The 219,248-nt window shown below is 47.7% G+C and overlaps 7 protein-coding genes, 1 long non-coding RNA gene and 1 pseudogene across 14 annotated transcripts; 4 read left to right on the plus strand and 5 right to left on the minus strand.

The window, feature by feature from the left end:
- Window positions 1–8,177: 8,177 nt before the first annotated feature.
- On the minus strand, window positions 8,178–32,117 carry POFUT1 (protein O-fucosyltransferase 1). Of its 2 annotated transcripts, none has more exons than XM_081149909.1 (7): window positions 31,871–32,117; window positions 30,180–30,301; window positions 26,406–26,588; window positions 25,136–25,248; window positions 15,850–16,042; window positions 14,147–14,389; window positions 8,178–11,533 (listed from the first exon to the last, which is right to left on the minus strand). In XM_081149909.1, the coding sequence occupies exons 1-7, from the start codon at window positions 32,001–32,003 to the stop codon at window positions 11,345–11,347; spliced, it is 1,176 nt and encodes a 391-aa protein (XP_081006035.1). In that variant the 5' UTR covers window positions 32,004–32,117; the 3' UTR covers window positions 8,178–11,344. The 2 variants fall into 2 exon arrangements, with proteins under 2 accessions (XP_081006035.1, XP_081006036.1); XM_081149910.1 differs by lacking the exon at window positions 8,178–11,533 and adding an exon at window positions 12,973–13,055.
- A 30-nt stretch (window positions 32,118–32,147) lies between these two features.
- On the plus strand, window positions 32,148–48,490 carry PLAGL2 (PLAG1 like zinc finger 2). 3 transcript variants are annotated; one of them, XM_081149900.1, is made up of 3 exons: window positions 32,148–32,304; window positions 37,668–38,039; window positions 41,259–48,490. In XM_081149900.1, the coding sequence occupies exons 2-3, from the start codon at window positions 37,780–37,782 to the stop codon at window positions 42,487–42,489; spliced, it is 1,491 nt and encodes a 496-aa protein (XP_081006026.1). In that variant the 5' UTR covers window positions 32,148–32,304; window positions 37,668–37,779; the 3' UTR covers window positions 42,490–48,490. The 3 variants fall into 3 exon arrangements, with proteins under 3 accessions (XP_081006026.1, XP_081006027.1, XP_081006028.1); XM_081149901.1 differs by lacking the exon at window positions 37,668–38,039; XM_081149902.1 differs by lacking the exons at window positions 32,148–32,304; window positions 37,668–38,039 and adding an exon at window positions 38,048–38,128.
- LOC308562334 (putative testis-specific Y-encoded-like protein 3) lies at window positions 46,571–49,588 on the plus strand (the record flags this gene model as incomplete). The annotated part of the gene is given in 8 exon segments (XM_081148326.1): window positions 46,571–46,581; window positions 46,809–46,922; window positions 48,038–48,131; window positions 48,435–48,783; window positions 48,786–48,809; window positions 48,812–49,037; window positions 49,039–49,123; window positions 49,127–49,588. Coding segments are annotated over 8 exon segments (1,365 nt in total).
- Window positions 49,589–59,651: 10,063 nt separating this feature from the next.
- On the minus strand, window positions 59,652–106,321 carry TM9SF4 (transmembrane 9 superfamily member 4). The gene is made up of 19 exons (XM_081149885.1): window positions 106,170–106,321; window positions 104,734–104,917; window positions 86,254–86,367; window positions 83,680–83,779; window positions 81,255–81,423; window positions 81,024–81,153; window positions 79,800–79,923; window positions 78,430–78,548; window positions 78,216–78,327; window positions 76,913–76,983; window positions 74,965–75,097; window positions 73,716–73,797; window positions 73,546–73,621; window positions 70,304–70,387; window positions 68,000–68,175; window positions 67,445–67,508; window positions 66,115–66,234; window positions 65,460–65,549; window positions 59,652–61,569 (listed from the first exon to the last, which is right to left on the minus strand). The coding sequence occupies exons 2-19, from the start codon at window positions 104,746–104,748 to the stop codon at window positions 61,420–61,422; spliced, it is 1,929 nt and encodes a 642-aa protein (XP_081006011.1). The 5' UTR covers window positions 104,749–104,917; window positions 106,170–106,321; the 3' UTR covers window positions 59,652–61,419.
- Window positions 87,472–94,171, plus strand: LOC308563147 (E3 ubiquitin-protein ligase FANCL pseudogene; annotated as a pseudogene). Its single transcript has one exon. The product of its transcript is annotated as an E3 ubiquitin-protein ligase FANCL pseudogene (transcript).
- Window positions 105,105–111,240, plus strand: LOC308563157. Its single transcript, XR_013999748.1, has 3 exons — window positions 105,105–105,231; window positions 110,563–110,924; window positions 111,213–111,240. It is a non-coding gene; the product is annotated as an uncharacterized lncRNA (long non-coding RNA).
- On the minus strand, window positions 110,927–146,893 carry HCK (HCK proto-oncogene, Src family tyrosine kinase). 3 transcript variants are annotated; one of them, XM_081149888.1, is made up of 13 exons: window positions 146,568–146,893; window positions 132,286–132,403; window positions 129,250–129,292; window positions 128,571–128,670; window positions 127,711–127,809; window positions 126,231–126,334; window positions 125,542–125,691; window positions 125,063–125,215; window positions 123,183–123,362; window positions 122,341–122,417; window positions 117,182–117,335; window positions 115,180–115,311; window positions 110,927–112,584 (listed from the first exon to the last, which is right to left on the minus strand). In XM_081149888.1, exons 2-13 carry the CDS (start codon window positions 132,400–132,402, stop codon window positions 112,382–112,384), a joined length of 1,512 nt encoding a protein of 503 aa, XP_081006014.1. In that variant the 5' UTR covers window position 132,403; window positions 146,568–146,893; the 3' UTR covers window positions 110,927–112,381. The 3 variants fall into 3 exon arrangements, with proteins under 3 accessions (XP_081006014.1, XP_081006015.1, XP_081006013.1); XM_081149889.1 differs by having other exon boundaries at window positions 125,063–125,212; window positions 128,571–128,673; window positions 146,568–146,645; XM_081149887.1 differs by having other exon boundaries at window positions 128,571–128,673; window positions 146,568–146,645.
- Window positions 146,894–159,522: 12,629 nt separating this feature from the next.
- Window positions 159,523–174,074, minus strand: CCM2L (CCM2 like scaffold protein). The gene is made up of 10 exons (XM_081149886.1): window positions 174,013–174,074; window positions 173,371–173,529; window positions 170,834–170,917; window positions 170,555–170,738; window positions 169,493–169,947; window positions 166,225–166,360; window positions 164,692–164,755; window positions 162,035–162,164; window positions 161,591–161,729; window positions 159,523–160,465 (listed from the first exon to the last, which is right to left on the minus strand). The coding sequence occupies exons 1-10, from the start codon at window positions 174,040–174,042 to the stop codon at window positions 160,155–160,157; spliced, it is 1,692 nt and encodes a 563-aa protein (XP_081006012.1). The 5' UTR covers window positions 174,043–174,074; the 3' UTR covers window positions 159,523–160,154.
- Window positions 174,075–184,037: 9,963 nt separating this feature from the next.
- On the minus strand, window positions 184,038–207,044 carry XKR7 (XK related 7; the record flags this gene model as incomplete). The annotated part of the gene is made up of 3 exons (XM_081148327.1): window positions 184,038–184,993; window positions 186,267–186,469; window positions 206,458–207,044. 3 exons carry the CDS (start codon window positions 207,042–207,044, stop codon window positions 184,038–184,040), a joined length of 1,746 nt encoding a protein of 581 aa, XP_081004453.1.
- Between the last annotated feature and the right edge of the window lie 12,204 nt (window positions 207,045–219,248).

Here is a 219,248-nt window from a genome sequence, read left to right on the forward strand (position 1 = left end):
CGTGATGAAGTAAGGTCCCAAACAAAGGAGCTTCTGTCCTCGTGGAGCTTGGGGCCCTGGCAAGGTGGCTCATGAAACCATTCTGGTTCCCCAAACTGGAAGGGCTCTGAACCCCTTCCTTTTGGGTTTTTGTGCAGACTTCATTACACAGGCATGATTAATTAACTCATTGGCCGTTGGTGATTGATTCAACATCTAGCCCTCTCTCCCCTCCCTGGAACCAGAGGGTGGGACCAAAAGTTCCAAACCTCTATTGACAGCTGGTTCCCCTGGCAACCAAATATTGTATCAAAAGATGCTCCCATTGCTTTTATCCCTCAGGAAATGTCAAGGATTTTGGTAGTTTTGAGCCAGGAACTGTGAATGAAGACCAAATATACCTGAGAAATATATTTTGGTCATCTGAATGAACAAATTTACGTATTTTTGTAAATCACAATGTCTCAGGGACCAATAGAATACGGCAGAAATGTTGGCATGCCACTCCTGAGATTAGGTTATAAAAGGCACTGCAGCTTCCATCTCGGTCTCTTGCTCTCTAGGATCCCTTGTTAAGGGGAAAACAGCTGCCACATCAAGAGCGGCCCTGTGGAGATGCCCACATGAGGAATAACTGACGCCTCCTGCCAACGGCCATATAAATGGGCCATCTTGAAAGCAGGCCCTCCAGCCCAGTCAAGCCTTTGGATGACTGTGGCGCTGGCCAACATCTTAACTGTAACCTCACGAAAGACCCTGAGCCTGAACCACCCAGTTAAGCTGATTCCAGATTCATGACTCTCAGAAACTGCATGAGATAATAAATGTTTGTTGTTTTCAGCTTCTGAGTTTTGGGGTCATTTATTCAAATACACATGGCTTGAAATTTTTAAAAAATAGTATAGCAAACGCCCCGCCTGGTGCAGCTCAGTGGTTAGAGCATCGGCTCCACACTGAAGGGTAGCAGGTTTGATACCCGATCAAGGGCATGTACCTGGGTGGAGGGTTCAGTCCCCGTGCCCCGTTGGGCAAGTGGGAGAGGCAACCAGTTGATGTGTCTCTCTCCCATCAATGTTTCTCTCTCTCTCTCTCTCTGTCTTTCTCTCTCCCCACCCCCTCTCCTTCCTTCCCTTTCACTTCCTCTGAAAAGCAATAGAAAAAATGTCCTCAGGTGAGGATTAACAAACAAACAAAAAGCTCAAAAAACAAAATAAAAGGATATAGCAAAAGCAAAAGCTCTTTGTCACTCCTACCTCTAAACACATGGTCCCCCGCCTCTCCCACCTCCCCACCTGATTTACCGAAAGCCCTTGGCCCGCTTCTAGACCATCGGGCCCAAGAAAGGCTGCAGCAGGATGGCATTCCCTGTCAGCAGCTACAAAACTGCCCTTCTTCTCAGGAACTGGGCCACTGGCCTTTTTTAACCTAGATGCCGTCTTCCCCTGCCAAAGCCTCAGACACCCACGAGCATCCCCACATCCTGTCACAGGCCTGGGGGTGGGGGCTTTCCCTACTCACACACTAGTGGAAAACATTACCTGGCCTTTGTCTTTGACCCAGAAAAAGCAGAAATCAACTACTCACCTCTTAACATGTAGTCCCAGCCTAGCCCTGGCCTTCCCTCCCATAGTATTCACCTTCCATCCTGCCCCAGCTCTGTACCCATCACCTCAGACTCCCCAACTGCTTTCATACCCCTCCAAGGCATCGCTCATGCTGACCTCTCTGCCCTGAATGCTCTGTGCCTTTAGAAAACCCACCCTTTAGAAAACAATCTCTATCTTTTTTTAAAATATATTTTTATTGATTTCAGAGAGGAAGGGAGAGGGAGAGAGAGAGAAACGTCAATGATCGGCTGCCTCCTGCACACCCCCGACTGGGGATCGAGCAACCCGGGCATGTGCCCTGACCGGGAATCGAACCTCAGTCTCCTGGATCCTAGGTGGATGCTCAACCGCTGAGCCACGCCAGCCGGGGGCAATCACCTGTCTTTCAGACTCAACCCAGGGGTCACCTCTGTGAAGCTTCCCCAAACATCCTCCTTGCTTCCAACCTGGCCCCAGTCAGTCCCGGTTCCTTCCAGGGTTCAGAGGGATTGGTGGGAAACTGAGGGAGTGCTTCCCGTTTTCCTAAGATGGAGTAAGCAGTCTCCGCCCCACCTCTGCTGCTGAGTGCAGCTGGGGAAGACCAGTAACTGAGGTACCACCAACTGGCAGTGAGTTTCCACTTCTTTTATTCCTCTGATGGTCCCTGGGCTGGTCTCAAGGCAGCCCTAAACCTAGAAGTGGGGCCAGCATGAACAGAGGAGTGTCAGGAGAAACCCTCTGATTTGGTTCTGGAAACAAGAAAGGGGTCTCCTAACACTCAGAGAGACTGGGGAGATCCCTATTTCCTTTCTTTTGTCCATTCTCTTGTGTCCTGGCCCCCAGGCTATCCCATGGTGGCAGAGGTGACGGCAAGTGCCTACAGGAGCCTGAAATTATGAGGAAAGGAAAGCTTCCTCTTTAACTGGAGGGGCTGTGGGATGAATCCCTGTTTTGGCCCAGATGTGGTTGCAGTTGTGGGAAATGCACATCAGAGTCAGGTAAATAAAGCTGCAGGGAACGGGAAAGCCCCAGGGAAATCTCAGTGAGGGGGGTTTTGGGAAAGCGACCCCACAGAGTTGTTTATGGACTCCTGGGCTCACACCCGAGTGGTACATGAGTAGGTCTACCCTAAGCAGCTTACCAGTCTTGGAGAAATGAATGAGGAGCTGGGCCACTGTGAGAGCTCTGGGCTGACCCATGAGTGACAGGCACATGGGGCAGACACACATGGCATCGCAGAGGATTTATAAACAGGATTGACGCTGGAACCACGGCCACAGAAGGCAGGTGGAGTTTGCAACCTGACCCTGCTTTGCCAATGGTCTGCTAAGAGAAAAATATCAGTATTTCTCCATGGATTTAAATGAGACCCAGAGCTCATACCGTAATCTTAAAAAATGTCCAGGACAAATTACACTACAAAAAGGCAGGAAATTCTCAGCTCGCATGGGAAAAGACAATGAAAAGACGCCAGCAACAAGATGTTGGAATGATCCGTAAAAGACCTTTAAGTAGCTGTTATAAAAATACTGCAGGGAGAGAATGGGCGTCAGTGTTTACTGGATACAGAGTTTCAGTTTGGGGAGAACACGTTCTGGAGATGGATGTGGTGATGGTTGCACAACAATGTGAATGCATTTAGTGCCACGGAACTGCACACTTAAAATCGATTTATTTTTTAAATATGTCTTTATTGATTTCAGAGAGAGGAAGGGAGAGGGGGAGAGAGAGAGAAACATCAATGATGAGAGTCACTGACCGGCTGCCTCCTGCCCGCCCCCTGCTGGGGATCGAGCCCACAGCCCGGGCATGTGCCCTGACCGGGAATCGAACTGCGATCTCCTGGATCCTAGGTCGACGTTCAACCACTGAACCATGCCAGCTGGATTTAACATTGATTTAAATGGTAGATTTTATGTTATTATGTTTTACCAAAATGTAAAAAAATACTCCAAGGATGAAGACTCTGAGCTTTCTTCAGCTTTTTCATAAACAGAAGATCTACATATACCAAATGGAAATTTTAGAACTGAAAAATACAATAACTGAAATTTTAAAAAACTGAGTGGTTGGGCTAAACAGAAAGAATCCGTGAACTTAAAGAGAGATCAATAGAAATTACCCAATCTGAACAGAGGAAAAGATTGAAAAAAAATAACCAGGGTATAAGGGACCTGTGGCACAACAGCAAAAGATCTGACATGTATCATCGGAGCAGCAGAAATTACATGAGGAAGATTAGTGCACGGACATTTATAGCAGCTCTATTCATAATTCCCCCAAATAGCAAATAACCGCTTCAAGGGGTAAACCCATAAACAAACGATGGTGTATCTGCACAGGGTATAAAAAGGAATGGACTAGCCCTGGCCTGTCTGGCTCAGTGGTTAAAGTGTCAGCCCAAGGACTGAAGGGTCCCACGTTCGATTCCAGCCAAGGGCAGTACCATGGTTGCAGGCTCGATCCCTGGCCCTGGGTGGGGCCCGTGCGTGAGGCAATCAATCGATGTGTCTCTCTCATGTCGATGTTTCTCTCTCCCCCACCCCTGACTCTCTCTGAAAGCAATGGAAAAAATATCCTCAGGTAAGGATTAAAATTAATTAATGAATGAATAAAAGGATTAAAAAAAAAAAAAGAATGGGCTATTGATACCTGCAACCACCTAGAAGAGTCTCAGTGATATTATTCTGAGTGAAAGAAGCCCATTTCAAAAAGTGACATACTGTATGATTCCATTGATATGACATTCTCAAAAAGACAAAACTATAGTGATAGATTGGTGGTTACCACAGGTTAAGGGTGGGAAGAGTATGTCACTACAGAGGGAAACACAAGGGTTTTTTGAGGGTTGATGAAACTGTTCTGTATCCTGTTTGTGGTAGTGGTTACGCAAATCTACACGTGTTAAAATTCATACAAGAATACAACAAAAAAATTTACTAGATGTTAATTAAAACAACCAAACAGCCTTTTCCCCACCTCCTCTCCCTCCGCCCAGGCCCGTTACCTTTACTCTTCTCTCCCCTAAGCTCCAAGGGCCCTCCTTTAGCCTCTGTAACTTGTCTCCTGAGCCCATTTTTATTGCTCAGTTCTTCTATCTCTGTGACTTTCTAAATAAAATTTATTAAAAAAAACCAAAACACTGAAAAAAACACACACCAAAAAAACAGGCAAACAAAAATCTTGTTTTTTTAAGTTCACACTCACTCACCTCCTGCAGGTCTCTGCTCAAACGTCACCTGGACACAGGGGCCTTCCCTGACCACCCAGTCACTCTCTTTCATAGTCTTTTTGTTTGAGGATGTGTTTTATTGATCTTAGAGAGAGAGGAAAGGAGAGGGAGAGAGATATACATCGATCGGTTGCCTCCCACATGCTACCCGATCAGGGCCGGGGATCAAATCCACAACCTAGGGATGTACCCCGAATGGGAATTGAACCTGTGGCCTTTCAGTGTATGGGATGACATTCCTACCAACCAAACCACCCGGCCAGGGCCAGTGGGCATTTTCATAAGCCAAGCAATGGGTTAGGTGCTGGAAGAAGGAGCTATATCAGACATGGTTTTCATTCCTGAGAAGCTCTGATCTAGCTGGGGAAACCAAGAAGCAAATGTCCTCAGATAAGTGACATGAGAGACAGCACAGCACTGGGGTTAAGGGAACTGACACTGGTCCCAGACTTTCAGGGTTCGAGCCACTCACAAGCTGTATGACCTTGAGCTAGTTGCTTCACCTCTCTGTGCCCCAGAGCCCTTATCTATAACATGGAGTTGATAAGGCGGCCAACCTCATAGGGTTATCCTGTGACTTTGATGAGTGGGCTTATGTAAAGTGCTTAGAACACAGCCGAGGCACAAGGGAAACAATACATGTTGGCCATCGTTACAACGTCAAGGTGCTGCAGGAGCTCAGAAGGCGAAAATTTCTAGAGTAGGATCTTGAAACATTAATGAATCTGACATAAGCAGATGGAAAGGCTTGACAGCAGCATGCAGAGGTGAAGAGTGAGCAGAATACAAATGGGTAACAGTTTCTCTTTTACAGTAATTTCAGTACTTGGCCCTCCCCCTTGATAGCCCCATGGGTCTTGTTCTGAGGGTCTTCAGGGCCTGGCATAAAAATAAGGCTGAGTGGGGTCTCCCAAACTTAATCTTCATAATTCACACGTCATCATTTACTTGTTATTTTTCTCTAAATCAACTCACTTTTTGTAACCTAAATAAATTTCTTAAAAGGAAACTCTAAATCACATATGTAAATGGAAATGTGCAAATGCAAAGTATCCAAAAATAAATATAATGAAAGCAAAACAGTGTTACTAAATTCTAGTTAGCTAATGTCTGACTCTGAGGTCCGCTCTCCTGAATGACATGCTGGCACAGAACTGAGACTTTCTCTTTGGAATTGTGAGTAGGGCTGAGAAGATGCTGAAAAGCTCATTCTTTTCTCCTAGTGCCCTGGACCTCTTGGACGCTGTTAAGAGAGGGAAAATAGCTCCCATACTGAAGAGAATGAATGCATGTCACCATTTTTAAATTTTTTTTTTAGGGAAGGATTTTCAGACAGGGCTGGGGTCTCCTCCCAGGCTCCCCCTTTGCCCCCCAAAGTAGGCATCATTCCCCACTTCCACTGAGTCACTGAAAGTGGGGAAAGAGGTGGTTTCAGGAAAATGCCTTTGGTTCCTTCCCTTCCCACTGTTTACCTGGTTGGGCTTGGCATCCTGAGCTGATGATCAATAAAGGATTAGATGTAAAAACAAACAAAACCTGCTTGCCCTTAAACAATGCTATTTCAAGTGAAAGGTCCCAACCCTGAAATAAACCAGGTTTCAAATAAAAATCTGAATTAATTCTGACAACATAATCCAAAGCACAGGATTTGCCTTCAGGCTAGGGTTTTTTCCTGTTAGCTCCACTAAGGATAGAGAGAAAATGGAGAATAGAAAGGGACCTTTATTTCTGGGCCTTGGAATGCTTATTATTATTATTGTTATTATATTGTTATTATCACTAAACTTTTTTAAAGCGAACAGAACATGGAAATAAGATCTCAACTCTTTCTTTCTCCCTCTATCCTGTCCTTCCTTCTTTCCTCCCTTCCTCTCCACCCCTTCCATATTTTTGGAGGATCTATGATGTATCAGGACAGTGTTTCCCAGCTTTGGTTCCTGTGAACACCAGCTACTCTATTTCTGCTTAATCCACAACCCATCTCTATTGGAAGTTACATAATTTAAAAAAAATGTAATTCCCATTGTTTTGCTTATAAAAATGTGGACCCATCCCTAAAACAGTAAAATCAATTAAGTCAGGGGTTTGACTATCTTGTAGATAAAATAAATCACAATGCACAATAAGATAAATCAATGTTATAACACGAACTAAGCACTACTGGGCAGCTCCTAAAGCTACCCTGTTGACCACATGTGGTGTAAAGCGTAGAGGTCTGCCAGGGAAGGGCCAACACAGCAGGCCCTCCATCGGTACTTGTAGTAAACCGTATATACCACATAGTCTTCTGACCCATGTTGCGCAAACTTTAGCTCCTGGAGAGCTTAAGATTTCCAGAGCTTCTGATTCAGCAAGTCTGGGGGAGTGGGGCAGCTGGGAGTCTGCATTTCTTTCTTTCTTTTTTTATAGATCCTATTATACATTTATTTTTCATAAAAGACAAATTAGGATCAGAAAGTCTGAGTAACTTGACAACGCAGAGTTATTGAAAGGTGACCACAGGAATTTGAATCTAGACCCTTATGAATTTGAAATCCAGTATGTTAACCTCTTAAGAACATCTAGTCGTATTTTCACCATGGCAAAGCACCACTTATATGGGAATTTGGTCTTGGGAGTCTGCATTTCTAACAAGCTATCCTGGTGATGTTGATGCTGTTGGTTCGAGCACAACTGAAGTAGGTCTCGGGCCACTGGGCATCAAAATCATTTGCAGGTGCTTCTTAAGTTGCAGATTCCAGAGCACAACCCACCAGACATTCTGATTGTTCAGGTCTGGGTGGGTGCCCAGAAAGTGCCTTATTAACCGGAGTTCCAAGGAACCTCTGGAGACTACCTTTGAGAAACATTGCCAGGACCACTATTAGCACCTGGAACTCAGAGGTAAGGTGAGAGGTGAGTGACCTGCCTCAAGGTCACTCTGCAAGTCAGGGATGACTCCTTCTCCCTGTTGCTTGGGTCTTAAGCCTCAGTGCATTCTGAACTTCCCTTTCCCTTCTACCCTGCATTCAGTGTGTCAGGGAACCCTGCTGGCTCTTCCTTCAAAACAAAGATTTTTTAAAAATCTGGACTTGGGGCCAAGACTGTAAATGAAATGACTGTAAAATGTTTAGAATTGTTGCAACTGGGAGTTCATTTTATCACTTATGATTTATATTTGACTTTTTCCATAATGAAAGTCTTTATATTTAAGTCTATGAACTAACAAAACCACTATGGGAATTTATCTTAATGAATATTTTACATATAGAAAAATCTTACCAAAGAGAAAAAAGGAAAAACCTTACAAATAAAAATATTTTTCAAATAATAGTGAAAAATTAAGAGCATACTAAGTTCTCATAATAGGACAAGAATAAACTATGGGACACCCCTCAATGGAATTTTATATCATTAAAAACATTTATTCACGTGATGTACCAACATGGAAAAGATACTATCAAGTGAAAGACAGGACATTAAACTGTATATACTACATGATTTAAAAAACAATGCAATACTTACATCTTTTTTAAAAATTGAAATTTAAAAATAATTTTATATATCCAAAATTGGACCACTCCCCGCCCTTCAATGCAGTGACTTTTGCCTGACCCATCGACTGTCTTCCTCTCCTGCATTCTTGCCACAGCCGTGCAATGGTCTCCCTGCTCCCACCTTTCCTCCCTCCCACCTCTTCTCCACATGACAGCCAGAGAGGTCTTTCCAAAATGTAAATCAGACCATGACCCTCCTCTGCTCAGACCCTACAAAAGCTTTCCCTATCTCTCCAAATAAAAGCCAAGTCTCACCTTACCACTGCCCTCCGGGCTGTAGGACGAGTGAACTTGCCCGCTGTGATCTACAGCTCTGTTCCGTGCCACTGAGGCCACATAGGCCTTCTGCTGTTCTTCACTCACTCACTCACTCACTCACTCACTCACTCCAGCTTTGGAGCTTTTGCACTTGCTGTTTCTTGTTTTCTGCTGGGAATGTACTACCTCCAGATATCGGAGTGAGTGCCCCTCCCTCAAGAGGCCTTACCTGAAACAGCACTGCTCCCCCCTTCACCCCTCATGCTCTTTATTTTCCTTTACAGCACTTAATGCCTATGATACACTTCTTTATTGTCTTCTGCTTACTAGAATGCAAATTCCTTGAAAACAAAGACTTTATGCCTGATTCACTGTTGAGTCCCTAGTACCTAGCACAGAGCCAAGCACATAGTAGCTAATCAATAAATACCTGTCACTAAAAGGACGTTGAATAGCCACCAAGAGAACTATAAGCTTCCTGTGACTTTCTGTTTCTCAGGTGATCTCCCCTCCCTGAAACCCCCTGGCAGGGGCCAACCCACAGCAGGAGCCCAATGGGAGTGAAGTGCATCCTGTGAGCTGGGGGCAGCAGAGCACGGTGGCTACTAGTGCTGGAGGTGGAATCCTGGCTTGCTGTCACCCACTGTGCGGCCTTGGGAAAATTATGAGAATTTTCTAAGTATTAGTTTCTCCTTATGCAGAAAGAGGGTGATGACAGTTCCTACTTCCTGGGGCTGGGGTGGGGACTAAATCGGAGACGGCCCATAAATCACTTAACCAGCACAGTGCCTGGCACAGGGTAGGTGTGCACAAGAGGCAGTCAAATTAATCAACAGCCACAGATGTGCCTTTGTCTCTTTCCAGTTTACAATGTGCTCTTGAACAAGCTTTATCTGATTCGAGCCCTTCAATAACCCAGTCGGTTTATCACCCTTTATAGGTGAGAAAGCTGGGTCAAAGAGGAATAAAGTGCTCGCCTACAGAACACACAACCGACTACAACTCTGGTGCCCTCTCCCCCAGGTACACAAGCTATTATTACAGCTGATGCTAATCAACATGATTTGAATGGCCCTTCAGAGCCCAGACTAAGGCATGTGCCTAGTGTGAGGCTCTAATAGGCAAATTAATCCAGCAACTGAAATCAGCCAGTGAGCTATGCCGCCCCAACCAGCCGAGTACACACACGGGCTCCGTGTTTCTGAATAAGGCTGGTGAACAAGCCTGAATAGATAAACTGTCTCTCAGAATCCACCTAGGATGTAAAACATTTCACTGTTTTCCCAAGAGAGAAAATACAAAAGCCCTTTCTGTACAGTCTCTCCTCCTTAGAGTTGGGCAGCAGCTCTAATCAATAAATGTCACCTCTGGTGTTTGACACCCTTGTTGCCCAGCAACCTGACCAGTCTGACCTGACAAAAAAAAAAGTATCCCTTCCAAAGGTTACCTGAGAAAGAAGCCCCTCACTGAAGCTCTGGGCCTGGCTCTCATGAAAGTCTCTTCCACCTTCCTGGGATCGAAGACCAAGAGAAGTCACAGGATGGTGAGAGATCTTCAGGTATTAGACTTGAATTTTAGAACCACAAGGCCAAAAAATCAGACTCTCAGGAGTCATGGATTATTACAACCACAGCATCTGAGAGACAAAGAAACAACTGTAACACTTTAAGCCTCATGGGGTCAGAGATGACATTGGATAGGAAGGGGCAAAAGTTGCTTCCAAACTGGGACTCCAATGACTCCTGGGTTTGGGGCATCTCCTGTCTGGTCAGAGGCTTAGCAAACACTCCCTTGTGAGAATGTGGTCTGAGGGCTCCAGCTGCAGGAGAAAGGCTGGAGGACAGGCCTTGGATACCAACTTAACAGCAAAATTCTACAACCAGGCCCCTGAGGCAAGAGATCAGAAGAGGAGATGGCAGCCTTCAGAAGGATCCCAGCAGGCCAGTAAGCCTGGTGATGTGCTATAAGACTCTGATGGTGCCAGGTTTGTGGCAGGCCACCAACTACCAAGAGACTCTAATTGAGATGAAGGCCATGACGGCCTGGCAGGATGGCATGTACTCCTTGCAGTGACTGTGCTGTGGAGCTCTGTATGGTACCATGACCGAGAACTTCTATTTGCATAGTATTTACAATGGAAGACAGTATTCATGCCCCAAACCCTGGAAAGGGGCGAAGAAGTAGGGTCGACAGTGGCTCTGGCCAGGCAGTGGGTATGAGTCTGAGGGCCACTCTGGGGGTCATATGGAAAAGTGGTGAATACCTCCACCCCATCCCTGGCCTCACCTACATTCAGTTAAGGTCACTTTAGGTACCTACATTAATGAACTTCACTGATTTTTTTTAAATGAGGGAGAGTCCTAGGGTCATGATCTTGTATCAAAACTATAAAAATCTCTCTCTCTCCATAGATATATATAAAATTTCTCCAAAGAGAGTTCAGCATCCCAGGCTGCTCAGAGCAGGGCAGATCAAAAGACAGTGGTTGGACTGCTTTGATGGTATGAGAAACTCCCAAAAGAAAGAGCCAGAGGCACATGAGCAGGGGAGATAGTATGGTTCCCAGGAGCTTGGAAGTCCTGTGCCCTGGGAAATGGACCGTCTTCCTCCTCCAGGAAGTCCCTGGTACTTTTCTCTGTCCTTGGCAGCTGAAAAGAGAAGCCTGATCCTTTGGGGATCAATCCTGGGAGCAGCTCTGGCTGCCAGGCCCGGCTGGAGGGGCCAGCTGGGCTGGTGATGTGCTCAAGCCAGGGTCAGAACTCATCCCGTAGCTGTGGGGGCCTGTCCATGCCAAAGAAAGAGGACGGCCTCCCCTGGAGGTCTCGTTCCCGTTTCACGAATGCGGTGAAGGAGGAGACACAGTTGCCAATAAAGTGGTCGGCTTGGCCAAGGATGTACAGGTCGATCTGGGCCACCTCAGGCTTCAGGCTCACCACCTTCACCTGCAGGAAGAAGGTGCAGGGCATTTCAGTCAGGATGCAGGCCAAGGTGGCCAGCTCAGCCAAGGCCTGTGGCCATTTCCCAGTTTTCTTTCCCTGTGATGAAGTTACAGACACAAAAGGAGGTGCAGAGAGGATTAAGAGGTAGGGTTGGCACTGAGAGAAGTGTGCGGGGGGGCCAAAGCCACTGCCTTGGCACCCCCGCACATGGAACACCAGCCCCAGTGCTCCTTTCCCACTGCCAACCTCAGCTCCAAACACCCCACTCATTCACACTCACCTCTGCTTGCTAGTTTCCTCTGCCTGGAATATCTTTTCCCTACCCATTAAAATCCCCACCATACTCTCAAGTTTCGGCTCAAGTTCAACCTTTCTCATGAAGCCTTAGCCTGACAGGCTTGGCTTCCCCCACCAAACTGGGACCTGACTAAAGAGCGTTCCACCCATCCAGTTTTGCTGCCCAAGGCCTCCAAGCCTAAAGTCCTAACAATCTATTCCCCAAAGGTGAACCCTTCTCTTGACGGATTATCACTTCCTGGCCAGCCACCATCCTCTCTTACCTCTTCACTGGTCTCACTGCTTCTCCTCCTGACCTGTTCACCACAGAGCAGCCAGAGAAAACCTTTTTAGATACCTCTAACCCCTCTTCTCCACCCCAAACTGAACACTCTTAAACGGTGCCCTATTGCTCTTCAGATAAAGATGACAAATCTTGACTGTGGCCTATAAAGCCCTGCTCAGGCCACTCGTCCACCTCCTCTCATACCTCCTCCACTACACACCAGGCACCACCTTCCTCAGGACCTTTGCATGTGAGCTTCCCCCCACTTGGGGTGCTTCTCTTTGCCTGGTTAACTCCTACTTAACTTTCACTCTCAGCTCAAGTCTCACCTCCCTGGGGAAGTCGTCTCTGGCCCCCAGTCTAGGCCAGGGTTCGCTGTTCTACACTCTGATGGAACTATATTCCTTTACTTCGGAGCACATGGCTGTTTGTAGTTTTTACTCCTTAGTGATTCTCTGATTAATGTCAGTCTCCTGCACCTGATGGAGGCTGGGCCGTGTCAGTTTGCTTATCACCGCTGGCTGGGGCCTTCCTCAAGAAACATCTGTTGCCTGGGCAAGTGAATGAATGAGCCCCTCCACCCCTACCCGAGGGCACATATTATAGTAGTCTGCAAAGTTTCTTTTCTTGAGTCTAGACTGTGAGCTCTGGCGGGCAGCACCACCTATTTATCAGTGTCCCAGCGCAGCACTGGCCAGGCTTAACAGAGAAGCAAGACTTAGTTCAGGAGGAACGGGGCTCTGAGCCCGTGGAGAAGGAGGCGGCTGAGGAACAGGGAAGGGCAAGAACAATGGTGCAGAAACAGGAAATAGAAAACGGCAAAGACTCAGGGCGTAACAAGTACGTCAACTCTAAAAACTCACAAAAAACTCCCTGGGGCTCTCCACATGCTTCAACTTAATACTGAGGTGGCGGTGTGGGCAGAGCTGGGGCGGAAAGTGCTTTGCTGTCACACAGAGATTTCTGATGTAACAAAAATCATCATCTTGTTATTTGGATGGTAGCAAAGAAATAATATGAGTTTAATCATGGCCAAAAACCCCTGAACAATTCCACCCACACCCTGAAACTTACCAGCTCTGTGTCACACCCACTATAATAAGTTCTGCTACCTCTTGGGTAAATTCTATCCCTTCTTGGGACTGGTTTCCTCAGCGATAAAACGCAGGGGTTGGGTTAGAGGTGCTCCAAGGTCTCCTAGCTCTGAAATTCTTCTATAAAGTGGGTGGGTGGGGGACCAGAGTGCACTGACTCAGCACTTTTGTTACAAGCCTGTGTCTGGGATAAAAGAAAGGAGCCCCTCAATGTAAAGCTGAGGGCACTCACTGCCTTGTAAGGCCTGTACAAACATTTAGGACTTTCATTCATTCAACAGTCTTATTGAATGCTTACTGTTAATTCAGTCATTTTACTGATAAATGCTCTTCACGCATATGGTACCGAGAACATTCTACTGCTTACTCATATACTGAATACCTACTATTCATGGCTTCTTAAGCATTAATTAAACACAAAAGACCCTTCCCTTTATTCATCAACCACCAACTTCTACTAGCAATAACAGCTAACTTTACTGAGCACTAATTTCGTACCGGAGAGCTTTAATGTCTTTATATCTGATCTTCACAATCATCTTACGAGATAGGTACTACTCTCAGCCCTAGAGGAGGTCAAAGCACCTGGCTAGACACTGAGGGATAGGACAGTGAGTCAGTTTTGGATCCTGCCCTCAGGGAGCCACAATTCCTGGGAAAAAATAAGGCATGTTTCCACACTAGTCTAGAAAGTGTTTCAGAGAAGAATTGATAAAGTTCTGGGACAGCTCCCAGTCGGGACACATTAGCTGTAGGAGTGGAGGGAAAACTGGAGAGAATCTGTGGAGGTGTGCGAGCTGAGGTTTGAAAAAAGGGTAGGTATTGGAGGGGAACTGGAGGGCCAAGCAAAAGTCTTGTGGCAGGAGGACATGATGCATGTAGAGGGAGTGATGGGAACACCCTAGCACTTTCCCAGATTCCCTTCCTGCTGCAATCCCACAGGGCCCATGCATAGCATACCTTCCCTTTGAAGAGCTGCTGGATCTCGGGCACATAACTCTCAGAATCCGTGGCAATGTAGACAGACTGGGCGTTGAGAGCCGTCACCCAGAGCTCCACAGCCCGCTTGATTTCCTTCAGGTCTGGGAGGCACATAGTCATGGTGAGAGGGGCCGCCGTGCTGCGGCTGTAGCCCACACATTGCGGAGAGGCCATGAAATGGGAGCCTGCAGTCCCATCCTTCAGCATGGCACAGGCATTCTTCTACGGGGTGGGGGGACAGAGTTAAAGACAGCAACCAGCCTAGAACCCCAGAAGCCAGAGCCAGTAAGTAGAAAAAGGCAGGCTACATGGCAGGAGCTCAAACTACGTTTTTTTAAAAAGTATTGAGGGAAGAGGGAAATGCATCAAAGCAGTAAGAGTAGTTATTTCTGGGTAGGGGGATATTGGCTTTTTACAAAGTTGGTGGTGTTTTTGTACTGGTTTTACTGCATTATCTGGGACTTCCAGCAGAATTCTGAACCACGGTAGTGATAACGGGCAGCCTTATCTGATTTCTGACTTCAGTGGGAACTCTTCCGATAGCTCCCATGAAGTAGTGTTTGCTGTGGGTTTGAGAGAGATAGCTTTTATCAAGTTAAGGTGGGTCCCGTCCATTCCTGCTCGGTTAAGTTTTTCTAAAATCATAAAATGAGTGTTGACTTTTCTCAAATGCTTTCTTGGCCTCCATTGAGATGATTATATGATTTTTCTTCTTTGGGTGTTAATATAGTTATATAGTTAATATATAATTTCATTGCATTCCTGGGATAAATTTTACTTGTGTTGTATGTTCTTCAATATGGATTTTACTTGCTGATATCTTACTTAGGATCTGTGCGTCTATGTTTATAAGTGAGAATGGGCTATGTACTTTTCTGAGTTGACATTATCTGAGTTTGGTATTAGTGCTATGCTAGCTTTATAAAATATAGCATCTTATATCTTTTTATGTTCTAAGAAATACAGATGAGAACTATCTGTTCCTTGAAGGTTTGGCTAAAACCACTCATAACATATTCTGGGCCTGGCTTGTTTTCTTCAGGGAACGGGGCAGGAAGGGAGTCTAGTGCGTAAACATGTAATTATTTTCTCAGTTGACTCTGAATGAATTTTGATCCAATTTCTATATTTTTCAAGTCTTCAACAATGAGTATTTCTAACATATATACATAAATTTATCTTCTTACATAAATTAAGGAGACTGTCTATATCTGATGAGGCTTCTGCACATTTAAGCAGTCTCCAAATTTAGAGGATGACACCTTCATTTTTTGGGAGCCCCACCCAATCTCTAGAACTTGTTTTTTAACAAGGAGTCTATTGACTAAACACTGAGCTGGGACAGAGAACTCCTGGGCTGTGGGTCTGAGCTCTCTGGCTTGCTGCCTGACCCAGAGTCTAGCTTGATACCTCAGTTTATCCATCTGCAAAATGAGGATAAAAGTGGCAACTGTTAAAACAAGAGCTGGCAAGGAAGCACTCTGGAGCCACATGTCTGACGTGTCTATGGCGGGATCATGAGATACAGTGGGGACTTGCATGTGGGGACTCCATGGACTTGGCTGGGTGAGAACTCTCTGGCCTGGCTGGGACTTGGTGAGATGGGTTCAGTGTTCAACTCCCACAGGCATGGGCCCTGCTCAGGGACATGTCCAATCCAGCTGGAAGAAGGAGAAAGTTACCCAGTCGGAGCCAATGCGCAGGTGAACGCCGACGTAGGGCCGGGTGAGGTGGGTGCGGATATGGGCCTCTCCTGTCCTCACCATCTCATCTGACCATACCATGTACTTCTGCAGTGGCCTATGCTCCTCCAGGACGGGGAACTGGGCTGGGGCCCCTGGCAAGGCCAGCACTGGATGTTCCTCTGGAGAAAATCTAGACATAAGAAGAAACAAGAGGAAGCCAGATAGAGAATGCACAGAGAGGCTGGCTACCACCCCCAGGGGAAAAAGGATGGCGTTGCACCATGTCCTAGAGACTGTGGAGGGGCCCCTGTAACATGCAAGAAGCCTGAGAGGTTGTGAAACCCCAAAGGGCTGATAAGAAACCGCAGCAGCGGCAACAGGCACAAAATGCAATACCGTCCCGCCGCCTGGAATTTACAACCTTCTTTGCTTGTTTAACAATTAAAAATTTCCAGGACAGCATTCCAACCTTTTGTATACCACGCTGGCTCCCAATCTGTGGTTGGTAATTCACTCCAGGGTGTGGTGTCTGGACAGAGCCTTGCCCTTTTACCCACATGGCGGGGTTGGGACGTTCAACTGCTTCCAGAGGGCAACGGACAGGCCACACTCACGGGGAATGTGTACACTGGATAAGCTCATTCCCTCAACACTTCACACATATTTACTGATTGCCTACTATGTGCTGGAGCCCAGAGGAGAACCGGACAAGCATGGTCCTTGTCCTCATGGAAAGCATCAGAGTTCTACAGGTGCCCACCATCACATCTCCCTCAAAGGCTGCTCTCCCCCTTGTATGCTATGTACCTTGTAATTATTTCACCTTGTCTTTCCTGGACTCACGCTTCTAAAGGCAATGCCTCCATGTGTTCAGAACAATGTCTGGAACACATGAGAGCTCAGTAGAGAGTTGCTGACTGAATGCATAAGGAGCAAACCTGTGTTCCCTCTTGAGCTATCCCAGCAACATGAAACACCATGCTGTCCCATAAACTTCCAAATGCCAGATCTCTGCAGGCTTCTTCCCCCTACCTGTGATGCCTTCCTTTGCCAGCCCAAATCCTGTTCTTAAAATTATGAATTAGGTATAGCACTCTGGAAAATGGTTAGACATGCAGCTACCATACGACCCAGAAAAGAAAACCTATGCTCACACGTGAACAACCAGATGAATGTTCATAGCAGCTTTATTTATAAAAGCCAGAAACTGGAAACAACTCAGATATCGTTCAGCAAGGGAATGCTTAAACACACTGGTGCATACAACCAATGGAATACGATAGCAATAAAAAAGAACAAACTACTGATTCAGATAACAACTTGGATGAATCTCAAGGGAATTATGCTGAGTAAAAACGCCAATCCCAGCCCTGGCTGGTGTGGCTTGGTGGTTAGAGTGTTGGCCTGCACACTGAAGGGTCACAGATTTGAATCCTGGTCAAGGGCAGGTACCTTTGTTGTGGGTTCACTCCCCGTCCCCGGTCAGGGCGAGTTTGGGAGGCAACCAGTCAATGTGTCTCTCTTACAGATTTCTCTCTCTCTCTGCCCACTCTCCCTTCGACTCTCCCTGAAAAAAAAACAATGGAAAAAATATCCTCATGTGAGGATTAACAACAACAAAAAAGCCAATCCCAAAAGACTGCATATTGTATGACTCCATTTATATAACATTTTTGAAATGACAAAATGGAGAAGAGAACAGAAATAAAAACCAGATTAGTGGTTGCCAGGGGCTAGGGTGTGTGTGTTTGTGTGTGTTTAGGGAGGTACGTATTGTTATAAACTGGCCACACAATGATCTTATAATGCTAGAACTGTTTGATATCTTGATTGTGGTGGTAGATACGTGAACCTACACACATGGAAAAATTGAATAGAGCTAAATACACACACACACACACACACACGAGTACAAGTAAAACTGGGGAAATCTGAATAAAATGGGTGGATTATATCAATGTCAACATCCTGGTTGTAATACTGTACTATAGTTCTGCAAACTGTTACCATTGGAGGAAACTGGGCAAAGGGTATATGGGATCCCTCTATGTTGTTTCTTATAACTATATATGAATCTACAATTACCTCAATGAAAATTTCAGTTAAAAATTATAAAATATTTTTAAAAATACAGGAAAATACAAAAAAATAACCCAAATTAGCAGATATCAATACTTTGTTTCATATTAAAAATATACATACAGGGGAGAAAAAGGGACATCTGTAATATTTTAAACAAAAATAAAATGAAAAATGAATTTAAAAAAATATATACATACACTTAAATAAAAGCTCTATTTTATCATCTCTTACCCTTCTTACTCTTCCCAAAGGATACTGTGGTTTTATGCATGATTACACTTTTCCTATTGATATAAAAAGGTATTATATTGTATGCTTTTTACACAGTATAATGATAAAAGTATGGCTGTCGAGCCTGATGGCCTTGTTCTAGAATGCTGACCATGCCACTTATTAACTTGGGTAGGTGACTTAACCATTCTATGCCTCAGTTTCCTCATCTGTATAACAGAGCTGATAATAGTGCCTACCTCACAGGGCTGTTGAGAAGATTAAATGGATTAACACAAGCAAAGCATTTAGAACAATGCTTGGTACATAGAAAGCTCCAAGAAAATTCTATCATCATCATTACCACCAGATTGCAGGTAACCTATTTCAACTTTTTCAAACTTCAACTTTATGTTTTAGAGATTTGGCCATATTGATCATGTGAATCATGTGATGCTGGTTGCGCCTCTTGAAGTTTCCTATTTTGCAGGAATAAACCACGATGTACCCAACTAGTCCCCTCCTGCTGGACAGTGAGGTTGCTCCAATCTGTCACTCATACGACAGTGCTACAATGAACACGCCACTTTCTTCACACCCAACCTGAACACTTCGCTCCACAAACACCTTCCAAACTTCCAAGACCTCCAAGACTTTTCACCACTCCTAAGCTCCAGCTCCTCAGGAGGGATCCCTGTTCTGTCTTCTCCTTTGCTGCCTTCTGCACACTGATTTGCTCAACAGTTTTACCTGCTCTACTGTCAGCCCACGAAGGTAGGGCCCCAGCAGTCTTACTCACCATGATTCCCATACACCTGGTCCAGGGCTGGTGCCGAGAAAGTAACACACAAGTGTTCATCTGCAGCCTGGCTCTACAGAACGCTCATCTTGTCAGACAAGTGTTGAATAGCTCATGTAATTTATTAGGCATATCACTTTCACACCACTATAAAGTAAAAAAATCCTAAGTAACTGGGGACCATACATACATGTGAATCCTTTATTAAGCCTTATTATGTGACAATGTTCCAATTGCTTTGTGTGTATTAACTCATTTGATTCTCATAAGAGCCCTGTGAGGTAAGTAGTATTGTTATTCTTATTTTACAGATGAGGAAATTGAGGCACAGAAAGGTTAACTAACATGCCCATGGTCACACAGCTGGAATAGGTGGAGCTGGAATTTAAATTCAGGCAGTCTGCTCCGGAACCTATATATATATGTATATATGTATATATGTATATATGTATGTATATATTTTAAATATATCTTTATTGATTTCAGAGAGAGAGAGGGAGAGAGAGATAGAAACATCAATGATGAGGGAGTCATTGATCGGCTGCCTAGCCCGCAACCTGGGCATGTGCCCTGACCGGGAATCGAACCCCGATCGCCTGGATCCTAGGTCGACACTCAACTGCTGAGCCACGCCCGGCCAGGCCAGAATCTATATTCTTAACTACTACAACTCACTGCCATCTCTCCCACCCAGTCAACAAGTACCTCAAAAGCTAAGTCTGTGGCATATTCTTTTCATTCCCAGCCCCTAGCACAGGCCTCAATATACAGTAGGTACAATAAATATTTTTAGAATGAATTAATGAAAGAGGATTCAGGCATCTCACCAGAAATACCAGATCAAGTTGTCAGGGGTTAGGGGAAGAAGTAATAACTGAGCACCTACTCTAGCGAGGCCCTCAGCTAAGCTCCTTTCAGTTGCCACCTCAAAGGATTTCAAAAGAAAAGCAAGAGTTTGCGATCCCCCAGAGGGCTGGAACATTAGGATAAAATCAGGATCTACACCCTCCCTGCCCTCTTAGAAAGACCCTGCTGCTGACCCTTGAATTCCAGATTTGAAATGTCCATCCCCTCAACAGCTCCCACCTGTTCCAGTGGGACATCACCTCTGACCTGACAAGCAGCAAGAGGCAAGAATGATGTGCTCATTTGCTCCCAGTGAGGGAGGAGTATTATTTGGAAAGAAAGCTTGACCAGCTCCATCTACCTCGACTGTTCACCCTAGGTCAGGCCCTTGGCGTGGTCACCCTAGGTCAGGCCTTTAGTGTGGTCACTAAAGGAGGTCCGCTTGCTGCTGGGTGCAGTGAACCTCCGGGGTTCTTCACCACCACGCCTGCTCTACTGAGATCCTCAACAAGCTGGGGTCTCTCTATGCACAGCATCCACGCAAGTGTGTGTACACCAGTGGATGTTCACCATACTGAGTGCAGAGGATGCAGGAAAATGAACAAGGCAGAGCCTTGCTCTCATTGTCCCTGCTATGAAGAACAATCTCTTCTTCCAGCCATTCGAATGGCTGGCTCTTATTTTTTAGGTCTCGGCCCTGCCAATTACACATCACCTGCTCATGTTCTCTCAGGGAGGCTGCGGCCAGGGAGGATGATAAGCTACGTGCTCAAATGCCTGTTATCTTCATGCCACAAGAATGATCCAGCATGATGGAACATAGTCTTCCAACAACAGCAAACGTGAAAAATGTCTGTGGAATTAAATCTCCACCCGGATATTCACAGAACCTGAACCAGCAGAGCTGGGAGGATCCTCAGAAACCACTTAGTGGGGAAGAAATACCTCTTACCCTCTTCTCCCAGAACTCCACTTTCAGCTGGACACACGGCAGCCCAAAATAAAAACATTTGTCAGTACTTCCTGTAGCTAGGTATGGCCATGTGCCTAAGTACTGGCCAATGAGTTATAAGCAAGCTGTAAGGAAGGCTACTTAAGAAGGTGAAGATGTGCCCTTCTTCTGTTCCTTTTGTCCTTCCAGCTAACTGGGGCAAGGATGTGATGGCTGAAGCTTTGTCAGTCATCTTAGCCCAAGGGTGACACTAAGGATAAAAGCCAGTAGTGGGACAGCTGGGCAGAAGGAGGGCAGCCTGATTTCTGATGACACAATGGAGCTACCATCCAGCCAGGGCTGCATACCTCAGTACTTTTTTTTTTTTAATGTTTCTATTGATTTTACAGAGAGAAAGGGAAAGGGAGAGAAAAATTGATGAGCAGCCCCCACTGGGGACTGAGCCCACAACGCCGACAGGAAAATGAACTGGCGACCTCTCGATGCATGGGAAGACACCCAACCGAGCCACTCCAGCCAGGGAGTTCCACCTTTTGTCTCTTGGAATACTCGCTCCTTGGATGCACCCTCTCAGAACCTGGCTGCCATGCTGTCAAAGTCCAAGCCACATGGAGAGGTCAAGTGTAAACAAGCCAGCTGACTGCCCCAGCTGAGCTCCCAGACGACAACCACGACAGCCCTCTTGGACATGCAGCCCAGTGGAGTTTTCAGATGATGCTAGCTCCAACCGATAGCTGACTGCAGCCACATGAGCCCAACTAACCCAAGCGTCCATCAATAGATGAATGAACAAAATGTGGTCTACACATATAATGGACTACTGTTCAGTTTCAAAAGGACTAAAATTCTGACATATGCTACAACATGGATGAACTCTGAAAACATGCTAACTGAAATAAGCCAGACATAAAAGGATAAATATTATATTCCACTTACATGAGATATCCAGAATAGGCAAATTCATAGAGACAGAAAACTAGAATAGAGGCTACCAGGGGCTGGGGGAAAATGGTGAGTTATCGTTTAATGGGTTCAGAGTTTTTTACAATGAAAAAGTTCTGGAGGGGATAGTGGTGATTGTTGTACAGCACTTTGAATATACTTAATGCCACTGAATTGTACACTTAAAAGTTTTTAATAAATAAATAAATGCATACATTCCATTGGCATATATGCATACCAGTACAATTCTTTGAAATCTCATGTTTTTATATGTTTGGAACTGATCTTGCCAGTAATATTTACTATCCTGGTAAATATTGATATTAATTACTCCTCAGAAAAGATAATTAAATACTTGATGACAAACTATATATAATAATTTAAGCTTAGTATGTGTAGGTGCATATATGTGTATAAAACTGTTTGGAGGGTGGAAGTATATACATCAAAATGCTGGTAGTGTTTTCTGGAGGGGTAGTGGGATTATGAGTAAATTTCATTTTCTTCTTTATTAAAAAACAAAAACAAAATCCACCACCAAGTCTGTGATGGGCATTCTAAAGGGTATTCATTCCAAGAAATTAGATGTTTAATATGCATTGAAACTCTGTGCAGTTGGGATTCCATAAAGAAAATGGAAAAATAAAAAACAAAAGAACTGCCTGGCCAAGCCTAGTCAACCCACAGAACTCTGAGAAGTAATAAACTGTTGTTGAGCCCTGAGTTTTGGAGTTTATTATGCAGCAACAGATAACAGGGACATCCTACCATTTTCCTCCTCACGCGCTCCACACCAGCCACACTGGCCTTCTTCCTGCCCCTTGACCACACCAAGCTTGCTCCTGCCTCAGAGCCTCTGCTGTCCCTGTCCCTACCATAAAGAACTACCCTTTCCATTCATCTCTCTGCATGGCTGGCTCCTGATCCTTCAGATTTGTTATAGATTAAATGATTGCGTCCTCCCTTGAATTCCTACATTGATGTCCCAGTCTCCAGTGTGTTAATATTAGAAGGTGGGGCCTTTGGGAGGTGGTTATGTTTAGATGAGGTCATGAGGGTGGAGTCCTCATGATGGGATCTGTGCCCTTATAAGAGTCAGAGAGCTTGCTCTCTCTCCAACATGTTTGGATACAGCAAGTAGGCAGCGCCTATAAACCAAGAAGTCCTCACCAACCCAACCATGCTGGCACCCTGATCTCAGACCTACCAGCCTCCACAACTGTGAGAAATAAACGTCTGTTGTTTAAGCTCCCCAGTTTGTAGTATTTTGTTAGAGCAGCCTGAGCTGACGAAGACAAGGTCTCAGCCCTGCCAGCCACACATCACCTGTTTGTGTCCTTCATAGGACCATGTCTTTTGATCTTATGTAAAACAATCTTATGTGAAAGTATTCACTGCCTCCCCCCATTAGACTCACCTCCATCAGGGCAAGGGCCTTAACTGCCTTATTCTTGCCCATATGCCCAGTATCCATACCAGTGCTTGACAGTCAGGAGGTGCTTCTTAAATATATGTGGGAGGAAGGCATAAAGGAAGGCGGCTGCCCAGGTGGCGTTATCTCTCAAATTGCCTCCAAGGAACTCATCTTCCCTATTAGTCTTCTTTGCCTAAAAATTTGGTTGTAAGGCAAAAGCTTCCTAAGCCCTCACGCAATTCCTACAACCCAGTGAACTTCAATAAGACTATGGGGCAATAAAAAGATGTTTCAGCAACATTCCACGACTGATGCATCCATGCAGCACTGTCCCTTCTTTTCCAACCAGGATTGTGTGCTTTTTCTGGTTTTCTGGAATTTGCTTTTGGAGCTGCTTTTAGAGCTGGTATCATTTTTTCTTTTTTCCTAGCGTTTTGTGACATGGGGTAAATCTCTATACATTCAGAGCAGGTCTGCCTTTTGATAATAGCTCCAATCATTCAGAGCTGAATGGGGAGAAACAAGTAGGTGATTAGATGGGACTGCCCTATCTGGGATCAACAATGAAGGGGATTAGAATGTGCCATGACTGAGTAGCTCATGAACTAGCTCAGAAGGCAAGCCCCACATAGAAATTGGCAGCTGTTAAATGCACAGCTGTTTTCTTAAGTATGGGGGTGCTCTGTAGTCAGGCTGCCTGGGTTCAAATCCCAGGCTGCCACTTCAGGCTGTATGATCTCGGGCAAGTGACTTCACTCCTCTCTTCTTCAATTTCCTTACCTGTAAAGCACACATGACAATAACACCTTTCCCAAGAGACTTATGAAAGGATTAAATGAGTTTTTACCTTAGAAGACTTAAAACAGTGTCTGGTATATAGGAGGCACTAAATAAATATTAGTTTTTATTATCTATTAAAAACTTACATACAGACCCCAGCTGTCCACTCAATAGCTGTGTTACCTTGGGCAAGTTATTTAACCTCTGTGAGCTCAATTTTCTCACCTGTCAAATGGAAATTGACGATAATACCCACTTCGTAAAATTTCCCAAAGGCTTAAATAAAAGCTTGTGAATAATAATTGTAATAATAGCACCGGTTGGCCCCTACAATGTGCCATGCACTTTATACACTAGAAGGCAGATACCATTGTGCTCCTTTTATTAAACCAAGGAGGAAACTCAGGCCAGACAGCTAGAGTGGTTTGCTCAGGGTCACCTGAGAAAGAGGCAGGGCTGGGCAGGAGATCCAGGCCTGTTTTATTCTGAGCCTGTGCTTGTTTCTCTACATCAGTCTACCCAAGCCCACTAAATGCCAAGGCTGTGACCAGGCATAAACTCGTAAGTTTCTTATAGCTCCTCACCCAAGTCTGACTTCTCAGCCCATGCTCTTTCTTGCCACACTATAGCATCAAGGGCAAGTACACTATGTCAGTTATCATCATTACAACAAGACAGTAGCTAGCTGAAAGCTGAGGCTCGGTCTTCCTCCTTTTTATATGTCACCTTTGGCCTTTAAGTACTATGTCTCATCCATGACAGACGCTCTATAAATACTTTACAGCCTGTGCCTATGCCCTGCTAACCTATTTTTTTAAATAGGGCCTACTGGAGCACAACTAATAAAGCACATCCAATTATTATCAGGATGACATCATTTCTCAGTCTGCACCTAAAGTTGTTCTCTAGAAGCTGCTTCCAATTTTCACTTTGTTAAGAGGAAGGTAACAGGGGAGTGATTCTCACGCCTAGAGGAGGAAATCGAGACTCATGTGACTGCACAACACTCTTTTTATGACATTCTTTATCGGCTGATAAACTCTTGCTCAACTTCGTGGCAGGTCAACGTCCCACTGTGTCTAGGCATTGAGATGGGAACAGATCACACAGGATCCCAAGTTCAGCAGACAGAACAGCTGCACCTTTGCTCTCATATATCAGGGTGTGGTAGAAGGGGAGAGGGCCAGGAAGGTGCTGAATGCCCATGGGCCCCATACCCCTTCCCAAGCGCAGCAATGCTGCTCCCTCCTCCAAGTACCTCTGGATCCACTGGTCTTTGTAGGAGGCGCTGAAGGAAATGCCTGCAAAAAGCTCCGATTTGTTGAAACTCACATGAAACTGATCCCAAAATGGGCCAAAGGGGTTTCCTTCCTGCAGAAAGAGAGTGTTTGATCAAAAGCTTACTGAGGGGGAAGGAAAGCCCACTGGGGATGGGGCCAAGGAGCTGTGGGTGGGGAAACTCTGGGTGATTTGACTCAAGCTGAAACATCCTCATAGGACGGACAGTAGGAATGTCACTTTGTAATTCTCCATCTGGGGCCTGAGGAGGGAAGTTCTACCTTCAGTCTGGTTTCTAGCAGGAGACGTTCACCAGTGTCTGAAGGAGTCTTTCCTGTTCACATGCCACATCCCGCTGACCCTGTAGCACTGACGTGGGTCTCGGGAGGAGGTGGACTGTGGATATGGGACAATGAATTAGAGCTTCAAGAGATTTTCAAGACCAGCTAATCTAATGCTGCTACTGTACTTTCAATATGGAAACTAGGGTCTAGACAGGGTAAGACACTTGCCCAAGCTCATACAGCAAATGAGAGCAGTGTTAGGACTATAAGCCATCTCCTTTCTCACATTTCACGGTTCCTCCAACCACCCTCCCCAGACTTTAGCTTAGGCACTGAAAGACATATTGAGGATTGTCTTATTCCCAAAGTGCCAGGAATCTACAAGTTTAAAAATTCATACTGATAAAATATAATAGCTTCTCATTAACCTGCTGAAGGCAGGAAAGTATACAAGTTAGGAGAGTAGACAATGGGGTCAAATTATCTAGGGTTGAATCATGGCTCTACTTGTTTGCTATGTGACCTTGGGGAAAATACTGAATCTCTGTAACACTCAGTGTCCTCTTCATAAAATGGGGACGTTAACAGTATTTTCCTCATGGAGTAGTTTGAAGATTAAGTGGGTTAATATGTGTAAAGCTCTTAGCATGGTAAGGCATGTAGTAAGTGCTACGTGAGCTTTAGTTGTTTCTGATGTGGCAACTTACAGTTCACATGACACTTTATGAGTGAGACTGAGCAAGGGCTGTCATCTTTGTTTTGTATGTAGAAATAAAGGCTCAGAGGAAGCAAAGTCCTCTGCCCAAAGTGACACCACCAACACATGCCAGAAATGAGACTTAAATCTCTACCTTTCTATTTTACGCCCTTCTGGTGCCTTTCCCAACATAGAGCCGTCATGCAGTGTCTCATGGGCCAAGAGAACGTGGATCAGGCAGAAAGGGCCCCCAGATCTACAGGACCCACCTTCATCGGGCATGTCTTCTTATCAGGGCTTCTCTGGGCCGCCACTTCAAAGCAGTATGCCACCCTCTTTTTAGGGGGCCAATGGGTGGGTGCCAGCTTCTCCATGAAGTCCTCCAGGCTGATGACCCGATGGTAGGCCTGGAGAGGCTCCAGCTTAAAGTACTTCTGGTAGGATACATGGATCTATAGGAAAAGGGGGAAAAGGAAAGGCAGGGGTTTCTCCTCAGTATTCTAGTAGCTGGTTTACAGATATTTATTAAAGCCAAACACTCTAAAACCAAGACAGCTCAGACTACATGCCAATGAAAAACTTTTGGCAAAAGACAACAAATTAGGACAGAGACAGACTGGGACAAGATATCTGTAAAGTAAAGAACAAAGAGTAATTTCCCTTAGGTTACAAAATGCCTACTGATCTATAAGAAAAAAGAGAAATGATGCAACAGAAAATATGGGCAAAGGATAGAAGTGAACAACTCACAGCAAAGAAAACCCAAAGAGCCAATAAATACACTCAAAAGATGGGCAACTTCACTAGTAATTAGGAAAAAGCAAATTACACTTATAAGGCATTACTTCTCACCCATAAGACTAGCAAAAAATGTAAAACCTTAACTCTAATTGTTGAAAGAGATGTGAGGAAAGGGGCATTTTTGCACTTGGCTGGAGTAGAAGTGTACATTTTGGAACAACCACTTTGCAATATAATCTTGCAGCATCTAATAGAGTTTAAAATGCTCCTTCCACCACCTCCAGGCATTTGCCCAAGGGAAGTTCTTGCACTTTGCACCAGGAGATAGGTACAAGGACTCTCAAATACAGGAAAGAACTTGGAAGAAGTCACACCAAAGACACTAAATCCCTGACAGTGGTTGCCTCGGGGGTAGAGGGAGGGATCAGGATTAGCCTCAGGAGCCAGGAGAGATTTTATCCTTTAACAGCTTTATCTGTAGCAAAGATGAGAAACTGTTAATGATTATCACTTCTAGTGTTGGGTACACAGATGGTGATTATATTAATCTGTTTTTTTCTAGATTAAAAATAATTTCTTAGAATGCTAGGGAATAAAACTTAGACTTTATCCTACAGGTCAGGGTTCCCAAGTATGCTCCACTAGTTCAGGTGGGTAAAGGGTTCTGCAATAAAAAGACTCCAGAGTTAAAAAGGCCTGTGAAGTACTGTGTTAAGCTGGTTTCTATACTACAGGAATTCTCAGGGCCTTTAATATGCCAATTTTGGGGAGATGGGAAATTGATAATATAATTTCCCAAAGTGATTTAAACACTGTACACTTCTTGTATGAGTCACTGGAGTCCCAAAGAACGGATTTTGGGAACCTTAACTATTAAGCAACAAGGTCTTGCTGGAGGATTATAAGCAGAAAAAAATATGGGATTTGCCTTTTTGAAGGATCACTCTGGTGGGAGAGGACAGAACGTATTGATGGTAAGATTAGAGGGGGGAGTTAGGAGGCTACTACAGTGGTCCTTTTATTTGTTCAAGTATTCATTCTTGAGCATCACTCACAAGTCCAAGTGGAGAGGCATGGAAATGCTAGAAGATGTAAAAGAAGGAGAGGGCAAAGGGAGGGATTCAGGATGACTTGTAGATTCCTGCTGTGGTATCCAGGTGAATGAAGGTGACATGCACTAAGGCTGGGAATATAGGAGGTGACACAGGTTTAAGGGGAAAGATGCCAAGTGCTGGCTTTGAGAATTTGAGATAGCTATGGAATATCCAAGTAGACTCAAAGGCCTAGGAGTTAGAAACAGAGGCCTATGGTCAGAGGAGAGTCTGGGCCACAGATAAACTTGGGAGATACGTGGATAATCATGAAAGCGACAAGAGTCAACAGAAATTTATAGCAAATAATAGTAATAATGGCAACTAATATTTATTGAGTGCTGACTTAGCACAGGGTGCTGTACTCATCACATTTCATGGACTTGCCCATCTGATTTTAAGAGGAGGAATACAACCGTCTCCAGTTTACTTATGAAGAAGCCCAGGAGATGGAATCTGGACAACTCATCTGAGGTCACACAGTTAATAAGCAAACAGAAAAAGAAGAAACACCGACATTTAAACAGTGGGTAGAGACAGAGCAGCCCCCAATATACTGCTAAAAGGAAAATGCTGAGAGGTCAGGATTGAAGCAGGAATAGGCTGTATCTTGGAAGCCAGGGGAGCAGGGGAGTTCAGGAAGGAGAGAGGCTCACGAGGCCAGGTGCCACCACAAGTTCAGTTGAGATAAAGACTGAGAAATGACTCCTGGATTTGGCAATTCTGAGATCCCTAGTGACCTCTGTGAGAACAGTCCCAGTAGGGAAGGGGAGCCTAACTGGGGCAGGGTAAGTAACCTGTAGAAAGCAAGAAGTGAAGACTCCAAAAGACCTGGCTGAGAAGGCAAGGTGAGAAACAGCAAGCCAAGGGGGATGAACGGGCAATGTTTAAATTATAACATGAGTGCAAAAAAAATCAGAACATCAATGACTCCTGGTTACTGAGGACTTCTTGTGTCCTAAGCACTTTATATTGATGAGCTCAGCTGATTGTAAGAGAGAGACATACAATGTTCAAGGCATGCCACAATCCCTAACTCATGGTGGGAGGCAGAAATCATTATTACCAGCCTATTTTATTTTATTTTATTTTTTAAAAAATATATCTTTATTGATTTCAGAGAGAGGAAAGGAGAGGGGGAGAGAGAGACAGAAACATCAATGATGAGAGAGTCATTGATCGGCTGCCTCCTGCAGGCCCCCAATGGGGATGGAGCCCGCAACCCGGGCATGTGCCCTGACCAGGAATCAAACCCTGATCGCCTGGATCATAGGTCGATGCTCAACTGCTGAGCCACGCCTGGCCGGGCTACCAGCCTATTTTAAAGATGAGGAAACCAAGACACAAAGAGATCAAGTACCTTGCCCAGTCTACACAGCTAGTAAGTGGCCACACCAGGCTATGATCTCAGGTACTCTGGCTATTACCTCTGTTAAAAATCTCTAAATACAGACATGCAAGGGGAAAAAATAAATCCTATGCAAAGAAAAGACTATAGAAATTATATACAATGTTTTGTACTAACTAAGTATAATTTTTAAAAAGTTTGTTGAAAACTTGTAAAGTCAATTCATTAAATATTAATTTAGTTACTACTGCCAGGTCTTTGGGGATACAGTGTAAACAAAGACAGACACAGGACCAGTGGAAGACACAAAGAATAAGCAAGGAATTAGAGGATGCTGAGCATCACTACGCCCAGGGAGCCCCCTGATGGGGTGAGAGGTGGTGTTGGAGTCTGGGTTTGTGGCCTTGGACACATTATTTAACTAACCAGTGCTTCAGTTTATCTTTCAAAACTGATAATAGCATCCATCATCTTTGACCAATGGGAATGCACAAAGAGTGGGATCAACCAGGGCTGGAAATGAATGGGGCTTTAGGTTCAGGTCACAGGCTCTAGTCAAAATGCATGAGAACTCCAGCTCTACTATTCATTAACTGTCACCTCAGGCAAATTACCTAATCTCTCTAAATCAGTTTCCTCATAGATAAGTGATGGAGAAAAGAGCTAATCTTCATGCAGTGCTCAGAACAGTACCTGGCAGACAGCAGATGCAGGATAAATATTAGTTCTTTTATTCCAGGGGAGACAGTTCTGGGTGGGGGTAGGGCAAACACAGAGGAGTGGGAGGTAAAGCCCAGGGAACTTGGGGATGAACAGAATTGGGAAAGGGTGGACAAGGGCCAAAGTCAGCAGGAGGTACTCACATTGGTAAAGGGAGGCTTGTGATGTTGGTACTCAATCCAAGGGGGTACAGCCAAGGTGCGGTTCAATAGCTTTGCAAATGCCAGGGAGCCCAAGAAGTGATCAGCCTGGTTCCCGAAGCGCCCTGGATGGTATATTGTGAGAGATGAGGCCTGAGGCATCAAGGACATGGAGAATGCAGGGCTCATAAGGGATGTAGAGCCAGGGTTGGGGAAGGTCAGAGGAGCTGGTAGTGTGGGATCAAATCTAGATGCCTAATAGTCAAGGCCCTTCAGGCCCTGTCCCTTCTGCCTCAGCCATTCCAAGTTCCCTTCTGTTTTCCAAACATGCTCTATACTTCTACTCTATACATCCTCAACCCCACGCCTTTGTTCTTTTGCTGTTCCCTCCAGGAGTGCCTTTCCACCTCTTTCTTTACTCACCTGTGCAAGAAGAGGCAACTCCAATGCTTCATTCACTGCAACCCTTTCACCTACCTGCTGCCATTACTCAGCCCCCCTCCTCTGCTTCCCATCTTGGATTTGAGTTACTGATTCTTCACTTATCCTAGAAGGCCCTTTCCCACTTCCTGGCTTTTGTACTGGCTGTTTCCTCGGCCTGTGAATACCTCAGGGAAAGGACCCTGATTCTTGTTATCCCTAGCATGGCATCCATTCATCCATCCCACAAATATTACTGAGAGGCCACAATGTGCCAGGCTCTCCGCTAGGTCCTGGAATACAGGAGTGAGCAAGAAGGACAAGGTCTGTGCCCTTAAGGTACTCTCAGTCCCAGGTAGGGAGACATTAAACATGTAAATAAGTATATAGTGACAAATTTTTACAATTTCAAAAAGCAAAGGAAAAAAATTGGTGATGGAGAATAATGAGGAGATTATTTTGGTTGAGGTCAGTGAAGTCTTTTCTGGTGACATTTAAACTATGACCTGAGGATTGGAAGGAGTTGGTTTGGTAGAAGTAAAGAGGAGTGTGTTTCAGGCAGAGGGAACAGCACAGGCTGCAAGACCTGAGTATGTGTAAGGAACAAAAAGGGGACAAGTGTGCAGCTGGAGGATCTGGGAAAGGAAAAGGGTGTGATGAAGATGGGCAGAGGTCCAAATCATCATGTTTAGGGGTCTGGAAGATTTTAAGAAGGCATGACTTTCACAGTGATGGTCCACCGCCCCATTTAAATTGCACCCCTCAGCCGGCCATTAGATTCTCCCTTACCTTTCTCTATGTTATTTTCCCTAAGTAATATGTAATTACTTACTTTTTTAATGTTTATCTTTTATTGACTGCCTTCCCCAACTAAAATGGTAGCTCTGCAAGGCCATGGTGTTTTCTGTCTTATCACTGCAGTATCCCTACAGAAGCGCACAGGGCTGGGCACAGAATAAGCGCTCTGTAAATATCTGTCGAATGAATGAAACCAGAATCCACGTTGGGTCAGTGGCATCAAGTCCTGCCCCACTAACTCCATTTACTGGATTACGGGCTAGCTTAGACATGCGCAAGGCATGTAACCTCTCCCGGCCTGTTTTCTCATCTGCTGCCAAATGGAAGGTTGGACACAGAGGCCCCTCAGTGCGCACAATGGGGTTCTCTCCTGGACCTGTCAAGGAGTCTGGAAGCTTCAGAGGAGTGGCTTAGGGAAGTGGCTTCGCCTCTGGCCTCAGTTTCCTCATTTGAGCAGAGGGCTCGGGAGGCCTTACCCATGCATGGGCAGTAGAGCAGGTAACCGGCCGGATCCCAGGAGCCCGCGGGCAGCCCCGGGAGCGGCAGAAGCAGCAGCAGGAGAGATACACGCAGCGGCAAGAGCGGCCATGCCCACGCGGCGGCGCCCATGTCGGCTTCGGAGCCCTTGCGCGCCGCGGCGCGGAGACAGAGAGGGAAGGAAGGGCGTGAGCATCCGCCCCGCTCCCGGCGGTCCCCGCGCGCCGCCCGCGCACCGCCCCGGCCGCTCTAGCAGGCTGGCGGGCGGGACCATAGAGATCCCGCGGCACCGCCCCCTCCACGGCCCGAGCGCCCGCTCGCGCGGCTCCCACAATGCACCGTACAATGGCCCGACCGCCGCCACTACCGGGGCCTGAGCGGGCCTGGCGGAGCCCGAGCGCGGCCCGGCCCGCAGTGCGGGGCCCCGAGCGCGGTGAGTGCCGGCGAGGGCCCCGGGGTACGGCGGGGAGCGGGGCGGGGGGCCGTCTCGCAGCGCCCGCGCGCCCGGCACCCGGAGCGGCGGCGCCCCTCTTCTTGGGCCCCTCAGCGCGGTCGTCCACACCCCCGACCAGGGCCTCCTGTGCGTCATCCCGGGCCCAGACAGGCCCCAGGGTGACGAAAACTCTCCCCGGACCCCATACCTGGGTCTGGGGGACGCGAAGAAACCCCACTGGGCTTCCTCCCTTCCGAGACTTGGAGGCGCAGCTCGAAGGTCCACTACCGCCTATCCCCAGGGTCCCTGGAGACCCAGATAAGCTGCACCTGCTCGCTCCCCTCGGACACGCCTACCCAGACCCACAGAACCCCCTTCCCTGGTCTAAATAGTCCTTTCTTTACCCTCTGTTTCATTTTCCAGAACCTCACAACCCCTTTTGAGGCTTCTCTCAAATACTTGGTTTAGAGAGCCCAGATAAGACCTACCTAAAGTTTCCTCCTCAGTGGCCACACTCCCTAACCTTAGGTATCTTCCACCCGGATACCCATTTCCAGACTCTTGAAATTCGAGGAATTCACTTGTGACTATCTGGAACCTTCCAGTCCTTATAATTCCCCAGTATCTTTTTTGGGGGTCCCTTAGAGATCCAGTTAACTTGCTCATGATTCCTTGCCAAACTTGCCCTTTATTCCCATCCCTGAATTTGTTCCTTCCCAGGCAGGCAGCTGTCCACTCCCATCTCTCCTGGGCCCAAGGGTATGTAACTTTCCCCATCACACAGTGGGGTGGTCAGGAAGCTGCTGGAGGAGCCAGGCTGTTCCCTGCAAATCCAGACCCACACTGTGGCCCCAGCTTGGTGGGGGAAAGGGACCTATAAGGTGGAAGATATGGGGACAACTGGTGTGGGGGAGTTGCTGGTGTTTCACCTGCCAGTGTAGCTTGTCTTCTGGCTTGTGTGTTTTTCCGTCTGTCAGTTTAGGACTGTGATAGAGGCTGGCCTTGGGTTTCTAACTGCCCCCCCCCCCCCAGGAAAGGCCACCAGATTGGGGTGGGGGTGGGTATCTGATCAGGTTTTCTCCTCATGAAAATGGGGCTGTAGTGAGTTACAGCCCTTTTCTCAAGGCCTCAGGAGCAGGTGGGAGGCTGCGGGAATGAGAGTAAGTTGTAAATCAAAGGGACTCCAGAGAGGGCCCATCTAAACTGACAGAACTAGCAGCCCGAGAGTAGATCCAACCCCTGTTAATCCAGTTTGATATCTCTTGGAATGATGCAAGTCACTGAGCCTCCCCAGCCTCTCTGTAATTTAATTCTCCCACCACTCGAGTGTGCGTTTGAGAGTGGGTGAGGGGGGCAGCTATTCTCAGTCTCCACTTCCCACTGTTTTCCAGCCAGTCAGTGTGTCTTTTAGATTTGTTTCTGCTAACCAGGTCAGGACCTGTTTTGTGTGTGTGTGTGTTTTCTTTAAATCTATTTATAATTTCTCAGTGCTATTTTGGGTTCTGCTTAAGGGAAGATTCTATCCACCCCAAGGAACGGGTTCCAGGGTGTGTTTCCTCCTCGGCAGGTGTTGAATTGAGATCTTCAGATCCCCAAGTAGCTCTTAGGCGGGAGGGATAAAAGCTATTTTAGGGTAGTCACTGAAGTGGAGCTGTTAATCCTCTGTGGGTCTCTCTAGTTAAGAACACTTAGAGATTAACCCTTTCCTTGCTGCAGGAGGGCTATTTCTCAACAGTTTTTTGAGGGTTGGGAGAATTCAAGTGTGGCAGCAGAAGGTGGGAACATGCAACTCAATACAAAGGCAAAGGTAATAGCTGCCTTTTGTTGGGTGCTTACAGCAAGCCAAACCCTATGCTGAGCTCTTTGCATACCTGACTAACATAATCCTTACAACAAGCCTGTGAGGTAAGTATTTTTAGCTTTACAGATGAGGAAACAGGCTAATAATGGAGAAAGAACACAGTTTCTGTAGAGATGATGTAACATCATAAAAACTAGTTTCACCAGAAGGCAGCAGGCATCATGGCTCACAACTGAGGACAGACAGACTAGGGAGCGATTTGTCTCCTTTCAGCTTCCAAAGAGGGCCAAACTCTTCCAAAGAGTTTTTGGCAAGCATTTGTATTTGTGGTACAGTCTCAATAATAAAAGAGATGCCTAAAGTGAGAGAACTCTGGCCCAGCATATGGTGCTGTAGGAAGGTAAAGTAAAGAGGGACTGGTTAGAAGGGATGTCTGAGGGTTAATTGTGAGGGGAAAAGGGGAAGGTTGCATTCTGGGGAGATGTTGGGAAGGGAAGGAAGCTGAGGTCTGAAAAGTAACATTAAAGGGGAGGGGAAAAAAGAAGTACTACTCAGGCCATGTAGAAAAGAGGCAGACACAAATTGGATGTCATAGATGACACTACATGTATTCACACATTTAATATGTCAGATGCTTTCAAGAGTATTATTTCCCTTAATCCTCCATGAGAATATTATAGTTAAGGACAGTAAATCTCTACTTTTTATTTTATTTTTGTAACCATTTATTTCAGCCAGACTGAGGACATTGTCGGGAAGCAAAATCTCAAATGCTTCCAATAAATCTCTGTCTTAGAAATTGAGGAAACTGAGGTTCAGAGAAACAAAATCACCTGTTCATAGTTTCACAGCCAGTAAGTGGCAACTCTTTTGATAGCAAGTCCAAGGTTCTTTCCACCCTACCTCCCTCTTCAGATCAGGCGCCAGAAGGAATCTTAGGATGAAAATATACTGAGTTATAACAGTAACTGGGAGGGATTGATTGTGTTTGTTTTATGGGAACAGGTTCTGTCAGCTTCTCTGTAGTCAAGGTTAGCATGTGAGACCAGAAGAGCAGCTTTGAAAGAGAAGCAGAATTCTTTGACAGTTTTGCTGAGGAAGAAGTCTGAAGGAATAGGCCTGATGATGTGAGAAAAACCCAGGAATCTTTCTGGATGAGAGGAATTTGCAGACAAAGGACAGAGGGAAAGAGACTAGATTCCCAAAAGGGTTCCTAAGGTAACACGAGCAGCTTTGGTTATCCAGCAGCCTCCCAGTGACTATAGGTAAAGACTCCACTGTGCCTTTTTAAAAGCGTAGGGGGAATAGGATCAGGGTGTTGGCTGTTTTCTTTTTAAAGCCATAGCCCCATTAAATGCAGATCAAGGCAAGCACATGGCTGCTGCCTTCCTCCTTTGGTTCTGAGTACAACCTCCTGAGCTCTGAGCCACCACCAACCTGTTTCCTAGAAGCCCATTACTCACTCTTTCAGTAGCAGCATACTAAACTGCTGTGTCTTGTTTGTGCTTGTTCAGGAGAACAGATGAGGTGGACGTGTGGGAGGTGGGGGATGTACTGTTCTCTTTCTGAGTTTGTGTGGAATTTCCAGGGCCAGGCTCCCTTCTCACATCAGCCAGAGTGATGCAGCTTGCTTCCCTCTGGCTGCCATTCCCAACTTTCCAGAGGCTGAGGTGCATGATTTTAGATATCAAAAGGGAATAAAATTTGACTTTGAAGGTAGGGGAAATCCCCTCCAAACTAGACATTCAAACTCATGCACCAGTTCCAAGGTGCATAGTAATCACTGGTATTATAAACAGGTAATTCTACCCTTGTGAAGAAGGAGGATACTTAAACAATGAAAGCCAGACGTCAGAGGGCTTTGAGGTTTATAGTGAAGCAGGTAAATATGCCTAGACTCGAAGGCTCAAGTGGGACTAGTTTTTAGTGCTACCTACGCCTCACCAGCACATGACTCATGCAAAATGCAGCCACCTTTGTGCAGATCTTTCTAGGCAAATCTCCACTCGTGATGGGGAAATGTTTATCATATTACATTGTGATGTTTCTTCAACAAGTGGAATGGTTCCTGAACAGGTCATAGCTCATGTTAAAGATGAGCAAAGCTCTGTAGGGCACGAACCCGCTGATCCCATCATCTTGTTCAAGGCCAGTCTATTGGATGAATGGTCACTGTAAGCAGCAGGTGCTAATGAGCTGAGCAAGCATTCTGTGGCTCACAGCTAGGTTGTATGGTTGGAGACCTCTCCAGATTCTCATGGACAATCTCGATACCCTCCTTGCTCCCTTCATGTAAAAAAGTTTCATGACCATATTTTGGCATGACTTCTTCAAACGAAATCCCTGTTGTAGCAAGTTGCATTGCAGTTGGTAATCTCTGATGAGCCTGTGAATGTGAATGTAGGTCTGTTTTCCCCCCTTTTGAGAGTCAGTTTGGTAACTCCTATCCTTTTCTTAGGAGTTGATGTCAGGAAAGAAGTAGTGTCACCTTGCTCCAGCCTCCCCGCTACCCACTTCCTGCCCCTTCTACTCAACAAAAGAAAGGATCAGACTTGAAGATAATGGCTCCACACTTTGGAAGTGCTGTAAACCCAGTTTAAACAGAACTTCCTGAGCATAAGTTAAGCCTATGAGAATCAACTTATATTCAACAACTAGTTTACTCATCTAAAAGAAAGTTGAGGGTGCTTTTCAAATGCTAGGTGTATGTAGATGAAAGAGATATGATCTGAGCTCTTAAAGAATCAGAGTTTAGTGGAGACTAAGTTTTAATGCAAGTCTGTTGTTACCTGCTCGTAATGGATAAATACATGTGTACTGTGAGGGTCTGGAGGAGGGGTCACTCAGCAGCTTGGGGTATTGGACAGACTTGGCTAAAGAAGCATGGTCTGGCCTCGAGACAAAAAGACTCAGAGAGGTGGTGGAGAGCAGGATGGGACCAGTACTGGTTTAGGGGAAATGCTGAGTGTGCTGTTGCCGCCTCAGATAGAACCTCTTGATGTTGATGTGCTGCTAAGAAACACATCTGGCACAGAGGCTGACTTTTCAGGGTGTAAATTTCCTAAATAAAGGCTTTTCCTTTTTTCTCCTCTGTTGCCTTTTGGGCATTTTATTACTCCTTAGCACCTCTATGAGGAGGAGGATTGTGGAGGAAAGTAGTGGGTGAAGGGAAGTTAGGGTAAAGAGGAGGTGGAGATACTGATATTTCTAAGTTTAGTGGAAAGGATGAAAAAGAGAAATTAGAAGAGAAAGTTTGGAGTTTAGAGCTTTTCCCCCCTCAGATTATCTTGTTTCCAATAGTGTAGGTGGTACTAGTAATAATAGTTACCACTAAGCATTTATTAGGTGCCCAGCCTTCTGCTGAATGTTGTATATTCATTATCTCATTTAATCCTCAGGACATTCTTATGATTTAGGAGATTATTAAGATTATTTTGTAAATGAGGAAACAGTTCAGGGAAGTAATTGGAAGGTCTGGGATTGGAACAGGGCTCTGTTTGCCTCCAGAGCCTATATTTTCATGGTATGGGGCTCGCTAACACCAGGTGTTCTGATATTTCAGGTGAAGAGATTGTTTTCTGAAGGCTGCGTTGGAGGCTGTGACAGAGCAGAGCCCGTGTGGAGCCGATGGGAAGGCTTTCTGAGTAACATGGCCCTTCGCCATTAGCCTTGCCATGACCACATTTTTCACCAGCGTCCCCCCCTGGATTCAAGATGCAAAGCAGGAGGAGGAAGTGGGCTGGAAACTAGTTCCCAGGCCTCGGGGCCGAGAGGCGGAGAGTCAAGTGAAGTGCCAATGTGAAATCTCGGGGACACCCTTCTCAAATGGGGAGAAGCTGAGGCCTCACAGCCTCCCCCATCCAGAGCAGAGACCATATAGCTGCCCTCAGCTGCACTGTGGCAAGGCTTTTGCCTCCAAGTATAAGCTGTATAGGTAGGTGACACTCCCATGCCTCTTCCTGTCTTGAGGTTCCCAAAGGACAAAGCCAGAGAGATTCCACTGAGTGTGGCAGAAGAATAGAGGTTAGTTTGTCCCATAAGTGTGCCCTGAGTGTCAACCATTTGGAGTCACTCACTAAAAAATAATGGTGGTGGGGTTTTTTGTTGTTGGTTTTTTAAAATATGTTTTTATTGATTTCAGAGAGAGGAAGGGAGAGGGAGATAGAAACATCAATGATGAGAGAAAGTCATTGATTGGCTGCCTCCTACACGCCCCCTACTGGGGATCGAGCCCAAAACCTGGGCATATACCCTGACCAGGAATTAAACTATGACCTTCTGGTTCATGGGTAGATGTTCAACCACTGAGCCACGCTGGCTGGACATGGTGGTGTTTTTTATTCAAACACGAATATAATGGATACAGTATCATACAGCCATGAACAAACTAGATTGAATATTTTTTTCTGTACTATTTTCCCCACTCCTGTAAGGTAATGGAGAAAGTCTTGGTCAAAAATTAGGAATCCATCTTAGAACTTTAGAAGGAAAAGGAGACAGTGTGGTCTCATCTATAAATTTTAAAGTGGAGGCTCAGAGTGGGGAAGTGAGTTAGCCAGGTCACGTAGCTTTTTAGGTATTACAGTGCCTCTTATACTGGCCTGTCACTCAGATGATTACTTCCGTATCTGTAGAGTCCCTGGTGTCCTCTGGGTCAGTGGCTTTCCTGAAACTTGCAAGCCAAGAACCCTTGCTGAAGTGAAATTGAATGTGAACACCCTGGTACAAAGCAGAGCAGCTTTGAACGGAGAGCCAGCTTCTTATTTTAAGCAGTTTTATTTTATCTGCCTTTTCTACTAGAGGAGGAGCATGAGCATTCCCTGTACAAGTGAGAGACTGTCTGATAAAAATAGTCTTCTATCCATCTGTCAAACTGATTTATTAAACTCCTGCTACATACCAGGCGCAGATAGGTGCCCTCCTTGAGTGCTGGCCCTCCTTGAGTTTATTGTCTTAATAGTGTAACAGACAACAAACAAGTAAATATATGAACAAGATGACCACAGAAAGCCTCAGTTCCTTCTCTGGAAAACAGTTGATAGGAAGGAACTAAAATAGGTAACAGAGTAGTATGTGACCAGAATTGCCCTCGTGACAGTTCTGTGGTCCTCAAGAATGCTTTGATTCTGTGTGCTCCTGTGTCTTAGGTGGACTGCAGTTGGGGCTGTCCTCTTAGACCATCTTTGGGGGTTTTTTTTGAGAATTTTTTGTGTTTGAGTCCAGCTGATAGTAATGCTGGGGAGCATGTTCTCAGATGCTCCCGTTAGACCATGTTAGTGACAGTTTAGGTGACAATGGGAGGGTGTAAGAAGGGTCCTAGTCCAGGAGGCAGGAGCCCTGACTCTACCCATAATCATTGTGGGATCTTAGGTGAGTTACTGAACCTCTCTGAGCTTCAGTTTCTTCAACTGCAAAATGAAGGAAGTAGACTGTGGATCACTCAGCACTTCCTCCTCATATATTGTCATGTCAGTTATGTCATAGGAGGTCAATAATAACTGTCATAGGCATGAGCGTGAGAGTAGCATGAGAGTAAGGGGGATGTTTGATGCTCTTCAGGTAGAAAGCATCACTGGGTGCTATACAAGAGACAGTGGTGGCATACCTAAGTGAACCCTATTCTCAAGAAGTTCTGTGCCTAAATTTAGCCTCTGCCACTTACTGTCTGGTGGGTGGGACTGCTCTATGCTTCAGCCTCTTATGGAGAACAAGGTAATGACTCAACTCACACAGGGTCTGGCAAATGGTGGGTCCTCAAAGTCTTGCTGAGTTGATTCTGAATGTATTGTGGAGCTCTGGGTTGTAATTCCTAGACTCTGAGGTGCTTTCCAGCCAGATGGGAGCAGGTAAATCAAGGAACACTGAGGTGCCATACTGTGAAAACATTTTTTAAATGTTGCTGGTTTACATGGCAAACAATTTAAATGGTACGAATGGGCATGCAGTGAAAAATGAATTGTCTTCACACTTGAAGTCACTATTTTCCTCCCCAGAGGCACCCGGGGAGGTGGGAGGAGGGTCAGTTTCTTTATGTGTCCTTGCTGAGACATTCAAACATGTATTCCCTTTTTATTTGCACAAGGGATTATATTATATACATTATATTGAACTTCCTTTTTTGACTCAGCCCCAGATCAGGAAGTTTAGACATATTTCATTTTCCCTTTATTGTGTCACTTAAAATTTTTTAAATTTAATTTCTTAAAAAGAAAATATATTCACATAATTCAAAAGGTACTATAAGGTACAATGAAAATTCTCCATCACACCCATAAGCTGCATATTTCTTCTCCCCAAAGGCAACCAAAGTTGTCAGTTTCTTTTATATCTTTCCAGAAATATTTTAAGTATATGCAAGCATACTTATATATATTTCCCTCCCTTTATATGCATAGTGCCAGTCTATATGCACTCTTCTGTCTCATTGCTTTTTTCCCCACTTACTGCATTTTAGGAGCTTGTTCCCTGTGGGTACTTAGAAAGCTGCCTTATTTTTATTTTTTTATACTTATTTATTTTTAATATGTCTTTATTGATTTCAGAGAGAGGGAGGGAGAGGGAGAGAGAGAAACATCACTGATGAGAGAAAATCATTGATTGGTTGCCTCCTGCATGCCCCCTCCTGGAGATCGAGCCCGCAACCCGGGCATATGCCTGGACCGGGAATCAAACCACGATCTCCTGGATCATAGGTCGATGCTCAACCACTTAGCTATGCCGGCTGGGCGACAGCTGCCTTATTTTTAAAAGTTGAGTCATTTTATGAATTTATCATAATTTATTTAACCAGTTCCCTATTGATGAACATTTAGATTATTCCTGATGTTTTGCTACTATACACAGTGCTGCAAAGAAAACAGTACATACAGGATGGAGCAGAAGTAGGTTTATAGTGTAAGTACGTGGAACAGTTTATTCTTGTATTATTAATTATTGCATTATTTTCCATATGGATAACTGTAAACCTACTTTTGTCCCACCCTGTATATGGTTCTGCAGGTAGGCAAGGATATCTAGAATATAGTTGGCATTCCAGCCATTCCATTGTATGGCCCTACCATAATTTTTCTATCTAGTTCCCTGATGATGGGCACCTCAGTTGTCTGGCTAGCCCTTGTGATCTCATCTTTGTCCTCCTCCATCCCTACCCCAGGCACATGGCCACCCACTCAGCCCAAAAACCACACCAGTGCATGTACTGTGATAAGATGTTTCACCGCAAGGACCATCTTCGGAACCACCTGCAGACCCATGACCCCAACAAAGAGGCTCTCCACTGTTCCGAGTGTGGTAAGAATTATAATACGAAGCTGGGCTACCGGCGCCATCTGGCCATGCATGCCGCTAGCAGCGGTGACCTCAGCTGTAAGGTGTGCCTGCAGGCCTTTGAGAGTACCCAGGCCCTGCTAGAGCACCTGAAGGCCCACTCACGCCGGGTAGCAGGGGGTGCCAAGGAGAAGAAGCACCCCTGTGACCACTGTGACCGGCGGTTCTATACTCGTAAGGATGTGCGGCGGCACCTGGTGGTGCACACAGGCCGGAAAGACTTCCTGTGCCAGTACTGTGCCCAGCGGTTTGGCCGCAAGGACCACCTGACACGGCATGTCAAGAAGAGCCACTCGCAGGAGTTGCTCAAGATTAAGACAGAGCCAGTGGACATGTTAGGCCTACTCAGCTGCAGCTCCACAGTCAGTGTGAAGGAAGAGCTGAGCCCTGTGCTGTGCATGGCCTCTCGGGACATGATGGGGGCCAAGGCCTTCCCTAGTATGTTACCCATGGGCATGTATGGCGCCCACATCCCTACCATGCCCAGTGCGGGCATGCCACACTCCCTGGTGCACAACACGCTGCCCATGGGTATGAGCTACCCTCTGGAATCCTCGCCTATCTCTTCTCCAGCTCAGCTTCCTCCAAAATACCAGCTTGGATCTACCTCATACTTGCCCGACAAATTGCCCAAAGTGGAGGTGGATAGTTTTCTGGCGGAGCTTCCTGGAAGCCTGTCTCTCTCATCCGCTGAACCCCAGCCCGCCTCACCTCAGCCGGCGGCAGCTGCGGCCCTCCTAGATGAAGCACTGCTCACCAAGAGCCCCGCCAACCTCTCTGAGGCCCTCTGCGCTGCTAATGTGGACTTCTCCCACTTACTGGGCTTTCTTCCACTCAATCTGCCCTCGTGTAACCCGCCTGGGGCCACAGGAGGCCTAGTCATGGGCTATTCCCAGGCTGAGGCACAACCCCTGCTCACCACATTGCAAGCTCAGCCTCAAGATTCCCCGGGAGCTGGGGGACCTCTGAACTTTGGGCCTCTGCACTCCTTGCCTCCTGTCTTCACCTCTGGCCTGAGCACCACCACCCTGCCTCGTTTCCACCAGGCATTCCAGTAGCCCCCAAGGAGGCCCTCAGCTCAGTCTTGGATTCTGTCAGAGCGCTTCAGTACCCATCCCATCTGCATCCCCTATAAAGGCAGCTGAGCTTTCAGAGCTGGATTCAAACAGAAAAAAAATCCAGTATCTGTATGGAGCACTTGGTTTGGGGGCTCAGGCTCCAGGATCAGTTCTAGGAAGAGCCTTGAGCCCCAACCCCATGAAAAGATCGCATACTATAGGACTTCAGGTATTTTTATTTTTATTTTTTTGATCTGAATCGGGAGCCACACTTAGTCCTCTCTTTCTCCAAAATGTCAGAACCTCCTTCTCTTTGGAGAAGGGGGAGACCTGTTGGAGACACAGAGGGTTTCACTTTGGATGACCTCGAGAAAAATAGCCGAAGAAGCCCGCCTTCTGGTCCCATCCTGCAGACCCCACAGCAGTTGGTCAGGCCCTGATGCATAGGGTCACTTGGCTCTATCACCTGCTTCCAACCAACAGGCAGGAGAGAGGGCCTCTATTCCTCACTACCCCCATCCCTCCTGTACCAGCACCTCCATTTTCAGTCAGTGTTGTCCAGCAACGGTACTGTTTACATAATCGCTTCAGACACACCATTTCACCTCCCTTGCCGAGCTGTTAGCCTTAGAATGATTGCAGTGAACATTGTTTACACACCGTGAATTCATTCCCACCAGTCCATTCCAGTTGGCACCAGCTGGAACCTTTCGGTACCTGGTGTTAACCGGAGCCCTGTTTACAAGGCGGAGTCGGGTCTCGCTGACTTCTCTTCACTTGAGGTCATATTTTTCCCCTGTGGGGAAATAAACTGACTTTGGACTGCTTCATTCTCGCCATTTTCCATCACTGTGTCTGTTCCTGCCTTCCTCAGCAGTGTCTGCAGGAGACAGGCAAGAAGATTGGAGCAGTTTTCTCACAGGTCTGCAGTTCTGTTTTTCTCCAAGTATACATCATGACCCCCCTCATTCCCCTTTTGAACTGGGGAGGGGAAGAAATGAAAGGCATACCCACTTCCATCACCTCCCCATTCCCTATACCCCACACTGAACATCATGAGCTTTTATCATGAGTCTTAGAAGGAGGGGCTTGGGTTCTAGGCTGGTGTGAATTGCAAAGGAGAGGATGTGAACTCCTCAGTTGTCTCTCTCCTACCTGTCTCTTTTCCAGGAAGTTGTGGAATTGTAGCAAGAAGAGTTTTCAGAAAGTTGGGACTGGGCAGGTAGTTGAGTCCTAATCTATGGGTGCATCATTGCCTCCCACACCAAACTTTTCTTAATGACAGTGTCACTCTTCTCTCTTCCACTTTGCAGTTTCCTTGGACTCAGGGCCACTGTACATAGGCTTTTCTGCTTTCCATCAAAGAACTTCCACCTTCCTCTTGTGGCCCCCCTCAGTTTTGCCCCCAGTACTCAGCAAGGTTACGTGCAACAAATGATTAGTTCTGACTTGTGGGGCTCTGCCACGGACAGCACAGCCCTTGCCCAGTTGAACCCCATCCCTGCTTCATCTCAGTTCTGCATGGGCACTCTTCCCACTCATGGAAGGGAGGTAGCTCAGGGACCACCAGTGTGGGACCCTCTTGAGATACCTCCACTCTGATTCAGAAACACACTTCTACCTCTTTACTGTTAACTCCTCAGATGCAGCCAGCAGTTTCTGGGCACTTCTCACGGCGGGTGCCTCATGCTGGCTCCTCCACTAGGGTTTCAGGACAGACTACCAAGGAACTGCCTCAGCCTCCTCTCAATCCTCTTCCTCCTCCCCTTTGGTCAGAAACTGAGCAGGTCCAAGACCCAGGCTTCTGTACTTCAGCCCAGGCCAGTACTCTTTGTTTGAGGTGAAAGCCTTAAAATGTAGCTCCCTTGCCCTTGATTGGAAGCAATGTGGAGCAAATAAGCATGTTTTGATTTAGGCACGGTAGCTGGGGATACTTTTAAAAAATAAAACCAGATATAAAAATGTCTGGCAAGGTTAGAATCAGACTAGATGATTTGCTTCTAAAAATTAGTTTCAGTGAGTCCCAGGGACTGATTAAGGTTTATTTTTAAAAGCGTCCACCTTGGTACGCAGCCACCTCCTGCATGCTGTGCATGTTATTGGGACTCGTATTACAGGAAATGGTTATGTGAGGATCCAAGCAGGACTCAGTGCTGCCATTCTCCTTGTCTCTGGTCTTCATCACTAGACCCAGCAACCCTTCACCCTCTCCCCACCCTCCCCGGCACCCTTTGTTTACAGAGGCAAATGGGTCTCTGGCCACAGAATATAGTCTCAGGTTGTTAGAGGAGACCCCTCCTTTCTGCCTGCTTTTTCCAGTCTTCTTCCTTGAATCCTCCCCCATTAGTGATGCTGGGAAACTCATAGGACAGGCAAAGCAACTATTTAAAACCTTGTAATTTGAGCCTTGCCCCTTTTCCCCTCTCCTTTTCCTTCCATCCTGCTCCCTTCCGTCTTCCTTCAGTGCCCTCACCACCCATAAGGAATTTCCCTGTCACTGTGAACTTTGCAGGTGCAGAGGAACATCTGCCTTTACCTTTTTTTTTTTTTTTTTTTTGCCATAACCACCCAGCTGTTTCTTAAACCTCACTTTCCATAATTAAAAAAAAAGAAGAAAAAAAAAGCCTTATTGGCCTGCTTGTTCAAAAGATAAGAATAGCTTTATCCTACACTCGTACCAAACCCACGTCAGTACCCTTACTAAGGCCATGAAAGCCTGAGGGCCATCTACCCAGGACAGGAACCATGGCATGTGGCAGAGACCAAACAGGGACCAGGAAAAGGGTAATGTCCCCTTTCCCCACCATCTCTAACTTCTGTCAGTGATGAGCTGCCCTGAATGGGGGCAGCACCTCCTGCCCTGCACAGTAGCTGGTCACCATTGAGTGTAGTCCTGGGGGCCAGAGGATGACATGCCCAGCTCTGTGAGCACAAAGGATCTGTGCACATCTTAAAGAGGTGAGAGCTAGGGAATGGAGCACCAATGAGTTTTTCCCCCTAGCCTTTTACAAATGGCATATTGTTAATGGAAATCCGGGACGCAGGTGTGATTACTTTTTTGCTCATAGATATTGTCCTAAGTTGAAATTCTCCCACTACCCTAACTTTCCCCTAGTAGCCCTTTAAATCCCCCCTTCCTTCTTTTTGGTAGTTTTTTTCCCACCCCTTTCTCCACCTTCCCTCTTATCTAGGAGCTGTTTGTAAGCACGATTTTTTTTTTTAACAGTTTATATTGTACAGGATCAATATTTTGCTTTTAACAAGGATATTTATGTAATAAACTTTGCCTTAGGCAGGTGTTGGCCAGAAAAATCCAGGTTCCTCTGGGACCCAACCCTGGCCTCTCCTGGAGCTCTGAACCTGCTGTGGAAGGAATTGGCTGTGACCTTCACCACTGGAGAGTGGAGTCTGTGGCTAGGGAAAAGGGTGTTCTGGTTCTGACAGGAGAAGGATTCACCATGATAACCTAGTGCCTCTGTGAAGGGGTTTGGAAGAAATATTCCAGTCTGATTTCTTCGGATGTAAGCTGATTTTCTTAGCTGATTCTCCCCATATGCACATCTCCACCTCTGAATATTTGGCACTAGAACTGCCACACCACTTCTCCTCATACACCTCCCTCCCTCCCAGTGGTCAAGGCTTTGGAGCCACTCTTTCGTAACGCCAGATTATTTAAAGAGAAAAATACAAGACAAAAACCTTCTAGCACTTTGTAAACACAGTGAATAACCTCTTGGAGTATTTTTGGCTTTATATAAAACAAGGTTTTTAATTGTAAAATATAAGTGCCATTAGAAAATGCACAGGGCATATCTTTGTTAAAGTAGATTTTTCAATGTTTTACAGAATTACATTTTCAAAAAAAAAGTTTTTATAATGAAGTTGTTTATTAAAAACTTCTGAATGATGTGTTTGGAAGTTGTGAACCTATATGATTGGGAAAGGGTTGGAGAGAGCCTGGGGAAGAACTGGAGCCTCCAAACGTCTTTAGCATCCAAGATGATGAGTGTAGGACAGACAGTAACAACCTACACATTAGCACCTAGAAACTTTGCGCTTTGAAAGAAAAGATCTTAATAGGATGCCTTTGAGGTAAGTGGCATCATACTATCACTTAATCTTGGATGCGAGGTCAGAAAAATCAAATTGACTCAATGAAATTTCATGTAACTGAAAATGCCAGATACAGATTAGTCTTTAGGTTAGAACTGATCCAGCAATTCAAATGGTTGGTCTGAGCATTCTGATTTCTCTTTGGCCTATCTTGTGCAGTTGTGACTTCATCCTCAGGGCCTAAAGTGACCTGTTCCTTTGTGTAGGAGTTGGAATGCTGCTATGATTCCAGACCTGTCATTCCCACACAGTGCTGACCAGGAGGAGAAAGGGAACCTTTACAGGCTCTCAGGAGAGGAGTATTATTCACAGAAGCCCCAGTAAGCATCTTCTGTCTCATTGGCCTTGTTGGGGTTCTGTGCCATCCCCAGACCAGTCACTATAAGCCAGTGATGACAAGACTGAGACTGGAAAATTGGTTTCTCAAAGGAAATTTGGGGTACTGTTAGAAAGAGGAATGGATACTGGTTGTCCACGGTGCACATCTGGTAAGTGACAGAGCTAGGACCTGACCTTGTCCACACTTGTGCCTATCCGTTAGGTTCAGAAAAACTGTTGAGAAGCTGACATGGTTTGGCCAGATTCTAATAAAGGTAGTTACCACTATCCTGGGCCCCATCCCTTGTGCAAAGATCCATCCAGGGCTCAGACTGAGTTTTTTTTCTGTGGTCTGGAGCCAGTGTCCAATAGCCAAGTAGTACAACTCTGGAATCCAGCTCAGGAGTCCATGGGGTATTAACAAGTGTTAATGTGTGTAACAGGTGTTTTGTGTAAAAAAAGGCAGTGGGCTGCCCCTTCATCTCTTTGGCCTTCCATTTACTTGACAAATGTTCACTGTCCACCTCAATGAGTCAGATCTATGGCTAGGGCCCCAAGGAAATCCACCTTGTCCTCTAGGGGGTTTGTGACCTAGGATGGGTCTGGGGGCTCAGACTCTTATCCATTGGGCCAGGGGAGGCTTTAGGGTTTCTGGAGGAGGTGGCAAGAACTTCCAGGCAGAATAGGGACATAAGTTTCTAAGCCAAGACCACAGGAGCACAGATGCATTTGTAGGATCAGGGCTGCAGGGGGTGGTCCATCCAATCTCTTACCTATCCAAGCACGAACAGACCCTGCACTTCAGACTCAGTTCACATTTGTGAAATGCCTGGTACAGAGCCAAGGGGTACCCTATGAGCCTAGGACAAAGTGTCTACCTTTCAGCCTACTAGCCCACAAGGACTCAACTGGTGTGGGGGAAGCCAAGCAGGTGCCCACTTGCTCTCCGGTTGAGACCTCCCCTTGTCCCAGATCCTTTTACTCTGACCTTGCTTCTCACACATATTTTGAGCACCTCCGTGTGCTCGTCAATTACCGTCAACGGCGGCTCCCAGTTTTGAGTCTGGTTGCAAGGGATACCTCTTGGGCCCCTGCATATGCCTGAGTAATTTAGCAGTGCGAAGCTGCAGGTGTCCTACAGCTGCCCCCAAACTGCAGACGACTGGGGGCACCGGAAGACTCCCACCTGCCCGTCGCAGGTGCAGGGAACGGTAATCGCCTAGCGTGGTAGCTGTGATGGAAGGTTCTGTCTGTGGCCGGGGGTTGGGCTTGATCCCCGGTGCCTGCTCCGACCTGCTCCTTGCTAGGTACACGCCCGCCCTTCACCGCCAGGGCCCTACTAATCTGGGGCCAGTTCTGGCTGGCACCCATAGTTGCATCCCCACCAGGAAGCTCCCGGCTCCTCCGCCAGGCCTCGGGGCGCCAGGCCCCCTGGCGACCCTAGCGAATCACATCCGGAATGAGGGGGCGCGGGGGGCGGAGCGCGCCACGGAGGAGGAGAACCCACCTCCCAGCCTCGGGCGGGCGGTGAGGCTGCCAGCCGCCAGCCGCCAGCCTCCCTTCTCGCGGAACCCGCTGTGCTGCCCGCGCGCCCCGAGCCCCTGCCGGCCAGAGGCTTCCGCAGGTGCTGGAGGATAACGGTGCGGGCGTCCTGGAAACCCCGCGCGCGCTGGAGGGAGTCTCGCGCCCTGGCAGCTTGCGCCCAAGAAACCCGGGAACGCGGGCACCCAGACCCCGCAGCCGGCCCCGGGACCTCCACGCCAGTCCCTGGACGCCGAGGAGCGGCCTCCGCAGCTACTGATCGTAGCCCGGAAAACGGCCTCGTGGGGGGCGAGGCCCCAGAAACCTGTGGTGCAGAGGGGTGGGGGCTCGGGCTGGTGCCGGCGGGAAGGCGAGGAAGTGATGATCGAGGAGGGCGCGACCTTCTTGGAGGAGGCAGATTGGAAGGTGCAAAACCAGCAGGTGGGCGAGGAGATGGAGGTGGCAGAGAACCTGGTCGGGGAGGAGAAGCTGGAGGTGAGAGTGGCGGCGCAGGAAGGACCGGGGCGCGTAAACCTTGATGGCCCAATTGTGGACTCACTGGAGGCCATCCAATGGGAGCTGGAGGCGGTGAGTGCCAGGCCGGCTGGAGCGCAGGTGTGGGCGCATGCACAGGTTGCACCTAGCCCTTTGGAGCTTCCTCTTCCAGAATATTCCTGGTTTCTGAGTCACCCCCTTCCTGAACCATCCGCAGCTGTCAGCCATGGTCAGCCCCAGAGATGAAGACATGCTCTGCTACCTGATGAACTTGGAGGTGAGGGAGCTCAGGCATGCCAGGACAGGCTGCAAGTTCGAGTTCCGCTTTTGGAGCAACCCCTACTTCCAGAACAAGGTGATCATGAAAGAGTATGAATGCAGATCCTCAGGCCGGGTGGTGTCAATCGCAACTCGCATCCGATGGCACCGGGGCCAGGATCCCCCTGCTCTGGTGCACAGGAACCAGGAGACTGTTGGGAGCTTCTTCAGTTGGTTCTCTCAGCACAGCCTCCCGGAGACTGACTGTGTTGCCCAGATTATTAAAGAGGACCTGTGGCCCAACCCCCTGCAATACTACTTGCTGGGGGATAGGCCCCACAGAGCCAGGCGAGGCCTAGCAAGATGGCCCACAGAGCCCCCTCCTAGGCCCTAGGGGTTCCAGCCTGGCTAAGTCCTGCCCTACCTACATATGATTTCCTTCTGCCTCATATGGGCCTCTGCTTAGGCCAGCAATGGCACTCTGCCATCTGCTTTCTCCTCCATGCACTCTGGCCTCTCTGGACATTCAGTGGATATAGCTCCAAGATTCTGGCTTCATGGCCAAGCTCTTTTGTTTCCATGTGGCCTCCATGCATCACGGAACTCACATGCCACAGTGTCTATCCAAAGCATCCAGTGCCGTAGATGTGTACTGCCATCATCTTCATGATGTATCTTTGATCATGGCCTTCTCACCCATTTCTGAGATGGGCACCCGCAAGTCATCGCTAGGAGGACCAGTGCCTCTTCAAGGTCACAGCATGCTGGGCTTCGTATTTAGGCTGGCCCTGCACATTGGTTGTGGCAAGCTGAGTCTTATCACCTACAATGAAGTGGGCGCATTGTGCTGGCTGGCAACCAGACTTGGACATTCTAGGGCCTCAGAGCTTCAGTATCACAGGCTGGGCTACCCTAGACTGCTGGACTGTTAAGCATCTGGCAGAATGGGCACACAGACAGCAGACAGTTTGTTGGGCATGGGTGAGGTCAAGGACATGAAGCAGTGGGCAACACATTCTTTGTGATCACACTGCTCTTACCCATGTTGTTCCTATCTCGCAGCTTGCTATCTGTGAAGGTCTGTGCTGAACCTTATCAATGTCTGGCCATCACCCTTCTCGTGAGTTCTGCCCAGGTTGCCACCAACCTTTTTGCCTGCTCCCAGGTCTATAAGGACCTCAAGAACTGCCTGTGGACCCAAGTGGGCCACCTGCAAATGCACAAGAGACCCCCCCAAGTCCCCAGAACTCTGCTATGGTGGCATATCTGGGCATGCTCAAGGCAGGGGCAAGGACTGGCTCTCTTCCAGAAGCCTACCTTCTTGAGCCCCAGTCACTGGACTCCCACAGAATCCAGCTCCCCCTGCCTCTACCTGTTTTTAGGCTGCCAGGTTGGGGGTGCTGGGGAAGAGGTATTTCTGGTCATGGGGTCTATACCTGCCAAGAGCTCACATCCTTTTATTTAAAGTGACAGCTCAGAAACAAAATAAGGAACTGAAGCAGCAAGGCTTTTTATAAACAGCTGAGGAGACAGGCTGTCTTGTTTAATTTGCCTCTTCGTCTCCAGAGAGGGAGGGTTGGCTCATAGCTGCTGGTGCTTTGTCCCCACTGCTCCCATGCCCTTCCCTCTTCAGCAAGGTCTAGAATCTTCAAAGGGGAACAGTACAGGGCTGCTGAACAGGGACCAGGAGGTCTGGGCTCCCAGGGGTAGGGATAGTTCATTGTTTTGTTTATGCTGTGTTCTTTTAGACTAACTTTAGCCCAACTCTTTCTTCCACCAGGTTCAATCCCCCTCATGGGATCCTGTAGGTACAAGAGCTTAGGTACTCCCCCCTACCCCACCCCAAGTTCCCCTTCCCAGGCTTTCGTGTTTCCATCTTATTTGGGGGATGACAATAACCAGTCCCCTTCCCATAGAAGGTCATGTCTTCTGCTCCCCAGGACTTGGGGAGGCCTTGACACAAAATAATGGGGGGGGGGTGCTCTCAGTAGGGGAGTGCAACAAGCCAAAGCCATCTGGGAAGGCAGGGATACCTGAGAACCTGTGGAGTGGAAGGCAGAGAGTCCCCTGACTATCATTTTTGATTCACCAATATGTTTTTAAAATTGCAATTATTAACGGAACACTGCAACTTTAAACGTTCTCTCGGTCCAGGTAAAAACCTTGTGTTTGTAGAAAGTTAATGCTATATGTTTTTCATTTCACTGCTTTTAAGAAAGACCTGATGCATCCCCTTCATTTCCACCCACTGGGGAAATTGAATTGTCGAGGCCTGCTTGTTGCTTTTAGTTGAGAACACTTACAAGAATCATTGTAATTTTTTGATGCCATTTGGGAACTTACATGGCTATTCATGATTGTTATCAAATTGCTGTGGCCTGTTAACATAACCCTGTACTTAGAAGTAGTTTGTATATGGTGGTTTTGTAGGACTTCAGAATGGAAATTGTTACCATGATCTGTGAGGATAACCTCCAAAAAGAAGTCTGTAACTCTGATGGTTTTGATGATTCTGTGTCCCAGTGGCCATGTTGTAACTGACATCACTGTAACTGATATCTCTGCTTCTAAACAAATATTCATGAGGTGGCTTTGTCCAGTCAGAACTCAAGGCACTTTCGCCTTCTATATGCATGATGAAAAATAAAAATCTTCTGGTCTGGGGGAAAAATAACTCAGATCATGTTATTGCCCCATCCAAAACCCGCAATTGGCAGGAAAAAAAAAAAATCCTAATTCCTTTTTGTGGCTGACGAAGCCCAGCCTTTCTGGTCCCTGCCGACATCTCCCATCAATTGCCTCTCACTCTCCCAACACTCACTTTTCTGCTCCTTAAATATACTAAGCATGTTCCAACCTCAGGGTTTTTGCACTTGCTTTTCTTTTCTTTCTGCAGATGTTCCCATTTCTGGCTCCCTCAGTTCTTTCAGGCCTCAAACACTTCTTCAGAGGCATTACCTGCCCAGGCTGTCGGAAGCCATCCTCTACCTCTTCTCAGCTCCTCCCCTTCCCTATCCGTCTGCTGCAGCTAAAAAATTACTGTGCGAGCGAGTGACTTCAGATGTGTCAGAGTATTGTGCTGGGCTCTAACAACATGGTTCCTACCCAAGCATTTCAGTTGGGCAGAGAAAAGTGGGGGCAATGAAGGGTGGCATTTTTAAAAATTTTATTGATTGTAGAACATGAATGAGAGAGAAACATTGATCGGCTGCCTCCTGCATGCCCCACACTGGGGATTTAGCCTGCAACCTGGGCATGTGCCCTGACCAGGAATCAAACTGGGTTCCTCTTGATTCACGGGTCAGTGCTCAATCACTGAGCCACACCAGCTCGGAAAGGGTGACCTTATAATTTGTCATCTATCTGGAACACATCTGGGAGTGAAAGGGACACTACTAATAATTACACTGGGACAAGAAGCCTAACTGGCATATAATGGTCACTCCAAAGGGACAGAACCCAACTAAGTCCAGCTTGGCATACAGATCATCCCAACTGTGTGTGATGTGTGGTTAGAGGGTAGAGACTTCTTGGAAGTTGGATGCTAAAGCTGGGCTTTGAAGAATGGGCAGTTTAGAAAGGGACTGGAGAAAGGAATTCCTGACAAGAGTAAACAGCATGACCAAAGGCACTGAGATAGAAAAATGCATGATGAGTTGAGGGCACAGCAGGTGCCCTGGGTGTGGCTGTTTGGGAGAGGCAAGTCTGGATAGTAGGTGAAGGCCATTTTCTGGAAATAGAAACTGAAGAAAAAACTCAGGTATTATGTCCTGGATGGTGGGGAGGCTCAAATGCAGTTCAGAGGTGGGAACGCTCACAGGGCAGCTGGAGGCAAGAGGAGATACTAGCTCTGCAGGATCTTCAGTTTGAATCTTACCCATCTTCCAGGAAGCCCTCCATGATTGCCCTAGCCCACAACAATCTCTGCCACCTTCCAAGCACAGCCTAGAACCTGAATTTGGGACACCAGTACCTGTGTGTACCCTCTGGGTTTCTCTTGTGCCAAATGTCTGTCCTTGATGATCCCAGGGGAATCAGGGTGAGCCTCAAAGCATCCTGGTGATCCTGGAAGCTGGTGCCCAACGTGGTTTCCCTGCCCCATACTTACCTAGTAGTTAGCAGGTGCTTTTAGCCAAGATGGAATTACAGGGATTGTATTTATCCTTCCACCTGAAGCAACCAGAAAAAAAAAAAGACCAAATACATGAAACTGGTTTTCAAGGCTCTGGATATTGACCAATAAAGGACAGTGATCCAAGACAGACAGAAAACAAGGTGAGCCCTATGATTGCCCTAGCTTACTGCCCTGAAAGAGTTTTCAGGCTGCAACTTAAGGAGGGGCGACTGAAGTGGAGCCCCGTGCACTGAGTTGAGATAGTGCTGAGAGTCTGGGTATCATGGGGCACTGAGAATGCTTAGAAAGGTCTTGCCTCAGTAGTGGCCAATAATTAGCCCTGGAATGAGCACAGCTCTGTAATTGCCTAAAAAAATCTTATGAGCAAGGCTCAAAAAGATTAAGCTGATTCCAGTAACTTAACCGTCCCAGAACAAAGCTCAAGGGGATTTACAGGATTAAAAAAACATTCAGCACCTAACCAGGTAAAACTCACAACGTCTGGCATCCAATCTAAGACTGTCAGGCCTATAAAGTCACAAGCAACATAATCCACAATGAGGAAAATAAGCAATAAAAACCAACCCACAACTGAAACTGAGGTTAAAATGAGCAGATAAAAACATTACAAGTTATAATTGCATTCCACATCTTAAAAAAGTTTAGCCTCACATATATGGTCAAATGATTTTTGACAAAGGTGCCAAAACCATTCAATGGGGAAAGAACAATCTTTTCAACAAATCGTGCTGGGAAAACTGGATTTCTACACAGAAAAGAATAAAGTCGGACCCTTACCTTATACCACATACAAAAATTAACTCAAATAGATGAAAGACTTAAATGTAATACCTAAAACTATACAATTCTTAGAAGATAACTGGGGAAAAGCTTCATGACATTGGCTTGGTAATGATTTATCAGATATGACACCAAAGCACAGACAACAAAAGAAACAGAAATGGGCTTCATCAAAATTACATCGAAGGGCCCGGCCGGGCGGGGCTCAGCGGTTGAGCGTTGGCCTAGGATCCAGGCGATCGGGGTTTAATTCGAGGTCAGGGCACATGCCCGGGTTGTGGGCTCGATCAATGACTCTCTCATCATTGATGTTTCTCTCTCTCTCTCTCCCTCTTCCTTCCTCTCTCTGAAATCAATAAAGATATATTTTAAAAAAAAATTTACATCAAAGGACACTATCAACAGAATGAGCAGACAACCCACAGAATGGGATATGATAATTTGCAAATCATGTATCTGATAAAGGATTAATATTCAGGATATAAAAAGAACTACTACAGTTCAGTAACAAAAAACAAACAACTCAATTTAAAAATGGGCAAAGGGCCTGGCCAGCGTGGCTCAGCGGTCGAGCTTCAACCTATGATCCAGGAGATCTCAGTTTAATTCCCAGTCAGGGCGCATGCCCGGGGTTGCAGGCTCGATCCCCAGTAAGGGGCATGCAGGAGGCAACAGCCAATCAATGACTCTCTCATCATTGGTGTTTCTCTCTTTCTCCCTCTCCCTTCCTCTCTCTGAAATCAATATATATATATATTTTTAAAAAGGCAAAGGAATTGAATAGACATTACTCCAAAGAAGATATACAAATGGCCAATAAGCATTTGAAAAGGTGCTCAGCATCACTAATCACTAATGCAAATCAAAAACACAAGATACCACTTTACATTTCAATAGGATGGTGTAATAAAAAACAGAAAACAAGTATTGTCAAGGATGTAGAGAAATTGGAACTTTTATGCATTGCTGGTGGGAATGTAAAATAGTATAGCCACTCTATAAAACAATATGGTGGTTCCTCAAAAAAATTAAACATAGAATTACCACAGGATCCCGCAATTTTACCCAAAATAACTGAAAACAGAGACTTGAACAGGTATTTGTACACCAATGTTCACAGCCGCATTATCCACAATAGCCAAAAGGTAAAAACAACCCAATGTCCACTGGTGGATGACAAGATAAACAAAATGTGGTATTATACATACAATGGAATATTAAGCCTTAAAAAGGAGTAAAAATTCTGATACACGTTACAATGTGGATAAACCTCGAACACATGCTAACTAAAATAAGACACAAAAGGACAAATATTGTGTGATTCCAGTAGAGTAGTCAAATTCATAGAGACAGAAAGAATAGTGGCTGCCAGAAGCTGGGGGGAGAAGAGGAGTTATATTAATGGGTACAGAGTTTCAATCTGGGATGATGATAAGTTCTGGAGATGGCTAGTTGTGATGGGTGCACAACACTGTGAATGTACTGAATGCCATTAAATTGTATATTTTAAAATGGTTAAAATGGTAAATTTTATGTTATGCATATTTTATTCAATAAAAAGTTAAGTAGAGATGGGGAAGATATAAAAAAAGACCTAGAGGGATGGAGGAGGGCGGGTGGGTGGAGGGGGAGAGATCAACCAAAGAATTTATATGCAGATATGCACAAGCCAAGGACAGGGACAATGGGAAGAGGGGGACTTGGGAGTGGGGTGGGACAGGGTGGAACGAGTCACTGGGGAGAAAAAGAAACATCTGTAATATTTTAAACAAAAATTAACTAACTAACTAACTAACTAACTAACTATATAAATAAAATTCCTAAATCATGCCCTGGCTGGTTTGGCTCAGTGGTAAGAGCATCGGCCCACAGATCAAAGGGTCACCGGTTCGATTCTTGGTCAAGGGGCACATACTTTGGTTGCAGGTTCAATCCCCAGCCCCAGTCTGCGTGCGTACGGAAGCCAACCAATCAATGTGTTTCTCTCACGTCCATGTTTCTCTCTCTCTCCCCCTCTTCCCACCCTTCACTCTCTTTAATAATCAATGGAAAAAATATCCTTGGGTGAGGATTAAAAAAAAAAAGACTTAAATGAAATTTCTAGAGATGAAAAAGATAATGTCTGAGATGAAAATCACACTGGATGTGATTAATGGCAGAGTACATATGGCAGATTAGTGAATTTAAAGGCATAGCAATAGAAACTATTCAAAATGAAACGCAGAAAAGAGAATTTTTAAAAAGGAAAATGAAAAGAGCATCAATGGGTGGGACATCAGTGGTGGGACAACTTCAAGCAACATAACATATGAGTAATCAGAATGGCTTAAAGAAGGGAGAGAGATGGGGGAACAGAAAAAAAATTTGAATATATAATGGCCTAAAACTTTCCAAACTTACTAAAAACAATAAACACACAGTTCCAAGCAGCTCAATGTACTCTTAAGTACAAGAAATCTGAAGAAAACTATACCAAGGCATCCATAATCAATAGCTTAAAAACAGTGACATAACATCATTAAAGTACTATGAAAGAAAAAAACTTGTCAACCTAAAATTCTATACCCAGTAAAAATATCTTTCAATAACAAAGATAAATTTGAGATGTTTTAGGCATATAAAAACTGAAAGAATTCATCAGCAGCAGATCTTCACTACAAGAAATGTTAAAGGATGTCTTTCAGGCAGATGGAAAATGATACCAGATGAAAACTGGATTTACACAAAGGAATGAAGACCACTGGAAATTTTAACTACCTTGGTACATATGTAAGATTTTTTCCCTAGTATTTAAATGCTTTTAAGACAATTATTTAAATAAAATTAGCAAAAGTATATTGTGAGGTTTATAACATATGTAAAAGTAAAAAAGAATGACAACCATCCTATAAAGGCTGGGAAGGCAGACATGGAAGTATACTATTGTAAGTTTGTTGTTGTTTTTTAAATATGTCTTTATAGATTTCAGAGAGAGGAAGGGAGGGGGAGAGAGATGGAAGCATCAATGAGAGAGTCATTGATTGGCAGCCTCCTGCACGCTCCCCACTGGGGACCAGACCTGAAACCCAGGCATATGCCCTGACTGGGAATCGAACCATGATCTCCTAGATCATAGGTCGATGCTCAACTGCTGACTGAGCCACGCCAGCCAGGCTGTCAGCTTTTTATACTATATGTGAAATTGTATATCACTTAAAGGTAGACTGTAATAAGTTAAGGACATATATTATAAGGCCTAAAGTAATTACTAAAATATCAAAACAAAAAGTTATAGATAACCAAAAGAGATTAAAATGCAAAGTGTCCTTGATTTATCCAAAAGAAGGAAGAAAAAAAGAGGAAAAAGCAAACAGATAGGACAAATAAGGAACAAATGGCAAGATTATAGACTTAAACCTAGCCAAATCAATACTCCCATTAAATGTAAATGGTCTAAACACTCCAATTAAAAAGCAGAGATTGTGCCCTGGCTGATTTGGTTCAGTGGTTAGAGCATCAGCCCAAGGACTAAAGGGTCCTGGGTTCAATTCCGGCTAAGGGCACATGCCTCAGTTGCAGGTTCGATCTCGGCCCCAGTTAGGGCGTGTGTGGGAGGCAACCAATGGATGTCTCTCTCTCTTTCTCTTCCACTCTCTCGAAAAAGCAATGGAAAAAATATCCTCAGTTTGTAAGACTGGATACAAATCTATAAGAAACACACTTTAAATATAAAAATGTAAATAGGCTAAAAGTAAAAGGATGGAAAAATATATATTGTGCTAACATTGGTCAAAGGAAAGTGGGATTGACTATATTACTTAACATCAAAGTAGATATCAGAGCAAAGACTATTACCAGGGATAAATTGATCAAAAGGACAGTATGTACCTAACAGAGTCTCAAAATACATATAGTAAAAACAAAACTTCAAGGAGAAATATACAAATCTATAATTATATTCAAAGATTTCAATATCCCTCTTTTAATCAATATAACAAGCAGGCACAAAAATCAGAAGATATAATAGACTTGAACAACACTATCAACCAACTTTACCTGATTGATATTAATAGAACACTCCACCCCCAAACAGAATATTTGTTCATGTGTACACTAAACATTTACCAAGATAGATCATATTTTGGGCCATAAAACAAGCCTCAATAAATTCAAAAGGTTCAGGTAGTACAATGTCTCTGCCCACAATAGAATTATAATAACAGAAGGATCCCTGAAATAAATCCATCAATATTTGGAAACTAAGTAACACATGAATTAAAAAGAAAGCAGCCCTGCCGGCATGACTCAGTGGTTGAGCCTTGACCCATGAAACCAGGTCATGGTTTGATTCCTGGTCAGAGCATATGCCTAGGTATTGGGGGGACTGGTCCCCAGCAGGGGATGTGCAGGAGGCAGCCGATCAATGACTCTCTCATTATTGATGTTTCTTTCTCCCTCTCCCTTCCTCTCTCTGAAATAATTTAAAAAATATTTAAAAAATCATGTATTAGTATCTTGAACTAACAATGAAAAATATCAGAATTTGTGGTATGCTGCTAAAGCAGTACTTAGGAAGCAATTTATAGAATTGAGCATCTATATTTGAAAAAAAAAAAAAAGCCTCAAATAAATGGCCTCAGCTTCTACTTTAAGAAATTAGGACAAATTAACTGAGGCTTGGAGATGGAAGGGGGGGAGGTATAATAGGCAACCATTGTTTTTGTTGCTTTACATTCCTCACCTTGGGAAGTCATTCTTCCCTCAACCACTCCAAGTGATTCTGGTGAGGCTGAAATTCACAATAGCCAATGCCCTTGGGGTATGCAGCCCATAATACTCTGTTCCCCTTGGTTTAGTGAGTGGTCCAAGATGGCTAGCAGTAATCCAAGCTGGGCGCACCAGAGACCTTTCCTGGGACTTATTTATATTAAATACACTGAAGTAGGGAAGGGGATGTCTTTTTCTAGGCTTTCCAAACTGGCTAATATAAGCCTAGAGCAATCTGTGCCATGCCCTCCCTACCTTTCCCATAGGGAAGAAGACTCTTGACACTCGGACAGAATGGACCAGAGAGAAGCCGAGTGGAAAAAGGGAGAATCCAAAGGCCATCCTTTGAGGCCCTTGATCTATCCAGATCTGAAGCCAAACATTCCTTTCCTTGGTGACTTATGAGCCAATGAATTGCCCTTGGGGCTTAAGCCAATCTGACCTGTTCTACTGGTTGCAATCGAAGGAGTCTTACATGACAGAGAGGTGGAATTAGCAGTAAAATATTGGAGGTGAGAACTTAAAAGCAGGTCTCACTGCTACCAAAGCTCACAATTAAATACCATTTCCTTCTTGTGGGGATCAGAGGGGCAAATGCTTGTGATTCAGAATGGAGGGGCTGAGCAGGTGGGAGAGGCTATGGACTTGCACCAAGCAGGGAAACAATAGGGTCCCTAACCCTAGGATGCCTGACATGAGACTGAGCTTTGAGGAAAACACCATTCAGCTCAACCCATTTGGAGAAGTTGCCTCACCTCAGATCCCTAATCCTTATAAGAGATTCAAGACACACAACAACAGGACAATGGCATATTTATTTACAATTGGACCAAAAAAAGGCATACAGGCATTTTTTAATTAAAAAGAATGATGATGATGATTTAAAAAGTCAGGAAAATTGATGATGTTTAAATCCTTTATGAGGAGTCCGTTTCGCTATTCTCCCCAAAAAGAGAATCTCTTAGGGGAAAAATCCAAGATGTGAATGAACAAGACTCCATTACCATTCTCTACTGCTTGGGTTCCCTTTTCTCCAACCTGATTCTTGGTGGCTGCCACTTGGCACTGTGGAGTCACTGTGAGGCAAGGTTGAGAAGTTCACTGGTTTGATTGGTGGAGTTGGTAGGGGCCATTCGAAGAATCTGGGAGGGGAAAGGGGTAGAGTGTGTTCCTAGCTTAACCAGCATCCTGAGCTTTGTCTTGTGGTGGGAATGCCAAAGGGGCTGGAGCAAGGGTGACTGGCTGTTACTTAAATCCTAATCCCAGGGTGGGTTTGGTCTCTTGAAATTTAAGAGCCAGTGTGACATGCACAGAGTAGGCGGGGGCTTGGCCCCAAGAGTGCGTGTTGATAAAAGAGTGGGTGTTAGCTCCCTCTTTCTAACTTGGGGAAACTGGGCTCCTTGCCTATTCCTGGGAACTGAGGAAAAAATGACAGAACTTACCTTCCATCTCCCTTCTCACCAGCAGTTTTCTGGGCATCCCTCAAAGGAGTCAAGAACTCAGATGGGAGGGGGGTGGGCTTGGCTAAAAGAACTGTAAATGGGTGAGGAGGCTGGGGGATGTCAGGGAGGGAATGTCTCTCCCCAGCCACCTAAAGGAAGGGATCTGAGGTCTCCAAGCCTTGTTCTACCCAAAGTGGGGAAGGAGGGACCCTGCCACCAGCACACTTTGCAAAGAACAGCAACCCCCTGAAGGAGCTGGGGAGATATCCTGAAGGGTGAAGAACCTTTGCCCAGACACAGACATGTGGATACTTGGTTTGGCTCTGGAAATACCTGGCCCTGGATCCAGGGTTTCTTGGCACGAACACAGTTCACTGCAAGTCTCTTCTCTAGTCCAACAAACTCCCACTGCTCCCCAGTACTTCCAGGGATTTCCTTGTAGCAACCAAGACTGGACTTGCTCCTGGTAACAAGATGACCCAGAGGCCAGGGTGGAAGCCCTGCCTTGGGCAGCCCCAGAAGGAGGCTGGGGCAGCGAGAAGAGGGAGGGAAAGTGGCTGGTAGAGGCAGGTTGGCACTGAGGATGCATGTGTAGGCTAGAGCTGTGCTTGTCTCGGCATCAATGGTGAGGATGGGCGGTGAGAGGCTTGGAAACCTCACTGAAGTCCCAGAAGGCCCGGCTTTTCCTCTTCCAGTTAGTCGTGGGGTGGCCAACAGCCCTGAGGAACTGAGGTGGAGACAGTGACCAAAACCCAGTTCTCGGTGGAGTTATCCATGCTGGATCCATTGTTTAAAAAAACCCAAAACAACTAAGGTAAAAACCCCTAGCCAGAAATAAACCTGAACAGGTCATGGAGTTCCTGCTGAAGGAACTTTCTTAGCACTGAAGAAAAAACAACCCACAAAACCCTCACCCCCCACAGAATTGGAATAAGATGACGCAGAAAAACGCACGACTTATCTACAGGCTTCCCGCCCCCACGCAGCCCTGCGTCCAGGAACACCGTGCCAGGAGCTACATTCCAAACGAGCAGGAGCTATTTTATTTTGTGTGCCTCCAGTTCCCCAGCAGGGTGGCTTCCTGTCCGTGAATGGAGTGGGCCTGGCCGTGGTCCACCCCCATCAGTCTATCTTCACAGCAGCGTAGATCTTGCGGACAAACATGTAGGCTGCATAGAAGCCGATGGTGCCCGTGAGGAGCCAGAAGGACAGGACCATGAGGGCCGTGTAGCCAAAGTAGAGGAGAGAGGGAATGAACTCGACAATGTCCAGCTGGGGAACGAGCAGTGGAGAAAAGAGAGGGATAGATGCTTAATGCCAATCCGCCATGGTCAACTGTCCCCCCCCACTGATCTCATGACAAAGCCTGGCAGGAGAAGGGGCTTGCTCCAGGTGGGCAGATGGGTCCCACAGCCACGGTGAACGTTCTTCAGTACCAGGGCCCATGCATTGCCTTGGATTCTCACGACCACTATGGTAGGTTATTAGCCCATGTTACAGATGGGGCACGGAGGGGCTAAACAACGCCCACAGTTACACAGCTAGGAAGTAGAAAGAACTGGGATTTGAATCTGGGGGCTAGAGGGCTAGGAGTCAAAGGCCCAACTCCATCAACCCAGGCCATTTCTGGCTGGGGTAAGAATCTTCCCAGGGAAAGGCCTAAAAGCTCCCTGGAAGACAGATATGACCTCAGGGGCGAGAATGCAGTAGGTACAAACAACCAGAGCTGTGTTACTTTTTTACCCTCCACAGTCCCCAGAACAGTACAGTGACACTCCTGGATGGCTGGAACAGCAGACAGAGAATGGGGAGGAGAGAGGCGTTTAAGATTCCCAGCTTAGCCCGGCGGGGCGTGGCTCAGTGGTTGAGTGTCAACCTAGGATCCAGGCGATCGGGGTTCGATTCCCGGTCAGGGCACATGCCCTGGTTGCGGGCTTGATCAATGACTCATCATTGATGTTTCTATCTCTCTCTCTCCCTCTCCTTTCCTCTCTCTGAAATCAATAAAGAGATATTTAAAAAAAAAGAAAAAGATTCCCAGCTTAAGGACCAGAGAATCCTTGCCCAGCCTATAGTCTTCTCTTCCTCAGAACACTTCTGTTACTTTGGTAACATCTCACAGGGATTTTATCTTGGAGCATTTTGGACTCCTCTGTAGAGTTTAGAGGCCCGGGCAGGGAGGCCAAGGATCTGGGTTATGCTGGTGTGTGCTGGGCCAAGTGAGGCTAATCTGGAACCTTGGTATCAAGACTTGCCCGGCACATCAGGGCTGTGTGGGCCTGTTACAGGGCTCATGGGCAGACACATGGTCACAAAATGCCAGGAGCCCAGAAGAAAACAGGAAGGTTACTGTTTTGTTTTTGTTATTATTATTTTTTAATGTTTTTGATTTTTTTTATTAAGAGAAAGAGTAATGGAGAGGGAGGGAGGAAAGGGTGGAGAGGGGCAGGAAGGGAGGGAGGGAGGGGGGAGAGAGAGAGAGATTTATCAATGTCAGAAACATTAATCGGTTGCCTTCCGTATATGCCTCAATTGGGGATCAAATCCACAACCCAGGTATGTGCCCTGACCGGGAATAGAACCGGCAACCTTTTGGTGCACAGGACAACACTCAACTAACTGAGCCACTCTGGCAGGGCATAAGGTTACTGTTTTGACACCTCCCTGAGGTCAAACATTCTCAAACTGGAGGTGAAGGCCATGTTTTCAGGCTCACCCCCCCATCTCTCCTTTTATAAGCTTTCTTGTGGCTGGAGATAGGATAGGGTGATGGGAAGTAGGGGCAGGGGACGGGGCAGTGGTAAATCCAATGGTAAAACCAGGAAAGGGCCGAAGTAAAAAGGCAGTACTGGAAAGGCCCTTTGAATTTAGACAGGCCAAGGCGATCATTTTACAGACAAGGAAGGCTCTGGGGATGGAGGAGGAAGTTTTTAGAACAGAGAAAGAATGAGGCAGAAGGAGAAATGACAGGAGACTGGTGTGACTCCAGGGCGCTGGGTGGGAGGAAGCGGTAGTTATGATTTGTTTGCCCAACACTGTCTCCTGTCTTCCTCCTGCCAGTGTTTTGGAGTATCCACTCCCCACTTTGTGGTCCTATTGGGGCTGTCATTCCTAGTCTAAAACCTAAGCTAGTCAGCCAGAGTATGCCATCTTACTGAGGAACAGTGAGGGACGGCATGTAACTCAGGCCAATAATAGTCTTCCCTTAGGGATTGATAATGTGATGGTAGAAGACAGGTGTTCTTTTAGTGCTAGGGCTGCGAAGCTGAAAAAAGGAGACTCTAGGGCTGCCAGGGGCCAACTTTCTACCTTGTGGAAAGATACTACCAGCAGACTGAAGCCAAGAAAACACATGCAGATTTGAGGTGCGGACACAGAGCCCTGACACCATCTGAGATGCTGGATCTAACCATGCCAGAAGCTAGACCTCCAACTTCTTAAATTTTTCAGTTATTTCAGCCAATAGATTGTCTTTTTGCTTAAGCCAAATGGAACTGGGTTTTGGTCACTTTTTTTCCCCATTGCTTTTCAGAGAGTAGAAGGAGAGAGAGAGAGAGAGAAACACCGATGTGAGAGAGACACATCAACTGGTTGCCTCCTGACTGGGGATGGGGATTGAGCCTGCAACTGAGGTGCATGCCCTGGCTGAAATCAAAGCCGGGATCCTTCAGTCCACAGGCCGATGCTCTAGCCACTAAGCCAAACTGGCTAGGGCCATGTTTTACTCAAAACAATTCTGATTAATATGTGCTACAGAGGAGGGAAATTAGACTTGTTCTGGATGATTCCAGGAATTACACAGTTTGAAGACAGAAGTTACAGGGAGGCAGATTTCAGTGTCAATCAAGAAAGAACCTGATAATGACAGGAGCTGTTCAGAGAGAGAATGGGAGTGTTAGGAGGGAGTATCTTCTGTTGCTGGATTTGCTAGAGCAGGGATCAGCAAACTCTTTTCTAAAGGGCCGGATTATAAATAGTTTAGGTTTTATAGGCCACATGGCCTCTGTTGAACTACTCAACTCCACCATAGTGGTGTGAACGCAGCCATAGATGATACGTAAAAGAAGCATAACTGTGTTCCAATAAAACTTTTACGTAAATAGGCGCATGAGTTACAGCTTGGTGACCCCTGCGCTAGGTGATCACTTGTTGGGATCCTTGGGAAAGACTGGCACAGTCAGTACACTGGAAGCAGGGGTGGAGCACCACACTAAGTGATTCTTACAATCCTTTCCAACGTGACCTTTTCGGGGAAGGACATTCTAAGCTTCAACCAACTGACCCATGACCCTAGCTTGGGAATACATCCTGGTTGCAAGCAGAGGACTGCTTGCTTTTGGGTTTTGGAGACCCAAAGTACAGCTGGTGAGACCAAGTCTTCAGTGTTAGCCTTGGAGGTGAGGGATCCTCCAGGTTGCTCCAGACTCCTCTCGGGCCCATTTCCTTTGTGTAACACATGAATCTACCAAAACTGTTGTGGACTGTTTGTATTCTTATTCATGCCACTCTCTGGGGAAAACGAGCTCTGTGAATGTGCCTGAGTCAGGTGAGCCAGGCTCCCTTTCATTTGCTCACACTTCGCCTATGTGGCCCACATAGCACGGATGATCCGAGGTGCAGATAAAGCCCTGGTCACCCTGTCCTTATAATGAAGTACCAAACAGTACTTGAATGAAGAGGGAAAGGGAGCATCCAGAGACAGGACGCCTGAAGGCCTAAATTTGGGTGCTAAAGGCTATTTCACTATTTTCTGCTTTGATTTTTAATTCTTCTCATTTACCTTCTGTATTCTTTCGTGTTCTTTTTGCCCCCAGCTTCTTGAGGTGACTACTATATTATCAATGTCTTTCATTTCCTATTAAAAGCACTGCAAGGTAATATATTTCCTTTAAGTACCCCTTTGGCTGGCTGTCACAGGTTCTGCATGCAATATTCTCATGGTATATATTCTGAAGGCTTTTGTCTCCCAAACATACAGAACATAGATTCTCCCTTTCCTAAGAAGATGCATGTTCTAGAGCACAGACAGTTCTATACTGGCATTGGTCCCACTGTTGATAGGAAAGTAAGATTCAGACACTTAAGTTTTTCCCAGCACCCTCCTCTCCACCATCCTGCCCTAAAAGGGCTAACGGGCCTTGTTAACAAAATAAGGGTGGTACCTTGTTAACAAAATAAAAGATGGCATAGACCAGGACGTAGAATGCAGATCCTCCGGAGACGAGGAAATTCCTCCACCACCAGCGGTAATCCTGAGGAAGAAACAAGGGTCAGAACCTCTTCCCCAAGTTTCCCAGTTGCCAAGGAGCTAAAGACTCTGGGTAAGAACAGTGATATTTGGGGTGATGGGAATGTTTTATATCTTGACTCTAATGGTGGTTTTACAACTGTATGCATTTTCAAAAGACACATTAAAAAGTGTGAACTTTACTGTTTATAAAATACAGTTTAAAAAAATCAACAACAAAAGAATAGTAATAACAACTAGCATGTTGTGAGCAAAAGCTCCCCATGAGCCAGGTACCATTCTAAGTGCTGTATGTGAATGAGGCCAGTTTAATCACTGTAGCGGTGCTCTGAGTCAGGTCCTACTGCTATCCTTGTCACATGAGGAAAGCACAGAGAGGTTAAGCACCTGCCAACCAGAGCTACTAATGAAGGAGCCCGCTGAATAACTGGAGGCTCAGAGAGGAAGTGATGTACCTGCCCAAGACCTCATGGCCAGAAGGGGGAACATGGGAAACTCAAACAGCCTTACTGACCTGTTCAATGTTGGACCCAGGTCCCCCACCCCCACTCCTCACCCTATGCCCTTACCTCTGCACACAGCTGGAAGTATACCATGACGATGCTGATTTGTGAGCAGGACACCACCAGGATGATGAAGACGAGGAACAGGAAGCCAAAGAGGTAATAGAACTGATTCTCCCAGATTGCCTGTGGACACATCACAGCTGGCCTTTGGCTCGCCTGCCTCCCCCGGTGGCCGTTTCCCTAGCATACCCTGCCTGTTCTCAGGATACCAGCCCGAAGTCAGGGCGGGCAAACCACCTGTCACCAGGGCAGGAATGGAGACACCATCATGACACCACTGGGGCCTATGTGCCTGGCATGTGGCTCTGACTGGCCCTTCTCTCCAGAGCAGAGGGTGAGCCAGCTAGTCTTAGGGAGTGGCTGGGGCATGGCTGACCCTATGATGGGTGGGCCCTAGCCTGCACATGGCAGCTTGTAGAAAGTAATGAATCCCACCCTCATCAAAATTACATAGCAGCCACCACCACTCAGGAGCAGCTTACCACATGCCAGGCAAGCTACATGCTTCATGGACATCTCCACACGTGAGCCTCTGGCAGTGTGGACTTTTACAGCTGAAGTCAAGGCTCAGCGAGGCTGGTGACCGACCCAGGGTCACACAAAGAGAACTGAGGTGGCTTCCCTGTGAGGGCAGCCAACCCATCCTCTGACCCTTTTCCTAGGCAGGGCTGGGTGAGCAAGGGGATCTCAGCAGGGAGGGGCTGGCCCACTCTAGAGCAGCGAATGCTTTTCCAGCACTGACTTGGTGCAAGGCACCCTCTGTGCTGGGCACCGAGTAGGGGACACAGACTTCAATGGCTGTGAAGAGCACTACCGCCAACTTTCATCTTGGTATGCCCGGGACAGGAGCAATCGTCATCACAACCACAGCTACAATTTAACAAGCATTTCCTGAATGTCAAGCACTATGCCTTTTATAGACATTATCACATTCCAGCTTAAAATGACCCTGAAAATAGGCCTCATTCTCCCCTTTCCTGAGAGTTTTGAGTAACTTAGGTAAAGATGTGTAGAAACCCAGAAACCAAAGCAGACGCGACAATATTAAAAATAGTGGTGACTGACTGCAGTGTTACTGAAGCAGCTTCTTCTATTTACTGAGCCCTCCCACACCAGACCGGTACACATGCCCTATTGCATTTGACCTGGAAGTCTTCCAGAGCGGCATGACTGTTATCCCATGTCAGGGTGAAAAATGGGGGCTCGAACAGGTTAAATGGCCCATCTAAAATTTCATAGGCAGTAAGAGGCAGAGCACCTAAGGGGTAGGGACCAGGCTAGCAGGGTGAGGGCTGTGTGTGTGGAGGGGAGGGGAGCAGACAACACTACTCACACTGAAGATGAAGAAAAGCTCGATGAACATGGCGCCGAAGGGCAGGATCCCAGCCATGAGAATGCTGCAGCAGAACAGGAGGATTAGCACTGGGAGGAAACATGGCCTTTGGAAACCCCAGCTCCCTCCTGAGTCTGCCTGAGAAAGCTTACACAGTGTAGTGGTTCCAATTCTTTCGGCATGCTTTTGTACCATTATAGCCTCTTGAGAGATAAGCAGGGTGGGCATCACCTCTCCATTTTAGAGATGTGGAAACTGAGGTACAGAGAGGCGGGCTGACTTGCCTGAGGTCCAAGCAATGGTTTTAACCAGTGCCACTGCACCTTTCCACCCCTGCCATCCTGGTTTCCAGGTCAACACTAAATCTGGCTATAACTCAGTCCTCTGTCTTGGAGTGAAGCTAAGCTCTCATGAAGTCTACTAGAGCCAGCTGAGCTGCAGAACACCAGTCACAGCACCCTTGGAGGGAGGCACCTTCTCCCATGAACTCCTAAGGAGATGGCTCATGGCAGTGTTGACCTCACCCACTCCAGAAGGCCCCTGCGAGAGACTCACCCCACAAATCGGTTCATGTACCACCGCTGTTCGGGGATCTGCCGGGGAATCTGGTTGGTGCGCACAGGGTTGTCATATGGCTGCTTGCGGAAGCCGAAGTAGTAGCCCAGGTAGACGAGGGGCAGGGAGATTCCAAACCACATGCACAGCAGGGCCACCATGGTGGGGAAGGGCACCTGAGGGCACAACACCATGAGGCCCCATAAAGCCCTGATGCCCAGGCTGGGGACTGTGCAGGGGGAAGGAGACCTTTGGGCTCTCAGGAAGGGAGGGGTACAGCAGGGCCACAACGGCGGGGAAGGTCCTACAGACACACACCCACAGGACTCCTGGCCAGAACCTCCTGGAGCTGACCCCAGCCCTGGGGAAAAGTGGAGTGCACACGGTAGACCATTTGGGCTATGAAGATGGAATCACAGCATCCCAGAGCTTGTCATTCAGGAAGGAAGTGGGGAAAGAACAGGGAAGGAGGAAACTGAGAACACGGAACAGAGATGAAGAGGCCAAAATGAAGGGACATTATATGTTTGGTATGTTTAGTGAAGAAAAAAAAGAGTGTGTGTGGGGGAAGCTGCACAGTGTTCCCTATTTTGCTAAAATAAACCCCCTAACATACTACTGAGTGAAGCAGGTTATAAATATGTACATCTAGAACTCCACTTTAATAAAAACACCCAATGTTTACGGGTGTAAGCGCCTAGAAAGACCTGTGCCGGAGGGTTAACGGCACCTCCTCGGCCGGGACGCCTGCGGAGGGTTAAAACTGACTTTTCATCGTCTTCTTTACCCTCCTCTCTAAAGTGCTGCCTTTGTAAGAATCATGCAGCAAGAGCGCTGGCCGGTGCGGCCAGTAGGTTAGGCACTGTCCTGTGTGCTGAAAGGCTGCTGGCTCAATTCCCAGGCAGGGTACAGAGCTGGCTTCAGGCTTGACCCCAGTCGGGGGCGTGCAGGAGGCAGCCGATCCATGTTTCATTCTCACAGATGGTTCTCTCTCCCTCCCGGTTTCCTCTCTCTCTAAAAATCAATAAAAAATCTTTTTTAAAAATCCATTAAAAAGAGCCCAGCCAGGTGTGGCTCAGCGGTTGAGCAACAACCTAGGATCCAGGCGATCAGGGTTCGATTCCCGGTCAGGGCACATGCCCAAGCTGCGGGCTCGATCCCCAGTCGGGGGCGTGCAGGAGGCAGCCGATCAATGACTCTCTCATCACTGATGTTTCTCTCTCTCTCTCTCTCCCTTCTTCTCTCTGAAATCAATAAAGATATATATATTTTTTTAAATCCATTAAGAAGAAAAAAAAGAATCATGCAAAAAGAAAGAAATGAATTAATATCTGTCAAGTATTTAGGACTTATTCCAAAGTAAGCATCTTAAAAACATTTGCTATTATTTTATAATTTTTAAATTACATCATCCTGTTTCAAATAAATCTAAAAAAAGGGAAAAGACTGAAAAAACACACAGTAAAAATCTACATAGTATTTATCTCTTGGTGGTTGGATTATGGGTTACTTCTGACTTCTTTAACTTCTCTGTACTTTCCAAAATTTCTACAATGAGTGTCTGTAATGAGCAGCTGGTAATTGGGAGAAAAATGCTGAAAGAGAGAAGGAACACAGGTATAAAAAAGAGGAAGTGAGAGGAAGAGCACCACTGTTTTTCCTGGGCAGCTTCCTGGACTACTGGAAAGAACCCAGTTCTCCAGCAGCCTGGACGGAAGGCCTCACCCAAGGACTGTTAATGAGCAACTGCAGGTGGAGAAGAGGTGGCTCTACCTGCTGTGGCTGGGAGGGCAAATGCCTGCCTTACCTCTACCACAGCCCTGCTAATTGATCAAGACCCCATCTCCCAACCCTCAAATGAGTTCACAATCCTACTCAATAAGTCCTGGGCAGCTGCTAGCAACTGGTGCTGGCAGGATCCCCGTCTGAGGACAGGACAACCTGCAGAGGCTGGTGCTGAGGTGCAGGGAATCTTAGAGGAAAGCCTTGTTTTGGGATACTGACCTAATAAACTCACAGCAAGCAGCTTTCCTTGGGACAAAGGGAAATTCCCCAGTTGGCCCCTGTACTGTGGACACCTCCCTATAGAGAAGTGAGCTTTGACAGCTGTCTAAAAAAGCTCACAGGAAGGCCAGGGCCTAGGCAAAATCATGGGCAGGGCTGGGGAAACCCCAGCTGACCCTCAGACCCTAGAGCTGGAAACAGAACTGTGGAGACTCAGAAAAGGGAAGGGAACAGCAGGAAGTGACCTGGGGGAGTGGAGCTGAGCAGAGCCGGCCCTCCCTCGCTGGGGAGGGCACTTACCGCTCCTGACGAGTGCTTGCCCCAGATGAAGCAATTCAATACGAAGCAAATGCCGAAAACCACGCCCGGGTACAGTGTTGCTGTCTGGAAGCAAGGGGGCCAGGTTGGGGAGCTTCGTCTAGGGAGCTCCCACCTGTCCCAGTGGGCCCCCCGGACTAGAGGATCTCAACCCCTCCTTCTCTAGGACTCAGCTCAAGAATCATTCCCCCCAGAAAGCATTTTCTGATTCCCAGACAAGGCAGGACTCCTGTTCTCTATCCTCTGAGATCCCTGAACTGCCCCTTCCTTGCCCTCATTCCAGTTTGTAATTCTGTATTGTTGTTACCTAATCAGTGTCTGCCTATGCCATAGACGGGGGAGGGGTATGCCCTCCTCCTCCTGTTCACTGATGTAATCCTAGCACTTGGAACACAGCAGCTGCTCAATAAACATTTGTTGAATAAAGAATGAATTAATAAAAGTTTAATAAAATGTGTATGTCTGGGTCCCAATCCAAACTGCCTAGACTGGTGGTTAAGCTTTAATTGTCTTAGGGGTGGCAAGCGCTGGGCACTACATGCACCAAGTAACCTAATCCTCACTATGACCTAGATGGAAACTGAGGACAAGAGGACACTGAGGCACAGCAATGTTAAACATCCCCCCTCCACGAACTTCACACAGTCAGTTAAGGGTGGAACACAGATTCAAACCTAGGCAGTCCGACTCCAGAGCCCACGTTCCAGATGCCCTGTGGTGTAGTCTATTCAGTCACAATCTCTTGGGCTGGGACTCTGGCACAAAGAACCAAAGCCCCAGAACTACAGTCAAGCCTCTTGACTGTGGCTGCATAAGCATCTAGGAGGGTCATTGACCACAATGCCTGAGGCCCTCTGCAATCTGGCACTCAACCTCCACCGCCAGTGTCACCTTTGGCACATAGCCCACCAACCCAATCACTGCTACAGCATGTCCCTGTTCCTGGACCTTTATGTAGGCAGAGTTATAAACACCTCAGGGTCTCTGCCTCCTGAGTGCTAATGTACTAAGGGCCTTTCATGCTCAGTCTCTTTCCATCCACACAGTAACACCCACAGGCAGGTGCAACCATCTCCCATTAGAGATGCAAAAACCGAGGCTCAGAGGGCTGTTCAAGGTTACCAGCCAAGGAAAGAACAGAGCCAACACTGGGATCTAGGAGATTCCAGAACTTGAGCACTCCCTGATGGCCACTTCCATCCATTTGAAACTCTCAAGCCCAGCTCAAATGTCATTTCCTCCATTCCTATATGTTCCTGCTTTACTCTGTCATGAAGCAGGAAACTCCTCATCTGCCTTCCTGGCTGAAGTTTATGGACTGGACACTATGATAGATAGTAGGGGTAAAAACAGGAAAAAAGTCTCAGGTAGGAAGACAAATGCATAAAGGGGGAATAACATACATGTGCTACTTGTAGGAACAAGGCTCTGCCCAGGCTGCTCTGGGGGCAGGAAAGAGGACACAGAACGGGGCCGTGGTGTAGCTCCTAGAGGAGTGACACTGAGCAAATAAGAGTTAAAGGATAAGCCCTGGCTGGTGTGGCTCAGTTGGTTGGGCATCATCCCATGCACCAAAAGGTTGCTGTTTTGTGTCCAATAGGGGCACATGCCCAGGCTGTGGGCTTGATCCCCAGTAGGAGGAGTACAGAAGGCAGCCGACTGATGTTGGGCTCACATCAATATTTCTCTCTCCCTTCTGCTCTCTCTAAAAAAAATAAACTATTCTTTAAAAAAAAAAATTAAAGGATGAAGTGAGAGAGTGAGGGGGTGGCATGCCCAGGCAGAGGTGATGGCAGAGGCTGGCGGAAAGAAAAGCAATCACAAACCCGCACTGCTGTAGGCTGCAGTACACGCCCATCTGTGAAGGAGTAAGAGCACTTGTAAGGGAAGGGTCAGAAACTTGTGGGGAGATCAGGGAGGCCAAGGACAGTCAAGGGTTGAGGCAAGAGGCAAAGGTGACTAAACTTGAGCAAGAGTCCTGGAGATGGAGATGAGAGAAAATTCATGGACTGCTTGGCAGGAAAACCCTCACTTGATGTCTGAGGAGGTGGTGACCTGGGTGAATGGTGGTACCACCAGGTGCAAGGAGCAGGTTTGGGGGAGACTGGGTTTGGTATGGGATCCACTGAAGGAGATCCTGGAGGGTATCTGGGGGGAGACCACACCAGGGGAGGAAGGGAGGGGTTTTACACCTCTGTATATCACACAATGTGTCTTGAGAAAAACGCTTGATGTATCAAGAATTCTGGACCCCTTTTTGATCCTTCCAGAATAATCACCATCACAGCTCTTCTATAGTGAGGGTGTACTACATCCCAGGGGTGTGGCAGCTGGAGCTGAGACAGTCTGAGCTTCCCTCCCCCAGGCTTTCTGTGTGATTTCAGAATGCTGGGACTAAAGGCTTCTCTGAGTCTGACACCAGGGTCTTCCTGGTCCTCTAAAGGTGTCACTTGCTCTGGGAAAAGGGGCTAAGGGCTCCCTGGGAGGCAGAGTTGGCTCCCAGGCATCCTTCAATGTCTTTTTTTTTTTTTCAAATATGTCTTTATTGATTTCAGAGAGAAGAAGGGAGAGGGAGAGAGAGAAACATCAATGATTAAAGAGAGTCATTGACCCGCTGCCTCCTGCATGCTGGGGATTGAGTCTACAACCCGGGCGGGGAATGGAACCCTGATCTCATGGATCATGGCTCGATGCCAAAACTCTGAGCCATGTCTGCCAGGCGGCATCCTTCAATTTCTATGGCCTGGTGGAGGACAGAGAGGGCAGGAGCTCCTCTGCACCAAAGTCTGGAAAACAGGTTCAGGGTGACAAGGGGCCTGGCCTCTGCCCCTTTATGCCACTGGGCAGGGTGCACTACTCCAGCAGCCCTGATCAGTGTTTGACCTTACACCTTTACACTTAGGTTTGGTGCCTAAATTCAGTTATTCTGAATCCCCTATTCCTTCCCTTGCTTGAGACATCACACTAAGTAGACTAAAAATCACCTAAATTCAATCCCCTCATTTTATGGATGTGATGACTAAAGCTCTAGGAGGTCCCCCTGCGTCTACGGGTAAGAGCCCAGCATTTCTGACCCTCTAGATGTACTCTTCCTGCTCCATCATGCTGCTGCTCAGCCTCTGGCCCTAAAACTCTCCCAGGGCCTGCCTACGCTGCTCCAGAGGAGCCCAGAAAGAAACTTCTCAGTTCCCCACCAACACCAGGAGAAGGTTGAGGACACTTACACAGAAGGCTCCTTTCTTCCACCGATGGCCTTTTAGAGTGCGGTACAGACGGCCAGCAGAAAATCCACCGAACACCCTATGGGAAATGGTAGGGATCCACACCAAGGGACCTGTTAGCTGGACTGTAGCTGGTGTGTGCCAGCCCCTGGAGCCCGCTCAGACACACCTACCCCATGAACATGAAGAGGAAGCAGGCAGAGGTCATGAGAGCTCCCCGGCTGGAGGGCGACAGCATCCCAAGCATGGCCACAACTATGGAGGAAGTAGAGAGAAAGTCAGCGTGGCTGATTGCCAGGCCCTCACCCCCCATTCCTCATCCCAGGATGGCTGACAGGGCCTTGGGCAGATAGGGCGAGATAAGTATACTCCCTTCCTCTCTACAGGAGAAAACTAGGCCTTAGCTGGGATTCAGAGGGGTGCAGCAGCTGCTGGGCCTTGGCTGGCCACATACTAACTGCAGCTTCCAGCCCACAGGGCACTTGCAACCAACCAGGCATTGAGCTGAGAGTATTATGAATGCTAGCTCACTGAATCTGCCTTATCAACTTGGTGAGGTGGAGGTTAGTTTTCCCAATTTCTTAGATGGGGAAACTGAGGCTTACAGAAGTTAAGATCACAAAGTTTGTCCAAGGTCACAAAGCTTGGAGTTGAGATACAAATTTAGGCAGATTAGCTGCCAAGAGCTTAGAGCTTAAAAGTTCTCATCACAAGAAAAACTACAACTATGTGAGGTGATAGGTGTTAACTTATTGTGGTGAACATTTCATAATATATACATATGTCAAATCATTATGTTGTACACCTTAAACTAGTACAGTGTTATATGTCAATTAAAAGATGGATAGCCCTGGCCAGTGTGGCTCAGTTGGTTGGGTGTCATCCTGTGCACTGAAAGGTTGCTTGATCCCCAGTAGGGGATGTGCAGGAGGCAGCCGATCGATCTTTCACTCTCACATCAATGTTTCTGTTTCTCTCCCTCTCCCTAAAAGAAAAAAAAAAGATAAAATAGTAAAAAAAATTTTAGGCAGATTGACTTTAGAACTGTCTGTAACTACCATATATTAGTTTTTAGGGGGTTGTTTTTGAGAAAAAAGGATCTCATTCCAGCCCTCATTCTGGTGCTGACTTGGTAAATCACTTCATGCCTGACTGCAAAAGGAGGCCAACCTCACAGCACTGATGTGGGCTTCCCTGACAGAGTAGACATGGTGGGCTACCAACAGTGCTGGAAAGCTCTGAGGAAGATCAAATTACCAGGGTCTGGGGTTGAGAAGACCTAGCCTTTCTGCTGGGATGGATGGCTCCGTCTGGCCCAGAGATGCCTTCTCCTCCAGGAAGAAAAGCCTACCCTTCTCTCAGACTTAGGCCCATGCTGCTCTGGTGACAGCCTCCCACACCAGGCCCGCCAGGCCCACTCACAGATGACGATGAGGATCATACAGAAGAGCTGAATGCCTGAGCCCAGCAGGGAGCTGAGGATCATGGGGTACTGGGGTGGCCTGAAGACATCACCGTGTACCAACTTCCACCCAGACTCTTCCATGGTGTCCTCCTGCAGCAAAGGGCCAGAAAGTGAGGCTATGTCTTTGGCTCTAGCATAGGTAGCTCCTGTAGGGACCACCCCCGAGGACCCACTCTGACTAGGGCTAAGGAACCTTCAGGTGTCAATCAGCTCTGACACAGGAGTGAAAGTGACACAATATAGTGCTTCCCAGAGAACTGTCCCATGGGACAAGGAGGGCAAAAATATGAAGCTCACAGCTACAAAAAGGGAAAATCTCCTTCCCAAATTCCACAGACCAAATGCATAGAAAAATAATGTAAACATCAACATACAAAAATGTTAACTGTGATAGTTTTTGGGTAATAAGGTTTAGGAGCAATTTATTTTTTAATGATTATAAAAATAATATGTGCTCTTACTTGTACCATAAAAAAAGTAAAAAAATGTTGGTATATGGCATGATATTCAATGATCAAAAATAATAAATGTGTACTGTAGAAATTTTTTTTTAAATTTAGAAAAACTGAACAAAATATATAAAACTCATACTCATAGATTAAAACAACAAAACAAAAAGATACAGAAAATAAAATGATTTATATACTTAATGATACCATTGTTTTGATATATTTCCTTTAGTCCTTTATGTATGCACGTGTGTATATGTATATATAATTTATAAACAATGAAACTGGGATCATACTATATTTACTGTGTACTTGCTGTTTTCAGATGATGTTTGTGAACATTTCCTCATGCAAATAAATATTCTTTAGAAGTATTATTTTAATGTCTGTACACTTTTTCATTGTACAGCTAGACCATAACATAACCAACCCATCATTATGGAATGGTTGTCAATGTCTAGTTTATTTAAATTATAAAGCTGCAATAAATATTTCTAGACTAGGTTTTTGTATTTCTGACGCTTTCTTTAGGAAAATTCTAAAAGAATTACTTGGTCAAAACAAGTCAACTATTTTATAGCATGTACTATATTATATGTACTGCCAATTAATTACTTTTCAGAAAACTACCAATTTACACTTGCATGGGTGGCATAGAAAGGTGCTTATCTCACGCTAACCTTGCCAAAAATAAGTTCTATAAGGAAACAAAAATATGTGCTATTTTGAAGGTCTCAAACTATTTCTCATGATTGTTTGAATCTGTAATTTTGGAGGTTATCTCTGAGATGAAAGTAGTTACTAGCCAGGTACAGTTCCTTGTCTGTAAATTCTTTGTTCAATATCACATTAAAGATTTTTTTTTTAATCCTCAACTGAGGATATTTTTTCCATTGCTTTTCAGAGGGAGGGAGTAAGGGAGAGAGAGAGAGAGAAATGTTGATGTGAAAGAGACACAGCGATTGGCTGCCTCCTGCACATGTTCTGACCTGGGGCTGGGGATCGAGCCTGCAACAGAGGTACATGCCCTTGGCTGGAATCGAATCCAAGGCCCTTCAGTCTGAGGGCCAACGCTCTTAACCACTGAGCCAAACCGGCTAAGGCAAGATTTTAGATTTTTTAGAAAGAGATTTTATACCAATTCTTTTAACTGTATCATCTTTTTTCAGTTTTAAAATTTTTAATGTCAAATTCATGGGGGTTTTTTTCCTTTTTCTGTGATTTCTTTCATTGCTTTTATGCTTAGTAATTAGAAAACCTATCCCCATCATTTTGGGTCATTAAACATTTTTTCCTTTTCAATATTTTTAAGGTTTACTCTATAAGTGATTACACACACACACACACACACCCACACACACACACACCCCCCCCCCCGGTCTAGCAGACCTAGAGCCCTACTGCTAGACTGCTCTCCCTCTCCCAAGTCCATCCCTCCCTAGCCAAGACCTCGTACAATGTCATCCTCTTTGTTATAGTTGGCGATGTCCTTCCGGAGAGTCCGAATGATAATCATGCTCAGGATACCTGAAACAAAAAGGAGAGGAAGAGTCATCAGCATTGCCAACTAAGTGCTGCATGACCTCCTGGGGTTGGTGTTTCACTGAGGGATGATTGGCATGTGTGGCTTCCTTCACTGAGAACTGGTTTATGTGGTCACCTCAGGGGCTCTCCTGGGCATAGCTCCACCCCACCTACTTGGGAGGGGTGCACGGAGGGCCACCCCCTAGACAGAGGAAGGAAGGAGCTGCTGGGATGGATATGGGCAGCTACAGGACATTGCTTTTTATTCCAGGGAGAAAGGCACTTCAGGAGCCATGCCTGGTCCTACCAGCTTCTCCAGCCTCACCTCCTCCCAGGCTCCCCTCCTCTCACTCACCCCTGGTTCTTCCTGCTCTTATTATCACTTCATGGCTGCATTGCTCTCTCACCTCCATACCTTTATCCAGGCTGTCCTTTGCCCCGAATGCTCCACTCTGCCCTGACCGTCTCCTCCTCACACTAGTGTAGTGGTTAAGACAATGGGTTGTATGATCTTGAGCTAAGAAGTCACGGGACTTCAAGGATTGAGATGCTTGTAAAGCGCTTATTAGCACAGCAGTCAGGCCCTGGGTTAAATGTTTATGAAACAGTAGCTAGCATTATCTTTACTTCTCATATAATGCTGAAATGATTAGTTTCATTTCACCTCTGCCCACCACTCTGCCCCCTGCTTAGCTTACCACTCTCTTGCCATCAGGTTTCTCACAACTGCAGGGCAGTGACCCTTGCTGGACCAGTCTTTCCCTGGTTTTTCGAATGATGGCTCCTCATTCAAAGAGGTATTCTCTAGAACAGCCTTCACCTTTCCTCATAGCTGTGTATTTGATCATCTTTTTTATCTGCTTCATAGCACTGACCACTCCACTACTTCTTTGCTTTTTTGTCTCTCACGCCACCAGAATGCAGAGATGGGGTTGGGCTTGCTCACCACCATATCCCCAGCATGAGGGGCAGCACCTGCACAGAATGTGCAACAAAGTCTTGCAGACTGAATGTATGCATGAGATGTACGTCCCCCCCAGGAGCTCTCCAGAGTAGAGACCGAGTCTTGTGTCACCTCTGTGTACCTGATGCCTACCACAGAGTCCTGAGGCCTGTTTTTGATCCATGCTTGGCCCTGAGAACACCTCAGAAGTCCCTTGTAAGTGATGTGATGCCTCAGCCCCTTATCCCTCACCCCCTTGTCCTCTCCACCCTCCCACCTACAGATCTCTCACCTGACAGGAAGAAGACCACAACGACGGAGTTAATGATAGAAAACCAGTGGATCTGCACGTCACTCATGGTAAGGTAAGTGTCCCAGCGAGAGGCCCATTTGATGTCACTTTCCTGGCGGGGGGAGTAAGCACTTAAGAGTCAGGCCTCTGGCTAGACAACTCCTGCCCAGACCAGGACCCTCCTCCTCTGTTGTGGTCTTCAGCCCCTTCTCACCTCCCAGTGTACAGAGTAGGTGAAGTACAGCTGATTTTCCTTGGTGGGGTCAATTTCTTGGGGCAAGGAGTTGGCACCCTCAGGCAGGGTGCATGAATGCTTCTCATCTACTTTGAGGTCTGTGAAAGACAAGAGACTCAGTCTGTTCCTGTGGGGTCCATTGCTACTACCCAAGGGCTGTTCTGGGGGGTGCCTTCAGAAGCTGCCTGAAGGGATGGCATGCTGCTGGGACCCAGGGTCTAAGTGGAGGCTGAGAGAACAGCTCCCCAGAGTCCTGACCTTCTGCAGGGCCTTAGGGGCTACAGAGAGGTGTGTAAGCAGGGAGGGGTCTGAGTCCTCTTTTAATCAGTCAATCTTCCTTAGCTCAATTCCAACACTCATTTACTCATTCAATCAGTCTCATTCACATGCAAAACAACATGGACTCAGTCTATCATATGCTGACTCATTCACTTAGTCCCCAAAGTTCTGGTACTTTAGTGGTCCACTCACTTAGATGCCTCCTTCATTCATCCTGTTTTCTGTCCATTTATTCAACCAAAAAACATATCATAAGCACCTACTACATCCCAGGTTCTGTGCTGGAGACAAAACGATGAGAAAAGCAGACAGTCTCTAACCTCAAAGAGCCAATGAGGGACGGATGATGTCAAAATAATCTCATAATAAATGTCAAGCTGTGCTCATGACACTCAGAGGAGAGGCAGTATGGTGCTCTGGAAGTACAGGATGTTGTATACGAAACTTCTGTGTATGCTTTGTTTGAAAATTAGGTTTCACAGCTTAAAAAACAAAACAAACGAACAACTCCCCTCCCCTAAAACCCGCCACCACAGTGGACAAAAGGGCAGACCTCCTAAATGAAAGTGTGCCCTGACGGGTGAGGTGAGACTGGACCAGGTCTGCTGACTCTGGGCCAGTTTTAGTCTACACCACTCACTTACACAGAGGACGAGAAATTCAGAAACTGGTTGACCGATAGCTGTCTGCACACTGCCCCTCTTAGTTCAACCCAGGGGGAGCTGGCTGGTTCTTATGAGAGGCCCAGGCAAGTCCCAAGTTGCTGTCTGGTCTCAGCCAAGCCACCAACTTCTCAGAGCCTCTGGCTCCTCATCTATAATCACCAAATATATCTGGGGGTTGCCAGAGGTGGTGAAATGGTAAGGTGCCAGGCCAGGATACAACAGATGTCAGCTCTCCCCTTGTCCCTCACCTTCTCTAATGGAAATGAAGTGACCCTACCTTGGCTGGGTCCACATGCCACCCTGGGGCCTATCAGCCATTTCAGGAATCAAGTGTAAGAAAACCCAGGGTGTAGAAGTCCAGGCCCTCCACCAGCCCTGCCCCTCTGGTCACACCTCCCCACTCACCCTCCAGCCTGATGCTCTGGGGAATCACCTCGAAGCGGACGACACGGTACGTGTGCTCCTTGTCCTCTTCCAGGTCCTCTCGGTGGTAGTAAAGGATGAATGAGAGGTGATTGTGCAGGTAGATCTACAACAGACCAAAAGAGAAAACAAAATAAGTAGTAGCCAAGAAGTGACCAGAAAATCTCTCTGGGAGACCACTCCCTTTGTCCAACAGGCCAGCTGCCCAACTTTCCAAAAACACTGCTCTCACAACTCTCCTATGCTCAGAAACCCTTCAGGGCTCCCTACGGTTTACCAGTCAAAATTCCATCTCTAAGCCTGGCATTCAAGGCCTTCCAACATCTGATTGTCATCACCTTCTAAGACACATTAGTTCGCCTTGTCTCCTGAGCTCCTCCTTGACCCATGAACAGTCTCCACACTGCAGCTCTGTTCACATTTCCTCCAATTAGAACGCTGCCCCCGACTCCACTGAGCTCAAGCCTACCTGCTTTTTAAGGCCCACCTCCTCAGTGACAATCTGAACGCATATTTAGCTCCCTTTGAACTGCTTTGGCATTGACAGTCATGGCAGTGGCACATGGTCAGTGAAAGGTATGGAACTGAAGATTCAGGGTCTTACACTGTCAGTTCTCTTCCCATTTAAGATAGAAGCCCTTTGAGGACAGGGGCTGTACCTCAAAAGAAATGTTTTTGTCCTCAGAATTTTTTTTAGAGGGGTTTAATCTTATATATATGTAACCTGAGGGTGTGTTTTTCTTCTTATTTAATCCTCACCCAAGAATATTATTTTCATTGATTTTTAGAGTGGAAAGGTGGGGGGGGGGGGCAAGGAAGAGAGAGAAACATCGATGTGAGAGAGACACATTGATTGGTTGCCTTCCACACATCCCGATGGGACCAGGGGTTGAACCTGCAACCCAGGTACATGCCCTTGAGTAGGAATCAAACTTGTGACTCTTTGGTGTGCAGGCCCATGCTCTAACCACTGAGCCAAACCAGCTAGAGAGTATACAGAATCTGAAGTTTTTAGGGCCCTTCCACCTCCTGGGCAGCATCTGGGAGAGCCCTGCCCAAGAGCACCTGGAGGAAGCTGCCTCAGCCAGCCCCAACTTTCCTATTATAAGCCTAGAGCTAAATATTTCCCCCTCCTCTGTGGTCCCAAGTGCTTGTGACTTTGGGTTGTGGCTTCCCCAGCCCTTTGAGCACGCCAAGACACTCTACCTTGTTGACATCCACGAAGCCAAGCCGGTAGCCGTGTTCAAACTGCACGTCTTTTTCCTTCTTCTTGTCATCGCCCTCGCGGTTGGAGTAGAGCTCCAGCCGGGTGGCCACAGGCAGGTTGTCGGCAATGCTGGAAACCCAAGGCCCCGCTCAGTCCCTCTGAACCACCTCTCCCATCAGTGCCCTCCCCAATGTGAATTCAAGGCTGGCAGAGAGCAGAGGACGACTTACAGGTGGACGTAGTATTCCTCCGTGATCCGCTCTGCCACGAGCCGGCTCTCTTTCACGGACAGGATCAATGGTTTGTTGGACTCATTGCACAGAACCTCACACTTCTTTTCACTATTCATGAGAACCTGGAAAGGGGTGTTGACAATCCGGTCCCCTCTCAGCACCTCTCCTGTCGTAAGAGAGACAGATGGAGCTCAGAGCTTCAGCCCTGAGGCTGCTGAGGTCAGCAGAGCCAGGGAGATCCAGGGATGACTTGCAGCGCTGTCATCAGTTCTACAGCCTGGCACTCTATGCTCTACCTGACCTGTTCAGCTTGTCCCTCTGACTCCCGCCCATCGCCCTCTCCTCCCCCTTTGTACTCTAGCACCACCAGACTCTTCAGAGTTCATCAAACATGCCATTTCATTCCACGCCTCTGGGTCTCAGGTTATTTCCTTTGCCCTGGAGTGCCAATACCTGCCCAAGTTTCTGAGAAACTCCTCATACTTCCAGCTCAGCTTCTGTGTCACCCCTGGGAAGTCCTTCCTGATCTTTTCACTTTCTCCTCTGATTTCCCTCTGCACCAAGGTAGCATCACACAGTGGTGAGGAGAGAGGGCTGCCTGCTACTGAACGCAGGCTCTGCCACTTACTCTCTTGGCAGTCTTGGTAAGTCACTTAACTTCACTGGGCCTCAATTTCCTCATTTGTAAAATGAGGATATAAGCACCCACTTCACAGGGTTACAGTGAGAAATAAAGTACCAGTTACAGAGTAGGCAGGCAACAAATATTATTTTCATCATCAGCATCTCCTCTGTACCTTTTCTTATGTCAATGATGTGACTTAGCACAGTGTTGACATATTAAGTTTCTGTCTCCCCTGACTGAATCCTTAAAGGTAGACAGAGAGTGCTTCCTATTTACCTGTGTCTTCAGATCCTGATTCAGGCTGGGATAAAATCCAGTACCTGAGATTTTTAGCCAAAGAATCTTTTTACTTAATGAACTGGCACACCCCTTGCATGCCTGCCTCAGAGTAACCTGCTGCCAGATGTCATGCTGGCAGGCAACAAGCAGTTAGGGATTGCCAACTAAACTCAATGGTGCCTTTGTTCTGAGTCATTCTAACAATGCTACTGTGATGATGTGAAACTGGGGCAAGCCAAAGGAGACTGACCAAGCCAACTAACGCCTGCACACAGACTTGGTCTAACATTTGCCTACCAGTGTGGACCCATGTGACATGGCACTCTCTGCCTCGTCATTCATTCGCTCATTCATTCATTCCCAAACATGTACTGGGTTCTGGCTATGTCCTAGGCCCAAAAGATTTAATGCTGAACAGACATACACACAAAGCTTATGGTCTAATGGGAAGACAAACTTTGATTAAATATTTAGAATAAAGAGAATATATTGTACAACAAGAGGAACTTGCTCTAGACATGGGAGAATGGGTCTAGGAAAGTTTCTCTGAGGAAGTGATGCTTGAAATGAGCTATAAAGGAAGAGAGAAGCATTAACTAGGCAAACAGATGGGGAAGAATGTTCTAGACAGAAGGAACAGTATGTGCGAAGGCCCCTTGAGGGTGAGGGAAGCACGGTAAAATTGAGAGGCCTGTGTGGCTGTGATGCAGAGAGCAACTTGAGGTGAGCTGAAGAGATGGGCTGGAGCTGGATCTTAGGGGCTGTGGGCCACACTGGAAGTTTCAACTTTATCCAGAGGGCAACAAAAACCAATGAAAAGTTTCTAACAGGGGTAGCAGAAGACATTATCTGATTCTGTTACAGAAAGATCACTCTGGATGTTTGTGAAGAAAACAGCAGATACACAGGATGATAGTAGTCTGTTATATAAGTGAGCAACTGTGGTTGTGATGAGGGAGGAAACAAATATACAGATTTAGTACCTACTGAGGAGATGAAATCTAGGGGACCGGTCCTGACTGATACAAGAGATGAGTGAGGAGTGGTGCATATTAGAAAGACTGAGGTTTCTACAACCAGGTTCTAGGTGGGAAGACAGGAAGTATAGCAAAATTAGACTGAGGGCATTTTTTTCAGTTTGTCAAGTTTGACTTGATATATCTGGAATAAGGCTCAGAGGAGAGGTCAGCACTGATGGAAGCTGAGTTGTTGGTATGTAGATGGCAGGGCCACAAGCTGAGGAAGAACATACAGAGAGAGAGGAGCAGGGTTGCAGTCCAAGTAAGGTGGGTATCACTTCTTGATATTCAGAATTAAATTTAAACCAAGAAAGAGGACATAATGACTTCGAATGGCTCATCTGTATTCCTTTTAACTTTTTAAAGCTGGGAACAGGTAGCCAGCCAGGCTAAATGAGCAACAAGCTATGAATGTGGACCCTGTAAGAGATCTGGGAACCCAGAAAAGATCTGGGTTCCCACTGGGGCAGGTTGACAGCAGTGAAAGAAAAGAACTTACCCAGATTCTCTGCCTTGTAGGTTATTTGTAAGGGCCGGCAGAAGGGCAGTGAGTAGTACTCATAAGGTAGCTGGGTTCGAGAGCTGGTGAGCTTCACAGCCTAGTGGGAGGAGAAAGGCCATTATTCCTCAATCCACACTGTTTCAATAATCCTCCTGGTACCCGCACATCTTTGGCATACTCAGTAATATTATCTAAGAGGCAAACAAACTGCTGCAGATACAACTGTAGTATTCTATATACTCTACTGTTCACAATTCTGAATTATTTCAAATTTCATTAGATTTATTAGACTACCTAACAGACTTTGTTAAAAATCACAAACAAATTCAATATATACCAAAAGGCTTCAACATGCTGATATTCTTAGACCCTGTAATTTCACTTTTGGACATCTTTCCTAAGGGAATAACTCCAAATGAGGAAAAACCTTTAGGAACAAAGAGGTTCACTCCTTAATCATCACCATAGTCTCTTTGGCTTCTAGTTCCTTGAGCCCATCAAGTTGCTTGCAACTGATGCCCCAAATGAGCATGATGTGTAGCAATTTGAAATTAAGGGACAAACTAAGGGACATACATAAGAACATCATGTGGACAGCCCTTTGTAACTTTCTTGCCTTCTGCTTCTTCTGAACACTGTGATGCTCAAGACAGAATAAAAACTTTATTTTCACACAACCTCATTACTTTGCTTTTGCACACAGCAGTAAAGATGTGGCTCACATCAACATGGTAATGAAGCAAGAAATGTACATTTACTTTAGAAGCAGAATTTATTTTCACTTTATAAGTTCTGCTAGGTCTTTTTATAGGACCACTAAAAAAATCTGGCCCAGCCGGGTGTGGCTCAGCAGTTGAGCATTGACCTAGGATCCAGGAAATCGCGGTTCAATCCCCAGTCAGGGGCGTGCAAGAGGCAGCCAATCAATGACTCTCTCATCACTGATGTTTCTATCTCTCTCTCTCCCCTTTCTCTCTCTCACTCTCCCTTCCTCTCTCTGAAATCAATAAAGATACATTAAAAAAAAATCTGAAAGACTCCTCAAAAATTTCAACTACACATTATTTTTTCTATGGGGGACTGATGGAGGTGTGAGAATGCGAAGTATTCTATACTATAAACAATGCACAGAAAAAAAGAGTAAGAAAAACATACCAAAGTATTAAGAGTGTATATTTAGGTGATGGTAGAGGGGAGTCCCTTTAGGTGGGAGCCCTTGTACAAGGTTACACCCCTCCCTCCTCTGGTAGTAATTTATATCCAATGACTAGTCCATGGGGGATACAGAGAACTGGTCCTCTTGCCTCAATTTGGAATAACTTTGAGGGGCCAGCCATTCCAGTTCCAGAGCTTCCCACAGTCCTCAGTTGTACCATAGCTTAACGTCTCCCTCTGCCCAGCCCCACTTCCCTCACTCCTGCCAAGTGCTGACCCTGAGAGTCTCCCCAGTACATCTCCTGCACCAAATCTCTACCTTAGAGTTTGTTTCCTAGGAAACCAGATCCAAGAAGATCCACCACCAACCCCAAGCCCTGCTTGGGGCCCTGAGAATGCCATCAAGAGTCCACAGTTTTAGAGACATAATCAAGGTGTCATCCTGCCCACTGCCCCGGTCAACATTTTTAAAGTGATTCCCTTCCACTCTCCACCCCTGCCACAGTTAACTGAGCCACAGATGGGCATCCGGCCTGAAAAGGTAAGGTAGCTCAGTTGGAAAGCTTCTCTCTGAATTCTGATTTAGTGCAATGCTTCTCAAATCCTAATCATTCACATACCAACTTGCCTTATCAACTTACCATTTATTCTACTATTGCATCTGACTCATTTTTCAGTAAATACATTTAAGAAGCAAACATTGTATCAGTATTAAAAACAGAAAATCAACAATAGCCATGAAACCAGGAGTCGATGTACTAGCTATGTTTTCTAATATACGTTAAAAGGAAATAGTTATTAAAAGAAAATGTATTTGTCAACCACTTAAAATCATCTCATATTACCACCACTCAGGTATGCAGTACAGTTTGGAGATACTGAACTGAAGAATCCAGCTGGCGGCAGAAATTAAATTGAAAAAACAGAGGCCATAATAGGCTGTGTATGTATAGACGATATAAGTTATGCAGGGAAAGCTGGTAAGAGAGGCGATAGAGCAGATAAAAGAGGAAGGCAGAGATGTCATAGAGGAGGCAGGTTGAGAGAGACAGAAACACAGAAAAAAATGAAGATGAGTGAGAAAATATGTGAAAGTGACAGAGACACACAGAAATTAAGACAGAGCCAAAGTGAAGGGGGGGGTCACAGAGAGAGAACACACACACAGGGCAGAGATGCAGAGAGCGGGGTGGGGGGGAGAGAAAGGAAAGACGGAGTTCCTAGAACTGCGGGTTCCTGAAGGCACTCTACTTCCAGCCTGGGAAAGCAACAAGCGAACCCTCTTAACCCTTTTCCCACGCTTACTAGCACTGGTCTTTGTTCTCTGTAACCACAGGAGGGATAAGACCAGTTCATCATGGTCCTCCAGCCACACAGCCCAGCACAGAGGCTCCAACAGTCCAGGAACATACTTACCTTGATTTCTACAGGGTCATTCTGGTGGAAATTGATTGGCGCGACCCCAGGGACATAGAAGGCTCTTGTTCCGCACATGAGGGAGAGAAGCAGCAGGGACCACGGCAACCAATCCTGCTTGGAAAGAGAGAGGCCTGGGTTGGAATGAGGGAAAGAGGCGAACATCCCTCGAGGGCAGACTAAGTCATAGTTCGCTTATGTGTGCTTTAACTGACCCAGTCTTGTCCGTACTCTGGGAAGCCTGAGCCCTTCTAGATGCTGCCTCCTAAATGCCTCCAAGAATGCTACAAGGAACCAATTCTGGACTTCCAGAAATGAGCAATAAAATAAGTGAGGTAATAATTAACATGGAGCAAAAGGGAAGACTAATATAATACAGGAGCTACATTTCCTTACTTCTGGATCAATATTCTCTTTTAAAATATGTTTTTATTGATTTTAGAGAGGGAGGGAGGGAGGGGGGGAGAGAGAGAGAGAAACATCAATGTGAGAGAGAAACATCAATCGGCTGCCTCCTAGACACACCCTGACTGAAACCGAACTCGCAACCAAGGCACGTGCCCTGATTAGGAACTGAACTGGTGACCCTTCAGTGCACTGGACAATGCTCAACCAGCTGAGCCACACCGGCCAAGGCTGGACCAATGTTCTTTTAACCATTTCATATTGTGTCACTCTCCTGTAGAGCTAGAAGGTAATAGTCTTCCATTAATTCCCATTTCTCTATAGCAACAGGCTCACTTTGTCAGGAAGCTCCTCTGTTACCAATGTATTTTCCTATAAGCCTTCTTCAAAATTGTACTGATCTCGTCACCTCCCACTCTCCTCCTCACTCAGCTACACTGGCCTTCTGGCTCTTGACAGCAAGTCCTTCTCCACTCCTCAGGGCTATCACCTCTGCCAGAACGCCCTTCCCACAGATATCTGCATGGCTCATCTCATTCCTACTCCCAGTGCCTAGCACAAAGTAGGCACTCAGTAAGTAATCTGCATGCAGGGTAGTCACCTGGGAATCAAAGGCAAAAAAGACCAATTACTGGCCTGAAGAAATTCACCCCATCAAAGCATGGCTTTCCCTTCATTAATACTATTCTTCACCCCCTTAAGGAAGTGGAGCTTCCTGATTCTCTGCATGGTCTGAACGAGGAACTTTTGTCATCTATAATTGGATCACCAACTCAATCTTTTTTTTCTTTTTCTTTTCTTTTTCTTGCTATCTGTAACCAAATTTATCCCTGAAGCCCAGCAGAGGGGATCAGGGCCCATGAGTCACAGTGTTTCTATGGCAGCCTTCTGGGCGAGTACCTGCCATGGGTGGGGCAGGCACTGAATTTGACATGGCTGCAGGCCAACTCAATCTTGTTTCTGCATCTGCCTTCTCTCTCCACCCCCTTTACTGCAGCAGCATTTCAGACCTTCATTTCCTCCCACCTGGACACTGGCCACAACCTCCTGATCACCTTGCCTCAGCAGACCCTCCATCTTTCAAGTTACACTCTCCCCCCATACAAAGGTTATTCTTTCTGAAACAGGAATCAGAGTCACTCAGAGGACTTGACAAACACGTAGACCCATTTGCATTTTCCCAGGAGCACAATGGTAGAAAAAATGGCTTTAAAAATTTAAGGTTCTGAGCTCGGTACACTTTTTTATAGATACAAAGGTTGGTCAAAGTCTTAAAACAATATATTCACAGAATATTTCCTCCCTGATTTGTTGTGAACATTTGTAAGTATCTGCCAGCTAATGTTCATTATGAAATATGAAATAATAGTTTGACCCTAATAACAACAGTGAAAAATAGCTAAAAGAGCTGCATTGTATTTGGTAATTAGAAGGTCAGCAGAATTAGGGATGAGAGAAAAATTTTAAAGGAAATGACAAGAGTAGAAAGTAGAAAATTGCCTAATAGGGCAGGATTCTGTATAGAAAGATAGTACTCCCCACCCCTACCCGTCTTTATTCATTTATTTATTTTTAAATAAGTTTAAATTTACAGAAGAGTTGCAAAGATACTGAGAGTTCCCATATACTTTTCACCCAGTTTCTCTGATGTTAACATTTGACATAATCATGGGTGAATAGGCTTTTAAAAAATAACTAGTGCCCGGCCGGGCATGGCTCAGTGGTTGAGCATTGACCTAGGTCAACCTAGGATCCAGGCAATCAAGGTTCGATTCCCAGTCACGGCACATACCTGGGTTGCGGGCTAGGCAGCTGATCAATGACTCTCTCATCATTGATGTTTCTATCTCTCTCCCTCCTTCCCTCTCTCTGAAATCAATAAAGATATATTTTTAAAAAATAAATAAAAAATAACTAGCTTTGCCCAGCCGGGTGTAGCTCCATGGTTGAGCGTCGACCAAGGATCCAGGCGATTGGAGTTCAATTCCCAGTCAGGGCACATGCCCGGGTTGCAGGCTCCATCCTCAGCAGGGGGTGTGCAAGAGGCAGCCGATCAAAGACTCTCTTATCATTGATGTTTCCATCTCTCTCTCTCCCTCTCCTTTCCTCTCTCGGAAGTCAATAAAGATATCTTTTAAAAAGACAAAACAAAAACTAGCTCTAAAAAGTTTTGAAAAAGTAAAACATATACAATAAATAATTCAAACAGTACAAATGGGTATACCGTGAAAAAGAATCCTCCCCTTGTCTGGCCAGCATAGCTCAGTGGTTGAGCGCCGACCACTCAACCAGGAGGTCATAGTTCGACTCCTAGTCAGGGCACATACCGGGTTGCAAGCTTGATCCCCCATAGGGGGCGTGCAGGAGGCAGCCAATCAATGACTTTCTCTCATTATTCATTAATGTTTCTCTCTCTCCTTCTCCCTTCCTCTCTCTGAAATCAATTAAAAGAAAAAAAAGAAAAAAATCTTCCTCTCACTTCAGCTCAGAAATAAATAAAAAATAGAATTTTAAAAATAGAAAAAAAATAAACAGAACCAAGAGTTGTTTTTTTGAAAAGATAAACTCAACAAACACTAAGCAACACTAAGGAAAAAAAGAGAAGACTAAAATAAATAGCATCAGACATGAAACAAAAACATTACAATAGATGCCTTGGAAATAAGCAGGATCATAAGGAACTATAATGAATAATTAAATGTCAAGAATTGGATAACCTAGAAGAAATGGACAAATCCCTAGAAACACACACCTACCAGAGCTGAATCAAGAAGGAATAGAAATCCTAAACAGACCAATAAAAGATAAGGAGACTGAGGCAATGATCAAAAACCTCCCAACAAACAAAAGTCCAGGATGAGATGGCTTCACAGGTGCAGTCTACCAAACAAAGTATTAATACTGATCTTTAAACTCTTTCAAAAAATAGAATAGGGAACACTTCCAAACTCATTTTATGAGGCCAGCATCATCCTGATGACAAAACCAGACAAAGATACCACAAGAAAACAACAGGTCAATATCCTTAATTAATATCGACAGAAAAATCCTCAGTAAAAATACTAGCAAACCAAATTCAGCAGCATATTAAAAGGCTCATACACCAAGATCAAATGGGATTTATTCCTGGGATGTTGACAGGCAAGTCATCAATGTGAGCGATATACCACACTAAATGAGAAAAACCCCCAAATGGATCATTTCAATAGACACAGAAAAAGCATTTGACAAAGTTCAACATCCATTCATGATTAAAATTATCAACAAAATAGGTATAAAAAGAACTTATCTCAACATAATAGAGGCCATATATGAAAAGTACACAGTTAACATTTTTTCTTTTTTATTTATTTGTTGAATTCACTGGGGTGACATTGGTTAATAATATTATTATTTCTTGCTAATAAAAAATAAATGTGTTCTGAATTTCCCCTCCTAGGAAGCCAGGAACTTTTTTTTAATTTTACCTTATCTGATATGTGATTTGAAGCCAGGGCAGAGGATTACAATCTCCTGAGTTATCAAGCCAATTAAATCTAAGAAGTCACCCCAGTTCTACCTTCTGTTGAAACCAGAATCCTCCAATCTTAGCATACAGACACCACCCTTGGGAACTCAGGGGCTTCCCGAGAGTTCAGGTTGCAGAAGAATAGAAGCAAATCCTCAAAGATGTCAATACAACTTTTGTTATGAAGTCTTAAACGAATGGAGCAAGTATACACACAAAAAACAAAAACAAACAAAAGGACCCAACAATGAGGATAATGCTCACCCTGGTGGAAAACACCACTAAAAAGCAACAGGAAGCCACAGAGCACCTGCAAAGTCAGTACAAGGAACTGTGACAGACACTTTACAAACACTAATTTGTGCCATCCTCACAACTACAGCTACCTGGGAACTTTTGTCAACATTTCAGATGATTGCTAGTTAACTAGAGACCCAGAGATTAAATAACTTCCCCAAGGTTGGAATGTAGAGAAACATGTACGCTCTTTTTAGGCAGGTGAGTTGCATTAAAAGATGATGAGCATGCAATGATGACAATGATTACATCTGCAGCTAATATTTACTGAATGCTGACTATTTGCCTGGCACAGTTCTAGGTTCTTTTCATGCAATAACCCAATTAATTTCACAACAATCCTGTGAGGTTAGAGACTCATTATTCTCATTTCACAGGATCAGAAAACTGAGGTTCAGCCCGGCCGGGTGTGGCTCAGCGGTTGAGCGTCGACCTGGGATCCAGGTGATCAGGGTTTGATTCCCGGTCAGGGCACATGCCCAGTTGTGGGCTTGATCAATGACTCTCTCATCATTGATGTTTCTGTCTCTCTCTCTCCCTCTCCTTTCCTCTCTCTGAAATCAATAAAGATATATTTAAAAAGAAAAAAAGAAAAAAGAAAACTGAGGTTCAGAGAGGAGACGTAACACTGGCTGAGCCAGGACTTTAACCTAGGCAGTTTGATCCCAAAGTCCATGCTCTAATCAGTATAGAAATTAGCTGACTATTTACTGAGCACCCACCATGTATCAGGCATTGTACCAGCCTCACAGAATGCATGTCCACTAGGAGCTCTCAGCCAGTTGGGGGACAGACAGGTCATTGGCCAATCACAATACTAGGTTCCAGATGCTATGGAGGCTTAGGACAGCGTGTTGGGGAGTATACAGGCATAGCAACATACCCAGTCTTGATGGGGAGGGGTGCAGATCTAAGAACTCAAGTCTACTTGAAGGCCTAAGAGAAAGAAGAGGGAAGAAAAAAGTGTTCCAGAAAGAGCAACTAAAGCACAAAGGCCTAGGGGCAACCATAAGGAGTTTTAGCAGGTGAAGTGTAGGCTGGTGCTTCTCAAACTTTAATGTGCATATAGATCACCTAGAGACCTTATTAAAATGCAGATTTTGATTTAGCAGGTCTGGGGTGGGTCCTGAGATTCTGCATGTCCAGCAGACTCTCAGGTGATGATGACATTTCTAGTCCACAGACCATCCTTTGGATAGCAAGCCTGAATAAGTCTGTGTAGACAGGAGGCTGGAAAACAGGCGAGGGACACATCCCACATAAGCCACATTGAGGAGTCTGGGCTTTGTACTTAGTGCAGTGGGGAGATACTGAAGAACTTGAGGTAAGAAAGGGATAAATCAAATTTGCAGTTTTAAGGATGACTCTGGCTACTGCATGTATGTGTGCACGCACACATGTGTGTGTATCTGAGGGAGAGGGAGTGCATAGCACATTTCTGCCCCAAGACACAGTAATGTCATTCTAAATTTGACATCTAGTAAGTATAAATGAAAACACCCATAAATTTGGTCAGATGTGAAGAGAAGCAGCAGCCAGGTGGGGAAGCAGAATGGTAGGCAGTGGTTCTGAAATTTGAGCATCTAAGAAAACCACCATGAGTATTTATTAAAACAGATCCCTGGGTCCAACCCCCACAGTGTCTCCTTTAGTAAGTCTGGAATATGGCCCGAAAATCTGCATTTCTAGCTAGTTTCCAGGAGATACTAATACAACTGGTCTTGGGATTATACTTTGAGAACCACTGGTGCAGCAGAAAAAGCACAGGCTTCCACTAAATATTAAAAATACAGCATAGAGCTACCCAAACTGGTACTGGAGAAGATAGACAAGACTTAAATGTAAAAATTGAGCCCTAGCCAGTCTGGCTCAGTGGTTAGAGCATCGGCCTGTGGACTGAAGGGTCCCGGGTTGGATTCTGGCCAAGGGCATGTACTTTGTTGCAGGCTCGATCCCCGTCAGGGCACATGCGGGAGGCAACCAATTGATGTGTCTCTCTCATATCGATGTTTCTCTCTCTCCCCCTTCCAGTTTCTCTGAAAAGCAATGGAAAAAATATCTTCGGGTGAGGATTAAAAAAAAAATTGAAATAGTAGTAGTACTGGGAGAAAATATAGATATACTTACAAGCTCTCACAAACCACTGAAGGGCAAATAACCCAAAAGAATATAAATAGGCAGTTTTTAAAAAGTTCAAACGGGGACGGGCCCCTGAGGTTCCCGGACCGCGAGCCATGGAGGAGACGGAAACCGGCCTGTGGCACCAGTTCCCGTTGCTGTTGCCCCAGAACCGAACGAGAACCGTGTATGAAGGCTTCGTCACTGCTCAGGGAAGAGATTTCCATCTTAGAATATTGTTGCCCGAAGATTTGCAACTGAAGAATGCAAGACTACTATGTAGTTGGAAGCTGAGGACAATACTTAGTGGATACCATCAAATAATACAACAGAGAATGAAGCACTCTCCTGATCTAATGAGCTTTATGATGGAGTTGAAAAAGGTTTTGGAAGTTGCTTTAAAGAATAAAGAAGAGATACATGCACTACCTCCTCGTCCCCCATTCTACTCAAGCCTTATTGAAGAGATAGGAATTCTTGGTTGGGATAAACTTGTATATGCGGATTCTTGCTTCAGTACCATCAAGTTAAAAGCTGAAGATACTTCTGGTAGAGAGCATCTAATCACTCTCAAGTTGAAGGCAAAGTACCCTGCAGAATCACCAGATTGCTTTGTGGATTTTCCTGTTTCATTTTCTGTTTCCTGGATACCACAGAGCTCCATAATAAGCATTCATAGCCAGTTTTTGGCAGCATTGGAATCACTGAAGACATTCTGGGATGTTATGGATGAAATCAATGAGAAGACTTGGGTACTTGGGCCAGAAAAACCTACACGGAGTGCAACCACACGCAGAATTGCAGTAGGGAATAATGCTTCAGTACATGTGGAGGTGGACCCCAGGCACCCTACTATGCTTCCCGAGTGCTGCTTTCTTGGAGCTGACCATGTGGTGAAACCCCTGGGAATTAAGCTGAGCAGAAACATACATTTATGGGATCCAGAAAATACTCTATTACAGAATTTGAAAGATGTCTTAGAAATTGATTTTCCAGCTCATGCTATCCTGGAAAAATCTGGTTTTTCTATGGATTGTGGAATTTGTTATGCCTATCAACTTGATGGTGCCATTCCTGACCAAGTGTGTGATAATTCCCAGTGTGGACAGCCTTTCCATCAGAAATGCTTATATGAGTGGTTGAGAGGACTACAGACAAGTAGACAGAGTTTTAACATCTTATTTGGTGAATGTCCGTATTGTAGTAAGCCAATTACCTTGAAAATGTCTGGGAGGAAGCCCTGAAATAATGAAACGTTTCTGTGAAGAACTGGAACTTTAAAAACTATCAAAATGATTTTGCTATCTTCAAAGAAAATATAAAGCAAGCCCTACTAACGTCAAAAGACAAAGAATGGTGAAGCCATAATAATATACATCTGCCTTTGTCTCTTCACTAAGGGTAAACTGGGAAATTACAGGCCAAAATCCTGTAGAACTTTCTAAGTCTGTGACTTCCATACCAACTGAAGCAGTGCATGCGTACCACGATGGATGTCTTGACTTGTTGAATTTATCTGGATGGGGTTCATAAAATGAGTCTGGGAACTGCATAAAGCTGTCTTTTTGTGGAGAACTTTTTACTTCATTCAAAAATAAAAATAAAAAATAATAAAAAATAAAATATAAAATAAAAAAGTTCAAACGGTCAAGCACAAAAAAGAAGGGAGGTAAAACTATGATTAAAGGACTGCCAACACAAATTATTAATCAGAAAAAAAGTAAAATGCACAGCAGTGTATGTAGATCATAATCTTATTTGTCTAAATACTTTTTTATGTACCAAAGCCAGAAAAAGACATCACAAGAAAAGGAAACTACAAATGAATATTGTTCATGAACACAGAGTAAAAATCCTTAACGAAATATTAGCAAATCAAATCCAGCAACATATAAAAAGTGACCAAGTGAGGTTCATCCCAGGAATGCAAGGTTGGCTTAACCCACTAACGTAATGTACCATATAAACAGAACAAAAGGTCAAAACCACACAATTATCACAGCCAATGCAGAAAAAGCACACACTCATGATAAAGACTCTTAAAAAACTAGGAATAGAAACGAACTTCCTCAATCAGTAAAAGGGCAGCTATGAAAAACAGTCAACATCACACTTGATGGTGAAAGCCTGAATGCTTCCCCCTAAGATGAGGAACAAAGCAAGGGTGTCCACCCCTGCCACTTCTATTCAACACTGTTTATAGATGCAACTAATGTGCACTATGGCAAGTAATTAATTAAAGGCATCCAGATTAAAAAGAAGTGCTTTTATCTACAGATCACATATCTCATATTTAGAAAAGCCTAAGGAACCCACAAAACAACTACTAGAACTAATAAACAAGTTGAGCAAGGCCACAGAGTACAAGAGCAATACATAAAAATTAGTTGTATTTCTACATACTAACAACAAACAATATAAAAATTAAATTAAGAAAATAGTTCTATTTATAATAGTTTCAAAAAGAATAAAATATTTAGGAATAAAAATTTTAAAAGGACTTGTATACTGAAAATTACAAAACATTCCTAAGAGAAACGAAAGAAGATCTAAATTGGATATTCCATTTTCAAGGATTGGAAGAATCAGTATTGTTAGGATGGCAATTCTCCCCAAAGTGATCTACAGCTTCAATGTATCCCTATTAAAATAGAAATTGATAAGTTGACTCTAAAATTCCTATGTAAATTCAAAGGACCCAGAATACCCAAAACAACTTTAAAAAAGAACAAACTTGGAGGATTTATACTTCCCAATTTCTAAGCTTATTATAAAAGCTACAGTAATCAAGACAGTGTGGTAAGGATAACCATAAAAAGATCAAGAGAACAAAACTGAAAGTCCAGAAATAAATCTTTACATTTAAAGTAAACTGACTTTCAACAAAGTTGCCACGGCAATTCAAAAGGGAAAGGATAGTCTGTTCAACAAATGTTGTTTGACAACTGGTAGCCATATGCAAAAGGAACCTCATACCATACACAAAAATTAACTCAAAACAGATCATAGACCTATATGGAAAAGCTAAAACTATAAAATTTCTAAAAGAAAAGCTAGGAGAAAATCTTTGTGACCTTGGGTTAGGTAAAGATGTCTTAGATTCAACACCAAAAGCACAATCTACATTTTGAAAATTGATAAATTGGATTTCATCAAAATTTATAATTTTACACTTCAAAGGATATTAAGAAAATGAAAGGCTACAGATTAGAAGGAAAATCTTTGTAAATCATCTATCTGATAGGGGACTTGTATCCAGAATATATAAAAAAACCTCTTACAACTTAATAATAAGAAGACAAACAAACCAATTGTAAAATAGGCAAAAGATTCGTACAGACATTTCACCAAAGAAGATAGGAATGGCTAATAAGCACATAAGAAGATGTTCAGAATCATTTGTCATAAGGGAAATGCAAACCAAAACCACAATGAGGTATCACCACACACTCACTAGCATGGCTAACCTCAAAAACACAGACAATAACGAGTGTGGACAAAGATGTGGAGAAACCGAAACCCTCACATACTGGTGGGAAGGTAAATGGTACAGACACTTTGGAAAGTTTGGCAGTATCTTTAAAAAGTTAGACATAAACTTACCACACTATCCAGCATTCCAATCTTAGGCATTTACCCAGGAGAAAAGGAAATATATGCCCATACAAATACTTGTACATGGATGTTCCTAACAGCTTTGATCATAATAGTCCAAAATTGGAAACAATCTGAACACTCATCAATTGGTGAATAGCTAAACAAAATGTAGTGTAGTCACAGAATGGAATACTATTCAGCAATAAAAAGGAGTAAACACTACTAACTCATGTTACAACATGATGACCCTCAAAAACATCATGCTAAGTAAAATGAGATGTAAAAGTCTGTATGTTGTATGATTCCACTGATGTAAAATGTTTAGAAAAGGTAAATCTATAGAGACAGAAAGACGATCAGTGGTTGGCTGGTTGTGGGAGCAGGAATTGACTCCAATTGTCAATCCTTTGACTGTAAGGGAACTTGGGGGTGATGACAGGAATGTTCTAAAACTTTGTGTCATTGTGATGATGGTTGCACAAGTCTACACATTTACTAAAAATCATTGTACTGTACACTTAAAATGGGTAATTTTATGGTGTTAAATGATACCTTCATAAACCTGAAGGAAAAAAACAAAAAACAGCTAAGGGAGGTATAGATGAAATAAGTTTGGCAATATAACGGTAATTGTTGAAGGTGGGTGAGGTGGGGGTTCATTATGCTATTTCTTCTACTTTTGTGTATGTCAGAAAATTTTTATAGTAAGTTTTTTTAAACAAACATTTTTATATGCATAAAAATGTTCTGGAGAAATTTTTTTAAAGATTTTAAAAAATTGACTTTTAGAGAGAGAGAGGGAGAGGAACATCAATGTGAGAGCAATACATCGATGTGAGAGCCTCCTGCATACCCTCCCCACCTCCTGGCACTGGGGATAGAGCAGGCAACCCTTCAGTGCACAGGACATGGGCTGAAACCTAACCAACTGAGCCACACCAGCCAGAGCTAAAGAAATATTTTTTTAAAATTCAAAACTATTTATCTCTGATGAATGAATTGGGTGGGGATTGCCAAATCACTTTCTTTTCATTTACAGCTTTTTTTATACTAACTTTTTTCCATATACATGGATTACCCATATTCAAAATAAATACATTTACATTTTAAGAAGGTGAAGAAAATGGGTTGCTCCAAAAATCCTTGGGCAAACGCTCCTGAAGATACACAGAAAATGGGAATTATATGTAGAGGGGATTCTGCAACAATGCAGAGGGGATTCTGCAACCAGATGTGTGCGTAACCAGACCAAATCAGCAATTCTTAACCTTAGGTAGGGTACTGCAAATCCCTCTTGAGAATCTTATAAAACCCGCAGAGCCTGCTCCCAGGAAAAATGCTACAAAATGCAGAATCTGATGTACGATTCCAGGAGGATTGAGGAGTGAGAAGTTCACGGGCCCCTGGTAAGACCCTGTACTGGATACCATTTCAACTTTTTGTGATTCTTTACCTCTGTAGCCCTGACAGTCTGATAGATGATGTTTGACCCACAGCTCATTTCTATAAGGAAGTTAGAGAGTACCAAAGTACTTGCTTCTTTGGAAATTCCATTGCATTTTCCTTTAATTTTTAATTGATCGCCACAGGAACTCTCATGTGAGGTTCAGTCTGAAAAGTCAATTAAATATTTAGCAAACATCTTTTAGACGTTCAGAGCCCTGAAAGGAGTGGGAGTCCTAAGAGATGTGAACCAGCCCATTCATCGTTATTGCTTTACTTGGTTTCCAAGTCATGAGATGGCAAAGGTAGCATGTCAAGGAACAAGGTGATGGCAATCAAGAAGCCCTTTGTGCTGTAATCTAACACCCCACCACTGGCAAAGATATGGGTGACCTGAAAAGTTATAAAGCTCAAGAGACCCAAGAATCAAGGTTTTGCCTTCCGTATCTATTTCATTCTTGGGAGCCAGGCATGAAAAAAAATCCATCCCAAACAGCCCAGTGAAGGACTGCTAGGACTTAAGAATACCCCTCACTCCCCCAAATTTGCAGCACCCAGTATGAAAGGTGTGAACAATTTCTTCCAAGGAAAACAGGAAGTTTCCCCTGAGAACTGAAAATTATTTTACTCACATTTCTCTGTGGCCAGAAGTTGACTTTTTTTTCTGGAGCCCTCTCCCTTGCAGCCTCGTTTCCCATAAATCACCTAGAGATACAGTCTGGCCAATCTGAACAGCCTTTCTGGTTCCTATTCCATGCCTTTTCTGCTGCAAAAGCAGCACCTTCCTTAACAGTAAGCTAGATTCTTCCTCTTCTCAAAGAATACAGTCGCCATTTTAAGATCATTCAGTAAGTGCTCCCCAGATTAAGTGAAAAAACGCAAAGAAAAAGGCTTTGGGGCACAGTTTGCCAACAGTTAACTGAAATCAATTACCCAATCAGCTAAAGCTCCCTAAGAATTCAACCACACATGCAGGATGATTAATGTCGGCTAAAGAACACTTACCAAACAGCCCCATGGAGCTAAAAAAACCCCCACAAAACTCACAGAGCAAAACAAAACAAAAACAACAAAAACAAACAACCAAATCAGACTCAAATTAGCCACAGGAGACTGAAAATGTAGCCTTTATTTCAGAGCCCACAGACACTGAGTAGCTGTGAGCAGATACATAAAATAGACTCAAAACTGTTCATTGGGGGTAGGGAAAAACCCGCAGCAGGCTGTGGAACCCCAATGAAACAAATAACTACCCTCGCCTAGCAACAGACAACCAGACCTAAACCCTGAGGCCAGAAAATACAGAAATAAACCTTAAGAAATGCATTGACCTTCCCTCTCTGCCTTGAGTATTTATAAAAGAAACTCTCAGTCCAAGCAACAGACTTAAACGCTTCACCTCTGGAAGACTTCAAACCCTGAAGTGGAAACGTTACAGAGTCTCCTTGTGTTAGGCACTTTCATCTCATGTTCATTCAATCATTACAACAACCCTTCTGAGGAGAGGATTATCCTCATGTTAAAAATAAGGAAACTCCCTGGCCGGGTAGCTCAGCTGGTTAGAGGGTCATCCTAATACACCAAGGTTGTGGTTTCAAACTCCAGCCAGGGCACATACAATAATCAGCCAATGAATACATCAATAAGTGGAACAACAAATCGATGCTTCTCTTCCTCCCCACCCCTTTCCTCTCCCTAAAATCAATCAATAAATAAAAATTTAAAAGAATAAGGAAACCAATTCAATATGGGAAGATGAAAAAGTTCTGAAGCTGGATGGTGGTGATGGTTGTACAACAACTGAAGGTACTTAATGCCACTGAACTGTACACATAAAATAGTTAAAATGGTAAATTTTATGTGATGTGTATTTTACAATTAAAGAAAGGATTTTTTTAAAAAAGGTAACTGAGGTTTAAAGAAGCAGTTTGCCAAAAGTCATAAAATCAATCAGAGTGTCAAATTCTAGCCCAGGTCCTTAGACCAAGCCTTAGTCTCTTCTATAAAAAGGACTTTTGTAAAGATTAGATGAAATAATGAGTGGGCGTATGGTTAATCAACTGACATGTACTATGTGAGTAGAAAGTTTTCCTTTAATGTCGGGGAACATAGGGGATTACCATAAACTTTTAATAGCTTGTGAATCAGAATGTCAGAGTAGAAAAAACTTCATATAGAGATCATCTCACTTTGGGGTTGCAAATTCAACCACCTAGAGGGGTCATACAAGTGACCTAAATGGTGAAGCTGCTCCAGGAGTAAGACAAGAGGGAATTGAGAAAATGATAAACTGGGCCCCGCATAGGGAATGCTCCCGATGGGGACCTTTTGGCCCAGATTTTCAAGAGAAATGAAAACCTAGAATTATGAAATCTCCCAATCATTAAACATTGACAATTAACTTGAAAAATATTAAGTACTGTGCCAGCCTCCCCCACACCCCCAGTTAAGTCCATATGATGATGTGAAACAATTTATATAGTGTCTGACCTACTTCAAGTAGAAACCAAGGCCCAAAGATGTTAAGGGGACCCAGACTCCCTTCTAAACAGCTTTAAGAATTCAGTTTCAACTTGTGATTTGATTTTTTAATAAATTTATTTTTTAAAATTTAAGTATAATTGGCATATAATCATATATTGGTTATGTCAGTTTCAGGTGTACGATATAGTGGTTTGATGTTTTTATGCCTTACAATGTGATCACCCCATGAAGTCTAGTAACTACTAGTAGCATTTAGTATACCTTCTGAATACAAAACCTTGGGATTCCAAACCCTGGGAATCTGTCAGCTTAATACTCAGGCATAGGTGAGACATCATGGCAGGAAGGCAGAGAAGGAAGCAATGAAGAGGAATGAAACAGACTTGAGAAGTCCTGGGTGTCCCTAACCATGGCCCATTTGGGAAACACTAGTGTCAGCAAATGGTTCAGAGATCAAAGTAGGTTTGGGGGTGGTAGGTGGCTCCTATCATTGTCTGTGCCAGATGGCCCTACTCATCCCGGGTCCTTCCCACCTTCCTGCCAGTGCCAGAGATCAAAACTCAACCTCCTCCAGCATTCTGCGACCTGCATCTTTAATGCTGAGATCAAAGGGGAACTTTTATCCAAGCTGTAAAAGAGAAACCAAGAGGCAACTTAATGCTATCTCTGCTCCTCTGTACTTCCTGAGGGGATTAACGGCACTCCTTTAAAGGGATTCCTCAGGGAAACACATTTCAACCAAGGCCTAGTGTCTGCTCCTGCAGAGTATGTGTGAGTGGAGCGACTCAAGAGATCAGAGAGACAACACAACCAACAGACAAAAGCTTGGAAAGACCACAGAAACTATGATCAATGCGTGGGGAGGATCCACCTGATTTTACAGGTGTATTGGCAAAAGTTACCTTAAATGAAAGTATTTTAAACCACAATGCTTTCAACCTGGAATTTAGAAATCAGCAAGTCCAAACCTTAATTTCACAGGACATATGAGGAAACAAAACCAATAAAGTCAGTGATTTGACCCATTCCCATGTTGGATCACTGGCAGTGTTGGGACTAAGCATAGGCTGCTGACTCCTGCTCTAGTGCTCCTTTCTCAATGGGCTAATGCCCACTCCATGTGAAGCCCAGAGGAGACAGCAATTTCCCACACATGGGACTGGTGGCGGAGTCCAGGCCTCCTGCCTCCTGTTCTAGGACTCTACCATCCAGATTCCACCACTAAAAACAGTTCTTGTGCTTCTGACTGAGTTGGGGGGACTGGCTAGCACTGCCTCCATCTGCTCAAAGGAACTCTGAGGTCACTCAGTCCATTCCCCCACCTCTGGACTGCATCAAACCCAACTACCTCAAAACAGTGGGAATTGACTGAGCAATTCCACTCTTAGGTATAAACCCAAAAAAACTGAAAACACAAAAACTTGCACACTAATGTTCACAGCAATGTTATTCATAATAGCCAAAAAGTAGAATCAACCCTAAGACCCATCAACAGATAAAAGGATAAACAAAATGTGATTTATCCATACAAGGAAATATTATTTGGCCATAAAAAAGGAATGAAATACTAATAAAAGCTACAACGTTACCTTTGAAAACATTATGCTACGTTTAAAAAAAAGTCACATACTAAACACTGCATGTTGTGTGATTCTGTTTACATGGAATGTCCAGAATAGGCAAATCTATACCGGCAGAAAGTAAATTAGTGGTTGTGGGGAACAGGGCTGGGGAGGGTGGGAAGTGACTGCTAATGAGTTTTGTGGGGTGATGGAAATGTTCTAGAAGATAGTGGTGAAGGTTGCACAACTTTGTGAATACGCTAAAAACCACCAACTATACTTTAAAAGGACATGTTTTAGGGTACATGAATGATATCCAATAAAAAGGGAGAAAGGTGAAACACAAAATGGAATGAACAATGACACATGGAGAGAAATACAGGACTTTACCCTCCAAATGGGGGTTCTAGGCTCCTGAAATGCCTACAAATGTACTTGATGCACATTTCCCAAGTTCTCCATAATATTCCCAAAAGCATATTTCCTATGCCAGTTATTTCCATAAATGAGATATGCGCCTGCCTCTCACCTCAGACCTAGCGAGAGTAACTTGGTATCCTGTAACTTCAAAGTCATCTAAACCCAAGGCAGGAGGAAGGCAAGAAAACCAGAGAGAACTTCAGTTTATACCAACCATACTCCTATGGTGGGAGAGCTCTTGTCCTGCAGGTTCAAGAAACACCCACTGTGCTAACACAGACCTGGGAGGTGGCAGCCCAACCCTTGAGGAAGAACCATTCACTAAAAAAAGGGAGGAGAGGGGAAAGCCCATAAATATTACAACTTCAAACTTGCACCCACAACCCTAACTTTCAAAACAAAGGAACAAACCAAAAACCAGCCTGTTCCCACGGTCAGTGAATCTACTAGCTCAGTTCCTCTTTGGTTGTATGACTTGCCTCAGAAACCCATACACCTCAAAGCAGATCCACATGCTTACATCCCCAATGGTTGTGAAACAGCCTGTGTATAAGACGGTGTGGGGACTGTTCTGACTCCCGAGTAAGTGCTTGACACAGACCAAACTCAAGTCTATCTGTGACTCCACTCGGCCTAACATATATCCCCCCGTAACAAACCACACCTTTCCACTATTGCATCAAACATGAAGTTTCTTGTGTGCACCCTTTACACTGGCCTCTGTGGGTCACTGTGTGCATTACATCCTGTTTCTTGAAATCAGTTACTATATTCACAGCACTTACCACTACCTGACATTATCTTGGTTCATGTATTTGTTTACTTGTTCTCTCTCTCTTCAGACTGAAAAGCTTCGCAAGGGTGGACCTTGAACCTCCAATTCACAACTACATCCCTAGGCCTTGGCAAAAAGTAGGCACACAAATATCTGTTGATTATATAAACGTGTTCTGGAAATACGTATTGCTAACTTATCTCTTTAAAACTTCTGAACGGGGCAGGAATTTCCCACTGCAATTCTATAAATGACATTTTATTGAACTTTTTTCCTATGGCAAGAGAGGGCGGTGTGCCTTTTCCTGTTAAGTTCTTACACCATCCTTGTTCTGAATGTGGTCCAGAAAAAACTGGGTTTCAACATGCCACTTTTGGGATTTTCCCCATTCGTGATTCAGACCGAAGTCTGACAACACAGAAATCAGGCAAGGCTGTGAAATCTTTTACCTGACCTCTGAGGTTCTAAATAAGGAACCCCCTCATTAAACGAAAAGGATAAGTTAACAGTTGGTTAACAGAAGGAGGGAAACTCGTTATCAGCCAAAAACCTATCCTTGTTTGGAGAAAACCAACACCAAAGAATTAAACAAGTATTTTCCTTTGTTAAAGTGAAATGTCACTTCCTTTTCTCTGTGTCTTCCTTTGCACTCACTCCCAGGATAACATTATCAGCTAAGGAAGCAACATAAAGGAAGACCTAGAAAATCACTCTGGATTAAATGACTTCAATTTTGGTTCAGATCTCTTGACAAGCAGAGGGTGAGGTGAGCCTCTGGAAGAAAGGCCATTCCTTCAGAGATCTACTTCCAGGATTTTGTACAAGGAGCCAACAAGTGCTGACCCACTTTCCAGGCACACTGCACCCTTATCCACACACAGGCTTCATCCTAACGAGCTCCATCCCAATAACCTTCATCTCTAACCGCTGTGTGGCCCCTGCTGGGGCATGGAAAGGGGAGGCAGCTGGGCGGGGCTAGTATAGTGTTTTTTAAAACGTAGTACAGACCGCCTCCATCGTAATCACTGGAGTGCTTATAAAACTGCGGATTCCCGAGTATCACCTAACCCTAAGGAATTAAGAGTCTTTAGGAGTGGGGCTCAGAAAACTATTTTCAACATACCTCCCTCCCCCCAACCCCACCCAAGACTTAAGCACACTAAAGTTTGAGAACCAATGGGATAAAAGCTCTCCAGGAAAGGCAGAAAATTGACAGAAAGGAGACAGAAAAATAGTTAGGGAAGGGTCTGGGGGTGGAAGATGGGGCGGCGGGGTGGGGGTGGGTAAGGGCATGCTCCGGGGTAACCGTAGTCGACACACGCGCGCGGTGGGAGCAGGTAAGGGTAGAGTTGAGGACCGGGCTCTAGAAAGGATCTGAAACAAGGCTAAGCTTGGGAGGCTGGTCAGACGTGAGGTCGCTTCCGCCGACCCGTCAGGAGAGTGGGGAGGCGGAGAAAGCAAGATCTGGATGTGAGAGGGAGGAGCAAGGGCGGAAATAATGGGGGGGCTCTTCAGAGGGGTCAGGGTTGGGAAGTGAAAATTGGAAAATGGGGGTCACAGAAGGCGGAGACCAAAACAGGAATAGGAACCTGCGGAGGCGGTAGCCGAGACCTTTCCTCCGACCCAGGGCCTCCCCCAGGACCCCCAGGAGGCACTGGGTCAGAGGAAAACTCCAGGCCTTGACAAGCCTGAGTGCGGGGCCAAGGCCGCGGAAAGGAAACTTTGGGGGAGACAAGCCCAATCAGGGATGTCCTCAAGCCTGAACTAGGGGCTCCGGAGGTGGCTCGGGGCAGGCATGGGGTGCCGGAAGGTCCTGGGATCCCCGGGAGAACCCGGCTCCAGCTCCGGCTCCCGGAGTCTCCTTCACTCACCATCGCTGCCGCCATCTTGGGTCCACGTGTCGGCGTGATGACGTCAGCGGAAGTGGTGTTTCCCTGGTTACGGAGTTGAACTCCCGGAGGTGCTGCCGCGCTTCAGTCGCTCCTGTCTTTGCGGTCAGGACGGGCAAAGTAGACTTAGCTCCTGATCTGTAGCCCGGTCTGGGCGGTCAAGTCGCTGATCGGGGGAAGACAGAGAGGATGGTGTAACTATGAGAGCCATATTAGCTCCTGGCAGAGACAGCTACTCCCTTTTCCCCACTGCATTGTGGGTAATGAGGGATGTGCGTAAATGCGCTTGTTCTCTGGGCGCCATCTTTACTATTGGCCGGAAAACCGTTACCAGGGTTACCGGAGGCCTGGATTTAGGTGAATGGGGTGGGTACCACGGTTCCAATAGGAGCCAGACTCCGAGAATAATTTGTAATTATATATTTAATTACTTGCTTGACTATTATATATCCTCTTCAGTAGGCCGTAATACCTATTAAGGTAGGATCCTGTTTTTTTATTTAGCCTCGCTCTGCTTCATTTTCATCTGTAAAATGGGGAGGGGATTAATATAATACCTCCATCATAGTTTTATGATGGTCCAATGACATAATGTTGCACAGCTGTCGTGATAGGCCTGACGAATGCCCTTGTGCACATCCCTCCGGCGTGCGGTAGTCGCCCAGTCGGCGCGCTGTTTGTTAAGGGGGTGGCGGCGGAAGACGCCTCTGAACGGGAACTGCCCCGTGTGCTCCGCAGGCAAGTGTGCGGAACGGGGCCTGGCCGGAGCCGGCGCCCAGGGCCGCCGGGCGTGTGTGGGCGCCCGGCCACGCGGGCAGGGTTCCCGGGAGGAGTCCGGGGGTGTTTAGAGCACCTCGATGGACGCGGGGGGCAGTGAACCGGGAAGGGCCCGGGGGAGCGGCAGCCCGAGGGAGGCCAGGCGGGGAGGTGGGCCCAGGCCGGGCTGCTTGGGCTCCGCGGCAGTCAGAGAAAAGGGGCCTTGGGGGCAAGGCGGGGGTTAGCCGGGGAGGAGCTGCCCCTGCCCCTTGCCCCCTGGTTGCAAGTCTCCCGGGTCCCTTAGAGTGGAGGAGATGCGGGGGGGGGGGGGGGGCGCCCTTCACTTTGAGGGTTTTAAGGCTGGGAGTTTAGGAGAGTCTGACAGACTGTTCCTCAGGTTCAGGCTGATGTGCCAAAATGAGATTTATTCCCTTAATTTCATCTGTCCTTTTTTTTTTTTTTTTTTTTAATAATTTTTAATCCTCACTGGAAGGTGTTTTTTTCCACTGCTTTTTCAGAAAGAGTGGAAGAGGGAGAGAGAGAAACATGGTTGGTCGCCTCCCAAAGCCCCCAGCCTGGGCCGGGATGGAGCCTGCAGCCGAGGCACCTGCCCTTGGCCGGAATCGAACCCGGGACCTTTCAGTCAAGGTGCCGACACTCACCACTGAGCCAAAGCAGCCAGGGCCGCTCTTCCTTGGGCGTGGCTGGCAGGTGGCGCGCGGCCTCCCGCGGCCTCCCCGGCGGGCCCCGCGCTCGCTGCGGCCGGTGTCAGCCGGGCGGCTGCCGGCAGCCTGAGCAGCCGCTTCTCCCGTCTGGAGGCGGGTTTTGTTTCTCCTGCCTCTGAATCTGGCTGGTCACGTCACTTGCTTTGGCCCATAAACTGCGGTACAGATGACTGCCAGTTCTGTGTCTTAACCTTAAGAGGCTTGGCAGCTTCTGCTTCTTCCTTCTTGGGCCTAAAGAAGTCTGGTTACCCGGCTGGAGAGCCACAGGAAAGGGAGGCGGGCCAGCCAGCGCCTCGAGGCTTTCTAGAAACTCCAGCTGAGCGCTAGAATTGTGCATGAAGTCATCCTGGACATCCCAACCCCAGCTGAACTGCCGGCCGAAGGCAGCCACGTGCAACACCATGGGCAACAGAAAAACTGCCCAGCTGAGCCCAGTTGTTCTAGAGTTTGGAGTGGTTTCTCATGTAGCAATTTGATAATTGAAACACACTTCCATTAACTTGTGACCCACACAACTATCCTGAAGATTAGCTGAACAAATATTATTCGTAAGGGGGGAGAAAGCTTGAGAGACTAAGAGGATTTGCCTGGAGTCTCCTTACTAGTAAGTCATAGATTGCAAACTTGCAACCAGTTCTCCTGGAGCTTGAATCCTGGCTCTTTTCCACCATTTTTGGATGCCTGAAGAGGGATGACTGATAAGGGAAAAGGCTCCACAAATGGCATATTATTCCTCAATATTTCCATTTTCCCCCTCCTCGTGCTTTCTATTTTCCCCCAAGGGTTTTCACATCCCAATCTCTTTCGGTAACATATACCAGAATCCTGAAACTTGGTGGCCTGAGGTCACATCCCATCCCTACCTCTCACTATATCACATGGTAAGTTTCTTTTTTTCCTGAAAAAAACTTTTTTATTGTGGTAAAATATACATCATATAAAATTTACCATTTTGATCGTTTTTATTTTTATTTTTTTAATGTTTTTATTGATTTCAGAGAGGAAGAGAGAGGGAGAGAGAGAGGTAGAAACATCAATGACAAGAGAGTCGTCGTCGATCGGCTGCCTCCTGCACACCCCTGACTGGGGATGGAGCCCATAACCTGGGCATGTGCCCTGACCAGGAATCGAACTGCAATCTCCTGGATCCTAGGTCAATGCTCAACTGCTAAGCCACTCCCTCCTGGGCTCATTTTTATTTTTTAAAGATATTTTCAGAGAAATATACATGTTTTTTTAATTTTTTAAAAGTATGTTTTTATTGATTTCAGAGAGAGGAAGGGAGAGGGAGAGAGAGATAGAAACATCGATGAGAGAGAAACATCGATTGGCTGCCTCCTGCACTTGCCCTACTGGGGATCGTGCCTGCAACCGGGCCATGTGCCCTGACTAGGAATCGAACCAGTGACCTCCTGGTGCATGGGACAACACTCAACCAACTGGCCTAGGATGGGTAGCTCAGTTGGTTAGTGCATCATCCCTATATGCCAAGGTTGTGGGTTCAATCCCCAGTCAGGGCACATACAAGTATCAACCAGTGAATGCCTAAATAAGTGGAACAACAAATCTCTCTCTCTCCCTCCTTCCTCTCTCTCTAAAATCAATTGAAAAACCATTTTATATTGAAAACTTATCATTTCCTAATCCTTTTACTATATGTTACTATTATCTATGCTCTTGAGTTATTTGCATCTGTTTTATGTGTAACCCTGTTAAATGGTGTGTTACTGCATAGCCCTTCCCAGCTCTGTGGTCAGTGGTGTTGGGTTGGTAGCAGAGCCAACTTATGCATTAACACAGTAGACACAGTGCAGAAGGCCCACCATACTTTTAGGTGCCACAAAAATGTTCAAAAGAAATTAATTTTTTTAAATCAGAAGGGAAAAATGAACTTTTGGGTTGAAAATAATGTCTTCATATATAATATTAATATATTCATCTTGATATCAATGTAGTTGTCAACTATAATTTATACTTACTTTAATATATTTATAAATAGAACCTATATTTTTTGGAGGAAGGTTCCAACAAGGGCAAAAGTGCCAAAGGCCCATGAATATCATAATATAGTTCTTGAAATTGGCCATGGTGGGACTGTTTATAACAAAAGTCAGCAAATGCTACAAATCACGACTTGAATTACTGTTTCACTAGCAACATTTTTCTGTAAAGGGCTGCATAGTAAATATTTTAGGCTTTGAAGACCATGTGATTGGGTCACAACTACTCAGATCTGCCTTGTGGTACAAAAACCGCTACAGACACTAAATAATGGTGTGGCTGTGTCCCAATAAAATGTACTTTGCCAAGCCTAGGTCTAGACTTAAAGTGATGGAGCCAATGCTAATAATGCAGATGAAGCTTTAAGTGTGCTGTGTCTGTAGCTGTTACATTGTGATTAGCACAAAAATGTGACAGTATTGGAAACTCTTACCATATTCAGCAAAGAAGTTGCTCATATCATCACCTACCAATGAGTGAAGACACACATACTCCCTTATTCCATTTTCACCTTACTCATGAGTATAAATGAAACTGGCAACCGGCCTTCATGTTGGAACTACACCTGGAGATGGTATGTTGTCAAGCAACTTACCTCTGTGGGTGACTGAAGCTTAATCCTGTGGGGAAAGCCTGGGAAACTGCAAAACACACCCCTCACAGTTATCCCAACCAAGAGGCAAGAGAGCTGGGGTATTTATTTGAACACCAACTCCCAAAAGTCAGTAATTGAGCACTGGTCCCAGAGGGTGTTAATTCCTTAGCACTTTTGGCCTTCTTGGAACACTGGCAGCTGAAGTGTTTTTGTTTGTTTTTTGCAGTTTTAGAAAAAGAGCCCTCAGGCACAGTGATGCAGATAATGACAGCTAAAAGTCCTGGCCACTTTACGGAATACTGACCGTGCTTCCCACACCCTCTGAGGTATAAGTCTGGAGGACTGTCCTAGCTGTATGGTGGCTGTGCCATAGATCCAGGCTCCATCCAGCTTTGCCATCCCTAGAGTTAATTCATTTTCCTCAGATACAAGATGGCAGCTAGAGCTCCAGCCTTCACATGCACATTCTAGACAACATGATAGAAGAAGAGATGAAAAATAGGGGCAAAGAGTCTGCATCATTTGTCTTTTAAGAAAGGATCTTGGGAAGTGCTGTACCACACTTCCACTTACAACCCATTGATCAGAATGTAATCACAGGACCATACTTTGCTGCAACAGGGAATGGGAAATGTAGAGTTCATTCTGGGTAGTCACATGGCCCTGATAAAATTTCTGTTTCTCCAGGAGAAGGGGGAACATGGATGTGGGGACAACTAGTAGTTAATGCCAACCTTCAAAAGGGAAGAGATGCAAATAGGATGTAAATTGATAGAGTCTTATTTCAGATATACTGTGATGAGGACAGACAAAATTGAGGGCCCAGGTTGGGGAATAAGGAGGCAATTTTATTTCAAATTACAGGGGAACCTATACTTATACTCAAAGCCCAGCTAGAGGGTAGATTGAAGCAAGTCATTAGCATGGGGCATTGTGTCCATACCTTCCTTTGCCACCTTCCAGGGGAGGACTATATGGTTTTCCCATAGAATTGGTGGCACAGAATTTATCCCCATGTTTTGGTTTGTTTATTTACTAGACTTTATGTTTTAGAGCAGTTTTAGATTTACAGAAAAATGAGTTGAAAGTACAAAGCTCCCATATATCCCCTCATCCAGCCTCCAATTTCCCCTGTTATTAACATCTTGCCTTAATATGATATATATGTTACAACTAATGAGCCAATATTGATACATTATTATTAACCAAAGTCCAGAGTTTACATTAGTGTTCACTCTGTGCTGTACATTCTATAAGTTTTAACAGATATATAATGATATGTAACTACCATTAAGAGTATCATACAGAATAGTTTCACTGCCCTAAAAATCCCCTATGCTCTACCTACTCATCTCATCCTCCCTCCCCACTAGCCCCCTGGCAATTGCTGATTTTTAATGGTCTCTAAAGTTTTACCTTTTCCAGAATGTCATGTATTTTAATAAAGTCCAATTTGTCAATTTTTCTTGCATGGATCATGCTTTTGGTGTCCTATCCCCATGTTTTCACCTGTCTTTCCTGTGACCAGAGGGATAAATCAGAGTGTAGAGCAGTGTAAACTGATAGAGTGGGAGGGCATGCATGAGCTGACTCCTTGATTTTGTCCACATAGCAATAGGCTCCAACTCTTGAGAATATGTCTCAGTCAGCTATTTCTATAATAATGCTATGTAACAAAACAACCCTAAAACTTAAAGGCTTATAAGCATGTATTTCTCTCTCACATGTCCATAGGTCAGCTGGGTTTCACTCCATGCTGCAGGTTGGGTCCAGATCTGTGCCACATGTCATTCATCTTTCTTGGACCATGTTCTTTTCAGAGCAAAAGGCTGGAGGGCAAGCCAGACCCACAAGCACACTTTGAGCCTCTGCTTGCAACACACTTTCTAACATCCCATTGGCTAAAGCAAGTCTCATGGCCAAGCTCAACATCAGCGGGGTAGGGAAGTATACTCCTCCTATGGATTACTGAATGGCAATTCAATGTACCACAATCAGGAGTGCAGATCCTATCACAGAGCCCTGTGCTCTGCTTTCAGGCACCCAAAGACACATCCCAAACCAGAAAGCAGAGGAGAAATTGAATTACCAACTAGGTAAGTTGAAGCACTGATAGCTTTATTTTCCACTGCTCTTATATCCAGTTTCTAAGGTTAAGACTCTGTGCCACCCAGGGGTACAGAATCAGTTCAGTATGGGGTTCCATGGGACCCTCGTAGGTGCTATGATACAGATTCTTCAAGGAATGTAATAATATAGAAAGGTGTCATATGCTCCCTTCCCACTGTCACCTCTTCTCATCACTCCCTTTACAACAAAAGCTAGCTGCCAGGGACTTTCAGGGGTGACAACGTACCTCCTTGTCTTCTCTGCTTCCTTCCCAGGTCTCCCTCCCCTCCACTGAGAGCTTCCTCTCAGCAGCCACATCTCCAGACCCCAGGATTCTGGCAATGGTGGATACTTTCTTAACAACCACAGTGGCTGCTTGGCGATGGGCAACGCCCCCCGTGCTGGTGGAGATCCACCAGCTCATGTAGCAGTGTGGCTTGGCAGGAGGCTCAGGGTCCCAGAGCGTGAAAAATCATTCCTGTCATTCTGGCAGACCCAGCTCCTTGGAGACAGAGACCCATCCAGAGTCCCAGTGCCTGTGTGATAAGCAGAATAATGACCTCCCCCCAAACAAGGTCCATATCCTAATCCCCAGAACTTGTGAAGATGTTACCTTATTTGGCAAAAGGAACTTTACAGTGTGATAAGGATCTTGAAATGGAAGATTAGATTATTCAAGTGGGTCCAGTGTAATTATAGGGCCCCTTGTAAGTGAGAGAGGGAGGCAGGAGACTCAGAGTCAGAGGAGGAGCTATGATGACTGAAGCAGAGTTTGTAGTAGCGAGCGGAAAGGAACCATGTAGCAGCTGCTAGAAACTGGGAAAGGCAAGGAAATGGATTCTCCCCAAGTGCCTGCAAAAGGCACATAGCCTTGCCCCACCCATTTCAGACTTCTGATCTCTGGAACTGTTAAGATGATAAATTTGTGTTGTTTTAACCCACCAAGTTTGTGGTAATTTGTTACAGCAAGAGGAAACTAACAGAGCTAGCAACTATTTGGGGCTGTTTGAATATCGAACTCTACTTCTCTTTGCACTACTGGTTTTGGGGAGGGGCTTTCCCCATTTCTGACTTGTCCAGCAAAAAGACAGATATTCAAGAACTGGAGGAAAACCTGACCTGTCAGTAAAGCCTTTAGCATTTGCATCTTTTATTTAAATATTTCATTATTTTTAAATTTTCCTATTCAAACCACAGCTGTAACTGGAATCCAGATGTCCCAGGCAATAGAAATATCAACTTGGGGTCTCCTGAGAATGGCAGATTGTGGATTGCTAGAGTCAGAAAGAGGTTGTCCAGTCCAACCCACCCACTTGACAGATGAGGAACCATGGCTGGAACGAGGGTGGGTGTCTGGAAGTGGGAAAGGTGAGCGGGCATCTGGCAGATGGTGCTGGAGACACGTCACAGGCCTCAGCGCCTGGCCCTGCCTTTGTCCCACACATCATGGCTGCTGTTGGTACTGGCTCTCAGTGGCTGTGTAGAAGTCGTCCAGCACACTCTGGATATATTCAAAGGTGGGCCGCTCCTCAGGGCGGTTCTTCCAGCAGCGAGTCATGATGTTGTAGAGCTCCTCGGGACAGTGCTCTGGCCGGGGCATCCGATATCCGCGCTCCAGTGCCCGGATCACCTCAGGGTTTGACATCCCTGAGAAGGAGCCATGGAATTAAAAAGGGAGGGATTGGAGACGGGAATCCAGGGGTGGCAGACACAGTTGCCTCCCCCAACATCCATCACTCCCCACCTCCTGTGGGAACTGAGCCTCTCCAACTGTGAAATCCATAGACTCCCTTGAGCGAGGGCAGGGGCATTGGCACCCAGTTTTGGCCAATGGGAGCCAAGGGGGAGTCTCCAGGGAGACTTCCAGGAAAGATTTTCCCCCCTGATAAAAAGAGACTTTGGAAGACACACGCTTCCTTCTTCCTTTGGACACTCAGACAATGTGATCCTTGGAGCAGCAGCAACCATTTGACCATGTGAGGAAGACAATCAGACCAACTAACCCAGAGTCCTGAGAGCTGCTGAGCGGCTGAACTAACCAGACACCAATGCCACACTCATTATGGGGATGATAATTTCCTTACTGTTTCCACCACTCCTTAGTCTGTTATTTTGTTACTTGTAGCTTAATGCATCCTAATGGGTACAGGGTTTCATAACCCATTGCCTGGTTTTTCCTGGCATACCCTCAAGACAAAACAGGTGACGAGACTCGATGTCACCCTGTGTGAATAAGGCCATTTCCTTATTTAATTGAATTTGTTAGTTATCCGTAAGAACTGTTAACTGTCAGTGGTCCCTGATTTTATATTACCAGTCTTGAACTCCAAACTCATATATCCAAGTGCTTTCTTGAACACCTTTGCTTGGATGTCTACTGGTCGCCTCAGATTTAACGGGGCAAAGACAATTCTTGAATTTCTACCCACAGACCATTGCGCACCCAATTGCTCAGTTAAAACCAGGAGAATCAGCCATGATTCCTCCCTCTCCCTCCGCTCCCACATCAGCAAGTCTCCTCCTTTCTTCTTTTGAGACGTGGCATCAACCCATCAGCTGATACCTCCATTGCCATCACCAGCTCTGCCTATGCCCCTGCTACGGCTGCCACCATGTCCCCAGCCCCAAACCCCCTCTGCACTGAACCAAAGCATCACTTAAACATGGAAATGAGATGATGCCACCTCCCAGCCCCAAACCCTTCTCTGGCCTCCGCATACTTAGGCTAACACCCCCTCGCTGTGCACCACGACCGTGGGCCCTGCCGGCTCCGGCCTTGCCCGCCTCGTAGTCTACCCTCTGCTCTCACTCCTGGTCTCCAGCGGCCCGGCTTCTTGCTGCTCTTCGGGCATACCTCGGGCCCGTGAACTAGCTCAAATACAACCTGCTCTGACGGGAGCCCCGGGTCCCTCGCCCTCAAACGCCTCTGCTGCATCTTCTTCCCAGCAGTGATCTCCAGCGGGGAGTGTGTCTCCTTAGCGTGTGCTCCAGGCTAGACTGAGCTCCTTACATGCAGGCACCTGGTCTCTTACTGGATCCTTAGCGCCTAACGCATGGTAGGAACTTGATAAGTCCTGCTGAATGAACAGTGTCCATAGCTTTTGTTCCTAATCTTCACAACCACTCCTGCAAGGGAGATGGCATTACCTGTATTTTGTACAGGCGAAGATACTGGGGTAGAAGTGAAGTGAATTTCTCAAAGTGTAATAGTTGATGGGGACAGGATTCAAATTCAGGACAGTTTATAAAAAATCAGGGACTCTTCATATCTGCCTTGCCCCTCTTCCAAGGTTCTGGCTATAGATACCCACGGAGCCATCCCAACCAAAAAGGAACAGAGAACAACATTATTTACTGAGTCCTAGGCAATCTGTGTGTTGGGGCATCTTTGTATATCCACGTGTTCTACTCAGTGTAGGGTGCTGCCCACAGGCATGTGGACGAGTCATCCATTCCACAAAGAGCTACTAAGCACCCACTACGTGGCGAGCACAGAGCAGGCAGTGCAGATTCCCCGGTGAGGGACACAGACGATTCCTGGCCTCGGAGCTCAGAGTCCGATGGGGAAAATACTAAACAAATACATAGTTATCTATTGTGATGAACACCCTGAAGGAAACAGTGTAGGGCGTTCGGAACGAGAAGCATGCGGGACACGTGCGGTACTTGGGATGACCAGAGGGGGGACACAGCGCAAAGTGAAGCTGGAGAAGCAGGCAGGGTCTGGATGACGCAAGGCCTGCAGGCATAATTAGAAGGTTGGGATTTTCTCCTAATTGTGATGGGAGACCACGAAAAATTTGGGGGTGGAGAAGGGACAAGGCCTGAGTGACAATTTTAGAAAAATCTCTCTGGCTGCAAGTAGAGGGTGGCCTATAGGAGAGAGGGGAGAAAGCAGGGTGCCGGTTAGGTGGCCATGGCACCCTGGAGGGGAGAGGTGATGTTGGCCTGGGTGTGGGTGGAGGCTGTGGAGTTAGAAGGGGAAGACTTGGGGTGTGTTTTAGAATCAAATGCCAGAACCTGTGGCTGCTTGGGTGTGGTAAGGGGTGAGAGAAAAGAAAGGGTGGAGGAAGCCCCCAGACTTCAGGCTTAAGACACCCTGTGGATGGTGGTGCCTTTAACTGAGATGGGGCAGGCGGGGGGAGTCTGAGGGTGGGGTCAAGAACTCAGTCCGAGTGGACATTGACAAGAGAGCCAGGCCGGGCCCTGGAAGCAGCCCCAAGCTGATGCCCCCTACGGTACCTGGGTATGGGATCCGGCCGTAGGTGACGATCTCCATCAGCAGGATACCAAAGGACCAGACATCTGACTTGATGGTGAAGGAGCCAAAGTTGATGGCTTCAGGAGATGTCCACTTGATGGGGAACTTGGCCCCTGCGGAGTTGGAAAGAGCGGAGTCAGGGAGAGTCTGGAGAGGAGTCAAGGCTGGGGCTCTGCTGGGGTGAGGGAACAGGACTGCACAGCTGCCCACAGCTGCCCCCTGCAGACCTGCGATTTCCCTAAATCTGGCCTCTGGAAGCGAGGAACATCCATGCTGAGGACAGAGGGCTAAAGTGGGGCGGAGTGGGCAGGGGGCCCGGGGTGTGGCAGGGAGCGCACTCCCCAGGACCACCTTGTTAGTTCCGCTGTTACCCTGGTGACCTCTGACTCCTGAAGAGTGGAGTCCTAGAGGCCGCAGAATCCTCGGGGACAGCAGGACTTCAGGGGCCTTGAGTCCAGGTTCCCGCTAATGCCTCAGCGCCCTCGCCCCAGGCAATGGGAGAAGGGAGATTTGGCCTTGGCCTCTGAGGTTTCCACCAGTCGCTGGGTGTCTTCCTCTCCTTCTGCCTGGTCCGAAGTTTAGTTAACCTCTGGTTACTGATTCCTGCCTTAATCCACTGTGGCTGGGGAATGTGGTCTCTAAGGACTCGTGTCCTTTGAAGTTTGATGAGACCTGCTGTACAGCTAAGTACATGGTCAGGTTTTGAAAACTCTCTGTGCGGTTTTTTCCTCCCTTCCTGCTGTCCTTGAGATTGAGAGAATTTTCTGCTTATTGTCTCCTGGTTTAGAAAGTATACTTTCTACTCTTACTCTTTCAGTGGTTGCCCTCAGTTTAGATTTTTTTTTTATTGTGTCCTAACAAACATGAACTAAAGTGCACAAACCTCTCATATACAAGGTGAGGCATTGTTATTCCTGTATAGACCTTGTAATCACCACTCAGGTCAAGATGGGGAACACTTTCAGCCCCTCTGAGGCTCCCCCCCATCAGTCAGTACCACCCCCAGCCCAGGTAAGCACTATTCTGACCTCTATTGCCATAAATGAGTTTTGCCTTTAAAAGTTTTATTGAGATACATACACAGGTCATACAATTTACCCACTTAAAGTGTGCAATTCAATGGTTTTTCGTATGTTCACAAAGTTGTGAATTTTAGAATATTTTTATCACATCCCCCCAAAAAACCCCATAGCAGTCACTCCCCAGTTCTCTCCAACTCCCCCCCCCCCCCCCCCCCCGCAGTCCTAGGCAATCATTAATCTACTTTCTTTATAGACTTGTTTGTTCTGGACATTTTGTATAAATGGAATCACCTAACATGTGGCCTCTGTATCCGCCTTCTTTCACTAGCCTGCCGGGTTGGAAGTTTCCCCACATGCGGCATGCATGAGCGCCTCACCCCCTTATGAATGATATTCCATGGGATGGACAGGCCACGTTTTGTTTATCTGCTTATCAGTTGACAGGCCTTTGGTTTGCTTTGCTTTCTGGCTGTTACAAATAATGACTCTCTGAACTTCCATACACGAGTTTGCTTGTTTCTGAATTTTATATAAATGGAACCACCCAACATCTTTCTTTGGTCTGATTTCTTTCATTTTGATATGATTTCTTGAGAGTCAACCACTTTGTTGCATGCAATGTTGGTTTGTAATTTTTCATTGCCTCATATGTTATATTGTATGAATGTACCACAATTTACATATTCATTTTCCTATTTATGGGCATTCGGATTCCTCCCAGTTTTTGTCTGTTACACATAAAGTTGTTCTTACACTTAATTTCAACATGCACACACCTGACTCAATCTAAAATCAGAGTCCCTGGGTGACTCTGCAGGCCAGGACCCTATATCCAGAGGACTCTATCAACTAACAACACAGCTAATCCTGGGGCGGCCTTTGCATTTTACCCACTACTTCCACATGCTCAACGCTCAACACTCCCCCTCCCCACAAGGCAGGCCCCTCGGCAGGTGCCTACCTTCCCGGGCCGTGTACTCGTTGTCCTCGATAATCCTCGCCAGGCCGAAGTCGGCGATCTTGCACACCAGGGACGCGGAGACCAGGATGTTGGCGGCCCGGAGGTCTCGGTGAATGTAGTTCCTCTGCTCAATGAAGGCCATGCCTTCCGCAATCTCCACCCAAAACAGAGATACCCTCAGATCTGGCCCAGCCCAAGATGGGCCCCACCCAAAGGTAGAAGAGGAGCGTCTGAGTGTGAGAAACAGGACAATGTATGTGCCAGCTCCCCCTTTCTGTGGGAGAGTCCTACGCTCAGCTGGCATTTCTCTGTCTACCATCCAGGTTGGGAGGGTCCTCAGGGCCTGGGTCGGCGTGGGGCTTCCCTAGGGCTCCAAGGCTTCCAGAGGACACACTGAGGAAAAGGCAATGGCATTATCCCGCAGGCCCTATGTGTCCCCACACAGGGACAATAGGAAGAGCTTTCATCCCCACCCTCTTTTTGGGGACCACCTAGGCTCACATCACATTCTGATACCTTCTTTATCCCCAAACCTCAGTAGGAAAAATTCATTTATTCACAAATATCTACTGAGCGTCTTGTGGGTGCCAGATGTGTTACTTGAACAGGTGCAGAGGCAGGCAAAGCCCTTGCAGGTGGTAATAAGACCATAAAGAAAGGATAAAGAGGGGTAACAGGAGGGGAAATCCAAGGGCTTTTGGGGTTGAGCGGCCAGGGAAGGCTGCTTTGAGAAGGTGAAATTTATGCAAAGATCTTAGTGATGATAATAAGTGTGTCAAATAAGAATGTTCCTGGCAGAGAGACCATCGTGTGCAAAGGCCCGGAGGTAGGAATGAGCTTGGGTGTTTGTGGAACAGGTTGCTGAGCAGAAGTTGCCACCGGGATAGTGGGGAGAGTTGAGAGGAGAGTGGGCTGATCGTGAAGGACCTCGTGGGCTTGGAGAGGAGGTTGGACTGTATTCCGAGTACGATGTGAGGACAGCAGAAGGCTTCGAGCAGGAATGTGACACTGTCCGATGCATATTTTAATGTCATCCTGGCTGCCGCTTGAATAATAGACTGTGCTGAGAATTCTTACTCACAATGGGGCCCTGGACGCCTCTGATGGAAAGGGGGCGATTTTTCCTGAGGCATTTTTTACTTAGAAGAGTTTGTGCATTAACCCTTATAAAGAGGTTTATTATTAACCCTCAGATACCTAGCAAACGGTGCTTATGATTTACAAACTGGCCTTCAAGCTCCTTGAGGCAGGTGCTCTCACAATCTGTTTTACAGAGGAGGGACACTTTTTCCAGATCATACCACCAAGAAAATTCTGAATGTCAGACTCAAACCAGTCTGCGGGTGTTCAACCCCAGTGCACCCTGCTGCCTCTAATTACTGCTGAGTCCCAGTGCTCTGGAGGACTGCAGCTCCGTGAAATCGGTGAGATATTTGGAGGGTTAGAGGGCCCGGCCAAAGAGTCCAAACCAAGGCACAAGCCTGCTCAAGGTTGGAGGAAAAGAGGGTGGTGCACTTACAGGAGGTGGACAGGAGGGGGCACCCATGACTATTGAAACTGAGGTGTGAGGCTGCAGACTTCCCAGCAAAAACTTGAGACTTTTACATTTTGTTTGGGGTAGCCCGTCAGGGGTTGGGTAAGACAGGTCTTGGCCGGGGTGTGTGGGAAATGTATAAGGAGTCCTTAGAGGCACAGTTGGACAGTTGTTACCTTAATGGCAGACATTGTAACTTACTCATGTATTATAAGATGATATTTAACAAATAGTATTTACTCTCTGCTTTGGGGGAGGTACTATTGCTATCAGCCCTGTTTCACAGATGAGAAAGCTGAAGGCCAGAGACATAAGTAACTGGTCCAAGCGAGAACCAGGACAGGAACCCCAACAGCCGTGCTCGTGGTCCATGCACGTACCCATTACTCCACCTGAATTTTGGACCATCTATTTGGCACAGAGCAGGCATAATGCTGGTAGTTGCCATTTTTAGTACCCACTGGCCGACACTCACGTTGTTGATTTTCGCACGAGCTCAGTGGGGTAGGGGGACTAACCCCACGCAGAACAGAGGGGGCTAATGCCTAAGGGCCTCTGGAGTTGGACCAGCGCAGCTCGAGCCCCACAGCTCTGTGATCTCAACCAAGCTGCTCCAACCTCTTACGCTTCCTGTTCCTTCTCTGTAAAATGGGGACATTAGAAACTGCTCCTAAGGGGCTCTGTGAGGATTAATCCTGTAAGCCTACTTCGAGAACGAAGAATGATGTCTAACATGTAAGTATTCTCTTCAGTGGTGGCACTTAATGCGCCCTGTTGAGGAAAGTGGCTCTCAGAGAGGTTAAGCAACTTGCTCAAAGCTACACAGGCAGAGCTGGGATCAAAACCAAAAATCTGTGCAACTCCTAAGCCCAATACAGAGAGTTGCTTCTCAAGATTTTGTAAACTGAATGAATTAACTGGGCTCAGGGTTGGTCTAAGAATTGGAGGTTGATCAGGTGGTGAGATTTCATGACCACCAAATGGGCTGCCATGATGTCAGGCATGGGAACTTGGGTTTCTTCCAAGAGTATCAGGGAATCACGGAATCAGAGCTGGAAGGGCCTGTAGGAATATTCTAGCTCTTCAAACTGAATCCTACTGATACCTCAAGGCAGCCAGGGTTGGGGGTTGGGAGATGGGAAAAAAGAAAGGCGACCTATGAGGCCTCTCCTTTCAATCAGAGGGCCTCTGTTTTGACCTATTTTATAATATCAGCTACTGTATACAATTTCATTGACCAACAGAGTTGTGCCTAAAAAGAAAAAAGAAAAAAAAGCTTCTGAACTTGAAAAACACAGATGTGGTCCAATTCCCTCATTTGACAAATGGAGAGACTGAGACCCAGAGTGGATCCGAGGCCATCAGCCAGGTGGTAACAGGTCTGGGGTACCCAGCACTGTGCCAATCTGCCTCTAGGACTGGAGGTAAAGGCCAGGTTGGGTCCTTCTTGTCCCCGGGCCCATCTTGTTCCTTGGACTCCTGGATGCACAAGGACCTGGCACCTCTTTTTCTCTCTTGGTTTGTTTTCCCATCTATGAAATGAGGAGAGTGGCTCTTGCCCCAGTCAATGACTCTGCCCAGCAAGGTTTCTGCCAGCTTGACTGTTATAATTTAGCAACACACTAGACTATTGTTTCTCTAGGGCCCATTAAAGTCAAAATTCTAGGCCTTGATTTCCATATGTCTTTGGCATTCCAGGCTCTAAAATGCAAGACCTTTTTTTATACCTCTGATCTCCACCCTCCCACCCCCACCCCAGGATTTGCCTACTCAAATGGGCTCTACTTTAGGCATCTTCAGAAGGCCCAGCTCTAGGTGCTGGTGCAGGTCTCCCTTAATTCCCTCCAGGCTGCAAACCACAATCCCTTCATCTTTACCAGCCCCAGGCACCGGCTGACCAGGTGGTTCTTTCGTTTTTTCCCTTTGAGGTTTGGCACAGGCTCTTTCCTTTGTCTAGAACTCCCCTTCCTCTCATTTTCATCAGACTCACTCTACTCATTCTTAAGGGCTCAACCTATAGCCCACTTCTTCTGGGGAGTCTTCTTGGGTTGCTCCTGGACCAGGCTACATGCTCCAGCCATGTAATCCCATAGCACCCCTTTCCTACCTATTTTTCCACAAATAGGAGAGAAATAAAAAGCATTCAGAGTGAGGGTGAGAGGAGCCACAGAGAGGGAAAGGAAGATGAAAAAGAAAAGGGGGTTTTAAGAGGTGTTTCTGTGACTTGTGTACAATATTATTTTGCTGGATACTGCATTCTTTTGACACTGAGCCAGGCCTCTTGGGTCATAGCTCTTGAAGAGATTCAGTTATTTAATATCTATCTTCCCATCTGGACTGTTCACACTCTGTGAGGACAGCAATTCTTTCCATTTTGTTCACTGCCGTATCCCTCAAAATGAACACAGTAGCTTAGGGAAGCTACTTAACCCCACTGGGCCTCGGTTTCCTCATCTGTACTCATCTTCTCTATGCTCAAGTTTCTATTACGTAAACTGGGATGGCAATTACTATCCTGTGGCCAAACTGTTACATTGGTGACTCCCAATGGACCATGCCTCCTGGACTCAAGCCCATGGCCAGTCCCCTTCCACACTGGCTCTGGGCTGTACCCTGTGACATGCTTTAGCCAATGGGACATGAGCAAGCATGATGCAGGCAGAAGCTTCATCAACATTTGCACATTAGGGCTGGGCCCCTTCGTGTGCTCCCTCTTGGGACCTTGCCGCCAAGCCATAAACTCTGGCTGGACTACTAAGAGATGAGGTTCTACATGGAGAAAGACCCCAGAGGATGAGACACCATCGGGGGCCTTCTAGCCCTCGGCAAGCTGCCAGCAGAATGCAGCCGTGTGAGTGGCCTCAGTTTCAACATGTGGAACAGAAGCAGCACAGCCAACTCCAGTCAACCCACAGAACCACAAGAAATAACTAATTATTGTTTCAATCTCCTAAGCTTTGGAGTGGCTTGTTACATTAGAATAGATAACAGCCCTGGCCAGGGTGTCTCAGTTGGTTGAGCATCGTTTCTTGCACCGGAAGGTCACCAGTTTGATTCCCAGTCAGGGCACATGCCCAGCATGTGGGCTGGATGCCCGGTCAGGGGTTCGTGCAGGAGGCAGCCTATTGATATTTCTCTCTCACATCGATGTTTCTCTCTCCCTCTCCCTTCCTCTCTCTCTAAAATCAATGAAAACACATTTTTTAAAAAGACTAGATAACAAAATCCCACCCTAGACGGTTGATGTGAGGACTGAGTTAGTACATGTAAGTTACATTTTAAAACGGGTGGGAAAACTTGTTTCTGCCAAGGGCCATTTGGATATTTATAACATCATTCACAGGCCATACAAAATGATCAACTTAAAAATTAGCTATGAAAAAAGCTCCTAGATGTATTGAATTTCAAGTCCCGCCTGCAGTTGCCTTGGCAGGGCCAGACCGAATGATTTCGGCCCATGGGCCGGACATTCCCCACCCGTTTTAAAAGTATACTTTTATACAGAGTAAATGTTAGCCAGTATTGTTGCTGTTATTATAGCATGTGGTCAATAAACAGGTGCTGAATAAGTCACTGCATTCCTCCCCCCCCCCCCCCCCCCCCAGCTTCCCCATTAGCCTCTCACCTGCGCCGAGAAGTCAATGAGTTTGGGCAGTGGCTGCTTGCTGCCTTCGTCACTTTTCAGGAAGTCCAGCAGGCTTCCTGTGGAGGAGGGGGGCGACATTGACTGCTCTCACTATAGGGTAAAATTGCTCACAGTAATGGATTTCAGTAAAAATATTTATTTACCACTCCTAGTGTTTGAGAAGCATAATCGGAGTGTTTTCAAATGACTCTGTGATTGCTAGACTGGTTCTTTGAGAGCTTTCTGAGCCCAGATGACTTGGGCTATGGTGTTGAAGGCTGATATAACTGTGTATTTAGAAAATGAAAAAAGTTTTGAGATTTTAAGTCATACTAAATGAGGTTGGGTGAGATGTTTCTATTAATCAAAAATAGGGATTGAAAATGGCTGTGAAATGGTGGCCTAAAAGAGTCCCTGAGAAATTCTGGATCATGAATGGGCAGGGTGGGGACAGCCTGGAACGAATGCTTTGTCGAATCTCTTTTCCAGAGCAATGGTCCACGCAGGGAATGTGGCTGAGGGGGAGAGTTACCCCTGGACCTTAAGGCTCACAGTAAATCCATAAGCCTCTTTTCCCATCACACAACAGGGTTCTGCCCTACTCCCCTCTCCTGGTAGCTTTGTGTGCTCCCCTTCCCCTGGCATCTCCTTAAGGTGATTTCACCCCATGAACCAGGAGGGCTGGCAATTGCATATGAAGGTGCTCAATGGGTACTTGTGGGAAGAGCTCTTGGCCAGACTGGAGGCATCTCGAGGGCAAGAACCATGTCAGAGTCACCTCCTAGTCTTTGATTGACTTGTATGAGTGACAGCCCGCATCCCCAGCCCCCAGAGCACAGCACCTTTGGCCATGAACTCCGTGATGATGTAGATGGGCTCCTCTGTGACCACTGCGTGCAGCTTCACCAGCTTGTCATGCTGTAGAGTTTTCATCAGGTTGGCCTCTGCCAGGAAGGCCTCCACAGACATGCTACCCGGCTTCATCGTCTTCACGGCCACCTTGGTGTGCTTGTTGTAGGTGGCTGAGTGGGAGAGAAAGCAGGAAGGTGGTCGGAACCCACTGCTCTTTTCCCAGAGCCCAGGAAGGCTCAGCTGCAGACGTGCCTCCTCCATAAAGCCTTCCGTGCCCATCTCAGCCCTTAGAGAGGGATAGGCTTTGGCTCAGACAGATGTGGGTTGGAAAGCTGATTCGCCCCTTCCTAGCCGTGTGCCCTTGGGCAAGTCACTTAACCTCCCTCAACTGTGGTTTCCTCATCTGCAAAGTAGAACTGATAAGCACTGCCTTTGAAGGGCTGTTGTAGGGGTTAAAGAATAACCTCAAAACATCGCTCAGATTATGTAACTCACTCATACACACACCACCTTTTCTTAAAATGCTTGAATCTTAACTCTGCTCTCAAAATACATACCAGTCCCACGGGGGTCTGCAAGGCCCTGTGTGATCTGGCCTTGCCCCTCACCAGCTGCATCATCCACCAAACTCCCCCTTGACTTGTGTGCACCAGTCAGCCTGCATGTCACTCAGCCCCTCAAGCATCCCCCCCCAAGAACTTCACATATGTGTCCCTCACCCCACCCCTACATCTTGTCGATGATCTTATAAATCTCTTAACTGTTTTTGTGTTTCCATTTTTGCCTTGGCTGTCAGGAAGCTCTAATCCAAATTTGAGGTCTTCCTGTAGTAAGCATCTAAAGCCTCATATAATATATATATATATATATATATGTATGTATGTGTATATATATATATATGTATGTATGTATATATGTATATATATAAAATATATCTTTATTGATTTTAGAGAGAGGAAAGGAGAGGGAGAGAGAGAGATAGAAACATCAATGATGAGAGAGTCATTGATCAAGCCCGCAACCGGGCATGTGCCCTGACCGGGAATCAAACCCTGATCACCTGTATCCTAGGTCGATGCTCAACCACTGAGCTACGCCCGGCCGGGCATATAATATGTTTTTGTTTTCTAACTCATTACTCAGGTCTGTCTTGCCTTCTCAATACTTTCTCTGCCATATCCTCTTATTCAGTGCCTGGATTATAGCAGCCTCTCAATAAATGTAGCTGAAATAGGTGAATTTTAAACTTTTTTCCTGACTAAATTGTTTGCAACTCTGTAAGTTTTGAAGCACGGTGGGTGGAAACACAATGGGGTGCACCAGGCACTGGGCCAGGCATTGCATCAACCCCACAATTCTGCAAAGCAGGCATTGCTGTTCTTAAGTTATTAGGGGCAGGACAGCAGGGGTGGGACATGCCTTATGGGTGCCCCACAATGCCTGGGCATGGCACTAGGCACACAGCGGGTGCTCAGAGCAGCTTGCTCATCAGTTGCCAACACTGAACTCACCCGGAAATCTCCAAGCTGATTTCCACATTCTTAATTTTCATCACCCTAAGAGGCCTCTGGTAATCTCACCCCCAAACTGGTAGACCGTCTGGGCTCCATGTCAGGGGGAAGATTCCTCATCCAGGACTCCTGTTTCCCAGAAGGAAAATTTTGACCCCGACAGGCCTGGCCTCAAAGGTGAGTGAGTGTTTGCATGGCAGGACAATTTGGTTTGCTATCAGAGGAATTGCTCTTTATGGCTATTATTCAAATCTCCCCTTCTGCCCTTGGTGACATTCCTAGTTTGTCTCAGGCTGTTCCTGGAAGCAATGACTTCCCTCTTTTCTCCCTCCCGCCACCCTCTGGCCCTAGGTCCTTACCCATCCAGACTTCCCCAAACTGCCCGGCTCCAAGCTTTTTCTCCAGTTTGAGGGATTCCCGGGGGATCTCCCAGGCATCTTTCTCCCATGGCTTCTGGGGCTTGGAGGACACGCAGGGCACCGTCAGCTTCTGGCAGAGTCCATCGCTCCCTTCTGCAACAGAGCTGCCTGTTAGTCGAGGGCAGCCAGCTCTGAGCCAGCCAGAGGCTTCCCCTCAGAGGCCTCCCTGCCTGGTCCACTGCGTCTGGCCAACGTTCCAGTGGGTGGCCATGATCAGGGACATTCCCAAGAGAGCAGAGCATGCTGAGATGCCACTGCCCTCCTTCTCAACAGGCCTAAGATTTCAGGAGAGTCCAAAGCAACTGTTTAGGGAGGGTCAGAAAGAGCTCAGCAGGCCTCGGAGGACACAGTGCACAGTGACTCGGATTCCCGGGAGACAGGTCCACCCTGGTTGGGATGTGGCCCTGGGCAGGACTTACGCTTGTAGTGGGCCACCAGCTCCTGCAGGGTGCTGAAGGTGCTTCGTGGGGAGATGTAGAAGCCCCCGTTGTCCAGGGTCCGGATCTTATAATGTTTCACTGTGTCCCTGTGCTGGGGGTCGTAGTCTCGCACAGACAACGAGTAGCTCCCTGCATTGGCAGAGAGAAACCGCTAAGGAGTGGGACCTCTGAAGCCTGCCACTTCATGTCAGTACCCTGGCACCCCTTCTGGGCATCCCTGTAAAGCCACCGCTGGCACCATCCTGGCAGTGGAGCACAAGGGTAAGAGTGGGCTGCAGCTTCAGGTCGCCTGGGTTCTTGTCCAGGCTCCTCCATGTCCAGCTGGGAGACCTTGGACAAGTGAACACATCACCCCTCTGTGCCTCAGTTTCCTCATCTGTAAAATGGGATTGGTCATGAGACCTTCCTATCTTATCACATTGCCTGATAATTGAAAGAAGTAATGCTTGTAAAGTAGTCAGGATATAAACACTCAGTAAACTGGCTGTCATCATCATCATTATTATTAATTATCTACCTATCTATCTATCTATCATCTATCTATCATCTATCTATCTATCTATCTATCTATCTATCTATCTATCTATCTATCTATCTATCTATCTATCATCTATCTATCTATCATCTATCATCTATCTATCTATCTAGTGTGGGGATTGCTGGGTTACCTTTGGTGGTCTCGCTGTCCCGGATCATGAAGGAACCCAGCACGTTGCCAGGGGCCAGGAGTTGGCGCTCTGCATCCTTCCGGCTGATGCCCTTGAAGAACCACCTGGTGGGAAGGGGAGGAGACACAGCCTGTGAACCCCGGGTGCTCAGTCCTGTCCCACTGACCGGGGGCCCCGAGATACCGAGGGCCTGGCTTCTTGCAGCATCAATTTTCCTCAAAGATTCTTTTGGGGAAAACAATGCTTCTTTTAATATTAAAACAGACATTTTACCAGAGTTTAATCCAGTTTACTGAGACTGAAACTTATGCACGTTGGGGAGTTTTCTTTAAGAAAAATAACACACCATAACAAATACAAAATGCCAGGGCTCATTCCAACAGCACCCAGTAAGAGGGGTAAGGCGATGGACAGAAAGACTGAGTACGAAGATACAGCAGCCTTAACCAGCTGTGGTCAAAATCTTACTTTTGCAAATTTTACAAGAACACATGACATTCCTCTAGGGGCCTCAAAGGCCTATGTGAGTGAGGGTCTGAACTTCATCAGCTTCACAGTTTACCCCCCTCTGTGTAAACAAAGTCAAATGTAAAATCAGCATGAATTTCTAAGCAAAAATGTGAGATTTCAAATAATTTTATACTTGGGACCATATCCTTGGATCTTTTCTTCATTCTCCCAGAATACTTGGGGTATAAGGTCAGAAAGTTCAAGCAGCAGCAGCCAAATCCATTTTCTCCCTCAGGAGGGTGAGGAGTGGTTCATGTGCTGTGATGGAAAAAGCCCCAGACCAGAGGTCAGCAGGCTTTGGCCCTGCCATGAAACTGCTGTGTGACTTTGGGCCAGCTGCTTTTCTTCTCTGGGCTTCTGTTTCCTCTGTATCAACTACAGAGAAAGACAGCTGACGTTCACCACCCAACAACTCTGTGCAGTTGTTGCCCTTATTGTCTCCATTTTATAGATGAGGAAACTGAGGAACAGAGAGGGCAAGTAACTTGCCTGGCATTGTGCGGCTGGGAAGTGGTGGCGCCAGGCTTCGAATCCAGGCAGTCTAACTCTAGGGCCCAAGCCCTTCATCACCAGGCTACTGCCCTGCCTGCCCCCCGCCCTGCCTTCTTGATTTCATTTTTTAAAATGATTCATGCCATAGGAAAGTAGTCAAGCACTGCTGCAGGGTACACAGCGAGAACTATCTCCCTGGCAATTCCACCCCTAGGACGTTATTCCTCAAACCTTGCACAAGGAAGAAATGCTAGTGAGAAGTGTTCAACGGGGAATAAGAGAGTCACAAAGGGGACCCGCTTTAGACAGGGTGATCAGGGAAGGCCTCTCTGAGACCCGAAGGGTGAGAAGGAGCCAGCCAGGCAAAGAAGCCTAGGAAGGGTGTGCCAGGTGGGGGGATGGGGAGTGCAAAGGCCCTGGGGCCGGAACAAGCTGCACTCAGGCTTCCTTCAGGAGGGCAGGAAAGTGGAATACTTACTCCTCCGTCTCCAGGGAGTCAATGCGGGCGACGTAGTTGCTTGGGATATAGCCCTCTTTCCGGGTGGCCAGGGACCGAGCCTTCCACCACTCCCCAGACCTAAGGGACAGGAGGAAGCAAAGGAATCAGGGGGGTAGAAGGACTACCCCTTGGTCCTCTTGGGCCCCTCAGCCTTGGTCTAGAGTACCCCCTGAACATACCCCATGATTAGGGTAAGGATGTTTACAACAGTCCCCACTATGCATCTGAGGGCCTGCCATCAAAGCCTGTCCCTGCATTCACAGCCCCCAGACCTAGGTCTGTGGCCCACTCTTTTTCCCTGGACTTGCAGCCTTGCCTTCCTAGCCATACCCAAGGTGGGCCCTGTGCCCATGGCAGACTCTAGGGCTTTGGCTGGGGCCAAGAGCCAGAGGGAGTGGGCTCAGGAGTCTGAGCAAGCATAGCCACATTCTGGCCCCCCCACATCTTGGACACTACACCCACTGATGGTGAAGATTGGAGGAGACTGGAGGCAGCAAACTCAGAGATCCAAGGATTTCTGAATGCACAGTCACCTCAACAGGGTCTGGTCCACAGAGGAGCCTACAGCTTGATCACAGGAGCCCAAGGAAGGCTTCCCTGGGAAAGCTCTTTGAGCTGTTTGTCCTTGTCTGGATGCACACCATTAGTAACTACACAGCCCCTTTACTGTGGCTCTCACACTGGTTAACAGCCAGGCCTTCCTCCTCTACTATGATCAGGTTCTCATCAGTCATTCACACCCTAGTATAAGGTTGCCTACCAGGTTCTTTATTGAAGTGCAAAAGAGTATAACTGGGTACTGGGTGTAGGTATGTCTTGGGGGGAGGGGAATGACTCACTCCTCCAGGACCACCATCTGGTCTCCCTTCTGGAAACTGAGGTCTTCACGGTGAATGGCCTCGTAATCATACAGGGCAATCACGATGATGTCCTCAGGACCTGCTGGGACGAGAGACACATGGGGTAGTGAGGCTTTATCTGGGTGCCCCCACAGCCCTGGGGCCCAACACCTGGCACCCGGCTCTGGGCCCATGGACATGTCTGTCTCTGTATAAGTAAGCATCTTGCAGTGCTGGGTGCGATTCTACAGTTCAAAGTTAACAGTGTTTTGTTCATGTTATTAAACAATGTTACAGAAACAAAACAGCCTGTATGAAGAACTTTGGTGGCAATTTAGGGGATTTTTCTTTTTTCTTTTTAAAAAATATATCTTTATTGATTTCAGAGAGAGGAAAGGAGAGGGAGAGAGAGAGAGAAACATCAATGATGAGAGAGTCATTGATCGGCTGCCTCCTGCACGCCCCCCGACTGGGGATCCAGCCCACAACCGGGGCATGTGCCCTGACCGGGAATTGAACCCCGATCGCCTGGATCCTAGGGCGACGTTTAACCACTGAGCCTCGCTCGGCAGGGCAGGGGATTTTTCAAGGGTGGTTTTGACTGGGACTTTTGCCTCAAGCTCTGGCTGAAAACCTACATATCACACGGCTCCACTGCACATGTTTGCCAGATACTTACCCTCCGCGGACCCCGTGGGGTTGCCGTTGCTGGTGTCAGGTCGCTGTGGGGGAGAAATAGGAGAAGGGGGTGAATCCAATAGTGGGTGGGGAGCCACAGAATGCCTGTGTCAAAAAGGATACCCAAAGGCCTCTTAGCCCAGCCCTGTGTGTCATGGGAGGAGGCCCAGAGAGGGCAGGGGATGTGCCTGAGGTCACACAGCACATTAGGGATATAGTGACAACAAGAATCTGGAGTTGTGGGCTCTGCCCTTGGCCTTGGACATACTGGGGGACACTGGCTTGCCTCTTCCCCTTGACATAGGGTGAGGGGGCTGGTCCAGATCCATGTTTTCCAAGGTGTGCTTGAAGGAACCCTGGGTCCACCAACACGTTCTATGAGTAAAGGCTCCATGATGTGTGTGAAAGAATCTAAGTGTCTGTCTCAAGGGGAACTGGCGCCTACACTGTGGCGCTCTAAGCAGCCCTTATAAGAGGGAGGTCAAGCTTCACTCCTGACTCAACTAGACCTCAAAGATATATTGTTGAGTGAACAAAGCTACTTCTTTGGAAAATGCATACACACGCATCCCAAATACTTTCTGTGACACATGCTATGTATGTGTGAATGTATATTCATTTCAAAGGTTCACAAGGGTCCTTGACAGACTGACAACAGTTGATACCTGGGGGGGGGGGTGAGACCTCTGGGGAGGGGTCATTGGTCAGAAGAAACTAGCTTTAACTGTAATTTGTGATTTTTCAAGGGGAAAAAGTCACACATTTGTGATTCACACATTTAAATAAACAGTAATTTAAAGAGACAGGTTTGGGAAACACTGAGAAGTATACCGTTTTCTGGGAGAGTCCTGAGCTCATCGCAGAGATTCATGGAGGCCCTGAGGAGTGCTCCAGGGAAGGAATCTGTTTGGCCCAGAGTTTCACAAACTGAATTGACCTGGGAACCCCGTCTCTGAGAAACACTTACTAACTTACCACTGAACTAGTGTCCTGCAGGAGGGGAACAATGAATGGCTGAATATAGAATCCCTTAAATCTGATGCTCAGAGGGGACAACCAGAAACTGGTGGGAGAAAAACCCCTGCTTCCCACTGGTGACAAGCTAGAGGGCCTCGGAGAACCTGAGAACCTGGCTCCTTAGCCCCAGAAAGGGCCCAGGGTCATGCAGGTCAGAGGGAAACAGACCCAGGAGTGACTGAGGGTTTAGGATGTCAGCTCAGGACATCCCCAGTATGAGGAGCTCATTTAATCTCAGGCTGTATTAAAAGAGGTCAAGTGTCAGAGGGAGGGAGGTGACTATTCTACTATTCTCCCATTTCCAGAATTAGCCCTGCTTTAGACATCATGCCTGGAGAGGGGCAAGCAGAATGGAGAGAGGTCAGGAATCCAAGTTATGAGCAAGAAGACTTGGAAGAAATTAGTTAGGATAAGATCTTTGCCTTCAACATCTATAGGCTGTCATGGGGCAAAGGGAGCGGATGTGTTTGGAGCGGGTTAAGGAAACAAGGAGTAGGGGTTAGGGGGTAACAGGCTGTCCTTCAATACAAGGAAGAGCTTTCTAAGGGCACCAGGAGAAGGGGTGCGCATCTGCCTCTGGAGGCAGCAAGCAGAGGCTGTGCTTTCGTAGATAGGCTCAGGTACGGGCATGGACTCAAGACCCCAGAGAGGAGACAGGACCCAGCCCCGGGGGTAGAAAGACCTGGTTCTACTACCTCTTTCCAGCTGTGTGACACCAGGGAGCCTTTTTTATTTTTTTAATTTAATCCTTACCCAAGAACAATTTTTCCATTGCTTTTCAGAGAGAGTGGAAGCAGGGGAGAGAGGGAGAGAAACATCAGTGTGAGAGACACATCGATTGGTTACCTCCGGCTCGAGAACCAACCGGGCCGGGGATCGAGCCTGCAACTGAGGTACATGCCTTTGGCTGGAATCGAACTCGGGACCCTTCAGTCCGCAGGCCGTCGCTCTCACCACGGAGCCAAACTGACTAGGGCCCCCAGGGAGCCAGTTAACCACTGCGAGCCTCAGTCCCCCGGCTGTAAAGCGGCAGAACTCCTTCCTCACAGCTTTTGGGGAGGATTAGGGTGTGGAAACACCTCCCTCCAAGGCCTGGAACATAGTAGGTGTTCAAAAACTGGTACGGATGATATGACTGTTGCCGCTGCTACCCGCGCTGCCATCACCATCATGAATTCTGTTACTGTTACCACCGCGGTCACTCCTGCCACTGCTCTCTGTCACTGCCACAACTGCCACGACTAGCGGTGCTATCGCGTGACCGCTTCTGCCACCATCGCCCCCACGATTACCAGCATTCCTGCTGCTCTGGTCCTTAGCATTCGGCCTCAGCCACTCTTGCTCCCACCACTGGTGCTTTGGAATCTGAATGACCCAAGGTTAAATCCCGGCTCCACCCCTTACCAACCATGTGGCCTTTGGCAAGTTATTGAATCTGTGGCTCATCTGTAAAATGGGTGTAATAAAAATTGTGACCGGCAATGAGATTATTGTGGGGATTAAAGGTGTTAATAACTGCCAAGCGCTTAGGAGAGCGCTTGGTTCGTTGTCAGCTCTGGATAAACATAAGTAAGTAAATCCTTTCCCAGCATTGCACTCCTCTCACGGCTGCTGCACTCCCCCTGGTGGTGTTGTTACTGTTATTGCTGTGATTATTGTCACAGTTATTGCCATGCCCCTGGTAGCGTTGTCACTACTGTTACTTGTCTGGCCCCTCGCTGGGCTCGGCACCTTCTGCTGCCCCCCGGGCGGAGGCCTGCCATGCTCCCTGGGACCCGGTCATGGGAGCCCAGGCTGAGGGGCCAAGGCCTGGGTGGCAGGACACGGAGAAGTGACGCCTTGCCCTGGGTGCTCGGTGCAGACGTATGCTGGGGAGTTAGGATGCTGCTGGTGACTGGCCAGCTCCATTTCACCCCAAACATGCCTGCTCACCCTCAGGAAAACAGAAACTGTAAGGTGAATTTGGGGCAGCGTGGGGCGCCCCCCCCCGCCTCTGACTCCCCCTTCTACCTCCACTCACCCGCTTGCCAGTGGACGTGGGATCCGGCACATACAGGGGGCTCTGTGGGTTGGCACTGGGCTCAGTTTTCGAGACCTTGCCTCTGTCCCGGAGGAACTTGGACTTCACGCACCCCATCCTGCGGCAGAGAGAAGGGAGGTGAGCCCTGCCAGCCCTGAGCCCCACGCAGGGGAGTCTTCGATGCTGGGTTCCAGGCATTGCGCCCCCAGGCTGGCTTCTCCTCTCCCTCCCCCTCTTACCTCCCCCTCAGCTCCCCTCCCCCGCCCTTGCCACGTGGAGCTCACTCTGCCCTTGCGGTCTCTGGGCTACTTCACGTCCATCCACGTGAACCACGCACCCGCTGGCACAGAGCTGGCAAATGTTTATAGTCATGTTACCAAGGACCCTTGCCATGAGGAGTGTATTCAGAGAATAAATCATGAGGACCATCAAAATTCAGTAAGTAGAGCAGGGGAGCAGAGTGGGTGGTGGGCACGGCCAGCTTGGGGCTCAGAAAAACAGAGCCGATGCTTGGCCCTCAGCCCTACCTGCACCTCGCTCGCCACTCCCCCTGCTCCCCAGGCGCAGTTCCTCATCACCAAAGGGGGACGACAACAGGGTGTTGGAAGGACAAGAGAAAGCAGGCAAACAGTAACGTAAAACTATACTATTATCTAAAAATTACCATTTTATATTAAACGACAAAGATAGGTCACATAATGTGGCTCAGACAATCTGGCTAAGTAATAGCCAAGGCACCGTGTTCCTTCTGTCATTTTATAATTGCCTTATAACAGCTCCCCCCCCTTTTGTCTCATCGATTTATTTGCTCCTTCATTCATTCATGGACTCAGCAAACATTTATTGAGCACTTTTCTAAACCACAAATAAGACAAGCAAGTTCATGGCCTTGCAGAGCTCATGCTGGAAATGAGTGGAAGACACAGACAATAAACAGACAAATAAATAACAAGGTTTATTTATTTACTGAAAAGTGTGAGGACAATAAAAGAGGAAATGATAGGGAACATCTCTGTGAGGCCTCTTTTTTTATTTTTATTTTTTTAAAAAATTTTAATTGACTTTTAAAGAGAGAGGAAGAGAGAGGGAGGGAGAGAGAGAAAGACCCAAGTGAGAGCGAACAGTACTCGCTCCCTGCACACCCCCTATGGGGATGGAGCCTGCAACCCGGGCATGTGCCCTGACTGGAAAAGAACCAGCAGCATTTCGGTGCCCGACCAACTGAGCCACACAGGGCTCTAGGAGGCCTCTTTAGATCGGGTGGTTGGGGAAGGCCTTTCTGAGGAGGTGATGTTGAACCTGGGGCCTGAATGACACAAAGGAGCCAGTCGTGCAACACTCTGAGGAAAGTGTTCCAGGCAGAGGGAACAGCAAGTGCAAAGGTCCTGAGGCTGGAATGTGCTTGGAGAAAATGAGGCACTTGAAAGGAGGCCAGTGTGGCTGGAGATCACAGGCAGGGGAGAGGATGGTATGTGATGAAATTACCACATCTTGGACAGCCAGTGAGGAATTTGGACTGGATTCTAAGGGTGATGGGAAACCATGGAAAGCTTTAGGCAGGAGAATGACAGGATTCAACTTAAATGATCCTACTGGCTTCTGGGTTAAGGATGGACTGTAGGGAGCAGGGCGGGGAACCCTGTCCACTGCAGTTGTCCAGGCATGAGATCATGGTGGCCTGGCCAGGGTGGTGGCTATTGAGATAAGAAGCAGACAGATTGATTCAGGGCCATTTTGGAGGGAGAGCTGATAGACTGTGCTGATGGGTTAATCAATTAATTTAAAAATACGTAGAGAAAACATTACCTGATCAGAGTCAAGTTTCATTGTAAAAGTGGTAGAAATATTTCCTTTCTTTTCTCAAAATGTGCATGTGTATTTGCTGAGGAGACAGGCTGTGAGCAGCCACATAAGGAAGTCATTGTTTTCCCTCATCTCTGTACAATTGAAATTTTCTCCTTAAACAGTTAGAACTCAGTTATACTTGTTAAAATAAACATGTGTTAGTGGTTTAAAGGGAAAAAAATTCAAATTCTTAGGCTTAGGGGAGTTACTTGAAAAAAATTCTTTCTATTTACAAGGATGTTTTTGTCTGTCCTGGTGGGAACTAGGAACAATTTACCACCTCAGGATTTAAGCATTTTTTGCTTCAGTTGCCTTTTGTGAATAAAATAAGGAATTCAGACTCCTGGAGTGCCAGATCATGAATTTGAAAAATTATCACAATTAATCACTGCTTTATAATGTGCTTGTATTAATTTATTTATTTTTAATTGATTTCAGAGAGAGGAAGGGAGAGGGAGAAAGACATAGAAATATCAATGATGAGAGAGAGTTTTTGATCGGCTGCTTCCTGCATGCCCGCTATTGGGGATCAAGCCCAAAACCTGGGCATGTGCCCTGACCTGGGGAATCAAACTGTGACCTCCTGGTTCATAGGTTGATGCTCAGCCACTGAGCCACATCAGCTGGGTTGTGCTTGTATTAATTTAAAACAGAAATCAAACTAACACTTCTTTGATTTGTGATAAATATCACAGTTCTGGAAAATAAAACAGCATATTGTGTGGTTTGATATGGTATAACATGATTGCATTTTCTATATTTTGATTAACGAGGTTGTCCTGGGAAGAGCACTGCTGTGTGATATAGGGCAGCTTCTTCCATCTCTCTGCGCACCTATTAAGTATCATTTACATCACAAGTTACATATTCGAGATGGCCATAGGGTCCTTAGAGATGGGTCTCTGAAAGCCCTGTGTTCATGCATGATCCAAGGCCATCTCTGAGAAAGGATGGTGGGGTTTTACCTCAGAGGATGCTGGTGAGCACAGAGTGAGTTATAAGCGTAAAGGTGTCTGGCACACAGTAGGTGCTCAGAAATGTTCACCATAACCATCTCTGTCAACTAGCATCATGGCCTTGTCCTGGAACAAAAGCAGGGACAGATTGCAATTCCTTTGGCCCATAAGCTTAGATACTGCAACATTTAAGAAGTTAACTTTTTAAAAATAAGTTTTTAATTCAGTTTTGCACAATAATGTGTGATTTTTTTTAAAAAGTGACAAACCAGCAGGAGCCGAATTTGCATAAAATGTGACTATGCCCCTAAACCCAGAGAACCATTCCACTGTGCAGTATGGAGTGGCCTCAGAAATGACCATTTTCATGACCACTAGACCTAGAAATGTTATGTGAACCCCATATATAACTTAAAACTTTCTGCAGCCATATTTTTCAAAGTAAAAAGAAACAAGTGGACTAATTTTCAGATATATTTATTTTTCCCAATGTCAAAATTCTTATTAACAGCTAATCAATATAAAATTATCGGCTGGTTACTTTATGTTCTTTTTTTCATGTTAAGTCTTTGCATCCCAGTGTGTACTTTACACGAACAGCGCAACTCAATGAGGATTCACCATGTTTCAGGTGCTCAAACGCTGCCTGCAGCTAAAGATACTGTATTCAGTGGTGCAAATACAGGATGTTTCCATCCTCGCACACAGCATTTGCTGATCTTGCTCATGTCTGTGTCCCTCAGTGCTTAGCTCAGTGCCTCCCTGGCACACAGTAGGAGCACAATGCATAATGTATGCCCAGAGCCTATGCTCTATGTAGTCAGTCCAACTTACGTTGATGTCAGGATGTGGGTCCTGATCCAGGGACCAGGTTGAGAAGGGAAGACTGGACATAGAGAATTACATTCCAAAGCCACTTGCAAAGAAAGTGGTAGGGATTGACACAGATAGTCAGAGCCATACAAAGATTGCTAAGATACTTGGTGAGTGAAAAAAGCAAACTGCAAAACACATATAATACCAAGCCATTTTTGCCAAATGTATTAATATTCCAGTTCTGCCACTAACATGTGTATGTTAGCGTACATAAAAAAAGCAACCTGTTTATAATAATTGAGCAGCAGGATAATGATGAGTTGGGTTTTGAAGACTGTGGAGGATTTCAATAAATATTTTGGGAAAGTCAAGAATGTTCTAAAACACTGACTTCCAAAGAGAATTTGAGGGAACTTATAATATTAAACCATATGCAAAGCACTTCAAGACTCACAAAAGGTTATGCTACCAGCAATTAGAAAGGAAAGATTACTGAACCAGAAGCCTAGGGTGTGGCTGCTATTGCCACTGCATACTAGATTGATCCCTGAGCTTCCTAGTAGCCAAGGTAAAAACATGTACATTGTCACCATAAAACCTGTACATTGTCACCATAAAATCCCAGGAAGCATGGCAATTTGTTGACAGAAATAAATATTTTTGAGCATGAATTCAAAAGAGAATTTATTGTGTGGATCCTCGTATAAACGTCACTGAAGGACACAGTGGACAGTTTCTCCCACTGTGATTTGGGAGCAGAGCCTACAATATGTTGATTAGTGGTCCCCAAATAGACGGAGCTGATGTTTGGGTGCATTGAACCATGGGATGGGGCGAGGGTGGGAAAGGATGAGGAAAGGGGTTTACATAGTCCAGGACCCCTCTACGGGCCGGGGACAGCAAAAGCTCTATTACAGGGAGGCTTGAAGTGAATTTAGAAATGAGACAGAGTGCCCAGCTACTCTAAGTGTGGCCAGTGTGAAGACCAGCAGCATTTAGAAATGCAGAATCTCAGGCCCCACCTCCCAAATCAGAATGTGTTTTAACAAGGCCCAGGTGATTTGTGTGCTCATTCTAGCTGGGAAGCACTTGCATAGGGAACATCTTTGGCACTTGCTTCCTCAGCATCCATCGCTCTTCTGATAACCACACCTGGATTTTACTTGGAAAGCCAGCCCTCTCCCACTCAATGGGTGGGATGTCGGGAGCTACCTCCACCCTCAAATTCAGGGATTGACAACTTGATACAGGCCTGGCCAATCAGAGAATTCCATGTCTCCCTGGAAACCAACAGTGGTTGGTCTGGTTATTGGCCTGATCCCAGCTGAGGCTAACAGAATCTGTCCTGGGACTTTGCTGGAAAAATTAGGGGAAAAGCACTCTCTTTCTATGAGGGTTATTGATGTAGATGGAGATGGAGAAACCTGGAGCTCTTGGGAGCCATCCCAACATCATGAAGGAAGGGGGTTCCTCAGAGTGAAGCCATCACAGAGGACAGAGAACTGAGTAATGGAGACATACTGATTCCTGATCAGGTTTGAGCACCTGGATCCAGCTATGCCTGAAGCTTTTCAACCTCAGGATTTTTCTAGTTCATAAGCAAATAAATTTTCAATTTTGCCTGAGCCAGTTAGAGTTGGATTTCTGCCACTTGTACCCAAACAGTCCTCACTAATTCTTGAGTATTCCTGGGCCACACACTGGATGGAATGAGCCAGAGTCTCTGGGGATGAGAGCCTAGAATCTGCTTTTCTAACAGTTCTTCAGGAGATTCTTATGCACTAAAATTGGAGACCCACCGATGTGATGAAAAGGAGGACTGAACTTGGAGTCAGAACTCAGATTTGGATCCTGGTTCTCACATCAACTGGCTATGTGACCTTGGGTAGGTCCCTTCCCCTCTCTAAGCCTCATTTTCTTCCCTATAAAATAGAAGGCACTTGCTTTTCAGGCTTGGCCTGAGGTCCTGTGTGACAGGGATGTGAAAGGCTTTCTAAAACCTCTGAGAGCACACCATGTTCTTGACTAGTGCCGTTCAAAACCAGGCTGTAAGAGCAGAAGTGGCCTCATAGGCCCCAGTCTAGCTTAGAATTGCTGACCTCTGACAAAGACACTTCCTCAAATCACTACTGAACTCCTGGAACCTGAAACCCCCTCTTCATCCCCTCGGCTCCTGCTGGTGCTGCATGGGAGGGAAATGAGAAAGGTCAGCTTGCTTGCCACCCCCCCACCCGCTGCTTCCCACGGCCACCATGCTGGCTGCGTTGGCTCAGAGACTCCTCCTGCACTCCCAAGGGGCAGAGAGCAGGGCCCTGCCTGAGAATCCTGTGGAGTGGGCAGCAGATGGTCTTGTGGGAGCTTTTAGGTTCAAGCAGAGGTCTGTGAGGGCTGGGAATGAGGAGCCCTGGTTTCTGGTCCCACCTCTGCCACAAGCTCCTTGCGTGACCTCAGGCAAGTCCCAACCTCTCTCTAGGCCCCAGTTTCTCCAAATATGAAGTGAGATGTGGGATGATAAGCTCTCTGAAGGGGACAGCTGTAGTTTTTTCCTGCATACCATGTTTCCCCTTATTCTGACAACAGCTCCCCAGTTTTCCTTTGGGAATCATTTCTCTCTCATTCTCGATTCATGGATTGGGGTAGAGCTGACTTCAACCCTTGGCAGCAGCAATGGGTCTGTGACCAAGTCTGGCCAATCAGAGTTGCAGTAATAGAAGCAGAGGTGGGCATGTGACTCAGGCCTGGCCAATGAGAGTTATACGTTGGCTTTTGGCTGGAAAAGAGTCGTGCAGTTGTAAAACAGAGCCAAGAAATGTAGAAATACAGATTCTCAATCCCTTGGATCCAGCCCTGCCTGAAGCTGATATGCTCATTGAATTCCAATAACTTTTTGTTCTGCTTGAGTCAGTTTGAGTTGCCTTTTTATCCCCTTAAATCTCAAAGAATCTTGCCTAGTGCAGAGGAAATTCTTACAGGGGCTGCAATTCATACTCAAGTGTAAATGGCTTATGGCAAAGACTTCCTTGACAGCGGGTTTTGATAGAAAAGAAGTAGAGAGTAGGTGAGGATGTATAGAATATGAGCCTCGTGAAGCTGATGGCACCGAAACCATGCCTAGAAAGTGTCTGGCATGTATCAGGCCCTCCATATACATTTGTGGAGTGAATGTATTATGTTCGATCCTCTATAAGCCTTGCCATACTTGGTTGAAGTCAGGACGACCAGAATTATGAGCCCATTTTTCAGATGGGGAAATGGAGGCCTATGGCAGAGAGAGCTCCCAGGTGGTCAGTGGCAGGTAGAATGAGAACCCAGTCCTCCTGCCTCTCATCCTCGGCTGGGGTCAGGCTCAGAGGCTGCGGGGGGGCTGGGGGAGGCGGGATGAGGAACCCAAGCAGGAAGCTCAGGGAGGCAGACTGCCAGGGCTCAAAGCTGTCCGGTTAGAGGAACTTTCTCTTCTCGGTACAGCTCAGCCTTGGGTGTGGGAGGAAAGTCTTCCCCCATCAAGGGCCAATTCTCTGAGAAGTTTCCAGGGGTGCAGAGTCCTATAGCTCCCTCTCTTCGTGTTCCCTGTCTTCTGAATGAACCACCTAAACCCCCAAGTGACTGTTGTCCCTAAAGGACATTTGGGGTCACCCCTGACCTCCTCATCTCTCCCCTTTTCTGACCCTCAGCTTCTTTCTGATCAAAGAGCTCAAAACTTTGACTTTGCAACAGGAAGGGGTTGGAGAGACCTTCTTTACACAGGTGAGAGCAGCAGCCCCAGAGTGGGCAAGTGCTGTCTTACTGTGTGTCACAATAGCAAGTGACAGAGCAACACACTGAAGAGGAACTCGGGACCTTTGGTCACTTGCCTGACTCCGCTGGAGGCTTAGCTCTGAGATGCCTGTGTTTCAGCTACTTGTTTCTGTTTTGTTTTGGAGCTAGAACTATATTTCAAATAGGAAATTAGCACAAAAGTATTGATAACTGGCGTTTAAATGTTTTCCATAATACAGATATGTGAAAATTATGTTTTAACTTAACTATCTCTTTGATAGAAAACAGTAACCAACTACTTGTTTCAAACATGTAGCAAATTCTTAGCATGTTCAATATTACCGCCGGGTCACCTGGCCAACTCCAGAATTCAAGGACAGTTGTAAATCTCCGAGAACAATTTTATCTGTCAGGTAGGCGGGGGGGGGGGGGGGGGGGGGGGGGGGCGAGGGGGGGGCGGGGGGGGGGACGGGGAAGTTTGGGAAACAATACAGAATGGGATTTGAAGTCAGAAAGACTCGGGTTGGAATCCTCATTCTGCCTTTGACAGGTAAGCGAGAAAGCCTTTAGAATATAAACCAGGCCACATGCCTGCTCTGCTCAAAACCGCCTGGGGCTCCCATCTCACTTGGAATAAAAGCCCAAGTTCCCTGGGGGGCTGACAAGGCTCAGCCTCCCAGTCCTGCCTCCCTTGACTTTCCCATCCCAGCCACGCTGGCCTCCTGCCATTCCTTAGCTCACCAACCTCAGGGCCACGCTTGCTGCCTTCTGGAGTGTTCTTCACCCAGGAGGCCTTTCCACTTCACCCAGGCCTCTTCAGGGATCCCGCTTTCGCAGAGGGGTCTTCCCTCACCAGCCTGGCTAACACAGGGGTACCCGCCCCCGGCCTCCATCCCTTCCTAGCCCCCTGCCCGCTGCATCCTTCACAGCTGTGACCGCCACCAATGTGGCCACAGCCAGGACGGGCTCTCGGGTCTCGCCTGCGGAGAGCGAATTGACCGATGGCCCCAGCGGCTGTGATTTGAAGTCCATCCGTCACCATGGGCTGCTCCCAGCCAATGACCGGGCCAGGGGGACCTCTGAGGGAAGACTTTGGCTAAGGGCTCCTTGACAGCCTTCTCAAGCTTCCCGAAGAACTGCACCGCAGCCTAAGACACTTCACCCGCCCCTTCCTCCCCTCCGCCTTCTTCATCTGGATCTAACATGCTTGCCCTCTGCTGGCTCTCCTAGCCTCTCCTCGTTTCTCCACAGGCATCCCCTCTAGGAAATTTCTTGTATATTTAATATCCCTGAGAGTCTGCCTCTCAAAGGGCCTGAACTAAAGCACCTAATATATTATCTATAGATTTATCACCCTTCTCCCCATAGAATGTGAGATCCCAGTCCTTCTGGGATACGGTCATACCAGGGCACAGTCAGTGCCCAATAAATTCTTGAATAATTAAATGAAGTCCCCCCTTTAGCTTCCTGGGTGCCCCAGTTTTCCCTGTCTAAACAATAGTTATGAATGTGTGTTTAAACTGAGAACAGCTGTCTGTGTTTGTTCATCCCTGGAGAGGAACAATCTTTCCCTCACTGAATCTGAGTGGAGGTTGTCCCCTTCAGACAGGACGTGGTGGCCAATTTGCCCCAAGGGCAACTTTCCACCACGTTCCAAGGTCAGCGGCCCTCAAAGTGTCCTCCACAAGTGGAAACCTCAAAGCTATAATAGCGCATTCTCTGACCCTTTTACAGTTACTTTTTTTAAAAAAACAACAACATGTTTTTATTGATTTCAGAGAGAGGAAGGAAGAGGGACAGAGAGAGAGAAACAGCAATGATGAGAGAAAAATCATCAATCGGCTGCCTCCTGCACGCCCCCTACTGCAGATCGAGCCCGCAACCCCCGGCTTGTGCCCTGACCGGGAATCGAACCGTGACCTCCAGGTTCATGGGTCGATGCTCAACCTCTGAGCCATACCGGCCAGGCCAGTTACTTTTTAATAGTTGAAAAGTAGTAAAGCCTGTTTATTTTATTGTTTGAAGGGTATGCATTGTTTTTAAAATGAGCTTTCATCACCTAGTAAAACAGTTCATCATCCTTGTTAAAAAATAACATTACAGACAAATCTAAGGCGCCCTGGATTCCTCCATGTCCAGGCCCCCACGGCCCCCCTCCCCCCTCCAGGTAGCCTCTGCCTCCGCCCTCCACACCCGTGTATTGACGCAGATGCTGTCGGTGGCCTGCCCCATCACTCTGCCCTTTACCATTCTGGACCACCCTCACTGGACTTCCACCTGCTGTGCCTGCATCTCTTTGCCCAGGTGGTTTCTCTGTGGCCACTGGTACTTCTCTGCCCACGAGCTTGGCAAGCTGAAGTTCTCGAGAAACATCACCCCCTGCCCCCAGGAGAAGCCCTCGGCCAGTGACTGACGGGCAGTTCCCTCACCTCTGGAGCGGGTTCAGCCTCCCAGGGCTCCTAGCGGAACTGAGCTTCAGGTGCCCTCAGGGGTGACTGTCCTGATGACAAACCTCTATAGGCTCCTTCTCTCTCTGTCTCCCTTCCCCACTCCTCTACTAGGGTTTTCTGGGATCAGTTCCCAAATTAAATAGTAAATGCATTGGAAGTCTTTTCTAGGGTCTGCTTCTAGGGAAACTCAAGCTTAGACATATATAGCCGTGGGAAATATGGAGTATTTTTTTGTGTGTTAACATCAAAAACTGTACTGCATGAATTGTGAAGTAGAACCCTTCTATTTCCACTTGGCAGGTGAGAAAACTGAGACTCAGGGAGGGAAGGAATTAGCCCAAAGCGTCACAACTGATAAGAGGCAATGTCGGCACTCGAACTCAGGTCTTCTGTGCTCTGTTACTGTCCTTCAGTTTTCTGGTAGTGATGAGGGAGGGTCTCCTATTCTCTTGTTTGCACCTAAGTCTCCTGGGCTAAAGGATCTCAGGGTGATGGCGGGAGCTCGGGCGGGTGTCTCAGGGCAGAATTAGGGATGCAAGAGCCACCCAGAGGGTGCAGTGACATGCAGAGGGCGCAGCATGTGTGGCCACCAACACTGGCCAAAAAGAAAGACACATTGTACATCCAAGCAAGGGTTTTTTCTGCATCATTACCCATGCCTCTGAAAGTACACTGAAACTCCCAGTCCCTGGGGTGGAGGAAACTGGAGAAATGGCGTGAAGATCAAAGTGCTGTGGGGATTTGTTGAGAAAGATGGAGGCTAAGAGAGACTGTACCACTAACCAGCTGTGTGGCTTTGGAACAGTTACTTACCCTCTCTGGGCCTGACATTCCTTTTCCATAAAAAGGGAAGCCTTGGCATGACTGGAGGGCAGAGCTTGAAAACTCAAATGTCTGTAGGAGCCCACAGGGCCATCCACAGGAGGAAAGTGGTCCCAGAAAGGGTGGTGCAAACCGGACAGCTCAGGGCAGTGTACAGGGCAGCCCCTACTCAGCTTCGCCAGTGCTGCCATGAGCGAATAGCAGAGAAGCATGGGAGACAGAGGTCTTAGTCCCAGGACGGCTAACTCTTCCAGGTTTTCAAGAAGAGACAGAAATCTAGACTTGTGTGCTGTCTCAACTTTAAATGTTAGCAACTAATTAAAAAGAATCACTGGGTAGAGCCAACTGAAACATACCTATGTGCTGAAATGTCTCAGAGGTTGTTCAACAGTCTTACGTTCTGTATTTTTGAGGCCCTACTATGTGCCAGTGTCAAGTGTTAAAGATACAGTGGTTCAGGAGACAGCACGCCTGTGCCCTGGTGGGACTCACTTTCTAGAAGAGTTTAAAGTCCAAGCCCTGGCCAGTCCCCTGAATACAAATAACTTTCTCTTCTACCTCTGGGGTAAGGGCCCCAGACAGCAGCCTGGTTGGGGTGAGATTAAGATTTATGCTTCCCACACCACTAGGATACTTATAATAATAATGTTTTGGTTTTTTTTTTAAAGAGTGAGTGTTGGCGAAGATGTAGAGAAATTGAGACCCTTGTACATTGCTGATGGGACTGTAAAATGGTGGGAAACAATTTGGCAATTCCTCAGAAAGTTAAACATGGAATTACTATAGGCCGCAGCAAGTCCAGTCCTAGGTATCTACCCAAGGGAATTGAAAACTGGTGCGCAAACAAATACATGCGTGTGCACAGCAGCATTATTCACAATAGCCAAAAGGTGGAAACAACCCAAATTTCCATCTGCAGATGAGCGGATAAACAAAGCGTGGTGTACACGTACAACAAAGTATTATTCAGCCATAACACGGAATGAAGCACTGATACATGCTACAAGGTGGATGAACTTTGAAACATTATGCTAAGTGAAAGAGGCAGACACCAAAGGTCACATATTGTATAATTCTGATATATGAAGTGTCCAAAGGAAAGTAAGCCTAGATACCAAAAGCAGGTTGGTGGTTGCCAAGGGCTGGGCCTGGAAGGCATGGGAATAACTGCTTAATGGGTATGGGGTTTCCTTTGGGGGGATGAAAATGTTTTGGAACTACATAAAGGTGGTGGTTGCACAGCACTGCGAATATACTAAATGCCACTGACTTGTTCACTTTAAAATAGTTAATTTTATGTTATATAAATTTCACCTAAAAAATATCACTACACAAAAGTGCTTTGCTAGGATGGTTAAGCAAAATATGGTACATCCAAACAGTGGAATATTATGCAGCCCTAAAAAATTCAAGGATGTTTTAATGACACGGAAATATGCTTACAGTGTAATGCTAAGTGAATAAGTAAGATAAAAATTGTATATGCAGCATTTTACTAATTATGTTAAATAAAAAGTGCGCAGAAAAGACAATATAAAAATAAACTAAAATGTTTGTTATCCAGATTTTTAAAATTATGCTTCCATGGTCTGAGTGTCTACTAAGTGTCAGGCACAAGTGAAGGAGGCAGAAGGAGGCACCTTTGTCCTCCTGCAGCAGAGGACAGGGGACTTGGGACAGCGGCCCTGGGCCTAGAGAGAGCTGGGAGGTCAGCAGAGCTGGAGTCCTCTCTCTTCTCTGCCCCAGACTCCCTGAGTGACCCTTCCAGGCCTATGTCCTTCTCTTCCACAAAAGGAGAGGCCAGAGAGCCCCTTCTGGAGAGCCATCCATTGTCTTGGCATTTCCCTGAAGAAATACCTGCCCACATGCCGAAGGCCACACATCCAGGATGGTCCCAGCAGTATGGTTTGTCGTAGTGAACACCTGAAACAACCCGAATGTTCCTCAGCAGGGGAAAGAGAAATAAGGTAGGGTGGGCACTTGCCGAGACACTCAGAAGGAATGAACTAGACCTCTGTCTCTCATCCTGCCTAGACCCTGACACTTCATGATAAGAAGGTGTGTATGTGGGGGGAAGGAAATTGCAGAAGAATCTCACAGTTAGATAGCATTTATGCAGATCTTTAAACTACAGAAAACAATTCAATGTATTATTTATGCATCATGTTTATGCAATACAGTTATAAAGGCATAGGCTGGAAGGACTAATTCATGACAGTGGTTTCCTCTAGGGAGGGAGAGAAACAGAATGAGAGGGATACAAGGTGGGGACGCTTCAATTTTCTCTCTTACTTTTAGAAATTTTATTTTATTTTTTAATCTGAAGCAAACATGACAAAACGCTAACATTTGGTAATCCTGGGTGGTGGGTCCCTGGGATATTTAACATACTATTCTTTTCACTTTTTCTGTATTTAACCCCTGAGCCGCTCCCTGACAAGGACAGTGACGAGAAAGCCATGAGATAAGGGAACTGATATTTACTGAGGCCTTTCTCCGTGCTGGTTCTCAAAGCACAGTCTCTGGACCAGCAGCACCGGCCTCCCCAGGGAACATATTAGAAATGCAAATTCTCAGGGTCCTGCTCCAGAACTACTGAATCAGAAACTCTGGGGTCAGGGCCCAGAACTCTACGCTTTGAGAAGCCTTCCAGCTGATTCTGATGTGCCGCCGAAGCTGAGAACCCCGGGCTAGGCCTAGTAGCTGCGGCAGCAGGTAACACGCGCGAAGCACGCACACCTGTGGGACGGTGCCCTAAGGGCTCTCCTGCAGCAGCTCCATCTCATCTTCCAAACAACCCCGTGGCGAGTTACGGGGACAATATTATTATTGTCCCCATCCTATAGCTCAGAAATGGAGGCCATGAAAGGCCAAATCCCCCGCCCAAAGTCCCAGGGGCAGGTTGCTCCCAGGGGCCCCCTTCCTTAACCGGGACACTACACTGTCCTCACCTGCAGGACCCCCCACACTCCAGCTCACTGCAGCCTCGGGAAAAGGAATGACGAGCCCCACTTGACAGATGGAGAAAGTGGGGTTCAGAGATGAGGGCCGGTCACACTCAGCAAGGCGGAGAGCTAAGAGGCTGACACCCTGCGGTCAGTCTGTGAGGCTGGGGGTTTGACCTCGACGGGGAGGGCCCAGGGCCCGGAGAGGAGGGGGGAGCGCAGGGAGGGCTCCCAGCTGCAGCCCCGCCTGGGTGTGGCTCGCACGTCACGCCCATGACCAGCTGCCCCCTTCCCCACCACCGCGGCCAGCGCGCCGTGACCCGCCACCCACCCCCACGGGGAACCGTGAGGGCTTCCCCCCCGGGCTTCGCGCAGCCCCATTCCTTCCTTCTCGTTTTCTTTTTTTTTTCTTTTGCAGAAGGGGAACCTGGACGGCCGAGAGAAGTGGCAGCTCCAGCGTAAAGGCGCTCGGGGCCCGAGCTCCCCCTCCGCCCCGACTTTCCCCGGGTGGCGGCTGAGCCGTTCCGCCCCCCAGCTGGGTGCCGGCTCCCGGGTCTGCCCCTCCGCCCACGGCCCCTCCGCCGCCCCCCGACGGTCCCTTCCCGCTGCCCCGCCGCCTGCCCCGCCCACCACCCGGGCTCCCTCCGCAGCCCCACCGCACTGGCGGTGTCCCCGGGCCCCGCGGCACTCACCTGGGCGCCCGCTGCTCGTCCTGCGGGCAGCCCGGATCCTCGCAGCTCGGGCGTCCCCCCAGTTCAGCAGCCCCCGGGGTCCCGGGGTCTGTACCCGAAGGAAACGGGCTGACTCTGAAGAAGAGGAGGGGCGGCCCTGCGGGTCCCCCTGCACTAGCCTCTCGGCCGGGGCGGTCTGCCGGGGCTAGAACCGGGGACGCGGTGGCGCGCACGGGCCATCTGAGCGGTGCGGCCGCGCCGCGGGCGATGCCAACCCCGCCCCGAATCGCCCTAACCCCGCCCCCGAGAGATCCGGGCCCCACCCAGGGGCCCTAATCGACACGCCCACCTCCCAGGACCCTGATCCCGCCGCCTAAGGGTTTGTTGCCCCCCCAGGTTTCTAACCCCACCCTCAAGGATTCTAGCCTGGCCCCCGACGGACAATAACCCCGCCCCCAAGAATTCTAATCTCTCCCCCAAAGGTCCCGAGCCCGTCGCCCTCCCCCAACTATCCTAACACCTCCCCCAATGAATTCTAATTCCGCCTCCCGACAAACTACCTTGTCCTGAAGGGATTAAACCCCGCCCCCAGGATTTTAACCCGCCCCCCAAGAACCTTCACACGCCCACCGGTCTCTTCCTCCCCAAATCCTGGCTCTGCCCTGGACGGTTTTGAATCCCACGTCTGAAGGATCTTTAACCTCGCCTACCAAAGGTTTCTAACCCTGCCCCGGGGATTCTAATTCAGCCAACCCAAGGATCCTAGCCCAGGGACATCTGTAACACTGTCAGCAATAAATTTAAAATATATCTATTTATAACCCTAACCCTGGAATTCTAGGCCCACTGCTAAGTGATCCCAGCCTTGCTCCCAAAGGATCTGAATCCGCCCTCCAGGATCCGAATCCGGTCCATCTGCAGACTCCAGCCCTGTTCTCCAGGGATCCTGGGTTCTAACCCCACTCTGAAGGCTTCCAGTCGCCCCTTCCCCAGCTCTCTGAGCCGTGTCCCCCGCCGTCCCCATGCCGTCCTTCTAGCCCGGCGCCCCCAGCCGAGTCCCGAACCTCCAGGCCCTTGGGTTTCTGCTGCACTGGACCCGGGCTATTCAAACGCCCTGCGAGGGGGGCCTCGGCCGCAGGAGCCGCCCTGGCTCGCTCCCGGCCGGTTTCTCCGCAGGTCAGAGGACGTCGAAAACTGAGGTGGGGGGGGAAGCCGGGCCTCCAGGAAGAGAGATGCAGGTTCTGGGGACAAGAGAGCGTCGTCGTCAGCATCGGCTGTATCTTTTTCCACAAGTTTGCCATTGTGTTGGCAAAGGGCCATAGATAGCTGAAACATTCTTTTGTTAACAGCCCACCGCGCCTTGTTTATTTTTTATTAAAGTAATGCTGCAATATAAATCCTTTACATGTTCCCAAAGCTCCTGACAACTTTACTCTGGAATGCTTTTATAAATAAAACGCATCATTAGAAATATTCAGCTTGATATGTTTTGGCAAATGTATACCCCTGTGTAACTGCCACCATATATTAGCATCAGAGACTATTTATACAATTACAAATTTTATCCTAAGACACCGCCTTACCAGTATTTGAGGAGCAAACATTTGCCTGCTCACTCATTCATTCATTCATTGTCATGGAGAATATAGTTGATCACAAGAAGTGGTGCTAAATGCTGCATCTTTGGAGTCAAACTAGGGTTCAAACCCTGGCGCTATCATGTGTCAACTGAGGGATACAGCACAAATCACGTCACCTCTCTGACCTCAGTTTCCTCATCTGTCAAATGGGAATAACAATAGTGTTTACCTCAGTGAGTCAGTGGGATCTCGGCTGGGTGGAGAATGGGTTAGAGGGGCCAGGGGGAAACAGGGAACCCAGTGAACAGACCCAGGCAGTCATCCAAGGGCAAGATGATGGTGGCATCAGCTGGGATGGTGGCAACTGACGATTGTAGGAGCTCAGAGAGAAAGAGACAAGATCTGAATGCCCAAGTCTTCATGAGTATGTACAAGGAGAGTCATTGCAGCACTGATTTTACTAGGAAAGGACTGGAAATAACCTATCCACCACTTGGGGATTGGGAAAATAACGGTAATACAATAATGGGATACCAAGCACTTATCAAAAAATACAAAGATGTATAAAAACTAATTGTATTTCTAGACACTACTAATGAACAATCTTAAAATAAAGTTAAAAAAACAAATTTACAATTTCATCAAAAAGAATAAAATACTTGAGAGTAAATTTAACAAAAAAGAAATGCAAGGTACTCTGAAAACTAAAAAACATTCTTGAAAGAAAAGAAGACCTAATAAAGTCATCTCATGGGATAGGAAAGGCGTCTCATGGTAAAGACATCCCTTCATGGATTGGAAGACTTAGACTTCACATTGTTGAGATGAAGATACTCTCCAAACTGATAGAGAGAATAATCCCTATCAGAACCCCAGATCTCTCTCTCTCTCTTTTTTTTTAAAATAGATGAGCTTATCCTAAAATTCATATGGAAATGCAAGGAACCCAAACAGCCAAGACAACCTTGAAAAAGTAAAATAAAGTTGAAGGACTTACACTTCCTCATTTCAAAACTTACTTTAGCCTGGGGAGGGCGCAGGAGCAGGGTAGAGGGGGTCAATGGGAGAGGAAGAGGGGCTTTGTAATACTTGCAACAATAAAGAAAAAAACTTACTTTAAAGCTGCAGTCATCAAGACAGTGTGGTACTGGCATAGGATAAACATATAGATCAATGGAAGAGAATTGAGAGTTCAGAAATTAATCCTCACATTTATGGCCAATTGAATTTCAAAAAATGAAAAGATGACCCACAGAATGAGAGAAAATATTTGCAAATCAAAGATCTGATAAGGGGCTGGTATCCAGAATATATAAGTAACATAATTCAATAATAAATAGACAACATAATTGAAAAGTGGGAAAAATACCTGAATAGACATTTCTCCAAAGAAGCTATACAAATAGCTATAAACACATGAAAAGATGCTTAATTATTAGTCATTAGGGAAATACAAATTAAAGTCACAATGAGATGCTACTTCACATCTCTTAGAATGGCTATAATAAAAAAGACAGCCCTTGCCGGTAGCTCAGTGGGTTAGGGCATTGTCCCTAGAACAACTAATCAATGTTTCTCTCACTCTCTCTCTTTTTTTCTCTCTCTCTCTCTTTCAAAATCAGTAATAATAAAAAGACAGACAATAACAAATGTTGATGAGAATATGAAGAAATTAAAACCTTCATACACTGCTGGTGGGAATGTAAAATAGTGTAGCCCCTTTGGAAAAGTTTGGCAGTTCCTCAAAAGGTTAAACATACAGTTATCATACAATCCACTCCCAGGTATGTACCCAAAAGAACTGAAAAAATTCATCTGCACAAAAATTTTTATGTGAAAATTTCATAGCAGCATTATTTATTGATAACCAAAGAATAGAAACAATCCCAGTGTCCATCAATGAGTTAGTAAAGCAAGGTCTATCCATACAATGAAATATTATTGGGCAATAAAGAGTTATGAAGTACTGACTCATGCTACAACATAGATGAACATTAAAAATGTTATGTTAAATGAAAGAAGCCAGTCACAAAAGATCACATATTGTATGATTCATTGATATGAAATGTCCCAAATAGGAAAGTCTACAGAAACAGAAAGTAGAATTGTGGTTTCCTAGGGCTGGGGTTTGGGAAGACATACAAAGTCGCTATTAATGGGTATGGAATTTGGGGTGGTGGTAATAAAAATGTCCTAAAATTGGTTGTGGTAATGTTGTACACCTCTGTGAATATACTAAAAGCCACTGAATTGTACATTTTAAATGATGAAGGTATGCTATGTAAATTATAATTCAATAAAAATGTGTTGTGGTTTTTTTTAAAGAATAAACTCCCTATGTACTAATAGGGGACAAGGTGGTAAGTGGAGGTGGGGCAGGCACACAATGGCATCTAGTGTACTTTACCACTTGCGTACAAGAAGAGCACACACGTGTGGGAATTTACCAGCACATGCCTGGTCCGAGTCAGGGGGGCACACAGAGCGGTCTCCGCTGAAGTGGTCCCAATGGAGGGGGACTGGGTAGCTGGATGGCAGGAGGGAGGGAGGCTTATTGGTTGTCGCACGCCCTTTGTACTCTTGAACTTTGAGCCACCTGGATATATTAACTATTCAAAAATAAAGTCAATTGTAAAAAATCAGAGACTTCATGGACGAGATAGAATTGAGGCTGGGTAGGATTTTTAGAGTTCTGGGTGTGCACTTGACAGTGGCTCAGGGCTGGAGAAACAACGGAAACAATGGAAGCAAAGGTGTTAAGGCTGGACTGCCTGCCTCTCACTAGCTGTGGCTGTTTTCTCATTTGCACAATGAAAACACCTCACCAGCTCACTGAACTATTGCACAGAAAGCTCTTATTGTGCCCTCACATCAACTCATTTAATCTCTTTGAGACAGGGATGACTATAAATGGATGGCGTGGAGAGGTAAAGACACTTACTTGCCCAAGGTCACACAGCCAGCAAGCGGCAGAGCTGGGATTCAAACCCATGCCTGTGGGCTCCAGTGCGTCTCCAAAGGCTATGCGTGTAATGACTGCACAGATTCAGGAAGTGTGCTCTGGACGCTGAGGAGCAGAGAGAGAGAGACGCTTACTAGAGGGCAGGACACAGGGCTCAGTCCTGGAGGGTGGGCAGGAGCTGGGAAGCAATGCAGGCCTCACTTTACAGTGGATCAGATGCTGGCTCTTTCAAAAATACATTTTCCTATTTTCAGGGGCATTTGCATCTCATATTTCAAGTTCTTTGGGACCACTGTTGATTGTTCTATATTCAAAACAGGGCGGTGATAGGGAAGAGCCACAGCATCATTCCAGGGCTCAGCCATTTCCCTTTGCATTTGCAAAGTGGCCAGTGCTCGTTTCACAGCTACACCCTCCCAGGCGGAGGTCACCGCTGCCCTCATCTTCTGAGAGGCAAATGAAAACCTGAAGAGACCAGCCCTTGAGACAATCCCAACAGCCCGCAGCAGGTCCTGGACCCGGCTTCTTAAAAAGCTCCTCCAGCATCGACCTAGGATCCAGGGGATCGAGGTTCGATTCCTGGTCAGGGCACGTGCCTGGGTTGTGGGCTCGATCCCCAGTCGGGGGCGTGCAGGAGGCAGCCGGTCAATGACTCTCATCATTGATGTTTCTCTCTCTCTCTCTCCCCCTCACCCTTCCTCTCTGAAATCAATAAAGATATATTAAAAAAAAAAAAGCTCCTCCCCCCTGCATTACTTTTCTCCAGAGAATTGTCACCACCATGCACCACAGGACATATTTATGTTTTTCTGTTTATTGTCTCTCTCTTCATACATTTTCTGAGTTCCATGTGAGCACTATTCACGTGGCCACTCTACAGAAGAAGGAACTGAAGCTCAAGGCTTATGAACAGCCAGTGAATGACAGTGCTGAGAGCCAAACCCTTCATTCTTTGGTTAATTCTATTAATATTTATTAAGGGCTTACTACGTGCATCTCTTCTAGGGGCTGCGAGCACACATGCACACAAAACAGACAAGATACTCTTGACCTTCAAGCAATGTCCAATCCAATTAAGGAGACAAAACCTTAAACCAACAACTTAGATACAGAGTGGAAAATGCTGTGGTAGAGAGAGGCCCATGATATTGTAGGAGGGACACGAAGGGGGGACACTGGTCCAGCCGGGAGTGCGTCAAGGAGGACTCCTTGAAAGAGGTGATCAGTTGAAGTTTAAAGGATGCTAGTAGAAGATCATTGCCAAGGGCATTCCAAACAGAAGGGAGAGCTTGACAAAGTCTTGAGGGAGGAACAGCTGGCCTGTCTGATGAGCCCACACTTCTGTGTGGTTGGTGCCTAAAGCCAGGACACAGACAAGAGGAAGATGAGGCTGGCGTGGCAGGACCAGCTGACGAGGAGCTGGGGCTTTCCCATCTAGGTGACGGGGAGATTTGCCTGCCCGTGTCTTGGAAGCTTGCCTACCCAGGTGCCATCCTAAAGGCAGCTAACCTCCCGCTCAGGGGTGTGGTTGGACTGTGCAGAGATGGAGATGCTGGGGGTGCTAGTGAAGTTGTTTTTCTGACCCCAGCTGCATGGCCACCTCCAGCTGACAAGTCCCCCCAGGGCGGGGGACAGTTTGGTTTCACAACTCCCCTCTCTCCCCAGAGTGTCCCCAGAGGCCAAGAAAAGAGGAAGCGCTTGGAGGACTTCCTCTTGGGTCCTGGTATGCTGGAGCCCAGGCAGGTGGGGGCAGGGAGTAAGGGGGAAGGGCAGAGCGGGGCCTGCTTAGCCTCTGGGCATTCCCCGAAATAAAAAGTCCTGGTCCCAGCCCTGCCCTCATTCGGAGGTGGCCAAGCTCCTGCAGGGTGCACTCAGGCCTGGGAGCTAGGACAATGGGCTCTCATGCCCGCAGTCCTAAGTTACTGGTCCTTCCTGGGCAAGACCTCCTCTCCCAGCCTTTCATCTTCAACAAGGAGGCACGTCCTTACTCAGCAATTTAAAACTGAGGTGATGTGCATGAATTGACATGGAGAGATCCCCAAGACTACGTGCATAACAGTTTAGAGGTTATATTCATTTGTAAAAATAACATGATTTTGTATTTATCTACATTTGTATGTAAATGCATAGAGAGAGGTCTGGAAACTACACAGCCAACAAGAACAGAGGTCGCCACTGAAGAAGGAACATTATGATAAGGGAGAAAGAGATGGTGATTTTTTTCTTTATTTGCTTTAAAAATTTTTTTTAATTAGACTATATTCATTTTTATTTGTGTAACTAAAATAATAATAATAATAATAGAGAGGATTTTTATATATGGTTATCAAGGGTCATTTCCCCCAAACATTTTATTATGAAAATTTCCAAAATTGAAAGATTTTTACAACAAAACCCCCAACCTCACCACCTACATTCTACCAATAACATATTACTTTCTTTACCACTGTCTGCCCTATCCACTCATCAATACAGCTTTTAAAAGTACATTTAGAAGTAAATCACTTCTGCACACATATTATTAACTAGAGTTCAATGTTTGATTATGGTATTTTAATGTAAAATTTACATACAATAGAATGCACAAGATTAAGTATTCATTTGCTGAATTTTTACAGATGCTTATACATCTATGTAACTTCAACCCCATTAAAATATACATTCCCATCACTCCAGAAAGTTCCCTCTTATCCTACAGTATATTTTAATTGCCAACATTCTATGAGTCAGCATTCAACAGAAGGCTAAGTATATAGTAAGTGCTCAATAAATGTTGGTTGAAGTAATAAATGAGTCTGGGAATGAATGTGTACATGGACTGCTACCCTGAGGGCAGGACCACAAGTCTCTTGCATTCCTCACAGAACTGGTACACAATAAATGCTTACTAAAGATTTATCAATTATATTAGTTATACATTGCTGTGACAAATTACCCAAAATTTAGCAGCTTAAAACATTATAAATAGTTATTATCTCACACAGTTCCTGTGGGTCAAGAATCGGGGAGCAGCTTAGTGCAGTGGTTCTGGCTTGGACTGTCTCATGAGGTTGCAGTCAAGGTCAGCCTGGTCTGCAGTCATCTGAAGGATTGACTGGGGCAGGAGGATCCCTTTCCGAGGTTTCACTCACATGACCTTTGGCAGGAGGCCCCAGGTTCTTACCATATGAACCTCTCTTGTAAGGCGGCCTGATTGTGTTCATGACACAGGGGCTGGTTGTCCCCAGAATGAGGGATCCAGGAGAGCAAGGCAAAACATCTCATGGGTTACACAGGTCATCCCCATTCAAGGTGGGAAGGGTCTACACAAGAGCATGAATACCAGGAGGTGAGACTAATTGGGGACTTTGTGGGCAAGATAGTCATTATGAATATGTGTTCAACTTTTCTGAAAACTTGCTTTGTGGTGGGTGCTGTGTTGGGTTCCACAGAGAGTAGGACCAGCTCTCCCTATTCCCTCACAAGAGGTGTGTGTGTGTGTGTGTGTGTGTGTGTGTGTGTGTGTGTGTGTGTTAGGGTGGAGATGGGGAAGTCAGACAGACATGAAAACAGATGGTCTTATAGAGTACAATAAATATCACAATGGCATCTTTTTAAAAATTGCTTTTCTGTGATTTATATTCATGGCACGACATTTAAGACAAGTTATGAAAAGAAGTTTCCTTCTGTCTTTATTATACTATACACTCCTCCAGCTCAGAGGCAGCAACCATCACTCGTTTTGTATATCCTTCTGAACAATCCATGCATTTATACAAAGACATCCCCTCCACCTGTAAAGAGAAAGAAGGCACTATCCAAAGTGCAGTGTTCTGCACCTTGCTTTTTTTCTCTCTTTATCTTGGAAATAATTTCAAGTAGTACATAAAGAGCTACTTCATTCATGGTATTCTACCTTTTTCATGGGCCACAGTTTATTTAACCAGTCCCCTGTCACTGAACATTTTGTTGATTTCTAATCTCTTGCTATTAGAAACAAAGCCGTGACGTCCACCATTTCTGTTTGTGACTGTATAAATGTAGGAGAAATTCCTAGCAGTGGACTTCTTGGATCAAAGGGTCTGTGCATTTAAAATATTGTAGATGTTGCTAAATAGGGTTTTACCAACTTACCCTCCAACCCACAACGTGTGATTGTGTCTGTATCCTCACACCTACACCCACATGGTAAGTTATCAAACTTTCCAAACTTTGCCAGTCTAGTAATTGAAAAATGGTTTCTCTGTGTAGTATTAACTCACATTTTTCTTATTAAGAGGGAGGCTGAACATCTTGCCACATGTTTCAGAGTCATTTGTATTTTCTGTGTACTGTACAATAATTTGCCTATTTTTCTATTGGGCTGGGGTCTTTGTTATTTATTTGAATGTCTTCTTTACACATCAAAGGCACTGTCCCTTTGTCTGCATGGCAAGCTTCAAAAACAATTTTTTAAACAAGTTGCTTTTAGACAGAAATGAGAAGTTTTTGCAGGTTGCATCATTTTCTGTGCATCACTGCAGGCCGCCCAAGGGCTGAGGGCGCAGCTGTGCCGGGTAGAGTTCTAGAAGGCAATGCTAGGACCCGGCAGTGGGGGTGGGGGAGCTGGGGTGGCAAGGAGGCAGTTGTTAGCTCTTGCACTTCTTGGAAAGGACTGCCACAGAAGACAGTGAAGTCCCCATTGCAGGAAGTGGGCAAGACAGGCTAACCTGGCTCTAAGACACTTTGCCCTTCATCTAAAATGGCTCAGGATGGACAAGTCACAAATGAGAGGACACACCAGTGGGGCTGTCAATTTCTGATCATTTAGGCCTGTTTGGGTGGTTAATAGTTATATAGAGTCCCTAGAATATAACCTCCATGAGGCCAGGGTTCAAGTGCTAAAAAGCAGTTGTGGAATGAATGAGTGAATGAATGACTGAATGAGTGACTGAATGGTAAGTCTAATCAAAGGGCGTGAGAGCCTGCTCTTTCTGAGCCAGGAGGGAGCCCTCTTCCCCTCCCTTCCTTTTGGAACCTGCCTTCTCCTCTTTCTTCCTCTTACCCCATCTGAGCCAGGTCTCAGCATCTCTCATCTGGTCATTGTCCCAGCCTCCTGCCTCGTCCCCCAGCACCCAGGATCTCCTTTATCTTCTAGTCAACCCACCTCTCCAAGCAGCTAGATTCACTTCTGGAAGATGAAAGCCCATGAGGTCCCCATTGCCTACCCTTCCTTGTCCCTAAAGGGCCTTCTCAATCTGCCCACTTCTCTAGTTTCCTCTCTGACGCCCCTCACTTTGCCCCCCCACCTCAGACACCCCATCTTCCTCCAGCAATAATAATGGTCACATTTATTGGGCACTTACTATATGTACTTTTACATGGGTTATCCTGTTTAAGAGTTGCAACAGTCTATGAGATCTATAAGGGTAATACTACTATTATTCCCATTTCGTAGATGAGAAAACTAAGATCCAGAGACATTTAGGGGCTTACCCAAAATCACCAAGTCGCAGATGTCAGAGTTGGTATTCAAAACTCACTCAGTCTGACCCCCGGGGCAGAGTGTCTAACCACTGCCCTGGTGCTAACTGGTCACTGTTCTTAGAGTGTGCCATGCTCCTTCCAACTCCCTGGCCTTTGCTATGTTGGCCCCACCCAGGAAGCCCCCCCTGGTACTGTATACCTGCCCAAAATCTTGCTCTTCCTTCAAAGTCTTGCTCATAAGTCACTTTCTCTGCAAAGCTTTTTCCATCTTCTTCAGAAAGAGCTGTTTCTCACTCTCTGATTTTACAATTGACAACTTTCTGCTGTGGTTTTATAAGGACTTCACTTCCCCATCAGGCCCAGAGCCCCCCAAAGGGCAGGGACTGTTCTGTATCTCCCTCCAGTGTTTGGGACAGTGTCTGGCACAGTTGTGAAGGACTGCTAGAAGTCTCCAATTGGAAGCTGGGAGGGAGTAGGAAGTTGCAGGGTCCCAAAGTAAAAGGGGCTTAGTGTAGAGGTAAAGACAATTTCACTAACTTCACCACTTGTCCATGGAGCAGTTCTGTCCCCAGGGGATCTAGCTGGTTGGGAAGTTCCATCTTTATAACACTCCTATAAGTCTCTGGGAATCAGCTGCCCCACCCCCGGGGGGTTTCCCCATCTTGCAGTGCCAAGAACTGAACCCTGATGGGAAGTGATCCTGGCTGGGTTCTGGACGCTACAGGAGGAAGTGTGGCCAGAGTCCTCATGCCTGGGGCCTGGGCCACCTCAGCTAGTGCCCTTTGGACTTCAGTAACTAGAGGTTACATGGCTTTGGTAACTGGGCAGTTCCGGGGTGGTAGGGACTTCCTCGGGGTGTGAGGGAAATTGCTCCATTGCCAGAGCTGTGGGGTAAGAACTGCACCAGTGCCTCTCAGCAGCCCTTTCACTGTGCCCTGGCTGGGACTGTTGGCAATTTCTGAGCTTGATTCTCTTGCAAAGGCCTTACACCTTTAAGAGGAACCTCTAGCTCTTTGGCCCCAGCCCTTAGCCAACTGACTCCTCCCTCTAAGGCTGCCTCACTTAGGAACCACTAAGACTTTCCGGAACCTCAGGTCCAGATGCCTCAGCCTGAGATCACTACATCCCAAAGTCTGGTAGACGGGATAGATGGGCACCTAGGAGCATGGGCTCTGGGTCATTCACTTCACCTCCTTGAGCTCCAGTTCCCTCATCCATAAAATAAGGATGAATAGATTTGAAAACATCCACATTAAGGATTCGTTCAATGGAACAAATTTCTTCCAAGGAATGCACCCTAGACCATTGGTTCTCAAAATGTGATCCCTGGACCATCAGCATCACCTGAATACTTGTTAAAAATGCAAATTCTTGGGCCTCACCCTTGCTCTATTGAACCAGAACCTTGGGGTGGGTTTAGCAATCTGTGTTTTAACGAACCTTCCAGGAGATTCTGATGCATGCTAAAGTTTGAGAACCACTGCCATAGGTAAACTTAACAGATGGGCAACATATTGGGAGAAGATATCTGGAACCATCAACAGCCAACAAGGGATTAATATCTAAAATGTATAAGCTACTCTTGCAGATCAATAAGAAACCCAATAAATAATGGGCAAAAGATCTAAACAGGTAATTCACTGAAGGGGAAGCCCAAATGCCAAAAGTATAGAAGGAGGTTCTGAATTTCAGGATTAATAGAGTAATACAAGTTAAAACAACAATGAGATGCCACCTTACCACCCAATCTGTAGGCAAAATTACAAAGTCTGACAATGAATAAGCTCATGTAAGTGTGGGGAGACAGCATCCTTCATAGGTTGCTAGTGGAGCCGCTTTAGCAGAATTTACTGACATTTAAAAGCTAAATGACCTGTGATCTAGTCATCCTAATCTTGAGTATAGAACCCAAAGAAATTTTCATGTAGCCCCATGAGGTCCACACACAAAGATGTTAATCTCGGTGTTGTTTGTGGTAAGAGGGAGTTGGAAACAACCTGGGTGTCCATCACTGGGGGAATGGATACATAAAACAGTGGATGCTCAGCTTGGAATATTTTTGCAACAAGCTAGATGTTCCAAGAGCAGCATGGGTAGATCTTAAAAACATATTATGAAGTGAAAAAGCAGCAATGAAATGAGATGCGTACCTGACACTGTTTATGTAAACACGCACACAAAGCGTTGCATATTTTATGTCCAGGGACATACAGCAACACATAGGAGTGGGTGCCCATGGTGGGGAGGAGGAGTGGGGGAACGTGTAGATGCAAGGGGAAAATAAAGGAAAATAGCCAAAGGGCCTTGCCACAAACTGAGTATAAACCATGAAACTCTCTGGACCTGAAGCCATAATAATAATAATAATGATAATAATAATAATTTTAATGGGTGATAATAGCCCTGGCTGAGTAGCTCAGTTGGTTAGAGCATCATCCTGATATGCTAAGAGTGTGGGTTTGATCCCCAGTCAGGGCACATACAAGAATCAACCAATGAATGCATAAGTGGGATAACAAATTGATGCTTCTCTCTTTCTCTCTCTCTTCCTCTCTCTCAAATCAATTCTAAAAATGGGTGATAATAGTACCTACCTCACAGGAAGTACCATGTGCCTGGCCATGGAGGGCTCTGTAACATTATTACAAATAGACTTGCCTAGTCTCTGGTCTCCTCTCAGGGCTCATTTCTTTTAGCCTCCAAGCCTTTACTTGGGCTGGGCCTTGTGCTGTACTTATGCTGACCTCTCCCTCTCCAACCCTGCCTTCAGATCTCTTCGGCTACTCCAGACCCCTGAGACGGCTCTGTGGAGTCTTGGGTACTTCTTTTGGGGCTTGAGCATGAAGCCAGGCCGCAATGGAGCTGTGAGGGGCAAGTCCTATTTCCTCTTATCAAATTGTGCTCCCTGAGGGTCTTCTTGCATCTCACCCCCACCTCGGATCCCATCCCATTGCATGTAGGACAAAGACAGGTAAACCGGGTCAGAAAGTGTTAGACGGGAAAGGGAACAGCATTTATTGAGTGCTTATCATGTGGCAGACCCTGCACTAAGGTCTTGACGTTTGTTCATCTCCATGACCACCCTCCTCTGAGTCAACTACTCAGTAGAGAAAAACCTCCACTCCACACTGATGGTCTGATTCAGGGGTGGTAGTGGTGGTGGTGGGGGGGAGACCCTGCTATTTAGAGCCTCAAAAAGACCCTCTACAGGCTCAGTATGGTCGACTTGAGGTAATGTCGCAGGAGCATCGGTTCCCTCAAGTCCTTTCCCTCTGTTAAACCTCCGCTTCTCCAGCTGTCGAGCGGGAGCAACAGAAGTCTCGGGGCCCTGGGACTTCTTTCCTCCGTCGGCCAGCAGGTGGAGCCCCCTCGTCACCCGTCCGAGGCCTCCGAAAGCTGCGCCTTGCAGGGAGGAGGGGGGTCCTGGTGCAGAGTCCGGGGTTAGCGGACGAAGAAGGGCGCTGGCCATCCAGGGCGTGCAGAGCGGGGCTAACTGAGTCCCAAGCGACTGCCCCGAGCTCTAGGGCTCCGCCCCCTGCAGGGCATTCTCCAGGCTGCACGGGCTGGAGCCCGGGGGCAGCATCCGAGTTGGGGGAATGGAGGCTGGGTCGGGGAGACAGGCTACAGGTAGTTGTCTTCCGTTGCCTCATTCCCGCCCGGGGAGCCCCGGGCCTCCTCGTCGGTGCTGTCGTCGTCGGGGGCCAGCGCCTCGATGTCGTGCGTGATGTCCGCCAGCAGCCGGTGGAAGGTCTGCTCCTCGGGCCGCTGGGCCGCGCCGTCGTAGCTGCGCACGGCCGAGGCGGATGTGGAGCTCATGCTGCGCTTGATGCGGCCAAAGCTGTCGGTGAGGATGCCGCCCTCGCGGATGCCCACGCCCTCCAGGAAGCCCTCGAAGTAGCCAATGTCCTGGTCCAGGATGAAGGGCCGCATCCCTGTGGGCCAAGGTCGGATGACTCCTGGGGTTCAGCCCCTTCCCCTCCCATAGCGATCGCACCTTCGTTGGAGATCAGAGTTTAGCTCCCTGCCTGACACTCACTGGCTGTGTGGCCTTGCAAAAGTCCCTTGACTCTCTGAGCCAGAGAATAATGACTTATTCCCATGGCACACGGTACATGCTCATTACATGTTAGCTTATTATTGTTATTATTATCACAGTTGTTATAGTCCCATGATATAGTTGTGTGACCCTCATTAAATATAACTACTCTGAGCCCTGGCTGGGTGGCTCAGTTGGTTGGAAACTCTTCGATGTGCCAGGGTTGCGGGTTCAATTCCTGGTCAGGGCATATGCGAGAGTCAACCAGTGAATGCAAGAGGTCAATGTTTTCTCTCTCTCTCTCTCTCACTCTCTCTCTCCCTCTCTCTCTCATCAGAAAAAACACACAAAACTATTCTGAGCCTTACTTTCCTCCCGTGTAAACTTGAGATAATTACATATCTTCTCCCAGTAGGTATGTGAGGATTAAATAAGGTACTTAGCACACACTGAGTGCCCCACGAGAGTTAGCCCATTTCACTTTAGTCACTACTTACTATGTGACTTCAGTACTTTGCTTCTCTGAGCCTCAGTTTCCTCATCTGCAAAATGGGGGCAAATAGTTTCTACTTCCCAGAACTGAGGCTACTTAATGAGATGATGCATGGCACATGGTAATGGCCAAATACAGGTTAACTTATCAATATTACCATTCCCATTGTTGTTTTATTAGCCCTCCTTACTAGCTGTGTGACCTTGAACAAGTTCCTTAGCCTCTCTGAGCCTCGGCTTCCTCTGGATGGGGTAGGATGGGAAGAATCATTCCCTCTCGCAGCTTTGCCATGAAGATGGAATGGCTATACCCAGGCTCTGTTCTTATCAGCTCTGTGACTGCAGGCAAATCCCTTCTCCTCTCTGCACCTCCGTCTCCTCATATGCTCCATGGAGCTCATGATCTTGGCCTTATCAGGCTGAGAGATAAGGAATGAAGACTCCCAGCCTGGAGACTGACCAGGAATGTCATGGACCATGTAGGGGCCTTGGCTGACCCTTGGGGATGGGGGTGGGGCAGGGGGCTCACCAAGGAGGAAGAACTTGCGCCGCTCTCCATAGAGCTTCAGCAGGCCTGAACAATAGTCCTGGATGGGCAGCCCGAGCCGGTACTCCCGCAGCAGAAGCGCAAACTGCTGGATCTCGAGGGGCCCCAGCTTACTCCGCAACTGTGGGGACATCATTCGAGGTCAATCCTAGGAAGCAACCCCCATCCAACCACTGCCTGAAAGGCCCGGAGCCCTCTCTAAGGGCATATTTGGCCTAGGCGGCCTCTGAAAATGCTAGCTGACATTAGTTTAGGCCTTTCAACAAGCTGGCCTCAGTATACTCACCTAACCTCGTGCCCCACTCTGACCTCTGGGGTCTTATGCTTCAGTCATGTCCAGGATTATTCATGATCCTTGAAATACCCCATGTTTTCTCCAATTCCTAGGCCTTTGCTTGTGCTGTCTGCACTGGCGCCCCAGCTCACCGTGACCATGTAATCCTGCAGCTGCTCCAGGCCCAGGCCGCTGTGGTCGCTGCTGCTGCAGTGGGAGTCATGGAAAGAGGGTGTGGACGTGCCGCTGTAACACGCTTCAAATGTGTCCTGAGAGCCATTGCTGCAGGGACAGGCAGAAAGGGGCCCTCACTCATCTCCCTCCAGCTCCTTCCCTGTAGCAGGTGGAATGTGGAAGGTTCATAGCTACTAGTGCTCTGGGCCTGAGGCGTCATCCTAGGTCCCATTTTTCTCCTTCAAGGCCCTACATTACCTGGCCCCACATTCTCTGGCCCCTGGCTGCCTCTCAAGCCTCTTCTCACCCTTGCTGTTTGTGTTCAGGCTGCCCTGCCTTCTCTTTTTCTCTAATACTCCGAGTACCTCTTCACCTCTGAGCCTTTGCACATGCTGTTCCATCATCCTATAATGTCTTTCTCCCCCTATCTTTTGCTCAGTTAATTCTTTCTTTTTTTTAAATATATCTTTACTGATTTCAGAGAGAGGAAAGGAGAGGGAGATAGAGAGAGAAACATCAATGATGAAAGAGTCATTGATCGAACCCACAACCCGGGCATGTGCCCTGACCGGGAATTGAACCCCGATCGCCTGGATCCTAGGTCCTAGGTCGATGCTCAACCGCTGAGCCACACCCGGTCGGGCAGTCAGTTAATTCTTATTCATCATTGGATTTTATTTTTTAAACTTTGAGAGTACATTTATTAAAGCTGGGGACAGTGAAACAAGGGCCAGCCTAGGACAGAAGCAGCAGGAGAGAGACTAGGTGGGGCTGCTTTGGCTCTAGAAACATTATGGGGAAGAAGTGAGCCATGGAAGAGCTACTGTCAGCTCACTGGAAAGTCAGAGAAAAGGGGGCCTTGGAGACAGGTGCAGGGGGTTAGCCCGGGATGAGCTGTCGCTGCCCATTGCTCCCTGGCTGCAAGTCTTGTGGGGACCCTTAGAGTTTAGGAGATGCATGCCTGTGGGGGAGGAAGAAGAGGGGGGTAAAGACGCGGGTGTGCTCCAGGGAGGGAGAATGCCTGGATTTTAAGTGTCACCTGCTCAGGAAATTTTTCCCTGATCCTCCCAGGCTGGATTAGACCCTCTGTCAAATGTGGCCACAAAGTCTATAAGTCTGCTTATGACATGCAAGGACTTTCCAGATTTCACTAAACATCCTCTCTGACTACTGTCTCCCTTATAGCCTCTGCCGCAGTCACAGTGGCCTCCTGGCTGATCCTCAAACAAACCCTTGACTTGCTGTTCCCTCTACCCTGAATGCTCCTTCTCCAGGTCTCAGTTCCAGTGTCATCACCTCTGAGAGGCCCTCCTGACTCCCACAGCCTCTCTCTCAGCACTCTGAGCTTCTCTTTAGTGCTTAGTTATCATTAATGCTTATTACTATTAAATAATGACTTCATTGTCACCTGTGCTGGACTGTAAACCATGCAAGAGCAGGCACTTTGGTTTTCTTCATTTGTTGTGTACCTACTATGTGTTAAGCATGGGTCTTGTCCTTGTCTTGTTCCCCACTGCATTGCTAGCACACAGCACAGTGCCTGGCATGCCATAGGTACTCAATAAATATTACTTAATAAAAAGTCAACCTGCCTCTTGGTCTTTACATTGTCCCAGAACCATTTTCCATGACCTACAGAGAAGCAGTGTAGCTTGGTGGTGAGATTTTGTTTTCAGTCCTATATTTTCCAGCCTTCCTGGTTTTGGCCATGTGACCAAGTTCTGGCCAATGAAATGTAAGCAAATATTGTCAGCAGGAATTCCAGCAAAGCTCTTTAAAGAGGCCCCTGGCATCCTGGCTGATGTGGCTCAGTGGTTAGAGTGTCAGCCTGAGCACCAAAGGGTCGAGGGTTCGATTCCCAGTCAAGGGCACATACCTGGGTTGTGGATTCACTGCCGGCTCCTGGTTGGGGCACGTGCAGGAGGCAACCGGTAGGCAACCAGGCGATGTGTCTCTCTCACATCTATGTTTCTCTCTCCCTCTCTCTCTTCCCCCTTCCCTTCTTCCCTCTCTCCCACTCTGAAAAGCAATGGAACAAATATCCTCCGGTGACGATTAACAAAACAAAAAAAGAGGCCCCTTGCATGCTACCCTGATGGCTGAAGCTATCACCGCCACATTGGAGCAAGAGGTGGCGTTGAGGATGGAACAAGTGCCAAGGAGGGAGGAAAAGAGAAGCCTGGGCCCCTTACAACCATGAGACTCTGCATGAAATCCTAGTCTAATATTTACGTATGAGACAGGAAAGAAAGCTCCATCTTGTTTAAGTTATTCTTTTTTTAGGGTTTTCTATTACACGGAGCCTAAACTGAAGTAAACCAAAATGATTTTTTGGCGTTAGCTGTGATTTTGGCCACTGTGTCTGGGTGACTGGGAGAGGACTACAGGCTTACGTGGGCCCACTTCTGGGTTCTGGTTGCACCCTAGGCCTCTCAGAGGTATGGATCCTATGAGCTCATCAGAGCTCCATTTACCTCCCACCCTCAATGCCCAGTGTCTCAGCACAAATCAAAGTGGGGTCACTTTATCCCACCCTTTCTTGCCCACAGGGAGCTCAAGAATGCCTAGAAGAGCAACCCTGTTTATGCAAAGGTTGGGGGGCAAGAGTGGGGTCCCCAGCAAGGGTGATACCTACAAAGAGCTGCAGCAGCTGAAGTCAGCGTCATAGGCGTAAGTCCCGTCAGTTCGGCAGCTCTCACCTGGGACCAAAGAGAGAGGGGTTGTCAGAGGAAGCAAAGCAGGGACCAGCATCCCTGGCTCCTGAGGCCTCAACTTCAGTCCCACCCTGGGGTTGGGATGGTGGCTGGAACACAGATGGCCTTGTAAGCAATTGCAAGGACATTAGTTTTTACTCAGAAATGGGCAGCTACTGGAAGCTTCTAACCACGATTCCTGCCCCCTCACCCCCCCAACTCGTCCCCTGACACACAGCCAACCTTGGGCAATTCACGTCCTGTCTCCTGGCCCTCAATTTCCCCAACATTGGGACACCACCTTCCTGTCTACCTCAGGGGGTCTTGGGTATAACAGATGCGGGAACAGGTGAGGGAGTATTTTGTAAACTATGTGTTTGAGGTGAGACAAAAAAGAACTTTGAGAGGAAGGAACTCAAAGTCTTGAGAGGAAAGAAGCACCATTTACAGAAACTTTGCTTTGTACCTAAACCTGTTATCTCACCAAATCCAGGTACTAGCCTCACCTTCTGATCTCGGCTCACTCCGCGTCACTTCCTCTGGACACTCCCCTGACTCCCCAGGCCAGGCTGGTTCCTCAGTATATGACGTCATAGCACAGCATGTGGTCCACACTGTATTTTTGTAACTATTTAACTACTATCATACTATCTCAGCCACACAAGCCTCACAAGGGCAGGGCCACGTCTGGTTTTGCTCAGCAGTATATCCTGGTGATTAGCAGAATCCAGCACATAGTAGTTGTTCAATAAATATTTGTTGAACAAATTTCTTGAAATACTTGTTGCATTTTCTCATTGATTTGCCTATTATCCCTGTGACAGTTAATGAATTCTCCCAGCTTCCTCAAACCACAGTTCCCACAGATGGGTGTGCCTCCGGAAGTAAAGAGCCAGCTCCTTGTTGCTGGAACTATGCAAACAGGAGCCAGGTTGAGGGGCCTGTGACTGAGGAAATTCACTTAGTGGCCTTGAAGGCAGCATGGGGAGTGAAGCTGTTGCAGATAGAAGCTTTAGAATCAGACATACCTAGATTTGAATCCTGACTCTGCCACTTACTAGCTATGTGAGCTTGAGTAATGTATTGGCTGCTCTGAGCCTTAATGTCCTCATTTGTAAAACTGGAATCATAAAGCCTCAGAGAGTTCTTTCATCCATTCAAAAAATACTTCTTGAGCATCTGTAATGTCCCTGGCCCCATGCTAGGCACACAGGATACAGTGGCAAAGAGGGCAGACAAGGTTGCTTGGCACATAGTTGGTGCTCAGCAAACGCCTCTATGGGTCTCATGAAGAAGCTAGGTTTGAGGTCATCATGAAAACTGACATTTTTTAAAACTCCATACTGTACACTGTAATTGCAGTAGAGATCAGAACCCCTAAAGGCTTTCATTGGGCTCTAAGTCTTGGGGCATCCCCCCTCCTCTGGCCCTCGGGATGTTTCACAGGAGAGGCGGCCAGGAGTTTGAGTACTCACTGCGGCTGCAGAGCCATGGCCGTTCGGGTGTGGATGTGTAGTGGTAGCCAGCCCGGTCCACGCACTCGATGCTCTGGTCCCCGTAGATGATCTGGAAGACCTGACAGATGAGGGCGCAGGACTCCTCGGCAGCATCCTGGCCCAGGGAGGAGGACAGAGCTCAGGCTCTCTCCTGGGACCAGGATGCCCCTGCTTCCTAAAACACAGTGTGAGGAGGCTCACGGAGGCACACACACACCCCTATAAAGGCCTTTAATAAACTGGCTTTGAGGGTATTTCCCATCAAAATTATTTCCCATCAAAATGGCTATCCTCTGGGTCTTGGATCCCTTTATAGAATCTGGTGATGATTCTAATCCTTTTGCCCTGAAAAAATGCATACATGCAACCCAATTTCTGGGGGATTCATGGGCCTCCCTGAAGCTTATCTAAAATAAGCCCCAATTGCCTGGCTGGGTGTAGTTCAGCAGTTGAGCATCGGCCTAGGATCCAGGAGATCGCGGGTTCGATTCCTGGTCAGGGCACATGTCCGGGTTGCAGGCTCAATCTCCAGCGCAGGACGTGCAGGAGGCAGCCGATCAATGACTCTCTCATCATTGATCTCTCTCTCTCTCTCCCTTCCTCTCTCTCTGAAATCAATAAAGATACATTTAAAAAATAATAATAATAAATAAAATAAGCCCCAATTTGTTTTAGTTTACAGTTAGGAAGCTGAAACCCAGAGATGTAAAGTGATTAGCCAGGACTAGAGCCCAGGTCTTCCAATACCTAGTAGAATGAGGAAGAATTAAGTGTATAAAAATTTTAGGCTCAACATAGTTACTACACTACCAGATGCCATATTTAGATATGAGTTTCCTGGTACCCAGAGCAAAAATGGAAGCAGGATGAATACATAAGGTTCAGTCTCTGGTAGAAGGAAGAATTTAAGTCCTTGGGTGAAATTTTTTTGGAGATTGCAAATATGAAGAAGAATTTGCTTCTTTAATTGACCTCTTTATATCTTCAAGCAAGAGGCACAGAAAAACTATAAATGACGAAGACACTATCTCCATGAAGGCATTTCCTATTTTGTATCTCTAAATGAAAAGCTCAGGTATAAATTAAAATATAACCCAGGAAAGGAATTTGGGATGGGGAGTGTTACTAATTATTAAACCAGACTGAGCCCTACAATAACCCTACAAAATGGGCAGGGAAGAGAGGATCCTTATTTTATGTGAAAGATGCTGAACCTTAGAGTGGTTAAATGGCTTGCCCAGGCTCACACAGCAGGCTCATGGCGCTGGTTAATATTAGCACCCAGGTTTTTTCACTCTAATTCCTGTACCTTCTTTGGGACTACAGTGTTTCAGATAGGAAACCAGAGGCTAAGATACTCCTGGAAAACAACTTTTCATTTATTTATTTAGTCCACAAATTCTCACTTAGTCCTACTGTGTGGCAGGTACTGGGCCAGGCTCTGGGGTGTCAGAGGTGAATGAGAGGAGGTCTGTACCCCAAAGCCCTCCCAGTCCCCTGGGATAAATGGGACACAAATGCATTTTTCCTGTGGAAAATAGATTTTCTCCCTAATTATCACTGCAACCTGCTTATTCTCTTGTTGGTCCTTATAACAAGGTATAATATAATATGATTGAATCGACCCATTCATTCAATATTTATTGAGTAACTATTACATATGCCAAACACTGTTCTGGGGGCCGCAGATACCACAGTGAACCAGCCAGGACCTGCAGGTGTCTTGCACTCTACAAGGAGGACAGTCTGTATAAAGTAGAGTAAATTAAGGGGGAGAGTAGAAAAAGATGAGGCCAGAGAGGAAATGGGGATAGTTGCTGGAGCCACTATTATAAGGTAGATGGCCTTATAAGCAATTGTAAGGACATTAGCTTTTATTGAGTGAAATGAGGAGTTGCTGAAAGATTTTGAGCAGTGCGTGATGTAACTTAAGTGTTAACAGGACTGCTCTGATCGTGTGGGGGAACAGGTTGTAAGCAAGGGCCAAATCAGTGAGGGGTGACTGAATGATTCAGATTATAGATGGGGCATGAACCTGGGTGGGGACAGTGGAGGGTGGAGAGAAATAGATGGGTTTTGGTTATATTTTAAAAACAGGGCCAAGAGGATTTGTTGACAGAGTGGACATGGGTTGTGTGAAAGAGAGTGGGGAGCCAAGGATCACTGCAAGGTTTTGGTAAGAGCAACAGAAGGACAGAACGGACATTAATCAAGACAGGGAGACCAAAGCAGGAGCAGGTTTGGGGGAGAAGTCTGGGAGCTCAGCTTCTGACGTCATTAGACCTTCGAACAAAGGGGAAGAGTGGAAAAACGTGTCTGGAGATTTGATGATGAGAGAGAAACTTTGGGGAGTTCTCAGGATTTTAAGTGCCCCCAAGACTAGGGGAGACCATCTAGAAATGGGTGTAAGAAACAAGAGGAACAAGGATGAACCCTGGAGCAGCCCGGCCTCAAGAGGCTGAAGAGGAGGAAGCAACTCTGGAGGAGCAGCTGGGGACGTGGGAGGAAAACCAGAAAGGGGGGGGGGCTGGAAGCCAGGTGAGAAGTGTTTCAGGGAGGAGCACATCAGCTCCAGAGTCAAGTTTTCTGATTACTTTCCATCTCTCCCTTTGGACAGGCACCGTGTCTGTTTTGTTCACCAAGGTTTATGTACAGAGGGACCCTGGGTCACAGGAACAGCTTAAAGCCTCAGGGCTTGAGGGTGTCTGCTCGACTGTGAGCTCCCTAAGGGAGGACACCAAACATGCCTCATGGACCTCTGTATCCACAGCACCTAGCCCAATACCGAGCACCAGCTGGCTCTCAATACATATGGTCAAATGAATAAAAGCAAGGGTGAGAGTGGAGAACGGGTGGAGGCAGGGTAGGCAGGAGAGAATGGGAGAAAGGCCACTGGGTGGCGACACAGTCACCAAGAGTACAGGCTCTGGGCTTCCTGGGTACCAGTGTCGAAACCACCACCTGCTTCCCGTGTTGACCTTGCACAAGCTACTTAGTCTCTGGGTCGTGGCTACCTTCTCTATAGAATGGATATGCTTGAAATATTAGAATGAAATAAGTTGATGCTGGTTCTGTGCCTGGCATGGATTGGCACTGGATTCCTAGGTAGGGCCGAAGGAGGGAGACGGGACCAGGGTAGAGCCCAGGAACCTCGTGAACGGGGCGGGGCTGGATGGGGAGCCGCGCCTTCCCACCCTCCATGCGCCCGGGAGGCAGAGCGCTGGGCGCGGGGTGCCCTCGGGCTCACCCTGTTGGCCACAGCCAGGATGACGAGGTTGCAGTAGGCGTCGGGGCTGGGGTCCTGCGGGTCCAGAGGGTTGGAGCCCGGGTGGCGCCGCTCCCAGCTGCCGCCGCCGCCCGCCTGCCTCCGCTCCCAGCTGCCACCCGGCTTCCCAGCGCCGCCGCCGCCGCCAGCGTGCCGCCGCTCCCAGCTGCCGCTGAACGTCTGCCGCCGCTCCCAGCTGCCCGACGCCCGCGGCCCGGCGCGCTGCCGCTCCAGGCTGCCGCCGCCGCCCCCGGCCCGGGCCTCGGCTCCCGCGCCCCCGCCCCACGCCATCCGCCAGTCCAGGCTGCAGATGGTGTGGCGCCGCTCTGTGGTGCCCACCCGCCGCTTCTCCGGAGCAGCGCCCGGCGGGCCCGGGTCGCGCCCGGCCCCGCCGGGGCTGGCGTCTACACCGGCGGGCACCGGGTCCACGCCCAGACCTAGGAGAAGCCGGGTGACTGTCAGCGGCGGGACGTCGAGCTAAGAGCGCCCTCCGGAGGCCACGTGGGACACCTGCGGGGGCCGCGGGGGCTTCCGGCCGCGCCTGGCCCCGCCCCTGGCCTCAGGCCCCGCCCCTGACCCGGCGAGGTCTGACGTCTCCCACTGGCTACCTTAGCCTCGAGCTCCGCCCCCTACGTATTGTCCCGCCCCAGACCCCGCCCCTCGGCGTAAGTCCCACCCTATCCTCGGAGCGCCGCGGCTACGCCCCCGTTCGCCACGCCCTTTAACTTCAAGCCCTCCGGGGGCCCCAGGATTCTAGCTCGTCTGTCCTCCCCTGGCGCCGCCACTGGACCTCAGGATGGTGGGGCAGGCCGCTCACTCGTCGACCTCAACCCTGAGCTCAGTCTTACTGCATATGGCGATGGCCCGACCCTGATCTCAGGATAGGGTGGCCAGGCCTTTTCCATCACCCGGTCGCCCAGCCTCAGGCCTCGCTCCTGCCCTAGGTCATGCACATTCCCAGAACAAGAATTTGAGACTTTTCCCTCCCCTTCGCCGCCCGGCCCGGTCTTAAGCACCAGCAGGCGCGGGCTCCACCCGCTGTACCTGTCTTAAGCACCAGCAAGTGCAGTGCGTCGTCCTGCAGGTAGGAGGCGGCGGCGATCTCGTGGGTGGGGATGCGCAAGATGAGCTCCTCATTGTCCCGCCAGGTGAGCAGCAGGCAGCGCGCCGACAGGCTCAGGATGCTGTCCTGCTCCGCCGTAGTTTTCAGCGGCAGCTCCTTCAGCTGCTGTGGGGTGGGTCGGATCTCCTGAGTCCCCGGGGGTCTCGGGTGGGAAAGGAAGAGGGGACACACCCTGTCTTTCCCCCTCTCCAGAGCCTCACCCTGGCGGTGTCCAGCAGCTGCAGGAGCTCATCCCGGCTGGAGGGGTTCAGTGAGGAGGTTACCCAGGTGAGGTGGCCCAGGAACTGGAGAGCAAAAAGGGATGGGGTGGGGAGAGTGGTGGGAAAAGGGCAGAAAGAGGTCACTCTAAAGCCTTGAAGGACCCTAACCTCCTCACTGACACAGTGCAGATAGACTGAGATAGAAATATCTGAAAATTAATAATAAGAACCTGATAGTAACTGTTATTGAGCCAGTCATAGAAACCAGACACAGTCCTGAGAGCTTTGTGCACATTCACTCCTTCATCCTCACTTTATTTAAATCTGTTTTTATTGGTATTTTTTGTTATTTGTTTGTTTAGAGAGAGAGAGAGGGAGAGGGAGAGAGAAACATCAATGTCCTGGGCATTCCTGAGAGCTTTGTGCACATTCACTCCTTCATCCTCACTTTATTTAAATCTGTTTTTATTGGTATTTTTTGTTATTTGTTTGTTTAGAGAGAGAAAAAGGGAGAGGGAGAGGGAGAGGGAGAGAGAAACATCAATGTCCTGGGCATGTACCCTGACCTGGACTTGAACTGGCGACCTTTTAGTGCACGGAATGGTGCTCAAACAACTGAGCCATACCAGCCCGGGCTCATCCTCACTTTAAGCATGAGAAAACTAAGGCACAGCAAAGGTAAATAACATGCCCAATTTATATCACTAGAAAGGGGAAAACTGGACTCCACACACCACAGCCTACACTCTCACTGCTAGCTTACATTGCCTGAACACAGTTACTTAGCTATGACGGAATCAAAATTCGCTTTAATAGCTTGAAAGAACTCATCACCTGTGAATTCCCACTTGGCCTGAGTGGCTCTGTCCACCTCAAGCACTAGGATCAAATGACTGTGCAAGTCACTCACCCTCTTTGTGATCTTGTTGCAGAAGTCAAATGGAAAGGAATGAATGTTGCGTCAAACTAGTACATAACTTTGTGAGAAAAATAATGCCCCAAATCAATGCATTGATTCTTCATTCGTTCTTAGTTATAACTTAGTGCCATCACATAACTTACATGTTATTCCATCAATATCAGAATGAACTTTTTTCATTATTTTTAGGTGGATTTAACTAATCAAACCTTTTTATTCTGTATGAAATTTCAGTCCCCTAATTTTAAGTGGATTTATTTGTTAGTGTTTCCCTCCATATGGGATTGCCATATAAAATACAAGATTCCAGTTAAATTTGAATTTCACATAAACATCAATTTAAAATATATTTTTTTAGTACTTTTAGTCTCATGCAGTATTTGGGATATATATTAGTACTAAAAAAGTATTCACTGTTTATCTGAAATTCAAATTTATTTTTGCTAAATCTGAATTCTTAGCTCTGTATCAATCTTCCTTGGGTAATGAGGATTCTTCACTGCTCCTTCATGATGCTCATGAAATAGAAGTCAAGCCCTTGAGTGGTCTGAGTCCCCTGTGGTTTGCTGAACTGGGTTTCTTGAACCTGGACACTGAGTAGCAACAAAGTCACTGCAGTGAAATCTCACAGGAAGGTGTGGCTTTTTAGTACACAGAACTCTTTCCCATCGGCTCTACCCTGCAGGTAGGTTCTGAACCCCATGTTGAGATGGGAACACTGAGACTGAGCACGTGGAGGCCACTTGCTGAGGGTCCACAGCATAAGGCAGGGGCAAGGCTGCCCAGACCTCTTTCCCCTGAGTCTCCTGTGTGTGGGACTGGGCTGGTCAAGGGTAGGTGTGGGGGAGAGGTAAGTAAGGTCTCTCTCGATGGGGTCCAGAACATGCCACTACCAAAGGCGGCACCTTATTAAGAATATCTCAAGCCAAAGGAGTTTGAGAAAACACTCTGACCTCCCCACTCACCTTCCCTGAAAGCAGGAGATAAATCTGTGTGCAAGGTGCCCTCTCTGTGCCAGGAGGAAGGGAGACATCCTTATCTCCAGAGACAGGATTTAGGCCTGAGAAGGCTGTATAAACAGACCCTGTTACTTCACCCCTTCCTGCCCCAGCCCACAGCCCTCTGCCTTGTCAGTTCTTCACACATTTATTGTTTCTTTGTCAAAAAGGTATAAAAGCATGCCAGCCAGTGTGGCTCAGTGGATTGAGCATTGCCCCGTGCACCAAGAGGTGGCTGGTCCGATTTCCCGGGCAGGGCACATGCCCGGGTGTAGGCTTGTTTCCCGGTGGGGGGGCATGCGGGAGGCAGCTGATCAATGTTTCTATCTCTCCCTCCCTCCCTCTCTCTCTAAAAAATTAATAAAAACATATATATATATTTAAAGGTATAAAAGCTTCCTGCTCTTTTCATTTCTTGGAGTCTTCATTCTCTTGTAAAGGCTTCCTTAAACATGAAAAACTTTAATAAAATGTGTATGCTTTTCTCCTGTGAATCTGTATTTGTCAGTTTAATATTCAGACCCAGCCAGGGACACTAAGAGGGTCGAGGAAACCTTTTTCCTCCCCTACCCCCCTCACTCCAAGATTGGGCCCACCCTTCCCCCTCATTCCCCACGCACCTTGACTTCTTTCTCCAGGTAGTCACACAGCAGAATCTGGGGGTCGATGAGGTAGTCAGGGGGATAAAGGGGCATCGAGTGCAGGGGCCGGCGGCTCACGCTGCTCCGAAAGGCTGCTCGGCGCCCAGCCTTTGGGAACATCAGCCTTAGGAGAGGGCCCTGCGTGGAGATGGGGGGGCAGGCTAGGTTGGAACCCAGGAGGGGAGCAGGTAGGCGTCTCCAGCCTGGACTGGGAGCCATACAGCCCAGAATTGCTCTGGCAGAGGTCTTTATGCCTGGGAGGTAGGAGGCAGGGGAATGGGCCTATGGTGTCGGGCCCTCAGTCTGAGAAGCTACAGGAGGGATTCCCCCAGGAATACCAGGGAAGGAGGTTGGGGGTATCTCCCAAAAGAATCTGTCTGGCTGGTTTCCCTGGAAGGTGCCTGTCTGTCTGTATACCCCGTGGCTGGCAGAGGCCACTGGGGACAGGGAGGACAGGCTAGGGAGTTGGTTACCCAAATGTCTGACTGCCCAGTGGGGAGGAAATCCTTCTAAATGAGAAGACAGTCCCTACTTACGCTCCTCACTGCCCATCGCTGCCATCCCAGGCTTCCCAGTCCCCGACCTCTCTCTGCCCTGTGTCACTCCCAGCCGCCCACCTACCTTTCTCCCCTTCTTGACTTCGTACTCCATGGCGAAGTGTCCCTTCCACTCCTGCCACCCTCCCAGCCGCCCCCTCTCCCCTCGAAGTTCCTTTGTTCTTTTTCCGGCCTGGTCGGAAACTCCACCAGCCCTGGAGTTCCTGCCCCTCCTGTGTGATAGTGAGCAGAGGTGGACGGGCGGGACGTAGCCTGGGGACCCTTCAGCTGAACAGTGGAAGCCTGGCCAGAGCAACTGACCTGGGGAGACAGCTTCAAGGCCTCCAGCCAGAGGCTTGCTGCTCGGGGGGCTTGGGAGTTGAGTGAGGCTGGGGAAGGGTCCCCTAAATTTGGAGCCAGAAAATCCCAAATTCCACCCCTACTTCTACCACTGACCTTGCTGTGTGACCTTGACAAGGTAAGTCAGTCCCCCTTTCACAGCCTCAGTTTCCCCCTCCCCACTATAAATTGGGAGTTATTATTGCCTCCCTCTCTGGGCTGCTGTGGTGAGAATTAAATGAAAGAGTTGGTGTGAACGTGTTTCATAAACTAGAACACTGCGGCCAAGCAAGTTATGATTTTAAAATTAATCATTACTATGAAGGAAGGCAATATTGCCTTGGCTTCAGAGACAGGCTGCCTGAGTTTGAATCTGCCTTTGCCACTTACTAGGGTTGTGACCTTGGGTAAGTCCTTTAACCTTCTGTTACTCAATTTCCTCATCTATAAAATGGGCATATACCAGTCTGACCACAGAGTGACACTGTAAGGATTAAATGCATTTAGAAGAGCTCCTGGCACATGAAGTGGTCGATAAATTTTAGCTATTTACTTATCTATGTATCTGTGTGCCCTGGGCTGTAAAAGGCTCCCTTTGTGGTCCTGTGCTGAGCACCATGTATTCATCTCACTCACTCCTCACAACATTGGGTTACATTATTATACATTATTATACCCATTATACAGATTTTTTTAAAAAGCTCCACTGCAGAGGCTGACCCGAGGAGGTCACAGAGAATAAGAAGAGGGCCTGGGGTTTCTGCCGGGTCTGGATCTGAAGCCTAGTTCCTTACCTCTAGAGCCTATGTACTCTGCATGCCGCACCCAGGACAGCTGGAGAGGGGATTGACCCATCCTCCCCTGGCCATGACACTTGGGTTCTGGAGACCCAAGCTCTGGAACTGATTTGCTGTATGATCCAGGGCAGATTGCTTATTATAACCTCTCTGGGCCTCAGCTTTCTCCTCTTTCCAATGGGAGCAACAATCCCAAAGCCCCACCATGCAGTCAGAGATGTGGCAAGAAAGATATCAGGCCTTGGATAAGGAAGTGTTTGGAAACTGTTAAATGCAGGGGCCAAACTATACATAGGATTGTTTTGAAAGATTTTCTGAAAGCATGGGCGTGTCAGGTCAGTGGCTGTTGGAGCAAGGACCAGAGCTCCCGCTGCCCCTGGGTGTGAGGGCCACTGGAGACTGCCAGCTACCAGCCTTCCCTCTTACCTCCCTCCCCTTTCCGGGGAGGGGAAATTGCCCTGGACACTCAGTGCAAGCTCGCACAGCCGCACCTTCCGGCTCCTCCACATCCTGCCAGTGACCTCCCAGCAGCAGGAAGATCCCATTAGCCTGCCAGCCAATAGGAAGAGCCAGGATGTGCGACCCAATCCCTGACTGCTCCTGACATCAAAACTCCCACTTAACCCCTTGAGCAAGTCCTGAATTCCCACCCTCAGAGTGGCAGCAGGGAATGAAAGGTGGCACCTCCATAGCTGGCTTTTGCAAACCTTGTACTCTCTCTGAGCCTCATTTTCACCTCTCTGTAAAATGGGGACATCTATTATTTCTGTACTAACTCCAAACATCACTGAACTACTGGGAATGGCAGATAGGACAAGAAGTGTTCTGAATGCCACTAGAAACAGCAGCTATCTATGTATTCCCTGCAGTGCCCCCCACCACGCACAGGGCCATAAACAGATCAAGTGCTTAGAAAATGTCAGTGGAAGTAGGTGGAGACAGGTGGGCCTAGGCTCAAATGTGTATGACCTTGAACGGGTAGTTTGTTCCTCTCTTGGAGCCTACAGTCCTCATGTGTCAAAAGCAGGAGGATGCTGGTGCTTGCTCAGAAGACTGCTGCAGGGATTAAAGGGAAACACAAGCATACAATGGTAACATTTAATATTAAAATTAGCTTGTGAATCATAAAAGAGATGAATAAAACAACGTCCCTGCTCTCAATGACTTAGCAGTTGTGGCAAATAGGATTCATCCCTTTTGAGCCACCTCCAGTTGATTGGCAGGGGCTGCCTGGAGCTCTGTGCAGAGGATTATAAACACCAGATCTACTCCCAGCATGAAAAAGGGATTGATTATCAATGCTTGCCTGGGACAGGAGGGGGGAATGTGGCAGCTGGTGTTCAATGCGTATGCTGTCCCTGGCCTGGATAGAAAGGCCAAGATAAAGAACTCTGACGAAAGGCAAGCAACTAGTTTGGGGAAGGCAGAGTCAGGAGCTGCTCACCATGCCAGTGGCTTTCAAGCCCAGCCTTGAAGGGCATGTGGAAGGCAGGTCACTCTAGGCACGGGGAACAGCTTGAGCAAACACAGAGTGCCTGAGCTGTGATGCTTTTGGCTGCAAAGAACAGACTACTCTATCAAAGGTGGCTCAGGCAAGAAGGACAACCTCTTAAGACAGGAAGTTCGATGGTAGGTGATTTCAGGGCTGGTTAATTGGGCAGCTCAAAAAAGGCAGCCAGTTCCTTATATTTCTGCTTTGCTGGTGTTAAGGGCTGAATCATGTCTCCCAAAATTTATCCGTTGAAGCGCTAACACCCAGTACCTCAGAATGTGGCTGCTTTGGGAGATAAGTTAAAATGAGGCTGTAGAGTGGGCTCTGATCTAATCTGTCTGGTGTTTCTGTAAGGAGAGGAAATTTGTACACAGAGAGAGACACCAGGGATGTGCACACACAGAGGAAAGACCACGTGAGGACTCCACGAGAAGGCAGCCTTCTGCAAGCCAAGGGGAGCCTCAGAAGAAACCAATCCTGCTGACACCTTGATCTTGGACTTCTAGCCTCCAGAATTATGAGAAAATGAGTTTCTGTTGTTTAAGTCACCCATTGTGCGGTAGTTTGTTTTGGCAGCCTAGGAAACTCATACAGCTGGCAGGATGGCTGGTGAGGCTTTAGGAGTGACACATCCATCATTATCCTGCAAGGGTTTCCCCTTCTTGTGTGTTTTTATTGTGAGGGGAAAATGTTTCCCAGAGATTCTTCAAAATACTTCTCTTAGGAATCTCAGGTCAGATATAGTAGCCAGAATACATTTAAGCTGTAACAAAGATCTAAATAACAGTGGCTTAGACATGATAGAAGCTTCTCTCTTCTATCACAGAAGTAGCCAGGACAGGGGTTCCTGCCTATGCTGGATCTAGGGGCTTCCGAGCTGCTCCACTCTACTAGGGTTTTGCTCTCAGCTTCAAGGTGGCTCTGCACAGAGCTGCAGTCCCGCCAGTAGAAGGGTAAACAGAGCCAGGGGGGAGTGCAAGCCCTCTTTTTATTTTTAAAATCCTCACCCAAGGATATGTTCTTTCCATTGATGAGAGAGAGGGAGATCGGCAGGGGTTATGCCTGCTTTATATTTTTCTCTTTAGTGTGCCTGAAAGAGTGCCTGGCATATAGTAGGTACTCAGTAAATATTTGTGTTTTTTTGTCGTTAGAAACTTGAGTCTGGGTCCTGATTTTGTCATGGACTCATTCTTTGATCTCTGGCAAGTTGGCCCCCATCTCCTTTTTTCCCTTATCTGTAAAATGAAGAGTTTGGAGATGGGGGGGGGGGGGCGGACGACGACACCATCCTGGTTGATTGATTGAGGCTCTGTCCAGTCAACAGGGCGCTTTGTGTAGCAGCCTGACCCTTCCAGCCAAACGTCCTGTGGCAGCGGGCAGCCTTTCTCCCGGCTCCCACCTCCCCATCTCCTTCCTCTGGCCCAGAACAGCTAAAACAATAGGACACAGGCAACACCTACTGAAATGACTTTTAATATCTCATGTCGCAGCAAAATTAAAAATATTACAAAAAGTTTGTGGTGTACAAAAGAGTCTCAATACAGAAGCCCCAGTTGGGGCCCCTCCCCCCCGGGGGGACGCACAGAGGGGTGAGTGGGGCGGAGGACTGAGGATGGCACAGATGTAGTGACTACCAGGAGGTCGGCCAGGACCGGAAAACAAATGGGCAGGGGTGGAGACCCATCAGGGAGGGGAGAGTCTCCCGGAATTGTGCTGAGGGAGGGAAAACGGCCCCTCAGGCATGGCTAGAGGTTCCTGGAGTGAGGGGTTGGGGTGGAGAGGAGCAGTCAGTGCTGGGGGTGCTCCAGTGGCACCCTGAAAAACCCAGCCTGCCACCAACTCACTGTGTAATCTTGGGCTGGCTGCCTCTCTGGGCCTAGCCTTTCAGTAAATCAGGATGCTAGGTGATTAAAATGCTGATTCTCCCCTTGAGGTCCCAAGCTGTGAGGGTGTGGAGGCAGGAACCGGAGGCCCACCAGTGCTCTTGAGAGTTGTGTAAACACTGCGATAGAACACAGATATTCCCCAGGCCTCAAGCCCTAGAAGCCAACTTGAGGTCTTGGCAGCATTTATCTGCAATCAGAAGCTCAGCTTGAGTTAACTGAATATGAGAAAATTAATTATTCTCCAAGAATTGAGGCTTGTTTAGGACAAGAATCTCCCAAACTAAGCTGCTCAGGGGTGAAAATAATAACGAGGATCTGGGAATTGTTCAGGTCCTTTCCAGCTACTTCTGACTGGTCCGGGGAAACCAAAGGGTTGGAAGATCTTGTTTACGAGGCCCTCTGAGTTTGGTGGTTTAGCCCAACAGAGACAGGCCTGGTTTGGATTCTGGAATTTGGTGAGAGGGAGATAGAGGAACAGCCTTGTCCCATCTGGTGCCTTTCTCACCCCCTTTTGACTCAGGCTACCCTCCACTCTGGGATTATTGCAGGTGCCCCAGGGCCCTCACCCCTTCAGCCTGGCCTGGGGTGCCCTTACAATGATTGTGCATAGAATAAAGGCCAGGATTGCTGGGAGAGGGCAGCCCCCTCCTTGCAGTAAGAAGGGAAGGGTGCAGGTGGCCAGGCACGAGAGGACAGCCCCTCTTTCTCTGGGGAGTTTTCTACTTCCAGGAACCAGGCCATCCCAGGGGAGCCTTCCTCTCCCCCTTCCCCAGTTCCTTGCTTTCCCTCCCCTTGCCTCCACCTGAAGCAACCGAGAACCCAGGAATGTCCTAGCTCCTCCCCAAACAGAACGGCATGTACAGTTCCTTTCCCTCGAGGCCCAGGGTCTCAGAAGCCCCTCTGGCTAGGAAAGGGGTACTCAGGCCCCATCCCCACTGCTGCCCATGTGGCTTGGCACTCAGTCCCTTCCGCTGAGAAATCACAAAACACATTAGTACAGAAATTGATAGCTCCTCTCCTGCAGGTCCTATCTCCAGCTGTATCTGGGAGGGAGGCAGGTGCCCAAGGCGGCAGGGGCCAGACAGGGTGGGGGCAGGTGGGTTCTGGCTTTTAGCTCTCATCCTGAACTTGGACTCTCACCCCACCCAGTGCAGGTTCCTCCTAACCAAGGGCCCCCAAACTAGAGAAGATCCAGCCCCTAAACTAGCCTCATCAGGCACTGGAGGGGTCTCTAGCCTTTATCAGATGGTCGTTCCCAAATCAGGGACCCTGGGATGCCCTGACCTCCTTCCTCTTTTCAACTGAGAGGGCAGTGGGGCCAACTCTCAGGTGGTGGGAGCTTAGGGTTAGACTAGAAAAGACTCAGAGGGAGCCAGGGCCTCTGTCCTCAACTTCCCCAGAGGGATGTCCAGATGCTGTAGGGCTCCCCAGAATGTTCTCATTTTGAACCAGAGGTTTCAAACTGGTGGCCCATAACTCAAATATGAGTGTTTAGTTTGGCCAGCACAGGATCTTTAAAATTTTGAATTTTAGTGCCTATAGGCAAGGAATGCACTGTCCTGTTCACCTGAGTCCACATCACTCCCTGTCATCTAGCACCTCCGCATTCTCATTTTCAACCTGAAGGCATTTCACTGCAACCATGCTCCCTACCCCAGAAAACCTTCTCCCCACTGCCTGAGGTTTCTGTCAACTCCAAGCCCAGGTGAGCTCCAAGGGAAGAACCTGTGGAACTTTGGCCCTTAGTACAGAAATTGATAGCTCCTCTCCCTGCAGGTCCTACCTCCAGCTATATCTGGGAGGTCCCAAAGGGCACAGGCCCTTCCAGGAGGCAACTGGGGCTGCCAGGCAAGACCTTCCCTGGATACTCTCAGGCCCCTTGACCTTCACCCTGAGACCTGGACATTCCCCAGGCCATCTTCCCCGCCCTCCGTTTTCTCCAATTCTAATGGGTGACACGCCTCTGTGGGGCACAAGTTTAGCAGTGAGCTGGCTAGGGGAAAGGCAGATTTTGGGGATGAGGCAGATGAGAGGAGGGGACCAACTTTCTTATTGAGAGTCCCTTGTTGGGGAGGGGTGGAGGTCTGTGCTGCTTAACCAGGATGGCATTTAAAAGGCACATGGTACATCGGTGCATGGAGGTCTGAGGAAGAGTGTGTGGTGCCTGCAGAGCTTCAGGGAATACAGTCAGTAGTAGCCTGAGGGATCAGTTCAAGAAAACTAGGAGACAGAAGTCTGTCCTGGGAATGGGGACACTGGTCTCTTGGGGATGAAGATACTGAGGGCAGGGTAGGACCTGGCAATATTGGGTACCCAGAGTGCCCTGTTTTCTTCTGTTCCTGGAAAAATTAAGACAGACCCAACCATGTCTCAGCTTCAGGAAAAGCCTTACTCTGCCACTGACTTCCTGTGTGATCTTGGGCAAGTGCCTGGCCTTCTCTGGGATTCCATTTCTCCTTTACAGGCGATGTGGGGGGGCGGGTGGCTTAGGGGACCCCAAGGGCTCCACTGGGCTATGGTTCTGGAATCTGCTCTCACTGTAAGGACCCTGTAGGATTTCTGGGGAAGGACCGAGCAGCTAGGCCGGGGTAGGGGGCAGGAAATGGGGAGCAGGAGTCAGTGATGCAGGGGATCCAATTCTGGTAGGAAAGAGACTAGCTGAGGTAGATTGTCATGGAAACAAAACCAAAACAAAGCTCTAATGGGATGGTGTCCTGCTCCACTGCAACTCCTCTGAAACAAGGAGCTGGCAGGGATCAGATAAAGTGGAGGACAGGCTGGTGGAAAGGACCTCAGGCCTGGGAGGGGTGGGGTCCTGAGTTCCTGGGGGTGGGGGAGTCCTTACGGGCTAGGCTTTTTCCTGAGGATGAGAAGCAGGGGGAGGTGCCCCCAGCCCCCTCCGAGGGCCACTTCTGCTGCTCAGAAGTCCTGCAGGCAGAGGGAAGGTTTTGCGGGATTGAGAAGGTGGAGGGTGGGGATGGAGTGAGGTCCAAAAATGTGGCCGTGGCTTCCCTGAGCGCCTCAGCTCGGCCATATTCCCTGTTCTCTGGGTACCCCACGGAGACCCAAGGATTCCCAGCTCTCAGGGAGGATGTTTTTAACTTTTCCTTTTAGGATGCTGGAGAATGGGGCAGCCAGATGAACCGGTCTAGGACACTGGGGCATAAAATAACTTGCCAAGGGTGACACCCGTGTAACATCTCTGAGCCTCAGCTTCCTCCTCTGTAAGTTGGGTTGATAACACTTCTTTTTTAGGGAAGTTGCAAGCAGAGGAGTTTAAGTAAAATAAGATGGGATGAAACTGGCATGGTCAGCCCTGGAGAAACAGTGAAGAGAGTCTGGGCCATACCCTCAAGGCTCCCATCCCACAAAGGGCTTCCACATGTGTGTAACTGACCATGAAATTCAGCCTCCAAAGACTGATTTAGGCAGATCAAGGAGAAGAGTGAACCCACCAGCGGGGGTCTGGGTCAGCTTCAGGCTTCCCCTACCACATATTGCCTTGAGGCCTGCTTCCTAAGGCTTCTTAGGGATTAGGGAAGTAGAAGAAAGAGGGAAAAGCATTCTTTGTGTGTTGGTGGGAGGGATGCACACACCATCTTGGCCGGTGTGCCAGGGCGTGAGGTGACTTGCGTCACAGGCTTGATGTGTGCTTATATGGGGGTGTGTATGTGGGTGGTCCTGTCCTCTCTGCCTTTGCGGTCACCCTACACCTTGAGTGTGGCCCTCTCCCTTCATCCTCAACAAACTCACTATCACCCTTCACTATCTGATGGAACAGCAGGTGTCTGGGACCTTGTGAGACTAGCTGCCAGCCTAGGTCTCAGTTTTCCATCTATAACCCCAGGGAGGCTGAACCAGAGAGGGTTAAGTGCTCCTCTGATTTGCATAGTCTAGGATTCTCATGGTCCACCTCACCCCCAGCCCAGGTCTGCATCTGGCCCTAACATCACCTGCTGTGTCCTTGCAGTAAACACATCTTAGTCTGCATGGGGGAGTGGGGACATGGTGGGGGGTGTTCCAAGCTCTGCCTAGCTTTGTCCCCTCACCCCACAGACTGCCTACTCCTACACCCCCACACCCTATCCTGAACTGGCTGTCCCAGATGGAGAGGAGGGGCCCTGGATTAGTGATCTCATGGGCACCATGGGATATTTGGGACATGGGAATAGACCACAAGTCCTGAGAGTTGGGCAAAACAAAACAGTTTTCCAGCTGCCACCCAAGGGAGCCACATCTGCAGGGTGGCTGAGAGCCAAGATTTAGGTCATGTCCTCAGAGCCCATTTTTTCTAGCTGGAAACCAGTCAGCAGTTGAAATGTACCAGGGGTTCCTGAGGAGAATTTTCTCTTGGGAAGATGGCTATGGACCAAGGTGGACAGGAGCACAGAACTCCTATGAACCCCAGAAATCTAGAACTGGAGTACCTATTCCTAGAATATTCCACTCACATGGGGTTCTAGAGGCCCCTCCACAACCACCATCACAGGAGCTATAATTCCCCAGAGCACAGCAGCAGGGCTCCAGTGCACTCACCCTCACAACAGAATCCAGATCAGTGACTCTCTAGGATATTTCATCAGCTAAGTGTTCTAGAACTTAATCCAGAAAAGAATGTCTCTAGAACAGTTCCTCTGCTAAATGTGCTAGAACCTCATCTATAATTGAGCCCAGAATATCTTCCTAGACATTTTATCTGTTGCATTCAAAATGTTTTTCTACAAGAAATGTTCTAGATGCTCATCTAGAACAAAGAAAGACTCCTGGAAACATTTCACTTGAGGTGTCTGGAACCTCAACCATAACACAGCCCACAAAAAAGGGTGTCTCTGGAGGAGTTCATTTGGGAAACATTCTCTATGCTCTGGATCGAGGGTTCTCCTCCCCCAAATCTGCTACTCCTTCATGTTTCAGCCAGCTTGAACCCCTCAGATGTCTCAGGGTTCTTCCTCCCCTCCTGCTCTAGCACTGTCTGCCCCCCATCCCCAAATCCCCACCCCACCCCAACTCCCTCCTTTAATTCCTCTCTGGCCCACGCTCCAGACCTTGGACCCCACATGAACTATACCCACCTTGTCCACCAGACTCTCCCACCTCACCCCACATCTTCCAAGGCCCCCTTCATCTTCAGAGATCTCCTCCCACCACAGAGACAGCCCACCCCCAGCATCCCCTCAGGAGCACAAGGCCTCAGTCATGGACCCCAGACAGTGCCCCTTCTCTGACAGGTCCACCAGGTATGAAATGTGGGCAACTCCAGGCAGGGGAGAGGGTGTGGGGCCCCCAGCACCAGAGTGGTATGGAGGCCTTCATGAAAATGGGGCAGCTCATGAGGAGTGTAGCACCAGTTAATTCCCTGGGCCCTGTTCGGGGGGGAGGGGTTAGAAAATAGGCCACAGAGCTGAAAACAGGGCCTAGGGCTGGGGCCTCCAAAGGCTGCCCCCTCCCCTGAAAGAACCCAGTGGTGGAGCCACTCTACCCTTGGACCAACAGATCCACTTCCCCTCAGCCTGGTGGCCCTGAAATTCCAGGCTCAACACTGTGATTGATGTGGGGTCAGCCAAGCCCACCCCTCTTGGGGGTGGGGAACTGTGGCCTACAGGGAGGTCTCATACTCCAGCAGCTCCTGGGAGGTCCCCACGCTCCGGTACTGCAACCGGGGCGTGACGGGTGAAGAGTACTCCAGCGCCAGAATGGTCTTCCGGAGCCGGCGGTCAATAAAATGAGCATCCCATGCGGGGTACTTCTTCCGAGGCAGGTCAATCCGAATGACAGGCCCCTCTGTCCGCAAGGTGCGGGCCACTGGTGTGGGAGGCAAGCCCGGCCGCACCTGGAAGACAGGTGGTGTGGGGGTCCCTGCCCGCTCACCCCCCACCGAGGCCCCATCCCGCTCAGGGCCTGTAGTCCTCGGCAGAGACCTCGGGGGACTTGTGACAGCGTCGGCTGGTGGGCCGCAGGGCTCTGGGGCCTCAGGGCAGATGCAGCCAGGTGCCTGGGGGCCCAGCATGGGCCCATTGGGGTGCAGGAGGCAGTAGTAGACGCACATGAAGAATATGCCCAGCGCGAAACTGGAGGCCACCACGCAGACCAGGATGAGCGAGTGGAAGTCGGTGGAGAAGTTGCGGCTTGAGTACCAGAAGCCGGTGAGCGCCGCGTTCTCCAGCAGGACGATGCAGTGGTAGAGGGCCATGCGGCGGCGGCTGCGGCCCTCCTTGACGTTGAACCAGCAGAAGATGTAGATGATGCCCACCACCATGTTGTAGATGATCTCTTCCCACTTGGACATGCAGAAGTCCGTCTCGCCTTGGATAACCCAGAAGGTCATGATGCACCAGTGGGCCACAATGAAGATGCCGAAGTAGAGCTTGTAGACGCTGGCAAAGAGTGCAAAGGCCAGGCTGCGGGCCGCAATGGTGAACAGGTGCCACAGCACCTGGGCCACGGCGCCCTTGTAGGACAGCGGCCGCTTGTCATCTCGGGAGTCCCGCAGCACCTTCTGGTAGGAGGCCAGCGTCCAGGCCAGGGACACCAGGGAGGCGGAGGTGGAGAGGGCTGTGGAGACAGGGTGGGGGCGGGGTGGGCTGGGTTAGGGGTGGGTCTGGGTAGAGGGGAGGGTTTCGGGTCAGGAGCTGGGTTCTGAGGAGGCTGAGGGAAGGGTGTAAACATCGGGCAGGGTGTGGGGAGGGGCTTAGTGGGTGGCCTTCAAGAGTGATGATGAGGGGTAAGAGTGGATGGAGCTGGGTGCTTCTGCAGGGGTGGGAGCGTAAAGGGAGAGGGAAGGTGATGATTGGGGTCTCCATAAGGGTTAGGCCCAGGTCTTTAGTATTAGACTGTTAGGGTTCAGGGGCTTGGTGGGAAGGTGGGAAATTAGAGTCTAGGGCTCTGGGAATGGAAAAAGAGGTAGAGAGGGGAGGTCACAATTAGGGCACAGAGGAGCCAGGAGAGGACCATTAGAAGCTGTAGGTCACCGGGATGAGACTAGGCAATGAAGAGGGATATTCAAGCTGAGCACAGCTGAGGGGGTGGAAAGAAAATCTAGGGTGGCAAGAGTTTTGATGGAGGCCCAGTCTCCTGGGCAAGGGATGCCCAAGGGGGCCTGAGAGGTGGTGATAGGGTCTTTCAGGACATTAGGGGTGGACTGTGCAGAGTAGGGGTGGGAGGAGCACGGGGAGCTCCAGGGAGACAGAGAATGTGGCTTTTCTCTGACATAGAAGGGGTTCGCCTGGTCTGTTGTTGTTAGGGAAGGGGCAAGGTGGAGGTGAGTGCATGGGACCAGAACTAGGCCTGGGAGGGGTTCCCAGGGGGCTGAAGAGCAGTGAGAAGGTGGTTGGACAGGCTCTCTGGAAACTGATGGTGACTGGGCAGGTCTGTGAGGCAGGGGGTCCCTGGGAGATGCAAGCTGGGATCGGGAGGGTTTGGAGAATGAAGGGGGCTGGGGAGGGCCTGAGGTGTGGTGTTGGCGTCAAGGGCCTCTTTGGACTTGTCAGCAAGGGGTCTGGTCTGCCCTGACGATGGGGAAGGGAGGAGGGACAGCATGGCGGATCACCCAGGGGGCCTGAGAGGAGGTGAAGAGGTGAGGGGCCAGGTCCCGAACACAGGCGGTAAGTGAGCCATTGGAGGGGACATGGGGGCCTTCAGAGGCCTGCAAAACCTAGACGGTGAGTGGGGAGGGGTGCGGGGTGCACAGGCCATCCCCAGGGGGCCTAAGCAGGGAGAGTTGACTCGTGGGGCCGTCAGGACACTGAATACTGACGAGCGAGCCGGGCGGGGCGGGGCAGAGTCGCAGGTCCCCGCAGCCGGGCGGGAGGCCGAGGGGCGGGCTCACCGGGCAGCAGGTCCGGGCGGCCGCCGCGGTGCACCAGCAGGCTGAGCTGCAGCACGAGCTGCGGCGCGCTGCGCAGGAAGGCCTCCAGCAGGCGCAGCATGCTCACGTCCGCGCTCTCGAACAGCATCCGCCAGTAGAAGTGGCGCCGGAGCCGCTCCCCGCGCCAGCGGCTCTGCAGCCCCAGGTACATGGTGCGCAGGTACCTGCCGGAGGCACGCGGCGCTCAGGCACCCGCTCGGACCCCGACCCCTGCCACGCAGAGCCTATTACCACGAATGGAAAATGGGCATTGTGAAAAGACCGCCCCTGGGGCTGGGGCTGGGGCGCCCCCCTGGGCTCTTCAGCTTAAAGCCGTGACACAAAGTAAGCGCTAACACAGAGGCGCCACCGTCATTATTGCCCTGGCACGGTGGGGCCCGCTCTCGTCCGCGGGCTCCTGACACCCTATAGTGCCCTGAGCTGACAAGAGCCCTCTTATTAGCCCTATTTTATTATTATTATTTTTAATATATATCTTTTATTGATTTCAGAGAGAGGAAAGGAGGGGGAGAGATTTAGAAACATCAATGATGAGTCATTGATTGGCTGCCTAGCCCGAAACCCGGCCATGTGCCCTGACCGGGGAATTGAACCCCCGATCGCCTGGATCCTAGGTCGATGCTCAACCGCTAAGCCACGCCCGACTGGGCTTATTAGCCCTATTTTAGAGGTGAGAACACTGAGACCCAGAGAGGTATGGCCTTTGTCCAAGGTCATACAGCTAGGAAGCGGTGGAACCAGCTTTTGCACCCAGGCAGCCTGGCTTCGGGGCTCACTCTAACCACGAGGCAGCTCTGCCTCCTCCCGCCTGCCGTGAAGAGTTCGCCCACACAGGGGCAGTTCTGTGCCAGCGCCCAGTTCGGTTGCCGCCTGCAGCTTTCTGGTGTGGTCCCAGCCCCACCTCTGAGTGCTCAGCCCTCCCCTCAGGGCACAGGGAAGCTGCCTAGAGATCCCCTGGCATGTGAGGCTTCGATGCCACTTCTCACATCATTTCTCCCAACAAACGTCTGGCCTCCAGCTACTCAGCACAGGCCACAGAGTCCAGCTCACAATCCTCCTGCTCATCGCTGGGCTTTCGCATCTGCCATTCCCTCTGCCTGGAGCACCCCGCCCTGTCCTCCACCCTATCCCACTCCAGCTCCCAACCTGGATAATTCTTGCTTTTTCCCCAAGGTTCGGCTTATAAACATGATTTCTTCCAGGAAGCCTCTGCCGGCCACACTCCACTTGGAGTAGGGGCCTCTCCAAGGCTGCCCTCCAACCCAGCACTTTTCGCAGTGGGTTGTAACTGTCTGCTTATGCACCTATCTCCCCCAGACTGTGAATCTCCCCGACTGTGAACTCTGTGGGAATGATTAAATCGGCTTGCTAACTGCTGTATCTTCAATTCTTAGCACACAGTAGGTACCCAATCTGTGTGTTGCCTGAATGAATGCCCGAATGACCGAAAGTTTGTTTAACTGAATGGAGCTCTGGTAACCCAGTGGTGGGGCATGAAGGGATCCTGAAGTCCTGAGTTCAATTCCTGACTTTGTTGTGTAACCTTGAGCAAGAAGACCCTCTCTGAGCCTTGGCTGTGAGGGTTAAATGGATAATTTGCAACTATAAACTGCAGTGCCCACTGGGTGACAAGGGACCTGTCCACACAGATCTCTGGGTCTGATTTTTCCTCTCTGCCCTGGTGCCTTGCCCAGCAGCTCCACCCCTGACTGTTGCAGTCATAGACACTGATCTTCCAACACCCAAATTCTCTGACTCTGGTTTGTTGAAACCAGAGAGGGCTCTTCTAGAAGTGATCTCCCCAGAAACCAGGGGAGAAAAATCCCAACATATTCAATGACCTTACTGCCTGAATCAGAAATTGGGGAGCCAGAGATTTCCCAGATATAGAGTGCTGGCATTTTCAGAACATTGTTTGGAGGCTAGCAGTATTTAACTGTGTGTAGCCAGCCCAAGGGAGGAACCACAGTGCTCCCTGGAATTTGGGATCAACTGACAGACCCAGAGTTTCCCCAATGAGTATCCTGGTCTTAGCAATGGTGTGGCCCTCTCTGGGCCTCAGTTTCTCCATCAGCCAACAACAGGGATGGGTTTGATGACTCTGGAGATCCTTTCAGAGCAAATGTTCTGGGACTCAAACTCTTCCCTGAAAATGTGGCTGGAAACATCCCATTTTTGGCTCTCTTTCTTATCCCTGGTCCCTTTGTGTAATGCTGGAATTCCTTTATCAATTCCCAGCCCTATGCATTACACACTTTTGTGGTAGGGAATCCCTACCTCCTGAGGCAGGACCTTCTGCTTCTGAGCAGCTCCAGACAGTGTTTCTTTGATGAGTGGAAATTTGTCTCCCTGTATCTTTCATTCTCTGGGTCTCTGCCTACCCCCCCCCCCCACACACACATAAGGATCCCTGCAGCCAGAATCATTCATTCACATAGCAAGTGTATATTGACCACTTGCTATTTGCCATGTCCTGTACCCTTGAGTGTCTCCCACTCCCATGGGAGAGAGACAAGGTAAGAGCTTAAACAGATGCTCTAAGATGTTGTGGAATCCAGGGACTGAGTGGGGTCAGGGAAGACTTCCTGGAGGAAGAAACATTTGATCTCAGTTTTAAAGTATGGGTAGGTGTTTGAAGGCACACAGGAGGTGGAAAGGCATTCTAGGCAGAAGAGCCAGTTGAGCAAAGGTTTAGAGGCATGAGAGAACATGGCCTTTTAGGGGAATGGCCAGTGGTTTGCTGGCCTGGAGGGGAGGGCTTTCATGGGTAGGGCATAAGAAAACTAGAATTGTGAAGGGCATCAAATTCTGGACTGGAGAGTTCATATTTTATTCTAAATTTGAATTCTATCCCAGAATCAAGGGTGATGTGATAAGCTCAGTGGCTTAGAAAGCTTGCTCTGGAGGCTGGCTTGGAGGAAAGCCAGGAGAGGCTGGGGTTTGGTCCAGGCATGAAATGACAAGGCTGAGCTAAGTCAGGGCACAGAGGAGGGGCAGAGAATAGAGCTGGAGAGGGACAGAGGTGAGGGGCTAGAGGAGAGACCAAGATGGTCCCCAGAGCTTTGGAGGATCCAGAACACAGACCACCTTTCCCAGCCTCCATCTCCCCCTGACCTAATTCCCTTCCCCATTCCCATGGCTCTGGCTTTGAACAGGAAGGAGAGACCAGCTGGTCCAACGTGAAGGGGCCTGGGGAGTTGGGGGAGGGCGACACCCTGGAAGTTTCTCTCAGGCTGGAAGACCATCTGTTTCCTGGCCCTGGTCAGCATGAGGGAGGTCCCGGCCCAGCCAGCATCCATCACCACCTGACAGGCTGCCTGCCCACCTCCCCGCCCACTCCTGCCGGCTCCCAATGCCCCACACCCCAGCTAACCACAGACAAAGGACTCACTCAGCCCAGAACCACAGAGGGCCAGAACAGGGAAGGGGGAGGGGAAGAATGAAGGCCTCTGAGACCCAAAAACATGGGGTCAGCGGGGAGTGTAGAAAGATCATGTCATAGTCTGGGGATAAAAGGGCCTAGGTTCAGCAATGCTCTGCCTGCTTTGGCAACAGAACCAAAATCTGTGGCTGTCCCCCTGCCAGCCACACTACATGCTCACTGCCAAGGGCCTGCAAGGTTTTTATGGGCCTAGGAAAATATTTGAGGCCTGGGGGGGAAGAAATTGGCTCTAAAACACAGGGAAAACTGCAGAATCAAAATTAATGAATGTTTAATTAAATGTCTGCAAAACAGAGCATGATATCAGCCAGTCAACTGCAATTTGGCTTTTATCTGGTTATATATAATTTACACTTGATTTTGATATGGCTGTATTTTAATATGCTTCATACATGTGGGGCCCACAAAGATCTTAAAACAGCCCTGCCGAGAACATGCATCTTAATTCCCCTGAACCTCAGTTTCACTTTCTTTAAAACAGGGTCAGCACCTGCACTCTTTCTTGCCTACATCTCCGCTCCTATGGTGAGGAGCAGAAAGGCAAGATGGCAATATGCTGAGTTTGGGTTTGCTGCCCAGCCCTGCCCTAGATGCTTTGTGGCCTTGGGTAGTCTCTCTGCCTCTCTGAGCTTCACTTTTCTCCTTGGTGTGAGCATTGGTAAACTGCAGAGGGATGTGCTTATAGAGGAGGGGAGCATATGCTAGGTAGGTAGAGGCCTCTGGCTCCTCCTTCACCAAGCAGCCTCTCTTAAAACCTCCTCCAGGAAGCCCACCCTATTCTAATCTATTTGAAAGGAAGTTGGAAGAGATCAATCTTCCCCACAAAAGGGACTGATACCACCCACAGAGAAGGATGCTCCATCTCAGGGAAAGGAATCCAGCCTTGTGGGGACGTACCTACTCTCCCCCAAAATGCATCCCCAGTCCCTCCATTCTCTCAACTGCCACCGTCCTGGTCCAGGCCACCATCACCTTTGCCTTTGTGGTGAGTGCCCTACATCCATATGGCAACCAGCAAGGTATCCTGAAAACCTGTCAGATTATGTCTCTTTCCCCTCCTCAAAACCTTCCAAGGGCCACCCATCACACTTGGAACAAAACCCAAGCTTCTCCTCCCCTTGGCTTGCAGACCCTGAACCATCTGCCCCTGCCTATTTCTCTCTTCTCCTCTCCAACCACTTTCATTTGCTCTCAGCAGACCAGATACCAGGGGTTCCTCAAACCCAGCCAAACTTGTTCCTGACTTCGGGCCTTTGCACTTGCCACTTGCTCTGCCTGGAACACCGCTTCCCCACATCCTCCTGTGGCTGGCTCCTTATCAGCTCCTGAGTCACCTTCTCAGAGAGGCTTCCCAGGTCACCCATCCCATGTTGGCCCTTCCTCTCACCAAATCACTCTAGTCTATCACATTGCCCTCTTATTTTCTTAACATATATTATAAAACAGCCTTATTCATTAATTTACACATTTATTTTCTATTTTACCACTGTGGCTTCGTTAGAGTAGTGACCTTTTGTCTTGGTCACCACTGTGTCACCAGCATTAGCACAACTAGTAGGCACTCAATAAATATTTGTTGAATGACTAAGTGTGAGTGTTTGCATGTGTCTCTCACCTCACCTTGGAGGCCTGGGTCTTCTTTGCCTGAACTTACATAGAGCCAGGAACCTTGCAGGCAACTTCTGTCCTCATTGACTTATTTCTGACCTTCCTCCCCCAGGAAGCTTTCCCTGGCATTGCTCAGCCTGTAGGGCCCAGCCAACTTTGACAGCTCCTGGCCTTAAACTGCCTGAGGCCAGCGTGAGCCAGAACCTAACAGACAGCTTCTACCTCCTCTCATTTTCTAGGCGAGGAAACAGAGGTGCTCAGAGGTCTATTTTAGATCTAATTTGCTTACTCCCAGTCTTGCGCTCAGAGAAGCATGTATGGGAGGAAACTGGAAAAACAGCTAGTGTGTATTGTTGAAGGTGGGGTTGGGAGCAAATAAAACCAAGTCTACAGAGGAGGGAAGCCAGCAGTTACAGTGTGAAATCCCTCCACTCAGGATCCATAAAGGTGTCCCTTCTGGCCCCCCTTGTCTCCTTGAGCAGGCAGCAGGGTCAAGAAATGGACAAAGCTCATTTTCTCCCAGGTGTGGTTGCCTTGCGACCCAGGAACATCCCAGCATCCCCCAGGGCTGGGGGGCTCCTCTCTAATAGGGAAGGTAGAGGGGATCCATATCCTTGAGAAGCCAGGAAGCTTCTGGGCCCAGCGTCTGGGTCATTCTTTCTTTCTCCTGTTCTTTGTTCCTGGGTTGACCTGATTCCCTGGTACTAGGTCAGGGTTTCTGGCCAGGGCCTCAGTTCCCACGCAGATGATCAGACCTGTGTCCGAGCTGCACCTGTCTTTTTGTCTGCCCTCAGATCCCGGGCCATTGTCTCTTCTGTCTGTGGCTCAGGTCAGCCTGTTGTGCCTGTCCCTTGAATGCAGGGCCAGCTTATTTATTTATTTGTTCCTCAGTTATTGTCAGCCAGTCAGGGAGTCTCACCCTGGGACCCTGGGTCAGTCGTCTTGTCTGTACCTTGGATTATGGGTTACACTGTCTCTTAGGTACTATGTCTATTTGTTAGTCATCTGCCCCAGGATCGTGTGTCAGTCAGTCTGTCTGCTCTTAGAGACCGGTAACATCAGTCCGTCTGTAGCTTGGATGTCAGGATAGCTTGTCTGTCCTCTTGGATACTGGTCAGCTTTCCGGTCTCTCTTTCTGTCTGTCTCTTGGATACTGGGTCTGCCTGTTGGTCTGTCTGTCTGTCTGTCAGTCTCTTGGCTGCTCGGTCCATCTGCTGGTCTGTTGCTCAGCTCATGGCTCAGCGAGGCTGCCAGTTTTCCGGCTGGCCTCCCCTGCCTGCTCCTCTCCCTACTCTGGGTCTCTCTGTCTGTCTGCGTCTCTCACATCCTCAGCTCCCATCTGTCGGTCTCAGTGTTTCTGAGTGTGTGTTTTCGCCCCTCTCCACTCCCCCTCACACTCTGGGCCAAAAACACAGCAGCTTCCAGCAGCGCCCCCGCTCCTGCTCCATCCAGGAACTCCGTACCCCCCCCCCCTCGGCTAGCTCGGTCTCTGCCGCGCTGGCCTGCGGGCCTCTGGAGGCGAGCAGGTGGAGCTGGGAAAGCAGGGCTGATGGGAAGGGGCAGGACGCCCACACCAGCGGGCCCATTACTGCTGTGGGTCTGGAGGGCTCAGTGTGCAGGTGTTAAAAATAATGTTAATAGCTCATATTTTTTGAGCACCAACTGCATGACAGGCTATGCTAAGCCCGTTTATACATATTGTCCATTTTCCACAGCAAATCTTTGAAGTGGGTACTGTTATTATCCTCATTTAACAGATGAAGAAACAGACCCCGAAAGGGACTGGGGCTCGGAGGAAGTCACAGAGGATGTTAGTGCCACACCCAGAACTCAGACTGGGCTCTCCATGGCCCTGCCCAGAGAAGGTGCTGCACCTGCCCAGGAGGGCCCGCGTTTGCTTGGGATTACCTGGGTTTAGAGAAAACTGCAGGTGGGAGGAGTTGGGGGGTGACAAGAGTAATTGGAGAGTCAGGAGACCCAGGATCAACTCCTTAGTTGGACTTTCTGGGAAAGTCCAACCCCTGTATGGGCCTCAGTTCTCCGCTACAAAATGGGCCCACATAACCCAATTCTTGCCTACCCCAAGGAATTTTCATCAGGCCCATCTCCCCTCATCCCATTCTTATAACATTAAAGCCCAGCATCTGCGTCCCGAACCCAAGTACTTCTCTCCACCGTGATGTCACCACTCTGGTCCAAGCCAGGGGACCTCAGGCAGCGGCAGCCTCTGTCCACCCTGGTTGGCGTCCTTCCTCCCAGCCTTGCTCAGGGCTTTTTCTTCACGCAGCAGCCCAGAGGATCCTGTAAAATCTTAGATCAGGTTCTGACTCTGGCCTTTGAGGCCCAGTGCAATCTGGGGCCCCTAGGGCCTCTCCCCCTCTGCCCTCCCCACCTTACACCCCACCAGCTACATTGGTCTTGCTGCTTCCTGAACACCCCACTCTCACCCCAGCCTCAGGTCCTCTGCTTGGAAAGGGCTCCACCAAGCTCCGACAAATTCGCATTCTTTCCACTTCAGCTCAGTGTCACCTCCTCAGAGAGGTCCTCCTAGACCCCTTCCAAAGCACTCTACTCACACCTCTGGCCACTTTCTGTCATGTTATCCTGTTTTCTTAATAACACATATCATAACCTGAAATGGTCTAATTTACTTGCTTATGTATTTATCATCTGTCTCTCCAACGGTGTGGGGACCATGGCTCTCCCGTTCTCTGCTATGTCCCTCGTGCCAGGCACATAGTCAATGTTCAATATATATTTGTTTTCTGAATGAGTGAATGAATACTTTATAAGCTCCCCAGGTAAAGACAGTCAAATGCACAGGGAAATAACCCAGGCTTAGGAGTCAGGAAGACCCAGGTTCAGGTATAGTCTTGGGCAAATTTCTTCCCTCTCTGAACCCCTTTACGGAGTAGCTATGAAATCAGAAAGTGGTGAGATATATAAAATGCTCAGCCCCGTGCTGGGCACTCGACCAATGGGAGGCCTTAAGAAGTTTTCTGACTTAGAGGCCCCAGCAGGAAAAAGAGGCCTTCTAGTTTCCAGTTTAGATTCTGGTAGAGCTGAGGCCCACTCCTAGGCTGGCTTTCCCTGGTGCTCATTGGATCTGTCGAGAGGAGAGGGTCAGAGAAGTCCCTTTGAGGCAAGTTCATAGGGCAGGGTCTTCTTTGGGGTCTGTCTTTACTCTGAAAAAAACTGCCACTCATTGAAGACTTTCTAAAATGTACTTTGCTAAAATCCTCACTGCAGCCCTGTGAGTTTTTGTTGGCATGATCCCCATTTTCCAGATGAGGAAACTGAGTCTCAGAAAAGAGGAGGTTCATTTGACATTTATTCTCCCAGCATTTCTGAGTATCTGCAATACACTAGGAATTGTGCTCGAATGCTAGTGGACACAGTGGTGAACAAGACAGACCCAGCCCATCTGGTACTGTCTTTGGGGGACCCGGACATCAATTAAATCATCATGTAAACATGGAACAACAAACATATTCCATGGGTTCCAGACCTGCTGCAAACAGGGTTCCTTGCTCCAGCACTGAGCAAGCAGTGCTACTGGAGAAGGGCCTGGCCCAGGTTGGAGAGGGCGTAGCAGTCAGGGAAGGCTTTCTGAAGGAGGTGGCTAGTGAGCCATGATCTGAAGCAGGCACAGATGTTAACCAGGCAAAGGCAGGAGGGAAGGAAGTTTCTGGCAGAGGAACAACATGGGCAAAGGTCCTGAGCTGGGAGGAAGCAGTAAGTGGTCAAAATGGCTGTAGCTCAGAGAAGGAAGTAAGAAAGCAAGAGAGGAGGTGGGCCATGGTGAAGGATTTGGTCTTTATCTTAAGAGTGTTGGGGAGCCACAGGAAGGTTTTAAACAAGGAGTGATGGGATTAGATAGCACTCCTGCGTTTTAGAGGGAGTACTTTGGCTGTGGGGAACAGACTGGAGGGAGGCAAGGGTGGAAGGTGGAAGACCAGTCACCAGGTGAGAGGTGAGAATGGCCCGGATGGAAAGAGATGGACTCCAAGACATTTAACAAGCATTTGGAGAAGGGACTTGCATAAAGTTAACAGCCAGAAGCATCAGAGTTGCATCTTAAATTAGGCTGGCTAACTCCCTCATTTTGCCACAGGGCACAAATCAAGCTGAGCCAGGCCCTGGGGACCCAGATGCTGTCTGTGGGTTCTCTGGGAAACATTGGGGCCCCGGTCATGCACTACATCACCTGCAGTGTGGCCCAGGAAGTGCTTGCGGGGAATGGCTCTGAGGCCCCCTCCCCTGCCCACCCCTCGATGCTGAGCTCCTGCATGGATTCAAAATAAGACCTTTCTGGGGTTGGCAGCCAAATGAGTCATAAATGCCAGCAAAGAATGTGATTTTACACATTCGGCTCCCATTTGTGTGGTGCTGGGAGCTGGGCAGTCTCCCTCCTCCTTAGCAGCCCCCTACAGAGCCATTGCACCTCTTTTTTTGCTGGGCTGAAGCCAAACATTTCCCTGCCACTAATTTTAGCCTCAGCTGAAAAGCTGAGACCCTTTCCCATCCCACCCACTACCAGCAGCACCCAGCTGGGGCTCCTCTTTTTGCTGACCAGCTAAGCAGGCAGTTCCTCTCCAGCAAAGCCTTTGGGACCAGGTTCCCACCTCTATGTCTTTCACTGTGTGACTGCAGCCAGATCTCTTCCCCTCTCTGGCCTCACTTCCCCTATCTGTGAAGTGGGTACAGAGCAGAGGCTAAAACCCAGGACCCCATACTCTAGCTAAGACTTTTTGTCCCCCCCTTTCTCTCTCTTCCTGATATCCCATGCAGAGCTGGGATGTCATGGGCCAACTGGGGGAGAGGGAGTTAGGTTCTACTCTCCTGGTGCCTTTGGTCACCTGAGGGAACTTGGAGATCAGGCAGGGAGAAAGCACCACTTCTATCTGTCCCTGGTCTGGGGGTGAGATCCTAGATGACAAAGGGGCCAAGCTGATAACAATTAAGGGGTGCCCTGTCTAAAAAGGCAGCTGCCACCCTGGCCAGTGTGGCTCAGTAGTTACAGTGTCGGCCCAAACACAGAAGGGCTGTGGGTTCGCTCCCCACCCTCAAGGGTAAATGCGGGAGGCAGCCAGTCAATGTGGCTCTCTCACATCGACGTTTCTCCTGCCCCCCCACTTCTTCCCTTCCACTCTCTGAAAAAGCAATGGAAAAAATATCCTCAGGTAAGGATTAACCAAAATATAAATAAATAAATAAAATATAAAGGCAGCTACCCCTCAGCTCCAGCTGATTACTGCCCCGGGAGAATGTGAGCCTAATGTGGCTGGAATTCTAATTTTTCAAGAATAGCTGGAAATTAGGATATTTATGCAAAAACACCATCCCAATTTGGAAATGTTGACAACTAATTTTAAAAATACCGTATGAATTTTAAAGAAATTATTATTCCTTTTTTTGGTGTGACAATATTCGTTATATTTTTAAAAAGTCCATCTCTTTAGAGATGTAGTGAAATATTGATGGATGCAATGATATGATGTCTGAGATGTACTTCAAAATAGCATGGAAAAAAATGGGGCAGGGTCTAGACTTCCTCTTCAATACCTGTGTGTGTCCTACACTAGCCACATGTGGTTATTCAAATTTACATTAGTTAACATTAAATAAAATTTAAAATGCAGTTCTTCCATCACACTAGGCACATTTCAGTTGCTCAATAGTCATGTGTGGCTAGTGACTGCTGTACTGGGCATTGCAAATACAGAGCATTGCCATCACTGCAGAAAGTTCCAGTGGCTGGTGCTGGCCCAGATAAAGCAAGGGTGGTGGCCAGGGTGGTGGTACACGGGGGATCATTATCCTGTTCTCTCTACTTTTATATATTTATCTATTCTTAGTAAAAAGTTTTATTAAACAGTAAGGGAAAAAATACTGTGTGGGCCAAACAAACACATCCTCAGGTGGATTTGCCCATTGGCTACTGATTTGCAACCTGTGATCTGGCCTTCGAGCATCATAAAGCCCCCGAGTTAGATCCACAGACTCTTAAAACTGTAAGGAGCTTTAGAGATCATCTAGTTTACCCTCCAGTCCCACCCAGGAGACCTGCTCCAGCTTCCCTGCCAAAGTCAGCCACTTCTGTCTGCCCACATCTGCGATGTGGAGGTCTGGCCCTCGGGAACAGCCCACTGTTTCTGGGCAGCTTGATTGTCAGGGCATTCTTGCTTCTATTCAAACAGATTCTGCCTGCCTTTAACCTTGGGTTGTCATCTGTCCTCACGCCATCCCTGGAGCCCAGAACAAGTCTCCTTCCTTGAGAGGGGGGTCAGTGGAGGGGAGTTAATGAGCATTAGGACCCCTGATTCCCCTCTCCCACCCCCTACCTTGTTACTAAGCAAGTAGGATGTGCGGCAACTTGGGCCAATGATAGCAGTAATAGTAGCTAACATTTTCTGAGCATATAGTATGTGACAAGCCCTGTGCATTTATATCATCTCCCAATATCTTTACAAGAACCTAAGGTGGATACTATCGTTATCCCTATTTCATAGCTGAGACTAGAGCTCTGGCTAGTGAAGTGACTTGCCCAGGGTCACATAGCTAAGAAGTCATGGAGCCATCGGCTGCACCAGTGCCCCAGCCCTCAGCTCCTCTGCTCTCTTGTCTGAGTCCTGGGAAAACTCATCCAGGATTCTCAAGCCCCCAACTTGACTTTACAGATGGGGTAGCTGAACTCCAGGCAATGAAGTGTGTCTTGCTCAAGATTATGATTTCAAAGATTCTGGTCAGTTCACATGAACATTTATTGAGCAATACATGGTTAATACACTTAACTAGTGGAAGGCAATATCGCTTGGTGGTTACACGTGTGGGCTTAAAAAGTCCAGCTTGGGAGCTGGACTGTATCAGCTCAAACCTGAACTTTGCTGTTTACTAACCAGGAAGCTGTTAACCTTTCTGTGCCTCAGTTTCCACTAACTTAACTAGTGTTAATTAGCAGTATTGGCCCATATTACAGATGTGGAAAGCATGTTTCATATATTAATTCAGTAAACCTTCACAATAGCCATTTGTATAGGGATGTTATTATCCCATTTCACAGATGAGGAAAGTGAGGCCTAGAGAGGTTAAGTGACTTGTTCAAGGTCACACCTCGTAAGTGGCAGAGCCAAAGTTGGGGCTCCACGGTCCTTATCCTTCCTCAACACACTCCCCACCCGACAGGGTTACTGTGAAGAGGAATGATCTAACCCAAGCCTATCAATGGTAGCTATAATTTTCAGTAATAGCTGACTTTTTAATAACAGGTGAATGTATGCATGTATTTCTTTGTTAATTAAAAACCCGAGTAAAATCTTCAAGCTGTACAAGATCTAATTAGTAAGTGGAAATCTCCCCTAACCTCACCTCTCCACCCCCAGAGATAACGAGCAGAAGAGAGTCTTCTTTAGCTCTTTTCTGTGCTGCCTGAGGTTTCAACAAAAGTGTATCGCTCTTTTATAAACAAACAAAACAATTAAGCAATTTCCATTTTAGGTAAAAAACAATGAATTTGGCCTGATTGAGGGAGTGAGAAGTGGGGTCTTAGGGGCAGAAGGTGGCACTTGTTGGGTTTGTTCAGGGAAAGCTCAGAAGGGCAGCATTTGAGCGCGGCCTTGAAGGATGTGCAGAATTTCACTGGCAGGAGAAAGGAAAGGGCGTTGCTGGAGGAAGGACTGCAGGCAGTGCTCAGAGGCGTGACGAAAGGAATGTGTGGCTTATTGGGGCCGGAGGGGGCGCTAAAGTAGTAAGGAGACTAAAGAGCAGCAGGCAGAGGGCCTGGTGCCAGGCTAAAGCATTTAGACTAGCTTGAGGGGCAGAGGAGAGCCAGTGCCAGCCCTCTGGCTTCAGAGTGGCAGGGTGAGACCTGAGCTTTAGAGTTATCCTTCTGACTACCGGTGGAGGTGGGATGGGGGGTTGAGGGGGGAAACCGGAGGCAGATAGGATTTCCCAGAGGAGGAATTATGAGGCCCTTGTAACAAAGGCAGAGCAGTGAATGGAGAGGCCAGAGTAGTTCCCAACCCATCCTCCTTCCGCTCCCCAGGGACTTCGCCCTAGCTTTGGGTTCAAAGCCATTTCCTGGCAGCCCTCCCTCCTCCCCCAAGGCTTCTGTGTGGTCTTTATAGATCAAAACAAGGGACGATGGGCCCAACTGCCGCCACAGTGTCTGTTAGGAGCAGCTCTAATGGCCTGTTGCTGGGGATGGGCAGGGAGAGGAGGGCTGTGGGGGTGGAGTCCTGGAGAAGTGTCTCCCAGGAGGTGAGCGGTGAGGCTGGACTGGAACAACCCGGCAAAGTGAAAGCAGGGAAGAATCTTGTGAGGAGTCACCGAGTTCAGGGGATTGTAAACATGCTTCAGGTGTGGGACTGAACAAAATCTTAGACATGTGGCTGACATATCAGAAAAGAGGAACTCAGAGATACTCAGATTGAAATGATGGTGAGAGAGTCGTGAAATATGATATGAAAACCACTATGGAATCCAATCCTTGTTCCATTTTATAAATAATAATACAAGTGGTAATGGTTAATGAGATTTGAGCACTTTCTGTATTCCAAGCACTGTGCTAGACACTGTATATATATTATTTAAATTTTTGCTCCCCTAAACCAAATGTGATAAGTACTATTAGAATGTCCATTTCACAGATGGGAAAAATCAAAGCACATGTCATGCCATTTGCCCAGAATCTCAGAAAGTGGTGACACACAATATGGCTGATTCCAGAATTGGGGTTCTTAACCATTAACTATCTGGCCCCAATAGGGAAACTGACCAGAGAAGAAAGATATCATGTCTATTCTGCCTGAAACTGACCCCCACCCCCGCTGCTACTACCCTGGTCCAGGCCCCATCTTCTCGCACCTGGATCATCGAGAAGCCTCCTCATGGGTCTCCAGGCTTACCCTGCCCTCCCAATCTATTTTCCAACCAGCAGCCAGAGTGCACATTGTAAAACATAAGTCAAGCCCCTATTCCTCCCCTGCTCATGTCCTCTTGGACTCCCTGCTTCATGCAGAGTGAAAGTCCAAGTCTTTCCTGTGGCCTATGAGGCCCTGTGTGATCTAACCCAAGCCAGCCTGTCCACCATAGTCCCCCCCTCTCCCCCAGTCTGCTTCTGTCACATGGGCCTTCTCCTCTATCTTTTTCCCTTTGCCGGGAACACCCTTCCTGAGACAGCTAGCCCTCACCTCATCCAGCCCTCTGCCCACATGCAACCTCCTCCCAGAGGCCTGCCCTGACCACCTTATTTCAAAGAGCCACACTCTCGTCCCTGGACCTCTGTAGCCCCCTGCCCTGTTTCACTTTTTCCATAGCACTTACCACTATCTGATCCATTATAATTTTTAAAAAAATTTTTAATTGATTTTAGAGAGAGAGGAAAAGAGAGAAAGAGAGATCAATTTGCTGTTCTACTTACTTATGCATTCACTGGTTGATTCTTGTATGTGCCCTGACTAGGGACCAAACCCCACCCGCAACCTTGGTGTATTGGGATGATGCTCTAACCAACTGAGCTACCCAGCCACAGTGAAGGTGACCAAAGTTTTGCTACCCCAAAATATGCCTTTTTGGATATTGATTCTTTTCATATGTTTTTTTATTGATTTCAGAGAGAAGAAGGAAAAGAGAGAGAGATAGAAACATCAATGATGAGAGAGAGTCAATGATCGGCTGCCTCCTGCACGCCCCCAACTGGGGATCTAGCCCGCAACCGGGGCATGTGCCCTGACCTGGAATTGAACCACGACCTGCTGGTTCATAGGTCGATGCTCAACCACTGAGCCACGCCGGCCGGGCTGGATATTGATTTTAAGCTGGTTATTAAGAAACAAAAGACTCAGAAAGAAACTTTGACCCTCCTCCTTACCTGCCTAAAGGAAGTCAGCTAGAAGAATTTGTTTCAGGAAGGGAATTCACCTCAGCACGTAAGAATTCAGTGTTGCCCACAGGGAGAATCCAAGCAAAAAACCGTTCTCTAGGTTCCCTCTGTGTTCCATTGTCTCTGGGTAGCCCACCAAGAATTTGTTTACCCCAAGCTGTCTTCCTTTGAATTACCTGCTTTCCCTTTGAAAGCCCAGACCACTGCCTCCCTTCTCCTTTGTCACAATGGCATATAAACTTCAACTGCCCAATGCCATCTTTGGGTCTCATCTCCTATGCCCTCCCACGCCCCCACATGTACATCTGTAATAAACTTTGGACATTTTCTCCTGTTAGCCGGTCTCTTAAATGTGATTATGAGCCCAGCTAGAAGAGCTTAGAAGGTGGGAGGAAAGTTATATTTTTGCGCCCCCCACAATATGTATTTTGTTTGTTATTGTTGCCACCATTGGACTTTCGAATTCCAAGAGAACAGGGACTTTGCCTTGTCCTCTATTTTATTTCCGGCATTTAACACAGTGCTTGGTATACAGCAGGTGCTCTATAAACATTTGCTGAATGAATGGCTGCAGATTAAATGAACAGCTGCCGTGTCCTTATGGCTTCAGGGGCCTTGAAGGCCCTCTCGCCTTCCTGACTCCTCCCTGGCCACCTGCTCAATGAACAAACCTCCTCCGCAGGGGACAAAGCCCAGGCTGATGGCACTAAGCACTGCGAATGGTTCTGAATACTTAACAATGGGCCCAGCCCTTTGCTAAACCCTTGGCACACATTATCTCATTAAACCCTCAAAACAACCCAAGAGGTGTACTGTTATGGGTCTAGTTACAAGGGATAAAACTCAGGCACAGAGAATATAGGGTTTGTCAAGGTCACTTATAGGGAGTAATAGGATCAGGATTTGAACGGAGGACATTTGAATTCAGAGTCCGTTTTCTTAAGCATTATTCCAAGAATATGATTTCCCAGAGAAGAGACACAAAGCCTGACTTTCACACCAAGCAGATCACTAACCCATTTCAGAACTTCTCCTGAGTGCAGGGCTCTTGAGGAGGCAGAGGAAGCAGTGCTCAGGCCTAGACATAGAGGGGGATATTAGGAGGTCCTTCAAAGCCCAATTCGCCTCCTTCCTTCCCCATTCTGTGGTCCCCACGTCCTGACAGCCTGGAAGGAATCCTGCGCCCGATCATCTCCCACTAATTGGCTTAGCAAACCATGCTTATCTGGGCAAAGCTGGAGCCCAGTGAATTCAAGATTAGGGAAACCAGGATTCATGGCTCACCGCTCTGCTGCCCACAGGGTCAGAGGAGACAGCGTTAGGACTTTAATTGGCTTAACAGCCCTAAGTGGCTTAACTGCAGTGGGGGAGGTGGGGAGGAATGAAAACACAGGTTGGTGTCCAGCCCACAGCCAGCTTCATGTCCCACTAAAGGATCTGTGTGCTCTTCTCTTGGGTTCGCTCTGTCTCCATACACGGCCATTGCTCTGGGACCCCCCAGTGCAATTGGAGTGGTAGTGCCAGTGACAGAGCTTGGGCTTGGCGGTTGGGCAAAACTGGGCTGGCACCTCACACTTCCTTAGTGGGTGACTTTGGACAAGTTACTTGACTTCTCTGAGCCTCACATTTTTGTCTGGTAAATGGGTATATCAATTACCAACAGAGGGACAATTTCAGGGTAAAAGGAGATCCTATGCCTGGAGCATCTCACATGAGGCCAGCTGGGACACAGTGGGTGTGTGGTGTCCCTGAATTCCTTCCCCTCATCTCCCTCCTCAGAGCCCTATTTTGTGTTTAAAATAATAATAATACCAACACCCATTTTGCAAGGCTGTTTGGAAGTAGAATCAGAAAAGATATCATCAATTGCGAAGAGGTAGACCAGAGGTCACAAAGAAGACAGACCCACAAATATGTTTCCTTAGGTTGACACTATTTTTAAAACTATTAATTTGTAATTGAAAATTGGAAGAATTCACACAGAAATCCCAATTTTCCACTTCTCTTGAGAAATCAAGACGTGACAATACCGAGTCCACAATTTCTCATGGCATCATCAGCTGGAGCTAGGTAGTGGCTTCCCCTTCTCTAGGACACTGCTTACCCCATAATGTCCTCTTGACTGACATCACATACTGACACAGGTCTGTGTTACCTGGCTTCTCAAAGTATTTAAGCTTTTGATCCAGCATTATACAAGCATGAGGAGTTGAAAGATATCTTTATGATTTAAATTATTTTATTCAGAATTGGGGATGTGAGATCAGGAGGTAAATAACTGGCCAGTCTCCTAGCTTTGATCCTGGAGGGCTCAGACACACATCTCCTTCCTCATCACCCTGGGTTCCACCTCTCGGAACATCTGCACCAAATTCTGCGAAACAGTGAACTTATTCACTGTGGGAACATTTCACGTGGTAAGCAAACATGTTGTGCCAACATTGCTTAACTTCTAGGAATACCAGCCCTGCTGGTTTCTCTATATGTCATCTGGGTTTCCCTCCATTTAGCCAGACCCTCAGCCATTTTAGAAGCCAAAGCTTTTGGGACAGGTGCCCAGAGGTTTTAGCTCTGATAGCTAGATGCATAGTCAGAATTACAGAAAAGGAAGGTTCTTAAGGTCATCAAATCTAATATTTTCATTTGACATACAGGGAAACTGAGGCCCAGATGTGGGAAGAGCCTCACCCATGGTCACCTAGCAAGCTAGTTACAAACCTGGAAGGAGACATAGGTCTCCTGATCCACTGCCCCCAACCCAGCACTTTCCCTACAATATACACTGTCTCCCATCCTTACCCACATGGTCTAACTCCCTCCCCCTTCTTTCACATTCTTATCTCAGCTCAGCAGAAGCCATGACTTACTATCATCCTGGAATCTTGGGATCTCAGGCTCATAATTCTTTGAGCTTGGGGGACACATTAGTAGCAGAACTGCTGGGTGGATAAATTGAACTTGGGCTTTGAAGGCAGAGTCTTGAGTCCCAGCTCTCCTGCTCCCTAGCTGTGTGACCTTGGGCAAGGGTGCACCCTTTCTGAGCCTCCATCCCTTCATCTGTTAAGTAGGAATGATAATACAACCACATCAGAGGTTTCTTAAGAGGGATATAGACAATGAAACAGGTGAAAAGGCAAACAGTAGTCTTGGCACAAAGTGATTGCTTAATAAAATAATTGTTATAGAACTGTAAATGAGGGCTCTTGTGCCCCTACAGCTTTTGTGAAATGATCCGAATGTGGTAAAAGGGAATGGAGCTGGACAAATTGGAGCACATATACCTTTCTAAATTGTTACAGGCCAGATACTGCTAGATTCTTTTTTTTTTTTTTTCCCCCAGGAGAAGCTAAGGCTGCTGGATGTTTCAAATACTCTTCAAACCAAACAAAACACTCTCAAGGGCCATTAGCTTGCGATCCCAGCCCCCTTACTTTACAAATGGGGGAGAGTGGAAATAGCTAGCCCTTTTACCTAAGAAACGGTGGAGCTCCATGGACCCTCAGCTATCTCCAGCCACTCCCCTGAGGCCCTACCCCCACTCCGTGGTCATTTTTTGCCCTATTTGAGGGATATTCAGTTTATGTTCAAGAAGGAAGTATCAGTTTCTTGCAAGTAGATTCTGAACAAGGGGAGAAGTGGGGATTGAGGTGGTCAGTGAGTTGAGGGGCAGCTGGCCCACTTTATTCTGAAGGAAAGGGGAATGAAGATTTGGCTACCAAGAATAGGAAGTTACCATTTCAGAATCTAAAAATATCTTTCACCATCTGTCCACTCGGGCACAGAATGGTAAATGCAGATTAGTTCCTGGATGTAGACATGAATATTTTTATGTGTCAAGCTAATAATAATAACACCACCTTGTGTGGATACAACTTCACTCCCCTCTTCCGCCAGGACAGCTAAATGGAATGTACTCATCAATCCAGGCAAGGCACAGATAGGGAAACCAAGTCAGAGAGGGATTTGGCAACACAACTAGGGTGACACAGCAAGTGAGCAGCTGGGACAAACCCTGGGTGTCCTGTTTCCAACCCTCAGCCCAGAACTAAATCTTCTGAGTCAGGCAGAGTGTGTTAACAAGTAATTGAATAAAGATACGAACAGCAATAATAACCCTTTACATCTCTACTGGGACTTCGACTTTTTCCATGCTTTCCCCACACCTGTGATAATCATAATAATCTGTTACATTCCTAAAAGATATCGAAGTTTGCAGGGCCTTCGCACAGACCTACTCACCCCGCCAGGAAAGTGAAATATGATGGTAGACCAATGTGAGGAGGAGGAGGGATTCTCCCACATTCCACAGGTAAGGAAACTGAGTCTTGGCGGGAAGAGGGGTTTTGCCTAAGATCACATTGAAGGCAAGTTCATTCTGTCAGTGCACAGTAGAGCCTAAGCTACTAGAGCAATCCTGATTCAAGGGGAACCCTAGGTTCAGAGTTTCCCTTGTCTCCAATGAACTCAGCTCAGCTCGGCAGGTACCCTTAGTCCTGACAGAGCAGGAAGCCTGGAAGTGGGCTGCCTGTCCAAAGCCTCAGTTTTGTCTTACTGCCCTGGGATTACAGGACAGCTAGTGGCCATCTAATCTCCGATTCAAGATCCCAAATCCTCTTGGCCCTGTTGAGGTGGGGGCGGGAGGTGGACACTGGGGGAGGCCTAAGCAACAGGAGCCAGACAGCTTCTCAGCGGGGCCTGGCATACCCTTTCCCAGAAGTCTAGAAAGTTTGGGCGGGACATCCATTTAGCTGCCTCAGATTCCATGTTTCTCCTGAAAGGGACTGCAATTCTGAACTGAGACTCTTCGAGAGCAAGGGAGGATTTCTGAGATCGGTCCTAAAGCCAGGCTCAGCACTCAGGCAGGAAGGAGCGGTCAGGGCTGGATGGAGCCCTGGGCTCTGTCCCAAGCTTCAGGCTCATCCTCATCAGTCCGGGGCCCCCCCTCGGACACACCCCTGAGGATCTCTTCCTCTCTCTTCTAGCTCCGTCCCCTCCTCCGTCGGTGGCCAGAAAAGAGAGAATGGCACCGGGGTCGGTCAGAGTTTGAGGGCAGAGATCAGGGAGGAGCTGGCAGAGAGAAGAAAGCAGAGCTACCCGGGGTGGGGCGGGGCGCAGGTCGGGACGGAGGGGGCCCTGGCGAGGTCGGAGGGGAGCGGACCGGAGGCAGCCCCCGCCCCCCAGTCCTCGCGGCCAGCTCCCGCCACCTGCGCTTCTCCTACCTCCAGACCTGGCCGAGCTGCAGGAGGTGGACGAGCGTCTGCAGCAGCCAGACGCAGAGGCGGCAGCAGCGGCGGCGGAAGGCGCCGGCCGAGGGGGGCGCGGGCCGGGGGCCGGGCTCCGAGCTGCCGCCCTTGGTCCTGAAGGCGGCGGCGCTGTCCTTGGTGCTGGCGGCGGGCCCGCCGGCGCCGCTGTCCTTGGTGCTGGCGGCGGGCGCCGGGCTGCCCGCGGGCGCCGTGTAGTCGTAGACGAACCAGCGGAAGCTGAGCAGCTGCACCACCAGCGAGGGCAGGAGCACGAACAGCAGCGTGAGGCCGAAGTAGGTCCGCTGGCCCTGCAGGTAGTAGGAGGCCGCCAGCCACAGGTCCGTGGCGCCGTCGGAGAAGAACACGAGCAGCGCGCACAGCACCCAGCAGCAGTCCCGCAGCTCGTAGCGCGGCCCCGAGCCGCCCGCCGCGCTCCCCGCGGGGCCCCCGGCCGCCGCCGCCGCCGCCTCCCCGCGCCCGGCCGCACTGCCCCGCGCTCCTCCGGCCGCCGCCTCCGGCCCCGGGCCGGCCGCGGCCGCGGCTCCGTCAGACTTCGCGGCCATGTTGGCGGAGCAGGAGGCGGGGAGCGACTTCCGGGAGGCGGAGGGGTGGGGTGCGGGGCGGGGAGGACCCCGAGCCGCGGGCTCCCGCCGCCTCCTCCTCTTCCTCCTCCCCCCCCCCGCTTCAATTATTCATTACCCCCGGCGCCGCCCTCGCCCCTCCGCCCCGCCCCGCCCCGCCCGTGCGGTGGCGGGATCGGGGCCCCGCCCCGGGAAGGGAGACGGGGAGGGGAGGGCAGAGCATCCCGGGTCTCCTCCCCCAGAGGTGCGGGGCTCCAGCCGCAAGCTCAGCGCGCACGCACCCCGCTGCCTGCCTCTTTCCCTCCCCGCCACACCTCTCCCCCCCCCCCCCCCCAGCAGCCCGGGCCGCGGAGCCTTGGGAGCGCTGCCGAGGCGGCGCCCGAGCTGACCGGCCACTGCTGGTGCCCAGCGTTCGCGAACCGGGCCACCCCCTTCTTTCACCTTGAGAGGCCCCCTTTCTTATGGTCGGCTTCTTATTGTCTTTTGAAGCTGAGAAAACTGAAGCTCTGAGTTGCTGTCTCTTCCCCACTCCCCCCTTTTCCCTCCTCGGGACCTGCCTTCATCTGGCCGCGGCCCTGGTAGCTGGGGGGGGGGGGGGGGAAAGGGGCAGGGAAGGGACAGGGAAGGGGCAGGGAGGGGCCAGGGAAGGGGCAGGGGGGGCCAGGGAAGGGGCAGGGGGGGCCAGGAAAGGGGCAGGGAAAGCGCAGGGAGGGGGCAGCCTCGCCTGGAAGGGCCGGGAGGGGCACCGGGTGGGGCGAAGAGCTCATGCAAAGGCCTGAGGGCCTGAGACTCGGGGTCACGTTTTCTAGGAAGCCTGGGTCCCAGATCCTGGAGGTGGGAAGCTGGGGAAGCTGGAGCAGGAGCCGGGGGGGGGGGGGGGGGGGGGGATGGGAGCCTAAAGGGCGGAAGGTGCGCCCGCCGGGGAGCGGGGAGCACCACTGCGGAACTGGGGCGCGGGCAGCCGATCCCGTCAGGGATTTGAAGGCCCTGCAGCCAGAGGGGAGAAGTGCTCGCAGGGGAGGACCTGGGGGAGGGGAGGCCAGATGGAGAAAAGCGATCCAAGAGAGGGAGCGGGACCCCTCACGGCCTGGTACCCCGACGGCCCGCCCGCTCCGCTGAGTGAACGCGCAGGGCGTTTGGGAGCGCGCGGGGCTGTTCCCAGCGCCACAGTTGCTAACTCCTTTTACCCTCACGATTCGAGAGGTAATTTGCATTTCGCCCTCCCATTTGACGGACGGAGCAACTGAATCATAGAGAAGTTAATTCACTTATTTGGAGTCCCACAGTACGTGCCAGAGCCAAATTCAAACTCATAATATGGCTCCAGAATAGGTTTTTCTATCTCCCAAGGGGAGGAGGAGAGTTAGGGGAGAAGGGGAGGAAAGAAAAGGGGAGGAGGGGAGGTGTGAGGACCACCCTGCTTCAGAGCTGCCGGAAAGGGAGCCTGAAGGGAGAAGCGGCCCTGGGCCAGGAAGGAGCAGCCATCTGCAGTCTTGCAGCCCAGCATCCCCTTAGTGTCCAGGGACTGTTCTGGTCCCAGCGATGCTCAGAGGTTGGAGTGCCAGCTGTTGCCCAAGGCTGACAATGGAGGAGAGAAAATTAGGAATTCAGGGAGTTTCCCAGGCTGGATTCAAAGCTGCCAGTCTCTGTCCAAGGGCATGTGTAGACTACTGTGTCCCCACCCTTTTCTTGATGAACTTGAGGGCCTGCTTGTCCTTGGAGACCTTGAGCAGCACCCTGCATGCTGCTCATACAGGGCAAAGCCGCACACCTCTCAGATCATGCCCTGCGCAAACTTGGTGTGCCTCGTGAGGTGCCGCGGCAGTGGCCCAGCGGCTGTGCCTCGGTTTGCTCATGTTCCTGTTCCCCTTGTGGCCCTTGTGAGGCCCAGGGCCATAGGGTGGTGCAGAGCCATGTCTGCTGCTCTTCAATGGCTGCTGCACCAGAAGGATTAATCTGTTTTCTTCATCAACAAATCGCTGAGCACTCGGTGCTATGCCTGGCACTCAATAGGTATTCTATACAAATCACTGATTGAGTGAATGAATGGCGAACAAATGAATGAATGATCAGCCTTATGAAATAGGTTCTATTATTCTATTTTTTAGAAAAGATAACTGCTTCAGGAATAGCCGTGACCTACAGAATTAACAATTCCTTCTGTGTGTCAGGAGCTGAGCTAAGAGCTTCACTGATATGATTACATATTATCCTCAAACCAGTCATTTTTAGGGGGTGAGGCAACTGGAACTCAAGAAGGTGTTGTCACTTGCCCGAGGCCAATAGTTAGGAAATAGCAGAGCTGGCATTAAAGAACTCTAGTTCAGGCACCTGGGGTGGTGACACAGAGAAAGGATTTGATGGGGTGTCTAAAGTGTGGGAGTGACCCACCTGTCAGTGGTACTGTAGAGGGGGCTCTGCCCTGAGCAGCTTGGACTGGTGTGTTCAGATTAGGACCAATAAGGAAATACAGGCATGGTGTTCCAGGGGCGAGGTCGGATGGTGGGGTGGTGGGGTGGCGGATTGGTGGGATGGTAGTGTGGTGGAGTGTTGGGATGGTGGGGTGGTAGTGTTGTGCAGTGGTGGGGTGGTGGGGTGGTGGGATGGTAGGGTGGTAGGGGCAGGAGGAAAACAGCTTGGGCAAAGGTTCTGCAATGTCCTGAGCCAGGCTCATTCAAGAGCTAAGAAGAGGCTGGGTCTGGCTGGTGTGGAGGGAGAAGGTGGGCCACAACTTGTCAGAACTGGACAGGCCCTCTGAGATCTATTCCAGTTCCCCAAGCTCCTCTCTCATTTTATAGGTGGGTACACTGAGGCCCAGAGAGAAGTCCCGTATCTAGCAAGTGGCAGAAGCAAATCTGGGAGCCTCTCCTTAGTCACCATGGTCATGGTCTCTGGGCTTCGTTGGGAATCATTCTTGGGAACAGCCCTCGTCATATCCCCTCAATTAATTGAGAGCTCAGTCCATGCTTACTGCACCCTCAGCTTGGACCAGTTTCTAATGATATTCCTTTAGCTCCTGTGCAAACTGTGCACAAGATAATTGACAAAGCATTGTTTATAACACAAATATTGGGAAAGCCCCAAATAGCCATCAGTAGAGGGCTGGCTAAATAAATCATGGACTCCCTGAAAACAGAACAACGTGTGGCAGTAAAGGAGGTGATGAAGCTCTCTATCTCCCAATACAGAGAGGCCTCCATGGGGAAAAGCAAGGGAGAGAAGAGGAGACAAAGCTGAGTGAAAGGGGGTATAATCTATATTTGTATTTGTACATGCAGACAGAAACTTTGGAAGTGTACATAGTAAGAAAATGAGATTACTGAAGGGGGAACTGGGCAGAAGGGGAACAAGGATGGGAGGGAGACTTCATTATATGCCTATCTATAATTCTTTTTGGGATCATGTGAATGTATTTACCTATTAGTAAAATAATATAATAATGGGGACAGCTGCTACTCAGCTACTGCCGAATGCTGTCATATGGGAATAGGCAGTCAGCATGGTCCAATTTTCTAATTATTCAAGAGAAGCCAGAAATCTGGATTGTATTGTAAAATCTCTTCATTTTTAAACGTTGGCTCCATTTTTTCTCTCAAACAATTTTCAGGCCAAGTAAATAGGTCAGTGGGTCAGACGCGGCCTGAAGGCCACCAGTTTTCAGCCTCAGCACTAATGGCTTCCTGCTGCCAGGGCTGGGGTTCTCAGTACCCAAGGTCTCCACCCCAACTCGTGCAGCTGCCGGCAGAAAAGCGTCTTGTCCTGCCCTCTCCTGGCACCTTCCAACCCTCATCCCTTGGGGCTGTGACATTTGGGGCTTTTAACTCAAGATGGAAGGCAGAGAGGGGTTATGAACTCTCAGATAATTTTCTCTCCCGGGGCCCTGCAGGCATTGAGGCCCAGCTGCCTCCTGCTGCCCACCCATCTGTCCCTGGGAGGTGGGGACAGGAGTGGGGTTGGCAGTGATGGGGGTGGGAAGGAGACACAGCTCTGAACCTCAGGTCATTGGGCTCTGTTGAGACTCAGAATCCAAGAGGAGACACCGAGAGTGCAAGAAAAGAAAAATGGGTGTGTGCACCAAATTATAAAATGCCAGAGCTGGAAAGGCCCTAAGGGACCATTTATCCAGAGGGGGAGACCAACTGCTGCTCCCATCATATTGCTCAAGGCCATGGCCTGTCACCTCTCTCCTGGACACTGGACTGCATCAGCCCCTTCATTGTGCTCCTTGCAGCCCTTCCTTCCCTTCCTAATGTTCCATCTCCACCATTAGTCAAAGGGTTTTTTAAAAATATATATGTTTTTATTTACTTTAGAGAGAGCGGAAGGGAGAGAAAGAGAAAGAAACATTGATGTGAGAGAGAAACATCAATTAATTGGTTGCCTCCTATAAACACCCTGACCCGGGATTGGGATTGAACCAGCAACCTAGGTATGTGCCCTGACCAGAATCGAACCAGCAACCTTCCAGTGTATGGGACCATGCTCCAACCAACTGAGCCACCCAGCCAGGGCCAGAAGGGCCTTTTTAAAAGAGGAAATTTGGCCCGGCCGGGCGTGGCTCATGGTTGAGCATCGACGTAGGATTCAGGAGATCGAGGTTTGATTCCCGGTCAGGGCACATGCCCGGGTTGCGGGCTCCATCCCCAGTTGAGGGTGTGCAGGAGGCAGCCAAATGACTCTCTCATCATTGATGTTTCAACTCTCCTCTCCTTCTCCCTTCCTCTCTCTGAAATCAATAAAGGTATATTAAAAAAAAAAAAAGAGGAAATTTGATCAGGTCCCATGTCTGCTCAGAACCTTCTGGCTACTTCCTACCTCACTTTGAGCCAAAGTCCTCAGGCCTGCCTACAGTCTCTCTCCCTCTCTCCTCGGACCCCACCTCCTTCCGCCTCTCCCTCGCTCATTCTGTTCCAGTCACACTGCTATTCCTTTAACATTTGGCCTTCTCCTGCCCACCTGGTGTTTGTTCCTGCTGTTCCCCCAGGTATTCACAGGCTCCACCTTCCTCTTCTCTAAAATGTTCCCTCTTCAGAAGAGCGTTCCTGGTCATTTCCCCTGGACACTCTATCCCCTCACCTGCCTTATTTTTTATCCAAAGCATTTATCATCACATGATGTTATAATATGTATCTATTTGTTTCTTGTGTAGGATATAGGACCTGTGAAGGCAGCAATCATGCCTTTATTCACCACTGTGTCCTCAGCACTTAGCAGAGCTTGGCACATAGATGCTTAGTGGTCCTGAGCCGGCTATGACATGAAAAGGCCCAGGTCTACAATACAGGCTACAGCCAGCCCTGAGGTCACAGAGGAGACGGGGAGAGAGACTGTAGCAGGTGTCCTCACCTCTCTGGGCTTCAGTTTCCTCATTTGTAAAATAAGGAGTCACTAAGACATTTTCAGTTCAATAATCCTGGATGTCTTCTCTGTTCTGAGGTTACTTTCTTCCCCACAGAATCTTAAAGTCCTTTAAATAAACATGGTTGTATTTATTTATTGAATAGATAACACATGCACATGGTTCAAAATTCAAAGGTACAAAAGGGACACATTTGTCTCTCCTACCTTGCCAACACCCATTTTACAGATGGGCCAAGCCACTCATCCCCACACAAGAGAGGGGAAATCTTGACACCATGTTCCACCTTGTTTCCAGTGGAATTAGTTGCTCCTGAAAGGTCTGGTTGGCAAAGAAAGAAAGGGGGCAGAGGAGGGAGGGAGGGAGGGAGGGAGGGAGAGAGAGAGAGAGCCTTTAATTTCCTTCAAGGCATGGTTAGGTCATGGCCTCACTCAGTCACTCAGCAGACCTCTCCTGAGGCATCCTCTGAGGGCCCCGGGCACCCAAGGGGAAGCCCATGGAGCCCTTGGCCTCAGTGGGCACCCAGGCTGATAGGAAAGCCAAAACCATGGCAAAAAATAGGTCTGTTTCAAAAGGGAAAAGTGACTAATGCCAGAAGAAAAAGACGACCAAGGTCCCTCTGGAAAATCGGAGAGATGGTGACCTTCTTGGGGGCCAGGTCAGGGAGTGAGGGTCTTCTAGGAAGAGGGCCCTCAAGGGAGGAGTCGGCACTCAGGGAGCGGAGAAGGAAAGCCAAGGCGACTCCAGGCTGGGGTGCGCCAGAGCACAGTCAGGGCGCCTCTGGGAGCCTGGGTTCGAGGGCAGCGGAGGAAGATGAGGTGGAGAAGAAGCTGAATCACAGACAAGAACCAGGAGGCATGTCCCTGCGGGATCGTCGCAGCCACACTTCTAACCCTGAAAGATGGAAAGCCACTTAAATGTTCATCCACCGGAGAATGTTCGCAACTATGATGCTAATGCCACCACGCTGGCAAGCCGTAGAAAGACGGACAGACCTAACGCTGGTGAGAATGGGCGTCACCGGTAGAAGTGTAGCCGAGTACAGCCGTTCTGGAGAGGGCTGGGGCGGTATTTAGGAAAAGCCAGTATATGCATGGCCTCTGACAAGGGAATGGCACGCTGGGGTGCTCAGTGCGGCACTGTGTGTGTTGATGGGGAGGAAAGGGAAACTTGAGCACCCACAACTAAGGGAGAGGACAAGCAAAATGTGGGGAGAGCAGGTCTGGGTTCTCGGGAGCTGCCAGGAGCAAGGAACTAAAGGTACTCAGAGCACATGGAGAGATCAGAGAAACATCAGGATGCGCAAAAAACAAAACAGAAACAAAAAATGTAGGAAGCTAACACCACCTAACAGCACAGTAATATTTACCTGGATTAAAAATACACACCCAGTTTATCAGCATCTGCTGAAACTGAACATACCCAGCAACCCCATTCCTAGGCATACGCGCAACAGAAATGCATAGACGTGTGCATGTTTCCAAAGATTCACACAACACTTCATATTGCACTATTTGTAACAGCCCCGGGCTGGAAACCACCACATGGCCACCGGCGGCAGGATGGTCTAATTGCGGTGTGGCCACCCAACCGGCCACTCTACAGCACTGAGAGTAAGCGATCTACAGCAACAAACAACAATGGAGATAAACCTCATGAACTGAATGGCCCATGAAAGAAGTCAGGCACAAACGAGCACACACAGTGTGACTCCATTTGTATCAAGTTCGAAACTAGCAAAGCCAGTGCGCGGTGCTAGGAGTCAGGGAGTGGTTACCCTGAGGGCGGCGGTTGGGGGGCTTGGAGGGGACCTCCTGAGGGCCTGCTGATGTTCTGTTGCTTGATCTGAGCGCTAGTTACATGGGCCTGTTCAGTTTTTGAAAGTTCATGAGCTGTACACTTACCATTCGTTCACTTTTCTCTGTGTGTTATACCTTAATAAGAAATTTTAAAATACAAAAACACATAAAACAATTACTATGCATTTTGCAAGAAATCTCAAATATTTAAGAACATATGTCAAACACAGTAGAGAGGTTTCAGTGAGGTCAGAACTGAGTGGGGGTGTGGGGAGGGGAAAATACAGCGGCGCCTCGGTTTTCAAATGTGATCCTCTCCCAGAGCCCATTTGAGCTCTGAAACATTAAAAAACTGAGCGATCCACAGCCGCCAGCTGGGCCTCAGGCTCCTGCCCTCAGCGGACGCCGCGGGGCAGATTCGGCTTCTGAGGCGTGTTCGAAAACCGAAGCATTTCCTGCTGGGTTCACAGCGTTTGTAAATCGAAATGTTTGCCAACAGAGACGTTCGAAAACCGAGGTACCACTGTGATATAAGCAAGAGACTAACTCATGACCATATGCAGAAACTGAGAGGTGAGATTAATTAACCCTCTGTACTTCAGTGCGTGAAAAATAAATGTAAAATTTAATTTAGAAAGTTAGATAAACAAATGAACTGTGGTGCTTATACTACACACTATTCTGCAGCTGTCAGAAAACAGGAGACAGATCAAACATACCAGTTAAAGATGTCCAAGAGCAGAGGCCGCAGAATGATCCACGTGTGTGCAGTGCCCTCCACCCCCCCTTCCTACGCTGCCACACACAGAATAGCCCTACATCTCTTCTCGGGGTTCCTAACTACATCTTCAAACGAGTGTCATAGTTCTGAAAGGACACACCCAGTTGGGACTCCGGAGGAAACTGAGATGGGGAGGGGTGTCAAAAAGAAACTTTAAGTCTTCTCTGTAATGTTTTCATTTTTGCTAAGAGTCTATTCATGGAATTTAAAATGGATGGACTTAGCATTAAAAGTAGTGACAAAGACCAGCTCAGGGAGGCCTGGAATGTTCCAGGCTTGTATTCTCTTTTAGGTCATTTAAGATTTTTCAAGTCAAGCCTTGGGACCATCTGTTGCCTGATGACATTGAGGCGTGGGGGGCTGAGAGACAGGTCTCCACCTGGCGTCCCCATCTGGCTGCATGACCTTGGAAGGTCCCACCCCCTTTCCGGGCCTCAGGGTCTTCATCTGCCCAAAGGGAGTTGCGTTTCTGTGTTACGAGGGGTGTGGGAGGGTGAAGAGGGGCGTGAGGAGAACCCCATGAATATAGGGGATTATTCTCTAGGTCAGGGAGGCCTCCCCTCCACCTGTCAAGCCCACAGAAGCTCAAAGGCAGCCGAGGAGGATCTGAGACCACCCAGGAGAGCAAACAGCCCGCCTGTGGGACAGCAGCATGTGGTGAGCAGCTGGCCTGGACCGCTCGCAGGCCAGCCTGTGGGGCAGCCACCCGCTGCCTGGAGAAATGGATATGAGCTGGCTTCTTGCTGCTCCCAGCCCTGGTACAGCCACAGCCCTGTCACTTCTCCAAGTCCCCGTCATCACCCTCCCACCCTCAACACACACACACACACACACAGGACTCCACCACATTTGGCCCTTTTAGTCCCTATTATTATCCCCACAGCCGAGAGGGCTTTCACAAAGTAAACCCAAACACGTCTCATGCTTGCTCAAAACCCTCCAGTAGATTCACACTGATCTGAAACCAAAATCCAACTCCCTTACCTTAGGCAACAAGGCCTGGCATGATCTGCCAATCCCACACCCCACCTCCAGCATGGGGGTTAAGAGCCTGGCCTCAGAGAGAATCTGCCTTGGTTAGAACTCTGGCTTTTTCTAATTCATTCATTCATTCATTCCAAAATGTTTATTGAGCACTTACCAGTACCTAACAGGTACTGTTCTAGGCATTTGGGATACATCAGTAACAAATGGGATAAAGATCCCTGGCCTCATGAAGCTTCCTTTATAGCAGAGGGAGGTTAACAATAAATACAAGTGCCCTGACTGGGTAGCTCAGCTGGTTAGAGCATTGACCCGATACACAAAGGTTGCAGGTTCAGTCCCTAGTCAGGGCACATACAAGAATCAACCAATGAATGCATAAATAAATGGAACAACAAATCGATGCTTCTCTCTCTCTCTCTCTCCAATAAAAACAAACAAATAAATAAATACAAGTAAATTATATAGCATGCAGGAAAGTGACAAATGTTATTAAAAAATGAAAAAGTAAAGCAGAGGAAGTTGACCAGGAGTGCTGGGAAGGGTGGAGGTTGCATTTTAAAATAGGGTGGTCAGGGTAAGTCTCACAGAGAAGGTGAAACTTAAGCAAAGACTTGTAGGAGGTAAGGGATGGAGACATGCAGACATGAGGGGAAAGTGCAGGCAGAGGGAGCAGCCAGTGCAAAGGCCCTGAGGTGGGACTGTACCTGGCACGTGTGAGGAACAGCAAGGAGGTGGGGAGAGAGGTGGGAGACGCCTCAGAGAGGTAGGGTGGTTCTTGTGGGGCCTTGTGGGACTCTGTGAGGAATTTGGCTTTTACTGAGTAAGATGGGAGCGTTGGAGGGTTTTGACCATAAGGGAGTGGGAGAGACAGAACCAGGAAGGAGAGGAAGCCAAACAGGGCTTACGGATGTCTTGTGGGTGGCTGCTTCAGCCTGAGCCCACAGGGGAACTCTGGAGTGTAATTATACCCCAAAGTTATCCACCCACACCCCTGCCAGCAGCCCAGGCAAGGAAGGTGGGCTTTCAAGTCCCTGAAATAATGGGGTACAGCTTGTGGGGAGGGTTAGTCACCCAGGAGGCTCCAGAAGCCTGAGGGCAGTCCTTCCCACGGAGAGAAGCCGGTGCTGGTCACCGAACACTTACCCAAGGGAGGCTCACAGAAGTAGTAAAAAGGGGTCCAAGGGGAATGTATGAAGCATTGTTCTTGGTGGCTCCAGTTCCCAAATACCAAAGCCCCAGCAGCCACAGTCCTTTTGGCCCAGGCTTGGGGTGGCTAAAGATGGGGGGCATACCCCAGTGTGACCAGGTAGAGTTTATCTGGTTAGAAAAGACTTATGGGCATCACTCTCACCCAGGACTGCAGAGGGACTCACCCTCTGCAATATCCTGGCCATGTGGCTGGCCAGCCTTCAATATCTTCTGGGATGGGGAGCTACTTATCCTTAAGTTAGCTCTGTTCTCCTTTGGATACTCTGGATTGTAGAAAGTTCTGCTTCATGTTGAGTCCACTCATTCAGTAAACATCGACTGAGCACCTGCTGTGTGTCAGGCACCATTCTAGGTTCTGGTGACACAGCAGCCAACAAGACAGACAAGGTCCCTGCCTTGAGGAGCTCCTGACTGGAGAGGGAGATGACTAGAGAGAAAAGATGGTGTGGTAAGTGCAGTGATGGGGAAGCCCAGGAAGCTGCAAAGGCCAGAGGGGACTCTTGACCTGTGGGAGAAGGTGACACCAGGCTGATAAATGGGAGATATGTAGTAGTTACACAGGTACAAAGATGTGGAAAAAATTAATCCAGGCTGATGGAGGAGTGTATGCAAAGTCCCCGATAATTCCACTAGTGCTCACCATCCCCACTGCTACCCCCGGTTCAGCAATCATCCTATCTTACCTGGATGACTGTAGCAGTCTCCTCTTGGGTCTCCCACAGAGGGGCAACGAAGCTGGGGTATGTAGCCATTAACTCCTCTCTCTTCTTGGTTGAGGGCAACTCCTGTGGGCATTAACTCACCAAATTCCCTACTCAACCTGCAGCCATGAGCAGCGAGAAGCAGGAAGCGCAGGCATGTGCATCAGTTTCTGCAGGAGACCTCAAGGAAGGGCTTTGCCAGTTTGGGCGGGGCGCCTACAACCCCTTCTACAGCCCCACATGTTCAGTGCCTCCTTCCCCTTTCTGACCCTATCTCCTACCTTCTCCCCCTTGCTCATTCAGTTCCACCTACACTGGCTTTGCTGTTTTTTCAACTTCCAGGGCATTCCCTCTGCCTGACATGCTCTCCCCACAGATATCCTCATGGCTCACTTCCTCTACCTCTCTGCTCAAATGACACCTCTTCAGAGAAGCCCTCCCTGACTACCTTATCTCAAATAGCTCCCACCCCATCATTTCCTCCCCACCTTGCCCTGCTCTATTGTTCTCCAGAGAACTTATCATCACTTAATATGATATATTTACTTGTTCATATGTTTATTGTCTGTCTCTCCCACCAGACTGGAAGCTTCTGAGGGCAAGGACCATGTCCGGTTTTGTGCATGGCAGAATCCAAGGTAGTCAGTAAATATTTGTGAAATTGATGGTTCTGGAACAGAAGTGGTTCTGAAACAAGGGTCCTTCCAGGTCTGACTATCTGTCTTGGATATGACCTCCCCAACACTTCCAGTGGCAGGGGGACCCTTCTAACGGCTGGTCACAGCCAACAAGCTGCCAATTTGGTAGCCTCCCTCAACTCAACCTTTCCCCATCCAGGCCCATCTGGCAGGAGTCAGCGGTCAGCCTGGTCCAGCTCTCTTTGAGCCCTGTGATGGAGGAGACCCAGTTCTGGGGTCCAAGCCCCAGGGATGCCTGCTGAGCCCTGTTTCCTCTTTGGTAAATGTTCCCCCCTTCCTTCCCAGGGCTAGTGTCTGCGTTTCTGAACCAGAAGGTGTTTACACAAAACATCCTGGGTTTGGCGACAAATTCACCCTCAATGAGAAATCCTTAATGAATCTCCTTTTCCCCACACCAAGCGGCTGCAGGGGAAACCAGCTCTGCCTCTGGCAATTGAAGGCAGCCAAAGGCCTGGCAAAGAGGAGGTGCCACTGAGACTTACAGGGCCACAGTTTCAAGGAGGACTTTTTTTTCAGGGTTCAGAGACAGCTGTGGTATGAAGATCAGAGAGCTTCTAGACCCACGATTGCTCTGGGCTTTCTGCGTGACAAGGCCTCGCCCTTCTCCCAGCCTCAGTCTTTAGCTGTGAGATGGGGCGGGAATAACCCACTC

The sequence above is a fragment of the Miniopterus schreibersii genome (assembly GCF_964146895.1).
Source record: "Miniopterus schreibersii genome assembly, chromosome: 10".
Classification (NCBI taxonomy): Eukaryota; Metazoa; Chordata; class Mammalia; order Chiroptera; family Miniopteridae; genus Miniopterus; species Miniopterus schreibersii.

Bases quoted from the DNA above. Each gene is read 5' to 3' on its own strand.
- POFUT1 (XM_081149909.1), bottom strand. From the start codon at position 32,003: ATGGGCGCCGCCGCGTGGGCATGGCCGCTCTTGCCGCTGCGTGTATCT. The intron at 16,043-25,135 runs GTACTTGGAGGA...TCTTATGTCTAG, and splicing joins AAAGACCAGTGGATCCAGAG to ATTTTCTCCAGAGGAACATC. The intron at 14,390-15,849 runs GTAACTTTCTCC...CCCACCCCGTAG, and splicing joins TGCGCATTGGCTCCGACTGG to AAGAATGCCTGTGCCATGCT.
- PLAGL2 (XM_081149900.1), top strand. From the start codon at position 37,780: ATGACCACATTTTTCACCAGCGTCCCCCCCTGGATTCAAGATGCAAAG. The intron at 38,040-41,258 runs GTAGGTGACACT...TCCCTACCCCAG, and splicing joins TCCAAGTATAAGCTGTATAG to GCACATGGCCACCCACTCAG.
- TM9SF4 (XM_081149885.1), bottom strand. The intron at 83,780-86,253 runs GTAAGTATGTTC...TCCTCCCACTAG, and splicing joins ATGACCCTGTAGAAATCAAG to GCTGTGAAGCTCACCAGCTC. The intron at 76,984-78,215 runs GTGAGAGATCTG...TTTTTGTTTCAG, and splicing joins TGTGGTCTTCTTCCTGTCAG to GTATCCTGAGCATGATTATC.
- HCK (XM_081149887.1), bottom strand. From the start codon at position 132,402: ATGGGGTGCGTGAAGTCCAAGTTCCTCCGGGACAGAGGCAAGGTCTCG. The intron at 126,335-127,710 runs GTAAGTATTCCA...CCTTCCCACCAG, and splicing joins GACTCCCTGGAGACGGAGGA to GTGGTTCTTCAAGGGCATCA. The intron at 115,312-117,181 runs GTAGGCACCTGC...CCAACTCCGCAG, and splicing joins CGAGTACACGGCCCGGGAAG to GGGCCAAGTTCCCCATCAAG.
- CCM2L (XM_081149886.1), bottom strand. From the start codon at position 174,042: ATGGAGTACGAAGTCAAGAAGGGGAGAAAG. The intron at 170,918-173,370 runs GTGCGTGGGGAA...TTTGCTCTCCAG, and splicing joins ACCTGGAGAAAGAAGTCAAG to TTCCTGGGCCACCTCACCTG. The intron at 170,739-170,833 runs GTGAGGCTCTGG...CCCACCCCACAG, and splicing joins AGCTGCTGGACACCGCCAGG to CAGCTGAAGGAGCTGCCGCT.